Source organism: Gymnogyps californianus, chromosome 18 (assembly GCF_018139145.2).
Source record: "Gymnogyps californianus isolate 813 chromosome 18, ASM1813914v2, whole genome shotgun sequence".
In the NCBI taxonomy this organism is placed as follows: domain Eukaryota; kingdom Metazoa; phylum Chordata; class Aves; order Accipitriformes; family Cathartidae; genus Gymnogyps; species Gymnogyps californianus.
Genome location: NC_059488.1, coordinates 11,661,004 through 11,943,552, shown reverse-complemented (window position 1 = coordinate 11,943,552; position 282,549 = coordinate 11,661,004). Strand labels below are relative to the sequence as shown.

The 282,549-nt window shown below is 47.7% G+C and overlaps 12 protein-coding genes across 19 annotated transcripts in view; 7 read left to right on the top strand and 5 right to left on the bottom strand.

The window, feature by feature from the left end:
• MAPKAP1 (MAPK associated protein 1) overlaps positions 1–4,451 on the top strand; it is a 109,943-nt gene extending 105,492 nt beyond the window's left edge. For both annotated transcript variants that reach the window (XM_050908053.1, XM_050908052.1), the window contains 2 exons: positions 218–315; positions 2,497–4,451. In XM_050908053.1, the coding sequence (XP_050764010.1) occupies positions 218–315; positions 2,497–2,622 (224 nt within the window). In that variant the 3' untranslated portion in view covers positions 2,623–4,451. The remainder of the gene's footprint in view (positions 1–217; positions 316–2,496) is intronic.
• A 19,192-nt stretch (positions 4,452–23,643) lies between these two features.
• Positions 23,644–54,672, bottom strand: GAPVD1 (GTPase activating protein and VPS9 domains 1). Of its 3 annotated transcripts, none has more exons than XM_050908045.1 (26): positions 54,618–54,672; positions 47,843–48,058; positions 46,589–47,432; positions 45,240–45,326; positions 44,120–44,254; positions 43,809–43,998; positions 41,811–41,971; positions 40,775–40,904; positions 39,741–39,866; positions 38,722–38,895; positions 38,275–38,415; positions 37,535–37,669; positions 36,834–36,953; positions 36,279–36,356; positions 35,777–36,150; positions 35,154–35,241; positions 33,973–34,053; positions 33,185–33,307; positions 32,551–32,680; positions 32,038–32,147; positions 31,223–31,382; positions 30,560–30,747; positions 28,962–29,175; positions 28,300–28,372; positions 27,228–27,425; positions 23,644–26,505 (listed from the first exon to the last, which is right to left on the bottom strand). In XM_050908045.1, exons 2-26 carry the CDS (start codon positions 48,025–48,027, stop codon positions 26,365–26,367), a joined length of 4,386 nt encoding a protein of 1,461 aa, XP_050764002.1. In that variant the 5' UTR covers positions 48,028–48,058; positions 54,618–54,672; the 3' UTR covers positions 23,644–26,364. The 3 variants fall into 3 exon arrangements, with proteins under 3 accessions (XP_050764002.1, XP_050764003.1, XP_050764004.1); XM_050908046.1 differs by having other exon boundaries at positions 33,191–33,307; XM_050908047.1 differs by having other exon boundaries at positions 38,275–38,337.
• A 3,838-nt stretch (positions 54,673–58,510) lies between these two features.
• HSPA5 (heat shock protein family A (Hsp70) member 5) lies at positions 58,511–62,677 on the top strand. The gene is made up of 8 exons (XM_050908050.1): positions 58,511–58,650; positions 58,934–59,165; positions 59,463–59,600; positions 59,876–59,988; positions 60,075–60,465; positions 60,783–61,020; positions 61,222–61,389; positions 61,793–62,677. The coding sequence occupies exons 1-8, from the start codon at positions 58,535–58,537 to the stop codon at positions 62,350–62,352; spliced, it is 1,956 nt and encodes a 651-aa protein (XP_050764007.1). The 5' UTR covers positions 58,511–58,534; the 3' UTR covers positions 62,353–62,677.
• A 625-nt stretch (positions 62,678–63,302) lies between these two features.
• On the bottom strand, positions 63,303–66,630 carry RABEPK (Rab9 effector protein with kelch motifs). Its single transcript, XM_050908056.1, has 7 exons — positions 66,572–66,630; positions 66,337–66,485; positions 66,096–66,248; positions 65,658–65,819; positions 64,930–65,079; positions 64,596–64,745; positions 63,303–64,351 (listed from the first exon to the last, which is right to left on the bottom strand). The coding sequence occupies exons 1-7, from the start codon at positions 66,628–66,630 to the stop codon at positions 64,050–64,052; spliced, it is 1,125 nt and encodes a 374-aa protein (XP_050764013.1). The 3' UTR covers positions 63,303–64,049.
• Positions 66,631–66,810: 180 nt separating this feature from the next.
• On the top strand, positions 66,811–70,608 carry PPP6C (protein phosphatase 6 catalytic subunit). 2 transcript variants are annotated; one of them, XM_050908057.1, is made up of 7 exons: positions 66,811–66,885; positions 66,993–67,088; positions 67,250–67,315; positions 67,809–67,950; positions 69,089–69,168; positions 69,315–69,524; positions 70,277–70,608. In XM_050908057.1, exons 1-7 carry the CDS (start codon positions 66,811–66,813, stop codon positions 70,523–70,525), a joined length of 918 nt encoding a protein of 305 aa, XP_050764014.1. In that variant the 3' UTR covers positions 70,526–70,608. The 2 variants fall into 2 exon arrangements, with proteins under 2 accessions (XP_050764014.1, XP_050764015.1); XM_050908058.1 differs by lacking the exon at positions 67,250–67,315.
• Positions 70,609–71,340: 732 nt separating this feature from the next.
• On the top strand, positions 71,341–75,703 carry ARPC5L (actin related protein 2/3 complex subunit 5 like). 2 transcript variants are annotated; one of them, XM_050908060.1, is made up of 4 exons: positions 71,341–71,480; positions 71,940–72,012; positions 72,376–72,552; positions 75,139–75,703. In XM_050908060.1, the coding sequence occupies exons 1-4, from the start codon at positions 71,341–71,343 to the stop codon at positions 75,199–75,201; spliced, it is 453 nt and encodes a 150-aa protein (XP_050764017.1). In that variant the 3' UTR covers positions 75,202–75,703. The 2 variants fall into 2 exon arrangements, with proteins under 2 accessions (XP_050764017.1, XP_050764016.1); XM_050908059.1 differs by having other exon boundaries at positions 71,341–71,482; positions 71,927–72,012.
• Positions 75,704–76,196: 493 nt separating this feature from the next.
• On the bottom strand, positions 76,197–96,223 carry GOLGA1 (golgin A1). 2 transcript variants are annotated; one of them, XM_050908048.1, is made up of 23 exons: positions 96,190–96,223; positions 95,362–95,671; positions 93,698–93,788; positions 92,207–92,281; positions 91,620–91,717; positions 91,057–91,089; positions 90,170–90,298; positions 89,697–89,866; positions 89,181–89,292; positions 88,962–89,057; positions 88,630–88,755; positions 87,389–87,484; positions 86,846–86,941; positions 86,422–86,574; positions 86,095–86,190; positions 85,274–85,363; positions 83,944–84,046; positions 82,899–83,056; positions 82,257–82,418; positions 81,677–81,736; positions 80,685–80,855; positions 79,623–79,709; positions 76,197–78,733 (listed from the first exon to the last, which is right to left on the bottom strand). In XM_050908048.1, the coding sequence occupies exons 2-23, from the start codon at positions 95,494–95,496 to the stop codon at positions 78,653–78,655; spliced, it is 2,418 nt and encodes an 805-aa protein (XP_050764005.1). In that variant the 5' UTR covers positions 95,497–95,671; positions 96,190–96,223; the 3' UTR covers positions 76,197–78,652. The 2 variants fall into 2 exon arrangements, with proteins under 2 accessions (XP_050764005.1, XP_050764006.1); XM_050908049.1 differs by having other exon boundaries at positions 89,697–89,854.
• A 4,238-nt stretch (positions 96,224–100,461) lies between these two features.
• Positions 100,462–147,220, bottom strand: SCAI (suppressor of cancer cell invasion). Its single transcript, XM_050908167.1, has 18 exons — positions 147,168–147,220; positions 146,985–147,029; positions 131,511–131,642; positions 123,761–123,856; positions 123,049–123,135; positions 122,375–122,473; positions 120,937–121,033; positions 118,853–118,951; positions 117,035–117,187; positions 116,097–116,198; positions 115,210–115,311; positions 113,481–113,559; positions 111,238–111,337; positions 110,678–110,759; positions 105,662–105,734; positions 104,010–104,183; positions 103,716–103,816; positions 100,462–102,591 (listed from the first exon to the last, which is right to left on the bottom strand). Exons 1-18 carry the CDS (start codon positions 147,218–147,220, stop codon positions 102,442–102,444), a joined length of 1,824 nt encoding a protein of 607 aa, XP_050764124.1. The 3' UTR covers positions 100,462–102,441.
• Positions 147,221–147,974: 754 nt separating this feature from the next.
• On the top strand, positions 147,975–149,904 carry RPL35 (ribosomal protein L35). Its single transcript, XM_050908061.1, has 4 exons — positions 147,975–147,992; positions 148,274–148,410; positions 148,896–148,977; positions 149,684–149,904. The coding sequence occupies exons 1-4, from the start codon at positions 147,990–147,992 to the stop codon at positions 149,831–149,833; spliced, it is 372 nt and encodes a 123-aa protein (XP_050764018.1). The 5' UTR covers positions 147,975–147,989; the 3' UTR covers positions 149,834–149,904.
• Positions 149,905–159,934: 10,030 nt separating this feature from the next.
• Positions 159,935–168,526, bottom strand: OLFML2A (olfactomedin like 2A). Its single transcript, XM_050908051.1, has 8 exons — positions 168,461–168,526; positions 163,544–163,807; positions 163,206–163,313; positions 162,905–163,090; positions 162,419–162,680; positions 162,063–162,296; positions 161,696–161,881; positions 159,935–161,467 (listed from the first exon to the last, which is right to left on the bottom strand). The coding sequence occupies exons 1-8, from the start codon at positions 168,524–168,526 to the stop codon at positions 160,866–160,868; spliced, it is 1,908 nt and encodes a 635-aa protein (XP_050764008.1). The 3' UTR covers positions 159,935–160,865.
• A 910-nt stretch (positions 168,527–169,436) lies between these two features.
• NR6A1 (nuclear receptor subfamily 6 group A member 1) lies at positions 169,437–263,606 on the top strand. The gene is given in 11 exon segments (XM_050908166.1): positions 169,437–169,506; positions 190,300–190,359; positions 245,769–245,999; positions 250,858–250,913; positions 252,944–253,101; positions 253,989–254,113; positions 254,116–254,215; positions 254,934–255,188; positions 259,981–260,102; positions 262,354–262,506; positions 263,518–263,606. Coding segments are annotated over 11 exon segments (1,419 nt in total).
• A 14,509-nt stretch (positions 263,607–278,115) lies between these two features.
• The window catches only part of NR5A1 (nuclear receptor subfamily 5 group A member 1), a 22,124-nt gene continuing 17,690 nt past the window's right edge, over positions 278,116–282,549 (top strand). Inside the window, exons 1-3 of one of the 2 annotated variants that reach the window (XM_050908055.1) lie at positions 278,116–278,234; positions 280,787–280,902; positions 281,376–281,517. In XM_050908055.1, coding sequence (XP_050764012.1) covers positions 280,801–280,902; positions 281,376–281,517 — 244 coding nt within the window. In that variant the 5' untranslated portion in view covers positions 278,116–278,234; positions 280,787–280,800. Of the gene's footprint in view, positions 278,235–280,783; positions 280,903–281,375; positions 281,518–282,549 lie in introns of both variants that reach the window. The other variant, XM_050908054.1, reaches the window with a different exon arrangement.

Below are 282,549 nucleotides of genomic sequence, written 5' to 3'. Positions count from 1 at the left end.
GAAAACGAACTTTATTGAATAGAGTTCAGCTGCTCCTGTAAGCCACCACTTGCCTTAAATTGAAATGACATGAGAAGCCTGTCAGCGTTTCATTACTTCCTTCTGTTGTGCTGATGGTATGCTAAGATCACCATCTGTGTTTTTCTTCTGTCAGGCACACAAGCTCCGCTGAAACTTTACAGGAATATTCTGAACAGTTTTTTTCTTATCTTTACAGGTCATGCAATATTTAAACTTACATATCTAAGCAATCATGACTACAAACACCTTTACTTTGAATCAGATGCTGCTACTGTCAATGAAATTGTACTGAAGGTGAGTATTAAATTTTAACATGACCCAGAATCCTGGGTGTTTTACCACTTGTTAGACATAAAAGTATTCAAGAGGCTCTGGAAATACATGAATGGTGCAGTGCCTGAGGACCGCTAAGGTGCATTTAATACCAGGCTAGTTGCTCGGTGCCAATTATTTTATTCATTTTTCAAACAGCCATACAGCAGACTGCCTACTTGTGTATAATATTTCCTTTTATACTTGTTTCTAGTTAATAGAGACACCAGTTTTCTGTGGAATTTTATAGGAAACTACCAAATTTTATTGTGGCCAGACAGTTTCCACCTCCAGACGCGTGAGATGGTCTGCAAGCCCCGTGTCGTGGCAGAGGTGCGGGGCTGCGAGGGTGCAGGTGCCGTGCAGGGTTGGGTGCCCTGCCCCAGGACCTGCAGCCGGCAGAGCACCGCGGTGCTGCCGGCACTGCCGTGTGGCTGCCGGCGCGGGGCCCAGCCTTAGAGACCCGGGCAGGGCACCCGGCTTGTGTAAGCACCGAACCAGGACTGCGAGGAGCTGGGGGAGCAGCCGGCCCCGGTCTGCCAGGAGCTGGAGGAGCTGGCGCGGGGCTCGGCAGCAGGGCGGGCGGCTGAGCAAAGGTCCCCACAGCGCGGGGGCTTTCGGAGCCGGGGTTAATGGTGTTCGGAGATTCCAGGAGGGCTCCGGTAAAACTGCGCGCTGACGTAATGTTCAGGGCCGCAGGATGACGCCGGGTTCACGGCTCCAGCGCCGGCCCAAGCAGAGGCAGTGACGTTGCCAGGACAGCGCTTCTCTCCTGCCTTTCACGCGTCTGTTCCAAGCGCAGGTGTTGGTACAAAGCAAAAAGGTTATTTTTCTCACCGTGATACTTTGCTTTTCGTGTGGCTCAGTACGTACGCATATTGGCTTGCTTTCTGAAACAAGTTTTTTTAACGCTCTTGGAAGATTAAACTTAATTTTCCACAAGCTAATATTTTATAGCAATTCAAAATTTAAAAAGCAGTAATTTTGGCAAGCCATCTGTTATGTTTGCTTTTATTTTCTGTGTGGAGTTTAGAGGATTGCTAAATAACTGACGTACGATAAAATAATTTTTATTAATAACATAGAAGGTGAATGTATTTTGCGGGTTTTCTACTTACTTCGTGAACTGTTAGGCTGATTCTTTTGTTCCTACTTTATCTTAAATAAGCTATTCTAATCCAGAGCACTTGACACATCTGAGACTGGTCATAAAAGAAGGCTAAAAAAAAAAAAAAGGTTTGCTATGAATAACATGAATATTCAAGAAAAAATATTATTGAACAGTACTTTTTTTTCTTAAGTTGCAGATTGTTTATATAGAACATTTTCTGGTTTCATGCGTAAGTTACCAGTTTGTTTTCAATTCCATCAGCGTTAGGAGACGCAGAGAAATCAGACTTTTCAAATTAGGCTTTTTACATGATCAAGTGAGAAAGACCGAGGCTTTATTGACCATGAAAATTCCCTATATTTTTATGCCTTAAGCTGTAATATGCAATGAAAGTGAAACACTCTACAGTGCATAAAATTGTGCAAGTTTTAAGCCACAGCATATTAACCAGCTAATGGCAGACCAAAGGGCATTTTTATCTTTTTGATTCTTGCATTAACCTTCCATTAAAATTATCTATGTGATTATCACAAAGCACTGGAGATAATAAATTTAGGGAATAGCAGGCTTGTTAAATATCATTTAAAAATGCTTTCATCAAGTAAAATGTGCCAAAACACAGGGAAACTACGAGATTAGCTGAGTATGCAAACATCGTAATGAAAGAATTATTTTTATTGAAGCTGATAAAGTCTTTTATTGAAGCCCATTACTATATTAGACCAGCACCGTGGGTCTTCATGACTTGCTGCGTTCACCCAGAGGCTTGGGTGACAAGGGTGGGACGAGGGGAGGGGGATGCTGAGAGCCTGCGGCCGCCGTGGCCGCCCTGCGCCGAGCCGAGGGCCGTGGGAGGGCGAGCCGGAAAGCGGCCCCGCGCAGAGCGGGGCTCTCCTGGAGCTCTGCGTTCTCTGCGCCGTCCTTTTGTTGACGGCCCGCTGGGACCGGTTTCACTAAAGCCTCGTTCAGTTGGGTGGTGTGAGGGTCCCTGCCCTCCCCGGGCTGGCCCACTGAAGCACCGACGAAATTAAATACCGTTTCGTGTCTTGCAGGTTAACTATATTCTAGAGTCGCGAGCAAGCACAGCCAGAGCAGATTATTTTGCTCAGAAACAAAGAAAACTGAGCAGGAGAACAAGCTTTAGCTTCCAGAAGGAGAAGAAGTCGGGACAGCAGTAACGCCTAGCCGCGAGGAGAGCCTGTCTGCCGAATTCGGAGGAGGAGACGCTCCCCACCGCCCGAGACAGGTGGGAGCCAGGACTGCGGTGCTCCTGCTGCCATCAGGCAGGAGCAGCCGGGGAGGAAACCTGAATTATCCCGTCTCTCACGGTTGGAAGATTATCCCTCGTTGGTGATGGGAAGTCTCCCCTGTGACAAAAATAAAGAGCCATATCAGCCGGAAAGAAGACTGTTACGCTTCAAGTTCCTTTGATTAGAAATAAGAGAATGACGTAGACTGGCATCATTTAATTACTGTGTTATGTACAATCACAAGAAGAGATGTGATTACATATTATTTCACAGCCTGGTTAAAATAAATTATATACATCTGTAATACACCCACATACACACAGGTATTGCTTGTGACATGATCAAATTTCTAAAAACAAAATGTAGGACAAATGTATCCATTTTTACTATTAATAAACAGATGTAATCTTTTTCAAGGTCCATATGATGCACAGTTCTTTTGGGGGGAGGCTGCAGTCCCAGATGGTTTCACTTCTGTTGCTGAAGTGCAGGAGGCAACCGTGAGCCAGGGAACAGCAGCCATTGCAGGGGAGCCGATTTGTGAAGAAACGTTGAGACAGTCAAGTCTGTTGTGGTTTGTTTCGTTCAAAAATATTTTTATTTAACTGTGCTTCTCAGCTTTGCATACGTTTTATTGGAAGTTACTTGCTGTAGTCATCAGCATGGTGTTTTGAAAACCAAGGCAGCGTCTCCGCGGTTGAAAGGAGAGCATCCTCCTGCCTGCGGGAGCTGCCCACGGCCGCCCGTGCAGCCACGGCCGCTGCCGCGCTGGGCTCTGCTCCTCCTCTCTGAGACGGCTTGCACCTGAGGACTGAGAAATGCCTTCACCTTTTCTTAATATTATTCTTTAAAAATAAAAATTAAGACCTACTTTGTACTGGGATTTGTAACTGTTTTGGCCTTGTCCATCCTTAACACATCAGGGAACACGTGAATGGGATTACTGGGAACCAGAGCTGCATTTTTGGTTCAGTTCACCAGAGGTGTCTTTCATAAATCTCTCCAAGTCGTTGAAGCTGGAGCTCTCTGCGCTGCTGCTGTGGATTTTGTATCAAGAAAATGCCCCCAGTTCCGAGAGGCGTTTGACCACAGCCGGGGCTGCGGGGCAGGCTGCAGCGCTGCGGGTCGCAGGGGCCGACCAGGCTCCCTGCTGCCGCCCAGCCTCGCCTGCCGCAGCGTGACCTCTTCCAGTGTCCTACCTTGCTTTTGTATAGAGAAAACTTTCTGAGCCTTAACACGTAGTTTAGGAATAGACACTAAGGCAGAGAGGTCTCTTTGTCACTTACCTGTTGCGTTTAAGTTCTCGGTTTTTCAAGGTTTAGCTCCTCCCGGAGCCGGTGTCGGCGCTGCCTCGGGAGGGGAGCCCTGCCCGCACTGCGGCGGCCAGTCTTCACTGTACAGTCTTCCATGATATCTGCAAAACAAGAGAAACAATATTTTATAGTATGATATTAAATTTTTTAATATTTTATATGTGCAAGTGCAGCACAGATGCAATGGGGAAAGACCCTTCAAATAATGCAATGTAAATGACTCCTTTAACCACTTTGTGAACTATTTAACATTAAAGTTGTTATGTGAATGTTCTTTTGCCACCTAGTTTCAATTCTTTTTAACTGAAGTAAAAAATTGCCTACGTTGGTATCAGAAACCACAGAAGTCTCCTACTTGTTTCCATGGCCGTAATGCTGTTGCCACCCACTTACATTTATTTATTATAAGTAGGTATTCAATATGTGCAGTATTTTGCTTTCAGTAAAGCCTAAAGATTCACATAATAAAAAACATCTCTGCTGTCTAAACTGTGGTAACGTTTGTGGGCGCATGCATAGTCACTTGCCCGGACCACGTGCGTTTACACCATCTCGTAAATCCCCTTCCACTGGCTTTATTTTTAGCGCAGTCTTCCCACGGAGCCGGGACACGCAGCGCGGCGCATCCCCGGGGAGCACGGGCAGGGCGGCAGGCACGGGACGCTGCTGCTGGAGGATGCTCTGAGGGCTCGGCGGGGAGCAGGCAAGGTGTGGAGCCTGGAATGAGTTTATTTGCTCCGAAAGAGCCGTTCACAGTTAAGAAGTGAATTTGCTTTCAAAGATCAGATCCAGTTGAATATGCGGTGTGGAGGAAACCTTCCTTAAATTCTGGAAACATCTAGCTTCTCAAGAGACACTGAAAGAACAGACACTTCTACTATTTAGTGTTTGCTGAAAGAGTTAAATCAGAGCTCATGGTTGCAATCTGTGCGCAGCTGAACACAAATCCATCACGGGCTGGTCTTTCCCCGGTAGTTGTAGATTTAATTGATTCAGATGGGCATTCAACTGGGTCAGAAAAGCAAGCTGTTCCTTCCGTGCCTTGTTACTGGGCTTCGGCAGAAGAGGGTGGCTGCCGGCTCACGTAACGAGGATGACTTCTCATTGACGTGCATCGGTAGCTGTTGGAGGCATCAGAGGCTTTCTGAATTTTCTCTTACTTCTGCTGTTGGAGGGGGACCTGGCTTGCATGTGCACCTGAAGTTTTACGGTCGATTGCACCTCATGGCGCAGAGCGTACGCTTGCAAAAAATCACGGGCACAGACCCAGTGAGCGTCAGGGAGCGCACACACAGAGTGAGTGCAAACAACCGGAGGTATTTCCCCTCGCAGTACTGGGAGCCCCGGGGGACGCGTACCTGTGGGCTGGTCTCAGCCCAGGCGCCTGCAGCAGCCGGTGCTGCTCGCGGCCGGCCGCTCGCTGCCCGTCTTGCCTGGCTTTGCACAAAAAAAATGCTGCTCGGAGGGTCCCGAATCCACCAGGAGAGACGGGTGACCTTTGTGGTGAGACCCCGAGGTTGGTCGTTGTGCTCTGGGGGTGACTGAGCATTTGTCTGGGAGGTTTGTGAAAGAAGAAGAGAGCTGATGAGCGGCTTTGCCTGCTCAGGAGCGGTCAGTCGGGTGGGGATGGCCAAGGCTGCTGCAGCCGCAGCCAGTGCTGCCCGCGGAGACGAGCCCTCACCGCCTCCTTGGTTTTATCAGAGTATTGGGAAACAAAAGAGCAACCTTTTAGCAGAGGACACCCAGGGCACCCAGGCACATGCTGGCACCCAAGGCGAGAGCACTGGGGCGCCCGGCCTGACCCGAGCTCTCCCGGGGCTCTGCAGAGGTTTGCCACGAACTCCCGCAGGAGCAGTTCGAGCCAGAGGCTCCTTTGGGTTCAGGTTGGCAGGAGCCTGGTGCATCCCAGGGGCTTTTGCAGCCGCTCCGCAGGCGACCGTGGCAGGGCCGGGACCCATCCGGGAGCACGGGCTGCACCCACCCTGCACCGGGACAAGCAGGTGAAAACCATCGTACAGCCCTGGGTGCAGCCCTGAGATTAATGGGGGGAGTTATTTATGGAGACATGTTTGTAATGGGCCCATGAATTTCATGGAAATGTGCTGCTGTGGCGGCGTGTGGTATTGGGTGCTGCTGCTGCTAAAATTAATGCCCCTTAAATCACATCCCAGTGCAGCCTCCCCGGTGCGACACCGGGACAAGGACGGAGACGAGGACAGAGATGCGCGGGCACAACGGGCACAAAGGCCAGGCAGGGCCAGCGGGAAGGTGCCCCGCACCCCGGCTGGGTGCTGCTCCCCGGCACCGCGGCGGGGGGCCCGGGGCCGCCGCGGGCAGCTGAGGCACGGGGAGGGCTGGCCCTGTGCACAGCCCCGCGCTGCCACTGCCACTGCACGAAGGGTTAAGCACGGTCGTGTTTTATTCTCCCCACACACCTCTGCTTAAATGCAAAAAAAGAAAAAAAATCTCAACAGGGTGTTGTTTGCTCTAAAAACCCTAAGCATGATTTGTGAACTCTCACAGCCTTGGTAATCTCATCAGAGTAATGGGATTATATTTCAAATCACCATGGCCTGTTCATTACACATTTAAACTCCTTTGACAGAGGAAAAGTTAAATAAAATGTGTGCGTCAGCCCTGGTTGACTTTCCCAGTTCTCTTTCTTGATTAGACAAACAGATGCTGAGCTCCAAAATGAAAAAATAATGTGCTCATTTATTCATTTTTCTGACAAGTCACAATAGATTTTTAACTACAAATGAGCCCCCTCCCCAGGTGGGGAGCGCGGGGGCAGCACGCGCCGCACTGTAATGGGCTCCGAGCCGGCGGCTGGGGCTGAACTGGGGCACAAGTGGTCGTTTCCGCGCCGCAAGCGTGGGGACGGTGTCGCGATTCCCCCGCCGCCGCCGCCGCCGCTGCCTGATGAATTTCTCCGAGGAGCTGACGAACGGCACTTGCATTCCTGCCGCCAGCGCAGCCGCCGCCGGCAGCAGCGTGGCCCTGGCCGAGGCAGCCCTGCACGAAAAGCCCCGGCCGTGGGCACCCACTGAGGTTTCTGGCAGCTCCCGCTCGGCTCTGCTCGCCCAGGCTGAAACGCACCTGAGAGGTGCTGCCGGGGCTGCCGGGGCTGCCGGGGCTGCCATGGCCATGGAGACCGCCATGGCGTGGCCATGCCGAGTGCCGAGTGCCGCAGGCACGGCACCTGCTCTGTGCGCTGGAGCTCCCGTCCGTCTTGCTCTACATCATTGCTCTCAAACTGACTTTTGCACGAGCATCAGGCGTGCGATGGGGGGAAGCGGCTGAGCTCGGCCCCAGCGCGGCGGGTCTCAGCAGCCAGCCAGTACGGTGGCCCCCAGTCCTGGGTGGGACTCCGCCAGCGGAGTTCAGACCTCTTCCCGGGAGCTGCTAACGAAGAAGCGCACGTACTGCGGGGAGGTGTCAGGGCTGCCGGCGGGCTGGGCTGCGCTCCCCGCTGAAGAGGAGGGTTTCACATCGGGGAGCGCTGGGGCTCTATTAGGGAGCTGAAATGCCAGATAATTAGAAATACACCAGCAAACACCATTATTGTCAGGAGAATGCAATTGCATACAGTAATGAAGCAATTATTAATGAGCAACTGCAAGGCTGTCATTAATTTAAGCTTTTCAGGATCACAGACTGAGGCAAGTTAAATGTTAAAACAGAGCCGGGGCTGGGCTGAGCGGGGCTGAGCGGGGCTTTCCCTCGCCGCGGGGTGGGCAGAGCGGGGCCGTCTCGCCGTCCCCCCTCCCCGGGTGAGACACCCCACATGCCCACGGTGCCCTGCCCAGCCCCGTGCCCTCCCTGCCTCGATCGCCCTGCCCTGCAACCGCATGAGCACTGGGAGCTCCTTCGCCTCGGCCCCAGCATCGGCCCCTTCGGGCAGCCCGGGCAGTGGCTCTGCAGGGGACGGGGACAGGGATGGGGACGGGGTCGGGGTGCCGCCCCATCCTGCAGCAGCACAGGCGAGATGCCGGCGGCTCCGCGGCACGAGTGCCGGGTGTGTGCGGGGACGGTGCAGCCAGGAGCCGCTCCCGCACCAGCGCGCAGCCCCGCGCTGCAATCTGTCACGGCGGCTGGGGCTCGCCGGCTCTGCAATATGTACCTCATGTCTGGGCTGTCATCGGACATAATTCCTCCCTGCTGGCATATTGCTGATTTGTGCATAAGTGATGCATGCAATCCACCTGAGCTAGGAGTCAGGGGTTTCTTGATCTGGGGCTGTCAGGGCAGAGTGTTTTAGTGCCTCCTGCGATTAGCTGGAATTGACAGGCCCTGAGAGCGGGGAATTGCACAACAGGGGAATTAACAGCCAGGGACTGAAGTGGAGTGTGGCACTCGTTTAATCTGCAATTTATCAGTTTACGTGGCTTCATGTCGCAGGCGGAAGATTACACTCCAAAAAAGAAGGCTCCCTTTTTTTTTTCATTTCACCTGACAGGGCAAGTGAAGAGCAATATTCAGAGGCTGACACGTTTGCTGGCTCCCGCTGGGTTACCGGCCCGTGCCACGCTGGGCTGAGCCAACCGCAGCCTCCTCATGGGTGCCGGCATGGCAGCAAGAGCGGCCCTGCCAGCCCTGGCACGGGGGCACGGCTGCAGGGCGGGCAGCCCCCAGGGCCCCCATCCCCGGCTTCAGCTGCTGAGTGTCACCCCCAGAGGGCTGGCCAGATGCTGCCCTGCCTCGCGGCGAGGGCCAGCGCAGCCACACCGCCCCGCAGCCCCCTCAGCGTCACGGCCAGCCCACGCCAGGGTGAGGGTGCAAAGGCTGAGCAGCCACTTCCCGACCACCCTGCCGGCAGCCCTGCTCCTGCCCCAGCACACAGCCTCGCCTCTCCCTGTCCCCATCCCCATCGCATAGGTGCTCTGGGTCCCTGGCCGGTTCAATGGCAGCCCCGTAGCAGCGGTGCCGCGCAGGAGCTGGCACGGCAGAGGCTGCAGCGGAGCCGCTCTGAGCTCAGTAGAGTCCCAATCTGCAAGTCCCAGGGCAGCCGCAGCCGGCTCCGCGCCGACTGACTGCCAGGCCATTAGTCTGGCCATGCGGGAGCAGTTCCCAGCAGCACGGCTTCCAGCAGTGCTTCCCAATTGCTGTGTCCCCAGCCAAGGCCGAGCTGGATTCCCCTCGCCCTCCGCCAGCTGCGTGGCTGCACCCGTGGGATGTCACCGCGGGAAGGGCAACCCTGGAGCGGGATGTGGTGGGGACGGTGTCCACGGGTTGGACCCCTCCAACAGGTGAGTGGAGGTCCTGCACGGGCAGGGGCGGACTGCACCCTGCACCCTGCCCAAGGTGCCGACACCAGCCCCAACGATGGCTCCCTGGGCCGTGCAGGGATGCCCGGTGCCTCTGCACATGCGTGTGCCTTCAGTGCCCCCACACTTGGGCTCCAAAGGAGGGTCCGCAGAGCCGCAGCCCCCGTCCCGCGGCTCCCGTGGCGCTGGTGGGGGGTGCGGGAGGTGCATCTCGGGGCAAGGAAAGCGGCAGCCGCGGCGGTGCCTCCTCCCGGCCCCCACCATGCTGCGCGCTCCAATTTTGATAATATCATTAGAGGCTGATAATGGTTTCCAGGAACACTGTAGCCTTTCTGCGAGGTGACAGCCTGTAAAGGCAGCATGACAGATAATGTATTCTACAAGGGTACAATAATGTGACTCCGAGCACATTAAACTCCTTTAATGTGGGTGACATACACCTTCCTCTTAACATACATTATCATCCTGGGGGCACACACAGCACACAGTGACACGGAGCCGGAACCCCAGTGCCCATGGACGCTCACCCTGTCTTGCTCCTCAGTGCTCCTGGAGCCGGCACTGGTGCCGGTGCCGGTGCCAGCACCGGCGCCAGTGCCTCACAGCCCCACCATGCAAATGGGGGCTTCTGCACCAGCCGCGCTCTTCCTTCCCCCGGTGCGAGGAGGTTAAACCACGCAATGCAAATGCTCTCGCCGCATGTAGGCGATCTCCTTGGCCTTCCTTGGCGGCCTGCTCTGATACTGCAAACCTTTATCCAACCTTATGGTATCAAAGATTATTCATAATGAATTAAATACGTTTTTAGCAGCTTCTTTCCACACTTACTGCCACACTTTCACTGCCACTTCAACTTAATTAGGGAGGCCTTGCTAAAGAGATGGGAATAAATGCATCTATAGAAATATATCTATGTATAAATGAAGAAAGCAGCCACCACAGGTCAAACCAGTACTTTCAATTTATTGCCCTGGTACATTCATTTGTAAATAGCTTTGCCTTGCTGGTTTCTAAGTGCAAGGCTAATGTTGGAGTGCTTAAATTAATAGTGACGCACACCTTTCATTATTGCTATTAAATTAGGTGCTGGGCTTTGATGGATTCACTTGTTGCTGAACTAAAAGCCTCGTAGATGTGGGTGTGCGTATCCATTTGGTTTTACAGCAAATTTAGGTCTTAATGTCAAGCCAGACAGAGCTGAGCGAGTTCCTCCTCAGCACACTCTAATTAGCAGGACGGGCACCTCCCGCGGCCCCGGCCCCGCTCCCCCGGCAGCACCGGCACAGGCTGGCTGGTGCGGCGTCGGCGGGAAAGCACGTGGCAGAGAGGAGCCTGGCAGGAGGACGTGCCCCGGCAGCCTGGGCAGGGGCACTGGCTGGCTGCCGCCGGAGCCCTGCGCCCCAGCAATGAGGTTGGGCTGCGTTTCAAGCGCGGCACCCCTCACGGGAGGGGGAGCCGGGACCCCCTGGCATCGTACCTGGCACCGAAGGGCTCGGTGGGTCCGTGCCGCCGCCTCCCGCGGGCGTCAGCCCCATGCCGCTGCGGCATCCCGCCATCCCGCGCCCAGAGTGTTGCGGGGAGAGATGCACTGAAACATAAAAAAAAAACCAACCCCAAAGTCCCTGCAGACATGTGGTGTTATGACACGTAACATCAGCCCTGTCACCTCCCGAGCTGTGACTGACGTGTGCCAGCGTGACACGGCCCCCTGTGACACACAGCACAGCACCGGGGAGCCTTGCACCGGGGTGCTCAGAGGGGGGTCCCGCTGCCCTGTGCTGGCCGGAGGCTGTGGGTGCCCCGGGACCCCCCATCCTGCCACCCTCACTGCTCTGTTTTTTTCTAATTAACGCTGCGATTTTTGCCAGTGGCATCACGAACCTCCGGTCCAGGGGAAAGAGAAACTCATCTCCTGGGCAGGGGAGGGAAAGCGAGGGGGGCAGTTTGGGCAGGCGACGCTCAGGGGTCTGGAGGGAGCCATGGCCAGGCGCTGGGGATGAGCCGCGTGGCACGGCGGGGAGCGGGCAGCCTCCTCCCGGGCTGTCCCGATGGAAACACGGAGTGTGCTGGGGACAGGGAGCCCTGCAGTCTCCGGGGGACCCCGGTTCAGGGGGCTGGGGGACAGGGTGCCGGATGGGGCTGCAGGACGGGGCACACGACGGGGCTGTGGGCTGGAGCACAGGCCGGGGCCGCGGGCCATGTGCCGGGGTGCGGGTTCGCAGGCCGGGGTGCGGGTTCGCAGGCTGGGGTGCGGGCTGAGGCGCCTTTGTTCTGCAGCGCGGTTCCCACTCTTAGCGTGCCATCTTGAGGCCGCCGACAGCAGCCGTCCGGCGCCGCACAGGCTGTGCACCCACTGCCACCACCACTGCCACCGCCACCGCCACTGCCACCACCACTGCCACCACCCTGTCCCTGTCCCCCCAGCTGGGGACCCCCTCAGCTCCCCGGGCGGCTCACCCTGCAGGCAGCCCTGACGCCCCCCCCTGCCCCGCCGGGACACGGGGCTGGCCGTGCTCTGTCCCAGCAGCTCAGGAGCCGTTTGGGCCACGGTGAGACCCCCCACGCTGCGGCACCCCGGCAGGAGCCGGCCACGCTCGCCCCTAGCCAGACGGCCGGTCCCCATCCTGCCACACGGCGCGGGTGGGACGCAGCCCACGGCCCCGGCTCACCTGCTGATGCTGCTGGGAGACCCTTGACCGGCGTGCAAGTTGGGGCCACCACCACCACATCTTCAGGAGCCCCCGGCTGTTTGGCCTGGGGAAGGGGAGGTGGACACAGCGTGGTGGGTCCAGACCCCCCCCACCCACAGAAACCCACCGGGGCCGGCTGACATACGGGAGTTGGTCAAGTTATGGGGTTTTGTCCCAGAGAAATGGGTCAGGATACTCCTTTGGGGTGAAGTTTCTTACTTCTGGAGAAAGAAGTCCCCAAACCCCCCGTGTTGGCCCAGGCAGCGGCTGTCGGGCTCCGTGCAGGACCCACCAGTGGCATTTTCTGCCCTGTGCCACATGGCACGGAAGGTTTGACCACTGCTGCGTTTGGATGCCCATGGCCGCACGTGCCAGCCCAGCCAGGACGGTGCCATGGCACAGGGCAAGCCTGAACGCCACAGGACCAGACAAGAAATATTCTGGTGCTAATTCTTTTTCAGATGATAAAATTTGTCTCTATTATAAAATACAAGCCCCTGGGTTCCTGAGAGCCAAACCAGAGTAGTGTTGTGTTTCCGCGTGAATTTCATTTGAGAATTTCGTGTCCTTTTAACACAGAGTCACATTTCAGCGTTCTCAAGCGCTCGACTAGTTTAAGAGCTGGGTCTGCACGTGTTGGATAAAAAAAGGCCTTGCTGGGGGAGCGGGAGGGGAGCGGTGTGGGACAGCAGCCGGGGGCCAACAGCCCCCAGCGGCCGGGGGTGCAGGGACAAGGGGACCAGCGAGGCGCGGGGGGGACCACATGTGCCTGTCCTACCTTCCCCCCTCGCCCTGCCCACGCCATCAGGGACCCGCATGCTCGTGGCATGACAGTTCTGAGCACTTGGGGTTAATAATAATCCCTCCCCCTAGTACCAACTCCATGATTTCTGGTGAATTAGGTAAAAAAAAAAGGCTCTGCAGGTCTCTTTGCAGACAAGTCCCTTCTCGAAGGCGTCTCTTCCCCAGCCGTGCCATTTGGGAAAAGAAAGCCATCTTCTCAGGGAACCAGACCATTTCCATCCCAGTTTGGTGCCTCTCATCGCTTTGTTGCTGGGGTGGGGGGGATCAAACTCATCCCCGCACTAAACCCCGCAATGGAAAATAAACAAACAAAGCGATGCGGCGGCAAGCCGTTGACTTCCCAAGGCTGCGACACTTCCCCTTGGCGCAGGGCCCCCGCTTCTTTCTTTGTAAAGCATCATTATTAGTCAATAAAAGTTAAATCCCCACGATAAGACGTGCCCCCCCACCCCCCACCCCCACCCCCCCCCACCCCCAAGGAACAGACTGAGGGACTGCGAATGGGAAGATCTGACAAAGCCCTAATCCAATTACTCACCAATGTTTGTTCTTTTTTAATGGGACTTTGGGGTCGGGTTTTTTTTCCTTCTCCTGAAGAATTTTCTGCCTTTCTTCCGCTCCGGGTGGATAAAATGATGCCAGCTACGGGAGGAGCGGGCATGGTGGCCGGGGCTGAGCAGAGGACTAGCCACCGCAGCCCTGCCCGCAGCCGCCGAGGGGGCTGAGACCCCCGGCCGGGGCATTTGCCCCGGCCGGGGGTCTCAGCCCCCTCGGCGGCTGCGGGCAGGGCTGCCAGACAAGGGATCTCACGGCAAAGCATCATCCAGCCATGGGCTCTTCAAGCAGCTGGCATCGGCAACCAGGTCACCGTCTAGCCTGAGGGACCAACATCCCGATGTCCGGAGCTGGGGCAGAGACATCTGTTCGTTATAGCTTCCCTACGGACAACGGGGTGCCCAAAGTGCCTGGGGTGGGGAGGGAATGCAGCCGAAATAGGGGGAGCGGGAGCCCCCAGGCCTCGGGGAGCGGTGCTGGCACAGGCAGCTGCCGGCAGCGTGATTATGGCATCGCCCGCCCGGCCGGGGCTCTGCACCCACTCTCGCTGTCAGAGCTTGGGCGAAGTGCTGGTTATTATTTTTATTTGCTCATGCTCTCTGAACACAAATTCCCACTCTGTGCTAACTGCCGGTGTGATGGCGTGTGCCATCCCGCCCAGCTCGCCCAGCTTGACGGCTGCCCTGGCAGTGGGGACGGGAGGATGGGCAGCCATTTTTGGCAGCAGCACATGGCGTGGGCAAGGTTTTGGCAGGAGGAGCCGGCAGCGTGCTCCCCGCTGCGGGGCTGTGCTGGCTCCCGCTGCCCCGCCAGTGCCCGTGCCGCGTGATTACCTCCGGCTGTGCCGGGAGATGCTCCCCCGTGCCCGGGCGATGGCCACGGCCCCAGCCCTTCGCTCGGGTGCTCAGCCGCCAGCCATGCCCCAAAAGGGCTGCGGGTGGGCGCCTGGCTGACCCTCCCCGTGCCCGCGCAGGCACGCTGGGGACACGTGTGGGGAGGCAGTGGCGGTGACAGGTCCCGCCGGTGCTCCACGTCCGAGCCGGGACCCCTCTGCCAGCAGAGATGCTCAGGCACGGGCAGTGCCAGACACACAAACTCCCCTTCCATGTTGCTCTTTGGCATTTTAGAGATAATAAATTGCTAATCAGCAGCCACCCCCTCCTCGGTGTCCTCTGCAGCAACACTCCAATAATTAATTATAAACTACAATACTGATCAGCTTGCGTGTTCTCCGTCTGCACTGACAATCATTAACCATAATATGAAATTTATAATGTTGAGACGTGGAACCTGGTGAGATGAACTGCTCTGCTTTTTAATCAGTTTTATGGGATGATATAATGCATTGATCGACAAAGACAAGATACAGCGCGTGTTCCTGTGTCTATAGCTGTGCAACCTTATTAATTTAGATTTACAAAGAGTTGCTTGGTCCGGAGGGGAGAGAGCCGGCGAAGCCACCTCGTGCAGGACGGAGCCGTGCAGGAGCCCGCGAGGGTGGCGGCTGGAGGGGCTCTCTGGGCAGGGGGGCTTGCCGGGCTCACTGCAGCCTTGGCTCACCTCGCTCCGGGCAGGGCTCCTCAAAGCCCAGCTGCGGGCAGGCTGCGGTGGCACGGGGTAGCCCCCGGTGTCGGGCAGACTGCACCCAAGCATCCGTCCGGGGCGATGCCGGTGGGACGCCGGCGGGTTTGTCTCGGTCTGATGAGTGGTGGTGCCGGTCCCAGCGACACGGCGCTGGGCAGCGTGTGCCTGCCTGCACGTACGTGCCTGCGCCTGGCCCTGCCCAAGCCCTCCCTCCTCCCCTCGAAATGCATCTGTGACTGGGGCATTGCCTTCCCAACCAGTACGGCCCAGTGGCGGCCGGACAGCTGGTAACCATATTGGTGTGTCTTGGGCTGTCATATCACATTTGCACGCCTGCTCTTGCTCCGCATCCGGGGAGTCTGGGGCGGTGGTTTTCAGGTCAGAGGCTGCATCCAGCACGGGAGGAAAATTCCCATTTCCCCACCAAAAGACTTTAACCGTGAAGTGGCCCGGACTCGGCTCCTCCACCCCCGGCAGCGGCCACCCCGGCACCCCGGCCGTTCCCTGGCGCATCCAGCGCCTGCCGGCCACGGCTCACCCCTCCGGCCAGCACTCGTCCCGAGGCAGCGGCGGAGGAGCCGGAATGGCTGCAGCCGATAGCGAGTGGGGCTGTAATTAGTGCCGGGTAGCACAGTTTTACGGAAAGTACAGCTTGTCAAAAAATTTGGTTTCATTCTTTTAATTTAAAAGTTTAACTAATAAAAGTAACTGAGAAGCTGTGGTACACTTAGGCTTCTGTTAGGCATTTGATTTAATAGTACATGACGTTTTGATTAAAAAATTAGCTCTATATAATATCAATAGAGCACACATTAAAAGGATTAAGAATTGGCTGACTGACAGGTCTCAAAAAGTAGTTGTCAATGGGGAATCATCATCAAATGATGATGTTCAACATTTTCATCCACGATCTGGAAGTAAATATGAAATCAGTGCTGATAAGATTTGGGATGACAAGGATTAGCAGGGAGGTGGGAACGCTGACAAGGGGGAGCCGCGGGGGCCTTGGGGGGCTGAGACGATGCCCCACACAAACAGCCTCCCAAGCTTGCCACCACGGGGAGCCAAGGGTGGCCAAGCCTCACGAGGGATGGGTGAATGTGGGGTGCCGGGGGTCACCGTGGTCTTGGCCCCCCAAGCAGCACACAAGTCCAGTTCCTTCAGCTGGAGCAGGGTGCAGAGCGGGTGCGGGAGGGAGCCAGGGGACCCCCCCAGACCCCCTGCACGGGGAGGCTTTGCTGGGGTGCAGCCACGTGGCCATCCAGCACAGGAATTACTAACACGGGGAGGGTGGATGGGAGGGTGTCCCAGGGAAGGACCAGTGAAGGTTTGGTACTGGGGACGTGATGAAAAAACCGAAGGACTGGAGCGTTTCCAGCCAAGCCCAGCCAGGAGCATCACTCTGCCCTGAGTGCCAGGGCAGGGGCACTGGGCACCCGACCCACGGCTGCCCCACGGTGCTGCCTATGTGTGTGGGTCAGCCTTGATCAAACCCCGGCTGCTTCTGCCACAGCGGGCAGTGGGTCCCTGTGGTCCCACGGGGATGCAACAGCAGCGATGGGAAGTTGGGGCTCAGCCATCCACCCTGCCGCCCCCAGCCCCGACTCACCCTCCACGAGCGATCACCGGTGCCGCTGCCAAGGTTCACATGTGAGCTGTGAGCCCTTGCGAGGCACACCACATCGCACCCGACACCTCCTGAAATAGCTGAAGCCACCGCCAGCCCTCAGCCCCCGGCAGCCCCGGTTGCCACCTCAGCTGCAGGTTCGGGTGCTGCATTTATTAGGGTGATGTAGGAAAATCTGCGGCTAACCGGCAGCTGCACTTCGCATCAGCCCTGCGCTGGGAAGAGCAGCAGCCACCTCTGCTGGAGCTGCGGGCGGCAGGGCTTGCGGCACCCCGGTGTGCGGGTGGCCTGCGGGCACCGGCAGCTGCCCTGCCAGTGGGACCGACTCTGGCACCCGGGGGACAGGCACGGCACAGCGGGGTGTCACTCGGGGCCCCTCTCACACACCGTTTCTGCACATCATCTGAGCGCGTGCAAACGGGACGTAGCTGAGCTTTCGGGGAGATGGAGGGGACAGCACGTCCCGGTGCAGTGCCTCGTGGATGCGTGCCACGCCGACACAGCCCGAGCTGTCCAGGCTGCCGCTGTGGGAGTTGCTGCAGGGACACAGTCACCCTAAACTGCTCGGGATGCAGCTCTGGGGCTGGAGCAATGGCTGGGGAGCAGCGGTGCCATGGGCACCCGTGCAGCCCTGGTGCCACCGGCTGCTCCCCAGCATGGGACGGGGCACTGCGGCTGTTCTTCCTCTGCCGCCTTTAGCAGATGTGGATTTTTGAAAGGCAAATCTTTATTAGTGCAGGGAGTGTGCCTAACCCACATTAATTCCCAATTGTGAATGCTTTCAATTAGCGACTGCAGGCACTCAGCCTGCTGGATGTGTTCATTAGTGACATGGCCTTGCCGCTCAGTGACAAGCCAGATGACAAACCTGTCTGAGGGACACGCAAGGTTTCGGCTGTGGCACAGCACTTGCATTAGCCCTGGGAAGTGAGCGGGAAGGTGAGGTGCCCCCAGGTGCCTGCAACGGAGTGGGGACGTGCTCACACCGCTGGGCACGTGGACCCCACACGGACCCCGGGGGGGACAGCAGAGCCCCAGCACCCACGTCCCCAGCAAGGGCGATCGGTGAAGGAGCCTCCCCCGTCCCGGGCTCAGCACATCCATCAGCGGGAGAGGCATTTGCAGAGCCCCTGGAGCCGCCGCAAGTGCTGAGTCCTCTAAATCCCGCTGAGCAGATGGCCCTGAGCCACCTTCAGAGACACCTGGCGAGCAGAAGGACACGTCCTGTCCTCAGCCATGGGCAGGGGGAGCAAAACCGCAGCGGCCTTCGGTGCTTCTGCAGGGCGGCAGCTCAGGGGACCCACCTGCCCGGGGGATGCGTTCCGGCACAGCCGCGGCGCTGCCTGAGCTGAGCCCCCGGCAGAGGATTTACCGCCGGGCATCCCTGCCCTCCCGGCTGCCCGCGGGAGCCGGTGCAGCTCGGCGAGCTCCCAGCTCTGAGCGCCTGCGGCAGCCCGGTAAAGGCATTGCACTTCCACAGGGCTCGACTGGCCCAATAAAAGATTATCAGCTAAATAAAACAAGAAGTGAGTGATGCCACTATGCCCTGTTGGATTGAAATTGTGTGAGCAAAGTGGTTTTCTCGGGGAGATTTATTTCCTCTGCCGGCTGCAGGCAGCCAGCCCGGCGGAGAGAATGAGCCTCTCACTCCGAGGCCACCACTCCCTCCCACAGTCAGCACTCGGCTTTTATTTCATTTTTGAGGGAATCAGAACAATAAAGGAAATACGAACAGATATTCGCCCATTGCAAAGCACAGGAATACATGCGTGTGCACACATGCTCACCAGTACATGAGCCACGTGCTCCAGCCCTGCTTCCCCGGGCCCTGCTCTCCCACCACACCAGCAGTGCCCAGCCAACGCCTCAGCCCCAAAATCCCACCCATAACCCACGGCCGGAGCCAGGAGGGCGATCCCATGCCAGTGGGGACGGCTCTGCCCTGGCCTGGACCCGGCATCAGCTAGGACAGCCGGGGCAGTGCTGGCACCCGTCCCACCGCTTGCCTGCCGGGGCCAGCGCCAGTGCAGGCAGTGCCACGGCAGGACACCGGCTGGGGGCTCTCTGCCCCAAAACCTGGCCGGGGAGGGGGCAAGCAGCGGGTACAGAGAGCGGCAGAACCGACTGTGACGGATGCGCTCGCAGGCAGCACCGTTCGGGCTAAAGCAGAACCCGCTGCTGTTGTATTTGCTCGCCCTGGGCAGCAAAGCCAAGCAGCAGCTCAGCAAGCACTTTGCTTCGCTCTGGACCGGCACTCACCAGCGGCTGCCAGGCAGAGGACGGCATGGCCGACGTTTCCTCTGCCCTGACGAGCTCAGCATCCTGCAGTGGATGCCCTCACTCCCGCTTTTGGTGCCGAGCGCCCGCAGAGGCTGCGCGCCAGATGAGGATGAGTCTCCAGAGCCTCAGGGAGGTCCTCGGACGAAGCCGTGGTCTCTGCCATGGGCAACTGCTGGCAGCGGGGGACAGATCCCGGGGGCTCTGCCCCGCCGCAGCCCACAGGGAGCTGCCATGACACCAAACACAGCGTCTGAGGTTATCAAATCTCTGCTGCTCAGAGCGATCCTCCCACCAGCATGGCAGAAATGGAGTCTGAAACCGCTCACCATCGCCTCTCCTGCTGTGAGCTTCAATTTCAGACACCGTCCCCCCGTAACGACCGGGCACCGGTACCTGCTCCCGCCGAGCCCCGCTCGCTGGAAAGCATGCCATTAGATCCCCAGTAATTGTAAATATTGCAAAGTGCTCGAGTCAGCAGTCTTGCTGAATTTTGCTTTCAACATCTGCAGCCCAATAAATCTTTGTCTCCTTCAGGTGAACTGTGCTCTCCGCTCGGGCTCCAATTTACATCCCTCAGCACCATCACCACAGCAGCGCCGGCCCCGCCGGGGTCCTGCCGCCAGCCCGGGTCGTTACCCCGCGGGGCCGCGGCCGCAGGGAATGCGGGGGACCCGCCAGCCTCCCGGGAGCCGCGGGCAGCCCCGGCCCCGCCAGCGCCGAGCGGCCACGCTGCAACAGGCCTGGTGGCCACCGGCACCGCTCGCTTTGTGCCAAAACCCTTCTGCTCACCAGACCTTCACTGGGCTTTTTTTTTTTTTTTAATTGTTTTCAAAATAGATTTCATGTGGTCCCAAAATGAGACCATGATTGTAAATTAAAGTGTAATTAGCCTTTACGCTTTTATATTCATTAACTCTTCTCTGTTAATGATGCAGAGGCTGGAGCACAAACCCAGCATTATGAAACCACATCCAGGAAATAAAATAGTGATTTAGATAATGGCCAGAATGTATTGCTACTTACACATAATTAAACAAATGCTCAATTTACACTTGGAAACATGAATGAATGTTGATTAACCCCAGCCCAACGACTCTGCTGGCGATGTGGTTAAGTCGCTGTGCTGCCGGTGGGGCTGGCAGTGGTGGGCAGCGGCGGGCAGGGCAGGGCAGGGCAGGGCAGGGCAGGGCAGGGCAGGGCACCCACTGCCTGCAACGCACCTGCCTGGCCCAGGTGCTGCAGCACAGCTGAACTGCGTGGCCACCCCGGCCTGGACCCACGGCCGCGGCCACAGCCGCCTGGGCAGCTCTGGCTCTGCAGGCTGGTGCCAAAAGCCACCGTTCCCCACAGCAACGACATCCCCGCTGCCGCACGGACAGGGGTTGCTGCCGCGAGCACCGGGGTCGCTGCCACGGGGCGGCCGTATTGGGCTCCTCGCGGAGCAGCAGAGACAGCGGGGCTGGAGCGGGTGCTGCACCCATGCCAGCAGGGCCCGAGGCGGCATCGCCTTCGCTCCCAGCCGAGCAGCACCACGTGCCAGAGGGGTGCACCGTGGGCTGTGGGGTGCCGGGGGGCTGTGCCGTGGGGTCTGCCTGTCGCTCCCGCACAGGCTTTGTCTCCCGTCCCCCTGCGCCTCCTGCCCTCCAAATGTGCCAGTTACTATGGAGACATCGCCTCTTCAGCGCAGGAGGAGCCTACCGAAGTCCACTTGTGCAGGATAACGTTATTTTCTGCTGCAGATCTGGACGCGAGCAGCCCGGGCGGGGGGACAGGTGCCGGGTCCCCAGCTCCATCTCCCCTTAGGGTGGCACAGAGCTGCCTGGGTCCCGGCTCGGGGCTCTGCCAGGGGCTCTGTGCCCGATGCCACTGCTGTGCCAAAAGCGGGGGCTCCCGCAGTCCTTGTCCTGGTGACCGCCTGCCTCGCAGGGCAAGAGGTGCCATCCACCGTGGGCTCCGCTACCCGGCCATAAGCTGAGCTCGAGGAACAGAGCTGTTCGCAGGGACAGCTCGGGCCCCCCATAAGGAGCTGGTGGATCTGGAGCCGGATCCAGTGCCAAGCGGGGCCCCCGCAGCGTTTCCCGATGAGGTCGGCCATGGGCTCCCGGCCAGGACAAGGCAGAGGCTCTCACCAACAGCGTGCGGCCGACACGGCCCCACAAAGGCGTCCCCCCTCCCAGAGCCAGAGCTCAGGTCGTGCTGGTCACAGGGTCCCCTGCGCACACAGCAGGGGAGCAGGAGCCAGGGGGGCCGGTGCGGATGCAGATCATCCCCTGGGGAGCCTTGGGGCCGTTCCCCCACCCCAGCCTGGCACCAGGCTGCCCATGGCACCCCACAGCGTGATGAGGGCAGGACGCGGCAGCTAGCAGCATCCGTGCAGCCCCAGCTCCCCAAATCCGTCCCTGCCCCAGCTCCCCACGCACCCCTCAGCCCTGCGGTGAGGGGCAGGACGGCGCTGGCATGGCGTGTCGAGACCTCTGCTCCCAGGGACTCCCCGTTCATGGATCGTTGACTCAACAGGCCGTAATGGCTCCATCTATCGGGGTCGATACGGGTGCCTTTGACACATGATAGACAATAATTGCTCCTGCTTAGAGACTTTTTAGTTCATGGATCATTGACCTGATGGGCTGTAACAGCTCCGAAGGAGGCTGCACACCCCTGCGCTTAAACGCCCTCAGGAGCGAGCAGCTGCGTAAAACCACGGCACTGGCACAGGGCCGCGCGAAACATCCTTTCCCCAAAAACATGCTCCCCAGCACAGGTTACCAAAGGTCCTGGGAGCCCTCCTGGTAGCGTGGCCACGGAGGAGAGGCCGTGGCAGGAGCGGCAGGAGCCCAGGAGGAAAGGCCAGGGTGCCCGAGCATCCCTCAAGCACCGGGGGATAGGACCAGGGTGCGCGGGGATGATTTCACCTCCCGGGGTCTGCAGGGTGGAGCTCCCCTCTCCACCGGCAACTTCCAGGTATGTGATTTAATGAAAGGCACAATAAGAAGTGAAACAATTAGAATTTCTGCCTCATTATCATGGTAATCTTATCAGTCGGATAATGAGGTATTAATGGAGATTTAATGTGCCTCTCATAACAGAATCCCTTGGAGAAAACACATAAGGAAATTGCTGTAAATCCACTTAATGATGGAAAGGTCCCCAAACACCATATTCCAGAGGATGAAAAATGCTGGATGCAAATAAGAGAGAATCAAGGTCAATAACACTGCGGGGACCGAGCTCACGGCAACACCGCATCGCCGCCGCGCAGCCGCCCCGGTCCCGCCGCTTCGCCCACCCGCCCCATTCGGGGCGGGTGGGCGAAGCGGCGGGACCGGGGCGGCAGCGCGGCGGCCCCGATCCTACCGTCTCATAGGTGACGTGAACATTTCTTAAGAAATAAGATGACTGAAACGTAGTACTTTTGGACTTGACCGCTCCCATCAAGGCATCACACAGCACAGAGGGGAGGAACAGGACACGGCGCAGTGCTGCGACAGCAGGTAGCTATTTTTGCCCCTTCAAGCTACTAGGACAGATTAAAAAACAAAACAAAACAAAAAAAAACCCTGAAAAGCTCTGTGTTAAGCAGCCAACTCGGCGGTGCATGCTCTCCCGTTAACTGGAACTTGTTTCTTTTTTGCCACTGTCCGCTCCCCGCGAGCTGTGGGTGCAGGCGTGAGGGAAGGTCTGAGGATACGACACAGCGGCGACGCTGAACGGGAAGCCATGCAAAGTCAGGGGTAAGCTGTTCACACTTGCCATGCCATCTCCAGCGCAACTGCTGATCGCATCGGAACAAGGCGGAAACATGAAACCCAGGCGCTTAAACTGCTCTCCTTTTAATCAGTTTTTACAGAATAATACATTAATAATCACGTTAGAGACAAGATGGGGTTCCTGTATACAAGATTGTGCAAGCTCATTAATTTAGACTTATAAAGGCTTTACCAATTTCAAAGAGGAGAGGCAGTACAAAGCTTTTAAATAGAGGTAAAGCACAATTAAAAGGTACAGAACACACACTACTAACTCAGCAGAGATTAATTCTCAAGTAGTACAGGCTCAACCAAGTCACCAGCTGTTACCCAAATAAGAGTACTCTTCCCCCTCCTCGTCCACTGCTTTCCTGCTGCTCCGGCTCTCCCGTCACGCTGCCCGCCGAAGGCTGCACGGTCTGTACCGCAGCACGGCCACGCAAGTCACACTCGTGCCAAACACACGCTTCGCTCGCCCGAGGCGTTGCTGCCGAACAGGCCTGCCTGCTCCTGCTGCTCCCCTTCTCTCCCCCTTCCCCCACGTACTCCTCAGCATTAACGCGGCAGGGAGTTCTCAAACTTCTGCGAGAATTTGGCTTAACAGAACATTAACGTTTTCAAGCGATACGAACCAACACTGTGCTCACCAGAAACTCACCTACAGGAAACAGGATCACGTTCGTGGCTTTTTTTCCTGAAATTTATGGCAGTTACATTCAGCATTTGGTAGTATAAGGTGTTCAAAACGAAAACTTTTGAACTCAGATACTTAATAGGCCATACACGTTCCAGTTGTCCTTAAAAAGGATTTAAAAAAGGTTTAAAGAGAAATCTCACTCAGGGTTAGGAGCAAAGAGGAATCTCCTAGGGATGAAAAAAGCCAGCCCTTTCCTTTCACCGCTCTACCCAAAAAAGGAAAACCCAGCCTCTGCAATACAAACAGGCACAGCCATGCCATGCCATCGTTTAATTTGGCCGTTCCTCCAGACACGCCAACAACCGGCACCGAAGTCAACGACCCCGCCTGAAGTCCATGACTGCCATCTGCTACTAACGACCTCTCCCCCCTCCCCTTTCCCCAAAACGTTCCATCCGTCCTTCAGTGGCTGAAGTAATTTAATTAACAGAAAGCACCAAGTTTACAGCAACAGGTACGTGGGTGGCTGGCTGGCACCTTTTGGCAGCAGTTCTGTTACTTTTGGTCCTTATGCGCTGTCTTTTCACCTTTACTATTGCACACCAAAACCTAACAACGTCACTTCCTATACATGTAGTTTATCATTTTAAAACAAAATGTTACGGGACACCAGGGGAAAACAGTAAGAGGACATTACAGGAAGGTTTTTAATTCTTTGGAAAGCCTAATTCTCTAACTACACCTATCAAGACTATATAAAGGACTTTCAGAGTAGGTTGGAAAAAAGAAGCAAAGGACCATCTTGCTATGAAGACTCTCAGCTCATCTGGGGCTCATTGAAATACTTACGGGTTTTAAAATAACTAAATAACAATAATAATAAAAAAAAAGACTCCAGTTCTTTTAAGTATTTTTCTACACAGAAAAACAGTGATAAAAACTGAAGGAAATGGTTCTTGCCCCTTCCATAAAGGAGAGGGAATCTGAAAGACCTGATGGTGCTGATCAAATCCTGATCGCCAAGGTTGCAAACAGAAGCAATGCGCAGGGTAATCGCCCACTTCAGTGTCTTTGTGCCTTCTTTGATTGTACAAACACTCTCCTCGACTACAACCCAAACTGCAGGACTAAAAGAACTTTCATGCATCAGTCTTAACATCTCAGATATTCAAGTAATAATTAAATATTACAGGACACTTCAATATAAATAAATTTATATTGCTTTTAGATATGATCTGGCCATATCTTCAAGGGCATATTTGTGCTTCGCTGCTGAGTGTTATTGGTCAGGGCTGTGCTTGCAATATTAAGTTACGTGTTCAGCACCAAAAACCCATCAAGGCTAAATAACTAGAATATTGCAACGCTACACAGACTGAGTTACCACAGTAAGGCAGATCAGAAGAATTTTGTTTCTACTGAGTATTGCTCCTCCACACAATCAAGTCTCTAATAGAGGAGAAAGACTATAAATAAAAGAAAAAAGCTACCATCCCACCCTCTCACCTGTGATTAGTTTGGCAAAAATGCTATACTGAATTACATATTAGAGTCCTAGAAAGTAAGTTTCTTTAATTATGCCTTGACAAGTAGCACAGCCAAATCAAGCACTTGATACTTTACACAAATTGCTCTAATTTCAATTAACCCAATGATTTTCCCAAGTACTAGTTGCTTACGGGTTTTAATCATCAAAATGCACGCGCGCACACACACACACAAAAAAATCAATCGTATTTTGAAAAGAACGCGAGAAAGATTTGTTTTCTTTACCACTCACAGACACCAAGTCTTAACACATCCCTCTGTCAGAAGTGCAATGAACACTCTGGGAAGAGCAAGAAATAATACTGACATGAAAAAGTTAAATGCTCGCTGTCCTTTTTCACTGTAAGTCTAGCTAAAAAAGAACAGCGAGTGCTTATATACAGGTAACAACCACGGGCCATCACTCAGACCATTTCACTCATGAAAAAAATCTATGTGGTGTTGTGCATAAAAACTTCTTTAAATTGATAATTGTCAGTTTAAGGGAAAGGTGGGGTGAGAAATCTATAAAACACCCTGAACTGATGTCATGATATGTTTCATAAAGAACAGTGTTATATTTTAAAATATTTTATATGAACAGTAAAACTTGCACTGCTGCATAGCAGACAACACGAAGAACATTTAGTAAAAACATTCACTGAAACCCCTGGCATATGTATTTAATGTCACTAATCAAAATATATATTACAGTCCAAGGTTCTGTTAAGGATCTCTGTTTGGGGTTTGTACAGTATACACAATATCTCAGAAAAAATATTACAGTAAGGTATTTTATTTCTCCTTTTTTATATTAGACTTATCTATTGTAACTTACAGTCCCTCTCTTCTATATATCCAAACCTTTATAACACCCTAATGCCCTAGCCAAAAAGTGTTTAGCTATCTAACAAGCCCTGTCTATTATAAATTCCAGTTTTAGAAATTTCAGTAATCTTAATTACATTTTAATAAATAGTTCAGTTTGCCCTTTTTTAATCTTAGCCTTTCGAGGAAGTCCTTTCATTACCAAAACACAGTATGTCACAACCTGTTAGAGGTCAGAGAGGCTTTTGCTTGTTTATTCAAAGGATAATGAGTCCAAAGATAATTGCAATGCATTAAATATAGTTATATAATATTTACACTGTCCTCTCAGATTTTAAACTTAGGTGAAATATAATTGATAACTAATGTCAGCTACTACAAACTTTCAGTGTGGCTGGTGTTTTATTAATAAAAGGTGTGTTAAGCTAGAAAGTATACTAAGTGGTTGCCCTGATTATTCTTGTTTCAGTTTTTTATTAGAAATTAAATGAAGTGAATTATTCACGTGAGTAAGAATTCAGGAAGAGGGGTGGTGGAAAAAGCATGAAGAATTTTCTGCATGTTTTGAGATTCCAAAATACGTGAAAACTGTGGTCCCTTTTGCAGTGCCAGTATCTACAGGGGAGAAAAACGCAACCAAAGAGAAGAGGAAAATCTGTTAAATTAATTTGATTAGTAAAGGTGTGTTTTAAAATGCCTCAATTCTGTACAGTATTATACAAGGAAAGTCTCTTCTTCAGCTTTTGCAGCTGTTGTACATTCTTATAAACTCTTCTTCTGCTAACAGTCTGCCCATACATGTGCTGTTTGAGTTACTTGCGATCATCAATAGTTTTAATGAATTCAACTGCTGCTGTGAACTGCATCCACCAGTATGATTCTTCTCCAGATAAACAGTTGGCATAGAAACTACTAATGTACTGAACAGTGGACAGCAAGCAAGGTGGATTTGCCTGAGGGTTAAAGAAGAAAGAGATACTCACAGCTTGTTTGCAAAGCTAAACATAAAACATTACAAGATACAGAACAGAAATACAATTCTGTTTGTGCAGGGATCCTCACACATTCATAACACATGATCGTGTAACACATCTGTAGGGTAGTGACTGTTTATCCAGACCACCCCCATTTCACACACTCAGAAGGCATCAGACTTGATGAAAGGAGCATTTTTCCAACAAGGAAAAACGACTAGCAGGCCAAGAGAAAGAAGGGCAACCCTGGCAGAATCTATAAAAGTCATCAAGGATTCCAACATGTGGAAAAGCTTATTGTTCTAGCATCTTATACATGACAGACCATTCTCCAAACACTCATATGTCAAAGAAGGTCAGCAACACAGTGCAAGTCAGTCCTAGTGTGATTATTGGTCCTGAAAGAGGACAGCATTAAGCAGGCACAGATGACAGATGCTGGTGGACATACCTCAAAAAAAACCCCACTCCACACACAACGTCTGCACCCCAATTTCCTTGGTTCCAAATGCAAAGTTTGCTTGGATTCAAAAACCATACCGTGACCACATTTCTGATGTTTCTATTTAAACCTGCTGAATTAGATCTGGTTTTGAGTCTAGCATGCTCCCAGTTACCCAAATGCATTATTTTTCTTCCTAAAATTTGCTTGTTTATTACAAGAATTAGCTGGGATTTGTGATCTTTGCAAAAGAACTCACCTTTATGAGGACAAAGACCAGAACAGGAACAAAATCGTCTGCCCCAGGTACTGAATCTTCATTTGCCAGACTAAGCAGGTTCATGATGGTTGAACACATTCGCAGGATACACTGTACTTTGTCTCGGGGGGTTTTATAAGCGCTTATTGTGCGGATTTCAGACTGTGCAGATGGCCACGGTGCCTCCCGGAGATATACCTAGGAAAAAAAACCCAACACGCTGCCAGTTCTTGTTTGTCCAAGCTACTCCTGCGCACCACAGAGGATCTGAAGTACCAGAGACTTGCAGGCAGGAGCAAGGCTCCGGAGAAATGGGAAGCTTTAAGTCAAGATGGTTACATTACACTCACAATGAAAGTGGCTTCCTGCTGTGTTATCATAAAAAACCACAAGGAGCCAGCACTCTATATGCAACAAACATAATTAGCCTGTGCTTCTTCCTGACTTCTCCAGTACACTGTTTCAGCTGAACGCAGAGCTGTATGCCTCAGTCTTCCATAGCAGCAGCTTTATGAACACTCACCGTTTTGAGTCATACAGTTCAAATGCTGAACTGAGAACTAGGAAGGCTGCAAACATCCAGCCTCTGACAGACTTCTTAAGCCTACCAAACTGCTTTTAGTTATCCTATTAACCATGAGAAAAGTGAAAGCACTGGGCAAATTCACAGATCTGCAAGGTGCCATTCATTCTGGCTAGTTCAGAAAGTTAACTTGACAGCTGTAAACCACAACTATTGCATATGAATCACATTAGAAGCATAAAGGATTCAAATCTTGTCTTGAAGCAAATTATCAGAAGGTTACTGCATCTTAGTGTAGTGTAGTGTTAGTTCTTAAATCTTACTATCAGGACAGAGGTAGCAAAATCAGAAAAAAAAAAGAATTTGGAAGGATCAGTCAGTGGAAGATACCAAAGCATGGGTACAGCATGTTTTTCCTGCAGGATATTTCAGCTGTCACAGATAGAAAAGCAATGCTTTTAAGTGTAAAACAAATCTCTCCCCGTCCCAATTACAATCACCAAGCTCCCCGACACACATATGAAAGTCAAGGAAAGGAGAAGTTGTTACCTCAGGTATCTGAAGTGCTTTGTGGTTTGCAGTCACTACTTTAGATAACCTCTGTATGTGCTCGTGAAGGACCCTGAAAACACACACAAAACACAAGAGTGAAAAGTAAGCAGCAGCCAGCCCGTAGTCCCCTGGGGTTTCCCACTAGTTTTAAGTTTGATACTACAAGAGAGATCTTCGGGAATGCAGACAATCACGATGGTCCTACAGCTAATGGACACTAGGTCAATAAGAGATGCAGAGGATTTTGCCATACAATCAAGTACATCCATACAGCCAGTAGAGAATTCAAACAGCGTATGTTCTAAAACACAAAAACCAAAAACCCCAAATGCACGGAAAATACTGTACGAAAACAGAAAATGGAAGGAGTCCTGAAGCAGATTTTGATCCTTCTCTCAGCATACACACCTGCAGATCCAAAAGTCTGTATCCCAAGTCATTACATTTACAGTGTTATTCTGTTCTAGCCGTTTGTTGCAAACACAAACTTTTGCACATGACGCTAAAGTACTTTCTTGTTCTTTTACAAAACATTCTGAAAGAAAACATGAGTTTGTATGGCATGGCTAACAGTCAAGTCTGTCACATGAAGACTGCACGGCTTCCATCTGCACCAACTGCGAAAGAGAAACCAGGTACTTCAAATCACATTAACTTACTGGTCACGCAAAATATCTCCATCCTGATTAGGGTAGAACGCAAGTTTGAAAATACGATTCATCACACTGCGTTCTATAGCTAATTGTGCATCCTGAAGCTGTTCTTCACTGGCATTCTGCCATATGGCATCCTGAGCCATAGCCCCATATAAGAACTGAAGAAAATCCTCAACTTGGGCTGTTTTATCATCTGCTGCTGTGAGTTTCTGGAAATCTGATAAAAAGTAAAAAGCGAGAGAACATTCAGTTAAGTGAAAAACATTATTTCTGATAGGTTTTTCTGGAAAGACGAGCCCAGAATCTACTCCAGACTTCTTGCCAGGCAGCACTGAGGCTCTATTTTGCCCATGCCCCAGTAAGGGAAATACAAGCAGGAACACTTGAAATAAACGGAGAAATTAAAGGAAAAGCATGTAGAACACATTTAGCAAAGCATATGGTCAAAATACTCTACTTGACACTGTGTTAATCACTTCCTCTGCAGTACCAGTTCTTACGCCTTCTTTCCAGCCACCCACAGAGCTAACACCCAGAACAATCACTAGAACAGTCGCTGGTAGGAACCAGCACACGCAAAGGTGTCAGATGCTGAAAGGGGGTGGAGGGGAGGCATCAAGAAAACCCATGTGTACCACTTCCTACCCTGCCTTTATTAAGTATGCATAATTGCAACATTCATATTTATCTACAAAATACAGAATGAGTGATGCAGCCAAGTTAATGCAGCATGACCAAATCACTGGCCATTCATTGGCTTCATATTTATAGCACTCTGCACCAGAAGACAACTGCCACTCACATCTGCCAGCAGCCTAAACGCCACAGTTGCCCATTTCTCTTTTAGATCATCCAGAAATAGCTGTCTCCTTTCTGTCCAATGAAAGGGCTTTAACTCCTTCCTGGGTCACTGAATCTTTTTACCAGAACTTTAATCCCAGTATATACAAGTTCTCATGTTAATTCCAGCCTATTCAGGCACATTTAATATGCAGCGCTATATGGTCCAGGACCAAGAACTGACTCCAAATTTCTTACGTACTTCATTAAGTCAGGTACGTGCATAGAAAACATAGAAATAGTTTGTTTTAAGTGACTCTGTTTTGAGAGAGTTGTCTTCCTGGTGCCACTATCCCTTATGGCATGATATTTTTGAATCTTTGGTTCATTTGATTCGTATTATTACTCTGTATTACCCGTATCCTCTAAGGTGCAACCACAGGTTCTGTACTGAGGACTGAATGCTGCAACTTAATTTATCATTTATCAATAGATCTAAAATAATTAATAGTATTCATGCTTCTTCCATGGGGCAGATGCTAGATAATATGACTTAGCATAACTTTTTAGGCCAAGTGAGGTCAAATTACCTTCATTCTCTTAGCCCATGAAAAATGCAGACAGTTACTACGGCTTAGCTGCCACAACATACTGTTAAGTCACAGTAATCTATTTGAGCCATAAATTCACCAGCTGAAATGAAAACCATTTCAGGAATCTGCTCCTCAGATCAGAATTTGCATTTTAAAACATTAACCTGAGCCAGCATCTAAATATGGAGTAAAGGAATATAAACATTCCACAGTCTGCATTAATCTTACCTTGAATAAACTCCCTTATTTTCTTTTCTTTGCTCTCTAGCAGTAACCTCACACATACTGTAGTGAAGTATCTGTTGGCCACTTCTTTATCTCGCAGAACTCTTTGCAACAGCCTTTCCAAGTGTGCTTGTGTCGTTTGCAGGCCTTGGCGACATCGAGTTAAATAAGCGATATATGGAGCTCTTTTCCTAAAATAAAAGGGGGCTCTACATTAGATTCATAACAAAGATAGAGGCTAATAGCTTTATAAACTGTTAAGTTCTAGTGCAAGAGGAATCTTCAACCTGTTGTTTTTAAAACAAAGATAACGCCTGAATTAGGAAGTTCCGTCTTATACAGATTTCTCTGACTGAATTCACTGCCCTTGCAGCACTCCAGAATGCTAGACTAAAGCAAATTCCAAACAGCATCTCTTGTGTGTTAGAGCTGAACATTAGTAATAAACTCAGGTTAAATCAGTTTGTGGCTATCTGGACTGACTTAAGGTCCAAGCTTTTTTAAGCCATTCGCAGATAGGTGAGACAATTTCATCATGGGGAAGCAGAGATGTAATAACCTGATCTGGTAAAGTACAATTTAAACCAAAAGGGATCTTCTCAATCCGCTAGTGAATAAATAGATGCATTTGGAAACCCATTAATAATAAGATACTGAACAAACTACCTATAGTCCTCTGCAATAGATGCCAGCAGCTTTCGACAGGTCCTGTTATCAAAGCGGCTTACACATCGCATTGTCTCTTGCAGCTGGGCCATCAAGTTCTTGTCTTGAAGGTTAATAGCTTCAGCTAGCTGAACTTTCAAGAAGCACACAATTTCATTATCTAATAAAGAACAAAGGAAAATTATTAAGGAAAAGAAATGTAGGCATGATGAAAATAAAACTGTTTTTGAATATGGGAAACACGTAACAGTTTAAAACAAAACTTCCATATATTAGGCAATAAATGTTATTTTAAGAATTTAATAAGTCTTTTTGAATTTTCCAGATATTAAGGGATAAGTTTTCATATCGCTACCTTATTTAGTATTTAGAACCATTCTGAAATGTGAAGAGGACCAGATAAGGTGACAAATTCACCTGTCTGCAAATAAACCTAGAATGAATGGGAGGGATGCAAACACAAGACTCATATACTAAGTCAACGTAAAGACTCAGTAAATCATTCAAGTTACTCTATTGGTACTGTAGCACAATTCCCAACAGTACATATATTTTGGGAGTCTATTCTACAGCTTCAGGGTCTACCTGCACTATACCTGAGGTAATTCATTACAAAAAAATTAGACCAGACTTACTTGGCAGGTTTGTTTGTGGAGTAAGAAAGAAAACATTTTGGGGGACAAAAAGCCGCCTATGCCTTCTATATCTATGCCAAACAGAAGTTACCATACATGGTGCAGTATAAGTGCCATTAGATGGGGGAAAAGAAGAGACACATACAATACAAAATATCTTTATGTATAAAGAACATTTACCTTCAGGGTCTGTGTGGTCTGGTAGACCATTCCTTGTTGAATGTGTCAACATTGGGAAGGCAACAGAATCTGCTGAACAAAGAGCCAATCTCAATTTCTTCTTTGCATCCCTTAAAAAGGAAAAATATTTTCTTAAAAAAGTTGCTGCAAGGTCTGCTTCTTCAATAAGCAGTCTTTACTTTGCATTCTTTGGGGTTTTTTTAAATACTGCCTAAAAGTTATTTAACATAATTTTAATATACCAATGTTGTCAAGACTTTAGAATATCAGTTCTTTTGATACAGCACCTAGACCAGTTTCAAAGGAATTTTCCTGAACACTGAACTGCTCTGTCCTCTCAGGTTACAATATCCCCCCTTCATCAGTGGAAATATGACAGTTTGAGACACTTAAAACTAAAAGCACGTAAAAGTTTACAATTCATCCATATTAAGATTTTTGTGGGAACCAATCACATGGCTTCAGCTTTTAATTCTACTTTGTGGGCAAGATTAAACCTGCAAATATATTTACCTATAGGAGAAAGCAGAACTTTGTGGCTGTGCTACTTGACTTGCAGAGTCTGGGAGATCATCTGCAGACATGTTTTGCAAAGCCTCATCACGTGGAGAGTCATGCATACTCTCACCATCCCCAATAGCCTCTATGGAAATGAAAAGAACAACATTACACTTGAAGATACGAGTCAGAAGAAGAAACGAGACTAATATTCTCTATTTTCTTCTTGTTATTCTAAGGTCGGAGGGGGGAAATGGAGACAGCAAATAAAACAACTTGTTCTGAATAACTGAAAAAAGTATATTAAAAATATACACTCTACAAGTCACTAAGAAGAAATGGCATCAGTTTTGGAAGGCAATATACTTCTTCAGTATCCATTAAAAAAAAACAAAGCAAAAAACTGGTAAGAGATGTGCTATTAACAAACAACCACCTCAATGGCAGTATGAAAGAGCTGTCCTTGGGAATATTGATTTAATTCCCAGTCTCTGAGGGACTGTCCCACAGATTATTTGACAAAATGTTCCTGGTTTAGGGCTCACATTGTTCAGCTCTTAGTAATAACATTGGTCTACAACACTGAAGTGTTTTTATCTTTAAGGAGGAGAAACCATGTTGGTGACGATTATAAAAACCAGGTTCTCACCCGCACCGTCATAGTTTACTATGGCTCCTTCGCTAGGACTGGTTCGCTTAATTGCATTCCTGTATTTGTCCAGAATGTCCTCCGCAGCTTGCGCCTGTGCACTGAGCCTTGGGCTGGGATCATCTGAAAAGACCATTAAAAACAACAGGAGTTAACCTTGCGTTGTGCCAACTGAAAGCAAATACAAAAATTGAGACCTACACATTTGGACTCTGGTTTTAGCCACATCAAACAAATAGCTGCTTGTGCTCCATGTAGCCACAACTCAAATATATTTATAAAGTCTGAAGCAAAAGCAGGGGGGGAAAGAAAAGAAAAGTACAATGAAAGTGAACAAATAAAGCCAGATCCTTGGTGTATTTATACTGCACACACAAATGGTTCTTCTATATTTGAAGACTTCTAGAAATGATTAGGCAAACAGAATACTAAACACCCAGGTTCAAATCATGTTCAGTTTAGCACTTAAGTAATTATTACAGGAACGTGTCCGCAGCTATCCTTACAGCTCAGCTATGATAAGGACATAAGCTTTATAATGAGGGGGGTGTGTGGAAAGTGAGGACTTGAGTTGAGAATCCGGCACTATACATATTGAAAGAAGCCTGACAATTTAAAAACAGTCTTCAAGTCAAGTAGTCTTTATCCACTTTCTTATTCAGAAAGCCAGTTGTGAACATTATTTACAGAAAGGTATACGCTATTGTAGTTAGATACCTGGTAGGCGCTCTGGAACTCTATAGGGCATGTTATGAGAGAAAATTACTATGATGGTATTATTCACATACCTTGAAGTGTTGAGTATCTGTCAGGCACCATGTCATCTTTGTCTTTTTCTTGTTTTTCTTTCTTTCTAAATGGAATAGGAGCTGAAAATGCAAGGTACCTTATCAAAGACTATTCTGAGATAATGGCCAGACTGAAGAAACTTTAAGAAAGTGGCTAATGCAGAAGTTTGTCATTGAATAAACTTTAATAAAAGCATAAGCCTATCTATGGGGTGGAGCAGAACTGTACTGTCATCATAAGTAGTAAGCTCTACCTTTAACAGACATGCTACCATGAGCCAGGCAGTTTTGCCTTCCAAGTACGGTACACTCTAGGCAATTACCAGCCACGGGAGTCAGGTACCTTCCCATTTTTATCTACATATTTATTTATTTATACTTTAGTTTAGCCAATAGTCCTAACTCAAATATTGGTCATAATGACATGAATCTTTTCTGGCAACTCGTTCCCACTAGTAAGTTCAGGGAGAAGATGCAAAGACAGCACACTGTGAAACGGAAAAGCAAACAAAGCGGTACTAAAATACTGTAACTTTATCTAAAGTCACACAGAGACTGCAAGGATTATGTTTTCTAACTGAAAGTCTGTTTTAAAAAAAGGCAAGAATATCTAATATTGCACACATTGTTCCATCCCCAGTTGTCTTTATTCACAGCATGAAAGCCAAATACTATCTTGAACAAGCTTTACTTTGTAAATAGCCAAAGTCTAATTTCCACTCATGCCGTGTTACAAGAGATACCCTAAGTTATCAATATCCTTCAACTAGCACACTACCATCCATAGAGAATTAAGACTAGTTCTCAGTGAAGCTGCAATGAAGTTAACACCACACAGCTATGAGATGGCTGGCTTCACATAAGGATTCCAAGGTTACCAAATTATTAAGATAACACAATGCCTAACCAGATTCCTTTCAGCTTACACATCTCTTTATAGGCACTGCACACTTTGTATTTCAATAATTCTCTCTTTACCGAAACACTTGCAATTTTATACATAAGAATCCTTTATTTCTCAAAATTAAACAGGACAGCTATTACTCTGTAACAAATCTACATCAGTCTGGTCAGCTTTTCAAAGTGAAACTGTAAAAACTTTCCATAAAAGTGACTAAAGATACAATAAAGGCAGCGTGCACTCTTACTAAAGTACCAGAACCAGACGGACACGATCCTACCTTTGGGCATGGCAGACACAAAACGTTTCCTCCACCAGGGCTTGTTTCTGTCAGACCGCTCATCATCACTGTCTTTTCGTTCTTCAATCTGTAGAAGGGCAGAGTCTACATTTCAGCATTTACCACATCAAGTGTAAAGACAAAATTTCTCTTTTACATCAGGTTTTGCTACATTGACTGTAAAAACAGAACTACAGCGGAGCACAGAAAGCCATAGCAGATTAAGTTAGAAATATCCCTCCTGAAGAGGGCAGTCTATAAATGCAAAACCAAAGACATGAAGAAACTTAAATTTCACTTATCTCTTTTTTAAAGAAAATTACTTTTCAGGATGCTGCAGCATTTTAAATTTAAGCACTACAACAAATCTATTTCTGAAGTCCCACCAAATCAAGTAAGGCTCATCCAGTAAATTTAAGAGAAGCCAGATTCATTTAAGCCACTCTGAACATCTGTAGCTTTAGCTTCTAAAACATTATTGGCCAACATTTAAAAGGTAACAAAAGTGCATTGTAATTCCTTGGCTAAACACATTTAATACCAGCTTTCTAGCATTAGATGCCTAATTAAAGTGAGCATGCTGGGGGGGGGGGATTGGGGGGGAGATAAATAAGAAGCCTTACCTCTCCCCTAGAGGAGTCTTTACTGGGAGACGAAGATGACGACTGAGAGGCAGCCACCAGAACAGCTGCTCCAGTAGTGGTGGTCGGCATAGGAAGCTCCCTCTCCTCATTACCAGGACGTCTGTTCCACCCAGGATCACTCATAGGCCTCCGAACTGATGATACTATATCTGAACTCCTGCTGCGGACTAGCCTCTCTGGATAAGAATGCCTCTGCTTGAATGCTTCTAAATCAGTTGGAATTAAAGTGTGAGACCCAAAGTTTGGTAATCGGGCCTCATTACCTCCCATAGCTCCTTCCAAGATTGGTGGATCTGGTGGTGGATGAGAGGGTCTTGCATAGTGTACTTTAGGCCTTACTACAGCTGATACACCTGCGGTCATAAGCATAAAAGAAGCCACACACATTTCTTTTAAGATTCTTCCAAATTAGCTGGTACTAACACAGAAGCGTGGAAAATGCCTATTTTTTAAAAAAAAAAGCTTATTCTTTACAACTCACCCTCATTTGATGACAGAGGGTCAAACAATGCAAGCAAAGAATCTGTCTGAGAAGGAGGAGATGTCAAGTGACTGGCTCCTGAAATACAGAAAAAAAGAGTTAGCACTGTACCAAGAACTACCTGCAACATAAAGCACATTGGAAAAACAGCCTTCAGCAACAAAAGTTTACAAAACTTATATTGCAAAATATTTTTAAAGATATTCTTATATGGAAAGATCTCTGTAGTATGCTGAAATGATCAAAGAATTACATCACAAAAAGTGGGGAAATCTTGAGGAGCAGACCAACTCCAAAATGCAAGGGGACAGTCAATGTAATCAAACCGAAATAGAAAAAGGTGATCTTAGATCTAGTACTCAAGTTCTAGCACTATAAAGTACTGGAGTCTCTTTGTCAAACAAATACAGTGCTAGCAAATAAGGAAAACGTTAAGCTTAGCCACCAGAACTTTGAAATTGGGAGAAATTGTAAAATTTAAGGATTCTACATATGTCATTTGTGAGACTTCAGTTATCAGAGATTCTAATTCTCATTTACAGGTAAGTAACTTACCATGGGCTGTTTCATCCATGTCAGGACTCGTCACAGAATCTTTTCCCCCAAAGTCAGAGCTACATTCGGACCTGAGATCCTCAATCTTATTAGGAATATCTTCAGATGTTGCACTAATACCTTACACATAACAAAAGAAGCATCTGTAATAGTCTTTCAGAGAAAAAGGAAGCAAAATCCTGAAGCCGTTAAAATGTTTGGTGAACACTGCAATAACCAACTCCTAACTCACAGTAGCACCTAGAGACATTATGAATTTCTATACTCCTAAAATAACATTTTATTTCTGCTCTACATCTTCAACTGTTTTAACATGGCCACGAATACACTTTGACAATGGGCATCAGAAAGACAGTTCACACTCTTAAATACTTTGCAGAAAACAAAGAACTGAAGTAGATATATGCTGATTCACTTAAATGAAAAAAGTTGTGATAATAAAACTAAATGCAAGAAAGTTAGGAGTTTCTTCCAAATCAATACTGCACTGCTAACCATTGTTATTGTAGCACAGAGTACGAGACGCTCTGCTGCCTTTTTTATTTCTTCTGTAAGATGAACAAAGAACTCCTGCTTTGAAAATTCCAGAACGAGTGCAAAAAGTTACGAGTGAAATGATGTATAACTAAAGCAAGTGCAGCAAAGTGGATGCCGATCACATTCTAATAGAGCAGCGTGTTTTCAGAGACAATGAAACACACCTGATACAACGCTGAGGCCCGGCGTACTGGGTCGAGAACTGACCTCCCTTACATCTGTGTCATCAGATGTGCTACCCAGCCCAGAACAGCTTTCCAGTTCTTGTAGTCTTTCCTCCTGTTTTAAGTCTGGGGCCTCTACAAAAGGGAGACAATGGGGAGTAGAGAGAAAAAGTGTCATTACTCAATGCCATGCTTCCTTAATACTCACATACAGAAGGAAGGGGGGTATGAGTTGATTTAGTATATTAAGCTCTAAGCTAACTCAATCACTTCAGTAAGAGTTTTCTTCCTACACAGAAGGCAGGACTCTGCACAGATAGCAATGCTCTGTCCGCATGGGCATTCTCAGAAGTTTTTACTGTTTTAAGTATTGTATTTCTTAGATACAACAGCATACAGTCCAATCTTCGCTAACCAAAGTAAACTACGATCCTAGATAGCCCTACTTAACATCACGGGGAAGGAAAGCAAACAGAAGTTTGCTTTGCAATCCCTTCTCTCCCTTTCTGGCCCTTAAGAATTTCTTAAGTAACAGTAAGTCTCTCACAATGCTTTCCATCTTCTCTCTGCCTAGGAACAGTTTGTCCTTTTAATACTGGGAGTATTCACAAACACTAACTTAACCCTAGGACAGTAATTTCTCGAAGAAAGAGAGGAAGAGGCTGTTGTTTTGTGTTATATGCCTCTGGAAGAGCCTTGATTCATGCTAAAGAAATAAGCAAAAACTGCAGGATTCTGACCTGAATCACTTGGTAATACTTCCACACTCCATGCCTCACTTGTGGTTTCTGATATGGTTGAACCTGTGCAGGGATCAAGCAACACCGATCCTGAACCTGGTAAACACAGCAAGCTGCCTAGCATGTTCTCTGCAGCTGCACCTGCAAAAGTAAAGCCGAAGCATATAGCTAGATATAGGCTTCCTGAAGACAGCTCTAATAAGAAAGAAAAATAAGAACACGTTTTAAGTGTCCTTAATAAAGTAATCATGAAAGACAACTTTGAAAAGATAGACGTGAGCAACTCAATACAATCCAGGTCATGCACACAAAATCCTCCTACAGAAAAGCTCCAGTTCAATCAATGAAAACGCACCTATTCAGAAAGGGAGGAGGGCGGCTCTGCAGCCTCACTATTTTAGAGCAAGCACGAAGCATTTTAACATACCAGATGTACCACCGAGTTACCTGCTATTTCTTGCAAACGATCTTCATCGATATTCGGATCGAAGTCACTTCCCAAGACATCTGTACTCCAAGTTTCGCTCACAGTTTCCGATATATCTCTGTCATCAGTCAACCCCATCATATCACGGATTTCAAATTTACGGAGCTTGTCATCAAGATTATCCTGAGTTGTGGCTGTGTAAAAATAAAGAGTTCTCAATTTTTTGAAAGGCTTCTCCAATTACTTTTGATTGAAAATCTGTAAGAGTACATTATAGGGAAAAAACCCAAACAAAACAACCCTCTAATTCTGTCAGGTAAGACAGTGTTTTAAAGTAAGACCTGTAAAGCACTATTATACTATTCAAGAGATGCTGCCTGAAAACCGTTTTTAAGCACATTTGAGACATTAGAAGAAAAATCTTAAATTACACATGGTGACCTATCAACCCAATTGACAGACAAAATGAGTAAAATTTAGCGCGCTATCAAGAAACTGATACAATTCCTGTAAGAAGAACTTATCGCAGAAAAGCTGAGGCCTCCAGGGATGATTCAAGCCCAAACCCCCTGCTCAAAACAGGGTCAAATACAGCAGGTTGCTCATCGTCATGTCCAGTCATGTTTTGAGTATCTCCAGGCTAGAGACACCACCACCTCTTTGGGCAACCTGTTCCTCCATTTGACAAATATATATTAAAGAGGAAGCTACCCAGATGCTTTAAGATTACTCCAATCCAGATCACCCTGTTCCCAGAAGGGAAAAACTTGGTATCAAGCAAAACTTTACAAGCAGTTTCCTATAAAGGACTTAGGCCTCAAAATTCCATGCGATTTCCTTTTCCTAACAATGGACTACAAGAAATATTTCTAGAAACAAACAAACAAACCAACCAAACCATAAATAAAGGCAAGAGTGATTGCACAAGGAAAACTTTTACTTATTTTTTCCTGAACTAATTTTCCAACCTTTTTGCACAGAACTTTGGCTTTAAGATCTACAGCACCTCAGGCACTGGTAGTAGAGAATTTGCACCTGCCTTGTTCGTGCTCTAACAGCTGCAGAGCTTCAACACCATTGCTCCCAGAGGGGCCCGCGCCAAGCTCTGACACAGACTCCCCTTCTAAATCCAAAGACGACACAGAGTTGGAGCGATTTGAAGGACCTGTGAAAACAGATTTTACTGTAAATCTAATTTGAATAACAGTTCCTAAATATACAGCATTAACAATCCAGGGCACAATTAACTAGAAAGACGAAAAGAAACGAAGTAGCAGTTCCAATGTACATTTAGTTCATCGATTCAGTACTTTACATTCGCTCTACTCTTGATCCCTATTCTATAGATACTTAACCTGCACTGTGATTTGTACTTCCCATGTTTAGAGTACCATACTAATTATAATAATCTACAAATACATTACCAGAAATGGCTGGAATCTCACCATTACCATACTTAACTGTCACTAAAAAGTCAATAAAGTCTTTGCCATTAATTTGTTTACTTGTCCATGAATTTGTTTTCTTATTTTGAGGAAAGAGAGAGCAAAAACTAAATTATGGAAGTTATACAAAGTAATGCATGCTGAGTGATCTGCACAAACCTCTTCAATACCACAAATAAACCTGTGCTTCGCTGTGTCTGAGGTTCATATGAGTTGTCCAGAGTCCAGAAACTATTCTGAGATATGTAATAGCTTATTAAAACATGATGAAAAATAAGTCTGAGAAGTCTAAGTTTAGAGCTAAGTTAGATTACCTTAATAATTAGTACTGCACTTAAGTTTTTAAAAAAAAAAAACACAACACAAAAATCACTCTGTTCTCTCTTTCTAAATACACTCAGGTTTTTTCTTCCTAATTCTCAGACTCAGTTATGCCTTTGCAGGTCAAAATTTAGCTCCACACTTTTTTCTTTGAATGGCTCTCAGGGTAAAATGGCACAGTCTTCAAAATGGCAAGATGACATGCTGTATTTAACAGAAGTTCCTTTTATAGTTAAGCAAAAAAAAAAAAAAACACCAAAAAAACCCCCAGGGACAAAACTTCTTCAAGACTTAAGTAGCCCTTCACCTTCAGATATTCCTTCCAGATTATCACTGCAGAGGGAAAAGCGCAAGGTTTTATCAGGTTTACCATGGAGTTTGTTTTCATCAATGGGGACATCTCCTTGTCCGCCATCTGCAAGCTGCATATTTAAGACCTGGAGAGTGGGGGAAAGAAACAAGACTTCCTTAAAATAATCTATTTTTCGGATAATTAAACAGTAAACAAAACGTTGCACACATTTTTTGCATTGTTTTCCCTAGATGTCAATGGCACAATCAAATTTCTAACATTCCATTTGAAAAAAAGACAGCTATCTCCAAACACAGAGCCTGGAGAGAACGTAAGGTAACCAAGATGTGAACATAAGGCAAGTCCTGATAATAACGGAGCCACCAGCTCCCTCATCACCCCAGCAGACTAATATAATATGGAAACTGACCATGACGAGGCTGCAAGAGGAGATAATCCGAACTATCGGGCAAGGCAGCAAAGATGAAAGTAGAAGCTGTGCTATGGCTGGTGAAAGAAAAGGCTGTAAAACCAGCCTTACCCTAAGCAACATAGTCTGAAGGCATTCATGGCAACATGACCACAGCTCCGCCCTCACAAGAAGCTGGGCCTGTGCGTTTCAAGTCTGAGCTGCCAAAAACGTCGGGATCAGTGTTCCAGTTCTGTCATTCACCTGTGCCACTTGATCCAAAGGACAGAGCATGCAGAGAGATAACTGAATCAGTTTCGTCAGGCTCAGAAATAATAGCCCAAGTTTGCTCTTAAGCATGCTAGATGACAAAGCCTCTTCATAAATCTGCCAGGTTCATTTTTCCTGTGTTAATATACTGCTTTTCACACCTCGCAGACATACTAAGTGAGGAAAAAAAAAAATCTAACAAAGGGAAATTTGAAAGCTACAACCCCCAAGGTCAGTAAAATAAAGTAAGGATTTTAATTCCCATTCTAGATTTATTACCCAAACTTAGTGTCACAACTTCATTGTTCTGCTATTAGAGAACACAGAGGCTGTACTTCTCAAAGTATCTGAGATGTGATAGTTTTTGCATACCTCATTTTCTGACATCATTCCTGGAGTAATCTGTGGACCTGTCCCCAAAGAAATCACCAGCACTTCTTCTGGCTGAACTTCTGGGATAGTCTCCTGGGAGGATCCTTCATGATCTCCGTGCTGATCCATTAGAATATTTGATCTACTTCTGCTACGAGTTGCTAACAAAATATTTTGAAATATCAACATTAGAAAGCTTTTCCTTGTTTAAGGAGGAAAAAAGGACAATACAATGGAAATACAGAATGGCAATGTTTTGAATTAATAATACGCATACTAAATAAACTTACAAAATGAAAAGTCATATTAGACTTTGAGAGATGGAACTAGTGTTTAAATTTGAGTACTGAACTGTGAAAAAGCAAACTTTCAACATAAAAGTTTAGAGAAACAAGATATACTATGTCCTGTTTGCCTACACAAACTCAGTGTATTCCAATCACAGAAAGACCCTTCATAAATTAATTGAGAAAATGAAGAAGTTTGTTACCAACAAAAAAAGGTCTAGGTTCCTGTGGTTTATAACTCTGTTTAATTAATCTATTTAGAAGTTTTTTCTCCTAAAAGCAGGGAAATCTTATTCTAACAGGTGTGTCAAACCCAGACACACAATTCAACATCAGGTGGTTTACTTTGATTATTTTTGTGACTCTTTATTAGTTTTTTCAAGTAGCCTCATATTCCCACGTTTGGCACCGTGGAAGGAAAAATGCCCACATGGAATTAAGATTTCTAAGTATGGCAGCATGACACCAGTTATTTCTTTATTTGATCCAGGGAAAACAAGGCAAGTGTGCGGAAGTCACAGCCAAATTCTGATTATCACACAAAGGGACAAAAGGTGTTTTTAAAAACTACACGTACATATGAAATGAGTTTCATATAGAAATCAATGAAGAAATCTGAAAAAGGAACTGATTGCCAAAGTAAACCAAAGACATGCTTAAGTCATGTGTTATAAGTAAAAGTTTCACAGTGAAGAATGGAAAGAGGGCATTACCCACCAAAAGGGGTTACTAGAGTTATATGAGCTGAAAGATTGGTAGCAGAAGTATCCCAGGCAGTAATGGCTGCCAATTGCTGTCCTGGATTTCGAAAGCATTAAAATGAAACAAAAGAAATGAAAACTTTGAGCAAAAACTATTTTATACCATAAAATAAATGCTGTTGTGCCACTACTTTATAGGCATAAGACCAGAACCATTCAGAAGTAGAGTTAAAACAACATGGGATAGGTTTGTTTTGGGGTTGGTTTTGTGGGGGTTTTTGCCACTTATCGGGCTCTACATATTTTCATCCTGTTACACACTAACACCAAATCTCTCAAACAAACAGAAATATCCCATGTGGTCATATTCATGTAAATATACACTGAAGAAGAGTACCACACTTCCTATTTTAAGAGAAAATATTATTGAAATGGAGAATTTCAAGACCCAGAAATCCTATTCAAAAAGAGGACAAAAACCCAACAAACATAAAATTGCATTACAATATACTAACAATTGGAATTAGACCAGGCAAATAATGGAGAAAGAAGAAAGCTTCTCTTCTCAGCACATATTCTAAAAGTTCTGCTCTTGCTTTTTCACCCTCCTCCACATTTGCTCTCTTCTGGGACACAAAAATTTTAAACTTATTCTATCCCACCAATTAAATGTCATCGCTTCCATCTTACCACTTGCCTAAGCAATCTTCCCTCCTAGATCTGCTTCCCATCTTCAAACTTTCCCTTTATTATCATTGCACTAGCGTGACTACCAACCACTCCAGCGGTTTTCTCAAGTTCAATCTAGAGTGATGAAGCTCACTATACTGGCATCAGAAAGTAAGGAAGTTACCTGGCTTTCTACGCAAAAGAAAATTCTTCACCAGCTACACAGAAAGAGTACGAACTGAAGGTGTAGTCGAAGAGTAGCCCCAAGAGATGACTGAAAAAATGGCACAGAAAATGTATCAAGATATCAGAAATCATGCAAGTCTGCTTGCTCTCCTTACCTATTGGTAAGCGATTTTTTTTGTTAGCTGGAGTAGTTGCAGGAGAAAGTTGTGGGGTATTATACGGGGTCATTTCAAGGCTGCTGCTTTTCCCTGGTTTGTTCTGGGGTAAGTTTGCCAGCAAGTTTTCCAAAGCCATCCGATCTTCCTTAAGTTGATCGCTTGACATTACATTCCGCATAAAGCCAACCTAAAAATTTACAATTAGTGTTGGTAAGAATTGCCGTGTAAATTATCAGCCTAGTTTATCCTATCTGTAAACATATGGGGACAAGTTTATACTACTTCTTTTTAAGAACTTAAGATATTACCAGAGTAGTTAGCTGGCTGTACGTCATGTAAACCACTGTTCTACTCAACCCCTCCAGAAGGTTCACAGAAGACATTGGAGGAGTTTCAACTGCACGCCCATCGATAACTACATCCAGGAAAGCAGCAACACAGCTCTGCAAACCAAAGAAACAGTTTTTAAATGAAAGACAATTTACTAGAGTTTGGAAAGAACATACGTTACGACAAATGTTAATAGTTTACATAACGATATAAGTTTTGCTTCCTACTTCTAAAATCTTAGGATAAAATACCACGTATCATTAAAATCACTGAAAAGCAAGCAAGGAAAGCATGCAGTTAGTTTTAGCATTTCCTTCGTTCCTTTTCTGCATTCAAAAGCGTTACTTACTTAAGTATCTTCTTACAATTTTTTAAAAAATTAAACTGTTCTATGGCAATTAAACTGCCCCTTCCTGAAGAACCTGCTGAGCACAAACTAAAAGTGAAACAAGGAAGCAACACACAGTATCACTTTCTAATCTGATTGAATGTTACTTGTGTAATAAATGTGTAACTTTGCATGATGACTGTGTAACAATTATAATTGGCAAAAACCTGGAAGTTACACAAGCAAATCAACAGTTTTTTTAAACATATGACAATACAAAGATCATTAGTTTCACTGCTCCTCTGATGATGCTAATTTCAATATTGCTATGGATGATTCATACTAACAAAGGAAAAGCTGAATAAAAAAAGCAAAACTACGCAAAAAAGGAACAGAAGTTACTTGCACTAACAAATTACTTGGTGTTAAATCAGATTTCATACAAAAGTTGTCTTCAGATCAGAATGTTTTCTTTAGGTTCAGTAGAAGAACCACAGACAGTAATTCAGCATTTCAGTTTAAAAGGTAACTTGCTTTTATTTCTTGTTTGTATTTTCTTTCAAGAAGTATTATGTCAGAGTAGAAGAATCCCCAACGCTTAATTCTAGCACTCAAGATTTTGTTCCCAGCCTTGTGCAGGATTTAATCTGCTTTTCTGTACATGTAACTTGGAAGTTAAATGCTTAGTAAGTCCTTTGCAATGTCTGAAAAAAGACACTGCAGAAGGATGAAGTACACACGAGTCAGCTTTTTTTAGGCTGGATTCTTACTTTGTCAAATTTAGCAAGGTTGCTCTTCATACGTGGATCTCCCTCTTCAGAACCTGTCATTGCCAATTGCTGCAGAAGTCTCCCAACCTGAAACGAAAAAGAAGTATGAAGAATAAGCATTTCAAAACAAGATCATGATGGATCCGATTATAAAAAATAGTTAAAAGAACTCCTCCATTCTAAAATTTTTTTTCATTTAATACTCTGAGAAATGCTTCTGATTGGGTGGACAGTGTCTTGTACTTGCTTTCAGGGCAGGAAAAAATGCAAGAAGTTTTAGAAAAAAACCCAGTCATTCCATTTAACAAGAAAATCTGCACACACAGTATGCTATGAGCATCCATACTTCCCCCTTTCCCAGGAACAAAGCATGTTTTGTTTCTACAACACATCAGAATTGAGAGTTGAATCTAGGTCATCTTAAACCTAGAGATTTTAAGAGGCTGTATATATTTTACTAAGACTATGTTGGAGGAAAAAAAATAGCAAGAGAGCTAACCCTTGTTTCAGAGCATATATTCCTTATTAATCCCCAACTGCAAAACAACTCTGATTAAAGAGTCGCCAACTGCAAGCTCTGCTACAACACGCAAGCAGTGACACAGGAGAGGATTGCTAATGCATTTTAGAAAAAACACTGGTAAGGCCCTGTCAGTAACAGCAAAACTCACCAGAACGATTCTACTGTGAGAATCACTCACTGTCTAGTTTATAGACAACATTAAGAAGTAGGTTTTATTGCTTGCGTGGGGAATACCCTCAGTCAGACAAGCATTGCTTAATACTTTCAGACTACACCTCTACCTACTATCATTAAATTGTCCCAGTATTTGCACAAAGACAAAAATTTGTCATGAGGGCTGGGGAATACTCTAAGGTCTAATGAAACAATAGATAGCTACCCACCAGAAACACTGGTCATTACTGCCAGACAAGAAGGGGTTTTTAGCAAAATATCTCGTTATTTTGTGCAATACCTGGCATAATACTTAACATTAACAAGAACAGCACAACATCCATTTACACACATTCCAGAATTCATCTCATAGTGACTTTTACACTTTAGCTTCCATCCCTTATAATAGCTTTTATAAAGTACATTTGCAACTCTAAGAGACAGAGGAATACATGCTATCAATTTTTTTGAGTCAATATTTTAAGCAAACAGATAAACTTTAGAGCATGCCTTTTCAGCAATGATTAACACAAATATTTTGTTAGCATTCATCTTACAGGTAGGAGGGACAGTACCTTTACTGTAGTAATGTCAGTTCTAGTGGGAAAAGAAAAGGCCAAGAACATTTCTCATACTTTTTTTTTTTTTAAGACTACTTTAAAGTGAATCATACCTGCATCAGATTAAATCTTGCCACCTCATTTATAGGAGCATCAGAAATTATCCCATACTGCTCTGGGTTAACAATTGCAGGACAGATGAAACACGCTAGAAGAAGATCTGTGCACATTGCTCTGACCTCCCCAACCTCCAGCCTGTCTACACATGAGAGCGTTTTGTACATTTGTGACACGATCCATCTCAAGCTGTGAGGAAAACAGTAAGTGTTTTGTTTGAGATAGCCAATGAATTTGTTCACCAAGGTCACCAGCTTGGCCTCATTGGAGTCAACCATCTCTTGGACTCTTTGCTTGAACTTCTCTGTGCCTTTCTCTCCAAATAACTTTTCCTGTTGTACTGGGGAGAATCTCTCAATTAACTTGTTTGGATCAGTTTCCAGGTGGTCTTCATCTTCAACCAGAAGCTGCATGATTGGCTCATGTAAAGTTGCAGTAAGAAAAAGTTTTGCAGAAAAGAGTCCTTCAGAGAAAAGTTTGAATAAGATGCTGAATGCACAGGTGCCCCGTCTCAACAGCCGCCTAGGGTTGTCGCTTTCCTTCAGTTCAAATTCGATCAAGTAACGGAGGACCTGGAGGAGGTAGCTCTCATCCTCCTGCATGATGCAGTTGCCATAAATGGAGGTAAAGACTGTGTGAATGACACTCTGAGTGTTGTCCTGGTTGAGCTTCTCTCCAGCAACCAGACAGGATGCAATAAGCCTAGGGTTCTCTCTCAGTCTGTTTAGGAATTCTCCGTAAGCAGTCTCCTGAAATCCCAACTGCTTATATCCATCCACAAACTGCGTGTCCTCCAAGATTTTAGCATGCTGGCAACACTCAGCAGGAGAAGCTTCAGCACTTTAAAGAAAAACATTGAAACAGTTTAAGTAACTCTTAGGCAAACAAACTTCATAAAAGATGCCATGTGGTCAATCTATCAACAAGACTACCACCAAGGAAAAAAGTCTTTCCATATAGTTAACACAAGTGATTTGCAAATTCAGGAATAAGGAGAGTTTGTTCCCATAAACTATGAACAGAAGCAAAACAAACATATATATTAAAAAAAGGTAGCTTAAACAGCCAATAAGTAAGCTTCAGGTGAGTCAGATTCCCTAGTTGAGATTTGCTTTAAAACCTTACTATTTTTATGATTAGTATAGCAAAGGACTCCAGATACTAAGTGTGAAAAATCTGATGGATTTGCTGCAATTCACAGAAGTTTAGGAGCTTGTTCTCCCCAGGACCACCCTCACCCCCCAAGTCACCTTGTTATGATCAGTCTGTCCAAGTTAATCCTTTGCTGCTTGGAAATCCATGCTGTGCGGTACAGCTTTTCAGCTGTCTTCAATACATCTGCATTGAGCCTTTGAATAAGTTGCTTTTCTGAGTTTACATACAGCCGTTCCTGCTTGAGGTGATGAGCCAGCGTGTGTATATCCAGCTTCACCATCTTGGGCAGCAAGCGGGTTACACAGTACTCACTGAAAGAAGGAAAGAAAATGAAACAGGTGAATTCCAACAGTTAGGGAACAAGTTCTATCAGCCCCAATGAAGTGATAAGCAGGTCATAAACTTACACTGAGCAGTCAATACTGCTGTGCCCCTTCCATGTTAGCATATTAATATGTTCTCTCAGATCCACAGCCCACCACTTAATGACTGAGTCCCTCTTTCTTAATGCAAGGTTTCCTAATTGCCAATTTCATTAACCCCTTGTTATGTCAGCACATCAGGGACACTTGCATGGTAGCAAATGATATTTTCAACTCACACTCATGAACTGAAACAGTAATACAGTACGGCACTGCAAAACTCCTGCACCACACCTCCAACACACAAGGTAAGAAACTGGCCATTACTTGGTGAGATGTGGCCCTTGCTACAGTTTAGGTGACACAAGCTCAGGGAGTTGAAGAGGAGTCCCATTCCAACTCACAGTCTGGTGAAGAGGCAAAAAGATTTCTGCACTTACTACTTTGTCCTAAAGCATGCCCGCATAACGGAGCACTATGCAAGTACTTGGGTGTGGTTATGTCTGGCCTGCTAAAACTAATGCCCTCTCTAACTATGCATAAGAAACACCAAGCTCCCAACACTGGTCTTTTCTGCTAAAAGATTTTAAATAATATTACTAATTTAAAAAAAATAAAATAAAATAGAATCAAGGAGTATCAATACCCAGATAAGGCAGAAGTTGGAAATTAGGCTGGAGACTTTGCTCAACAGTAGAATTCATTCAGAAAAAATTCCTCAAATATTTAAATTCAGAAGAATATTTCTTTGGGCCACAATCCAAAAATGTTGTTTTAAAGAGAGAAAAACTGAAACAACTGTAGGCTTTCATAGCACATCAGGGACAAAAATCTACATAAACTACTGTTATGTCTCAATGTAACATCAGCTCTAACTTCATAATTAGAAAACATCTTAGTTACCAGTTAGATAAACAGAGTACCACACCATTCAAAACAAGTTCAAGGAGCTAATCCATCTAAAAATTAACTCTACAGAAGAAAAAAAAAAAAAAAAACATCAACTGCATTAATGCTGACAAGGGAAGGGGTAGAATCACGCAGATTAGATTATGTTTCCATGGAATTAACCATTAACTGCTTTATGTCTTCTTCCCCACCAGAACTAACAGCCATACTAGCTAATTTGGGAAGAAAAAGGGTTTGATCCAGATATAATCTGTAGCAGCTATATATCCATTACCAATATATCTGACAGATGCCAGAGCTGTCAAGGGATCTGGCGATGAACCCTTCGAAGCCATACTACAGTTAAATGAAAAACTTACTTCCTGCAACCTGTAGTGACTCTAGAGGAGCCTTGCTCCACAAAACCATTTAGTCCATGCTTGAGAAACTACAAATAATGTACCATGCCCTGGCCTAATGCTCTCCCCTTTTAGTGTTTTAAAGATCTGTGGTTCACTGCTCAGCATAGCAGGAGATGATCCTCTCTGAAGAATACAGATTAGCTCCCTAATTAGGCACAGGTTTTACATTTGTTGGGATTTTTTCAGTGTGTGGAGAAAGCCTGATAACCAGGTGCACTGACAACCATCACTGCTCCTCGTGTGTGTAATTAAGTTCTTTCATCTCTAGTTTTAACCTCACAACCAAAACCCTAGCAGAGACAAAAAGAGATGCTGTCACAAGTCTTTATGCATAAAAAATTGCAATCTTATTACACCTGATGGTTTAAAGGCCATTCCTAGCAAATACAGACAACTGTGTATATAAAGCTCCCAAAAAAAACAACCCCAAAAACCAAAAAACACAACCCCACCCTCAAAAAAAAAACCCCAAAACCCAAACAAAAAACCCAGCAACCCTAATCAGTGGTTACAGCTCATGCATCCAAAGATGAGATTAAGCAAGGAACTTGAAGGACGCACTAATTTAGATGTTTTTTAACTCGGACGGTCTCAGAGAAATTATTACAAAAAGAAACACTGACATTACTGCCAAAGTTCTTTGAGAAACAAATAACAACTTCTTGCAACAATTTTGTTTTTAGTCCCAAAATTTAAGGGCTCGCAAAAAAAAAATAGCATTAAACTTGATACTGCCTACAAACACAGTAGTAACTAGTTATTAGGTTATGAGCTATTGATATCAGCCAGGAAAAAGAAGCTGCATCCATAAAAACGTACATACAGGAGATCTGCAGAACTACCTTCTGTCTTTTCAGATGCTTTCCGCTGTAAGGCTGTACTTAAGAGTTGCTCATAGTTTATCAAACCTTAACAGTTTTAGTTGACATTTTCCATTTTAAGGTGTTCCCCCACAGGCTCCACTTTTCCGGACAGAAAGTCCAAGTGGTTCTCCTGCTTGTAAGCAAGTTTTGGGAATGAACAGGGGACCCACATGGGGTACCCCCTATGAACAGCCTGTTGACTTCGCCTGCGTTCCTATGCCTTTGCCTTGCCAAATTTCAAAACAAGTTTCTATTTTTGTGTCACTCGTTATAAACACATTTAACAGTAGACAAGCCGATTAAACGGCTTCTGAGGTGTCTCATATACTTAGAAGTAAAGTGATTTCTCTCGCTGTTTCACTCAGTGTCTTTTTTTTTTTTTACTAGAGAAGATGTTTTCAGCATCAGGGATGAGCTAAGCACTCTAACAGCTTTCACCTCTGAGGAAAGACCATTCTTTTCTCCCCTGGCCCACAGGTGGGAGCAAACTCCAAAAGCTCAGTCAGCAAAAGAGACAAAGGTGGCCTGGAAACAGCATACTTTTTCTGGTAAGTTATGATTATCAAAATAGCAGTTAAATTGCTGGTAACCTTTTCTGGAGCTACAGACAATTAAAAAAAAAAATCAGTTAATATTCAGAAAGCAAATAAGACTCCTACACAGCCCAGAGTCCTAATACGCATGCATATAATCCACCTGTCCAGCAAACAAAAAGAGCAACAAACAGTAGAAAAGGTCAGACTACTGCAAAACAATACTGTACCATTTGTGATGCCACCTGAAAAAGAAAAAGACAGTATGGGCCTTGCACATACTTGGAAAATGAAGTTACCACCTAACATACAAAAGATTTGGGCATCTCCTCATTATAGAGCATCACAGCCATTAAACAGAGACACCAAAGCACTGAGTAACTGTGAGAAGTTGCACAGTGCTGTGCATTCTTATTTTTTGTAAGCTAATTGCCACCGTGAACTTCAGGCCCAAAACAAAACAACGCTCCAAAGACTACCATTACCTGCATCTGCGCTTCTAAATATACTCGTCCCATGACTACTTGATAATATCCTATCAATTGGCCACTACCCATGTGTCTATCTTATCTGTCTCTACTGTAGAACACCATAAATAACAAAAGCAAGAGGAGAATTGATTTGGAACTGAACCGCAGCAGGTTAATAAGTACCACTGCTTTGTCAAGAACTATGAAAATCCGCAGGAAAAATCCTGTCAATCTGCAGGAAGTCAACTGCACGACAGCAGTTTTTACCCTATGTACAAGAAAAAGGGACCAGCAGCTTCCCCGTCTTTATAATCCTCCATAAAAATTAAACTAATTTGCTTGCTAGTGATTGCTACTGAAATACACCTCTATGAAGACGAATGCCTCATTTACTCCCATTTACCAGTTTTTAAAAATGAATTATTCTGAAGTCACACAAGTATAGCGAGGAACAGTGCAAACAACTTTGTCTTCACCTTAAGTTTCTGGCAGACATTTGAGAACACCAGAGATGTAAAGCAGGTAGTTTAATACACACAGTACTTCAGCAGGCTTCCGACGGGCTCTAAAGAAAACTTCCAGCATAGTAAAGAAAATGCAAAAAACCTAGTTAAGCAAGATGCACATGTTATTACTCTCTTCAGATACGGACATTAACACAGCCGGTCTTGAAAGAAGAAACTATTGTACCACTAACACACCTACATGACACACACTGCTCCCCTCCAAAAACCTCTTCCCTTTATGATCAGTATGAAAAGACAACAGTTGCATTCTCTGACCTTCCCAGGCTACACAACATTCACTCCACGCCAGCATTCGGGACAAGAGCTTTAGAAGCAATTAGCCACAGTTACGTATTTGGTAACGCACCACAGAAGGCTGCATTAGAGCAGAGCGAGCGGCGGCAGCTTCAGCTGGTACTAATTCCAGAAAGTTGTTTGTCAGATTACTTTATCTGTTTCTTGTAAACAAAAAGGTGCCCATAATTATCCAATTACCTGGTTTATGACTACCATGCACCATACCTGAAGTAACAGATGTCCGTACGTACTTGTATAAAGGAGACACTTTAGGAAATTTAGATATCCAACAGTCTGCTGTGGCTGAAGAAACAACAGATATTAAATAGCTCCTGCTATGTGCAAATTATTTTTCAATCCTGGCAATTTCATTTTGATATGAAGACATTTCAATTTTTTGTCCGTTATTTCAAGACTACTTAGTAACCTACTAAAAGCCGTGACACAGTAAGAGAAGCTTAGCACAACAATTCAAACAATTTCACTTCATGACGCTCCACCATATCAACAACAAAGATTGCATGACCTGGCAGCATCTAAGATGTTTTGCCCTGCTATCAGCATGACATAAGGTTGTTCAGAACCCAAGACAATCTATGCCTTTGATGAATGCAGGACATAGATTTCTTCCTACATTTAAAAGTCCTGGAAAACAATACATCTAATCTTTAGGTACTGAACTCCACCTTACAAAGTACATGGTCTTGTCCTGTAGCATACAGGAACAAGTGACATCTCTATTGATTATTTCTGCAATTCAGTTGACAGAAAAGAGATTAAGTAAAGTAGTAAATACTGCTACTACACCAGATTCTTCTTCCTCCTCCAGCATTTCCTGCTCAGGGTTATTTGCTCCTCCTGAGTCTCGCTACGCAAGACTCAACTTCCAAAGCAAGTTTGGGCAGATCTAACGTAGGCAGGGCAGGGCAAGGCAAAACTGAAATCACTCCGTCTTACTCAAAAATAACTCCTAAGCAAGCTTGAATAGCTTCCATGCTAATTCACCTCAGATGGAGTACCTATTTCTTCATTAATATTTATAGTAATAACTAACAAGCCTTATTTTTTTATATAAGCTAACAGTCAGTCTCCCAAAGTTGAGCTAAAAAAGTCCATTTTTCAGTAGGATAGTTCACCATGACCTAGGACTTATCTGCTGAACTCTCACTTTACAGCACCCGCCATCCCAAAACATGCGTACAACATGCAAAATGCATTTCAATTTGCTACAGTTCAACTATCTAATCAATATTAATAAGAAAGTCATACCTCAAGTTTGTTTCTGCCCAGTGGCTGCTCTGCAGCTAGCATTGAACATACTGTCTATCCAGCAAGGTTTACGTGCAAGGAGCACCTCGTTTCTCATGCCCCTTAACAGAACTTATCAGTAATGCACAGGATCAGCTGGCTACTAAATTATCTATTATGGTATTACTGTGTTGCATAAAATCAACAAAAGTACATGACCATGCTAAAATCTACTCCAGTTGCTTGTGACGCTAGAAAGAGGAGCTCCCCTTACGTAAGGAGTCGTACTAATAAACTGTTAGTCAGAAGTGCAGAACTCTAAGCCGCTCAAACTGACAAAAACAACCTGCTCCCAGCCCCTTCTCTCGAGAGTAGCTCCCTTCCTCATTGTGAAACATCCCATCCGCGGTCCACCATGAAGAGTAACTGCTACTAAGGACAGAGTATATTCTACAGGACCTGACAAATCTCACACCAAAACCCTCGTGTGGAGTGCCTTAAATATTTTGGAACCCTCCAGGGCAGCAGTAGTTTAGAAGTCGGTTTCCTAAACCCACCATCCTGCTGCTTTTACAGAAGTGCAGTATTTCAGATTTCACATACTGTCCGTGCCATCCCCCCCTCCATCATCTTCAGATTGCAGCTTCTACTTGCGAGTCAACTGCATCGTCCACAAAAATAGCATTCTACCTATCAGTAAGTGTAGTGTCACATGCTCGGTTTGAGAGCTTCATCGTAACAGCTCTCCTCCTTCAGAGCACAGTATCATGACTTTGCAAGAAAAAAGCCAGATACTCGCTTGATCAAGTTCTTCAGCATTAAGGGTCTATTACTAACAAAAAAGGGAAGTCACAATATGCGTCAAGTTATAAGTTTTAAACCTGCATAAGACAAAAGCCATAAAGGAGAGACGCCAGCGACGTTCACGCCGAGCCGCTTCGACAGCGACTCGTTGCCCAATCCCACAGCGGCCGAGAGCAGCGAGGGCCCCGGCTGCCAAGTACTTCAATTTTTCGAATACCTCCGCAAACCTCAAGAACTACCGGTTCTCAGACACTAACATGGCAGGTAGGACTGGCTCCGGCCGGAGGCGGCTGACAGGGGAAAAAAAGGCACAGATAAAACACTCGAGGAAATCTTACGGCCAACTTCGCCCGGTCCCCCCCGCCGCTCCCAGGGCGCCAGCCTTCCCCCCGCAGACCCCGCACCTCTACCCCCGCACATGGCTCCGGACAAACCTCCCTCCCCGGAGTTCAACACAAATAAATACAGCCTACCTACCCACGGCTCGGTCCCCCGCAGCGCTGCCCCCGCCGCGCCGCCCGCCTTCCCACTCGCTTCCCTGAAAAACCAAGGGGTTTTGTCAGGCCCCGGGCCGGCGGGAGGGCTGCGGGGCGGCCTGGCCTCGCCTTCCTCCCCGCCGCTCCCCGGCCCTCCTCCTCCTCCTCCTCCCTCCGAGCAACGCGGCGGGGGGAAGCCAAGCGGTACCGCGGAGCGAGGCGGGGGGGGGGGGGTACGAGCGCGCCCCTTACCCGGCCAGCGCCCCGGCTCCGCCGCCGCCCGGCTCCCGCTGCGGCCCCGAGCCAGGCGCGGCGCGGACGCGGCACTGCGCAGGCGGCGGGCGGTAACGGCGGCCGCGCTCCTGGGACTTGTAGTCCCTTGGCCGGGGCGGGGGGGGGACTACAAGCCGCTCCACCCGGCCCCGGCCCATGCCTTCCCCTCAGGCGATGGAGCGCATATCCCCCCCCCCAACCCCAACGCCGAGCTCCTTTCCTCCCCATTCCTCCCCCCCACTATGTGTATTTTATTGTTAAATAGCACCTTTCTTTATTTAGCCCGTGCCCATTCTGCCCGGTTTTCACCCCATCTATTTTCGGAGGCAGGCGAGCGGCGGCTCGGCTCTGAGGGTGAGAGTTTGGAGGGAAGAGCGATGCTGAGGGTGGAGGGTCTTTGATGTGGGCTCGGTTGGGTTGTGTCTGGGGGGAACTGGGCATCGCACAAGCTCTTCGTGCTGCGGTAAAATCAAACCCTGTCACAGAGGCAATTTCGGTAGCCGGCACTTATCTATAGGACACCTCTATATGGTGCGTTTCATCTCCATGTGCTTTACCAACAGGTAAGATCCGTAAGCGTCGGCCATTACAGCGGTTCAAAAAGCACAGCAAAAGTTGTTAACAGGCGGGTATGCCAAGTGTGAAAGCGCTGCTCCGTATGGAGCAACCTAGCCTAGATAATAGCAATTGCTTCATCATAAATAGCAACATACGCGACTTCAGCCTAAGACATGATTAATGCAATACAGCCACAGAATGATTTTCACTTTGCCCTTCTTTTCAAGATTCTCAGAAAGTGTACAGCTCTCGCTGACACGTGACAGGGCCTGCTACAACCGTACAAGAAAACAAGAGGCGGTAAGGTCACAGTGCGATTGATCTGCAGGGACAGGGATAGAGACCAAAACCACAACTCCCAACGCATGTGATTGCTCCTCGTAACACACTTAAGTCAAATATTATGCCCAGTAGGAATACCAGGGAAAACTAAATAGCAGAACATAATTTATGACATGAAAATTTGTCCCAACAGAGGATTTAAGAAGCCTGTTCTCCAAGAGGAAAGAAAAGATAGTTGGAGACACATAAGCACCATTTGCAGTCCGGGTCAGTACTGCACGGCTCCCTTGGAGAGGGATGCCCACTCACAGCATACAACGTCAGCGACCGGCCGAGGCTCCGAATGTCACCCAGCGCTGCGAACCCTCCGGGGCTGACGAGTTCCCGGGCCCTCTGTGAAGAAGGGCACGGTATCCAGGCTTGACGGCGATTTCAGCGGGAAAGGGGCACCTCCTGAGCCACCGCAGCTGCTTGCTTTTTACGCCCAAGTTATCTGCAAAGCTCTTCCCAACAGGCAACTCAAAACAAGCCAAACGTTTACACTTTGTATCTCTCACTCTCCAAAACACGGTCTATGTGCCTTTTTCTTAACTGACACAGTTACTGCCCTGAATTCTCTTCTCTGATAAAAGAGAACGTCTTATGTAATTGAACTTTTAATATCCAAATAACATTTTAGAAACAACTGTGGCAAACTGAAATGTAACAAATGAAATGTTCATCAAGCCCAAACACACAAGGCACCAGCACCAGCAAACTGTTACGTCTGGTACCACACAGCCAGCTGTCACGCTGCATTCCCAGCCGCGACACAGAGGACCGGCTGTATTTACCGGCTGTATTTAACACATCGCTCCCCCTACAGAACTGAGGAAAACGAGCCCAGGGCCTAGAAGTATGAAGCTGTCCCCCCCGTCCCCTCCCTGTCGGCACGAGGTTTCCTAAGAAGAAACAAAATGCTTACATTATTTACAGTTCTCAGGACACATAGCCATACTAGGAGATAATTCTCTTCCAAGGACTAAGCTCGATAATTTGCATCAGACACCTCAGGATTTTTAAAAGGAGAAAATCAAATCAATGTGAATGCAATGCAGATATAACTCAATTAAAAAATGAGAACCACAAACAGATATAAAGGGTGCAAAATATACTTCAAAATAGAAAGAACAGCATCAAGATCAAAATGGCATTTCCAGATGCGTGTTGAGTAACAACGAAGTCTTTTGACAATGTCTCACTTCACAATCGTAAGAAATCCAGGCAGCTGGGCCCGGCCCCGCTGGCACAAGAGGGAACTTTTATTTAAAAGTGATTTACAGTCGCAGAATGCTGCCTGAACGCAGCGGTGTCTCTCTCTATTTGTAACCGCTTTTTTTACACTACAATTACCTGAAATTATTTTTGTTAGATTTCAGATCTGATCTTATCCAAAGGTGAATGGACAACTTTTAATTTCTCATCTTCTGTTACTCTTCAACCATTCAAAACTTTCATTTTTAATTTGGAGTTTTGTAGTTATAATTTTTGCTTTAAAGTGTGAGTTTAAATATAAGCAGGTAGATAACATACATATGCGTGATTCGCAGACGTGTAAGCCGACGGATGGCAGAGATGCAGCCAGGCCTGTTACCTACATAATGCAGGGGTGGTCTGGGTGGATCTACGCTCCTCAGGACTGTGCCTTCACCTTCCTATGGAGTTTCCCATCCCAAGAAGCCAAGGGGCTGATGTAACGCTGTGTAACGAGTTACGTCTGAGTGAGGACGTGGTGACTCAGTGTCGAGACATCACGGTTCAGAAGGCGGCAAGCGCCTTCCTTGAGAGACCTGCTGGCCCTCTGGTTGGGGCCGCTGTGAAGCAGGGTGCGCCTTGCCCCCGGCTGGGGGTCCGCACCCCGAGGCACGTGTGGAGAAACCCACGTCTCCTCAGGGCTGGCCGCCCACATTGTCACCTTGCCTCCAGCGCTTCCGCGGCTGCTCAGGGACGGGGGCTAACGGGTGTCTGTCCGCGGGCTCAGGAGGCCCCGCTGGGCCAGGCCCTACTCGGCTGCAGAGGGATGTGCCCACCTAGCCAGGGCCAGGCCGCGGCACCGGGGCCGTCGCAGGGCCCCTGCCTCACCGTACCTCCCTCACGGTGTCCCGGCGGCCCCGGGGGCGACGCCAGGGCCGGGGGCGCTGCCGGGACCACTGCAGGCGCCCCGGGGCGGGAGGCGTCGCGGGTGCGCGGTGCCGCCACGGCCGACCCCCCGCCACGGCGGGCTGCGGCCCACCCGGGGGTCGGTAACCATGGAAACTTCCAGAACGTCCCCGTCCCCCGTCCCCTGCCCTGGCCCCGCCATGACGGCCGTTCCCAGCCAATGGGCTCCCTCCGCTTGGCTCACGCTTCTCTGTTGATAGGTCCGCGACGCCGGCGGGGTGAACCAATGGGGTGGCGGGAGGGGGGCGCGCCAGGCATGTCCGAGGGACCGCCTGATTCTCGCCAATCAAGGAAGGCCAGCTTAGTAGCAGCCAACCAATGGGGAAGCTCCAGCGAAGGCCCCGCAGCCAATAGCGAGCCTCCACGAAGGAGTAGCGGAAGGTATATAAGGGCGGGCGGCGCGGCCTGGGCGTTCAGCGGCAGTCGGGGGTGCGGCGGTTCCTGAGGTGACGGTAAGGGCGGCGGTGCGGGCCGGCGGCGGGGCCTGCGGCGGCCCGGCCGGGCTGGGGGGGACGGGCGGGCGGCGCTGCTGCAGGCCGCGCACATCGCGCCTCCATTTTGTGACCGGCGGCTTGTTGGCAGGGTGGGCGCGGGCGAGCGGTCGGCATGAGGCACCTCCTGTTAGCGCTGCTGCTGCTGGGCGCCGCGCGGGCGGAGGACGAGGAGAAGAAGGAGGACGTGGGCACGGTGGTGGGCATCGACCTCGGCACCACCTACTCTTGGTGCGTGGGGAACGGGTCCCCGGGGTGGGGGAGGCGAGGCGGCTGAGCCCCGCGGGGGGGGGGGGGGGGGGGGGCACGACGGGCGGCGGCCGGGCCTGCGGGCCCATGGGGAGTCCCGGGGCCCCTTGGGTGGGGGAGCGGCCGGGCCTGCGGGCCCACGGGGAGTCGTGCGCCTTGGGATGCGGGGAGAAGCGGGCTGTGGGGCCCGGGGAGGGGGGGAAGGGAGGAGCGGAAGGGGAAGGTGCAGGCCCCAGCACTGCCTGACGGTTCCGCTACCCTGCAGCGTGGGCGTCTTCAAGAATGGCCGCGTGGAAATCATCGCCAACGACCAGGGGAACCGCATCACGCCGTCCTACGTGGCGTTCACGCCCGAGGGGGAGCGCTTGATCGGGGACGCCGCCAAGAACCAGCTTACGTCCAACCCCGAGAACACGGTGTTCGATGCCAAGCGGCTCATCGGCCGCACTTGGAACGACCCTTCTGTGCAGCAGGACATCAAGTACCTGCCGTTCAAGGTGGGCCCCGAAGGCGGAGGGGGGGATGGTGGGAGGGGGATCTCCATGTCTGCTCAGAAGAGGCTCCTGAATCATGGTGCCCTTGTGAGCGGCCCTGCAGTTCCCCAGCCCTCCAGAGAGGGTGAGGGTGCAGTGATGTGGCGATGGTGTATAGACGACAGTTCCTTATGTTAGCTAGCATTCAAGTTATGTCTGTTATAGCGGCTTTGCTTAATCTTTGGAGAGAAAGAAACGCTTGGACAAGTGGGAATAATTCTGCGAATTGTTGAATAGGTCAGTATCTGCTCTTCTTCTCAGGTTGTTGAAAAGAAAGCCAAGCCCCATATTCAAGTCGATGTTGGAGGTGGACAGACAAAAACATTTGCCCCTGAAGAAATTTCTGCTATGGTCCTGACAAAGATGAAGGAAACTGCAGAGGCTTACTTGGGGAAGAAAGTAAGTTCATGAGTGCTACTAATAAGAACTTAAAGCAGCAGCTTTACAAAACTAAAGATGGGTGGGCTGAATCTGTGGACTAACCTTGCAATCTTAAACTCTGTTCGATGCTGCTGGCCCCTGAGGCAGCCCAGTTGAATGGGCTCAGCTGGTGGTGGGCTTTTACTTCTCTTTAAAGAACAATGGGGTACTTGTTATCAGCATTGCTATGGCTCTTTACAAGCTACATGCTTTTTTCATTTCTTTAACAAAATTGCCTCTTATTCTTTATTCAGGTTACCCATGCGGTTGTTACTGTGCCAGCCTACTTCAATGATGCTCAGCGTCAGGCTACAAAAGATGCTGGTACTATTGCTGGGTTGAATGTGATGCGAATCATCAATGAGCCGTGAGTAGCCTTACTTACCCTGCCTGCTGGGGAGGTGGGGGGGTGGTGGTGGTCCCAGTTTCCTGAATGGGCTGTTCCCCGTACAGAACGGCTGCTGCCATTGCTTATGGCTTGGACAAGAGAGAGGGTGAGAAGAATATCCTCGTGTTCGACTTGGGTGGTGGAACTTTTGATGTCTCCCTCCTCACAATTGACAACGGAGTCTTTGAAGTTGTGGCTACTAATGGTGACACTCACCTGGGCGGAGAGGACTTTGACCAGCGTGTTATGGAACACTTCATCAAACTCTATAAGAAGAAAACTGGAAAAGATGTCAGGAAGGATAACAGAGCTGTACAGAAGTTAAGACGGGAAGTGGAGAAAGCAAAGCGAGCCTTGTCATCTCAGCACCAGGCTAGAATTGAAATAGAATCCTTCTTTGAAGGAGAGGATTTCTCGGAGACACTGACTCGAGCCAAGTTTGAGGAGCTGAACATGGTAAGTTTAGAAAGGTAAAGTTACATTGCCTCAGCTCTAGATTGGAGACTTGTGAATGTGCAGTATTCCATGCTGTGACACTGCACTCTAGGGTGTAAATAACTTTCTGCTCACACTAAAAAGCAGGCAGCTGCTCCTTGCCAGGTATCTGGGGCTCTGTGTATGTTAATGACAGCTGAGGTCTCATCAAGGCTGGTCATAAGCCAGTTGATGTTCTTTCTCTAGAGCGGCTCCCTTTGTACCCTAAGGCTGTGTAATTTGGAGGCTAGGCATGTGGGAATACAGTCTGACTGTCCTGGGCTTTTTTGTCTTCCTAGGACCTGTTCCGTTCCACTATGAAGCCTGTTCAGAAAGTTCTGGAAGATTCTGACCTAAAGAAGTCTGACATTGATGAGATTGTTCTTGTTGGTGGCTCTACTCGCATCCCCAAAATACAGCAACTAGTTAAAGAGTTCTTCAATGGGAAAGAGCCTTCTCGTGGCATTAATCCAGATGAGGCTGTAGCCTATGGTGCGGCTGTCCAGGCTGGCGTTCTCTCTGGGGACCAAGACACAGGTAAGGACACCTTCGCTGTCACTTCAAGAGAGTGTTGACTCTGAAGAGGGGATATCTGTTACTGACAAATGTTGTAGAACTTCTTTCTTGGTCCTTACGAAGTCTTGTGCCTCTGAGAGCTCAGGATCCCGTTTGCAGTGATGAGATGTTGTGTTTCTTTCAGGTTGCAGTCATGTCAGTCTTACCCTTGATCTGTTACAGGTGACTTGGTGTTGCTTGATGTCTGTCCTCTGACACTTGGCATCGAGACCGTCGGCGGTGTGATGACTAAGCTGATCCCAAGGAACACTGTTGTTCCCACAAAGAAGTCTCAGATCTTCTCCACGGCTTCTGACAATCAGCCAACTGTGACAATCAAGGTCTATGAAGGTAAGGGACATCTGTGGTGGACCACGTTGACAGCTGGAATCTGTCTGTAGGACTTAAACACTTGCTGCTGTCTTACCACAAAGGCTGTAGATATTTCTAGATGGTTATGGGCGTCTCCTCATGGAGAAGAGCTTGGTAACAGTGCTAGCTTTCTGAAGCTGCTCTGATCAGGCTGCTTTGACCTGCATCAAAAGCCGTTGCTAGAATTATTTTCAAATGCGCCTTTTTCCACGGTTGCATTCCGAAGAGCTCTTCAGAGTAAGAGGTGGTACTGCAGGAGGTGTCTAGACAGATGCCAGGTTGGAATTAAAACCTTACCTTTAAAAAGTGTGTAGCTCGTGGTTTCACAAAGTACAAGCCATGGCTAGGAAAGAAAGAAACCATACCTAATTGTGTCTTCCAGGTGAGCGTCCCCTCACCAAGGATAATCATCTGCTGGGAACGTTCGATCTCACTGGAATCCCTCCGGCCCCTCGTGGTGTCCCCCAGATTGAAGTTACCTTTGAAATAGACGTGAACGGAATCCTCCGTGTCACGGCTGAGGACAAGGGCACCGGGAACAAAAACAAGATCACGATTACAAACGATCAGAATCGGCTGACGCCAGAAGAGATTGAGAGGATGGTTAATGATGCTGAGAAGTTTGCGGAGGAAGACAAGAAGCTTAAAGAACGCATTGATGCCCGGAACGAGCTGGAAAGCTACGCCTATTCTCTGAAGAATCAGATTGGGGACAAAGAGAAGCTGGGTGGCAAGCTGTCATCTGAAGACAAAGAAACAATAGAGAAAGCGGTAGAGGAAAAGATCGAGTGGCTCGAAAGCCATCAGGACGCAGACATTGAAGACTTCAAAGCAAAAAAGAAGGAGCTGGAGGAAGTTGTTCAGCCAATTGTTAGCAAGCTCTACGGAAGTGCGGGCCCTCCCCCTGGTGAAGAGGAAGCAGCGGAGAAGGATGAGTTGTAGATACTGGCATCTCCGAGCGTGGTGTGTGTATATACTGGACTCAGGAACACTTGTTTAAAATATTGAACTCTTAATTTGGAATGTACCTTTGAATCTTCACTCGTGAGTGGAGCTGGAAATGCTAGCCCAAAGTGGCTGTATACTGCTTTTCGTTAGCAGTTGCTTGGTGTCTGGGGAGGGAAGGGTAGCGGGGGGGAGTGTAAATGTGAAATGGGTTTAGAAGCATTGGCAATGGAAGCGTTCCATTTAACAACTCGGTCATGTGAATTTGGTGTAGAACTTTTCTACCTGAAGTGACCACAATAAATTTGTTAATTACACTGGACTTTGTTCTAGCTTTGTGTTTTCCCTGGTTACAGCAGCTAGTTCTAACCAGGATGTGGATTATGCCTGAAGGACAGGATTCAGATCAGCCACGGATCTGAAGGACCTGTGTAAATGGCCCTACAGCTTCTCCTGCGGCAGAGCACCCTGAGCATGCCTGGTGTGGAGAAAGCGGGGAAGGAGAAGGTGGAGAGGCTCGGAGGCCGTGACAGTGCTGAGGCTGAAGTCTTTGCAGCTTGTGTGTTTCCCTCTGCCCTGGGGCTGCTGCTCGGTGTCAGGGAGGTCTCCCCGGGGGAACTTGGCCTTGGCCCCTTTGGTGCTGACCGGCAGTTCTGCCCCTCTGCTGTGGGGAGCAGGTGCTGCAAACGGCTCCTGCTCTTGCCCTTGGTTGAATGGGGACTCCTGAGAAGTGCTGGTGTACTTAGAACTGTAGTGAGGTTTATGATGTCATAGATCCTTATAAGGAAAGGGGGTTAGTCAACCGGAATGATCGCTGAAGGGGTTGGTCTCTCCTTGCTTGTGCAGCTTCACTGGAGCCTGGAGAGGCAGGTTACCGACCAGAGCTGCAGCTGAGCCACCTGCCTGCATCAGTGATGCAAGCTTAAATGCAAAGCGTGTGAGGAAGAGGAGACTAGCTTAACTACAAATAGAATTTCCTGCAGTATTAAAAATAATTTTAAGAGCTTTATTTGTCTTGCATGAGACAATGGACCAGTTTTCTGAAGACTGAAAACCAGTCTGCACGTAATAAATGGTTTTAAAAAAAAAAAGCCTAATTGGAACTCAATCTTTTTATTTAACTGTGATCCTTATCCCATCCATGGGATTAGATAAGAAATTGAACTGAGTACAGAAGGAGCTTTTGTGGTGCCTGCTCTCACACCTCCTTAAAACCCCTTGGCACTTCACGTTTTCCCTGGTGTGGGGGACAATTTTTTTTTTTTCTGGTTTTCATTCCCTCATTTTTACAATAGTGGAAGCTAAAATTCAATCATCCCCCAAAAGCTTTGTTTCTGGGTAACAGTGTGGCCTTGCAGATAGAAGTGTTGCTGTAGCCAACAGTGTGTGAGTTTCTTCCACTGGAAAGCCATCCAAACGCAGCATGAACTATTTGGGCTCTCTCACGTTCCAGCAACCTGTGGTCAAGTGACAGCGGCTGAAGCCCTTCTGCGGCAGCTGCCCGCAGGGAATGCCGTACCGACTGTCAGCAGGACCGCGTATAGAGAAAGCGCCTGTACCTCAGGGCTGCGCTAGCACAGCGCCATCCGTTTGAGGGTAATTTTTTTTTCTTTATTGGAAATTAGAATTAACTTAACCTGACTACTATAAAAACTGTGTAGAAAAGGCCAGGGGTGTGCGGGACGGCAGCTCTGCTATTCGATCAGACTGACAAAGCAGTCCCTGTATATTTCCCCCTGTGTGTCCATCCCACCAAATACGAAGAGCAGATGCACGACTGTGTCTTCAGCGTGCCCCTCCTCCTCTTGGCTCTTCTGGAGGGGGCCGGCGTTGTCACCTGCCGACACAGTCGACTCTTTCCCAGCTCTGTCCTCCCAGGTGACAGCTCCTGTGTCTCCGCTCCCACCAGCCGGCCAGGGAACAACGCACATGGTGTGGTCCAGCCTCCCGGCGGGCAGAGGGGAATCAAACTGTAGGAGTGTCCACTGCTGCTTCTCTGCAGTGCAAAGATAAACATTCACATCTTGAAATGTAGCTTCACAGGCTTAAAAAGCATGCTGGGACGGTGACATCACTAATTAGACTAGTTTTCAACATTATAGAGCGTTTAGTCTTGTACTGGTGTAACTCCAGTGCAAAGATACTGACTACCCGGGGGCTGAAGCCCAGGAACTGAGGGGGTAATGCATTTTCCAACTGAGTGGCATTTACCATTACACAGCTGGGTGACGTCTCCCTACCTGTGTGATACTTGTACGTAGTATTTAGTGTTCCGTCTGGACCTATTCCACCAAAAATGTACAAGTGGTCTTTAAACACAGCTGATGAGTGGGATGCCCGTCCTCCCGGGACATCACCGGTGGCTGGTATCTTAACCCATCTCATGTCATCTGTTGGAGAAAAAGAACATGTCTATGGTTATGTGTTATAAAAAACCCACAAGTTTTGTTGTTTTAAACAAATACGGTAATATTTTAAGCACTTAAGAACTGCTCTTTTTAGAAAAAAGGGTCCCCAAAGTCAAAACACATCACATAACAGCCATTGCTCTGTGCTACCTATATCCATACTTACCTAGATCAATGCAGAACAGATCATTGTAAAAAACGTCACCAGCTAAACCTCCATGGATGAAGAGTTTGGTCCCAACTGCAACCACAACGTGTCCATGCCGAGGAGAGGGGGGATCACCGTGAGTGTCTGGCTGGGACCAGGTCAAGGTGGCTAAAAATGGGAGTACATGTGCATGAGGGAGAAAACTGGAAGCTCTACAGACTGGTGACCCCAGAGCCCTGCGGAGGCTTCCTAAGGAAGAGCTTCCAGTGGGGTCAGAGAGGAGTTAAGGCCCTAGCATAAAGCGCAGGCAAGCTCTCCGATGGAGCTCTGTGTGCTGTTCGGGTCACCCGGTAGCAGGAAAGACTAATTCAAACGGGAAAGCTAACCCTTTCTGGTGCACACAGGGCCGTAAGAATGAATGGGACAACTCCGACAGGACACGAGCAGCACAGCATGATGCCACCGCGGAAAGGAATCAGCTGTTGGGCAAACGTGACAAACCACTCGCGTCTCCCACGGCATTTCTCATCCCAGAGCTTTACACTGCCGTTTTGGCCCAAATTCCCAGTGACTACATAAAGATAAGTGCACGCCAACAGCGAGGAACGCCCGCCCATCCATTTAACCTCGTAGCCAAAGCAGGGGCCCAACGTTTCCACATCTTTGAATCTGAAATGCAAACCTCCTGTTCAACAGAGGATGGATTCCACCATTTGGCGTAACGGCCCTTCTGCATCCAGAGGTACCTGTGTCAAACACGTGAAGCCGCTGGTCTTTAACCGGTTCTGCTCCTTTATCTCCCCCTCCAAACACATACAGACAGTCTCCTATAGCTGCTGAGGAGGTGTGAAATGTCCTAGGCAGTGGCTGCACACCGCTCACTTCAGGACTCTCCCAGGTTCCTATTTCTAATTAAGACATTTGATTAACAAAGTAATCAACGCGATAACAGAAAACATGCTCCACTCCCCCTCCCAAGTAACAGCCACCATGAAGGAGCCTGGCAGCAGCTTTGCGGCTGGCCCGTCCCGCACGCCCACGCCTCCCGCAGCTCCCTACCTCGGAGCCGGCTCCGAGCCCCGCACCTGGGGCACGGCGGGGCGAGCGCGGAGCCCGACCTTCGAGGGGAGGGACCCCTGGGTGACCGAGCCGCCCTTTGGCTACCCCGGTCCTCGGGCACTCACCGAGGTCCAGCACCTGGACGCAGCTCCGGTTCCCCGCCGGGTGGGCACCGCCGAAGACCCAGAGGCGCGGCGGGGCGGCGGCGGGCAGGAAGGTAGCGTGCTCGTAGCGCGGCCGCAGCCCGCTCCAGCCGGCCGCGGCCCAGCGGTGCGCGCCTGCGGGCAGCGGAGAGCGCGGTCGGCGGCGGCTCGGCGGCCCCCCCTCCCCTTCCCGTCTCCCCGCCCGTCCGGTCCCGGCCCTCACCCAGCTCCACGAAGTGAGCGTCCGCGAAGGCGCCGGCGGGGTCGGCGCCGCCCAGGAGGAGGACGCGGCCGGGCCCGCCGCCCGGCAGGAAGAGGCAGCCGTGGCCCACGCGCCCCCGGGGCCGGTCACCGCGCGGTGACAGCCGGTACCTGCGGGAAGCGAGGGGCAGCGCTCAGCCGCGCCGGGCCGGGCCGACAGCGTGTGTGTGTGTGTGTGTGTCCCCCGCCCCACTCACCACTTGGCCGGCTGCGGGCGGCGCCCCGGCTCCAGCAGCGGCAGCGCCCGCGGCCCCATGGCGGGCCGGGCCGGGCCGGGCCGCTCGGCGCTCACCGGAGGGCGGCCCCGGGCGGAAGCGGCTGCCGCCTTCCGGCCCGCACCCGCCGGAAGTGCCGGCGGCTTCCGCTGGCGTCGGCGTCCCGCGCCGCTCCCCGGAAGTGCCGGGCCCCGCTTCCGGCCCGGAGCCGCCGTCTCAAGATGGCGCCGCTGGACCTGGACAAGTACGTGGAGATCGCGCGGCTCTGCAAGTACCTGCCCGAGAACGACCTCAAGGTGCGGCCGCGGCGGGCGGGCCGGCGGGCGGGGCCGGGGCGGGGGGCCGGGGCGGCCCGCGCGGGTGCCGGTACCGGTACCGGTACCGACCGGCTCTTCTCCCGCAGCGCCTCTGCGACTATGTGTGCGACCTGCTGCTGGAGGAGTCTAACGTCCAGCCCGTCTCCACGCCCGTCACCGTCTGCGGGGACATCCACGGGCAGGTAACGGGCGGGCGGCCCCGCCGCCAGGCCGCACGGGCACCCTTGGACCGCCGGCCCGGCCGTGCCCGCCGGGGTGCCGTGCCCAGCGCCCGGTGCTGTGCAGCGCCGGTGCCGGTGCCCGCCGGTGGGCGCAGCCCTCACCTGTCTGCTTCTCTCCGCAGTTCTACGACCTGTGCGAGCTGTTCAGGACCGGCGGGCAGGTCCCCGACACCAACTACATCTTCATGGTACGGGCGCGGCCATGCCTCCCGGCTGGCGTTTAAAAAACATGCATTTAGAGTTTAAACCCCGATACGCTCACTGCGTTTTTCCGACCTCGCCTGTGAGCGCCGCGTTGGCTTTTGCCGTTCGGCTGCCGCCGACGGGTTTTGTTTTGTCGAATGAAGCGCGAGTTACGCGGCGTACGGCGAGGCGGGGGGAGAGGCGCGATGCCTGCCAGGCGGAGCCGTGCGGGCGCCGCAGCAGCCGGCCCTAGCCAGCGGCGTGCCGCGGGCCCGTCGGGCTGTCTCTCTGGGCGGCTCTGGGTGAGTGCTCTTGGCTCTGGCTCAAAGCTGCAGCTCCGAGTGACCAAAGAACGTGGCCTCGGAGACCCAAGCGGATCCCGGCTTCCCTTCAGCGTGAGGTTTCTTTATGCACCGCGAGAAATTTAGAGTGGATGTATCACTTTGCGTTTTTCTGTTTGACTGTTTTTCCATTTACGAATGTTTGTTTGACTTGCAGGGTGACTTTGTAGATAGAGGTTATTACAGTCTTGAGACTTTCACTTACCTTCTTGCGCTAAAAGCTAAGTGGCCCGATCGTATCACGCTGTTACGAGGCAATCATGAAAGCAGGCAGATAACACAAGTGTATGGATTTTACGGTAAGTCTTTATCCAAACGGTTTCTGAATGGGGGCGAACGTGTAATAAACGAGTACAGCATCTTTCCCTTGGGAAACCTGTTTTAAATGCAGCACTACCCGGGGCTTTCCTGGGACTGGATGGGAAGTGGGCTCGGTAGAACTTGGGATGTTTTCATTTGTTAACATGATCATTGTGTTCGTGAAGTAGAACGTGTTTCAGTCCAGATCTCACCACTCTGTTCCTCCAGCGTCTGGGTTTTCTGTTTGTTTTTTGGTGCCACATTCAATTTTAGAGACAGAGAAAGAGCATATATTTATACAGAATGTGCTTTGGTATCTTGTAATGAAAGGTTCTACACGAAGTCATGATGTTACTGTAATTCCCCTGAAGTTTCAGTATAACTAAAAATCAGTGTCACGCACAGAGGTTGCTGTGGAAGTCATTTATTGTCAGCAGTGAAGCATCTGGGAGAATGCCACTGGCAAGAAATAAGCAGCAGAAAAACTGTCTGAAAAACTGAGGGAATTAAATTGCTTGGAAACTTCTTAGTTGTTGTGTGAGGCTTTGATAAAACCTGAGGAAATCCTGGGAAGTATCCAACACCTGCCGCAAAGAATAGTGTCTGTAACATACTTTCTTTTGGATAACGTGTCAACAAGAGCAGGTACGGATGTTCACAGGTCGCTTAAGAAATGCCTGCCCGTCAGGTTTATTGCCACACTCGTGTAGCTGTAAACAAAGCCTCGGTAACTCCTGTTTGTGGTAAGAATATCTTCCACTAGCCCTGGTTGGTTAGCGCTTTCTGCCTCAATTCTGCTGTATAAAATTTGTATAAAATTGAAGCACTGGGGCAGTTCCCAGCCGGCCCGCCGCGGGAAGCAGCGAGAGCATCGCCCGCCGCGCTGCGTGAGACCCCGTTTTCTCTGCGCCGCCCGGCGTGCTGCTCGGCGAGCGAGGCCAGCCCGTGCCTCGCTCCCTGCCTGCGGGTGGGCCTGCCCAGCGGCAGGACCGAGCGCTTCCAGTGCTTACCAGTGCTCCTGACAGGGTTCTTATTACACGTCTGACTTTGCACGTTCTGCTGTAAGTGTTTGCCTCTGACCTTATTGTCCGAATGCCTTCTGATCCACTAAGAAGAAAAAAATTCTCTGTTTAACAGATGAGTGCCAAACCAAATACGGAAATGCTAATGCTTGGAGATACTGTACCAAAGTCTTCGACATGCTCACAATAGCAGCTGTAAGTGTCAACACCACGTTACAAAAATACAAGTAGATTGTCTAACTGTGACTGCTAGAATTGGTGGCCTTTAAGGGTCACACTGGGAGCGTTCCGGGCTGGATTAAAATACTGAGTATTCCGCACGTGTGTCTGTCTGTCTCCAGTTAATAGATGAGCAGATTCTCTGTGTGCATGGCGGCCTCTCGCCGGACATCAAGACGCTCGATCAAATTCGAACCATTGAACGTAATCAAGAAATTCCTCACAAAGGCGCCTTCTGTGACCTCGTTTGGTCTGATCCAGAAGACGTCGACACGTGGGCGATCAGTCCGCGAGGAGCAGGCTGGCTCTTCGGTGCCAAGGTGACAAATGAGGTAACGATGCCGTTGTACGCAACATAAAGTAACTGCAGGTATGAGATAAATTGAAGTGTTCAGATCAGTTTGATATTTACCCTAGCGACGAACGGATCGAGGGCGCTGCAAGATGACGAACTTTCCTTGTAAGACTGCCGCGAGTAAGTTGTGGTGGAGAAGGTTCGCTCGAGCCAACTTGAAAAAATGAGCCATGTGAACTTAAAAGCATAAACACAACTGCCAGATGTGGTAATACCCATCTTGCTTTTAAAAAGTATAGTGCAGTGAGACCAACTAGTATCACTAGGGTTTGTGCAGAATACTTTTCTAAGGATTTAGGAGAAAAAAAAATACCATTTTTCTTAACAATTCTTGACTTAATTTTTGTTACTTTGGAAAACAGCGAGCAGACCTCGCAGGGCTAACACACGCTGACCTTCCCAGGCTTCTGAACTCGCTGCGTTACGAACGCCGCGCTCGCGCCCTGCGTTGTCGCTGTGGCCTTTCCGCAGCACGGTCAGGAAGGATGGAGCCTTGCGGACGGCGCAGGCTTGGGCGTCGCAGCCGTCACCCGTATTTCATACGTGTTTCTCACTGCTCAGGTCTCCAAACCCGAGCGCTGGGTTTTTTTCAGTGCCGCGGGTGGAGAAGTGGCTCTTCGGCCCCTCCACGGCGTGCGCCTGCCAGGGCTGTGGCTGGGAGAGGGCTGTTGTGCGGGCCGTGGCCTGCAGCTGCTCGGAGAAAACTGACCTTCCTTTTTTCCTTTGCAGTTTGTTCACATCAACAACTTAAAACTCATCTGCAGAGCGCACCAGCTCGTTCATGAAGGCTATAAATTCATGTTTGATGAGAAATTGGTAACGGTATGGTCCGCTCCAAATTACTGCTACCGCTGTGGAAATATTGCGTCAATCATGGTCTTTAAAGATGTAAATACCAGAGAACCAAAGTTATTCCGCGCAGTTCCAGATTCAGAACGTGTAATTCCTCCTCGAACAACCACACCGTATTTCCTCTGAGACCCTTCCCCGCCTGCTGTCTCCCTCTTCCCTTGTACTGTCCCTTTACAATATACTTTTTATTAAGCACTTTGCTGCTGAAATGCTGCCTCTTGCCTTTTTTATTTTTAAATTATCTAAATTTATTGTGTATTATGGTGTCTGTAGCAAGTTTCTTTCCCCCCCCCCCCCCCCCCCCCCCAGATTAATTTCAGAGTATTTGTAATACGTCCTTGAAATTTATACTACTGCATGTAGTTCTTACACATTTCTGGGTTGAGATGAAACGTTTTCCTTGTAACAATCACGATACCCGGGAAGCAGCTCGGTCCCAGTGTGTTACTCAGCTTTTTGTTTGGTAAGTTTTAAGAGATTTCAGCAGCAAAGTTCCTGCCTAGCGTGCGCGATGGGACTGTGACTGCCTTGTGTTGTGTACACGTCCGCGGCGTAGAACCGAGTCGTTCTGTCATAGCTTGTTTTAAGTGGATAAAATTAAAGCGGTCGGAAGGGCTGTTGGTGTTGTTCCCCCCCCCCCCCCCCCCTTTTGGTTTTGTTTCCGTAGGGCCCCAGTTACAAGTACACAAACCTGCTACAGCGACTGGATTTGTACATTAAAATAATTGTTCTGATTTTTTTCAGATACCTTGTCTTTTTAATAAAGCCGTGCCTTACGCCAGCCCCGCCTCGGGGCGGCCTAACGCCCACAAAAGCCCTGCGCCGCCTCTCCCCTCCCGCCGCTTCCGCTCACCGCGGGGGCGGGGCCCGCTCGGCGGCTTCCGGTTCCGGCGGGACCGTGTTTCCGGTTCCGGGTCGGGTCGGTGCCCGGGGCCGGCGGCATGGCGCGGAGCACGCTCTCCTCCCGCTTCCGCCGCCTCGACATCGACCAGTACGACGAGAACCGCTTCGTGGAGGAGCCCGAGGAGGCGGCGGCGGCCGAGCCCGACGCCGGCCCCGAGGTGGAGGCGCTGCTGAGGCAATATCCTTTGGGAGTGGGGGGGGACCGGGGGGGGAGCGGGCGGGCCCCGCCGCCGCCGCCGCCGCCGCCGCCTCACCCTCACCCGGGCACGGCCCGCCCGGCGGCGGCAGCGGCGGCGAGCTGGACCCTGGCGCCTCCCCGAGCGAAGCCCCGGGCCGCGCAGCCCTCGCCCCGGTGAGGTGCGCGGAGGCGCCGCCGTGTCCGCCCTCGCCCGTGACCGAGCGTTCGTAGCCAGATCCCGGCGTCAGTCGCCCCGGGCGGCGAGGGCAGGAGAAGCGGCCCGCCAAGCGCTTCGCTCTTCTCTTCCGCGCCGGGCTGGTACACGGCCCTGAAAGCGGCGGTGTTGTCATGAACGCGTAACTCGTCACCTTTTTACGGTACCCGGAGTCATTACGCGGAGCTGCCAGCGGTACCGGGGCTGCCGCCGGAGCGTTTGAGTCCTTGACTCCTGCGCCGCACAGGGGACGCGCTGCGAGCTTTCCACACCGCCATAAGGAGCTCTCCTGGTAACACGAAGAACCAGGCGATGAAGGTAAGCGGGGCTGGGGCGCTGCCGGGGGCGCGGGCAGGGCTGCGGGCTCGGCCGCGGGGCGGCGGGGAGCTGCGGAGGGACGCGGCGTTAGCCCAGCGATCCGATGAGCAGCCCGGCGCTGGTAACGAGCGACGCGGCAACGGGCCGTCTTTCCTGCGTGGGCGATCCCCTTGCGTTCACCCCTTCCTTCTTCTCACCCCTGAAACCTGAAGTGAAGAACGCTCACCTGCTTGGTTACAGAAATAAGCCAGCCTTTAGCGTAGCCGCCGGTTCTCTGAGCATGCTTTGTCAAACAACACAGCTCTTGGCATCGTTTCCAACTTTGCTGGTTCTCACGTTATTTTCCTTCCCTTGTCTTCGCAGGAGCAGGCCCAGGGAACCATGCTTAAAGTCCTCACGTCTTTTAAAAGCAGTGAAATAGAACAAGCAGTGAATTCCTTAGACAGAAATGGCGTTGACTTGTTAATGAAGTACATTTATAAAGGATTCGAAAAGCCAACAGAAAATAGCAGTGCAATATTACTTCAATGGCACGAAAAGGTAGGTGTTTGGTGCTCTCGTGGCTCTGCAGGGTCCTTGTCTGGGCTTTCGCGAGAGCCCCTGCACGAGAAGCAGGTGATGGCGGGGGGCTGCTCCCCGAGGAGCACCGTCACCGGCATTTCCTTTGATCTTTGGTCTCTCTGAGCTCGGACTCGTTAAGCCTTTGCCTGCATTTCAAACCTTACGCCCAGCCAGGGGGAGAGGCGAGACGTGCGGCAGGGCAGCGTCTGCTGGAGGAAGCATTGCGCCGCCGCCTGCGCCTCGTGCCTGCAGCGGCCCCACCGAGGAGGAAGAGCCGGGGGCGGAGATGTGGCTGGCTGCACGGCGTAGCCGGCAGCGTTCCGCTGTAGCCGAGCGTTCGGCCGAGGGGGAGCTCAGGCTGGCTCAGGCCTGGTGGTTTTCATCAGCCCAGCGCTGCTAGCAGCCTACGTGTCCCAGCTTACTAACAGGATGTAGCAAACCTGTTTGGTTTGCCCAGGAGAGGCTCTTGAGATCTCCAGAAAGATTCCACTGGGATCCGGAGCGGTCCTCTCGTGTTCCTGTGAAACGCCCGTTGCGAGACAGGGCGGGTAGGATGCGTTCATCAGCCGACTGCTGAACGTTCCCTCTCCGCAGCTGCTCGGTGCCGCTGCCCCCGGGCAGGAATCCGAGTGAAATCTTCCCCAGCTGCAGGGGTTTTAGCTGCAGCGCTGGCTGTCAGTGCTTCTCCTAGGAAAAATGATCCCTAGGAATGCTGCGGCTCCCGGTACCACCGGCACTGCGGCCGTGCAGCCTGCTGCTGGTGCCGGTGTCGTTTTCACCAAGCACAGGTTTTTTCCTGTGATACGTAAAGACAGAAGTTGGGTGGAGGGACTCCAGCTATCAGCAGCTGTCACCGGCTTTGCAGAACCTTGACGGGGAGGAGGAGGGCATTTCTCAGGGCAGCACAGAACATGGTTCTGCTTGATTTTTTTTTTTTTTCTTTTTCTTTCCCCCCCCCCGTTGTTGTTTTCCACTGGAGACTGTTTTCAGGTAACCACGGGTGGGTGCTCCCAGGGTGTAACATTACACAACACCACCCTGACCGGAAAGGTGACAGCGCTCAGAGCATGTAGGCACACGTAAAGCAGCTCGTCCTCTTTGTTTTGAAAGGAACAAGGCAGGTCTGAAGTAGGCTGGGCAGGGTTTAAAACCTTGCTTGTGTTCTGCTTTTTGGCGCTACCGGTAAGACGTGTGGCTTGCTCAGAGAGGAGTCGGCTGCTCAGCAGCAGTACCGGTCTGTCCGCTGGAAAAGGGCCGCCGTCCCCGCGTGTATCAGGTCGGGTAACTCGGGAACGTTTACGTGCACGCAGCGCGTGCAGGTTCTGCGCCGAGTGGACGCTTTGCGTTCAGCGGTTTCCTAACGACGGTGAGGCGTCTCATGCTGTTGATCATTGTTCTCGTTTCATACACTGTAATACCCACGGGGCTGTATTTGAATGACGTCTGCAAAGTAAACGCGCCTCGCTTTAAGCAGTCAGCTTTAATATTTATTTTTTCATAATCACGACCATCATCTTCTAGACTTTAGAAGGATATGTTATTTACACTGAAGGATGCAAATGAAACTGCACTGAGCCCTTCCTCCTTTCCCCTTCAGGGATATGGGAGGTGAGGCATTCTGCATCATCAATGACATGCGACATCGGTATCCTTCTCTAGATCCAAAAGATGGTTAGATTTTGGAGAATGCCATTTTCCCTTCAGATTTAGTGGTATATGGGTTACTAAATTATTGTATTTGTCTACCCTTCAGTCCCTTGGTTCTTACATCACGGAGTACACTTAGAGAATATTACTATATATGTACTGCAATAATTTGACTCAAAGATCACTCTCATCTACATTGGCAGCGGGGAAGTGAGGCACAAACTTCCCAAGATCGGAACAAGCAGGGATCTGAGTTCAGGTCTGAGCTCCCCCATCAGCCGTTTAGCTGTCGGCCTAACTCGTTCAGGGCGCGCGCTGCAGAGAGGAGTCAGCGCGCGAGTAGGGCTTGTCAGCGCAGGAAGGTGGAGGCGTCGGCGGGGCAGGAGGCACCCGCAGAGACGCCGAGAGGTGGAACCACCCGAGAACCGTATTTCCTGCTCTGGCGGTAGCAGCCAGCGTAAAGAGCTGCCTTGTGGTCGGGGGCCGCGTGAGCGAACCCGTGCGTGCGAGTGCTCTGCGTGCTGGAGCAGTTGTGGCGAGAGAACCACCGCTGCCCGGCCTCGCGGGCCGGTGGGGGCAACGCGGTTTCAGCATGGAGACCTGACTGCACGATACAGTTTAGTACCCAAATGAAATGACGCAGAATGTCGTTAACGTCTGCGTGTGCTGGAGAAAACAAATAGATTTTCCCCAATTAACTGTTCTAAAGATTTGAGAGCAAAAAGGGGGTAGAACAAGGGGGAACAGCCCAAGCTGCCTGTGTGTGAAAAGTAAGTTTTTGGAGAAGAGCCACGTGCTCTTCTGTTGTTAAACACTTAATCGTTTGTCCTTTTAAGATGCCTTTTGCGCGCGACGCGGTGGCTGGCTCGCGCGATGCAGTGACCCTGTGTAACCTCTCTCCTTTTCCCATCCCCACAGGCGTTAGCAGTAGGTGGACTAGGTTCCATAGTAAGAGTTCTTACAGCAAGAAAGACTGTTTAAAAGACTATTAACTTGAACCAAGACGACGATCAGTTTTGGACTCAGAAGAAGGAATTAGCTGAGATGACACTGGTCCGTCTTTATTAGAGATTGCAATCTACTGAAATACTATGGAAACCTCCTCTCGGAATGCTTTTAACCTTAAAGGTGGGGGAAGAGTAAAGGTATTCCTGCATATTCTGACTATCAAATACAGGAGCCAAGACGTTCTCCTGATCCCTTCTTTAAAAGGCAGACGGAAGGCACACTCCTGCCTCCTGTTACTGTAAGTGAACAGGTATTTTCACATGCTGCTTTATCCAAGTGTGGTGATACAAGATCCTGTGTGTACTGCTTATTTAAGAGGTAGCTATGTCCTTGGCAGACGTGAGAGCCCGACAGCTTACGGGTGGGAGAAGTGTTTATTAGAATGGTTCTGTACGTATGGGCGAAGGACTAGTTGGACTGTGGGGTTGGTTTCAATGTAAAGTGCCTGCTGCATCAATAAAGTTCTTGGATCACATGAGTTAAGCAATTTATTTTTCGCTAAATCGTAAGTCTGATGCTTATTCAAAAGCAGGCCAGCAATGTCCCAATTCTAAGCTACGTGTCCACCTTTGCATGAATGCTCTTAACTCCAACTATTTGCAGAATTTGTCCTCACATCCCACTATGCTGGCTGTAGGGAGCGAGACCAAGCTCAGCTGTTCCAATCGAGGCTTCTAAGATGCAGGCCCCGCTCCGTTCCGTCGCTGTTTTTATCAGCTGCTACAAGTGCAGCAGCAGCTGCCCCTGGTGAGAGAAGGTTCCGGGAGGCAGAAGCACTCTGCCTCATTCCTGGCGTAACTCCCTACGAGAAAGAGCGCCATGTAATTAAGGCCTGGCACACCCATTCTTGCCCTGGGCAGAAGGTGGGGTTTGTTTCACGCTTTAAAATTCTCTCAATTTTAAATAGCTATAGCATCCCAGTGGACAGAACCAGAACTATAAAGAGAGAGAAACCAAGAGCAGGGTTTTGATCCAAAATGTATTGCACCACAAATTTCATAGTGTTTCATGATACAATCCATATTTACAGCATAGAAGGAAAGAAATCCAAGGGCCATAGAAAGGATTATGTATACCACTGTTCTTATACAAGGGAAAGTGCATTAGCTTTTAAATATATGTATACACACCGTTCTTGCTCTGATATCTAAAGAAAATTCAACACTTTAAGAACTAGTTTATGGTAAGTTGATCCTGTATGAGCTTTGGGATCTTAAACTGAAGTGGTGTTAGTGAACATACAATCTTCAGATTTTATTTTGTCACTCTCTATTCCAGGCGGCCTGTACCGCTCTTCTTATGGTTCAGCAGTAACCTTTCAAGTCAGGATCAGCATAAACCGATTAGTCGTTCAGCAGGCTTCAGCGTGAGCAGAGGGAATCCTGTCCCCTGCTCTCGGGTCCCACAGAAACAGGCCAGGGCAAAGGGACATTCTAAAGACAAAGACCTTAGAGAATAAAATCTTCCCAGAACCAACAGGGTTATCCTGCCCCTGCTTTGTTGCAGTAGAGAAACAATTGATAGAAATCTACTTTTTGATTGTCTATTTTCATATTAGAGCAGAGTTGTACTCTTCCCATAAACTTCCGTATGCTATCATTAAGTGCCATGGATCAAGTTACTAAAGGCTGTGTTTGGAGAAGCTTTAGTGTACTGAAAAAATCCTGTTGGTTTTCTTAACCTCAAATAAATATAACCTAGCTCTGAACTGAGGAGTGTCGCTTGTGCCGCGGTAACAGCTCCGGCGAGAACCTGTGTCTGGGACATGGCTGATTAACAAAAGCGGGGAGGCCAGCGAGGGTATAGATTTGCAGCACGTTTACCGCTCTGGTAACTGACCTCACGTGGAAGGATACTTTCATCTTCACCGCAGCACGAGCGTGCTGTAACTCTAACACTACATCTCGACTGCCACCACCGAGGTCATTCAGACCCCTGTGAGCAAAGTTAACAACCTGAACAGTGACCGTATGCCCACTAGAGGACAGGCTGATTTTCCTGAATATATTTAATAGAAGTATTGTTAGTAACACAAACATCATTGTAAGAGATCTACCAGAACTGCAGCCTGCTCATGGAATTCCATACCTATGTAGTTTTTTGAACATATGTCCCATTTTTAGGAAGTCAGACTTACTGCCGCTTCCCATTTTCATCCAGATTTTGCAGTGGTGTTAGTAACTACGGGCAAAATTGTGCTTCCACTCTGTGAGGCAAGTGCCACCTTGGTCCCCTTTTCTTAAGGGGGAAGGAAAGCAAGCTGCTGGAACCAGATTTATTCATTAAGAGTTGAATTTTGCCCTCAAAACCAAAAACCTCATGAGCAGCATTTCTTTTACCATGTAGTTAGGACACAGTTAACAGCCCACTACATGTTCATAACAGTTTTTAAGCATCAGTATTTGAAGTACGGAACACCACAACCAAAGAGGCGGATGCTGGTTATGAAGATTTGTTGCTAGCAGACTTGGAAGAAAAAAAAATATAAAAATCAAAGTGTTTAGTACCAATATTCTTCACCCTTTGTCACTAGAATTTTTTTTTTTTTTTTTAAATAAAAGGTATTCTCAGTGTGCATTTACAATACCTGGAATTCAGCTTTAAAAATTTAAAATGGTTTACTACCCCTTCTTCCCAATGCTAACAACCTATGGTACAGGCTAATAGATTAGTTTTAAAGGCGACTGAGTATTAGGTACTATAATTAAGACCATTTTAAATATTATTTTTCTTTAAGAAAAGTAAAATCAGACAACTCTAAAGTTGTGCTCTCAAATTAAATCATCATCATCATCAACATGCAGCCTTCAGGACTGCAGGCCAGGATATATGCACCTTAAATTACACAGTGATATGAAAAAATGCGAACTATTAGTTACGTCAGTATAACAAGGCAAGGCAGATTTCTTTTTTTGGTTAAAGCTCCTGCTCCTGTTCTTTGAAAGGCTTTTCAGACCGTCAACAACTCAGTACAGTACTGCCAACATTTCTGTTTTCATTGCTTGCTTTCCACAGCGAGACAAGGAAGCTTTACTGTGCCTGGAGTTCCTCAACTCTAGCACTCCATAACAGAAGCTGGAATCACCATCATAACAGATGCGCGTTAGAAGCTTGAACTGCCAGCACCGGTATTAGTGAGGTTAACGTTACCCTTTGGTGCCAAGAAAACACGGCCGATGAGCACAAGGAGCCGACTTCCATTAAGAGACCATCGAGACAACGGTCCCCGAATCCAACCCAGAAGAGCTGTTTCAGTTTGTAGTGAAAATTTCTCCTTGCACAGTATTAGTTTTGTAAACAGTGTCAAAAGTTCTTGTACAAAATACTGCAATGACAGTGATTAAGACACACCTGAATTAGTGTGTTCAGCATTCTTTTCACAGAAAAAAGTGGCTAGATGCTGACTGCCCATTTTCAGGTTCCCTTAAGGCCACAGTGTCCTTGGGCTCGAGATAGACGGCCGGATACTGCCTCTAGGAGATGGCTTTGACCCAAACCATGACATCTAGGACAGAAAAGCACAATACACATTATGCTAGGTTCACGCTTTTAAGCGGCTGAAGATTTGAAAAAGAAAGAATATGGTACATAGATAGGCATCTCCCCATCACTTGATGGAAAGAACTATTTATAAAACAGAACGCTGCAGCTGCAGACTTCAGACTGAAGAAGTGACGATAGTTTCACACAATCAAATCTGGAAGAAACAGCATCCTTTTTCCCCAAGTGAAGATGACTGAAGATTACACTTACCTATATTCCTTTAACATAATTACAAATTACAAATCTACAGTCATTTAAACACAGTACCTTTAGTCAATCTAGTACTAAACTGTTCCCTGAACACGATGGCGAGGAAATCTCCCTCAGCTGCAATCATACGTACACTGAACATGTCCGGCTTACTGAGTGGGCAGAGATGAATGCAGGACACGGAAGGAACTGAGGCAGCACTCATTTATGAACATTCACTAATAACCACAGAGCCAGGGACACGCAGCAGATCTCATTTTATGCAATGGAAAGGAGAAACAGATCTAGGTGTCATAAGCCCAACGTCAAAACGACAAACCAGGAATTCGGCTTCCTGCTTTTAAACATTTGACTGTACTCCAGCAAGGAGCTCCTAGCTTCCTTCCACAGACTGAGTCCGCTGGGCAAAACTGTGCTGTTACTCCTTCTCCAAAGCACTGGAAAGTTGCCATTTCCCTCACTGAAATGGACAATTTCTGACGTGTATGTCTGTGATTAGCTAACGCTTTAATAATAAATTACGTGTATTATTGTAGCTAACATTTGGAAAAGATACTTTCCATGATCTCCCAGCATCTAAGAATTTTCATTCCATCTGCTGGGAGTCCCGTTAGCGACTACAAGAGGAACAGAACCCTTACCTTGTACTCCAAAGTTTCTTTAAGCATGTTTTCTTCCTCTTGTGAAAAATTCAGTAACACAGATACAGCTTTAATTAGATGGAATGCCTGAAAGAAACCACAGTATTTTGTTGCTTATGATGCTCTCGGGCTCTACATTCTGGGCTACGGTGCAGCACAGTTTTTCTGTAGGTTTGGTCACAGACTTTTTAGTCACAACAGTGAAGAGCAGACCAGCAGCCTTCTGTTATCCCCAGTTCCAAGAGGCTAGGATGGCCTGTATGTTTTTTCTTCTGTTTGTGTTTCCTGGCTTTCTGTTCTTTAACATTGGTTTGCATATTTGGGGGAAAGATGACAAACGGGGAGCCTAGTTAGTTAGAATAGACAAGAAGCTTGGCTCCTGTGGCATCCTAGTTTTTTTAAGCTTTGAAAAGTTGATCAAACCAGCGTGTTGGCAGGAAAGAATCATGCCGGTTTAAATATACACTTAAGTAGATTAACTCTATAGTACTAATATTCTAAATGGGGCACACAATGCAGAGTTAGTAAAGGAGTCAAGCACTCAGGATACCATGGAGCTGCACAATTATTTCTTGATCTTACCCACTGACTTGCGATTAAGCAAAGTATATTGTTGGCGTGACTTTTTTACCTTTAACTTTTTTGACACTATGTGGAGAATGTGAAGGAGCTCCAAATGCACAAGGAATTACCTCTTACAGATCAACAGCAAGTGGTTTGTCTTTTTCTTGGGTTTTTTTGCTGTCTGTCTTAAAGGTACAACCACTCTAATGACATGCTCCATGTGTTAGAGTAGTGCAGAGGGAATGTCTTGTAGCTTCAGATCTTTAACTTCCAGACATAACTACCTCTTAAAAACTCACATTTCCCCTTCATTTAGTTCATCATAATCTGTACTTCCAAACATATCACTGTTAGCTATTTTGTTTCATTGTGCTGAATCAGTCAACAACTTTTTAAGCGTCAAAGTACGGAACTGGCGTAGAAGTGTCCTTAGCAGGTAACAGGTGGCAGTTTCGAGAGAGAGAGACTTAGAAAGAGAAGGTAAGCGTACATCTTTACCTCAGATTCCCGGCAGGACATGAATTTTAGTACAACATGTTTAAGGTATTCAAAGTTTATCTCCCTTGAGTCATTCAAATCAGAGTTGTTCATGACAGTCACAGAAGCATTAGGCACTTCAGAATTTGCTTTTTCACGTACTTCAGGTACCTCACTGTCAGGCCTTATTTTCTAAAAAAAGAAAGAGAGAAGTACATTGTAGACTTTGTCGGCTTGACACTGGGAGAGGATCTGGGTCCAAGATATCTAACACAGAGGGCTTGTATCCACAAGGTGGGTACAACCTGGGCATCAGCAGGACAAGCTTCTCATCCTTCATGGGATCACAGCAGAGAACTGTCTTCCCCTCTCCCTAAACTCTGGGACAGAAGCTAGTTGCTGTTAGCGTTACGTGTACATTCCAAACCAGCATGGAATTGGCTCCGTGGTAGAAACTATCACCTGATAATTTTCTTTTATCACTAACCTGCTCTGTGCCTTTCAAACATGGGCTTTCTCCAAAACAATTTTCAAGCTCAGAACAAAAATAATGATTTTAAAACCTCTGTTAATATTTTTAAAATAGTAGAATTTTTTCTTGGAGAGGAAAACTATTGTAAGAGGGATTAAAGGGGAGCTTTCCCTGGGGCAGAAATCACTCCCATGGTAAAACTTAGCTGAATGGCAGCTAAGTAGCAATCAAACCTCAGTTGTTCACTCTACAGAAATGTATTAAATGCCCAAGATTACCAAACACACGCAGGTCTTCTGTAGCTAAAATTCTCCGTTGCAAGAGCGGAGTGGTGATGGCTACCTGTCACACCATCCATTCAATAAATGATCCAGAATAACGTACTTCTGTAATTTAAGGGTTCACCAATCTGCCTGCAAACACAAGGGAACTGCAGACATCCCTAGTAAATTACGCTCTAGCTAGCAGTCAAGCTTTTGGAATTAGTAGTGCAAGTAAGAGTAAGTGCCAGCTGAAGAGACTGAAAAAACTTAAGCCTTACCAACTCTTTCTGGAGGGTTTTCTTGAGTTCTGTCATTCTTTGTTGTAGCTGCTTTATCATCTGTAAGCACAGCAAAGGATAGTGTTAATACAGTATTCATTGTCAGGACACATTTTGACCCACAGATATCTGGAAAAACCCATGACAAACAACTGTAATGAATGAAACAATCATTAAACAACGTTGACAGCTCTGAAGAAGCAACCTGAATGTCTTGCCTTTCTAGCTGCACACATTAGCAGGCATGTGACAGGATACTTGGGCTTTCATGTGACAGCACAGTAGAAGTGAACTGAATTCACACAAAAGGGCTCTGCAGGAAAGCTGTAAACAGTATCCTTTGGTGCATCCTTCCTCCAAAAGAGATAAGGATTCCTACAATTCTGGCTGCAGTTTTTATCCGCTGTTGCTAGATCCTTGTACAATCCAGAGGAAACAAGATTTACTCACACAATACTGGATTCAAATTGGATCTGCCATTTCGGTAAGCCTGTCCTCCTAAGGCTGCAGCATGGGCAGCACCAATTATTCAGCTTCCTAATTAAAAGGGGAAAGACTAACAGCTGTTTCTGCTGTTCACCTTGTTTTTCTCAGCAATTTGCTGTTCCAGCTCTCTGTTATCCTTCTGAAGTTGAATGACGTCTGCAGCTGCTACCTCTCCATTCTGTTCCGCTGCACGGTCTTCTGGAGAATGGAAATGCGTATCGTTCAAGGCTCTCGTCGATTCCTCTAGTTCTGAAACCTATAAAAATGAAGAGTGAACCGGAGAGATATGACATTTGCAGCCCACGAACACTCCCCAGGGAGAAAGCTAGACTTCTTTTTGGTTGCTGTTATTGGGGGGTGGTGGTAGTTGCTTTTTTAAACCAGAAAGCATTAGTGGCCATCTAGTTGGCTACATTTCTCAGTGGCCTGCTTATTACTTTTGGGACTCTGTCTCATTGGCTTCATAATGTTTCTCTTGAGACATTTTATGAGTCAAATAAAATAAGGGGTTGTCTTTCATAAACCAGTCACAGATCTGACAGGAAACAGCTTTCTTTAGGAAGACAGGGAGCAACAAATAATGGTGGCCTACACTGCTGGTGTTTCAGGTCACGAGCAAGTTGTCCCAGTAAACAGCTCCAAGCATTTCACCAGGCATGACAGAACTGGGGGTCTCCTGCATAGCTGCTTATTTTCCTCAGAAGTCTGAACAGATCAGATTCACAACTGCACTTACATTTTTCTCACGTTCTCTGACCAACAGGCACTCCTGTATCTGCAACTTCAGTTCATCAATTTCCTTTCTTGCCGTTTCTTCCTTCTCCACTGCTCGGCTGTTACTCACTTCTATGTCAGATTGCAACTGATGCATTTGCAGCAAGAGAGCTTCATGATCTGAGAAAAGAGAGACCTGCTCAGTATCAGTCTACTGAATCAAATGGGAGTTTCTAATTATTTTTCTTAAACGAAGCGAGTTACAGTGACAGTAAATCCTGATCTTTTTGCCTTGCTCTGTCGTAAAGACAGAAAGACGATGGAATTTAAGCCACCCAAGCTCACATGCACATTTTTGCAAAGGAGCAGCCTAACTGTCTGAAAGTCAGGGTGATTTTAATAGTTAACAACATAATTATCAATTAGACCTGCTCTAAAACACCCCCATCAAAAGTCTGTGTGACTTATGCTGTGACTGCACAGGAACACTTGGGGCTGAGCTGCGAGCACAAATGGCTACCTGGCACAAACGGCTACTGACACACGGCTAGCCAACGGACTGGTGCAACAAGAGGCTACAGTTTTGTTCCCTTTATAAATAATGGCAACACACAAGAGAAACACGGTGGGGTTAGGAACTGAATGAAGATGACTGCACTTCATTTTTTAGTGTGACTGTAGAATATCAGTTTGCAGCTGCTCTTTAAGAATGGAAATAATCTTTCAAGCAAGTGCAGTTTTTAAAGTGGTGCAATGAAGTAGCAGTTTGTGATCTGTATCATTTATTTCACATTTTGCGCAAAACAATCAATTACAAAGATCACAGCAAGATTTGTTATTTTATGGTGTATAAACATAAGACTTTGATTTTAAAAAGTGGTTTTGTTTTTAAGGATGCAGTAGAGAGACTGTCCAATTGTTACTGAAGGATACAAGATTTTGAAAGTTCTAGTAGACTGTAATAAGTCTAGATTTCTCTTCCATATTTAATCTATCAGGCAAGCCCAGAACTAGAGACTGTACTTAGATAAAGCTGTCTGGGATACAGTAGACTCGTTTGGTCTAACCTTGATTGAGTTGGTTTAGTTCTTCCTTCTGTTTTAGAAGCATATCACATTTTTCATCAATCAGTTGGTCTTTTTCCTTTATTAAGGAAGCCAGATGTGAAACCTTCAAAGCAGGCAAACAAACAAACAGAAGTCATTAAAGATATAAAACTAGAAGAGGGCACTGAGAGATTTCAACATACCTCAGAGGTTCAGAATTTATTTTTTGTGTGGGAAGGACTGGAGAAGAATTCTTGTATCAGTGACAAAGGCAAGGGCAGCCTGAGCTCTGTGCTAGGCAATACACCACCTTGAAGAAGCGGTTTGTGCAGCATTAGTGGTACAGATAATGCAATGTGGATGCCTGTGATCTATCCAGAGACTCACAGAAGGCATCACCTCTACAATGCTGACCTCATTAAAAAGCACTGAAGTCAATGTGCTATAAGAGCTAAAACACACTTTGCTTCTGATAAACCCTGTGCCACAATCACAGATTGCCTCATAACCAGCAGGTGGCAGCTGTAAAACAGCCCCTGAGCAACACCAACCATCGCCTTACACCCCTTCTACATACAGCCGGACCAAGCAAGCACAGACCTACAGCAGTCCCAGAAGAATAAAGAAACCAGAGGACGGGACTAAATTCAGTCAAACTTGCTGAGCTGGCAGTTCCTAGCTTAAGCAAACACAAGCTCACATTATCCACTGTGACCACTTTTAATAAAAGAGCAGCAAAACAAGACTACCTAGAATTTACATCCAGTTACTGGATACAACCTCCTCCCTAGGAAGAAATTTACAGTTTTACAACTGCTGTGCTTCAGAGGGGCAAAGATGTGATCTAAGCGCTGAAAGGAACAACAACAGAATGAATAGGTTTCTTCAAAACAAACTGCCAACTAGTCAATGGCTCAGGATGGCTGGCCCACTGGGACTATGCACCATCTTACAGATTTAAAGGGCTCTGAAATATCGATCACCTTCATCCTCAGCAAATGTATTCACTTGCTACTACCTGCTCTTCCCCTCAGTTGTTCATATTCAACTGCCACAACTTGCCATAACTCTTGAGCCTACAAACTTACGAATATCCTTAACTTTGCAGTCAGCAGCATTTTACATTCTTCCAACGGAATAGCTCACCTAAGCCGCTTGCATTCTTGTGCAGGCATTTACATAGACACCCTTAAGTTTCAAGTTTACTGAGGCAACCACTGCTGTCTTGCATGCTGAGGATATGATTCTGATTAATGTTCCTGACTGTTACGATAATTAAGTCCAAATCTAGTCTGGTCTGTGAAAGGTGGGGAGCACCCGAACATATTTTAGGCTGTTAGTATTAACCAACCTGCTGTTGTAAATTCTCTCTCTGTTTTCGCGTTTCTTCCAATGCTTTGGCAATTTCAACGCTGACAGTCTCTCTGCTGCTCAATTCATTCTGCAAATCAAAAGTAATTCAGAGGTTACTTGAGACAACTAAAATCAAGTCAGTCTCTCATCTTTAAACCCAAATCCATTAGCAACTAGAATGTATGGGTGTTCTGACACACCATGATTTACGCTTCCAAATTAGAGTTTTGTTTTACTGCACTGCTATCTGCACATGCAGAGCAACACAGAACTGATGTAAGAGGCCAAACGTATCCAACACTCAAAAGATCTTTAGCTTGAAGTCTCTGTTACAAATAAGTAGCTCCTTCCTACAACTGATCTTTATTCCAATTGTGCATCCAAGAGCAGCTATACAGAAAAAACTTTCAACAATCTAAAGTTACAGTGAAAAGACTGAGTATAAGCTGTAAATACCTGTAAACACCAAATTAAGTTTTTAATTTTGTTTTGAATGCTATGAGTGGAATTTGATGTTGAACTATTCTGTATTCATTACTGCTAACAGGATTTAAAAGCTCTTCATGCCTGACAATATGGGAATGTATTATTTCTGCCTGATTTAGGCAGACCCAAGCATTCTGTTTCAGAAAAGGATCAGCCATTTGTAATGCTCCTCAAATGCATTTCTACTGAGTACCAATGATTTACAGCTGTAAGTACACGCAACCTGAATGTAATGTGACTCCAAGTACTGAGAATGTAACACACTTCACCGTTAACTGTTTCTCAAACTCGGCTCTGTATTTAACCAACGCCACTAACTAATTAAGCCCTTACCTGTAGTCTGTTCAATTCAGACTCTTGTTTTTTTAAAGAACTCTCAAACTCTTCTCTGCTTCCAGTAAGATTTTCATTTTCCTTTTCCAACTGGCTCTGTAAAATAAAGATTACTTAAATACTAAGTACAATTATTCTAATTCTTTGTTTAAACGATTAAACACATCAAATGCTTTGTTCACATTTAGTTTCTCAAAGTATGAGATCTTCTATTATAATGCTAGGAGTGCTGAATAAGAACATTCAGACAACATGCAAGGTCTACAAGCTGTGTTAAAATCATTTTGTGAAGACTCACATGGCCCACTGAACAGTTTCTGTACTTACGATCTTGTGCTGAGTAGCTGTTTTATCAAATTCCCAAGCTGTTTCAAGAGCAGCAATTTGAGACTCCAGCTCAGTAACTTTCTGATCGTACCGATGCTTCTCACTTAAAATCTGTTGCTGTAGTTTACTTCTTTCATCCACTAGATCAGTTTGCTTAAGAGAAATAAAGAACACTACGTTAATAAAATGGTATTTTGAAGCTCTGACAAGAATCGGACACCATTCCATGAGACACATACTCAAACTGAAGCAACACTATTCCTTTGGCAGCAGCATCATCATGTACTCATATACAGACACTAGTTTAGGAGACAGAGAGCAAGAAAACACTTGAGTAACAAAACAAACACAGAGAAGTGAGTGTCTCTGGAGATGCTGAAGACTGATCTGCTACTGGTCAGTGAAACATCATGCAGATACTCACCAACTTCTGGATCTTCAGATCCTGCTCAGCAGCTGCTGCTTTGCTCTTTTTCAGCGCTTCTGTTGCAACTTGTAGTTTTTGTTCCAGTTCTTTATTCTAAAATATAACCATACATTAAATTCCTTACCCATTGGCATCTACGTTATTAGAAAAAATGTACAGAATGTGGGATGACCCACTAGGGGAAGGTAAACATTAAAACCACAAAACCACATAGTTCAGAGAGACTGCCTACTTGACAGATGCCGCTTTTAAAAACTCTTCACCACATCACTACCCCCAGCAATGCTTGCGCTTCAGCTATTTGTTTCTTAGGATAGGGAAGATATGCATGAAATCTCTAACTTCATAACCTCTAGGCCCTTCTCCACCACTGAAGGTGGGGAGATGACCAGAGACATTGATCAGTTAGACTTTCCTTTCAAGACTAAATGTGACATGCAGTCTCATCTTTGGCTGAGAGCACAAGTGCAGTGAGGGAAGGAGATATAGCGCATAAAGAGGCTGGAAACAGTGGGAATTTGTAGTGAAATAAAATAATACCTGTGTTTCCCACCGGTTCACAGTCTCAGTGTGATGTGTTCTGTCTGTTAGTACCTGCTGCCTGGTTTCATCCAGTTTCTGCTCAAGAGTAGCTTTCTGAAGAGTACATTGAGATGAAGAACAGGAGGAAGGATGGACAAAGAGGTAAGGTTTTTTTCTTAATTAGGACTTTTCTTTTTATTTCATTAATAAGGTCAAACTAAAATGGAACAGTTATTTTGACATGCAATACAGCTTTGCTCTTGGGAACCAGCAAGTTTGGTGCTACTGTATCAGGCCTCCATAGATCATGTTGCCCTGGGGCTGATATCATTAATATTAAGAACGGGAAATTCACTGGCATCCTGTCGTGATCCAGATGGAAACTCCAGTCAGCAGCTACGTCAATTTTCTAACCCAGGCCAAGTTTAAGGGATTAAAAAAAAATTTTTTTTTTTTGAAAGCTTAACTTCTCCTGCATCACAGCAAATACACAAAGAAGGCAAAACTTTTGCTAGTTATGGTAGTTACTTTCCAAAATGTTTTACTACCCCTACATGGACTTCAAACTGGCTCGCATTCACTAAGCCAAGTTCTTTTATCATAGCAACATCGAGTTGATGTGTCTTGTAGGCAAGCCTGACCAAGGAAGAGCATACCTTCCCTTGCCTCCCCAAGACCCAGCTGGGGAAGCATTGCTCCAAGCTGACTCTGAACAGGAGCATCAGTGCTTGAGCAAGAGATCGAGAAGTAATGAGAGAAAGGGCATTAACTGAAGCTAAGTTCTTTCTGTTTTCAGCTCAAGCTTTCAATATGCACCATTCTGTTTGTACACCTATGTGCAAAAACAGTTCCCCTCCCTGCCCCAACGCTTTGCAAGTCATGATAATAGAAGACGAAGAACAAGGAAAAGTGTTCACTGTTCTCTGCAAGGATTAACCACTAAAACTCTCAAGTTGTTCTACCTCCTGTGGGGATGTTAAAAAGCTGCTCTTTTGCTTCTAAGCAGTCAGATGCATTGCCTAAACAGACAATGCAGAAAGACGAATAAAGACATCTGTGCAATATCTACACGAACAGGCTGAAGGTAGTCACCCACACAATCCTGTCCAGCATAGGCAGCGTGCCAATATACACTGGACACACGTGCCTGCATTACATCATATATTCTTTCCATGTGTGAGAAATAATGTATGTCCTAAAAAAAAAAAAAAAATCTCACTAAGATTGCACTTTTAAGCCGTCTATAAATGTATAATTACCTCTTTGAGTAGCTCCTGCACATGTTCATCCCCTGAAAGATTTCTTTCTAGCTTTTTTTCCAAGGAAGACACTTTTTCCTGCAGCTGTTCAGTAAGTTTATTTCTCTCAGCAAATTCAAAAGTCATCTGTGAGAACAAGAAATCACAGAATCTTTCAGCTAATCCATTGTGGTTTGATTTTAAAGAGTGCCATTAGAAAGAGAAAACTCCTACTTGAAAAGACAATATGATCCTAGAACACTCTGTAGACAACAAATGTCAAACTCACAGCGCGTTACCCAAATGTACACCTTTACAGCAGCCAACAGCACATGCATCTGAAAACACTTAACCTTTTGCTTGTGTTGTTCATATTCCACCTTCAGAGATTCATGCTCCACCTGTAACATTTCCAGTCTCTTCTCACAACCAGAACCAGCAATTCGAGCCTAAAAATTTTGAGAAATTACTTGCTTTGAAACTTAGATTTCCAAAAACACATAACTGATATCTAATCTAACTTCTGCCAACAAGGAGCTCTTTGAATCAAATCTCACTTAACTCAAACTTACATTTTGCAAGTCTACAGAAAGCTGCCGAATGACAGTTTGTAGCTCCTGTTCTCTTAACTCCAGAGCAGTGATCTTATTTTCTGCATTTGTCTCAGCTGTCATTAGTTCATCTCTTCACAGAAAGAGAATAAAAAAAAGTGACATACCGTTCCAGAAAAATAATCTTTAGCAGATAATTCTGCTGCTTATGAAAATGGACTAAGCAACAACAAGATTTTCTTGTCCTAAAACCAGCCACTGCTTGATTATACATTTTCCAAAAAAAAGTGACAGTTAAGCATTCAGACTATCAAAAAATGAAATCATAACAAGCTTACAAAACCCTAAACAAGTACTATTTTAATTGGCTTGAAAAGAAATATAAACTTGGCGTTTACATCCACATCGGCATACCAGAAGCAATTATTCAGTCAGCTCATTACATATATAAACTCTTCCAAAAAGACAGAGCTGGGCATGAAGTAAAAGGATAGGGGAAATGCATACACTGCTCCTCATGAAACACCACATCCATACCTCCGTGCCTCTAGCTCCAAGAACTGCTGCTGCAACTCTTGAAGGTCTTTCCTTAGGCCTGATGACTCGTTGCTTGCATCCTGAAGCACCTCTTTAGTGTGGGTTAGTTCTTGAGTGCACACCTCTAGTTCCTGCTCTGTTTTGCTCAGAGATTCTTCCTTTTTCAAAAGCTGAATATTAGAACGTTATCTTTGACAATACAGATGACCCAGTAACACTGATAAAGCCTTCTCTTTGAAACTTGTCTTTTTTATTAAGTTATGAGCTGAACTAAATGAGATAATAAATAACTCCCAGAAAAGTCAGTACTGAAATAAACTACGTAATATTGTATGCATGTACCTACTGTTAGGATTTTGACACTGACCAAGACTGTACACAAACATAAAGGCTAAAAAAATAAATGCAGAGCTACCACTAACTCAGTATTGTAACAGAAATTTTAGGAAAGAAAAAGTTTAAAATAATCTTACCATGTGTTTAATTTTGGCAATTTCCTGCTGTTGAAAGCCCTCCAGTTCATCAATTTCATCTCTTTTTTGAAAAAGGTTCAAACTCTGCTCCCTCATTTCTTGTAACTGTGTTTCAAGCACTTTTTTTTCCTGATAAACCAACAAAAACAAAAGGAATCCAATATCTGTATGCTCATTTCAAGTCAATGGGAGTTTAGATAAACTCTCTGGGAAAGGAATCTTGTCTTGCAGCCAGAAGGCTCTCTGATGGTGCTACATGTAGAACCAGAAACTCTTCCACATTCATGTCGCAGTACGCAATGTGGAGCAAATTACCGAACTTCAAAAACCTCAGAGAAAGTCCTTATTCATTACAATGCAGCCAATGATCACCTAACTGGACTCTTAAAAATGGACAGCAAACAGTAGCACGTTTAATGTCTTCGTAATCAGACATACTTTAAAATAGACTAAGCTAAACAGCTGGAACAACTACAAAACTGAAATCCTGTATTAAAAAAATCCCTACCGAATAGTTTCATTTATTTTATGAAACAGATGACCTACTGCAAGACCTCAGACGAAGTCACTACCTCCTTCTGCATCCCAGCTGCCTCCTCTGTAATAAAGGAAACTATTGTTGCACCTTACAGAAGCACATCTTTCTCATCGCGACCCATCATTCTTTACTTCCCCACTGAAAAATAATTCCAGAAATATCTCCTGAAGCATTGGGGCTGGTAACAAAAGAAAATGTTTGGCCTCTCCCACTGAACAAAGATCAAATAATAAAAAGGGCTGAACAGAGTTGAGCTGTAGGAAGTGTGCAGGCTGGTGTTTACAAATACACACACAGAGACACATTAAAAAAAAAAAAAAACCAAAACAAAAAACCAAAGGTTAATTACCTTTTCAACTTGACCCAGTTTTTCCATCCACTCCTGAACAAGAAAGAAAGGAAGAAAAAAAAAAAAATCAAAATCAATTTGTAGACTTTCAAGGATAGCAATTATGGTTAAAAAAAAAAAAGAATTTGTATCGTTAACAGAGATACTAAGTTGTGGTAATGATTAAAAAAACAATCAGCAAAAGAAAAGTAACAGCTAGTGTTTTAACATATAAAGGCTGAGGAATCATTTATGCTACCTGAATACATAAGCTTTATGCAAGTAAAATAAAATAAAGTGACAAGAGGTCTACTGCAATTGAATCTTACCAAACACAAGTGCAAGCTTAACCTTCCATTAGAAACTGTTGTGGGCTCTTTTTAAAAACAGTAAGAACAGTCAGAACAATGACAAGTCCTACGCCCTTGCTAGCATTTGAACTTAATACTCCCTTCTTTCCTCACCATTGGCACGCTAAGCATACACAATGCCAAACCACCATGGCGGCATTTGCTTAAAACATCAAGGTCATGCACTCAGATCTCCACAGAGAGTCAAAAGTTGAGTTGTTCAAGCTCTGTTACCTGGTCCTTTTTTTCTAAGGCCAAAGCCATTCCTTCAGCCATCTTGGCTCGACTGGCCTGGTGAGCTTCATTCTGCTCCTGAAACTTCCTCATGGAGGCTATCAACAGAGAATCACCAGCTATATTAAAAACTCATCTTTTAAAATTGCTTCTCAATTTTCTCTAAGTTATTTATAACCTTAAAGAGCTTCTTCTGCAAGTAATTAGCCCCATCTTGACTCTCTAGCACTAACGCTGTGCCACTTATTACCTCACACTGCTTGCACATTGGACAAATGCCAGAAATACTGTTCCTCACTGGATCATAACAAAGCTGTAGGTTTCAAAAAGGTCTCTCCTGCACGTTAGCCCCAAATTTGGCAAAAGGAGTATAACAACAACTTCGTTCAACAGCCAACATACTACTGCTGCTTTTTATGCTGTAAATAAGGCAAGAACTTGTGTTCTAATTCTTCGCAACCTAGAGATGCACAGTTTGAAAGGAAATGATTAAAACATCTGTACATCAAACCCGTTTCCTTCCAACCATAACAATTTTCAACTTCAAAAAAAAAAACCCAACAAAAAGGAAAAAGAAAAGTACGTACAATCCTGATGCTTTTCTAATGCATTTTCAAGCTTCTCTTTTATCTTCTGCAAGTTTCGGATCTGATCAGCATAATCTTGTGTGAGGAGGGAGAAGCACAGACCAGGAATGAACAGACATTGGGGAAGGAAATTTTTAGGGGGGGAAAAACAAAAAAGAAAAAAAAAAGAAAAAAGGATGAGTGGAAAATGACGATGATTTTCTCAATCAGAAAATCATTCCTGCTGAGGAAAACTTGGGTGATCACAACAATGAACACAAGCAAATAGTTCTGTACTGTCCATAGGGTAAATGGTTGGCACAAACAGGAGGATCTGTCCTAGGTGTGCTACTTACACAAAAAAGGGCAGTACCAGAGAATGAAGAACTATCCCCACTTGTTACTTCATTCAAGAACAGTGATCTATTTAGCTCTGTTTCGGAAAGGTTTCTCTCATTGGAGGATGCGAGGCTGGGGCAGTTCACAGACGCTTGCATCCTTGTTCCATACTGCTCGGTGTTCAAGTCACACCGTTTCTCTGAGGCTGAGCCCTGACTGGTGCTCCTACTCGGCTAACAATCTCGCACTCTGACCGCTACCGTGCCTACCGAGCAGAACTGACCAGGAAGCAGATATAAAAAAACCAAAACAAAATACACACACACCTTGGAGAAGTTTATGTACAATGGAAAGGAGGCTTTACTGATTGGGCTGCTTGCACGAGTCGCTTGATACTTAGAGCCTCCCTCTCCGGTACTAAGCCCCAGCCAGCACTTTTAAGTTTACCTTATGCAAACAGGTGAACGCTTTGCCCTTTCAAACTGCAATGTGAAATCATTTTTGAATCCTATATTTTCCTGAACTGAACAGGAGCCTCATAAGTCTCCCGAATAAATTAAAATAATCCTGAGCTGGCTATAACCTTTCCTTATTTTCCAAGGCCTTCTGTGAGCTTTGGGAAGCAGGAGCATAACACAGTTTAGCCTAGTCTCTGATCCACTCCATACAACAGGGATGAAAAGCAGTGTCAGAGCAGAGCCCTTACTGCAGCTTTACAGAACAAGGTATTATCTTAGAAAGAAAAAAAGCCTCACGACTGTTTTATGTTGAATCCTTTGCTTTTTCTTCATTTCAAAGTTCACTTCCTTAAGGATCGCACTGTGTTACTATCAACATCAGAAAGCTTCGATCCTCAGAGAAACAAACCATTACGTATGTAGAATAAGTACAATAAAAGTGGGGAAAGACACTATTTGAAGCATGGGGACAGAAAGCTATCCCAGCTATTCAAAAGAATCATATAAATGCATCGTGAAATCAGCAGAAGAGAGTCAGTCATCTTCATAAAAAATCGGTTATACTGGATGCTACCTAGATGACAATCAACAGGGTTGTTACAAATCAATTTTCAAAAAAACCTAAACCCATGTATTTTTAACAAATTAAAGCACTTAAGTTCAAAGGAAAATATTTCCTAAAGTAATAGGGTTTTATATGTATCAAGACACATACCAGACAGCTTGACCTCTAGTTTTCTTATTTGTTCATTTCTTCTGAACAACTGGGATGAAAGATCCTCTCTAGAGCTGCTTCCATCAGAAGCCTTGGTAGAAAAACAACATTCATGTAACTTACAAAATTCAGAAAAAGTGATCCTACCACATACTAACTCTATGATAATAAACACTGTGCCACCTAGGAAAACCTTCAGTTTTTCACATAAAGGGGAAGTTGTACTAGCACAGCAGAATGCGTACAAAATGCTGAAGAAGAAAAACAGTAAGGGCTTAAACAGTCAGCTCTGCAACGCTGGCCTGTTCCATGAAATACAATGCTTTTACAAGAAGCTACAGCTGAAAACCATTGTTCAAACTGATCACTGAGGAGATGGCATAATAGAACGACTAAGGGGGGGCGGGGGGGAAATCAGGCCCTACAGTACAGGCTTCAGGATGGGTCAAAGCAAAAGTCTTCTGAAAAACTAAGTACAAAAGAAACGGTAACGCTCGTCACGTGGGATAAGCTCGCTTAAGCACTAATGCGGTAGTCTTTCCATGCAATGGTCTCGCCATGCAAAATCCACTGCATAACTGACTTATGATTCTCTATGGGGTTTTTTGCTCCACAAAAATCAATTAAGAGCAGTTAAATGAATATTGCTAAAACAACTAATTCTTGGAGGTTTTCTGAAAACCACTCAAGACTTCAGCTACCATCATTATTTGTCTTCTGTTCTCTAAACTCGCAAGACGGTGAATGAAATTTCCACATGAGAATTTGTTAAGTGCAAAAAAATTTCAGAAAAACACAAGACTAATATATTTCCATTGTAAAATGTATTTAAACATTAGGAGCTCCAACTTTCTGCTTAACAGAACTGGAATTTCAGCTGAGCTTCAGAAAAAAATGAGTTAAAACTCAACCGTGCAAATAACTTCTCCATTTTGCAGACAGCAGAACAGAACGATAAAGCGACCTGCTGCAATACAGCGGGTACTGTTGGCTCCAACAGTGGTGTGACACTGTGTCTTAATCCGGGTTTTCAAAAATATGATCGCCAACAAGGGGCAGAGGTGCCAAAGCATTACAGGGTTTCATTTAACCCATACGCTCCTGGAATTATACTGCTTGCTTAAACAATGCTTTATAATGAAAGAGAGTTTAAATCACACATAGGAGGAACTACAATAGTTTTGAGTGCGACAAAAGTGCATACGTGTTCTTGGCAGTGACATAAACAACATGCTTGAGTAGGAAAAGTACCAGGAAGCCAAGAGGTAAACACAGGTCCACAGCAAGGTGATAGCTAACCAGTATCTAGCTTGCTTTCCTACTGCTTCAGTAATTAGTTTTACAAACAGGTACCTTACACGTTACTACAGCTTTATTCAATATTTTATGTCTGTTTAACAATGTTCTGTATTGAAATGGCTTTGTAACTCATGTTTACATGGGAATATAAACCTCCTGGTAACTACTATGGTCAACATACAAACATTTTCTCTTCAGTATTTAAGTTTATTCAAGCTAATGATTCATTTATGCATTAAGACGTACCCCTACAAAGACACCACAATACATATTCAACTCATACACTAGACTTAAAATGGTTGTCTGTGAAGCCACAATGGAAACGGTGTAAGAGAAATCAAAATTCAAAGCAAGGCGTAACTTACAAAGTCATCTCCGGAGTCTGCTCCCATGGACGTAATTGACTCCTTACTGACAGACCTGGGTATCCTGGCAGCTCCTCCTGGTCTGGGAGCAATAGCTGCCTCTTCTGCTATCTTCTTCTTCAATTTTGCAAACATTTTACTGCTCTATAGCACGGAAATATCCAGGTACTTTGAAAAGCCACTACCTCCAATATGTTTAATACACTGACACTCTGTTTAAAGCTTCCAGGTGCCGAGATTTAATTTTGTGCCTCATCCACTGTTTTATTGCATTTCTAGTTCCACTAAAGCCTTCATAGCCTAACAGTACCTGCAAATTAAAGGGATATGGTTTCCACACTATAAATATCTACCCATATTAAACATTTAAAGATAACTAAATGCCTCTTAATATCACAGCCGTTGTAATACGCTAAGAAAAAAGTCACGCAGAGCAGAACCCTTTAAAAAAAAACCCAAACAAACCCAAACCTGACAGTGTTCAGCGGCACGGCTGGCCCCCGCCGGGACGGGCAGCGGCCGGGGCCGGCGTCCGTTGCGTGAGCGGTCTGCGGGCGGGCGGGCGGCTCTCCGCAGCTCGGCCCCCACCCAAAGGCGACGGAAGCTCGGGGCTGGTCCGTCCCCAGCAGGCCGGTCCCCGGCGGCTGCTGCTGCCTTGCTCTGAGGCAGCCGAAGACCCGCCGCCGCTCACCCGCGGCCCCCGGCCGAGCGCTGCGGCCCGGCCCCTCCACCCCCCCCCCTCCCGCCCCAGTCCCCCAGCCCAGCTCCGCGGCCCTCCCCGCCGACCCCAGGCCGCCTCCGCCGCACCAGCCCCCCTCGCACCCTCACCGCCCATGGCCCGGCCTGGCCTCGCCGCCACCACCGGGACCCCCGGGGCCGCCACCGCTTCCCCTGGCGACACTGACCCGGAAGCGCCGCGCGGGCCGGAAGCAGCGCGGGCCGTTGCGCAGGCGCGGTGCGCAGGGCCCGAGCCCCGAGCCCCGAGCCCGCTCCTTCCTCCCGCCCGCCGCCGCGCCCCGGAGCAGCCGCCTCGTGACAAGCGTTTGCCAACAGTTTATTAATAGTCAATTCCTTCGACACGGCCGGGAGGGCAGGGTGGTTCTGACAGGAGCCGAAGGATACATGTGAGGGAACACGAACAGCGCCCGGCGAACGGCAGAGCCCTCCCGCCGCGGGGGGGGGGGGGGGGGGGGGGGGGGGGGGGGGCGGGGAGCAGCGCCCGCCGCCCCCGGCACCCCGACATACACAGCGAGAGGAACAACGAACGGCTCGTACACAGCAACACCGGAGAAATACTGGGGAAGCGAGTGGCCGCCGACGGAAACAAAAGCGTACAGGAATCTGCTCGAAAGTCACTGGAAAAAAAAAGGCTTAAAACGCGGTCACGGCAGCAGCAGGCAGGGCTTGCGTTCCGGTTGTTACTAGTGCAAAGCAAGGCGGGAAGTGAGGTGTTCGTTTCTGAAACGGAGCAACAGCAGTTCTCATTTTAATCTCAGCTTTTACTTTTCCCCGACGTTTCCAGCAGTAATACAAGCATACTTCTTTCCTCCCACAGACACCGAGAACAATGGCAGAATAGCTTCTGGTATTACAGTGCTTTGGTGATTTACACATCCCTTGCAAAAAAAGTCTTATTTGCTCCAAAAAAGTTTATTTATATATTTCTATATATTTTAAGTAAAATATCTGTTTTTACCAAAATATGATATACAGGCACATGGCTGTAAAATAACTTTAAACCCATTCACTATAAAATTACTTTCGGTAATAAATCATCTGATTCTCAGAGAGGCAGAACACTCCTTTTACCTCTGCAGGTGGACTGTCTGAGGCACAGTTCCTCTCTACGTTTCCAGAACGCTCCCTCCCTCTCCCACCTGCCTTCCCCTTCTCCTCACTGAACCCTGGCCAGGGCAGAAGCAACTTGTGCTTTTTAGCCTGCATGAGGCAGAATCCCGCTCCTAACAAGTCATTTACAACTGAGAAGTGATAATAAACATGTGCCAAAAGAAATCTGCAAAGAAATGGGGCAGATACTCAACAAGAGGCTTTTATTCTCGAAGGAACAGCTGCTGCTGTTAGATCTGGGAAGATCCGCACTGCTCAGGGGGCTCCTTCGGGCCAGCAAGCTGCATTGAAGTCTGCTCTCAACGTGAATGAAACTAGGATCTTTACAAGCAAGACATCTATGCAGGCATCTGGGCAACCGGCACATTAATAAGTCAGTAGGAATTCAGAGACACTCTTTAATCCCCTGAAAGATCTGTCAAATTCAGAAATCTTGAACTATATCTCCTCTGTCTTGGCAGAGTAATGGTTGGGGGGGGGAAGTGGCTTACTTTCACTCCTAAATATAAAGCAGATATGTGTGTCTGATGTGTTCCTCCCCTGCTGTATTTGTGGACATCCGGATCTTCAAAGCACTTGCAATACATTTGGTCACAGAAACAGTATTGCTCTAAAAGTCTAAGATATTAAAAACGTAAGCGAGCCACCTCAGAAGTGAGTCATCTCTGCTCTGGAGATCTTTGCCCCTGTCCTCTGTGCCAGTATCCCTCACACGGAGGCTGACTGCACTAGTCTAATGTTACTGACTTGCACAGAGCGGCTTTCAGCTCTGTATATTAGATTTTTTCCCCTTGTTTGTAAGATTACTCTTGCTGTTACTGCCTGCAGAGCTCCCTCAGTCCCAAGAGCAGCAGCAGCCACCACAGATCAGCTACCGACACTAAGCAGCCACTTAACAGGCAGGACTAAAGGAGGGCTCTGCCACTGCTATCATTGCTGATCTGTCGTCAGAACAGTTAGTGAAGAATCTAACGTAGCTAAAGCTTTTACAAAAGAAGCCTCAAGACAAAAAGGTTGTTCAGACAGATTCCAAGCTTTTTAGTTTTCAGGAAAAAGCAGACTTGAAGCACAGCATGGAGTTACAGCACAAGGAAGGCGGTGGGGCAGGGGAGGTGCTTCACAACAGCATGCCAGGGATGAATCTTGGAGCGGCACTTTCATCCCGTCCTTAGAGGAGAAGCCTGACCAGAGCTACTGAAGGTGTAGCTTTTGAAGATGATTCTTTGAAGCCTAATTTCCTGTCCCCCCCATCTATTTCCTATGATCCTTAAAAGACATCTCTGCACATCTCCCTGGGGAATAGCCCTGAGGGGTTTAGTAAGTCATGACTTGATGGATATTATGATGAACTACCCAAACAAACCATCCTGAAGCTTCTCAAGAAAGCGCTCCAGGGAGCAAGCCCAGTGTGCACAGCTCACAGAAGTTAGTGCTCCATTTAGCTTCTGCGTGAAGCAAAATGACACATCACATCCCACAAGTAATTAAAAAACAGAACATTAAAGACTCATAACCCTGTATTTCCCTCTCATTGTTATTTTGAGAAGTCAAAGGGGAAAAACAAAAGGCAACAGCAGTAACTTTGGCTAGATGTTCTAAAGCCAGTTTGAACAGGAGTACAAATAGTGGTGCCTGCTGTGGGAGGCGGATTCATTTGAACATATCACACGCAGTAAGTAGGGACCTAGGCAGAAGTAGTCCAGTAAGGACACGTTCAGTCCAGTTCACATTGTCCTCTCAGTGTATTACATACAGAATCTACCCCTTTAATTTGGTATTGCCGTGTGGTGGCAAGTCTTCTCCACTAACATTAAGCAATAAAGATATATGGAGAAAGGGAGAGTGAGACAAGAGGAAAGGCATTAGGCCTGAGAAGACGAGGATTTGTTCTCTTCTCACTTAAAAATGGTTCAGTCTTTGCTTCACTTCCACACTGAGGACTGCTAGATACATAAACCAAATTTTTCTTCAGTACATACAAGCATACATTGAGAAGGTACCTACGACCATAGCACACAGCACACAGTAGCACAAGTTTAGAATGACTTAGCAAGTTCAAACAAGACAAGCTTTTACTTGGAGGGGAAAATATCAATATTTTCATCTTGAATGCAGTTGGTTTGGGTGGGAAGGGAGGGGGCTGGCTCAAAATCCAAGATCAGATACCCTATCTGCAGTTAGAGCGGACAGAGGGTATCAGCCTTTTGCTTACAAAGTACAATTTCGTACTCCTACCGTCACAACAGGAGTGAAATCTTTATCTTTGAATATCCCTGCCAGCAGCGTACCTTCTGAACAAAAGGTCAGTAGGTAAGAAGAGAATGAGGGACCTCAAGAATGAATTTTTGACTTGGCAGTCATCGCTGATAAGTTCAACTTCTGAACTAGTTTTCAAGGCCTTATATTCTCCTCCTGTATTCTAGGTTCTTCAGGTTTTTTGTTTTGTTTCTTAAAAAGTGTTTCTTAAAAAGTGCATTCTCCTCTGATTAGATCTACCTTGGTAACAAGCAAACAGAACCTCTTCTTAGGGCTGCAAAGTGGATTAGAAGACTCTCAGATTCCAAGCAAGGACTCCTCGCTTCAGCCCAGCTAAAAGGAGGACTGGGTCCACCAAGGCTTTCCCAGTCAGTTAACAAGCAACATCCCACAGAGGTTTCACCAGCCCACACTAACGGAATCATCATCACTCCTATGCTTAGAAATAGCATACTCTTTTCCAGAGATATGGAACCAAAATGAGAATAGCTTCATCAAAGCAAAAGCTAAAGCAAAACAAAAGCATTTGGTTGGAAGGCAGTGAGCTGGGGAAAACTAAATTCCCCTTTTCCATGCAAGTTGAACACTGCTGGTGGAGGAACAGCAGGCAGGGCAACAGATAACCCGTCTCTCGCTGCTGCATTAAAGGCTTTCCGTGTCTTCAGCTTCTACATACAATCCCATGTTTTAATAACTGGGGACCTCCTACCAGAAAGAAAGGCAGATCATCAGCTTCACAGTTAAGAATACATGAATCTTATCACTGTAACACATACAGGAGGACTCATTCCCCGGCTAACTAAGGCCTCCTGTACCTGAAATCAGTTATGCATTACTTCAAGGTCCAAGTGTAAGTCCCTGGAAACAGCAAATTACAATGGCAGAAGAGCCATAGCCTTTACTATAACCACAAATGATATGCAACACCTTGTGGAATGCACCCAAAATGGCGTATGTGTGTATATATAAATTTTGTATATAGACATTGTACTGTTTCATTCTTTTTAATACATATACAAGTACCTATACATATATACATATTTACAATTTACACCAGCCAGTAGATGTATGCATATTGTACATATACACACAAACGCCTAGAATACACATGCACACACACAAACACACACTCTTGAAAATAAACTCCATATCCCAGGTAATGAAGTCCTGCCACAGTCCAAAGAAGAGCAGTACCAAGTGGTGGGGGGCTCAATATACCAGCTTCAAGACTGCTTAGAACAAACACTAGCATTCATACAATTTTTTTACACTTGGGAAATTAAAGAATGGATGGCATAAGCTACAGCCTAGCTACAAAGAACCTTCATGCAAACTTCCCAGCTACGCTGCAGCAATTCTTGCTGTTCCATACTGTGCTCTCCTCAGCTGAATGGTGTCCACCAGTGCTGACCTGCTGCCCTTCACTATTCCGGCTGACTAGATCATACCTTGTATGATGGCACTGCAAACAGGCCTACCGTGATACTACGGTAGTCACCAAGTTTGGCATTTTCTTCACCTAAAAATAGAGGCATGGCTGGGGTTCAACATAAAAGCACTGATCAGACTTGTCCTTTCACTTCTTTTCTAGCAGCCCATGGAACAGTGACAATGGACTTTTTCACTTAATAGTTTAAAATATTTTCATTTCCTTCTCCTTGCTCACACCTTCACTGTCAGGAGTTGCAAGAGGTCCTCTAGCTCTGCAAGGAAAGCAGTACAGTCCAAACGAGTCAGAAAGCACTTTTCCCAGCAGTCAGAATAGCCTTCTCCAGTAAGTGCCTTTACAAAGGCCACTGTACTCCTTAACGTACCCAGACTGAGCATTATGGGCTGAGGGAGCCCACAGTGCTGCCACACGTAATTACAGCCCCTCAGTTTTACTGGTTCAAAGATAGGACTGCGATGCAATGGTGGGCATGCAAAACATTAACAGGGCTTTATGGCAGCACCCACTTTGTTTAACCTGCAAGAGGAGCATCAGCATCTCTCCTAGGGCACAGGGATCCAGCACAGATGGGTCAGATAAACGAGTGATAGGAAGGGCTCGTATTCAGCACTATATGGGACATTCCTTCAGCTCCTATTGGGGACTGGTAACACTGTGGGAGCCAAACATTCCATCCACACACGGAAAGGAGGGATAACACCTGCTGGAAATGTCAGAATTTCTGTCTAGTACCTCAAAATGAAGAATGCCCCTTCCTCCTGGAAAATTGTGGCAGCAATACAAATGGCAAGGTGACCCATATTACAGCGAGAGATGGGGGCTAGCCTTCTTAGTTTTGTAATTTGTTAATCTGCTAACCGTCTACCCAATCAGGCAGCGTGGAAATTGTGTCCTTGGCCAGCAGTACAAAGTTCATATATAAAATTGCTGTGTCAAATTTATAGGGAGCATTAAGTATCTTTACAGCTTCACTTCAAACCCACTGCTCCAAATGCAACTTAATTGTCCACAGTTTTGTCTACTTACTTGCCTAAGACTGAAAAAATATATTTGTTATGAAGGACTCTGTTTTATTGCTATTGTTGGTTTGCACTGTGTGGTTCCATCTTTACCATTTCAAATCCAGACTCTTTGGGGATAAAATATTGGTTTTTCTATTGATTTTTTCCAATTTCTTAAAATTGTATAAAAATAAAGGATTTCCACAAATGTGGGCTAAAGGTAACCAGTAATACTTCTATGCTTAGGATCAGCTGTTGGAAATGTGGTTGACAGCCACAAGACCAGAAATAAACCTCTAGTGATTCTTTAGTTTAACATTTAAAAGACATGAAAACTTCTGCTTATAAAATTGACCCCATACAGAATGGAACAGCTAAACTAACAGCTGTTTATTATTACTTTTTAAAATAATGGTCCTAAATTTAAAAATAAAATCAAGTACTTCCTTTTATGATTTTCACATTATAAAACTGCACCATTCAAAATCTGTGGCCAGGGAAACCCCTTTCCAGTAACAGTTTCTTTTAATAGTCATCGAGGGTGTTTTCCAGGAAAACATTCCTAACATCCAGTATGGAAGCCAGCTCCAAAATGTGCTTTTGGAGGTGAGGGTTCTCCACCGTTTCATCTCTTGGCAGCTGAGGATAAGATTCTGGATAATTTCGAGTCTCCTGCTAGATGACAGTGAAAACAAAGAGAATCAGACATTCATTTATTTTTACACCCTTTACGAAGAAGATTGCAAAAACGCCAGTTTCACCTAAGAGGTATACTAATCTGTTTAGCATGCCACATAGAGAGAAAATACTCTAGCATTTTCAATTTTGTCCTTCCATTGACTCAGAGATGGTCATAGTGGCAATACAAATGCCCATTCATCTAAGTTGGTTAATAATATGTTCACAGAAGCCTTGCAAAAAAAAAAAAAAAAAGAAAAGAAAAAAACACCCAAAAAAGACAAAAAGTCTTCACATATACTTACCTACTAGGCTGAAGTTCATTTCTTGAAGTTATAGACATGCAAGCATCTCCAGTGGGAGATTCATCTCATCCTAAAACAAGTATCTAAGACATGGGGGCAAATCTATCCCCACTAACAGAAGACCTGCTTCTTTTCCCTGATATCAGAGCAGCCTAGGTAGCTAACTTAGGCTTGGAAAGCTACTACATGTCTTCAGTTAGACAAGATGAATACTGTACCTTTCTCTGCTTCAACTTCCATTTTTTTCTGTAGTGTTTAAAATGGAGCAGGCAGTTTATATGCCAACACTCACATATATAAAATGGTGTAGATCCAGAAGCAGACTTCACTGTTGGCACAGCATTAACCAACAGGGAGGGAAAATACGGTCTTCCTGTTTAGCTTATTCATTTACACTTCAAAGACCTTTCAAAATCCCTTCACACTAGAATACATTCCAGCAATAATGTTCCACTCCTCCCCACTTCCTCTTATATTCTTGTTCTACACCTTTTTAGTTGTGTAGAAATAATAATCTTGAATTATTAAGAGGAATTTTTCTAGCAGACAAGGCTGTTCAGAGTGACGTAAATGAATTAGAGTGTGTCTGATACTTATGTAGAGGAATAAGGCTTCAGCAAGTCAAAGGCTTCATGCCTTTGGAGAGATACAAAGGCACAGATTCAATACAAGCTGTAGGCATTAGCATGTGAGCATCAGTTATCTTTCTGAAGTCACAGTGATATGCTTAGCCCTAAGACCCTTCCATCCTGAGGCAGTGCAGTTCTATATGCACTGGATTGTCGTTCTCACAAAGGGATAGATATCCCCGCATACCCGGAAAATTTTGTGCATCCTCATAGTAGCCGAACAGAAGATAAATCTTGTTAGAAGCAAGCGAAGAAATTCATCCCCAAAAAATTGAAGAAAGGACTGATCTGTAGAGAAGGCAAAGAAAACTCAGTTTAGAAAGGCTTAAAAAAATTTAAAAAAAGACTTGGGGGAAACCACTACGAATTCTTGTGCATTCCCCTTATTCACTATTCTGTCCATTGGAAAGGCTGAGCAAGAAAAAACAGCACCCGCTGAAGTAGCATGCTATGGTTCAGTTGTGCATCTTTAGGCACGTACCTATGGATCGTGAGTGGGTCAGCAGCTGGGCAATATCTCGGTTGATTTTTCTAAGGTAATCTTGACACTTCTCCCACAATCCTCTGCGCATGCTTGATAATCCAGAGACAAATAGGAATGCCATTAAAGGATTGTTCAGAAAGAGTGTGAAGAGGCTACCCCGCTGAGACTGATCTAAAAAAAATAATAAATCAATAGACAAAGACATATGTTTGGCACATGAAACAGAAAAGCTGTCCCTGCCACAGAATGAAGTCGCTCACCCACTAAATTCTGTAACAGAGGAACTACTCCTTTGTGTTAGTTACATCTTCTCTCCTCTTGTGGCAGATCTGTTCTCAAGATGATGCAATGACTAGCAATAAAGGCTTACTGCAGATGTGCATTAACACCAAGAGAAATGAGATTTTCTCATGAATTGTGGGAGGCCTATGTCTTCATTTTGAGCAAAAAAGTCATAACTGAAACAACCGATAGAAGATACTCATTATAAATCCTAAAGAGAAGTATTAAACATGGACATTCTTATTCCATTCAGAAAAACAGGCAGTTGAACCTATACACCCCCCGAAGTCTACATAGTTGCCCTTTTGTTGGGCATCACAATATCCTAAAGCTCATTATTTACTCCATGCAGTTCAACATGATACACAGAGGTCCAAGCTTCATCTCAATCAACTGGGAAGTCAGAAAGAAAGGCAATGCACATAAGATCATGTGCCCAGACAGTAAGGCCGCTTCCTCATCAGCAAGGATTACTGGCTTGTTTTGGTGCACTTTGGGGTTTTTTTCCAGGACTCGGGCACACAGCATGGATGGTTTAATGCCACACTGACACAGGGGCTCAGTTAGGTTCAGCTAAGAAGTCTCTGCACAGTGCTCTAGCGCACAGTGTAGCACCCCCTCAGAACAACAGCAAGACTTTCCTGACTGGTCCATGAACACAATATAAGCATCCAGTATTTTATAAAGTTAGTTCTATTTTTCAGAATTTCTGTTTAAACAGGATTCATTATTACAGTAGTTATTTTCTACGTAAGTTTCAGCTAAATAACAGGAATAGTTTCAAAACTATTTGTGATGGATAATAACCTTAACATGGCAAATTCCAATGAGAAAGTCTGGAATGATTTATATTTTATAGTAGTCACAAGGACTGAAGAATATAACGTTTCATTGCCTGTTCCTACTATAAACGCACCTTCTCAGGGCATACAAAGCCAATGGTTTTCCTTAACTTACCCTCCAAAATCAGAACAAGATCTGAAAAGATTTTGCTCTACACCTGGCATTTAAAAGCTGATACCTTAACTGACTCTGACTTACATTCTGGGACTAATAAAGCTACCCAAAGTGCAAATAATCATCATCATCTCAGCACTAGGCTGGCAATTTTCTGAGTCTCCATGTAGGAGAGACTTTGCCTCCTAGCACTTGTGAAGCTATGTGTAGAAATATCATCATTGTTAGAATAAATTATTTGCCACAAACAGTAACTAAACTTTATCATACTACTTCAGGAAACATTAATCTGATTTAGGGATTACACAGTGATGAAAAGCTATCTTTTCCTGAAGAATCTAAGTTATATTTGTTTGGGATAGATAGATGATGCAACTGCAACTTGTTAGGAAATGAAATACGACACATACCTTGTAATGCTTTTGGATATGCTGTTGGAGAAAGCAAGCACACCAATGGTTGTCCAAATAAGTTTGTGAAATTCTGTAACAGATAAGAATTTTGAAGTATTGATGGTCACTTTGCTTGCTTTTGAATATTCAGCAGATTAAGGGTACAAACAAAGACTATTAATGACAGAGAACACACTAATGCCTGTCACACAGTTCAGCATTGGCAGTAAGGCTGACAAGTTGACTTACTCATAGATCACAGCACAGAAGGAATATAACCCATTACATTTTAAAGGAATTCTCTCATTTCATTGCTACTAACAGCAGACGCTAATTTCATGGAAATATGGCTTTCAGTAGTAATACATTACTTGGAGAAAAAAAAAATCATGTTCTGCAGTAAAAGTGAAAGCCATTGCCTTTCAGCCCAAAATAGATCTAGCATCTTTCCTCAATACCAACTGAACTATCCAGTCAAAGTAATTTCTTTCCCCTTTTCCTTATAGCAGGAGGAACTACTTCTGATGAAACAGAAGAGCCCAGCAGAGAAGTCTTAAAATAAGTTTCCTTTAAAGCAAGTATGTCATAACCTTAACATCTGCTACACTGAACCCTCATTTTACAATACTCGTTTCATGCACCTTCCACCAGCACCTTAAATATTGCCTAAGTGTCCTGTTGCACAAGAATTTCTCCAGAGACCTCAAACAACACCGTTGTCCAGTTTCACCAACATTTACCTGATAACAGTCCTACTGTGTATCTGTCTGGCAGGTATACTGATTGGTAGTAATTATCACCAAGAAAAAAAAATTCATTTACACAACCTTATTAGCTGTCACGTGTCTCACCAAAACAGCTTTCTTAAAACTGAAGGCTTGCAAAGCCATAGAAAATGTAAAGGATCATGTCTGCATCCTATCAGAGCACACATTCAAACCATGCATCCAGAGCATATGAGTGCAACACACGGCTGCAGTTCATATTCTTAAAATTGGCAGGTTATGAATGTAAGGTATACGTCACCAGAAGTATTGGCTTGTGTAAAATCATCAAAAAGTTAATTTTTTAATTCCTTCTGCCTTCTGCTTAATTCAAATGGAACTTTCCCTTCCAGACAGTATATTTCAATTAAATTAGTTTCACTGAATTAATTTAATCTAAGTCTGCTAAATACTAAAGACAGTAATCTAGTCTAATCAAAATAAAACATTTCCCATATCTGACAGAGTGCTGACTAGTCCTAAAAACCCTTCTATTTCATTAAGAGCCCAAGGGAGATTTATAATGCTAGATACTAAGGTTTGGTCTCTAATGAAGAAACAAAGACTATTACCATGAAAGACAGTAACTGCAGGCCAACCCAGTAATTAGTGAAACTGTACTATAAAGAAACATTTAAAACTCCAGAAGGAGTCACCCCAGACATTGCCAGTTTGAACTTAATACACACTGGCAGGTTACATGTTCTCACGTAACATGTATGCTTAGTATTCATGAGCAGATTCACGTATTGAATTCTCTCATGTATCACCTAGTTAGAGACCAATGCAGACTTCCCATACACTCCATTAGTAAAAGTGACAATGCAATTAAACACTGCCTACAGCTATAAAGCAAAACCAAGGGTCACTCATATATCTCAGGAAAGGTATTACTCACTGACAGTATCTGAGATCATTTTGGACTCTGTCCCAGCAGAGGTTAAGTCAACATAGCTAGTAAGTCCTGCAAAGGGGAGAAACTACACGGTTTAATATGGAATGTGCTCTTCGGAAGACAGCTGCTCATGCCAGTCGCTACATCTAAACTATAGATCCAGGAAGATAAGACTCTCAAGGTTCCAGGTACCTGTCTCAGCTCTTGCCCGGACACAACTGCCTACCGTAGCCCAAGCGAACACCAGGATTCACTCACCACCACCACCTCTGCCCTGATTTCCACAGAAAAGCGCTGTGGGCATACATGCAACAAAGGAACAGGAGCGTGTTACAGCCATGCCTTGGAGCGGAGGACCACAGGCTGCACCAGGAAAACCTGCCCTGCAGTCTAGATGTTGGTAGCAGCTCTGGATAAGGAATGCCCTACCTTTCAGTGCATGGACAACTCCAAAAAGGGTAAAACACATTTTTGTTTCAAAATTGACTCTGTTTTTTTACTTGAGTATTCAAGTTTTCCAACAGAAGCACTGCTGCTTTTTAAAATGCGTGTCACATACATCTCTTTCCAAAAAAGAACTACCCGTCATCTCCAAAAGAAGTCACTTCACATGTAAGCTTTACTAAGCTGAGTATTTATACCGTATCACTGACAAAGGCCTTGCATTCTTACTGGCCAGAGTTTTTGTTTTGGTTTGGTTTTTTTAAGACTTTACATTTGACCATAATCTTAGACATCCACAGCTACAAGAAGATACTGATTTAAAAATATTATTTCATCCACATATACAGTGGTAACCTTCAAGAACACAGCCATCTACATTTAAATGGAAGTGTTAAAAAAAAGTCATGGCTTTAAGTAGATATGCTCGATTTGCAGTTATCTTCCACTTTCAGCTAAATATATAGGGGAGGAAGCTGTTCAAGTGCCGCTGATTTGACAAACTGGCAAGTCACTTCCTGGCAGGACTTACTTTCAGTCATCACCATTTAAGCCCTCCAGAGAGAGGGAGGGGATGAGAATGTGTGCAGGAGAGCAGAAACGGGCTGTAGAAAAAGATGTGTGAGCAGTTGCTGTTACTGCCAGTATTGCTAGCAGTGACATTTAAATGTCAGGATAGCTACTGTCCTATCAGAAAAGATCAGAGCAGCCATGTGGAAAAAAGTCAGCACACTGACTTCAACGTCTCACACAATTGCACAGAACCTCTTTGTTTGTGCCAGTGCTTGAGTCTACAAAGCATCTCACAATACACACAGAGGATAGTCACAGGACAGCACTATCCGTATATTCTGGCGACAAGGAACCAAGCACGTAAGCACACACAGAACGACGACAGACAGGAATTTACAAGGGCTAGAAAATACTGAGATTGAGAGCTCTGCCATCTACCTTCAGTTGAAAACAAAACACCTAAATCTGCCCCCACACATCTATCCCCCCCACTAGGCAGATAGCCTAGGTTCAATGGCAATAGATTGTGAAGGTGCATGTGAGTTCTCAAATGCTGAATATATTTTTTTAAATAGGGGCCCATACTTTTTTTTTTTTTCTTTCTTTCTCATTCTCTTTTTAGATTCCTCACAGTTGTGCCCACACAATTCTGATCTGGGTCACAGCTCCTAGCAGCCACTTTCAAAATCCTGGCCTGAAATACTTCCAAAACTCACATTTCTATACTTCTTACATACAGGCAAAGTTGGACTTCTCTCACACCAGCTGCTCTGTGTGCTTAACAGACGGAGCACTGGCGTATTTTACACTACTGATGGTCAGTTCACTGCAGAACAAGGAAAAGCAACTAAACAGAGATTACAGTTTTTGCTTACTATGCGCCCACAAAATCTAAAGAAAATTCAATTATCAAATTTAAATGTAACAGAAAAAGCGAATTCTACTGTAAACACTTGACAGTTATTCTCACAAGAGCTACAAATCTACAGGTGGGAATCCATCACCTCAAGAAGATCCTTTGCTCTAAGCTGTTCACACAACCCTGGTATGTCCAGAGCGGTATTTGAATTAAGGATCACCAGGAATCCCTTACGCTCTCTTACAGAGCTGATCCACTTGACATCTTTCAGCAATTCTACTAGAGAGGAAGGGGGTTAAAAAAACCAAAACAAAACAGCAAACCCAAGCCACACGTTTTCCCCTGAAACAAAACCAAGCCCCCCTGTTGTTATACTGGAATGAATGTCAGGAAAGAGCAGAGGAAAATAAATCCCTACCAAATCCTCATTTTCTCAGAAAGACAAGTAAATCATTCTAATTGTGTTTCCCTCCCTTTAGGAAGGGAATTTAATAAAAAGCAGATTTGCACTGAAATCTAGTGTGGTGAAGTTAAATGCAGTAGTATTTAAAAAGTCCTTTGAAATGCATTACAATATGACAAACCAAAAACCCTATAGAGAGGCCAGATCATTATTAAGACTGTCAGGTGAAAGTTCCCTGGCTCAATACAGAACTATTCTGAATCATACTGATTGCTGATTTAGTACCTCTCGTTGGCCAACAAATGCCTTTAAAACAAATGACACAGACTGTGGATACTGAACAAGGAACAAGTTCATCTGGCCACTAGACGTCCCTATTCCTCCTCTGAAACGCAGCTGTGAATGTTCATTTTTCTCACTGCACATAATGGAGCTATAAAAAGGAAGACATAAGGAAGTGGCACTTTCCCCAGATATAGCACATTCTTAATACCCCATTCATGAATGAAATAAATGTCGTAATGCTATCCAGATTCAGCTGGCGACTGAGATTGAAATGCCTGCTTCTGTATTACCCGAATTGCAGATTCCCAAAGGTGATCTGGCATGGAGTAATTCTACTGTAAGTCCATAGCACCCTAGGAAGGAGGCTCATTGTCCAAGCATATACCACTCTACAGTAACACTGGATGCTAATTTGAGTCTTGTTATTTCCTTGGTTCAGATACTTTTCAGACACAGACACCCCGTGTTTTATAAGATCAGGCTCAATGCTTTGACTCCTTTCTGTTGCTTAAAAGCAACTGAGTGTTGGATGACTGGAAAAAAAAAAAGCAGATTAGTTATCTCCCTCCCCCATGCACACACACCAAGATTTGTCTTTGGTATATAACAAAAATAAACCTCCCACCAGAGACCTTGGAAATCTTGAACCTTTTTTCCCTCCAGGAGGATTTAATACTTTCCAATGAGCGGCTGTTCATGTGCTTCTCCTTCTTGTTCCTATTCATAGGATCAGATCCTGACTAGCATGCACAACCTCAAAAGAAAAGAAAGACTGAATACAAACTGTTTAAAAAAATAGCCTGTTAAAAGTGTAAGCTAACTAGGGGTTGACACTGTATCCTACCATACGAGTAGCTGCCTTCAAGAGCCTTACCTTATAGGCGACACTGTTTGAAGAATCCACAATGATAAACAGGGGCTTTCTTGTGAAAGGGTAGAGGTCGCCAGGGTGAAGACTGAAAAGAGAAAGGGACGCTTCACAGAGCACTAGAATTGCTGCAAAGCTGTGACAGTGCACAAGTTTCTCAGACACACAGCTGCCCATGTCCAGATAAAAAGCAAGCAGGTTCCCCATGCCCCAGTCCTCAGATTCATCCTCAGAGAGCAACTGCAAAACTAATTTCGTATTCTCTATAATATGGGCTATTGGACTTATTAGCTCTTTCCCAACAAGAGATGTTTATCTTCTTGAGAAGTCATCCACCATTAATTTGAAGTTTTCCAGTAATAACGAATTTATGTTAAGTCACAGTAATACTTTTTGAGTGTTCAAATCATCAGAGTTGCATATTCATTTCTAATTGTTCAAATTCAAGCCAATCTACATTATGATCTCCTGCACTGAAGAGTTTGAATTCAAGAGGCTTTGATGCGTTTTTCTCTATTAAAGACAAATTCTTCTGAATTTGCAGTTGTCACACTCCTGAAACTTACCAGTGCATCTCCTTGTAAGATTGGTTTCGCTTGTGGATAGCATCCCCATTTATAATGTCCCGGTTACTATTTGTCAGAACACCACCAAAATCGTATGGACCTACACATGGCAAAAAGAAAGCTAAAATTAGCAGAGGCAACTCACCTCTGTTATGGATTTAATGATGATATGAAAGGAAGGAAGCAACCACAAATCCCAGAAAACTAAGTGAATCTGAACTACTCCAGTTGTAAGGAAGGGATGGAGGAATGTGGAGACTTTACTAACTACATATTCAATTTATGTATTTTTAGTAGTTATTAGCATCTATCAAATAGAAGTTACGAAGTTGCATTGCTTGCTTCTAATTTATTTATTTGCTATTTATCCACAAACATAATACAAAAGATCCAAATATTGGCTCTTGTTACACTACATAGCAAAAAGATTAAAACCCATTACACATTTCATCCAGGAAAATCAATACCTTTGTAAAATTACTATATGAGCTAGCATATTCTAGATTCAGAATTTGATTAAAAAATAAGGCTAAATCAATCAAAACCCCTGTAGCCTCTCCGAATAGATATAATCTATGCAGATTATATCTGCAGTTATAACACTGCAAAAGGGGAGAAGAGATTGATCAGAGAATGAATATGCTTTCAATACTCCTAGAAAGGACAAAACAGTTTTAACCAGATTTCAAATCTGCAGCAAAGGTTTATTTTTTAAGATTTCAAATACAGAATTCACAATTTTCACATGCACACAGCCTGGACACGTGTTCCAAAGGTAAGCTAAAGAAATATTCTGCTAAATTTGCCCAACTGAGCAACCCGCCTAACTGTCTGATGGAGAGCAAAGATGAAAGTAATGGCTATAAAAAATACCAAATCCTACACCAAAAAAAAGTGCTAGAGATACCAGGAAATACTTCTGCCATTGATATGGGTATGAAATGTCACTAACATTAGTAAAATAAAGTATTAGGACTTCCTCATTCTGTTATACATTTGCAGAGTTGGTTGACCCATATTTGGCCACCAAATGCAATTTTTTCAGGTTTGGATACATAAGACACCTTTCCATTTTAAGGGAAGCTTTGGGAATACAAAATTAGGAACAGAACATACGTTAATTTAGCACTGTTACAAATGTCTCACATGATTTGTCAAACACAAATGGCTTACAGGCGATAAACAGTGCAACTTGCAGCTGCTCTCCCTTTTAATAAGGTAGAATTTTTTGGTCTGTGCAGACTACACTACCTTATTAAAAGAATGCAGTTGTAATGGGATTCACTTCATGAAAACTGAAGTCTGACTATGCAGCTCTTCAGATGACAGAGCCTGGATGCCTCTACAGTAAGGTATTAAGCTGGAACTGTACATGCAGTGAAGTGGACACGTCACAGGCTTTAAAGAACACGGTTTAGTTAGAACCTATCACCAAGTTGCAGCAAAAAGTAAAATGTTAAAAGCATTTAAAAAAATCACTGCCACAATCCAAAGCTGACAGGGATTTTTTTTCCTTTAACATTTTGAGAGCTCTATAAATCATGCACTGGGATGGACAAGGCATGCATCTTATAAAGGAATGCAAGTCTCAAACAGATGAGGCGTGTACAATATTTAGGATGTTAAAAACTTTCTTTTTTTTTTTTTTGCTTAAATTATATAAACAGATCTTTTGACTGTGTTTACTTCAGCCAACCAGTTTTCAGCTTTTAGACTGCAGCTGCATCCAAATATTCTGCTAGTTTGCAAAGAACAGGAAGATGAAGTGAGGGGAATTGCCAAAAATCATGAGAAGGGCTTGAATTGTCAGGTTAACAAGCGTGCAAATAGAACAGTCCCTGCAGACGCTTCAGCCCTTTTACCACCCATCTCTTGACCATATGTTCTCATAATACTGGAGATTGGAAAGAATCACAAAGTGCCATTTAGCCATTTTATTAACTTTGCACTGATGCATCAACTGAGCCATGTGGTCTTCAAAATTGGTGAAGCTTTTAATACTTCAGATGCATCAGAAACCAGACGTGTCCTTTGAAAAGGTCTCAGGTTAATGCACACTAATTAAAACACAGGGAATTAACTATTGTTTGTGGAAAAAAAAGGCTATCTTACTAAGTAGACAGGAGAATAAAATTGACTTGTCTTTTTAAAAGGAGCTTTGTGACATCTTTCTTGGTCACTTGTCCTGGAACATAAAGAGAATTCAAGCCCTGTTCATGACAGGGAGCATTCCTTTATTGTACCTTCACTATCCGAACGACCTGATGGAAACACGCCCGTGGCAGACAAGTAAATCAGCAGTACACTGTTTGCAGGCAGCTCCTGAAATTCAAATAAAAAGAAGAGTGGCAAGGGAAGAAATGTATAAGTTTATTTTAATATTCAATCACCACCTTCATAAATACATTGTCATTTAAGATTGTGCTACTCCTGCCTCTGGCTTCCCTCCACTCTATTCTTCACATGTTCATACACCCTTCCTCACCACATACACCCCCTTCAAATAGGTGAGTACACAGACAAAAATGTAAACTGATGATATGTTCATACTTTTTTTTCCACACAGACCTCCAGGCTGATATTAGAGGTTCAAGCAGCACTAAAAAGGCATCTGCTTCCACATAGACTCCCTTACTATCTAGCCAGATCCGAGGCTTTCCAAGATACAGAAACCAAAAGCTGCCAAGATCCACGCAGACCCTAACTCCCAAACAATTCAGGATCCTAAAGGAGTTCTTTGTTTCCAAATACCCCAGAGTCTGCAACATCTGCCTCTTCCCCCTGACCCTTCTCAGCTGGACAACAAGCACAACACATCCAGGTTTCTGTATAGACCTGTAAAAGAAATCTATTTTCCACCTTTCTAATGGGCTGTCTGCATGAGGAAACAGATGCTTTTAATTTCTGCAAAAGGCTGAGTATGCAGGCACCCAAAATTCTAAGTAGTAAGGATGCACTTCCTTCACCTCACCAGCTGTTTCTTTCCAGTTGTTTATTGAAACAAACTGAAACTTGCTTCTTTATAGGATTCATATTCTGGTTTTACTACTAAATCCTAAGTTGCTGACTTGTACAGTCATATTTAAGCACAATGAGCCCAGCAACTTTGTTAAATTAAAATAAGCACAGCAACTGTATTTAAAAAAGTCTACAAATGTATAGATTACTTACATTGAAGAGAACAGTGGGTAACAAAATAAGACAGGCAGATAAAAATAGAGCACGTGCAGGAGAGAGATGCAATTCAGATGGGATGCAGAACTGGAGACCTACCAGGTGTACAGTGCTTAAGAGCAACAGTTTCTTGACATACTTCCCTGATTTTGGATTGTGTTTGGCACAACATGAACTAGAATAATACTCTTACGATTTTTCTGTTCTCCAGATCTCTTATCTCAAGAAATATTTCCTATATAATATATATAGGAAATAGATAAACTTTATATAGGAAACATTTTTATATATATGCCTGTATATAAAAATATAAATGTCTGTATATATGCGTGTGTACCTACATATGCACAAATAAAATTACTGGATAAGATTAAATCATACGCAACTATTACATTACATCACATTACTTAAGGCTTTCCATAGTATTGCCATGCACCACACTTGATACTGGACAGCTAGTACTAAGACCGCTTGCACAGGAGTTGTTGAAGCTTTGCTTGGAAGATGGCTATATTTTAGCAATGATACAACTGCTGTGTAACAGCAAGCTAGGTGTCTGTCTTAAAATGAATTTTTTTCTTTCCCTTAACAGCAGTCAACAGATTTGCCTTTATTATACAAATTACACATATCTATAATATTTTCATCCTCTCTAAAGATCACATTGAACATTTTAAGAAGGCCAAAAAGGCTTCATTATTTTGAAGTATAAAATATTATCTCAACCACTTTTTATTCAGTGTCACATACCATTCTGGATATTTTTCTATTACAAATAAATTCACCAATTTCACAAACCTTAAATGATGCTGCTAAAAATGTATATAGCTGGCTAAAGGTTGGTTTATAAAGTAGATATTTATGGGGGTTTTCCCGTCTGGCTGGTTTCTCTGTCGACTCCTGTTAAGAAAAAAAACAAACAAAAACACAACACAAAAACCCAACAACCGTATATTACCAAAGCAGTTTCATAACCCTCTAAATTTCTATTTATTAGAATGTTCATCTTCAACATACTTCCCACACAAATGGTCTGCCCATGCTGCATTTCCTACTACGCAGTAAAGCAAGATGTACAGTATTCGAACCAGAACTTTATATTATTCCTCATTTAAATTCGTTACCCAAATCTTTCTTACTTTCTAAAGCATCACCCAAGAAAAGAGTGAAAAAATTCACTCCTCGTCACAATTAAATAAATGAAAATCTACGTATTTCCTTTTGCCTCCACATAAAATATTATTTATGCTTTCTCTGAAGGGGATATTTAACTTTCAGATGACTTAGCAAGCTGATGAACTTATCTGGCTGCATGACTGCTAGAGTGAAAACAAAGGAAGGGGTGAGTGTATACGGGTAAGGACAGGCATGCTTTCAGAAGTACCTCTGCTAGACCAATGTAAACCATTTGTGAAATGATGCTCAAATAGTTGTTTCTGCTATTTTTTAACTATTGAAGGTTTGCTAAGGAAAAAAAAAAGAAGGGGGTGGCGGGGAAGACATTACGTGGATCAAACTCCACAGGTTTGAGCTACTCTTCACTAACTTCTAGTAATAGTTACACCAGCTTTACTAACCTGCTCTGCACAGTGACAATACAGAGAGAGTACACCATTTAAACCAAACCAAACAAACAAACCCCAGTTAAGATCTGTTGCCAGGTTTGTCACTGGCATGGAACTTACCTGCATTCCAGGTTTGTTCATTTGTGACGCTAAATTCATTGGTTCCCTTTCAAGTGCTTGTAGCATTCGGAACATATCAATTGTTAATTCACTGAACTTGACCTGCAAAAGAGTCAAACAGTTTATTCTGCCAGATACAGATTAAACAGTATTTCGTTGGAATTATCCAAGTAAGAGATTCAATTGTATACTAGACAGACCATTTTCTGTCTCTCAGGGATCTGTCAGTGTCATCTTTGAATCTCTAAAGACCTGTGAATGATTTTTAGAAGAGCTCACAGAGGACAAAGTCTATTTATTACTGGTCTACCAGGCCAGTTCACAGTAGTACAGACCCCTACTTCGCAAATTACAGACTTTTCTGGGGTGTTTACAAATCAAGTGCTGAAACCACTATGTACTATGAATTTAGACAAAATCTGAAAAAGATACACAAACTGTAGTTTAGATACAACTCCCTCGCTTACCTGAAAAAAGAGCTCAGAGAGAAGTCATGAAGTCTGTACAACTTCACTATCATCATCATCTAAAAAACAAGATCTTGAATGTCTTTTGAAAACCCCTTCTTGTTGCAACTGAAGTTGCAACAAGCTGGAGTATGTCATGTGAAAGCCTAAGTCAAGCTTTTTCTAGACATATCCCAGAAGCCTCTCATGCTTGAATGTTGTTAAGAACAATCCAGTATATGAAAATCAATTGTATCTACTTAATTGACATGATGAATATAAGCAATAGGTCAGTATCACAGGTCTAACATTTCATTTTTAGCTCTTATTTCTGAGAACATCTTCTTCTTGCTGCCACTGCAAACATCACAATCAAAATATTTTAATGTTCACCTCTATTGGAATCTCTGTTGTATGATCAGAAGGGATGTCACAGGGGGAGGGACTCTGAACTCCAAAGATACAAACCCAGGTCCCCGGAATTTCTTTTACCTGGTTGTTGCAGTTCCCAATAATCAGCGCATCTGCAAGAGCAAGCTGTCCCACTATCATTCCCTGCTCTAGCAATGGAGCTCCTGTTTCAGAAAGCCTGTTAGAGGTGATTACAATGGTGTTGTCATCATTTAAAACCATGACAGGGTCTGCCTAAAAAAAGCAACCAGAATAAATCAGGAATTCAAGAAAACATACAGATTTGCAGTCAGAGAGAAGTCCAAAGGTCTTGTCACTTAGAGTAAATATTTCATAACTGAGGCAGATTTTTTAAATTAATTTGCCATACATCTATTTGTGTATTTGTATGCAGGCTACAGAGTAATGCTGGAAAAGCAACAGGTCTTAGGGACTGCAAGCAAAAACATGGTACAAGCACATGAAGGTACAGCAAATAGAAAAACATACTTCCTCAAAGGACACAAACTCTGCTTCAGCTTTTCTATACCTGAGGAACCAAATGTCATCAACAGCCTTACAAATTCACGCAGAATAAACTAAGCATTCCTACAACACAGAAGAACTCCGCACTATTTTAGTTTGCCTTCCCTTCCTAGAAATAAATAGCAAAAGAGATGAGTGAATGATAATGCTGCCATCCATTCTGGCAATATTTAAATAAATACTCGTGTTACATAGTGACATCTTGTACAAAAGGAGGAAAGTAGAACACTGTCATTTGACAGAATAAAAAGATTTATTTTCCTTTTAACAAACTTTAGAAGTTGGTCACATTACAACTATGCTAAAAGCCTGTCCTGGTTTCGGCTGGGATAGAGTTAATTTTCTTCTTAGTAGCTGGTACAGTGCTGTGGTTTGGATTTAGTGTGAGAATGATGTTGACAACACGCTGATGTTTTAGTTGTTGCTAAGTAGCGCTTATCTTAAGTTAAGGATTTTTCAGTTTCCCATGCTCTGCCAGCAAGCGGGTGTACAAGAAGCTTGGAGGGAGCACGGCCAGGACAGCTGACCAGAACTAGCCAAAGGGATATTCCATATCATAGAACATCATGCCCAGTATATAAATGGGGGGAATTGGCCAGGGAGGGCGGATCGCTGCTCGGTCAGCGGGTGGTGAGCAATCGCATTGTGCATCACTTGTCTTTTCTTGGGTTTTATTTATCTTTTTTTTGTTATATTCCTTTTCATTACAATTATTATTATATTTTTTTATTATTATTAGTTAGTATTATATTTTATTTTACTTCAGTTATTAAACTGCTCTTATCTCAACCCACGAGTTCTACTTTTTTTTCCCGATCCTCCTCCCCACCCCACTGGGAGGGGGGAGTGGTGTGTGATGCTGAGTTGCTGGCTGGGGTTAAACCACGACAGAGCCTATCTGCCATGCTTACACCGTATTTTCCATTATATACTGCTTATGCATTGCCAGTGTAATAGACCAGTACTCCAACGAAGTACACTTTGAAACATATCAAAACATCAGCAAATTGGATTGGCTTCCACAAAAACAGAACTAGAGTTGGCAGTCTCTCCAAAATATTGACCATGATAACTGCTGTACTTTCAATTCCACTATTTTCTGAACACCAAGAGCAAAAACAGTTAGGTGACCAAGTGTATCTCAGCTTCATGCTTCTGTCTTCAATATGTTACATGAACAGGTCTGAATTCAGACACTTTAACGGCTGTCACTGTTACACTACTGTGAACACATTTCAATGATTAAATCAGACAGGAATACTGTCCCTGCACGTGGCACACCTGCTTACCACACAGAGGTGGTGATACAGGAACACTTCAGTGAACAAGTCAGAAAATTTTAAACTAACAACTAAAAGGGAATGGTATTCTCACCTCAATAAATGCTGCCACTTCCTGAAGAACCAGGTTCCACTCCACCTGATCTTCAGTATTAAAACGATGAGTGTAGTCTTCAATTTCATCTGACAGCTCCTGATGTAAAAAGTTCAAAGACAGCCATAGTCACTTCTTAAACTGAGAGCTTAACAGGCAGTCAGTAACTTTACAATTTGGTTAGCTATGCTGGCCTTTAAGAATAATAAAAAAACCAAAAAACTTGAGAACATATGCAGCACACTTATGACTAACATGCCAGCCAAAACGCGCTCTTTCAGAGGACAGAATGCCAATGTTACACTGAGTTTTGGCAATGCAAAGTGTCTTTTAAGTAGGTCCAAATGCAAAGAATATCTGGAGTTAAGTATAACTATCCCACTCACAGCTATGTCACTGGTTATTACCATAAGCAATGGATATCAAGGACTCAAATTTCAGCTTACAAGTAACTTTAAATACATTGAGAAAGTGAATGGCATGGCTTTTTTAGCTGCTACTAAGCTAAGCTAGCAGTTCAAGTAAGCTTAGACACAAAGACAGTAATGCAACCTACACAAAACTGTCAATACCAGAAGCTGCTTGCAGCAAGGTTGTTGAGGGGTTTGGGAAGCATATGCTGTCAGGAGGAGCACGCTGTTCCTTTGTTGTAGTTAAAGGGTACCTCCCTGTCTAGGCTGCAGCTATTGGAGTATTTTTACTTGGTGTTCAAACAATGCTATCAAATCATTTGAGCTTAAAGTGTCATTATTAAATGTCTGATTCATAGAAGATGTCAGATATACTAGAAAAGCAATGATCAACATTGGCCTGTACTCTATTTGTTGTACCTAAAGACTTGTTTTTATAGGCATTCAGTGCTTTACTCCCACAGCAGAAACATATGCAGTTCCAGCCTCTCCAATTTCATAGTAACAGCTACATCATTGCCCTGGTTTCGGCTGGGATAGAGTTAATTTTCTTCCCAGTAGCTGGTATAGTGCTGCGTTTCAGATTTAGTATGAGAATAATGTTGATAACACACTGATGGTTTTAGTTGTTGCTAAGTAGTGTTTATACTAAGTCAAGGATTTTTCAGCTTCTCATGCCCAGCCAGCAAGAAGGCTGGAGGGGCACAAGAAGCTGGGAGGGGACACAGCCAGGACAGCTGACCCCAACTGGCCAAAGCGGTATTCCATACTGTATGACATCATGCCCAGTATATAAACTGGGGGGAGTTGGCTGGGAGGGGTGGATCGTTGCTCGGGATCTAACTGGGCATCGGTCAGCGACTGCTGAGCAACTGCATTGTGCATCACTTGTTTTGTATATTCTAATTCTTTTAGTATTATTATTGTCATGTTGCTATTACTATCATCATTATTATTATTTTCTTCCTTTCTGTCCTATTAAACTGTCTTTATCTCAACCAAAGAGTTTTGGGGTTTTTTTCAATTCTCGCCCCCATCCCACTGTGAGGGAGCGGCTGCGTTGTGCTTAGTTGCTGGCTGGGGTTAAACCACAACAATCATTTAGCAAGGTTTAATTTTGATGGGTCTCTGGAAGGTGCAAAATGTATTCAGGATGTGTTCTAGACATGGGACAGAGTGACAGCAGTTCGGAAGGGAAGAGAAATAAGCTCAACATCATGCCAGGAGACACTGGCTTTCCAAGCAACAGTGTGTCATGAAGACTTGCTGGGGGAGATTCCACCAATGTCTTAAATCCACTACAGGAATGAAGATGTACTCAAAAGTTATCAGATGATCCCCACATTTTGAGATGAATAACATGCATCTTACAGTTTATTCCTAATTAACTATATAAATTTGTAAAGTTTTTCTCTAGCCAAATGTTTACATCATACTGAATCTTTCCATAGCTCTAGTCATGTTATTCCTTCCTTCTGTGGCATCCAACAGCACAATCAATTAAATGAGGAAAAAAAATGAAAAGCTATGCTGCTGCAGCAGCTAACATCATAGATCTAATGAGTGATATTTCAACTGAAATAGACTATCTTATGGATTCCTTAATTAGCAGAAAAGCCCTGGAAAACCCACAACCTCCCACCCCTTAGCAACTTTATCCTCATTTTAACATACCTTTACAAGGTCCTTTACAACATCCATTTTGTTGAGCAAGAGACAAACCACTATAAACCTTGCATAGTAACGCAGCTTCTTAACCACTAATTCAGGCCTAAACACAACAACAAAAACACCACAGCCAAATTTGAGATTAAAATAGAACATAGGTAGGCAGCAGGGATAAGGCAGAGGAGGAGTTTAAGACCAGAGCAAGGCTGAACGCTCCGCAGATTAAGAGTACTAACTGAATTCATGTGGAGATCCATAGCTACCTGGCTGCTTAGAGATTTATTTAAAATGGAGTACAGGGACATAAAATATACATCAAGAAAGCCACAGCCTCCCCCTTCCCCACAGTCTCCTTACATGAGAACAGGCATGGGAGTCAGATATAATCGCTGGCTCTTCAAACCTTTTGACAGTTCATGGGCACTATCTGACCCCACTGCATCCCGTGATATCACAGCTGGCTCAGAGTTCACCCACCTGGGACAACTTAGAGATCTGCAAGTCAGCATAGCCCACAATTACTCATCCATTTCTAAAATCTTCTGACAGCATCTAGAAACATGCTTGGTCAATCCTACCTTGTCTGAAACAGCTCAAGCACTCAGACTGAAAATGAGAGGTTTTTAAGAGAGAAGATAATAGGATCAACAGATATCAGAAGAGAGCAGGGAAACTTTCATCTTTTTCTGGCACACAGGTGCATTCAGACATCAGCAAGACTAGAGACGTACAATTAGTTTAAGTCCAGAGATCCTTGAATGCTTGGCAGGAAACTCCCTAACAAGCCTTCTGCATTTATCATGATGATGACTTCAGATAATTTCTTCTTTAACTTTACTTTGATGAGGGAACCCAGGTTTACTGGCTAGATTGTAAGATCAGGATCCAGAACTGAGTTCTCTGCCTATTCTTATTTATATCTGTCTATGTTCTTGGCAGGCAGCACATTTTCTGCACTGCCACAACACAGCCCTGCTTTGAGTGTACCTTTCTCAGTATAGTGTCTTAAAAGGAAGATTTTATGCTTCCTGAAGCTCTTGGACCTTGTCCCAGTCAGTTACAGAGGGCTGTTGTATTGCAGTACTAACTGATGTTCCCCTGAAAAGCCTGATTAGAATCAAACATGTTCCTCTGCTTCAGCCCAACTGACCGATCTTCCAGCCACAGCATACTAGGTCCCAGCACTGATACTGCTCAGGACTCAAAATGACAAAACTTTGGGGCTAACAGCTTTCCAGCCAGGACCAGATAATAGAATATTCCTCCAGTCATACAGCAAAGCTTTTATTTATACTGAGGTTTTTAATCATGGCAGGAGGATTAAAAGAAGCTTCCTTCAACAACACTGATTTTATCCCAGTTATGCTCCTACAGTTTCTAGTTATTTGCCGCTTTCATACACCGTTCTAGTCTTGAAAAAACAAGGGCATTCATTCAGACATACCTGTCTTCTTTGTTGACTTGGGAGTAGTATGACCTCTGCCTAATTGCTGAATAGAAGGAGAAAGCTTCATTGAGATAGCTGGTTTCTGAAGTGCGCAAGCTGCAGAGGAAGAATCAGATTAGCTCACTGCTTCAGATGGAAATCCATGCCAAACCCTCCCTTCCTGCCCCCTCAACCATCTTGTGCATCAATGGCAAAACTCCTTCCTCAAGTAATATCGTATGAAAGCCAGACTCTCATTCTTTGTGCCTGCTGGGAAGACAGATTTCAGAGCTTGGATTCTATTTCAGATAACAATCAAATCTGCCCATCTTGTACCCACATGTACAGGTGACAGGTTAATTGAAAAGTTTAAAGGAACATTAAGCTCCCAAACTTGTAAATCACACTTCTGCACAACAGTCAAATGCAGCACACGTGGAAGACTTAGAGACCCTTTTGAGGTAGGAGATAAGTCCTTAGGCAGTATCAACGTGACTAGCAATGTGGTATTGGGCTCACAGGTGCCTTTCTCTGCAGCATCCCCATGCAGTCCCAAGGGCCTTCTCATTCAGAAACAGGCATCATGACTCAACTGATACATTGATTTCTCCTGACTGAGTATCCAGATGTTTGGCATGGAGCTGCCACTAACACTGCATTCCCCTACTGAATCCTTTTCTGTGCTTACTTACTAATAATGGTAATAGAGCTGCCCAATCTTGGAAGCAATTTCCCCAATTTGCCACCGCTTCAACCCATACCGATTGTCCAATACTTGTCTATTTCGCAAGAGAGAAAAGAAAGATTAAAAGGCATTCCAGAATTTCTCAGAACATCACACCAGACAAGACAAAGAGCCATTGTAGGGCCAAATTCAGCTTTCATTACTGGTGTGGCATTCCCAGTAGCAGTCCCTCACAGAGCCAACAGCACTGCATACACACACCAGAACAAGGACCATTTATCTTGCATAAACTTGCGAGAGCTAGACATAAGTATGTTGCACAAAATACACACAACAAAAGGTCACAACTTCTCAGGAGAACACTCAGACTACGCAGCCAATGTAAGGTGTGAAAGATCAGAGCCCACGCTGCAGCAAGACGCTTCACACCATTCCAGATGGATTCTGCACTGCAGAAGCCATCATCCCTGCTTCTCCTTGGTAATATATTAAAGCAACATGCATTCAAGTAGAGCAAAAGGTTTTGTTAAAAAAGTCACACTGAAAATTCTGCAACATTTTAATTCATTAGACTGAGAGCACTACAGGAAGTGACTATTCCCTCCCTTCATGCTTGAATAACACAGTGAAATCTCAATCTTAACTGGGGCCCTAGGCATACCAGAGATTAAAGTTGCACTTAAATCCACAGAACACGTCTGCCTACAACATCCTCTTACCGATGTTGCTGTTGAAACTTCCAGAGTTTGGTGTAAACGTCAAATGTTCGCCCAAAATAGGATTGCCACTGCTTTTGCCCATACTGAGGTAAATCCCTGCAACAGACAAGTGACAAACGCAGAGTTACAGAGTAGATTCTAGTCCGTCCAGTGTGACGGCAGCGTATTTGTGTCAATGTCAGAACAGCTTTGTTCAGAATTGACTTGAAATGCTTTATAACGCTGCCTGCACCCAGAACTACAAGAACCATGATTCCTGTAGTTTCTCAAAACCTGTTGTTACTGGAATCTGCAAGGAAATTCAGTTTAGCTTGTAGGAAGTACACATATCAAGATCTGACCATAGTATCCCTAAAAACATGCCACAAGCCAGACAGCGTATTCATTTAACATATATACTAGAAAAGACTGCATATGCATATATATGAGAAAGAAGCATGTATTGGGGGGATGAAGAAATTCTTCAGTGCTGTCTCCTAATTATCGCTTCCTACTTTGAGACGAATTCTCTAGGCACTTCTCAAATGCAAAAGGACTAAAGTTATCAGTGTTTATAAAGGTCCCATGCATTTTGCAAATCTTGTGAGTGATTGCCTACATTTAATCACTGTTTGGGGACACAGAGAGCCAATGTCTCAAACTGCCTGAGCTCTGCAGGTTCCATACAAACAAGAACGATGCTATAACATCAAACTGAAGGTGTGCAGCTTAACCATAAGTTTTTTGAAGTAAAACTTTTCCTACTAAGACAATAACTAGGCCTTCAAACGCAAGAACCATAATTCAATCACTTATTCAAAGAACAGCAGAATTATTCTAGTTATTCTAGTGTCTATTGCCAGTCAATATCCACAATCCTTAATGTCCTACCCGAAAGCACTTGTCCAGCTGCAGACTGACAGTCTCCCTGCACAGACCCCTTACGAAAGGCTGACTCTCCCTCCCCAAAAAGTTCAACAAGATGGGTCCTGTCCAACAGCTTCCACCAGTTATACATGTAGACATTCACTTTTAAGTTAGTTATGAAACATATGGTATATTTACAGTGTATTTATACAGTATTTATTATGAACACATGACACACTGTTGACATGATCCTGTTCTCTCCAGACGTGCTTGGGATTCTGGAATGGCTACTCCAACACACAAAATAGCAGCAGATGGAAGCAGTGCTCTCCATGAGCGAGTTAACATGAGTCAAGTGATTGGATATGTGCAAAAACATTGGTATTTATGGACAAATACAGTCTAAAGGGCAAAAAGGAATCCATGCTCTCTAACCCCTGTAAACATGCCTTTATCAAGGTTCCTCAATATTAACAGGTTCTCAACAGCATCAGAAGAACAGGCCTACAAATAATCACTCCAAATAGGAAATGACCATGTTCCTACATGCATTTTTCAAGATGTGATTGAAAACATCTTACCGTCTTGCTAAAAGACAAGTAATTTTATGGTTATATGCACAGAAAGCTAAATTGGACTCTTAAAATATCACAGTAAAAAAAAAACCTACCCACGAGCAAGCAGAATAATCTAATGGAAATTAGTTCATTTAGACTCATTTAGACTGATAATATTTCTTGCTACTCATTAAGGAAATAATCTTTTTTAAATGGATGAGGCTGTTCACTGTGTTTGAGAAACAGACCCTATAACATCATACATAAATCAGCTGTCCAAATGTCACCAGGTCAAGCAAGCATACGGATGCTCACAGCTAACATTCACTGGGTCAGGTTACATCATCACCCCAACATTCATCACCCTCTAACTCATAGTTAGTGATATGTCAGAACCTGAGACCTTCCGGTTTTTTCATATCAGTCTCCAGCGCTATAAGGCGAGTTAGTCAATCCAGTTCAGTTCTGCTTTCATACCTCCACTCGATTTCCACCCTGTGATATATTTCCCTCTACCTCCACCCCACAACTATGATGTAATCCTAAGGATTTTAGCTTTAAAGGTTTGTGCTCTCAATCCTAACAGAAGGCCGTCTCCTGGGAGTTACTTGAACCTTGGAACAAATGCCACAGAGAAGACCAAAACCCCTCAGTCTCACTGAGCACATTGCCTACAAATCTATACTGAAGCTCATTCAAAGGAGGTATACAACTCTGTAAGTGGAAGTGGAACAGCTTTTTCAAGACGGCATAAGCTTTCATTTGATTCAAGAATGATTTCTTCAGGGAATGCTCTCTCAAATCACTGTGCTGGTTAACGTACCATCCAACACCTCAGGCTTCAGCAGACGGGCACAGAAAAGCAGCATATTCCGCTTCCAAGCCTGGGAGGTCGAGACTGAGGGAAACACCACCTTTTGGAAACCATGCCATGTCCTCTGGAGGAGTAAGACAAGCAAAGCAGTACACTACGATTTCCAGAGCAGCGTACTGGCGCGTTTCTGCTAACTGTAATTGCTTTAACAGCACCCTAGGTAGAAAAGGAAATTAATATTCCTTTGCTCATCAGCCAACTGTACTTCCCACACAGCTTGAAGGGACCTAGCTTAGTTACTACATGTAAAATGAATCCGTTATCAGCTATGACTCTTACCAGCCTGGAAAACCATTCCAGTACTTGCTGCTGCTATTCTATGAAGACACCAAGGAATCTGGGCAGGATTTTACAAAAAAAAAAAAAAAAAAAAAAAAAAAAAAATCCCCTAAAACTTGCAATTGGCTGCTCAACATCTTGGAACATACTTTGGTGTAGTGAGGGGTAAAGAGGAGTATAAACATGTGCTTCAGGGCACCAACCTCTTCATCCAAATATAGCTTGATACAAACACATGGAAATTTAAAGCAGTTACTGCAATGAATGATTCACCGCTTTCTATTGTTGTAATAGATGTAAACATTTTAGCTGAACAAAAGAAGTTAAGAAACTGTCCAAACACATGCCTAAGATATATTGCAGGCTTTGATATAGCAGGAGGTAGTGTTAAATTTAATTAGCACATCCACAAGTTTCAATTTAAAAAAAAAATTAAAATAAAAAGTGAGTACAAATACAAAACAACACTAAAATTGATCATTTAAAAAAAAAATAATAAAAAAAAAAAAATCAAAGTTCCCTGGCACTAACTTAAAGAATGACTGAATGAGCAAGTTGACTCAAAGAACCCTACCAGTAGTAAATTGGGCTTTCTAGGCCAAGTTGCTTAGGACATTTGAGCAAAGTTCTAACACAAGGAAACAAGAAAACATACCCTTCTCTCAAACACTGAGAAGCAGGTATGTGCACAAATTAAGAAATAAGCAGGTAACTATTTGCTGATCATGCTTATGCATATATCCCTCATCAGTAAGCTAATACGCTCTCTATACCTCACCTGTCATCTTCCCTTGCACACCCGTCACCCCCTCGATTCTGTACCTTCCTCTGTACGAGCCTAAGCATTCTTATAAAATTAATCTCATCTTATAAAATGAATCTCACTGCGCTGCATTAGTTTTGAATATATGAAAATTAGTGGTGTTTGAAAAAGCCTCTGTTAGCGCAGTGCACACGTGTTTGGCCGTTGCTGTCCACAGTCACTGCTGGGTGTCTGCGTGTATATTTCTCAAGCGGCGTGCTCTCCTAATTGCAGCTGGCATAGCTGCACAATACCATGCGATTCCTCGGCTCCCCAGGGAACAGGAAAGATCTCCATGGAAACAGACAGTAGCACTTGTTCTTTTGATAGTATTCTGACATGGCTGTAATAAAACTTCATTTATGACAATACATTACCGTGGTTTCACCACAGATTTTTGCAGACAAGAGCTGCTACTGCTGCCATCCATTTACTGTTTTGTGTTCTGAACATCATGCATGTCGCTCCCATGTATCAAGAAATTTTGCTGTGAGAAAATGGATGCATAAGCAAAAGAGGACATTTAGTGCAGTTTTTTTTAATCGGACCAGAGGATCTGCATTATTTGGTGAGAAATAGCCCAAAAGAATACTGAAGACTTGGTTGATTGCAGAGTGGATTATTAATACAGCTCCTCCCACTGAAGGAGACAGGGAATATATGATCCAGAAGCAATTACACACCCAACTTGAGAGCAGACGACCTACATTATAGCAAGACATTTTGCTACTTCCAGATCTACAGAAGGATACTAGAGCAGTATGGAGAGAAAAAGGCAACAGCCTCAATTTCCTCTGGGATGTGCCTGGCTGAGGATGCTGGCTACAGAACAGGCAGTGGTAGGGGTACTCACTCATGCTGTTACTGATGACGATCAGCTTTACAGGAGTGACGAAGTGGCAGCAAGAAGGAATTCAGATGCAGAGGAGGGAATGGAGATGCTTTGATTTAGGACAGTTCTATCCAGACAAGGAAGACAGTTACACACGTCATTACAATAGCCTCCAACAACCAGTGGAAACCGTTTCCAATTTCTTGGCTTTTAAAACATTCCAAACTGGACATGAAGACACAAACTCAGATGTTCTAAAAGGATGGGTTTCTCACACTGGGCACAGGAGACTGGTTCCCTTGCCACACTAGAGTGGCTGGTGGATAAATTCCACAGACAGTCCAGAATTTTATCCAGTTCTTGCCGTATAGTTTCAGCAAAGACCAGCACTACTTACATGCTTATAATTAATTTTTTGTCAGTAGTTCATTTCAGCCATGCTGGCATGGCTGTTGGCAGAAGCCAGATAATACTGGCTGAAAACCAATTAAAGGTGCTGAGGTTTGTTTGGCCAGCACCACATGGAAGTTGTCACACAGGGACAACTTCCAGAGACATAAAGATGTTGAGAAAGTCCTAGAGACCGAGCAGCACACTTCAAAGAGGAAGGCTGCAATGACTACAAGTTTAACATTCAGAGCGTTAAATGCATTCACAGTTTTGACAGGTGATAAAAAAAAAAGACAATTTCCTTTTATGTTCATAGGCTTGTAGTAATTACAGGCTCCTATTCCCAGAACCTAAGCAGCAGTGGGATAACGGCGTTCTGGTACAGCTTCCCCATCGCCTCTAATAAACCACAAAGACAGTAAGCACACCAGTAGCACTCACAGTAACTTGCCTCACTGATGCAATCAGTAGGAGAAGCCAGTCCCTTCCCAGTACCAGACAGGGTACAGCCTGCGGCATTACCTGAAGCTAACAGGGTCCTGTTGTTTCTAAATCAGCAGCATGGAACAAAACTAAGAGGTTCAACTTGCATCTTACTAGAAGTCTACAAAATAAATGGTTAAACACTATCACCTCTTTCCATGAAAGGACAGCAGTCGTGATTCTTGCAGTCTGCACAATGAGCAAAAAGACCTTATAATCTGGGAAAGTATGATATACGTAGAAAGTCTTTTCATTTCTTAAAGTTTCAAGCTTCTCTGTGATACTGAACACATTTAAGCACTTTTTAACATTAAAAAGAAAATAATAACTGGTGACAGTACACCATGAAAAACTGCTTCCTAACACGCTCCCTCTTTCCATCCTTTTTCCAAGAAAAAAAGCAAGTGGGAGCGGGGAAAGGAGAGAAGAGAGCAATTGGAACATACTTCATTAACAGTTGTTTCTAACTTACAGCTCAGGGTGTTCAAAAAGGGAGTACAGACACCAGAAAGACAACCTCCCCTCTAAGTTATTCTAGCAGGCATGGCCACAAAAGGATGGTATCACTGGTAGTGCGAGCATGAAGTATACTTTGGAGCAGCAACCTTGGCAGATCATCACATGTTTTCCTCAAATACTGTATTTGGCATCTGTATTGGGAAGAGAGGAAGGAAATGCTACTGAAACAAAGACGTGGCAGGCTGAGCCCTTGCATTTTTGGCAGCAGCAACAGCTAAGCAGCTGCCAACACAGCTATAGGCTCAGTTCCCTGTAGCTGAAGTGCCCAGAGGAGGTTTCAGGAAGGAAATCATTGCTCTCCTCTCCCTCCCCCATCACTTCTTTTCCATGAAACATGGTAGGGACAAGAGAATGGCATAAAACACAGCAGCAAAGGCCATCATCATCTTCAAAACAGAAGGCAGCAGGCATGCATCAAATGCATTTATTATGCTAGAGGGAAAAGCAAGCAACTGGACTAAGAATTAGGATACTTGCCAAGTCATTTCCAGGTGAACTACCCAGAAGAGAACAAGCACTAACAAGAGGAGATACCTGAAAATTATAATGCTGCTTTATCAAGTCATTATGCCCATAGGAATCACAGGCCTCATAGGTGAAATGGTGGTCAAGTTCAGTGCAAGAAGCAATTACGTTAATTGTGTCAAGTTACAGTAAGGACAGAGGCAGGCTCCCATTCCAGTATGTTCTTATTTTCACACAGCAGAGCTGGCTGCTGAAGCCCATCTCTCTATTTTTATTGTCCAAATTTAATCCAAAGGTATTTTCCATTTTCTTTTCACCTAGCTGGATAAGGTGGTTGCTTTTTGGCAAAGTTCCATGGATATACACAGAAACTACATCTCTCATCTGGAAATCTGATACAAGTACTAATTCCCTCCATGCCCAAAGGAAAAGACAGAATGGCTGTAGGGACTCTGCCATGTCTGTGATCTGAACTTGAGCATCATGCATCCAGACATGAACTGTATTAATTTGTACTCTTCAGTGACTCACGCCAAAATTTCAAGCAAGCTATATCAGGAAGCCAATGTAATGGCATATATGGTCCTGGAAATCCTGGCCTCAAGATCTCAGTCCTTTTGCTTTAGACTGTTTCATGGGGTGTTGAATGCAGTCACCAAGAACTCCTCGTCTCTACTGCCCATTTACCATTCAGATTTTGGAGTACAAACTGTTTGTTTTGGATTTGATAATCAAATTCTAAAGCACATGAAAGGATTATCAATAGCGGGGGGCGGGAGGGGAAGGAATTAAAAACATCTTTGCTAGCCATCTGTGTTTGAGTAACAGCAAGCTATATGGGCCCAAACATACAGTATTACTCAGAGACCAGTAAGAGGCTGAACTGCCAACAAGGTATGAGCTAAAAACCATGTTGCTTAAGAGACTCTACAGCAAAGCTTAGAAATAAAACAGCTCTTGAATACATAAACTTTAACTCAGCATATATTGACATAAACAGGATGCCTATATCACTGTCCAAACATGAACTATTTTCCTTGAACTCCCCTTACTCTTATTCCCCTTCTTATTGGTGCTAACAAGACAGCTAGACTTTCTAGGGGTTACTGCAGATGTTTTGTAGATAAATGCAGATTTTACCTTCCTCCACAGTTTGGATTAAGCATTTGTTTCACCAGACACACAGGCTATGGTTTGGTTGTTTCTGTTTATCACTTCCTAAATTTCCTCCCAAAAAATATTCCCCCCCGCCTTTCCTCCCACCTAGGTCAATCCTTCTCATCCCTTTTTTTTGGTACAGAGACTGTGGGGTTTTGGACTTGCATGCTGTTGACTGTATACAGCCGCACCTAGTCCTTAGCTGTGTACTTCATACACAACATTTCAGTACAAATTCTATCAATTTCACAGAATTTCCAACTTCTAGTTTACTGTTAACTGACATGACCAAGACAGTCAGCTCCCCTTTCTCACATTTCCTTCTCTACTGTCTCAGAAGAAATGCGTGAACCTCTACTCCTACAGACATTCTTACATTCATGGTCCAAAACTACCCATACGTAGGTGCACATTGTTCTCTCCTGAACAAACTTACTGGGTTTGAGTTTGAAATGTTCATTGTACAACTGACTTCAGCATCACTCACATACTAAAGTGTATGTTCCAACGCTTTTCTGAAGGAATACTGTCAAAAATGCACTAACCTTAAGCCATTGAATAGCTGTTTAGATTTATCCAATAAGTAGCAAAAGTCTGTCACTGTTTTCCTCTCTGCTTGAGGAATATCATCTTCAGCTCCTCCTGATGACATGATTTCTTTTAGGGCAAACTCAGTCCTATGAAGAAGAAAATAGCCATATTACTCAAAAATTGAGGGCTATTATGAACTCATCCAGATTAGATGCAATGTACAGTTCCATGGGGATGGTAACAAAGAGCATGCAATTCTCCCACAGGTTACTCTTCTCAAGACTCATTAAAAATAACAGCTGAGAATCAAAGCATGGGACTAATTATTGCACAATGCACTAGTTAACAGAGCAAAATTAAAAATAAAAGCGGTACAAGAGTCATACAATAAAATAACTCTGAGGACTGTATTCACAAACACAAAACTGCCAACAAAAGGACTGCAACACAAACAGTACTTGGGTTTCATACTTGGACAAAGAAATCCTCTCTAAATTTGCCTTTCTGCAGAGGTGTTTATCCTGCAGCCACATTTAGAGAGACTAGCCTCAGTTCTGTTTACATTTCATTTTCTTCTGTAACTGCTGAAAACTGTAGCTCACTAGTTCCTATTGCTAAAACACAGCAATTTTAGACAGAATGCTAAAAAATATCCTGCTTCCTCTCTACTTCCTCATGACTGTTTAATTCCATGGCTTGCACTGCCCACAATTATACCTGCAGATCTATTTTTACTGTTCATATGAGCAAAATGTCATATTGTACAGTAATCACCTGAACAAAAACCTAAGAAATAATGTAGATGATCCTAGTATTAAGTAAGGGAATATGAAAGCCTATAAAGGCAGAGTGGCTTTTAAAATCTTACTTGAAACATACATAGACATAAAATTATCCTTTTGATCATCCAAAGGTGAGCTACAGATTTCTCAGCAGCAGCAACAGAACATGCCGCTCTGAAAATGGCTGCCAGGTCTTTAGCTCTTCTGTGCTCTCTAAGAATTTTAGTGCAAGATAAACACACCTCTAACTGGGCAAATGCAGAGCTTTTACTTTCAGCAACTTCTCTACCAGATCTGGTAAGCACTTCTGTTAAGCAACAAGTTTCCATTTGTGCAGAAGCTCTGTTTGGATGCTATTTGCACAAATAATTACCTACAAGTCCCAATTCGAGCCAGGAAATGGCAAAGCTAACTCCTTACAGTCATTGGAAAGTACCCAGAAGCATCTTTCATCAATTGTCACGAAAAACCTTCACAATAACCAAACAGACTTTAGAAATACTTCCCTGAACAAACACTTCATGCCTACCAAATGCAGAAGAAATTGGCAGTTCCCCCCCAGCTTTTGGGGATAAGTTAGCGACCATATCCTGCCAACCAGTTTCATGATTTCCCAGTTTAGACAAGATGCAGCACACATTCACTTGTCTTTCACACACCCACGTGACAGTGCACTAGAGCACTAGTGCAAGGACATGAGGTGCACTGCACAAACCGCTTGTTGAAGAGTTCCAGAAAAAGGTAGGAAGTAACTACGTATTGTCAGGTAACTGCAATACGGGTGCCAGCCAGTATAAGAGAGTTCAAAGCATACCAACCAGATGTCAAAAACTGTTGGCATGAGCCTAGCAAGCAGGACATGAATATTGTGAAGCACCAGCCTGTGCTTGAAATCTCTAAACATTTACATTCACACAGCATGAAACAAACAACACCGAGTACTTAAAGCACCAACGTATGAAATCGAAGTGAACAGTGAGAGCTAAAAAACAGATGTCAGAAGCAGCCAGGAGGTGATTCAGGAATTTCAGGAAGAGGGACAATACCCCAGGTGCTGTGTGCTCCGCAGCAAGGGTGACCTAAATCCTGCGGCGAGGCCCTTGGATTCTGCAGCGCTCCACTGTGGTAGACCAGGCACTCTAGAGCAGCTTCAGATACATTTTCAAAATTTGAGGAGCTTGCTTAAATTGCAAAGTATGTTTCATACAGTCTGTATATCATTCCCTTAATTTAATGGTAAAGTCAATTTTATTTTATGCTACCCTTAAGTTACACTATCCAACTACTCCAACCACTGCTAACACTGGCCAACTGAATCTGTGTTAGCCCTGGCGCAGGCAAGTAAAACTGACTGCAGTTCTCACGTTGAGGGAGTCCACTAGACCCACTGCAAAGAGGGCCATTTATGCAATCAATAAAAAGATATGCTAGAAAATTCACTGCCTGCTGATCTGAAAGGTATCGGAAGGCAGGAAAAATACTTGTTGCAGAGAAAGGAGACAAAAACCTTTCAGGTTATAGACAACAAAGGTGTAGGCTTTCAAAATACTCCAGCCCCAGCCAGTTCCTAAATATTCAGCACAATACTAGTTTGCGGAAAGCTAGAAGAACTGGGGGGGGGGAGAAGGAGAGATTACCAAACTGACAACAAAGCATTGGAGAATATTCTATATTGTCAGCCTCCTAACACAGCTATCAGCATATGGGTTTGGACCTATTACTGAAGCAGAGGGCAAAAGCACCTTTTCTGCTCATGGAAAGAAACTGCCGAAAAGAGAGGGAACAACCTGTCTTCTCATCAGAGACTGCTGATGAAGGAACCTAGGAAACAAACCACATGTAAGCACATTCTGACATTGCACAAAGACCTGAAAAATCAGTATACCCTGGAGACACCCCACTAGGACATTCAGTTTTTCCTTTATTCACAGGTTCAGAAATGAAAAAATGGTTGTTGCAATCAAGCCACACAGATGGTACTGAGGGAACCAGTAGCCTGATTTTAGGCTAAAATGTGGTATTACATAGCTGGGGTGAGGAGTAAGAGGCAGAGACTAACACGAAGCAGCATACAAAAGGAGCACACTTACTAGAATAGTCAGGGATTTACTTTTTGAAAGAGAGGAAATGAAGTTAAGTCTCAATCACTCAAACTTATCTCCAGAAAAGAATCCCTACTGGTAAAACAGATTGTTCCACACAGAAGACATGAAACTACAGTACCTGCAAAATTACATCTTCACCCTACAACTGCGTAAGCTGAAATCTTAAAACCACATACACCAACGTGTGTATACATACATCAAGACTTTAGCTTGTATTGCTTTACAGATCAAAGTATCAATAAATGCCTGATGAAGTTCCACTTTAAAGTGAAGTTGCCACAAGCACAAAAAGCAGAGACATAAAAAAAAAAAAAAAAAAAAAAAAAAAAAAAAGGTGAAGCACCAGAAACACAAATATGAAAGGAAGGGACAGGAAAACAAAAAATTCATTAGAATACGGAGATAGGTGATAGTTCAGGGGGAGGACAACAAACCCCTGTATCCTCTAAAATGAGTATGTTACAAAAAGTTCAGGTTCATTTGCAAGAAGCAACTTTGGTTTTTATGTATAGAGGGCCTGCCTGCCAGGCGATGTCTTACTACAACAATAAAAGACTTCTGATACAACTGTATGTCACATGAACTTAGCAAAGACAATAAACACTAGATTGTGTTGAAAAATGTTACAGTTCCACTGCACATTATTACCCCTACATTTTACATTATTTAAGCAGAGGATGACCATCACAAACATGGGATGCTCTCAGTGTTCCAGGGAACACTGTAAATGCATATCATTATATGCATGATTTAAAATAAAATAAAGACATATAATTGTAAAGCACTATTACCGAACATGACCAAAACAGTGGTTTAAAACAAAGAGATGTACTTATATCATTAAGGTACTGCAGCTCAAACCTTTTTTTTTTTTTGTGCGTGTGTGTGTGATGGCAAAATTTTCACAGACCTTCTGCTAAAACTTCTAAGTTTGTTCATGGTTTTAATGGAATTTAAAACCAATACCCAGCAATAGGATGTTGATACAAAAAAGACTGAAATAAAGTTAATAGTAGTAAACTAAAAAAACCTCATTACAATAGCTGCTGCCATGAAAATATCCCTACCATTCAGCATTCCAAATATGCCTCCTACCTTGTTCTAGTCTGGACTGCCATACGTATTTCGTATGATATAAAAGAAAGACTTGCATGTTAGACGTGAATAAAACACTCAATGCATACTTTCATCAGCATGCTTTGAATTACACATTTAACGCTTATTCTAAAAAGGGCTTTGAACAGAACTCTCTATGGGAAAGTCGAAAAACTCTGCCCTGTATCACGGTCTGTAAAAATGCTATCTGCCAGCTTTTCAGACATGCTTAGCCTAACTTCATTGTTTGTCAAACATTTTGATGGTATTCCTCTCACTCAACCTTAAGCACCTAAACAGTAAGACAGACACAAAAATTAATCTCATTTTCTACTGATGCTTTTAGAGGGAGGGAGGTGACCAGAAGAGACTTGATCTAAGACATCAGAATGAATGGAGAAGACTCTGGGTGCTTGTGAAAAGCGATTCCATTAGTACACAATAAATTAAACACAGAAGACTCAATGTGCCCTCTTTGTTTCTGGGTTATTTTATAATAAAACAGCTAAATCACAGTAAAAAGTAGAATGAAATGAAACCTTAGTTATCCACACAATTATGAAACTATCTCTGTTCTTAATGACCTGAAGATGGAAGCACAATTGCCTGCGGGTTAGAACAGATGCAACAGACAAAACACCTCTGGGATGACGGAATGAGTATGCTCCAAATAATCAACTTTGGACAGTGACAATGGATGAGATCAAGTTTCACTCTCTTGCAGGATAATTAAAGGCATGTTCTGGCTCTGCCACATACTGCACTCAGAAAACAGGAGTACTTCTAAACTATCCAGTGTATTGACACATGTACACGGTATAGTGGAAAGTCCTATTGAAAATCCTTAAAGGCTACACTTTAAAAGTAAGCATGAGTCCTGCTCAGAATGGACTGGTTTCTTACTCACTACATGTCAAATTTATCTTCATGATGATTATAAAATAACACCATACAGAAAATACATTATAAAAATATTCAGACTGAATCACACCACGGGCAAACAGAGCCTTCCTTCTAGGAAAAATTAATCAGGAAAAGAAATAAGGGGTTCAACCAAGAAAGAAATAAAAGGAGTGAAGAATTAAGCGGAGTAGTAATAAGCACGACAATTTCCCTCTGTGAGGTATCTTTAGAAAAGCTGCCAGAAGGTAATTCTTCTTCTTCTGCAGATCTCAAATTCAAAGAAGCATTTTGGTTACAGACATGAGACAGGCGCTGCTGCAATTTAAACCCTGGTTTCACTCAGCCACAGCACATGCCTGAATAGGAAGAAAAGATGGGAAGGGAAGATGGAAAGAAAAAGGACAACAGGAGCCATTAAATGATAGGTGAAGCTGGCTTTTCCAGCTGACAGAGAAGGAAAATAAAATTAGTTATCTCATGCACTGGTTTTGGCTTCTTATGCTCTGGAGGGGGTGGTATTTGGTGCTGTACAAAGAAAGAACTACTATCACGAGCAGCTCAGGAAAGGAATAGGTCTTCCCTGCACTAAAGACTGTGTTGTAATGCAGCAGCATTACAGGCAGGAGAAAGAATTATTATTAGAAACAGCAAGTGGGCACAGCAAAGGGAGGAATATAGCTACTGACATCGCCCTTTCCTCAAGGATTGCTGAGCTCCAAATGAAAAATATAAATAAAATGCAACCAGTAGTACATCCACAATGTGGACCTCTCCTTCTCTTTAATACTAAAGTAACCCCACAGATCTGTGCTCCTCTTCTGCCAACAGACAGTTCTCCCAGTTTTGACAGCCCAGCTATACCAGAAATATCACCTACTTAATTTTTTGTTCTTGTGTTTGATGCTTTTTGCTTTCTTTCATGCAAAAAAAACTGTTGGGCTGTTTTGCATGACAATTTTTCTTCTTTTTTCTGAAGTAGCACAGGTTAAAAAAGTGATCTCCAGAGTCTGCAAAAGGAGACACTGAAACATTGGTTTAAAAAATTGTTAAAATAAGTCAGAAAATGGTGACTTCCAGCAGAACTTATTATTGTCTCAAAGATTTTGCCAACTCCTCAGGCCATACAAGGCAGAAAAATTGCACTAGCCAAGCACTGCACTTCGCGTGCCAGGTTCTTTCCAACACACTCTCAGAACGCACAATTCCAGGTTTGCTTAGTACAATACATTCACTGATTTTACAAATTCATCCCATTGCAGCACCCAGAAGAGCTTACAGGCATCCCAGAGGATGGCAAGACTATGCAAAGCAGTTGGAGCCGAAAGGCAGCAAGAGGAAGGGTATGGGAAATGGATGAAAGTTTCATGATGCTAGCCAGTATTTTTAAAGTTATGTGTCACTTACATCACACACGTTTCCACTTCCCTGTGGTTTGCCGTCTTTTGGCTAAGGTTTTCCAGGCTCAGCTGGAAGGGAAAAAGAGTGCTGAAGTCAACGATATGCACTCCTTACTGGCCCTATACTGAGACTCAGGCCTGTAAAGCAAGGCACGCTTTGTGAACGGTGAAAGAATACTCTGGTTCAAGGAAATCAAGCTGACAATGAAAGTCAAGCACAGATATGTTAAATAACTGTATTACATGCACATCTCTTTAGCCAGATTTATTACTTAGCCAGGATCACTATAACCTGCCATTCAGCTGCCTGGTAGAAGAGGGTGGTCATAACTTCGCACCTGACACTTACAAGCAAATAAAACCTCACTCCACAGAAAATTTAGTGATACTGTAACTGTATGGCATACTGTACAGGCAGACGTTAGGAGTGTATAAACTCTGTTGAGCAAGGACAGGTAGAATCAGGGGCAGTTTCCTAGAGCTGCATAGCAGAGTTGGCTGGACGTGGCACCTTGACCTCCTGACAGAGCACTTGTACAACCGATCTGTCTTTTTTTAAGCCATTGCTTCTGCTCAGTTGTGGAATCTTGAGTGTCTCCTGCCTTCCAGTCAACCTGGACAGCCTAATCACATGAGTATTTAGAGGATAAAAGCTGTGAGTAGCTATTAACAGTGTTTTATCTACTTCACCTAAATGGTCAATTGAAAGAACAACTCTCTTCTCACTAGAGCATCAGCATTAGACTTAAAACTCTTATCTTGTACTACTAGAGGCAAACAATCTCCTTACAAAGACTTCAGCAGCACATTTGCTCTGCCCGGTATTTTACCAACGAAATTAGAGTCCGTAGTACTGAACACAAGCAGTATGGAGTACAGATACTTCACATAGATGATATACAACCTGTCTTACTTCAAAACCAGAAGAATTTAGTCTTAAATTTTTAGACATTTATACTTTAAACTATCACTTTCAGAAAAAATTGTATGATTTTGTAAGTATAAGCACGAGTGCATCTTTCAGAAGCAACTCTTTCAAAAATCAGAACACGTCACTCGTGTCATTTAACAGGTGACTTCACGCACCTTACAAATATTGATCTCCATGGCGTTCCAGCCTTCCAAAGATAAAGTTTGGATGTTAAACATTCACATTATGCACAGGAACAAATTTATTACAATGCAGAGAACTGATCAATGTGACCCAGTGAAGCTTCTTGGCTAAAATTAGAATGAGAATCTGTATTTTATTTCAGGCTCCAGCTGTTTTGATTACTGAGCCTTCAGCTCTGTCCCTTAAATAACCCATACACAACCTTCTGAACAGGACAGCAGATGCAAATCTAACAGGACAATCCAGGATGGTTAGTGCCGGGGATGCAGATAGGAGGGAGAGGAAAAGCATTCTCTTTTTTTTTTTTTTTGAAGAAATGCTCTTGTTTTTTTTTTACCCACCCACCTAAAGACAGCAAACTGCAAACCAAGCAGTGAACTAGGGTGGGTTGACTATATTGATTAACCTTTAGCCTGAGAATCAGAACTTTCTGTGACAGATATAATACAGAACAGTAAACTGCCGTATCAACTGCAAGTTCTAAACTCTTGCTGATCTGGAGTTTCATTGCTTGCATCAAATACAATTGGCTTGGGGTTTACAGTTGAGGCTCTGATTAATATTAAAATTCTGGAGTTGAGCAGGAAGTACATGCTTAGACAAGCGAACTAATGATAAGGGTAAGCGATGGCTGCATCCTGATTCACAGCTTCATGGATAGTTTTACCATTTGAATCAGGAAATCACAGCACAGAAATATAAACTTTGTTTTTCAAATACTTCCCACTCCTTACTTAGACATGCAAGTGGTAACCAAAAAGCAAAAGCAAACACACTTTCTACATCTATCTTGTTGATAGAGGAATTTCCCCAAACTAAGACATTATTAGAACTGCTCTCCACAGAAACCAGTGGTAGAAAATACATTCCAATCTATCAGGATTTTAAAGGTCTCAAACCCTGAGTCAGAGACCAGCTCTCTTTTCACTTTTCATCCTGACACATCTCCCACAGCATCACTGCAAAAAGGGGACATGATATAAAGGCAGATGCCCAGCTAGTATCTATTTCTTATCCGCAAATTAGTAACACCGATAAAACTAAGCTCTTGATCATTCATACCCAAAGCCTGGAACCATCATGTCTCAAATCTCTACCAAGAAACATCTGATCTTACCTTCGTCAAGCAAGATGTCTACCTTTGCTCTCTATTTGCCTCTCCTTTTCTTCTATTTGCCTCTCCTTTTCTTCTACAGACTGGTATACTCGCCTCTCGTATTTTCTTTCAAAGCTATACCACGCGTTTTGGAAAACCATCTATGCATTTCCATGTAATCTGCTCAGAGTGCTAGTCCTGACAGAGCCTCAGACAACACAAAATTAATTAGAACCCAAATTCATTCCTCTCGCCAGAATACCTAATTCTCCATTGAGAGGCACTGTCCCGAAGTTCCTGAGACACCACTCAGTTCTACCCAAGAAACACTGAAATAAATAAATAACAACCCCCCATCCACATGGGCTTGCACGCACTGAAAGCTTCACAGACTGCTGGAGTCAGTACTTCAGAGGGAGCGGCAAGGAGCAGTTATACATCAGACCATTTCTTTATAAAATATAGGGGGGGGGGGAAAGGATTTCTTTATTATTCCAAGGTTTTTAGTAAAAGTTGGAACCAAACACAGACATTTCTCATCCTCAACCACTGTTCACCTCAGGGCATGTCTGCACTGCAGTGGCTGCAGCTCTTCCAGACGTACCAAGCTCCTTTTACAGTAGCTCGCTTGGACGCTGCAGGAGGCATCTGCGAGCAGGCTGAGACCACATCTGGACTCCTGGTAGGGTGTGTAGTCCAGGAGGACAGCAATACCCAGGTCTAGCTTAAAGAACAACTAGAGTGTTTCTGTACCAGCTATGCTCACTGCTGTATAAACATGCACACAGAATAGACAATGAAAAGGACTTGGGCAGAGCCCAGGCTTTGGAGACATTTTTTGTTTGAACGCCACAATAAAAAGCAACTTAAAATGTAACTTAAGAAACAAGTAACTATTTTATTTAGCTGATAATGCTGGTCAAATCGTGTTCTCTCTGCCTGGATGTTTGCTTATTCAAAAGGGCACATAGGAGAAATGCAGCCTTAACTAGGAGGGTGGAAAAACTTCTAGTTTGTAAACAAATTACAGTGTGGCTGACTGAAAATCACCTGCAAAGCAACTAGTTCTACTCCTGTTGGGAATTCTCCAAGAAAGTATTTTTCCTACTAAGATATACCATTTTTACAGCTAACTTGCAGAAGCAGTACTCTCTCTAAAGATTAAGCAAGAGGGAAGACATTTAAAAAAAAAAACAAAAACATACAAAACTAAGTGAGCCTGTGACACTAGCCCACACACTTGTGCACGAACAGTCATCCTCTCTTTTGCAGCGAGAGGAAGCCTGGTCCCACACCGACGTGTATGTGGCCCCGTTGATCTTTCCCTACCCATCACAATAACCCCAGCTCTCCCACCCAGCAAGGGGAACTGCTTCAACTGTCCCAGGGCTCCACACATGCTGAGTGGCTGGCCAGATGCCTCCTACAAAATGTAACAACTCTCTTCCGTCTGTCCTTCCCTTTAATAGATGCACTAAACATGTTGCTCTCCTTCAACTTCCTTTGAGTTTTGTGAAAATTACTCGCTACATAATCTCCCTACAGCAACACTGGTTACCTCAGACATGTGATTTAAAAGCTGCTTGGAGAAGAAGAAAAAAGAGGAAGCCTGACTGTGCAATTGCATAAACTTTGTTTCCTAAAAAGGGGAAAGGAGAGGGAAGGGGATACATAAGAAAACAAGACAAAAACACGCACGCACAATTCTCCAGATGCACACTGCTATAGCAAGTGGAAGTGACAGACAGCAGGCACACAGTATACAAGAATTTTATTTTATTACTGCAAACTGAAAGTTTAATACTTTCACATGAATGTGTAGTTCATTCCTCAGCATATCAGAAGACCAGAAGATTTGCAAACAGTGTCTCATATTAAGACCTCAGAGTTAACATGAGCTGCCACCTCTGCACTACCTTCGACATCTCAGCAGGAACAGTCTCAAGATTTCCTGTAGGGAAACAGCCAACACCACAAATTCAACTCCATTCAGAGTCAAATGAGTTTGAATATCCAGCATGCAGTGCCAATCCTATTATTTTAGCTTCAAATAAGTGCTTAGTCTATAGAATCAGGCTTTTCATTTGTTTTACACATCTTTAAAAATCCTTTTATTGCTTAAAGTACACCTGTCTGTATCCAGAACTGCAGCTTTGGCATCTTTTCTCCCAGAACAACGTGGAGCTGCTCATTAACATCATAACATGGAAACAGAGTGTTGTCCCTTCCTCTCTTCCACATTGAGATCATCTAAGCCACACCTTACCAGCAGACTCTTCTAAATTCACTATGGGCGGACTCACTTCAAATACAAGAGACATGATATCACCATGGGATGCACGTGGCCCTTTTCAATTACCTTCATAACACAAAACAACTGCTTCTCTTCTTTATGTTTCTGCCACTGGCAATTTGTTCCACCTTTGTCCATGCTGTGCCCCCTGTGATCGCTCTTTCACTGCGGTTCATGACCTTTTGTGTATAGGATGAACAAAGGGCAAAGGCTAAAAATGTCATCACAGTTGGGCCTCTGCTCTTCTACTGACTTAACTAGTTTGCTACTAAAAATGAGCTCAAGCTCAAAGTCAGACCGAGGCAGGGTTTCTGGGTCATCAGAGTCCAGGAATCCCCAGAAGATGGTTCAGAAGCAATGTGGAAGAGGATGCAAGTGTTTCCTTTCATCCAAATTCAAATCATGAATCTGTAGTGGTGCCTGCATACCACCTACATGGTACTTAGTAGTCATTTGCATTGTATGAAAGAGCAATAGAAAAAAGAACACCAGGCTAGCCTACTCTTGGCAGGGGTGGGAGGGGAAGCAGGGAGATAGAAAAACACCATCAGCTGCAGCGGGCTGAGCTGTGTGTATTTACATTTCACAAGCTAAACTATTTAGTGGTTTATTTACACACAATGTTCTTGGAGCAGCTAAAATGCCAGTTGCGTTTTATCTTGATTTTGTGGCGATGCATATAAGCCACAAAATCCTAGGAAGAGTCTGCAAATGAGATACGAACCTCGTACATCTGGAAAAGCACGTAAGCCACTGTGAGAAGGGAGAAAGATTTCGGAAGCAAAGGCACAACAAGGGTTGAAATGCATTAGTTATGACAAGACACCAAAATACAACCCAGGGACTCGAAAGCAATGATCAAGTCACAATACAACAGCTTATGCTGCAGGGATCGCACATCCCAGTATAATTCTCATAGCCAACTCAACCTACAGCAAGGCATGTAGGGGCCTCAGGTCTCTCTGGGCTGCCCCTCCATGTTAGAGTGAAGAGGGAATTGCAGTCAGCTCCATTTTATGCACATTTGATGGCAAGATGCCAACACAACTGTTGACTGAGCCAAATCTGGGCCCCCTTGAACTAAGCCATCACCTAAAGCAGGGCGGAAAAGCACATGCCTCTCGCATCTAGAGCGGCCAAGTTCCTGAAAAGCATCCGAGTTACAAGATAGATTTTTTCCTTTCTTTCTTTACTCAGAACCTCTTTGATGTACACTCATTAATTCAAAACTGAACGGTTGCTATACAATGTAGCTTGATGTTAATGTGATGGAGAGACTTCTTTCTAGCAAGTCAAATTATTTACTAGGTGGCCCAAATGGCAGTTCAGGCCAGCGTCCGATCTGGGGGGCAGTTATCATCACACTCTGCATCTTGTTAGCATTCGCAGCCAAGGTGCCAATGGCTGCTTTCCAAGTGGAACCTTACTCTGACAAAAGAGAATGCAGTACAAGCTAGGGAAAGCTTTTTGATCTGTTCAGTTCACTTCTTCCCTCCAAACCAGTGTTTGGCAGTAAGCTGCCAGCAAGCTTGGGAATTGCACAGAGAGCATCATCACTCTGGGAATTCACCCTCCTGAGCAGGAGCTGCTCCTGGACCGTTCCTCCACCACACAGCAGAGAAATCCCTCTGCTGACTTCTGCTTTAATTATATTTTAAAAATTCAGCTTCTAGTCTGTGTTCCATTATAATAATAGCAATAATTAAAAATACTTCAAACGACGAGTCCTCTAAACCTGCTGTTCCATCCAGGCTTTTTGGCATCGCACACTTCCTTTCTTGACCGACATCCTCAGGGAACCAGATTGATGGTTATTCTATTCTATTCCTGTTGCAGGGCTGTACTGCGTTCTCTCAGCACATGTAAACTGCGAGGTAATATTTGTGTTGGCAACTAACTTACATACTTTACAGAAACAGACCTCTCTTTGACCCTCCATGCAGCTCCCACACACAATTTGGTCCACTCCTTTAAACTGTTTCCGTCTGCTGCAACACATACCCCGTTCCATACCTCTGTTTCTAGCCTGTTTAAAAACTACATATCCAGAACAGAGCTGATGTGCTTAAAGAGAGCAACTCGGCTACAAAAGCCAAGCCTGCAGAATGTTCTTATGCAAGAATAACAAAGAAAATTATTATAAAACTTGCATGTACAGGTCCTGGTTTTCCTTCTACAAAGACTGCTCCAACTGAACATTTCTATGAAAAAACCCTATGAAAAGTTCCGCGAAAAAAGACATCAACACACAGATTTCTGTGATAAGACTCTGATAGCTGTATCATGCTTTAGGGGGTTGGTGGGGGGCGTTGGGGTTTTTTGTTTAAAATACAGTTAAATTTTAGCTATTTAGGCAGTAACATCATCTCAGAATAGACTTTCACACCAGAACTCTTCCTTCCTCGCCCAAAGTACACCATGCAGAATAAAAGAGAAGCCAACAAAGTAACGTGTCCAGATGATCAAATGAATTCCCATTATCCATTTATACCACGGCAGTTTATCAACAACTCCATTTAAAGCCAACAGAGCTAAACCAGGAAAAAAGTGATGCAAAAAGAGGCGAAATCTGACTGGCACACGCCAGGGCGAGCGCAGCTGCAGTGCGAGCAGAGGACTGTGCAGTCGCATCATGTGACAGGAGCGGCGCCGGCAGCAGAGGAGGGAGAGCTACAGCCCCCGTCCTCCCACCTTCGTAAATCTGTGCCTTCAGCGCAACATTATGGACAACACAATTTAATTTCAAGGCAGAACTGGCTCAGGTTATAAGCTTCTCAATGTTTTGAATTGCTATTCTCCATTTTTATTACTTCCCTCCACCAAATAAAACAGTAACACCGAAACGAGTAACAATACAGGCAAGGTAGGTATTCCTCCCACTGCTAAGCACTTTCAGCATTTTATCACTTGTAGATCTAGTTTCTCAACCGAGCATGGTGAACACAGAACACGGTGCTGCTGCCTGTATCATTCTTACACGTAGAGCTTAGCCCAACTAGCCATCTTTGTGATAAAATCTTCCAATGTTTGTAAGGGACATGGATTGCCAATTGAATTTTGATGCTGTATTGCACCTATATTTCAAGATAAAACAATGATCACAATCTCCTTTGTAGCACAGCAAAATATTTCTTCTCTCCATATAGTTTCTATGAATGGTTTTTATATTTGCTGTAGCAAAGAACCTGGCTATCACATTTGTGTACGCTATCTGTATTATTTTGGCAGCCCAGAATGATGGGAGAATTATGCTCTTTGCTTCTAGTTAAATGACTCATTGTTGCTTTCATTTAACATAAGTTGTGATCCAGTTTATCAAAACATCTTAAAAGAGACTGACTTATCTGATTTGAAAACAAAGCATCTTTTTTCTATGAACACGACCTACAGTCAGGTGTACACGCTTCTTAATCGCTCGCTCAACAGTCTGAGCAAGGGAAGTTACAACCGTTACACAACAGGGTTCACACAAGGTGAGAAGATGCACCGGGCAGCGACTGCATCTGCAAACTTCCACAGCAAGATCTATACCAGGATGATCTTCTACGATTTCCAAAGGCTGCTACCAACACTGCAGTTCTGTTGCTCGCAGGAATGGTGGGAGAGCATACGCATGCTGGGAGACTCACTTATACTAGCATTTTAGTCATCATATGGTCCAACAGTGCTGCTTTGCATTAGCTTAGACAAGATGCTGAGAATTATGGTTTGCATTTGGAGAGCTCTTGCAAAATCTAGCGATTTTTTATTTTAAGGGATCCATTTTGCAGGTTGGAGGACTAGAATTGCCTAGCCAATATACTGCTTAAGCATGGAAGCTTGGAGCCTGGTTATTAAATTACAGAAGTGCAACTCGGACTTTGATGAAAACAGGTCCCATTCTGTGGGGGGAGATTAGACCCAGCCTCTGAAAACCTGCAGTCTTGATCCTGAATGTTTTATCTGGGGCAGCCTTTGGTTACTGACATTTTTATACCTGGTAACGGGCAAGAAATCTGGGGGGGGGGGTGACACAACATAACAATCATCTAGCTTCTATCCCCAAGGGCATTTCACATCACTTATTGTCCAGAGGATTTCTCAGTACAAAACAAGAATTTGGTGAAGAGGGAGGTACTGAGATAAAAGTTTAAAATCAGAACAAATCCATGATGATTCCATCGAACTTGCAATTTGGATATCCAGCACTGCACGGACGGCTCTTGTAAAATCCAGCAATATTTCATCCGAAAGGATTCATTTGCTGATGCAGAAATGCAGCTACCTGTCAAAGGCATGCTAAACACCTACAGCCTCCCCAGCTGGGAGAGGCGGGGTGGCGAGAGGGAAGATAACATAAAGAATGGAGAAGTTAATAAAGAGGGGGGCGTTTTCGTAATTATTGCAGTTACGTTGCGAATCAAGGCCTAAGCAGAAGACGTGTCACATCGTATTTCTCTTCTCCGTTAACAGCAAAGACAGCGGTGAGCATGGCTCCGTGCACCCAGGCACAGGGCCTCGGCAGCCTCCACCGCCATCGCTGCCCCCCAGCCCCGCCACAGGGCGCAGACCCCCCGGCGATGCCACGGCTCGTTTCAGAAGGCGCCTAACGCCGCCGCGGAGCCTGCCCCGCCGCCGGGAGAAGCCCGCCGGAGGCGGGGGGATGCTCCGCGCAGCCCCGGCCGCCCCCGCCCGCACCTGCCGCGCCGCCCGCTCCGCCTTACCTGGGCTTCCGCTTGCGGCAGGGCTTCTCCGCTGGGCCTGGAGCTCTGCGGGGGCGAGACAGCGGTGAGGGGCGCGCCGCCGCCGCCGCCGCCGGGCCTGCCCCGAGCCGCCCGCCACCGCCGTTCCCGCCCGCCCCGCCCGCGCCCCGCGCCCGCCCGCGCCGCCGCTCCGCCCCCCCGCACCTGGAGGCCGGGCCGGTGCGGGGCAGGCGCTGCCGGGCGGCTCCTCTCACCATCCGCGCCGCCTCCGCCAGCTCCCGGGCAAAGCCGCCAGCGCCGCCGCGGCGAAGGCTCCGGCTGCGCGGAGCGCGGCTGCCGCCTCACGCTAGTCTGGGCCGGCCTCGCCCCGCCCCCGCCCGCTCTTATTGGGGGAGAGCCCGGGCTAACGGCGAGGCGGCCCCCTGATTGGCGGCGCAGGCCGTCAATCGGGAGCCCCCCGCCCTCCCGCGCGGGGCCGGTGAGGCACGGCGCGGCTGCCTGGATACGGCGGGAGGCGGCGTGCGGCGGCGCCACCGTGCGGAGAGGCCTGTGCCGCCGCGCCAGACCCGGCCCGCCCCGACCAGCTCCCTCCCTCCCTCCGTCCCGCCTGGCCACCTGCGCGCACGGCCCTGCCCGCCGTTACGTCCCCACCGCTGCCGGGGTAAGAGTGCCGCACCTCGGCCGGCCCGAGAACACCGGCTCCGCTCTGACAGGGCTCCAGCGGCTGAAAGAGAGCGAGCAGCAGCACGGAGCCGCGGCGGCAGAGCGGCGCGCAGCAGCCCCCTCCCGAGGGGCCGGAGCCCCAGTGCCCCGGGGCCGGCGGCGCTGCCCCGCCGCCGCCGCCTCCCGCCTTCCCTGTCAGCGCCCGCCGCCGGTACCACCGCGCTGCCCGCGGGGGGTGCGCGGCGCGCAGGCTCCTCCCCCCGCCCAGCGCGGATTGGTAGGCTCCGACCGGCAGCACCCTCCGCCTCCTGTCCCTGCGCGGCTTCCGTCCTTTCCGCCCCGAGCCGCGCCGGTGCCGCCATCATGGTGAGCGCTTCCCTGCCTCTGCCGGTGCAATCCGGCGGCATCCGCGCGGGCGCGGGGCTGCCGGCCGTCCCGCCGCGGCACCGAGCCCGCCGCGCCGCTGTCACACGCTGCCGGCCTGGCCCCGCCATCGCCGTCGTGTGGGGGGGATAAGGGCGGGCGGCGATGTGGGGCCTGAGGGGCGGCGGGAGGCCGCGGGGCGGCGGCCTGGGGAAGGCCGCTCTCGGCCGGGGGGCGCGGCGGGGTCCCGGGAGCGGGGCTGACGGCCTGTCCGCCGCCCGCAGGCCAAGATCAAGGCCCGAGACCTGCGGGGGAAGAAGAAGGAGGAGCTGCTGAAGCAGTTGGACGATCTGAAGGTGGAGCTGTCGCAGCTTCGCGTGGCCAAGGTGACTGGCGGGGCCGCCTCCAAGCTCTCCAAGATGTAAGTGGGGTCCGGACCGGCGGCGAGGCCCGCGGCCGGGTTAGCGCCGGCTCGGGGGGGGGGGGGGGGAGCGCTGCGGGGAGGCCGCGGAGGAGCTTGCCCGAGCCTGAGCAGGGGGTGTGGGAGCGGCGGCCTTCGGCCGGTACCGTGTGGGAGTGCTGGCGCCTAGGCTGTGTGGGCCATGGCGCGCTGTGTTTGAGAGGTGCTGTCACGGCCTGTGCGGTTGCCTTGTACTGTAAAACAACAGAAAAAAATGGTATGGAAGAGGAACAAATACTTGTAGTCTTGAAAATTCGGTTTGTGCGTCTGTTTGCTCAGAGGTGTTAAGCTGAGATGTGCCCCAAGTTGTTAGTGTTTTGCTACAACACGGTACAATGTGAGTTACTTGGTTGTAGCATGTACGCGTTTTCTGTGTACTGGGTTTTAAACCTGTGGTGCTTGTCTTCCAGTGTGTTCTGAGACATACTTTTTTTTTCCACCTGCAGACGTGTGGTGCGCAAATCCATTGCCAGAGTCTTAACTGTTATCAATCAGACCCAGAAGGAGAACTTGAGGAAGTTTTACAAGGTAAGACCAAACATCTTGCATAGCGGTCCTTTTTGTTTTACTATTTTCAATTACATAGTTTGAAGGAAGAAACTAATTTGTAGATTGTTACTTAAAAGCCTAAAACTCAAGAAAAAAATACTCATTTATGTTCAGTTTTAAAGTTCTCTAGCCATGGTTCCATTTTAAGTATTATTGCAAGACTACCCTGAATTCTGTAAGCTCGGTGTGAAACTGCTTTTGCCAGGAGAGTCTTCTGGGCAGCATCACTTCTCTGGGGTGTAGTGTACTTCCTAGAAGATGCAGTTTCCAGAAATGCAGATACTCTCTTTCCTAAATTTTAATCATGTTGCGGGTGACCAAGGAATTCTTTATCTCAATAAGTTCCTATAATTTTTAGACTATTACTTGTTGGGGTTTGGGTTATATAGAATAGGAAAAAAAAGACCTTTCAAGAGGTGTTGGATAACTGGGACTTGTAAGATCAAGCATTACTTAAACCTGAGTCAGAGCTAGTACAACTGGTACAAAAGTTAGAATCAGCTCATGTTTCCCAGTGGAGAGAAGCTCTCTTAAACTTGTAGGCTGTAATGATAGTCCCAATAAAAAGAAGCTTACGACACTGCTGCTGATGTTTTTACAGGCAGCTCGGCTCTCTATGAGCTCGTGCACCTGATTGGTACGTTGCAGCCTCCCAAACTCAACCGGTGTGTATTTTTGCAAACAGGGCAAAAAGTATAAGCCTCTTGATCTGCGGCCAAAGAAGACTCGTGCCATGCGACGCAGATTAAATAAGCATGAAGAAAACCTGAAGACCAAAAAACAGCAGCGAAAAGAACGTTTGTACCCTGTCCGGAAATATGCCATCAAGGCATAAAACTGCAGCGTGCCGGAAGTTCTTAATTATGTTGGCTGAGTATGTCTCATTAAATAGAATTTTGTTTGGAAGCTGTCAGTGGTGGTTTTTTTAGTAGGGGTGGGATAAAGAACTCATCAGCTTTATGAAGAGAGATCAGAGGATTCACAGAAAGTTTATTTGAACTTTTATTGCTAATGAAAATACTAACGTAACTTGCAGTTTAAGATTATTTTCCTCTTTGAAGAACAGGCAAATGAGTACGGATCTGCGGAGCTGGTTCAACTTAACATGTAAAAAGTATTTAACTTGAGATTGATTTAAAATGGAAACTTACACGGATGTTTACGGTGAGTCAATATTCATCACTTCAGTAGCTTAAGAGTAAATGTTTAAAGTTTTTGTCTTGTGCCGGTGTTTAAGTGTTACGGAGATGAACTAATGTGCTGAGGTGTTTTAGCGGACTTCATTGAAACTGAAGAATTCTGTCAGCGCTTGTTTTGGATCTCTGCACAGTCGTAGCGCCAAGGAGTCCCCGTCCGTCCCCGGTTCGGGCGGATGCCGTAGGCAGCGGTTTGCCTGGCTGAGCTGCCTGGCCCTGCCGGCAGAGCGCTTCAGGCAGGCGCCTCACAGGTCTGACCACTGCTGACCAGAGCTGCGGCGAGCGGTGGCCAGAGGGCTGCTGCAGCCTTCTTCCCGGGAAAGTCCTTCAATTTTGGTCAGGAAGCTGGGTTCCGGCATCGTCCTCCAGATGTGTTCCCATTTGCAGCTGATTTAATCTTCCCAAATAGCTCCTGGAAGTCAGAGGGTGTTCTCGGGGTGAAGGTGAAGGCTCCACCCAACATCACCCATAGCAGAGGTGCGTTTTGGATGCAGGGTGTTTGGTCTGTGGGTGCCAGGCTGCACGGGGGGCCTGCGGCAGGGCTGCGGGGGTGCTTGCAGGCAGTAACCTGCACGAGCTGCAACGCTGCCTGCTACGCAGTCTGCAGGCTGACGCTGCACTCGCCCTGGGAGTTAGGACTATAAAGAGGACGTGTTTCTAGTGGCATGCAGGTTTTTCTTCTGGATGACAATAATCCGACCAGGCTGTTGTTAGCGTACGGCGTTACACGCTGCGGGATGGGAAGAGAGGAAGCTCAGTTCCATTTAAGCGTTAGGAAAATGGCGAGGGGGTGATAGTTTCAGACCAAGTGTTCTTTTTGCGTGCGTGTGAAGACTGGTTGAGGTCAAACGAAATCAGGAAACCAGGCTTGAGAAAAGCTGGACTGGAAGGTGGTTACCTCTAAAGTTTCAAGGCGCTCCCCGGGTTTGTGGTTCCACGCTTTCTCCTGTGAAGCGCTGAACTAGTTAAAGGGTTTGACTTTCTGTCCCCCCTGGAGTTCTTTGGAACTCAGAGATGGAGTTGCGATTCCAAAGGCCTTTTTTGGTTCTGATGGAAGGAAGAGTTACGCAGTGCTGCTCGGGCGTTAGTGATGCAGCAGTCATGGTTTGTGTTAGTGTAGCTAATATATTCTAACATGTAAAATTCTCTACCCATTAGGCAGTCCTTAGATTGGATCCAGATTCTGTTTAGGAAAGAGGTCTTAATTGTGCTCGCTGAACTTAGCATAGATCTGAAGGGGTTTTAAGCCTCAAATGAGTTGTAACCAGAGAGAGGTCTAATTATGTGTGGTAAAGTGAATTTCCCATATGTTGAGCTGTTATGAGGGATAGCTTTACAATGATGCCAATACTGGCTGGGTCACAGCTTTGTTAGGAGCTCGGTGCGGACCTGAACACGATACGTTTGGCAGCGAAGGAGACCCAGCCTGGCACAGCTCTGGGCCCAGGCCCCGCGTGGGTCCAGGCTGCTGAAGCGTGCCGTAAGGCCGAGTGTTGCGCATGGGAACTGTTCCTGTGGCTCATGTTCGTGTTCCCGTGAAGGCAGGCAGGGTTACGAAATGCTTTGTGTTACCGTTCCTGAATATCCTGCAGTGGCCAGCAGCAAGCCGCTCCTGGGGAAGCACACGCGTTTCACCCAGCACACGTGGCCCTCCAGAAGAAGAAGGAGCGTGCCGCTGCGGGGATCCCAGATCCGCACGCTCCTGTCCCAGGAGCCTGATGCCTGAAAAAGGCAGGAGAGAGGCTGGTCGCCTGTGCTGGGAATCGGGCAGGCGGCTTGTCAGATCGTGCCCAGCTGCCTTTGGGCTTCTCTTTTGGAGAGGCGTTGTGTTACCCCCGTGCTCCTCTGGCAGTGCGTCCGAGGGGAGCCTGATGGCGCTTACCAGCATTCCCGATGCGGAAAAGCCAGCACAGGTAACGTTGCCCTGATGGCCTTCCAGAGTCTGCTGCGGGATGGCGTGAGCTGTGGGGTGGCTTGAAAACGGAGACGGGAAGAAGGTGGATGTGCTGCAGAGCCTCCGATAACAACATCAGGGTGTGCTTCAGGTGAAATAACTGTCACCTTCCACCCCCAGCCCCCAGAGCAGCAGCACTGCCTGGAGAGGATCTTCTCTCTGAAAGATCCGGTTGTGATACAGATCACTAACATGCCGTTTACTAGTCAGGAACAAGAGGTGGGGGGAAAAAAAAGGAAAAAAACCCAAAAAGCTAATTACCAGGCACCGAACATCCAAGGAGAAGTCACAGGTTTGGATGGCAGCATCGTGCCCAGAGAAGACTCAACATGTGCCCGAACTGCAGGGACAAAATGAAGAGCAGCTTGAAGCTGATTCCTCTGAACATCCTGAAGTCACAACCGGGAGGGTTTTGCTGGTATTTGTGTGTCCACAGTTCTACAAGGCGCAGTTACAAAGACGGAATGATTCAGGGTGGAAGGCTCCTCTGGAGGTCGCTAGCGCAACTGCCTGCTCAGAGCAAGGCCACCTTGGAAGGTAAATCAGTTTGTACAACTTCTCAAGTATCTGATGGGGTTTTCGGTTACAATCTGCAGTATTTTGGAAGCTTTTCTATACGCCCCTGTGAATGGAGAACAAAACGGAGGGTGCTCAGCTCGGTGCCACCTCAGCCTGCCCTGCTGTGCGGCGCTGGGCTGGGGCGCGGCGTTGGCTGCCGAGGGCACGCTGCGCTTCTGCCTCCTGCACAGAGCGTGGCTGTGCAAAGTGCGGGACTGCTCCCTCGGGAGAGGGGGCTCCGGCGCAGCGCTCTGCTGTCAGGAGGGGGAGTAGGTGACCTGCCAGATACTGGGCTGGGAAGCTGGGACTGCGCCCAGAAGCCATCCCCATGCTGAAGCGGGAGTCGGTACAGGAGAACAGCTCAAGCTTTGGTTTGTGCGCGGTCCACAGCAGCTATTTGAGGAGGTAAATGGGTTTCTGGCACCGCACTAAATCCTGGGGCTGAATTACTCCATCCACCCGTAGCAGGGTGGCAAAACCAACCAGTCCAGCGCTTTCACCAGAATGACGCTGTGCGGTTACGGAAGACATCCCACGGACAAGCAAGCCCATTAAATTATCGGGGACAACATACCGATTGTCTGAATGGATGCAGAGGCGAGGTGATGGGCTCTAGCGCAAGCTTCCTCCAGGGCACAGGTGGAGAAGACGCTTGTTAGTGCTGTGAGAGCGAGGTGGATGCCTGTCTGGGCCCATGTCGCCAGCTCCGCAGGGCGGTCGGCCGTCTGTGCCGGTTCCTGCTTTACCTGCCAGCCCCAGAGGACGGCCATGCGGTCCCCGCTCCCTGGCAGAAGCTGCTGCTGCAAAACAGCCGGCTGCAAACTCTGTCTGCAAATGGGGGGGGGAGGGGGAACAAAACCAACTAAGAGCAGAAAACAAAGGTAAATGTGCTGGCTGACAGCCTGCGCCCATGCCGGTGCTGCCCTGGCTCAGCCGTGCCGGCTGTGCTTGGGGGGAGCGTGTGGAGGAGTACCTGCGTGGCCACGGGGCTGCCCTGGCCTGAGCGGGGCAGGGAGGGAGAACCCCCAGCAAAGGGCAGCCCCCCCGGAACGCTCCAGGGAGTGCTCATGGGCACCAGGCAGCACTGCAGGCAGCATAGGCTCTGTCCCCCTCCGGCATGGCGCTGCCTGGGCATGACGGGGGGGTGCTTGGAGCCCCTCTCCTGGGTGACCCCGCCGCTCTCCTGCGCTGACCCCGCGCAGCTGCCGATGCCGGCCCTGGGTTTAGCACCGGTGTTTGCAGAGCGTCAGGGCCTTCAAGGCTCAAACTGTTTATTTTTTCCTTGTAACTGAAGATGTCCCTCAGCATTAGAGCAGACTTCCTGGGGAAAGCTGTTCTTCAGCAAATAAATAATTTCCAGGGTGGGGATGAGGAAGGAGGAACAGCCGCCAGCTGACTGCGGGGCACGGCCCAGGGCTGATGCCACTGCGCAGGGAGCCCTGGCAGCACGCCCTGGAAAGTGTTCAGCAGGTCCAGATGTTTCTTTCCCCAACTCCCCGGCACAGCAGGCACCAGCCAAGTGCAGATGGTGTCTCTGGGAGCTGGCAGGACCTGCTCCTGGACCTGATTCTGCTGCTTGGGCAGAGGCTGGAGGTCTGGGGAAAGGGGGGAGCTGCAGAGAGGGCAGAGGCAGATGCAAGTTGTGCAAGGTCTGGGTGGGAAAGCCCGGGCTCCACCTCCCTCGGCTGGTGTTTGCTGCGATGGACACAAACCTCAGCTCTTCTAATGCTCCTGGCATTGCTCCTGTCACCTCCTTCCTCTGGGGCGGCTCCTTAGCTGCTCCCCTGAGCGCTAACACCAAGAGCTGACCCTGGTTTCCACATGCAGCGGGGTGTGCAGGGAGCAGCACATGGTGGGACACGCAAGGTGCTGGGCAGGGCAGGGCAGGCAGGGAGCTGCATGTGGGCAGGACGGGCAGGGAGCTTGGGAGCAACCACCCTGGGCACATCCAGGTGCCCTCGGCCGCGCTGTGCCACCCGCTCCCCTCCGTGTGCCGGGGGAGAGGCAGCCCCGCATGGCTGCGTGCGAGCAGCGTGTCTGGCCCATCTGGCTGACAACAAGCCCCGCGTTGTGAGCGCCCGGCCCGGCGGGGAAATGCCGCGTCCTGCCGGCCACGCAGGCGGCCCAGGTCTGCCCGGGGCAGCTGCCCGCTCCCTGCCCTGAATGCCCGTTTTGTTGGCCGGGCTGGGGGAGGACTTGTCCCCGCGCCGCCCCGGTCCCGCTGCTCCCATGAATACGAGCAGTGTCTGGACACAGGCGCTGCCCCGCGGGGCCTTGCTCCCGCCGTCCTGGGGGCTCCCAGACAAAGGTGGCCCTTGGGCTCCCAGGAGATGGGGCCACTGCGTGCCGGGGCTCCTGGCTCCCTGCCAGCCTGCCTGCGCATCTGCAGGGTGATGGAGGAAGCCCCTGTGTAGGGGTGAGCAGAGCCCGGCCATGAGAGCAGCCCACGAGCAGCCCTCTCCTTCCCCCCGTGCTGTGCCGTGGGGTGCTGCCAGGAAGGGGTGTTTGCAGGGTGCACCTCACCGCCCGGAGGGGCTGCCGTGCCATGCTGTGCCAGGGGGGCTGGGGTGGTTTGGAGGTGGCGGTGGCGAGCCTGGGAACAGATTTCTTTTTCCACTGGTGAGTGAGTCAGCAGCGGCACCGCCAAGGCCTGCAGCTCCCCTCCCTTCCCTCCGGCCGCTGCCACCTCCCGCCGCCCAGCCCTTTCGCACTGCCGCTCGAGGTCGGCAGCCTTGGCACCCACGGCCTCGCATCGCCCCGCAGCCCCGCATCGCCCTGCGGCTCTCCGGAGACCGACCAGGGCCCCCGGCAGCACCAATATTCTCCCACCAAACACGTCCCAGCATGGGCAGCCGATGGGATGGGGGCACAGCACGAGGGCTGTGGCGCTGGCACTGAGCCTCCTGCTCCCCGGGGAGGACATAGGGACCACCAGGCTCTGCCGAGAGGCTGCTGGCATGGCTGGGCACCGTGTCCTAGGCATAGCCCCCCTGCCGAGCCCCTGGTCCCGGAGCCTGGCTGTGCCCGGGCGGCTGTGCCAGGAGGGATCCAGGCGGAGCGGCAGCGGGGTCACCCCCAGCCCCACGAGGCAGGTCCCAGCCGGGTGAAGGCAGGGCCGCTGGGCACGAGGCCACGCTCCCTGCCAGGCTGCGCTGCCTCCCCAGGCAATGACTCAGTCGCAGCCCCCCGTAAATCTTTTCCCGGCCCTGGGAACGATCAGCTCTATTTTCGGTGCAGAGCAGGATGGTGCCCTATATGGCCCAGAGAAGGGAGGCGGTGGGGGCAGGTGGGTGCTGCCTCTGCGCCCGGTGCTCTGCCCCTTCCACCCTCCTCCTCTCCTGCAGCGGGTCCCTGCTGGGAGCAGCAGGTTCATGCTGGGAGCAGCGGGTCTGTGCTGGGCTGTGCCCTTTGTGCCTGTCCCAGCCCAGAGACGGGGGACACGCAGGGATGCAGAGGCCCCCCGGTCCAGGGATGGGCTCATGCCTCGGCTTCCCCGCCGCACCATTTCTGACAGCCCCTGGCAGCCCCAGGGTGCTGGGAAGGTGCACGCGGAGCCGGCAGCGCCTGCTGCTCGCCCGACCAGCGTTGTTTGGGTTGGTCAACACTCCCATCCTGAGCCCCCGCCACGCTTCCAGCCGCAGCTTCATCACGGTTACAAGAGAAACAGCTCCCCGCTGCCAGCACAGCCCCGGCCAAGGGGAAGCACTTGAGCAGGTCTGATGCTGGGCACCCGCACGCTTTCCGGGGGAGCCTCGCCATCCGTGTCCTCCCCAGCTCCCTGCTGGCCCCGGGTGCAATGAGCTGGTGGGTCTCAGCAGGAACGTGCCCATCCCAGCAAGGTGCTGCCCTGCAAACCACAGCTCAGGGACGCGGAGGGCAGGGATGCCCTGGCAGAACATGTGGGCAGAGCGGTGCCAGCACCGTCCTGCTGTGCTGCCGCTGTGCCGGGGAGCCAGGGCATGTCCCCAGGGAGCAGGAGGGAGAGGCACAGCGGGAAATGCCTCCCCTCCCTGCGCTGCTGCGCTGCCAGGGCTGCGCCCAGGCCTGCCGGCAGCAGGGACGACGCAGAGGGAAGGGTCAGGGAGGGCAATAAAAATAGATCCCTGTGACGCTCGATGCTGCTGGCTCCGGCTTTGAAGCGTGTTTGCAATGTGGGCACAGCCCCAGGACTCGCTTCCACCTGCTGCCGGATGGACATCGCCTCGTTCCCCGGGTCAGCGGCCCCCGGACGGAGATAAGAATGGAGGGAAGGGCCCAATTCCCCTCTCAGATGCTCCGAGCGCTGCCGGTCCCAGCCCTGCAGCCCCCGAGCAGGCAGCTCTCGGCTCTCTGTGGCCAGGGAAGGGCTGGGTGGCTGTGGGCGAGTTATCGGATCGTCTTGTGCCCCGGGGAGAGGGTGGGCACAGAGCCCTCCCGTGGGAGCAAACTGCAGCCGGGGGTGGTTTGGCTGCACCAGCTGAGACTCCTGGCACCCAGGGTGGAACAAGGACCGAGGTTTTTGGTGCACCCTCGGTGGATGCCAACAGGCTCCGGCCAGGGACAGGCTCCGGCCGGGATGTCACCTGGAGCAGGGCTGGTGCATCCTGCCTGCCCAAAGGCTGGCCACCCCCCGGGGCTCACCTGCGGCCCCAAGACGGCTCTGCGCTGTGCCGGCACCATGGCATGGTGCTGGTGGGGCCAGCTCAGTGGCAGGGCGAGCGGGACAGCCAGCCTGGTCAGCGGGGCCAGGAATGAGGAAAAACCACCACAACCAACCAACCCCGGCCAGTAACTGAGAAGGAGGCAGGGAGGGAATTAGGGCTTCGCTGCCTGGCTTCACCGAGGGGCCAGCCGTGCCCGCGGGAGGGTGTTTTTGGAGGGAGGGCTGCGGCGCCAGCAGCCACCTGCCCGGGTGGCCTCGGCCGCCCGTCCCCAGGGGCCACGTTGCCATCACGGGGCCCTCGGGCACTGCAGCCCCTCGGCATCCCTGTCTCAAGCTTCATTTGCTGCTTGCTGCTGAACGGAGAGATTTTAATCTTTTAATCATGTTATGAGCCGAGGTGGTGCCGGCCACGCACAGGAGGAATGTCTGGAAGTCAGCAGTGCCCGGCGTGGCGGGAGCCCATCCTGCCCCCACCCACACGTCCCTACCGTGTCCTGCTCGGGGACACCCATCCTCCCCAGCCTGCCTTGTCCTGCCTGGGACCAGGACCTGGGACCAGGACCAGGAGCAGAATCTGGGACCAGAGACCGGGACCAGGCATCAGGGACCGCAGACCAGGACCACGGCCAGGGAGCAGGACCAGCACCAGGACAAGGACCAGCTAGTGAAGGGCTGCTGGGGCTGATGCTCCCCCGCCACACTCACATCTGACACACGTCCCTGCGGGCAGCAGCAGGAGCGAGGGAGGTTTCCGTGCATCCCGGAGTCCGGCTGCTGGCAGCAGCGCTGCCATGGGCATGGGCCAGTCGGGCCACAGGCGAGGAGCATCGGAGCAGGCACTCAGGGGCTTTTCCACGGACCTGACCTGGGGTGTGATTCCCTGACATATAATAGCAGAGAAAGGGGACCAGGGTGACTTTAGATTGAGAAAAAGGTGTGGAACGGTGGGGGGTCTGGGAAGCTCCAAGGACCCAACACGATAACCCCACCGGGAAACAAAAGCCCCTTTGTTTTTGCTCGCTGCTGGTGTTTTGCCGGTGGGGAGCTGGAGGAGGCTGCTGCTGGCGCTGAGCACGTAAGGCAGAGCCCCGCATGTCGGGGGCTGCCCTCACAGTGCCTGCACCCCAGCTTTTACGGTGCCGGTGCTTTTACAGCCTGTGCTGCTGCTGCACGGCCCCGCGCTGCCGAGAAACCCTCGTGAGGCTGCACACTGCTGCTGGCTCGCCACCCTGCATCACCCCCCATCGCCCCGCATCGCCCCACATCGCCCCCTCCCCAGCTGCCCCCAGGCTGCGGCAGGACGGGGCTGCAAAGCCCAGCCGAGCCGGTGCACGTGGCTGGAGGTTTCGGGGGCAAGGCCAGGCAGCCGTCGGGGGGAGAACGTATTTCATGAAATGTCTGTCATGTGGGCATAATTAAAGCTTCTCGTTATCAGGGTGTTAGCGGCAGCGAGGGGCGTGCTCTCAGAGGGGCGCCTTTGCAGGAGGCCCCACGGCTGCAATTAGGTGACGCGGCTCTCCAGCCACGTGGGTTTAATTACTCCCTTCCCCGTGTTTTCTTCCCGAGGGGAGCAGAGGGGCATCCTGCAGCCAGCCCGGCACAGCGAGGCAGCGCAGAGCCACGGCAGCCCCCGCCGAAGAACAACAAAGCCCTGGAATTAGAGATGTGCTGGGAGTTTACTTTACCGCAAAAAAATGTCAGAAATCCGTATTGTTTGGACAGGGATTTGCTGGGGATCACTAGATAAAAGCCTAGCAGGGACCCAGCCGGGGGGAAAAAGTCAGCCAGCTCCTTTCTCGTGGCGGGGACTTGCAGCTGAGCAAGGGATGCACCGCACCACCGGTGCGGGAGGTTTTGGGGCCGAGGCACAGGCAGGGGCAGGGATGGTCGGTGCCTTCATGAGCCAGAGCAGGACCTGGGCCTGGGTGCAGCGTGCGGCCAGGGAAGGGGATGCCAGGCTGCCCCGTGCCCGGCCCCGGCTTCAGGTCTTTGCAGTAGGAAACATTTCAGCCGTGCCGGCATCCTGGGACAGCAGGCTCAGCTGCCCAGTGACGGCTCTGTGGCACAAGGAGCCCGGCCACAGTCCGACGGGACACCCGGCCGGTGTGTAGGGCTCGCCGGTGCCAAGGGGTGGCTGCCCTGGCACATACAGACAGGAGCAGGAAGGAGCTGGGCTGCGGGGGCTGCTCTCACCCCTCGGGGCCCCCCAGCAGCTCCACGCTTGCCAAATTTTGCAGCAGAGTCAGGGCAGCTGCTCCCGCCGTGCCCACGCTCAGCTGCTCTCCTCTCCCTTTCCCGCTCTCCCCAGCAGCGGGGCTCAGCTCCCGGCTGCTGCTGCAGCCCGGGGCCCGCGGGCACGGCCGTGGCACCGTGCTGGGTGCTGCCAGGGGGGATGTGGGGTGCCCTCCCCAGGCTCGGTGTGGGGAGAGCTGCTTGGAGCTGCACCAGCCAGATGTGCAATGAACAGCAGCCACGTGTGCCAGCAACCCCTGGGCACGCCTGGCCACGGGACGGGGACGGCGAGCGCCCGCCTTGCCCGCTCCTCCCTGCCCGGCTTCGGGAGAAACAACAGCCCACGCAGCCCGGTTTCACATGTGTTATTTTTTTAATACTGTTCACATCTAAAATGACCAAAACCAAGCCAAGCGCTCCTGGCCCCTCGCCCTGCCTTAGGCGGAGAGCAGGAGGGCCGTGGGCTCCCCGGCTGTGCGCACCTCCTCCCTGCCCGGTGCTGGGTGCAGGCAGGTGTGCAGGCAGGGCACCCCGGCACTGCAGGCAGGCTGCTCTGCGCCTGCTGCCAGGAGAGGGGACTCTGCGCGGCTCCGGTGAATGCATTTAAATAATAAGCTAATGAGCGGCAAAAGCAAAAGCATCTTAATCGCGTCTCCTAAAATAGCAATGGGCAGCTGCTCCTCCTGCCCCGGCAGCGAGGGGGCCCTGCCCGCCCTGCGGCAGCTCGGGGCAGGCGAGGGCACGGCGCCCAGGCAGCCGGCACCAGGCTGTTAAGGCACTCGCACCGCTGGCAGCCGGCGGTTACGGTAAGCACGCGGTCACGCGGGGTCCAGCGGGGTGCGCGGGGAGCGGTGCTTAGGCTGGGTGCAGCGCGGGTGGGTGCTCAGTGCGGTGGCGCGGGGCAGGTGCTGCCGTGTCGCCGGCGGCGCAGACCCGGCTGCCTCCCGGTGCCGCAGGGATGCGGGGCTGGGGTCCTCTCCTGCATCCCCGGGAAGGCAATACCGGGCAAGCTGCCGGCTGTGGGGCAGCCCCATGGCCCCAGAGGCCACGTTGTCGTGGGGGTGTCTGCTGGGGGCTGCGCTTACCTGCACCCCCTGCCCCGCGATGCAGCAGGCGTGGTGCAGGTGACTGGGGCACGGCGAGTGGGGAGGGCTGTGGGGTGGAAGCCGGGCTCTCGCCACAGCCCTGGCCCAGCTGGGGTGCCGGGGCCGGGCTGCGACGGGGCGCCCCGGCCAGGCACGGTGGAGGGTGGGCGCAGGGGTGCGGCTGGGACCCGGCCGGGCGCTCAGACCACAAAACGGAGCCTGTATGTCATCTGATGGCCGTTGTCCCAGGCGTAGAGCACCTTCTCCTTGGGGTTGTAGTCGACCTGCGTGGTGAAGGCGTACTGGTTGAGGAAGGGCAGCCGGAGCTCTGCCTCCGTGTCCGTATGCGTGTCAAAGGCGTAGGAGATGTGCCCTTCCTTCTGGCTGTAGGTGTCCACGGCGTAGAGGATGCCGCAGATGATGAAGCAGTTCCCGTAGGTGTTGCGCTTCAGCCCCGTCTTCCAGGTGGTCTCCTTGCGCACCGAGAGGTCCCCGGGGTCAAGTCGGCTCAGGACGATCACCTCCTGCTGCGAGTAGTCGTAGTCCACGGAGGGGTAGATGACCCAGAGCCCGCTCTCATCCACAGCAAAGTCGATGTCCGAGTGGCCCCTCCACTTCCAGGGCGTTGTGTCCTCGTACACCACGTCGTGGAGCAGCGCCCAGCCCGCCACGTACCGCTCCTTCAGGTCGTACTTGATGATGTTCTTGGTGAAGGCGCGGTTGTAGTAAAAGGCCCCCCGGTACACCACGTGCCCAGTGCCGATCCAGTTGTAGGGCAGCTTGTAGAGATTGCTCCAGCGGCCTGCGAGCGGGTGGGAGAGGCATTGGGACCCCTTGCAGCACTGCGGTCCCATGCACGATGGCCCGAGCGTGCCGGCGGCAGCCCATCGCTGCCCCATGGGTGCTCCCAGCACAGGTCCCCATCAGCTGCCCACGACCCCAGGGCCCGGCACAGCCAGTGTTGCACGGCACTGGGCACCCACCCAGGAGGAGCCGGGGCCCCTGCCCCTGCTCGGCTGCCAGCCCTCACCCTGCTTGAAGTTGTCGAGGCTCCTGAACTCCACCAGGCTGTTGCCGTAGTAGTAGTTGGTGACGTAGATGCGGTCATCCTTGGCCACCGGGTCCTTCATCCAGGCCCCCTCGTTGCGCCCGTAGCTGTGGTGTTCCGTGGGGGGCTCCACCGACTCGATGGTGCCTTCGCACTCCACCTCCTTCACTGGGTACCGAGGAGGAGGAGGAGGAGGAGAAGGAGGAAAGCTTACCCCTGCCCCAGGCAGCCCGCCTCTGCTGGGGCCGGGAAGCCCTTCGCTGTGGCAGGGCTATTGCTGGCCCAGCCTGGCCATGGGTGCCGGGACCACCGAGGCGGGTGCCCCCTCCCAGCACCCCCGCTCACCCACCTCTGTTTGGCGTTTCAGGGCCCCCGGTGCTGTCAGCCCCCTGCCCAAGGACGGTGGCGGGGGGGCTGCGGGCGGTGGTGCGGGGGGCCAGGGCGGTGCTGGGCGCAGCCGTGGTGCTGGGCACGGTGGTCTCTGCCCGCATGACGGCTTGGGCCAGGGTCCCCTCAGCTGGGGGCGGCGGGGGGCCCCTCTCTTCCTGCCGCTCTGGCGCAGCCGCCCCCCTCGCGGGGCTCTCTGCAGGGAGGTGAGCCGGGGGGTCGGTGCGTTGGCGGGGCAGCCCCCGGCCCTCCGCCCTGCCGAGCAGCACCACGGCAGCAGGGTGCCCCCCGCACCCCTGCCCCGTCCCGGGGACTCACCGCGGCTGCCAGCTGGCCCCTCCGCCGCACCCGCCTGCCCGGCCTTGTAGTAAGTGATGCCCCGGACCACGGTTTGCTGGTGTGCCGACGGCTTGGGTTTAGGCGTAGGCTGCGACCCCCCCCTGGCCTTTGCATTATCCTTTTTGGGCTTCTCGGGCTTCAGCTGCTTCTCCTTGGGTGCTCGGGGAGCCGCTCGGTCCCCCAGTGCCTTGCGGGTGCTGGGGTGCCGTCCCGTCTCCTTCTCTCGGCCGCCCGCCGTGTCCTGGGGGGCACAGCCCAGTCAGACCCCCTCCCCTCCCCTCCTGCCACCGTGCCGGGCAGTGGGCACAGGCACCAGCCCTCGGCCGCCGGCGCGGTGCACACTGATGCACTCACGGGAGCTGTCAGCACCCGCCGCAAGCCCAGGGGAGCTCGGCTCTGCCCCGCGGCAGAAGCAGCCCAGTGGCACCAGCCATGCCTGCGAGGGGCTGGGTGCGCGGGGGGTACCTGGGCCTTGCTCTCGGGGACGGCGGCAGCATCCTTCTGCAGCAGCTGGTAGCCCAGGTTGGAGATCTCCTTCTTGATGCTGATCATGATGTCGGAGTAGTTCTCGTAGCGTCTCATCTGGTCGGTGAGGTGCAGGACGCTCTCCTTCATGAAGTCGTTCTCCCTGCTCAGGTTTGTCTTGATGGTCTGGAGGAGAGGAGAGGTGTGGAGCCCCGCTCGGGGAGCCCACGGCACCCCCAGACGGTCCCGAGCAGCCAGACGGCGCATGCTGCGGGGACGGTGCCTGCCGGAGCTCACTCACCTCCTCCAGCGTGTTCATCTGGGCCACCACCTTGCTGATGTAGGAGTGCACCTTCATCAGGTCCATGCTGTAGAGTGTTCCCTCCAGCAGGTCCACCATGGACTGCAGCTGCAGAGGGAGAGCAGGGCTGGGGCACGGGGCATGGGGCACGGGACAGGGCTGTGCAGCCGCTGTGGATGCCCCCCATGTCCCCATCCCTGCTCACGGCCGGAGCGCAGGAACCACACTGCTCCGTTGCTCTGTGGGCCTGCCGGGGCAGGGATGGGGAGCGTGGGCTCCCGCACGCGGGGAGGGGGTCTCTGGCCCCCAGCCCACAGTCCCGCCACACCTGCAGATACCTTGAAGAGCTCGGGCGCCTGCTTCTTCAGCTTCTCCATCTTCCACTCATTCTCGCAGGGGTTGAGCGAGGAGGGGGGGGCGGTGCAGGAGCATTTGCAGTCGGCCCCCGAGCTCACCGTCTCCACCGTGTAGAAGTCTTCCACCCGCATGCTGCCACTCCTGACGCGGCTGCAGGCATCCTTGCTGAGCGGCCGCAGGATGCACTTGCAGCGGCAGTCGGAGCCCTCCGAGGTCATCCGGACCTGGTCCGCCTCGCCCAGCGCCTGCGGGGACACGCAGCGGTGGGGCGGCCGGCGAGCCCAGGGTCCCGCCCGGGCATCCCGCAGAGCCCTGCCAACCCCAGCAAGCCATCACGGCCAACTCCCTCTCTGCCACATGCCCAGAGGTCTCCCACCGCCCCTGGGGCTCCTGGCCACACCCCAACGAGCATGGGACATCGTCTAGCCCCGAGCACCCTGTCCCACCGCCCTGCACCTGGGTGACAGTGACAAAACCCAGGCAGCCGCTCGTCCCCGCGGCCACCGGAGCGTTTTGTGCCCCAGGTACTTTGGTCCCATTTCTGTAGCTGTTTCCCAGCCTCCAGCAAGACCCGAGTGAGCAGGAACGGTGGCGAGCAGACCCAGAAGCGCCTCTGTCCCCCCCACGCCCACAGCCCCGAGCCCACACAGGGTCCGTTGTTCATGGTGACACGCAGCCACCTCGGGGCGAGCTCGGCCCCTCCAGACTCCCGCAATGGCCCGAGGCACACACTCAAGGACTCCCTTGTTTCCAGACATGGCCCTGACTCACGCTACGGAGCCCAGGGTGCTTTTCGGCTGGTTTCTGCAGATAAGGAACTGTTCTCCCCCCGCTGCACTCAGGAACAAGGCTGCGGCTCAGCCTGCCCGGCAGGACACGGAGCTGGGTCCCTCTCATCCCGTGCCACCGGCTGTGCACCCGTGGGGGACGTCTGGGCCGGCGGGGAGCATGACCGGGCTGCACTGGGTGCCCCATGCAGGGGTGCGCCTGCTCCAAGCACCCGGGAGGGTGGGAAAAGGGGAGAGGCAGCGCGGTGACCCCGGAGGGAGAGGGCTCTGCCCGCAGGGACTCTGACTCACCCTGGGAAACAGAACGGTGGCAGAGCTGGGAAAGGAGTTTAGCTCCGGCTCTCCCATCCTCCCCCGGAGCACAGCGCGGCGTGGGAAAGGGCAGAGGCCCACAGGGCCGATGTCCTGCCTGCGGGCAGCACCCATGGCCGCGCAGGCACCATCCTTCCTGCACCCAACGGGGCTGACGCGCTGGTGGCACCCGGGCAGCGGCTTTCCCTGCGCACTGCCCGCCCGGCAGGGACCCCCAGCTCCCCACAGCCCCACAGCCGGGGCCGGGGGCTTCCCTTCCTAAAGCAGCAGCAAAACCGCCTGCATTTTGCATTTCAAAAAAGCCTCTCTCTTTCAAAGGGAAGCGAAGGTCCGGCTGGCTGGGAGGAGAACACCAGGCGGCTCAGAGGGCTGTAAATTGAACAGGATCTAATCAAGCTCTCGGCAGGGAGCAGCGAGGCAGGGAGCAGGACCCCCTCCCCAAACACCACCTCTCCGGGCTCTCATGCCTCCCTGGGGCCCCCTGACCTCCCCATGGCAATGCCGGCGCTTGTGCAAACAGGCAGGACGATTCACAGCCCGGCCACGAGCTGCCGGCCCCTCGGCACACACCCGGGCAGCTCCCCGGCCCCCGAGCTGGGCTGCTGTCCTTGCCACAAGCTCTGTCCCTCCATGTGCACGGCGCTGCACAAGGTCTCAGTGTGCACATGCATCCCCGTGGGAGCCCTGCACGAGGTCCTGGTTTGCACACACGTCCCTGTGGGAACCCTGCACGAGGTCCTGGTGTGTCCCATGGGAGCCCCGCTTGAGTTCCCAGCCGGGGTCCCCCCATTCCCGCCAACACCCCAAGCACCAACCACCGGTGAAGCTACCACCGCCGCGACACAGCCCGACACCCGGGGACATGCTGCAATCCCGCCCGCCGTCAGCACCTTCCGCAGGGAAGGGCTGCAGCTTGCCTGTGCTGGAAGCTCGTTCCCGTGGGAGCAGGCGGCCGCGGGCTGCGCGTTCCCTCCCACCGCCCTTGGCACCGCTGCGGCGGGAGGCACGGCCGGCGCGGAGGCCCTGCGCGTCCCGCTGAGGTGGGGCACGAGTGGGCTGGAGCTGTGCGCAGCAAATGCGCCCGGAGCAGCCCTATCAGCGGCTGTTTACACTGCACAGCGTACGGGGCGGGGGGGGCCCGGCAAATGGAGGCTCCCCCGCGGCACGAAGGGGCAACCTCTTCCCCAGAGACCGCCCGGTTCAAGCCGTTTCCCTCCTGCGTCCCAGGCCGAGGCAGGGTGCAGCCTCGCGGGCAGGCAGCCGGCCGGGCGGGCAGCCAGCGGCCCAGGGGCCCAGCAGCCGCTTTTGTCTCGCGGCCGCGCAGCAACAGAAAAATCCGCTCACCTCGGGTCGAGGTGCGAACGGGAGCTGGGGGCCAGGGAGAGACCGGGTTCCCCTTCCCGGGTGCTGCGTGCGCCTTGCTGCACAACAGCCGGGGCAGGCGCTTGCCTTCACGCGGGGTAGTAATATTACACCTCGTTCTGCCTTTTAAACGGCTTCCTTAAACAGGAACCGTATGTTCTATTTATACAGAAAAGGCTATAAACAAGGAAGTCTTAAAAAAAAAGGCCCCCACGCAGTCCATTCTGCGAGGGTCACCCTGCTTCGGTGCATCGGCCGGGCATCCTCCATCAGCCTGCGCCTGGCTGTGCCCCAACCCCGTGGGGGACAGCCCGCACCCCCCGGCGCACACGGGACCCTCTCCACAACAGCGTGCGGGTGGGTCAGGACGCGGGGGCACGAGGCAGCCCCTGCCGAAGGCCGGCACGCTGCACTGGCTGCTCAGGGTGGGAATCTGACGGCTCCCTAAGAAACCTTCGTGGGGGCTGCTGCAGCCCCGCGGGGTCTCCGGATGGTTCTTTCCCTGAATCCCTCCGCTCGCTGCAGACCCCGGCCCAGGGTGCAGGCAGGCGGGTGCTGCTGCTCCTCCGGAGCTGGGTCCCAGCTCGGCGGTGGGGCTGCGCACCCATGGCTGGCGTGGGAGAGCATCCTGGCACTTTGCTGAGGGTTTCCTCACTCCCAGTTTTACGAGCTGGGTAATTTTCCCAGCGCTGCCTAGTTTCTGGGACCTCTTGCGAGAGCGTCCATGCGAGCACTGAGTTTGTGCCATTATTTGGAGAAAGCGGGACCTTTGACAATGAACCTTGACCAGCTTTTAAGCCGTCCTTTGATTGCTGCCAGAGGACTTGTCTCGGAGGAAAACACGCTGTGTTGATAAGCACGCTGCCATGCTGCGCGCCTCTCACACAGCTGCTGGAAGGCATGTCCCCGTCATGGGAGGTAAATCATATCACCCTCCTCTTCCTCCTCCTCCCAGGCTTGGCACAACACGTTAAACACGTTCTGCAGCACAGGGAGCCGAGGCAGAGCGGTGCTGGCAGAGCTGGGCCGTGGCTGACAGTGGCCAGGCCCCGGGCACTGGCGCTGCTCTGGCGTCCCGTGTCGGTCGTGGGGACACGACCATGTGAAGCGCTTGTGTGGCACATGAATGCCCGCCAACGGGATCTCATCCAAACAGCAAGAACTGAAAAAACACGGGCAGCACCTGCGCGGAGGGAGGGATGGAGGAGGTGACAGCACTGCGCGGGTCCGTGGGCTGCGGATCCCAGAGTCCTTCAGACAGCATCACCCCCAAAACCCTGCCGGGAACGCCAGAGCGGGGCTCCCCCAGACACCACTCCCACGCCAACCGTTGCCAAGAACAACTGTGTTTTCATCTTGTTCCACCAAACAACTCAGAAAATCTTGGCTTTTTTAACGCTTTGGTGATCCTGGCATCAGCACCCTGCCTCCCCGGGGGCTGCTCCCACCACCTTCCCTCTGGGCTGGGTCCCGATGTCCCGGCTCTGGCCCCGCCTGGGCTGGCCCGGCTGCGGACACTGACCCCACGGGAGAGCAGCCGTGGGGAGGGCTGGAACCCAGGGCTCTTGCATCCACGCGAGAGGCCAGCTCCCACACGCTGCCGTGTCCCGCTCCCGCGCTCCTCTCATCTCCATGGGGAAAGTCTTGTCCGGGCTGTTCTTTCTGGCACGGAGACGCTAATTGCAGAGCTCATCACCGCAGCACCGGGGTTTGGGCACCTTCCAACCCACCAAGCACGCTCGCAGCCCGAAACATTCCCTCCGCCGAAACCCCCGCAGCGAAGGGAGCACCAGCACCAAAACCGCACCAGCCTTTCCCTGGGAACATCCCACGCTCCGGACCCGGGGGGGCGGCCCGGGCTCGGCCCAGGGGGGCTGTGCAGGCTCCCCCCGCCCCGCTGCTCCCGGGGGGCCCAGCCAGCTCCTGAGCAGGGCCGCTGGCCGAGCGGAGCTCGCCGGGGCATCGCTGCCCCGAGATCCGTTCCTGCAGGAAAACACCGTCTCTGCCCGTCAGAGCGGGGAGCCCCGGTCCAGGGACACGGTCCTCGGTCCCCGGCGCAGGTTGCGGTGCCGGTGCCAGCCCGGGGGCGGCGGGGATGCCGGGGTGCTCGGGCACCGCCGCCCGCTCCTCTCGCTGCCCGTGTCGGTGCGGCTGCAGGCGGCGGGGGGGGGGGGAAGCGGGTACCGCCGGGCTGCGCCCCCACCGGCTCCGCCTTGGGACCCCTCCCGGAGCCCGCCCGGGCACAGCAGCCACCGCTGCCGCCGCCGGGGTCCCCGGACCGGCACCGCCCGGTACCACCGGCCCCGCAGAGAGGGGGGGGGCTGCCCCCGCCTGCTCCCGGGCACCCGCGAGGGCACGGCGGGTGGGCGCACCCCCGGCCCCGATCCCGGCCCCGAACCCAGTCCCGGTGCCGGTCCCGGTCCGGCCGGTGCTTACCGTGGCGGCGCCGCGCGCCGCGGCCAGCGCCGGGAGCAGCAGCGCCGGGAGCAGCAGCACCCGCATGGCGAGAGCGGCGCCGAGCGCCCGCACCGAGCGCCCGCTCCGCCCGGCCCGGCCCGGCGGCGGGGAGGAGCCGCCCGCCGCCCGCCTGCCCGGCCCGCCCCGCCCCGGCCCGGCCCGCCGGCGGCACCGGCCCCAGGAGCGGCGCCGCGGCGGCGGGGGCGGTGCGGTGCCGCCCGGGCGGAGCTGGCCGGTGCCCGCCCCGGGGCCGTCCGGGCTTTTCCTGCACCGGGGCTGGCTGCTGGCCCGGACAGGGCTGTTCGGTACCCCAGGCTGCCCAGTGCCGGGGCTGCCCGCTCCCTCCCCGGGCTGCCCGGTGCCCCGTTCCCGGGCTGGCCGATCCCCTCCTCTGTCGAGGCGGGTGCCCCGGGCCGCCCCGACCGGACCCTCCTCGGGGCTGCCCGGTTTCCCTTCTCCCGGGCTGCCCGGTGCCCGTTCCGCGCTGGGGCCGCCCCGTGCCGCGGGCAGCGCTCCGGGCTCGGGCGGCGGGTGCCCCCTAGCGCCCCGCCGGTCCCGGTGCACCGGCCCGGGCGAGCCGGGGGGGGGACCCGGGGGCGGCCCCCGCTCTAGGGGCGGGCCGCGGCGCGGAGCCCCCCGGGGCGGTGCCGGCGGGGCGCAGGGACCGGCGGGGACACGGGACAGCGCGGCCGGGGGCGGGGCCGACCGGGAGCGGGGGGCGGAGCCTGACGGGGGCGTGGCGGCCCCCGCGGGTACATCCGGGCGGCGCGGGAGGACTACGCTTCCCGTCGTGCCCCGCGGGAGGGCGGGGCGGCCCGGCCCGGCCCGAGCGCGGCGCCCGCAGCGGCGGCTCTGGCTGTCAGCAGCGCCCGGAGCGGCCATGGGGCAGCGCGGCCGCCGGGGCCCGTGAGACCCGCCGCGGCCCGGCCCGGCCCGGCGCGGCCCCGGCGCCGCCATGGAGCTGGAGCCGCCAGCAGAGCTCCCGGAGCCCCGCGCCGCCGCCGCCAAGGGGCCGCCCCGCAACGGTGAGTAGAGCGCGGGGTCCGGCCCGGCCGCGGGCCGCCCCTCAGGGCCGGGGCGGGGGGGGGGGGGTGGCGGGGCCGTGTGGCGCGGGGCCTTGCCGGGCCGGTAACGCACCGGGACGCGGTGCCGGAGGTACCGGGGGCTCCGCCTGCCGCCCCACCGGGTGCGGCGGCGGGGCGGGGGGCTCCCGGCGGCCGCAACTTTCCGCGGCCGTGGGGCACAACAAAGGGCCGCGCCGGCCAGCGCGTGCTGCCCGCCCTGCCCGCCGCGGCTCCCCGCTGTCAGGGTCCCCGCCGCTCGGGCCGCGGTTCGGCGGGACGTGCGGCTGAGCCCGCCGCCGCCGCCTTCGCGGAGAGCGGCGGGGTTCCGCGCTGCGGGACGGGCGTGGGACACGCGGGGGGTTCTGCTCTGCTTGTAACGAGTGCCCTTCTGAAATCGAGGTGTTTCCTGCCAATTTACTTTCTTTCCCCCAAAAAGTATAGGTTTTTTTTTTTTTCGTCGCGACTTCCGAAGCCGCCGAAAGCCTGGGTCCGCTTCGTGCCGGGCGCGGGGCCGCCCGCCCTCGCCCTTCTGCCGCTCTCGCCGCTTCGCTGCGTGTCAGCGCTCCACGCGTGTGCCTCGGCGCGGCTCTGCTCGGCGTCGAGCGGCGCGGGCTCGCTGCGGGCTGCCAGTGCTCGCCCGCTGGCACCTGGGTGCCTTGCCCGCACAACGTGTTTGTGTGATCCGCGCGTACGCTGCTGCTTTCTGGCCGGGCTGCGTGTGGTGTTTATAGGCGCCATTTGGGACGCTTTTACACTTCCAGTATGCAGATACCGCATCTGCACTTGAATGTCCCTGCCAATTTTTATGGGTTACAATTGCATTTTACCATCTTAAGGTACTCTTTCCTACAAAGGGTTTGCTCAGACAAAAGAGGCTTCTTATCAGGCGGCATCACTGGCATTTGCTAGATACAGGCATTACCAAAACATACGCAGTGCTGGCAATCACAGAAATGGGTATTTTTATAATTACCCTGAAATGTAATTTTGAATTGTGTCCCTTTGTGAGGCTCCTAGAAACACTTTATTCCTCTCTTAATTAGATGTCCAATTGGATGAAAGATACTTTTCATCCTTAATACTTCCTGACTTAATTTGGGAAGGGTCCGTTGCTTTGGTGTCCTTAGTAATGCAACAATATTAATACTTTGTCTGCATTTACTATTTTTCCCCCAGAAATGTGGGATTTTGGGGGAATCCCTTTTGAGTCATCAGATTAGTTCTAAGAGTTATTTGCGCGTCTTGCATAGCTATTTCATGTGGTAGACGTTGTACCTGTGGCTGCGGTTAGTCTTTTGAATGGATGATGTAACAGCCCTTTACTACTTTGCCTTCAAAAATGTGAAATACTGGCACGGTGTTGAGACATTGCTTGACCTTCAGTCTTTCTGAAGCCTACAGCAGCCGGGGGAGGAGCAGAAAAGATTGGCTTGTTACTTTGTTGGCTTATAAAATATCTGCAGATGGTAATGGCAAATGAAGACTCTTAACGTTTCCTCTTTTTAAGGAAGATTCATAGCACTTCTGATATCTTGAGGTACAGCATCTTCACTCGTTATGAAAACAGTTAAAATTGTATGACATATATGTAGATACACAGGAGATATATATATATATAAAAAGTAGGATTATATTCTTGGTGGCGGTGTTAAAATCATTAATGAACTTAGGCTCTGCATGTGGCTTCTGTGTTAACCCCGAGTAAACTGCTGCAAGTTTATTGGTGTCTTCAGTGAAAGAAGCCTCAGAATAACTTTGAAATGCAGTTACATGATTTCATTTCAGCCATTACAGGCAATTGCAGCCTCTTTATTTGAGGGGGCATTTGACATTCTTAGAATATAAGATGATGGTTTTCCCTTACCAATTTGAGTACATCCCCTTCACGTAAGTAACATATTTTGTCATTGAGCAAATCAATGGCAATGAGTAAAATTAATTCTTTTTTTAAATCATTTCATTACGGCATTCATTTTTCCTGCACTACTAGTAATTATTTCTCAACAGGGTCCCATTTAAGACCAGTTTTCTGGTTCTGTTCTCCTGTAGCTTCAGTTGGCATCTTTTTCCTCTGTGAATGAAACATGATGGCTTTTACACAGTTTTAATTATTTTGTTTTAACTAAAATAGCAATAAAGCAGGTTATCTAGAATTAAGGTAACTTTGGACACTCTGTTGTGTAGTATGGTCTTGGAAGACAGATTTAAGTACCAGGAAACTACTTGAATTTTGTGTTCCCTTAAAATTATCAGAGTTTCAGATAGGTAGATTACTAATATGGATGAACTTCATACCAGAGAGAAGAGGAAAGTTGTAAGAGCACAAAGAATGTAAGGTTTTCAAAGAAAAATCCCATTGCTTGCATCCCTTCCCTTTTCTACAGCGCTCTCAAACTTTACTGGCACACACTGACATTTTTAGTGGTTCTTTATGCTTGATTGCTTTGCATCTGATGAGATAAGCCTCTGCTTAACAAAGACTATTTCATTGATATAGTTAGGTCTTAGTTTACTTGCTATAAACATTTCTTTGAAGATTTAGGAAGAAAAACAAATTGAGTTGTCAAATGGCAATGCTGCTAAAGTCAAATGTCTGAATAAACAAGAAGCTACAGTGTTATTTTGACTCAGTATTGGCTTGTTGAATGCGGATGGCTCTTGCTTTTGTAAATAATAATAGACACTAATAAATGAGAGAATTCTGAGCTTGGGTCTGATGGGAAATAAAAGACTTGTAATTTAGGAAGAACTTAATTCCTTTGTTTGATTTGATGGTAAGATGGAAAAATACCTCTCGGTGTAAAGTTGGAATTTGGTATTGATGGCTTCTGTAGATCATTAATCAGGAAAATGGGTTTATGCATGCCTTTTTGTACTAAAAACAGGACTGGCAATGTATGTTCAGCAGATGCAGTGTGTGATGTGACACTGCAACAACAGGATTTTTTTCCCTGCTTTGCTATGCAACAGTATAAAGATACTGTATTATGGAAAATGAGGGGAACTTTTCTGTCTGGGAGACTATTTCTTGATTTTTGGGAAGCAACAGTCATCTTTCTGTCCTGTCTCTGGCAAGTCATTTGTGGTATCTTTTTTTGGTGGGGGGTAACGTGCAAGCGGTTTATTAAACTACTGTTCAACTCTTACATGGTGGTAGCTTTGAATGAATGCATTTACACTAGCATTCTCTGAGAATGAGAGCACAGTTTATCCTGTTGATAAACTGCCTATTTAAATAAAGCCTTCAGCAGTGTAATCTGGTAATTCTAATTCAGTCATTTACATAAAGAATTGGCCCAGGGTTTCATCAGATGGTTGCTGGTGAGCTGAAATGTATTATTTCCCTCCAGCTGTATTAAACTAGCCTTTTGATCCTTTCCTTTTTTTAGCTTTCAAGCCAGAGTGGTTATCACTTTGCAGAGTTAATTGAGAAAGGGAAGTTGGGGGACAAGAGGACCCTTCGAGGTTTAGCTTTAGTCTTAATTATCACAGTTCTAATTACCTAATTAGAAGACTTCCAGATTTATATGTTGATAAAAATGATTCTGTACAGGTTTTGTTAGAAGGAGGAAATACACCACCAATAGGCTAGCTTCAGTGAAGTTCTTTATTGGTAAATGATTACCAATAACTTATCTTGAAAGCAGTATATGTCTGGAGTACCTGAATTCTACTCCAGCTCCTCGATAAGGAGGTTTTATTTACAAAGGGTGGACCCCGCGTTCTTCAGAGAGCATAAGTTACATGTCTACCTTCCATTGCCTAATCATCCCAGTTGTAGGCTTGTATAGGTGGTGAAATTTAAACTTAGAGAAATGTCTGGCCAGTGTGAAGGATTAATTTTTTAAGCCTTTTTTCCCTTTGTGGGTGCATCAAATTTGCCAAGGTTCTGATGCCAGGCTGATGGCAAACTGCTGTGATGTCCTTGTCTGGAAATATCTCTCAGCTTAAACTTGATGGAAACCTTAAATATTTTTCATGGAAATATAATCTGGAATTGTGAAGCCCTTGGGACTAAATCTCAAAATTCTCTTGTCATATAAAACCCCATCAGCTATTCCAGCAGGAGATATGAATTGCAGTGGTGGTACATATTTCTAAAGGTGTACGTTGTGCTCAGGTCAGCATGGTGGATTCTCTGTACTATTAACTAACCAGTTAGCGGGTGTACTCTTTCTGAAACTGTAAATGAGCATGATGCCCCTATAAATGTTAGGGTTTATTCTACTTAGTTGATGCTGACTCTGGCACTACTGAGAAGCACAGGGTTTATCTGTGGGAATTGTTTTGGAGCCCTCAGATCCTGAAGCCAAGTCATTAAATGATGGCTGTTGTGGTTGTAGTAAAAAAATTTGAAAAGAACTTCTGGTCTGAAAGTTCTGCCAAACACCCGCTCGTCCTCCAAAAATCTCTTCCTTCAGTCTCACAGCTGTAACTTCACTTTTTTATCTTGTTTGGGAATACTTACAAAGAGTTATTCCTAAGTATATTGTTACTTCAGATGTCTTGTGTATGCTTTTGCCAGGAGACTCTATATCCTGTGCCTGTTCTATCAACAGCTGTAAAGAAATGCCCTTTCTGTGATCGCAAGCAGTGATTATTCTTACCTGCAAATAACTTAATGTAATATGGCATTCTCAGTTACTGGGGCTTTGGTTTAAGGTGGGTAACAGTCCAGCTGAGATCTTGGCTTATTTTGCAGTGGAACATAAACTCAGGGCTTGATTTTTAAGGTAGGCTTTTTCCAGAGTCAGAGTTGGGTGTCAGTTTAGCAGGGGCTGGGGTTGCTTTGCTCAGCCCGTGTTGACTGAGCGGTTTGGGTACTAAAAGAACTTGGTTTTGATCTCTGCATATGACTATACCTTACTCATGGGAGTATCGAGATTTGTTGAGAGAGTTTCTGTGTGCTTATATACACCAGAGGTATTTTGGGGGGGAGATTAATTCTGAACACAGACACAGAAGCATCCAGCTTCTTCCAAGCAGGCTATGTCAAGGTGGTATTCTTTGGCAGGGGCTGGGAAGGGTGCTTTCTCCCTGGCTGGTACAGCTGAGCTATACTTTGCCACTGCAGTTCCATACCAGTTTGTCAGCACACCGGCATATTTGCTTAAAGCACCTGTATAATGGTCATGAAGGCTTGAGTCTTTTCTTCACAGCAGCAAAGCTAGAACTGGTAGCAGGAAGAGCTTTTCCTGGTAGTATTGTATGAACTAGTTGAAATTATAGCAGTCGTGGTAGAGCTCTGTGGTTTTGTGATCCCCTCTTGCAGCTTGCAGTCTTGTGATGAAACACTGATTTGGGTAACTTTTTTGTGGTGTCAGATTAATCGACTTTCTTGAACACTCATAAACACTAACTGGTATTTTATTAATTACATTGTCTGACGTTAAATGAAAAGTCTGTGCTAACTACAAGGTGCTTGGAGATGGCTTTGAAGATTTGTAAAACTCTGTGGTGGGTTTATGTTGATGACACTGATCCAGCATGCAAACTGGGAATTCATAGCTTAGCCTCATCATTGCCGCCTCATTAGAAATTCTTAGTTAGTGCTTGCCAGCCAGAACGCTATTCTGTGCTCTAAAGTTTGTTTTTTCTTGAAAGTGCATGTGTGTGTCTAAAGAGAAGAAACCCAAGCTCCCACCAGAATGAGTCTCTGATGGGCCTGTTGCAGTGCTTCACAAAATGGAAGAAAACCGAGGAAACATGCATTCAGTGCCGGTGTTGTGTAATAGCTTGCTACTACCACTTCGCAGTACCAAGCTAATAGTGTAGTTACTCAGTGCCTCCTGGCTTTCTGAAGCTTTTCTTTGCTGACTTCTATTTTCCTGCTTACCTGATACGTGCTGTATGGGTCTGTCACCTTAACACTTGAGTTGACCTTCAGTATGTCACTTTGATTTACATAGGGCCTCTGCTCAGCGAACTGTCCCTATCACAGGATGATATCCATAAAAATGACACTTCCTAGTCTTGAAAAAAATCCCCAGGCCCATTGGAGACATGTGAAAAGGACACCCAGCAGGAAGAGAGGCCCATGGCTTGAAATATTCATCAATCATTTTCCTGGCACCAGGAAACCAATCAACTCTTCTAAGGGGTAGAGCATAATCAATCACACAATGTGGGAAACGGGGATTGCTGGCCCTACCAAAGATGTTCCTTCATGTTGACAGAGAAAAAGTGTTGTGTTCGTGCTTATTCACAAGTAGTAACTTATACCCTTGTTACAAAGGATTCAGTCTTTTGTAAAAGACAATCTGTGAAGAAAACAGTTTAATGTTGTATAGACAACTTAAGCTTGAACTAAAGATTTTGTTTCTAGTGATGTTGAGCTATGTTTTGTTTTGAGATTTTTTTCTTTACCTTTCTGTAGCTGTTGTGGTTTAACCCCAGTCGGCAACTCAGCACCATGCAGCCACTCGCTCACTCCCCACACCCAGTGGGATGGGGGTGAGAATTGAAAAAAACTCAAAAACTCATGGGTTAAGATAAAGACAGTTTAATAGGACAGAAAGGAAAGAAAATAATTATAATAAAATTACAATAATACTACTACAAGAATTAGAATATACAAAACAAGTGATGCACAATGCAGTTGCTCAGCAGTTGCTGACCGATGCCCAGTTAGATCCCGAGCCGCGGTCCACCCCTCCCAGCTAACTCCCCCCAGTTTATATACTGGGCATGATGTCATATGGTATGGAATACCCCTTTGGCCAGTTGGGGTCAGCTGTCCCGGCTGTGTCCCCTCCCAGCTTCTTGTGCCCCTCCAGCCTTCTTGCTGGCTGGGCATGAGAAGCTGAAAAATCCTTGACTTAGTATAAACACTACTTAGCAACAACTAAAACCATCAGTGTGTTATCAACATTATTCTCATACTAAATCTGAAACACAGCACTATACCAGCTACTGGGAAGAAAATTAACTCTATCCCAGCCAAAACCAGGACAAACTGATAGGTGAAGGTTTTGTCTCCTGTTCCCAAACCTTTGTGTTCCGTAAGTGGCAAGTACAGCAGCATGATGTTTTTATCTAGAGGATCAGAATTTTAAAATTTTGCACTTTATTCATGAAACAACTTAAGTTTGAAATAGCTTGTATTGCAAACTGATACTGGGGAAGAAATGCACCTCTGGATGCTTGTCCTCTTTTTCTGTCTTTAACTTATGTTAAAAAAAAATAGATAAATAGGTTGCCCAATAATAAGTAAACAGTAGTTGTCAACATCTGTAGGATATTTTACTATAGCAAGTGGATAGGGGTTATTTGAATTCTTATTTTCTAGTAAGATGCTATAAATTGGAAGAAGAGAATTGTTTATAACTTAGTTCTTTCTATGGAAACCTCTGCAATAGCTGTTACATAAGAAATGGTATAATATTTATGGCAAAATAATTGGCAAGTAGATTGCTAGAATTCCTTCACCAGGAAAACATTTCTTGCATGCCTCATAGGAAATAAGAGGCATTGAGCTAATGGCCCTAATGAGCTCTGGCTTAGTGTTGCTCTGCTGATGCCTGATCTAAGTGTGGCTCGGGTAGCTGTGGGTAATTGCAGAGGCAGTGCTAACCCTGGGTCGGCTGCTGGCTCGCGGAGGTGTTTCTGGGTGCTGGTTCTGGTGCCGCTCTCCGCTTTAATGGGCGTTTAGTGGGGGGGTTGATGCAGATTTGGCTGCATGGCTCGAGTGCTATGTCTGTTTTCCTTTTCTATTTCAATAGCTACAGAAACTTGAAACAAATGTTTTAACTTCAAAAAGTCTAGCACTTTACTCCTTTACAAATATACTCAGAAAGTGCCAGTTTTTCCCTGGTGGTGGGAGGCCAAAAGCCTCCGTGGCAAGAGCCTTTTGTGCACCCGCTCCCACGTGGGGCTTTGCCTCCGGCTGGGAGAGCCGGGCTGGCGGCTGCTGCTCCTCGGGCCATGGCCGGAGGGTGGGCGGAGGGGCAGAGGCTTCTCGGGGTCCCCAGGGCCTGGGGATGGCTGAGTGGGAGCCCCAGCCTGGCTTTAACCACGGGCAGCCTACCTCAGCAGGCACTGCCCTTGGGGCTGGGGGGAACGGCCAGCCTCCTCTGTGCTGTCTTCATGGGCAAGATGAGTCAGCGCTGTAGCGACTTGTGTCAAACATTAAGTGCATTTTCCTGGCATATAGCTGTCTTCTGTAAAACACCGTAGGAATAACAGTAAATGTTCCAGTGTATCCTGTATGTGCTGAGAAGGAGCATTTCTAACCCTTAAAACTTGAGAAACGCTGCATCAGAAATACTTGACTTCTGGTTTTTTGAGTTTGTCAAACCCCGGTGTTTAATACGCATCTTTAAATAACATGCTAGGGTGGTTTATTGGGCATACCAAGTCTTAGAGTGTGTGGATGTAGCTGGCACGCGCCAGAGGTGAGCCAGCAAGCCCTGCTACAGTTGCCTCAAGTATTAAAAATGGTTTGTCTGCAATGCATGTGTGTAACAGTTAATAATCAATAAGATTGCCAGCTGCTCTTAAATGCTGAGGACAAAATCCCCAAATCCTGGTTAGTAATTAAAAGCTTTGAAATGACCTTGAATCTAAAGCTGTCTTGAAATAAATTTATGACTTTTCTCCGTGGCAAAAGAGATTAGGTACAAGTGTACTGTGCTGTTTGGAAAAATGTTTCATGGCAGCCTTGGATGAACACTGAAGATCAGAAATAATCAGAATGCAGTTGAGGCACAAAATGGCCATGTGGGATGGTTGCAAGTAATCTCTCTCTCTCAAAAAAAAAAAAAAAGTAAAATGGGCTATATGTAGAAATAACCAGAGAATAAAACTGTATGCTCACATCTAAGTGCTTGGAAATTCAATTTTTTCTTTTAGAAACTTACTGTAATGGCTTACCCTACTTAAATATCCAGCTGGATTTCTCATTAATATCTGTTTTTAAAAACAAACTCCCTTTTTTAATAGTCAGTGAAGGTACAGAGTTACACGTAGTTCTCTAAGTGTATGAATTTAAACAGCTTCAGCTCTACTGTCAAGAGAGTATCATTACTGTGGGCTGTTGCTCTGAAAGGGTGCTATTCCAGCTCTGCAGCTTTCTTATGGAGCTGGTGGTATCTTTGAGGTTTTTTTCTTAGTTCAGCACTAGTCTGGTCCAAAATGATGTTGAAACCCTCTTTCTCAGACTCTTTTTGAGCTATTGCTTTTTGGGTAGAGCCTTGATTATTAGGAATTTTGAAACTTTTATAAGAACAAGTTGTCCTATTTGTCAGTAAGGAGGATAACACCCTGTAGCTCATAAAATGATAAACTGCTAGGGGTAAGCTATAATGTATATACCTATCTTTCTCCTGTATCTAGGAGGTTTGTGTCCACTTAAGTATCCATAGCTTAAAAATGGAGAGTTTGGACAAACTAAGCTTAGGTGAAATCTGGAGCGGAGCCGACTTAAGTGTGCTGGAAGCTCCAGGTGTTCCCAGGCTAGCCTTGTGCAGCTTGGCCCTCTCCAGAGCACCAGGGCAGTGCTAGAGCCATTCTCATCTTGTCCAGTCCACTAAAGAGCAGGTCACACTGGGATTATTTTTTTCTTTAGTAGAGTAAGATGTTCTCAGGCTTGGACACGGTTTGTGGTTGGGGTGGGGGTGCAGTAGGCTCGTGCTCAAATGACAAGCCTTACCCCACACCGCTGGCCAAGCAGAACATGGCCATCTGTGAAACGTGACGGTGATGAACAGCAGGGAGTGCCTAGGTGGTTCTTATTCTGATTTTTTAGTGTGATTAATTTCTAATTAACATATGAGGCAAGAACTCAGGAGTCTCTGGTTTGTAAGTATGAAGATGTCAAGTGTTGAGACAGTTGCCAGAGAAATAATATCAGAACAAATGTGGGCTGTGGTGGACTTCTGCCCTGCGGAGCCTTGCCAAGGGAGTGCGGGAGTCGTCCACCTCGTGGTGCAAGCTTGGCAAGCGCTGCAGGAGCAGAGTAAGTGAGGGGAGGCTAAATCACTGCTGGAAGCTGGCAGAGCTGCTGGGCGCTTATCTGCCACTTTGTTTCATGGATTTTTTTACTTTTTTATTAATTCAGTGGAGATGTCTGAACTGAAACTATGCCAGTTGTCTGCAGCTACTTGTTCTGTTCCTTGTTTAAAGCTGAGAATACTGTCAAGAAACAAAGTATGACGATATATTCTTGAGGATGTATGTATAGTAGTTAACAGCCTTGCCTGTGTCTTGTCCTGCCTTGGCTGGCTGGTCTGAAGCCTCAAAGAATGGCCTTGTAGAGAGGGAGCAGTCCTAATGGTAGCATTGAGGGATGCCTTCCCAAGGATTGCTGTGCTGTATGGATGCTGCAACATCCACCTGCAGAGCAACAGGAATACAAGCCCTTGATGTTTCTTATCACAGGGATTAAAAATTAAGCTACAACTTTAAAAGCATGTTAATATTTGTTGTGACTCATAAGCTGAAGTGCACTCTCCCTGTGCTGAGAGGCTTTGCAGATGAGCATGCTACAGGTCAGGTAGCTGGAAGGCTCACGTGGATCTCCAGCAGATACAATGAAGTACTGAATCTCTTCCCTCACCCACACACAAGACTAGCATCAGCCTGAAATGCCCCTCAAATGAAATGTTGCCTGACTTCTTTTGATTTGATTTGTTGCCCATTGAAATCACCGGCTTTCTGTAGTGCTTGTTTTGTGCTTTAGCACGTCGAGGCTTTCAGGAGAGAGCGCAAGCACCTTATCACAAGCAGTAGCTGCTAGGCTTCAGTGATGATTTGTTTTTAAGTGGCTCACTGATGAAGTGTGTACACTCCAGCTTTGGGCCTGGCTGTGATCTCTTGTGGTGAGCGCATGCTCACCTGTTTGCTGTTGGGTAGCAGCTGAAGGGTGGCTGCCGTGGGTGTGCTGGCCTGGCGGGGCTTTGGGTGTCGGGGCAGAGCTGGGGGAGATGGCTGAAGAGTGCCAGTGCAGACTGTCCAGGGAGGGATGGGCAGGGGCTGCACCCAGGGGATGGCAGTCTGCTCACGAGCGGAGTCTTACTTTCCTGAAGTGGAGGGTGAACAAGTTGTAGGGATGTACAGCAGGGGAGATACTGATACGCTTTACATCTCCAGCTGTCAGTACACTGAGAGATGATTTACTGATGAGCTAATTCCTTTAAGATGCATTTTTGGGGCTGCATAAAAAAATTGAATGGTAAATCACAGCTACTGAATGTTTACCCTGGTTTTGAAAAAAGTAGAAAATGCTGATCTTTAAGCATTTTTGTTTGCTCACCTAGTAGATTACTCAGCTTCAAAAGGAAGAATATAAGTAGATTTCCCTTAGCAATGTATGTAACAATTATTTTAGAATTATAAAACTTGTAATCATATGTCTTAAAACCTGAGATTAAAAAAAGCAAAATTGTACGCTGCCCTTTCATGGAAACCAGCAAAACATGAACTCCTGTATTATTTATATAAAGTTGATATTATTATATATATTTTATATATATAATATATAATTATTATATATTATTATATAAAGTTGATTAAACTAGAATTAAAATTTCAGATTGCTTTTCAGAGCAAGTGTGTACTAAATTCCAAAATTATTTTCCCATTGAGAAGAATAGGAGCTTCCTTCTTTAAAAAGGCAAGTATTTTTCCTGTATTTAAGGTAACTTTCTAGTACAAGTGGAGACAAATATCTAAATGTTAGGAATGATGCTTCTATCCTGAAGAATATTGTCTAGCTGTCAAACAGTTTCTGATGTGCTTTTTGAGATGCTTAGATGTGTGTTACCACAATTAAAAGCTAATAAGAGATGTGGTGCCCTGCAAAATGAGATTATAGCAGTAGACAGACGTGGCTGGAATGAGCCCCAAAGAGAAAGGGAAGTGTTTCTGGAATTGCAAACAGCAGGAGCTAATACGGTTTGTAAACATGGTAGACAGTAGGCAGAGAGGTAGGTGGGGAGAGAGAATCAAATTTCCCTTGATTCTTGCCTGTATGTAATCCCCATCCCTGGGAGGCCAAATGCTTAATGTAAGCGTTTCATGCCAACAAAACCCAAGATACTGGTACTGGCAGGGCTGAATGGGAAGTACTCAATGAGACTGGAAGGCTGTAGATCACGGAATTTCATGAGCAAGATGCTTGAATCAATAATGGAAGGAAAACATTTCTAACAGGGTATAGAACTGACATTCCATAGCAGGCATTATAGTCATGGCAAGCTGCGACTGCTGTCTGGGTCCAGGTAACTGTAAAGTTGCAGTGCACCAGTCACTTTTACATCTGTTTTCAGGGGGAAGTTTAGGGGGTGTGCTGGTCTGACTGAGCGGAGCTCAGATGAGCTGTGGTGCACAGTGCTGTGTCATATCTGCCACAAAGCAGAGTGCCTGCTCTGGCTGCAGCATCGCCCCAGCCTGGAAGCGCCTGTCCTGGTCACTGGGCATCCCGCAGGCATGGGAAACTCTGGGTTGATCCCTCTGCCTCTGAAGGACAGGTCATTTATTGCAGTCATCAGCATGAGCCACAAAACACTTTCAGGTGGCCTGTAGGAAATGAAGACCTCACAAAAATGAAAGAGCAACAGCCACAGCTACACCCACACTGACAAATTAAATGTTAAGTTCATTCATTGATTTGGTGCTCATGTGATGTGCAGCGAGAGCTACAGCTCTGGTGATTGATTTATACAATACAGAATATAGCATATTTCTAAAACATGTCACTTCCGTGTGCTGAACCATAAGACTTGTAGGTTTAAATACAGAGTGCCAACAGTAGCTTTTCTATGATAGTGAGCATATTTGCTGCCACCCAACCATCTCATTTCATAATTGAGCATTATAGGAATGTACTGTACCTAGGCAGTTGTAAAGCTTTTTCCCTCTAATGCTGTTTTAACGTTGATTACATGTTCAGTGGTTGATTTGGATGATTCAGTCTTTCTGTGTATGTGTGGTAACAATGAGGAAACTTGTTTCAATGTGTAGTGCATACACCTATTTTTCACATTGTCAGATTCTGTCGCGATCCTCCCACAGAGCACGTTCCTCCACTAGTAAGTACTAGTTAGTCTTCTCATCTCCAAGCTAGTGCAGCAAGCCAGGTCCTGGTAGGCATTGGCAGTGTGCAGCTGAAGTCAATTAGAGTTAGAAGCTGTAATATTATCTCCACTAATTAAAATTTGAAGATAAATGCTGTTAAATTAATTAACCTTGAGGTTAGGGAAGAAAGCTGTTTTCAGATTCATCATGTCAGTGCTTCTCCAGGATCCCAGTTTGTCAGTGCCATTCATGCACTAGCTGCTGAATTAAAAGGGCACGTTACCTGCTTTGTGGTGAAAAGGCTGTTTCTAGCCTGATGCACTGGTTGGTGTCTAGAACTACTCACCTCTGGGAACACTGGCTAATTTGCAACATGATTTCTGGCATATTCTGTATGTCATAATGTGTTATTTATCAGTAGATGAGTATTAATCTGGGTTGATGTTAACTCTTAAAAAATATCAGTGGCATCTTTACTCTTGTATAATATCAGTTAATTCTGTTTTTTTAATGTAGGTAATTCTAGTGGACTCAATAGATGGATTTTGCTATAGTAGTATGCCTTGTGTTGGCCAATACTTTATCAGTGATCAAAAAGTAAATAATTTCCACAGATCTACAGAATGATTATGCAATTAATCTTTCAATATTGGAGTAGTCTGGGCTGCCTGGTAGGTGATGTCCTGTTCAACCAGAATGTACTCCAGGTGTAGAAGACGGAAAAATTCATGTCTAGGGACAAAGACAGCATCCCTGTGGAATGGGGCATTGCATGTTGAGAAGCATTGGCTGTGAAACAGGTCTTTATGAGTAAGTGCCTGTTCTTGCAATGCAGCAGCAAAAAGCACTAACGTGGTCCTTTGGAAATTGAAAGTAGGTCTCATGTTTATTGCCTATCTAATACTGACAGTGCTGCATTGGAATGCTGATACTGTAATGCTGCATAAAACCCTGATGCTGATATCGTAAAATATTGGGAATTTCCCAAAAAGATTGAGGCAGCCTGATAGTCTTGGCTTATTCAGCTTATCAAAAAGATTGAGAGTAATTACACTGTTGAATTACAGCTGCAGAGAGCAAATCTTGGGTAGTACGAGGTTCCTAAAGAGCAGACACACTATAAATATTCAGACTGTAAACTGAAACTATGAATTCAAATTAAAAATACAATTTCAACTGAATATAACTTTTACTGTTGGTTATTACTTCATTTTGTAGGCTTTTTTGTCCTCAAGTCAGGATAGAGTGCCTTTTAAAAACCGATGAACCTTGTGAATAAGGGAAATACTGTATTCTGAAATCCTCATTTGTCTGTGATAATTGAATGTGAACATACACTGCGGTACTGATGATCTGCCTCAGTGCTTAAAAGCCCAGCTTCTTCAGGAATTGTTTAGTATTTCAGAACATGTAATTTTGGTTCTGAATAAAATGCTTTGAAAGTGAAGGGAAATGTCACCAAAAGATTGTAAAACATTTCAGTATTGATCTGTGGAGAAAGACTAACACAAATCTCAATTTACAGGCAAAGAAACTAGATGTTTTAGTAAGACATGTTTTTAGGCTTGATTATCGTAGTTTCAGTCCCCTTTGAATGAATACCCAGCACATCTTGTGGAGCTCTTCTGATGGCTTGCACTGTAACTGAATGTCACTCTTCATTTAGGACATGCCTGGAGGCTTTCTTCACCATCATAATTATTTTTCTAAAAAGCTTTGCTTCTTGACTGTGTACTAAGTTTTCCCTTTCTGTAGCCTGAAAGTCTAAAATAAGATGCAAAATTTATGAGCACCCTTTAGAGGAATGAGTTGGCTGTTGCAGTTGGCTGCGAGCAGCCCTAATGAACTTTGCTGTTACCAAGTGGTGGCTCTGAGAGCACTTCCATCTGCAGCACCCCATCTTACAGAAGAGCCTGCTCAATCTCCCAGTGAAGCAGTAGTGGTCAGCTTTCAAGAAGGGCACTGCGCTCTGTTTCAGAAAATGCAGGCGGCTTCTGGAAATCTAGCCCAAAATGTATGTGGTAAAACCGATACCACAGCAACATGCATCTCCTTTCTGCTTTGATTTTTTTTTGTGTCTCAGGAGGCATTTCAGGAATCCTGTGACTTTTGATGGCATCAATAAATCAGATACCATGCTGACAGAATTTTACTGGAATGTAAACAGGCATTTAAAATAACAATGTCTGTATAGTGTTTATTGAGGAATACAGTGCAGGTACAGCTCTTTAAGTACATGGAAAATTAAACTGCTGTGAATGTTTCAGTTATGTTGGTAAGCAGGAACTGTGATTGTTTTCCATGTTAATGAAAATAATTAAAAATATTTATCATGAGATGACCTTACTTCCCACTCTTCTTTCCAAACAGCATGTGTTTTCAGTGTTGAGGTGAGACAAGAAGCTCTACCCAATGTAGGGGAAAGGGGAGGAATGTCTCTGTATAGTAAAATTTAGCTGATAAGGGATAATGAATCACCTTTAACTCTGCTCTGCTGAGTAGTAGTGGATCTGGGGAACTGCAGGCTGGTCAGCCTCATCTCAGTCCCTGGGAAGAATATGGAGCCAATCTTCCTGAAAGATGTTTCCAGGCACTTGAAGGACAGGAAGGTAATTGGGAACATTCGGTATGGGTTTACCAAGGGGAGATCATGCCTGACCAACCTCGTTCCTTCTGCAATGAAATGACTGGATCCCTGAATGAGGAGAGAGCAATTTTGTCATTAAACTTAACCTTAAGCAAGGCTTTTGACGCAGTCTCCCATATCAGCCTTGCAGTCAAACTGGGCTACAGGGCAGATGTAGGTGAAAAACCAACTGTGCTATCTGGTTCAAAGGGTAGGAGTCAAGAGTTCAAATACTAACTGGTGGCCAGTTATTCTGTGGTTGTCCTTGGGAGTCAATATTGGGGCCAATACTATTATTTAGCAATTTCATCAACCATCTGGATGATGGGATGGAGTACACTCATCAGACTTGCAGATGACACCAGATTGATACTTTGGAGGGCACAGCTGCTGTTCAGAAGGACCTCAACCTGAAGGAAAGGGTTGATTGAAACTTCAGAGTTAAACAGAGACAAATGTCAAGTCGTGCATCTGGAATGTAATAACTCCATGTAACAGTATAGGCTGGGGAGCAGCTCTGCAGAAAGGACCCGGGGTCCTGGTGAACCTCATGACTGTGAGTCAGTAGGATGTGCTTGTGGTGATGACAGCTCATTGTGCGCTGGCTTGTGGATAGCCAGGAGGTTGAGGGAAGCACTTACTCCCCTCTCTGGGACATGGCAGAGTCACATCTGGAATACTCTGTGCTGTTCTGGGCCTCCCAGCAGAAGACAGGTTGAACTGAAGTAAGCCCACTGGAGGGCTGCTGAGATGGTTGCGGGCTGGAAGGCATGACAAATGTGGACAGGCTGACGGAATTGCCTTTGTTTAGCTTGGAGAAGAGGAGGCTAAGTGCGGATTAACTGGCAGTCTTCCAGTTCTTTAAAAGTGGCTATAGGAAAAAATGGAGCCAGGCTCTTCAAAGGTACATGGCAGAAGGCCAATACAATGGTCATGAGTTGCAACAAAGGAAATTCCTACTGGACATTTTGGGGAGGGGGATAAAAACTTAGTGGAAGTGATGCAGTACTGGAACAGGTGTCCAGAGAGGCCATGGAGTCTCCATCCTTGGAGACTTTCAAAGCTTGAGTGAACAGACTCCTGACCAAGCTGATCCACCCTTGAAACTAGGTCTACTTCCAGTGCAAGGTTCAACTAGATGAGCTCCAGAGATGCCTTCCAACCTGAATTATTCAACGATAATAGAAGTATAATTCTACTGAAAGGTCTTAGGGATGTTGTTGTAGTCTCTTATGCGGAAGTTCTGATGCCTCAGTTTCAGCTTTTGGAAGAAGTCTATAATTCTGTTACATCATCTGCATTTTTTCAAGGTCAGAATTCCTATTTTTAGCACGCTCATTTCAGAAAGTCTTTACTAAAATGTTATCCAACTTACTGAGATTTTTACTATGCAAATGTCCTTCTGTTTGCAACCCCACAAGCACCAAACTGCATTTTTTACCAAACAGATCCATGTGTGTGATTGATCTTCAGCAGGCTAGCAGCTGGTCAGAAGCAGTGGAAGATGATGCAACTCACTGAATCAGCATGTTCTGCTTATTCTGATCTTGGGTATCCCTGCATTTGTTCAGGGTACCATGTTTTACCTACTGTACTCTTCCTGTATGTAAGATGACAACTTTTGGGGAGGGGGTACCAAAATTCATGCACAGATATCTTCAAAGTCCAATGCTATGTCACAGGTTCAGGCTAAGTTCATTTCTAGGAGTAGCCCATATACCCTTTCAATTAGCATAAACAGGGACAAGGGCAGTCAAAGGTCAAGAGAAGTTCAAAATAGCATAACCTCTTTTTGGTAGTGTTCCCAAATGTTCCTAATCCTGCAAAGTTCTCCAAGCTGTCCTTGCCGTCGTGTTTACTAGACAATTGTAAAAGTCAAAGAACAAGGCCTGGCTTGATACAAGGGAAGTTAGAAATCGAGTGGTTGAGAATAGGTAGCATTGTTGCTTAAAACAGGAGAAATAATTGATTTATGTTATGGTGGCCAATTAGGCTGTAAAGTGAAAAACTCTTAAAGAAACCCTGTGGCTTCAAGGGAGCTTTTTGCTCTGATTTCTGCTCGGCAAATAGGGGTACCCCAATAAAGGTCATCAGCTCCATGAGCTAAATTATTAATTCCTTTCATGCCACTCAAGGCTTGTAAACAGTATATAATACAAGAAAACAATTGGCACTGTTCACTTACCGGGCAGAGGAGAGGTCAGAGGGTAAATAGTTGTATTGGCAGCAGCTGTTCTTCATAGCTGAGCAGCCTTTTGGCCTTTTCATCTTTTAGAGCAAACCAGTTTCCAAAATCCTAGCTGGTTGTTAATCCATATCTCCTCTCTTAGCTGAATTGGTTTTAGGAGTTTAATGTGTGGCATCTAATTATGAAGATAAAGGGCTGGAGGGGAGGGTGAGGGGTTATGGATAAGAGAAGAAAAGCAGCATTGCCATGTTTCATGAAGAGCTGTTTGAAATTTTTTAAAAATTAATTTACATGGATGAGAGATTTTAAAATCCACCTATTCAAGGCAAGTTGTAGAATAAGTACTTGCACTTTTATATACTTTATAAAAACAATTTTTGAAGTATGATTTTGAGATTAATAGGTTATACCCATCTGCCAGTAGCACAAGAACAGAAATGTTGAGGTGTTACTACTCTTCTGATACTGTAGACTTGCCATGTTCCGCGTTCGGACAGTCTGCGAGCTCTCGGCCAGCTGCTGGGTACGGCATCGCTTGGTTTACAGCAGCACTTGACAGGACATTGAGGCAATTCCAGTAACTTCAAACTTGAACAACCGGACAGCTGTGACTGCAGTGTTAGCCTTGGTGAACATATTAGAAATGGTAATTAAAATATATAATTTCAAGCGTGAACTGAAATTTTCCTTTCCAAGTATAGTTAGGAAATAGTTACGCTTCTGTTGTTTACGGCCTTTAACATAGCATTATAGTGAACAATCTAAAACTACAGGACTTAAAAAATGTACGCTGGCTCTAAATGCTTACCACTCAGAAATTTCTCTTCAGAAGGCACACGCATTATTTGGTTGCTTTTTGAATGATACTTGATAAACTATTCCAGATGTTTGCAGGTGTAGCTTACTACCCTAAGTGACTGTTATTCACACAATGGCTTCTCAAGTGGTACAGACTGCTGCTGGCTGCTCGGAGCCTGCTCCTTGCCATCTGGCTGGCTTGTTGGGCAGTTGACCTCTTTTTGCCAGAGAGCAGCAGGTAACCTTTAAATGACCATCTGCTAATCTGTTACTTCAACCTTTCTGAAAGCTGAGTTGTGCTCAATACTGGTATTTACACAGGCTGAATCTTACCACTCTGAGAAGAATAAAAGTAACTTTAATGCTGCACTTACTTTTCAGGTTATTTTGGCTATGTGTGAAAGCATATGTAGCTTTAAATAGGCAAAATACAAAACTCTTTCCAAGTATCTGAAATTGCTATACTGCATATGAAGAATCTCTTTTACTTATAAAAATGTGTATAGTGTATGTGTATGACCTGCTGGCTCTTTCAGAGGGTTAGCAATTCCCACATTAGGGAGACTATAGTATTAAGGTGGAAAACAGGAAGATGCAAAATCAATTTTTTTCTCTAAGCATACCAGAGACCTCTAAAGTGTACTCCAGAGTGTGACTGTCGGAAATGCTGCGGTCTGGCATGTCATATGCAGCTTTCTGAACATTGGTGCAAGATCTGCAAGGAAGAGCCAAGTGAGATCATAAAGTCATGTTTAGATGTTTTAGGCAGTAAGTCTTGATAGTTCAATGGAGAATAGGACAGGAATAACCCAGGGCATTTCTGAATAAATCTGCCATTGTGTGTGCTGCTGTTCTTTACTGTGGCTGGTATTTCACATGTTAAACTAAAGCCGCTAGCTTTGTGTAGCAACACGGAGTAGGCTCCTAAGCAAAGCGCTTGCTAGGTGTGGCAGGAAGGCATGGCAGGAGGATTAAGTTAACGTAAGCGTGGTGCTATGTCTGCTCTTCACATTCTGTAAAAATGGTCTGCTAAAGTGTTTACATTTGTTTGTGGTTTGCCTAATTAGAGCAGAATTTTGCACTTTTCAGTGTAAACAGTGGTCTTCAGGGAAGTGCCTGCTGCTGAATAAATGGGAATTGTAAGAATGTGAAATGCAGGATTTGGACCAACAGCAAACCCTGGCTGTCGGCTGAAGTTATGCTTCTGGGACTGTATTCTGTGGTTAGGAATGTAAACTTGCAGTATGCATTTATTGGGTCTTAAAGCTAAATGAGAATTATAGAATATATAATTATGTGGTATCTGCTAGCATCAAAATGATGGAGATGGAGACTGATTTGTTTGACTTGGGTGTTTGTAGTGATGTGCTAAGAGTGAATGTGTTTTTTTGAGAGAGAGATCAAGCCCCAGAGAATGTATCTTTGTTTTACCTAATCTTAGGTTAAAAGTGACCCTGTTACTGGAAGATGGTTCTTTCCTGGTTTGGGTCCCGGAAAGGTGGACCCTTCCCAAAATGCATCTGGCATTTCGTTCAGATCATGTTCTGACTGTGGGGTTTTTCATTGGCAAAGCACAGGAAGGTGATTCTGTTTCTTCTTTCAACTGTTAGAAAATAAAGCTTTTGGAGTGTCTCATATTTAAAGACACTTGTTTCTGATACTGCTCCAGATCAAATGCCAGCATTGTGCATGCCTTTGGAAGGGGATCTCTCTTCCTGTCAGGAATCTTCTGAAGGTGCACTGGACACAGATGGGAGATCATCATGTCCTTTCATTCCACAGTAATGCTCTGCTTACAAGTTGATACTGTATACAGTTTAAAGCTGATATAATTCAGAATTTCTTTGTGCTGGAAATTGTTCTGAATTGATATTCTCAAACCATTGCAAGTTACAGATTACCAATATGACTGCTTGGAAAAGCAGATCTGCAGATAATGTGTATGAGAGAGAAATATCTTAAAAGAGGGAGGGACGACACTGTTAAAAATTAACTGCTGCTCAAAGCAGCTTCCTCAGGTGATCAAAGATATGCATATTCAATTTAAATGTAAATGAAAGTGCTTCAAAATTAAAGACTTCTTGGTAACATGCACATCACAGCTTTCTCATTTTCACTTTCCCACTAGCTACAGATGTGGAGCAGATGAGTTCCTCCTCTCCTGTCCTTCCTATGAACTCCATGGGCAGTAAGTACCCCTTTTCTTGCCACCTGTGACGGGGTGGAATTTCTCATTCTGAGATAATCCAAAGATATGAGTTCATACTTCATGGTAGAGACTTTGAGAAGTTTTAGAGCTAATGCTTACTCATGGAGGTGGGGATTCCCATATCTGATAGTTGATCAGATCTTTCTCACAAAGTAGCATAGACCAGGTCTGTACATCACTATTTACACCAGCAGAATGTAGGTTGCATAAGATCTTTTGCCAGCAGAGATGTATCAGCTGTAAAGTAGATGCCTGTATGTTAGTGATACAAACACCTGAGGTGCTGGTAAATTATGTTGACATAAAAGTATCTATCTTAAGTGTTTCAGTATTATACTTGGAAACCTGTAGCCTGGAATTTCTCATGAAACTGAAAGCAGTTGGTGAAATCCTCTTCAGTTTCACTAATTCTGGGCCTGTAACTTTTTGAGACTTTGAAAATCTGAGCTGCTGGACACCTAAAATAATATGAATTCAGAATTCTTTCTTAATACTCCATCTAGTGGCATTTGCTGTGTCAAGGGACCAAATGCATTTTGCATTTATGTGTAATCCACTAGATGGCAACAAGTCCTTGTCAGACCTGTGGAGGTTACAGGCATAAATTCAAAACAATTGTGTTCATGATAGAGGGGTGAGCTCTGCGCAAATTTTTCATTTAAAGCAACTTTTCATGTCACTTTTTGGAAACTCCCTGGATTTTTCAAATGTGGCAGACTACTAACTGACAGCTCATTTTAAAGATAATGCTCAGGTGTTCAGAACTGCTAAAAGCCTTCCAGAGTCAGGACAGTGTCCTTTTCACATATTTCATCGTGGTGATGGACTTGCACTTACTGTTATTGGAGAACTTAGAAGCTTTGGAGAACTGTGGTTCCTCTACAATGGGAATATATGGTTCCTTCCTTTTATAATGAGAACAGTCATGTGGAATGAATGTATAGTAGGCTCCAAGTTGTAAACGTGTGCAGTTATTTGCCTGTTGATTAATAAAGCACACTTGTAGGCATCTAGCTAGGTTTTCATGTAGTTGATCGCTTTTATATGGAAACAGATGATTTCACATGCATATGTAGAATAATTTAAGTTGCTATTTAGACACATGTATAGTTTATGAAGATATATTGGCTAATATTCTGCTGAACCTTTAGCCTGACACAGCTCAGATTTACTGCATTCAGGCCTCATGCATTAAAAGGTACTAAAACAAAACTAAATTTTCCACAGTATTCTCACATCAGAATGTATCTGCCAAATACTAAAAGCAAGGCTAACATGAACTGAATGACCCTCTCATTTTCCCTTAAATTGTATATTATTGCTAGTCTGAATTTGTCTAGCTACAGCTTTCATGTCTGTTATCTTTTGCTAAACTGAAAAATGCTTGTCAAACTTCTGTTCCCTATGAAGATATTTATATAAACTTCTGATAAACTAAATAAACTGAGCTCTTTGAGTTCTTTTGATGTCTTCCTGTCTTTTGATCAACCCTTCAGTGCTGGCGGGCAGGCCGAGCTGCAGCAGCCGAGGCGTGGGCATGCTGGTGGGCTGCCGGGGTCCCGCCAGCTGGTCGAAGGGCCGGGTGGACAGCTGGGCAGCGATGTCCTTACAGTGCTGCAGCAAGCTTAGCCGTCGCTGGCCTGCCAGAGCCCGCGGGTGCTGATAGATGAGCTCTGGCAATTCCTGCTGGGGCAGTTCCCAGACCTCTCCAGCCCCAGCTGTCCAACTTCTGTAGCAGTGGCAGCACTGAACGTGCCGGCGCTCAGCGTCATCCTGATGTGTTCGGTTTGGCTAACGTCTGGGGCAGGCGGTTCTGCGGGGTGGTGATCTCTGGTAGGGAGCGAACAGTTGGTGCTAGAAACATCTAAAACTTCCCAAGCATGGATTGTCAAAAATTCTGAACATGTCTGCTAACCTGTCTTCCCCTAGTAAGTTTTTTCCCTTGCTGTCTCATTACCAAACACGATGAAAGCAAAAAATGGAGGATTTTCAACAGAGTAGAAAACGGAATTCTTAGGCTTATTTGTGCATCCAGAGCATTTGAGATCTGTGGAGTGTCTGCTTCAGCCTTTTGCTCGTCATGCATTAGCAAACAGGGGGATGGCCCCTTTACTGCAGTTTTTCCTGTTTGTCTGAAATGTCTTAGAGTAATTGCAGTGAATTATTTTCACATTTCCTTGCAGTAAAGATGAACACCTCTGTCGGACTTCTGTATTTTGTATTTTCTTTTGTATTTTCATACAGGTCTATATGGGGAAAAGCAGTAGGCTGAAATGTCTGTTTAAAATAATACACAAGTGCTTTCTTGTACGTCATGTAAGATGCCACTGGAAAAAATCCAAATTGTGCACTCTTACTTTTGAATGAGTCTTCCAAACATGCTGAAAAATTTGAAATGTCAAACTGCCTTGAAAATGAGTAATTTGTCTAGTTTTTATAATATTTAAACAATTCAGTGGGCATGCTTTCAGGCTGTTCACTTTTATGTTACTGTAGTAAATTCTCTGTATCAAACTACCATGCTTACCAAGGGATTTGGTGGAAGTGCTTGCTATGGGTGACTGAAGTGACTGAGCAGAGCCCTTCACTGTCAGATTGGGGAAGAGGGGAGATTTTTTCTAAAGCCCCAGTTTTGCAGAGAGTTCAGTCTGTTTAGTTTGTAACTCTGTTGAACTCAGTGAAGCTGTTCCTGTATAAAACTGAACAAGTTAAATCTTTTAGCAGAACAAGCAAACAGGATTTATTTTGAATATTCACCTAATTGGAGTTCAAAAGACATTAGTAAGTTGTTCTGACTTGAACTGTACAGCAAGCTTAGGGAGACAGTTACTGTGGGATATCAGCAGAGCATGTCTGAACAGGCTGCTTTAAAATAATCCTGTAAGCAACTGGGGAAGTAAACAAGGCGTAAAAAAAGTGCTTGGACCCTTTATTGCACAGTGAATTGAATGTGATACCTCTGAGCAAAACAGCATCCATTTTCCCTGTCGGTCATGCCCTGCCCTCTCCTCACTGAGCATGGCCTTTTGGAGAGCGGTGGGGTGCATTGCAGGGGCCTCTTACCTTCACTGCAACTGCTGCGTCGTGCTGTCCAGAGACAGTGGCATTCCTGGGCACAGGTATGTCATGCAAATCACTAAAAAAATATTTGGAGGACAGCTCAAGAGGTTGTTCTTCTGTCAAGGCAGTATCAGTTATGTCTGTCATGCAAACAGATGTCTGACCCTCCCTGGACACCCACAGAGCAGGAGGGTCCCTGCCTGCCCCAGGCAGTCAGCGCCAGCACTGTCACTAGACTTCCTCCTGCACAAAGCTTTTCTGACCTGAATCTTTCCACTGTAATTGAAGCTTGCCCTGCCCACCACAGCAATGAAGAATGCTCTCTGCAGCATCATCTTAAATCATTGAAAATTTTCTGCTTTGCCCCCTCCCATTCTTATCCCTGTCAGTCTGAAGCCCCACAACTTCAGTCCTTTGTCATCTCTCACTGATCACTTTATAGGACCTAGTGTTGTTCCATAGCTTGTCTCACTCAGGAGGAAGTTTCATTTCCTATAACCAGATAAAGCTGTAGGTTTACACTTTACTGACAGTGAAAGTAGAGATTTACCAAAGAATTATGTAGTTAGGTGTCACTTGTATTAAAATTGAGTTAGTTGATCAACTGTTCTGCCCACCTTCTGCCCCTTCAAAAATCCCCGTGCAGTTCTTAAGAGTTACTTCATGCTTTTAGTGCTCATATATTAACCTGGGCTAAATAAGATCACTGCAGGTTATCCAAATAACTTCTAAGGTGTCTAGGAAAAAAATTTGAAGTATCTTTTAATCAATATTTTACAAAGTAGTGTGGTAGGGCTCAGTGCCTTCCAGTGTGCGTAGCTGGCTGGAACTAACTTGGGCTTCCCTGGACTTGACTCCGCTGTGAAGCTCCCTGCTGCTTTTGATTAACTGCCCTGGGTCTGCTCTGCCCTGCAACTCCTCTTCAGCTGATGAAGCAGCTCTGACACCTGCCCTGCCCAGAGCACAGGGAGATCCCAAGCCCTGAAGGAGAGGAGGAAAGCGGAGTGGGGCAGGGAAGGGTTTCTAGGGAGAAGGACCACATCACACTGCAGAGTCCAGTGTGGTGTGAAGTCCTTCAGGAGTATCTGTCACGAGAATGGGGTGGCTTGGCAACAGATACTTTGGGAATCCGGGAGGAGAGGGACAGAAGAAAGTGGCTATTGTTTTCACCCATTGTCCTCTGAAACATGACCCCTTCCCAGGCCAGGAAGGTTCTTGTTCGGTAGTAATGGGATGGCTTTGCTGTGTTACGCTGAGAGTGCTGTGAAGGATTATAATGATGCTGTGCATGGAGGTGGCTCTATTGCTATCGCTTACATGCTGTAAAACAAAGAATGAATGTGGTGGGTGGCTGAAACATGAACGGTGAAATGTGGCTAGGGCTAACAACCTGATGAACATCTGTCAATGTGGAAGTGCATTCTCTCTTTGCGTTTCTTCTGGTATTTTTCTGATACAGATAGGCCTGTCTTGCCTTTAATTTCAGGACAAAGAGCTGCCATAGTAGCAGCTCACTGTCATCTTTCAGTTTCTAAAGTGAAGGTTGAAAATACTGGGATGGAGATCACCTGGCTGGAGGGGCTTGTGGAGCACAACCTCTGACAGGATTTTGGTTTGTAGGTGTGGAGAAACTGTTCTGGCGTGTCACCTTTGCAGCTCCCTTTTGCTGTGTGGCTAGAGGCTGGTTTTCAGGGTTAGGGAAAGGAAAGGCGTCAAAGTCACTGGGAGCCAACACCACAGCTTTACGGCACAAATGGTATCAATGCTCCAACTATAGAATTCAAGTTAAACCTTGATTTGTGCTGTAAAGCTGTGGTGGAAGTTACACATAATGTTCAAATTTGTAGTATAAATGAGAAAAAATTGAAGTTACTGTGTTTGCACAAGTAAAATTTTCTTTAAAAAAAAAAACACGTCACAGCAAAAATATACCTAGTGCAAGATGCTATTTTTAATGTGCTTCAGTAAGCAGTAGAGACTTGTACAGAAATGCACCTGACAGTTGTTGATTAGGTTTCCATGTTTAAACAGAAGGCTTTTTGTATTCTTTATAAAGTATTCAACATGGAAGCACCTTCTCTTGAAGCTGATAAATGATAGGGAGGACTAACTCAGTCTACGCTGAGGATGGATCATGATTTTCCTGTATTTAGAAGAACATCACCACCTCAGCAGACAAATAGACTTCATAGACTCATGAGGGTCCAATGCACTGCATGAGTGTCTTGGGGGGCTGGAGGGGAAGATCTTGCTTGCACTGCTGCAGAAGTCTTAGAATATCGAATTGAAGAGGAGCTTGTTCTCACAAAACAAGGTGCCTGGAATGCTTCATGCAGTTAGTATGCCTCAAAAAAAGCTGTGTTTGTGCTCTGTTACAATGTCTGCTTTTCTACAAGGAATACTTATTTTATCCAGAATTTACCGCTCTGTGAGATGTTAATCTTCACAGTGGCTGTCAGGTGGCAAAGAGCACCCATGCTTATGAAGGAGCTGGATGACATGTCCTGAACTTCTTCAGTGAGATAACAGCAAAGCCACAGACCTGCCTTACACAGTTACTGGTAGGCAGAACTTGAATACAGCGCTTCTTCAGCAAAAAGCTTCAGTCACTTTTCTTGCCGGAAGGACACCCCAAGCTGTATGACTGTGCAGTCTCTTAGCTAGCTGGTCCGCAGTTTGCATTCATTGATCAGTGAGTTGATAGAAATGAAAACCCACCGACAGCAATGAATGTTGATTGCAGCCATTAGATGCTAAAGATGTGCGGCACTGTTCCTTCAGACCGCTCCACTGTTACTGTGTTTTCACATGGAATAATCAGTATTGCAGTCGTCTTGACCTCAGCACGTACAACTATTTCAGGGCTTCTTAAAATCTTGGTGACTTCTGGAAAGTGCACTTTCACAGGGAGAGTAGTAGAAAAACATTCTTCAATTTAGAAACTACATTAAAAATATGATCTAACTTGCCTTTTTTTGGTGAAGGTGACTTGTTTTGTTTGGTTACTCCACTTACACTACAGATTCTTGCGGTCAGGAATATCTGTTTTGTAGTTCATATGGTTCTTGACTCTGTGTACCCCAAGGGCTTAAACTGCACCTTCACTGAACCTTCCCTATTTTTGCATTTAAATTATTTTCCAAAAATTCTCAAGCAGCGCATTGTCCTCTAACTCAGTGAGGGCAAGGCCTCATCCCAGAAGTAGTCACATTACACCAGTATGAGACACATCCTGCTTAAAAGCATTTATCATGTCCTCATTGAGTCTGCTTCTTGGCTATCAAAAGAACTGCAACACCATCATGTTTACTGAGCTATCCACTGCTGTTGACAAGTGGTTTATCACTTCGAGCAACCGTTTCAGATGGTGAACTTCTGCATGGTTCAGGATTTTTAGACCTTTATGGTAGGAAGGCTCTGATGGTGTATGTAACTATCAGCTGAACCACCTTCTACTGGCATGTGTTTTGACAATGGCCTGTTTTGGTATTTTAATGCCACTAGGTCATACGATACAAGTATATAAAGGTGCAAAGTATGCTTGAAGGGAGCAACCTTAACTTTCAAGAGCCTGTGCTTTCTCTTGGTCCTGAGACAGGTATCTATTTTAAGTGCTGCCGTATGACGGTATACAGAAGTAAAATTATATGTTACAAGACCTCTTCTTCTACAGCAGCCCAAGACAACATTCCCTGGTACGTGCTTTGAGTCTTTTCTTCTTTTATGGGTTCTGTAGTCCCTGTGGGGGCAAAACAACTGCCTGCACCCTTGTGAAGGCATGCACTATTAGCGCCTGCTGTGTGCAGTCCTACATCTAATCACCCAGACGGGATAGAAAGGGTACCATGCAGATACTGCTGAGGTGCCTGTGCATTTGGCTTTCTGTTCCTTTGAAAGGAAGGACGGTTTCTCGCTTGTCTCGTTGTAAAGCGACAGCGTGAGTCGCAGGAGCAGCTGGACCTTGCTGGGAGGGATCCGGTCCTCGGCCAGTGTTCCCGGTGAGCAGCTGCTGAAATCGAGCGCAGGTTCCTGCGAGCAAATGAACTGACATTCCAAACCTTTTTCCAGCGAAGCTCAAGTTGCCAGCCCAAATGGAGACGAGGTTTCCCTCCTGATCTGGCCTGTATTCTGCTATTTTGAACATACACCATGCTCAGATTTGTTTCCAAGTATACCATATGGTGTGGATACGTTACTGCTTTTGTGCTGCCCATACAAAACCTTCCATTACTCTCAGATACTTTGTTTTGCAGAAATTCTGCTCTAGTATAAAGTTTTGGTTTTTTTTAAAGAGAAAACAAACATTTCTTATACACCAATTCATTTTTGGAGAAAGTAGACGAACTGGAAAAACTCAACCTCTGTAGCTCTTAATATAATCTGTAAATCATGACCTGTTAATGGCAACCATATGTGAAAAACTATGAAGGTTCAAGCTTTCCATTTAACAGAGGGTTTGTGATAAACCTCAAGGTACAGTCAACGGTCGATGGTTTTTTCTAGTTCTCAAACTCACCGACAGCGTTGAATGTTCACTGAAGCTATCCAAAGATGGCTGTATACATGCGCTGTACATATTTTCCATGCATATGTTTTCCATAGACTAGCAGTGGAAACACTGCTGAGGACTGCACATTCTTTATTGTAAAGTCTTAAACTGCAAGTATTTTAATTACAAAATGGAACCATGAGGACTAATGAATTGCAGAAGTGTAACACTGCAGTTATGGATGCTAAGTTGACTTAGTGTTTCTTAAAACAGCTTTGAGTATATCTGAATTGCAGTTGTGAAAAAGCCTTTCCTCCTGTGGATATGCATATTCTAAATAGCTATGCTAAGGGTGTTTACAATGTGTCAGATTTCTTTATAAAGTTCACTTAAAAAAAAAAAAAATGGCGGGGGACACCCATAGCTGTAAACCAACAAAAGTGAGAGCAGGGGGGAGCTGCTTCTTACTGGAGTACATAATGTCTGTCTGTATTTCTACAGCTCCTATCCCCTCTCCTCTTGGCCATGGGTTTTTAAAGGCTTTATCTGTGCCATTGCTTTAAGGCATGCAGATTCGCAGCAACTGCTTGGTTGAACTAAGGTGACCCTTCAATGGCAGGAACATCCTACTGCGCAGAGCTGCTGCAGAGTGGGATGGGGACTGGTCACGATGCTTCTTCAGTCACTCGATTCCAACTGGATTAACTTGACCCTAGAGTGTTTTTCGTATGGGCTGCAGCTGGGATGATGCTCCCAACCTGTCTGTTGGGTAGGCAGGCAGCACAAAATAGCTTCACCCAATTGTTTCTTCCCTCCGCTGCCTCTGCTCGCTTAGTTGTCTGATACTCTGAGCTACTGAGACGTTGTGGCCCTACATGCTGCAAGAAACTCGCAGGTACATCTTCCGGAGTTGTCTGTGGCAGCTGAAAGCATGAAAGGGCATCACTGAACCACCAGTCAGTTTGTACGCCATGGGCAAGTTTGCAGAGGCATTTAGTGCTGGGCTTCTGTTTGGAGTCAGATTCCTCCATTCCCTGTAGTGGAGATCGAGCAACCTGGCATTCAGGGGTGTGGGAAATCCTGCCCAGAGCGAACCACTGCATGAGAAGTCCTTCTGATCCTCAGATCATTTTTAATATGATCTAGAAAATTATTGGAGCAGCTTAACTGCAAGTTTTAAACTGAATATGTAAATGTCTACCTAAGAATGTACTGGTTAGAATAAATAAATTGCATTGTCTTTCCCCTGAAAAGCGGCAAAAGGGATTTATTCTCTTTAAATCTCTATATTGCATCTGTCTAATTATCTTCTCTTTTTCCACCTGGCTTGCATGGTTTGAGAGAGGAATTATTTGCAGCCTGTTTGTTAAAAATGAAATCTGCTGCTGTATCTGAAATAACTTTGCTGTGAGTGAAGTGGAGCCTACGGAGTTAGTGAGGATAATTTATCACTTAAATTCTGGAGACTTGCTTTTAATTCAGAGTATTTTCTCTGGTTGTAGGGACTGTTAAGTGTCTCTCTGAATATCCTGAGCTGATACATGCAACTTAACAGCAAGTGTATTGTCTAATAAAGTACTTGAAACAATCTACTATATTGAGTAACCTGTTTGAGAGATGAGCTTGCTCCCAGAATAGTTTGTAGTCTGCACTTAAATGGACTGATTTTCATGGTATCATTAAATATCAACTGATACTGAAAATCAAAAGAATTCTCTGAAAATTAGTCTCACCTTTTTCTTGCCATCTTTTTGGAGTAGGAGCTGGTGGAAAGAACAAAGAAAATTTGAATTAATAACAAGCAATGCTCAGCCTTGAGTGTTAAGCCTCATGAGTGTCCCAGTGGGAAGGGTGACTACATGTGGTAGGTATAACATAAATCAGGGAAACTAAGTTCAAGTCAAGCATGAAATTTTGGTTTTAACAAACCAAAACAGTGTGTTTATATTTAAACTACATTGTGAGAGAGGCTTTTTCCTCAGTTCACTACTTGTTCTCCTTTTGTACCTCTGCTGACCTTTGACTTGGTAACTTTCATCTTCTCATTTCACAATTTGGGAGCTTGAATTTCTTCTGAATGTTAAAAACAAACTGTACATGTTATTTCTGTATCCTGGCTGCACGCTCCTTCCCTCTTGCAAAGTTCAAAGCTCTCCATCAGCTAGATTTTTGGATAGCTTCCGAAATGATAAAATAATTCTCTGGAAACTGTAACTGGGGAGCATGTGCAAGGCTCGGGATAGACAAAGATGAAATTTTACAACCGTTCTGTTGTTGGAAGTTTTACCCGCAGAACTACATAAAAATCCGTGTTCTCTTTTCACTCCCCAAGTCCTTTCTCTCTCTTGGGGTGTGTGTGTGTGTATATACATACATACGTATGTATACATCTATATAATGTAAGGAAACTTAGAGAGGATTACCCTGTTACAGCAAGAGCCATCTGAAAACTACAGTAGTGAGTGCTACCAGCACGGAGATAGGATTTCTCTTCCACATAGTCCTAGCACTTTCTCTTCTCATTGTTGCTCAAGTGATTGCCTGTGTCTTATCACAAAACAGGTCATGTCATTTTTCATCTATTTTATTCCCTGTTTTGCTTCCCTATTGAAGTGTCTTTATGCTTAATGGAAGCCTCGACAGTGGGGAGCAAAGCACCCGCGACAGCTTTGAGCTGGGGGAGCAGAGGGCAGTTAGAAAAGCCTGTACTGAATGACTGCTGCCTGAGCCTACGGTGCAAGAACTTTTGTTCATTTTTTTGCATTAGCATGGCAGAGCTGGTAAGATGCTGTTGAGGATGTTATCCTGTGGCCTGCTTAGTTTGGTCTGACACACCCCAAAAGTTATCATCTGCACTGAATCTTCAACATACCTTCCTCTCAGACTTTTCGCCTAGGAAGCACTGAAACCAGCTCATAGTTGACAGTTGCCACCTCTATTGTTATTGCTTAATTATTATTTTCCATCGTGGAAAAAGCATTAAGTGGACCCGACACCTTCTCTAGGTGCTAAAGGCAGTCAACCATAGGACATGGCGCTCTGAAAGCCTGACTCTGTTAGCTCTGTACATGGAACGCCTTATAAATTGGAATCCCTGCGAGGTCATCAGTGTAATGACGTGAATCAGGGAGGTAGTAGATTGCTGAAGTAGAACTTTACAATGAAAATACTGTAGATTCAGAGCACATGGGGTTTTCTTTGAACTTACAGTGGAGATAATGCATTTCTGTATGAAGAAAACGGGTTCCTCAAAATATGTGTAAAAACCCTGAAACAGAGGTTAACCTGTTAATCGTCTGAAGCGTGGGGACAGGATTTAGTTAATTTTGTGGATGTTTCTGGTGCTCTGTGTATTTATGGTGCCTGAACAATTCTTACGCCCTAATTCAATCATTCTATTAGTTCCTCACAATAAGGCTTTTATTTATAGCAGGGCAGGAATCCTAACGGCACTGCCCTAAAGTGTCACTAAATAAATTTAACATATGCATCTGGTAGTAAAACAGCTATGCTTTCCCTTCCACCCCCTCTGCTATAGCTGTGACTCTTATGAGAGGTGTGCAACCCCAGTGTATGGAAATCAGGGCTGAGATTGTGCTCAGCATATGACACAGTGTCTTAGTGCCTGCCTTGAAGCATCCATGGAAGTGCCATGTGCAAGCATGTTTACTTTGTCCTGTAACAAGCTTTAATTGTACTATAAAAATGTATTTTTTTCGTAGATGTAAATAACTTCAGCAGTGTAAGCATGCAAATACACCTTGACGAGACAACGGGGAGACAAGAGGATGTAATCACTGGCAGTATTTTTAGTTATTGCTGTTGTTTCATTGAAATTTGGGTGAGCATTTAAGTAGCAATGCCATGGCCAAACACTTCAGATTCAGCAGTCTTCTACAATTAGCATTGGATATATATTTTTTTTAACTGTCCAAAAGCGCCTTGGACCACTACTTGACAAGTCTTGGGACTACATGAAATCAGGGGACAAAGTTACCAGTCTGTTCCATTTGCCCTTTTCGAGCGTAGTGCTGTGATGGTGATCCTAGAGAAAATGAATGCAGAGCTCTTCTGGGACCAGAGCGAAATGCAGTTAATACCAGTTTCCAGCTATTTATGGAGGACTTATCAAGTTATTTTGATCTGATTTTGAGTTGACAAGCTTGCTTGTGGATGCAACATACCCTAGACTTTTGTAAGGTGTTTGACTTAATACTGTATGACAACTTAAACTGGTATGATACAAATTTGCTGTGGCAAATGTTAAAAGGATTAAAAAATGACAAATGGGTAGGTCTCTCTGCAATTCTGAGTGGGAACTTGATCAAGTTGGCGCAGTCCTAAGCCTGACTTTGCCATGTCCTAAAACATTGCTGTTACTTGCCTGGGAGAAACATAGTATCAGATGTTAGCAGGTTTGGGGTTTTTTTAGACAGAAAAGTGACACAAATCTGGATCTCTAGATAAATCAAGCATAAATGAATGCTTCGGTACAGTCAAATGCAAAGTTACATGTTTGGGAACAAGAAATATAGAGCATGTGTGAACATAAAGGACTCTACCGTATGAAGCGGTACCTGCTATGATAGGTAACTGCGTGTATGTGCACAATCTGACTTTTACTACTGTGCAAACAATGAAATACTGAATAGGAATAGAGGCTGCTGCATCTGCATTTAGTTCTCCTGTAACTGCTGCAATGATACTCTGTGCAGTTCTGGTACAGGCTGCCCTAAAGACATCACTGAGCCGAACAGGTTTCTGAGAAGATGAGTGGAGAGCAATTAAATAATCAGAAAGACTGTCGCCAGTAAAATAAAGTTCTCTGAAGTCAACCAGTGAGGGTTAGGGAGTTTTATCCTGTTAATATCTTTACCTGCACAAATGAGCCACTTAAGAGCAAAGCAACACTGCCTTGGGCTTGGTAATGGGTCTGGTTTTGCAGGGGGAAAGCAGAACTTTGAAGATGGGTGTTAGCAGGGAAAAATGGTTTGACTTGCTCTTCAGAAACTTCATGTGTGAACTTCTGTTTCAAGAGCATCTGGAAGAGTGGAAAGCTTTTTTTGAACTACAGGGAGGTGATTTTGAACAAAACAAATTATTTTTGATATGTATTATGATACACTCCTCATTCTTGGAAAATATTGGACTAAGTCTCAGCAAGTGATTTTAGCAGAAAAGAAAAATTATTTTGGTTTTGATTCTTTTTGCCAAATGTGGTAATATCTTAAAATAAGGCATTTATTAATGAGCTAGTCTGGATGTTCTTGCAATCTGACATCCCAAGGTTGAGTAATCAGATGCCCTCTATTTTTTTAAGCATTTTACTGAACTCTTTCCAAGCCGCTGAAATAGTGAAATAGTTGGGTTTTTTTAAACAAAATTTGTTTTACCTTTCTAGAACAAACACACAAGCTCTCAGAATCAAACCCTGCATCTCCTGTTACCTGCTAAAGGAAGTATTTGTCTAATTTGCTTGTAGTGAGAAGGACGGCTGGGGCTGGAAGACATTACCATGCTCAGAAGCTTCCTTGCTGACCTACTTACACAGGACTGATCGTACTGGATTAGACTCCAGCTCGCTATCCTGTCTCCAAACTTGTTCTTGCGTAAGGTGAAGGGATCAGACGCACAGTGTCGCAAGACCTGCCTTCGTCTTGACCAAATCTTCCAAAGGACTAAGTACAATTTCACCCGGCAAACTGGGGAGGAGATAAGGAGCTTCTTCAGGACCAGAACAGCTTTCCAGCACCCCGAGGGTGGTGTAAGGGATGTTTTTCTGAGTAGACCCAGCAGGGATGGTTTTTGGAGCAAGCTGCATTTATGAGCTATTTGTACCTGCAGCGTACAGGGAACAAAAATGACCTCAGCCCAGGATGTCTTAATAATAGTCTATCTTCATCTCATTTCACATAACTTCAGAAATTGTCTTTGTTGGAAAAACCGTACCTCGGTGTTTGGGACCGCTATTGAATTGTAGCTGTTGGCTACTATCAATAAAGCAGTTCTGACTCTAAAATAAAATCAAAACAGTAACTAATGGATGTTTAGAAAAGGATACAAGGAGGAGAAACTTGCATATTTCCTACTAATCATCTCCTGTCTTCCAGACATTTTTCAACACAGACACTTCTGGAGACAGGCGTCTGTGCATTCAGTAACCATGAATACATTTTTCTTTTCATTAATTTGCACAGCTTCCCTGTGAACTTTTACCCCCCATCTTTTAAGGTAACATTTGTTGCCATGAAGATTATTGTCTGTATTAGATTCATCATTTTTAATAGAGAGGAATCTCAGGTGTCCTCCTGATGAATTCCTGCAGTTGTACTATGCCCTGACACATCTAATGCTGGGTAAGCAGCTTCTGTAGATATAAATAACGTCTCTTTTGGTATATTAAACATGCTGACAATTCTTCATCACTGAAATACTGCATTGCTCTAGACCTAGGATGCTTTATGTTTATTATGGTGGTGAATTTAGGATAAGTACTTCTTCAGAAGATACTCCTATGCTGACTGCTCTTCTTGGCTGGCGACTCTGTGGCTCTGTGATAGTTCCTGTGCCTCGGTTTCAGGAAGGAGAGAGATGATCCTAGCTGCAGATGATTCTGTTACCGAGATTGTTTTCTGCCTTATAGCATTTTAGAAATTGCTGGCACAGTCATCAGTATGACAGTCTTTGCAAAAATTAGTTGTTCTGTTGCAGAGAATTGCCTTTTTGCTCTGAAATTGGAACTAGTTGGACTTGGCCTGTCTTTTGCAGGGTAGGGAGGGCAGAAAATGCCTTCTGTTCTCATACTGGTCTCAACAGTCAAGCTGAGATTCCCTTGTTATTGTTTCTGAAATGTATAATGTAGCTGGAGACAATGTTAAAGAGAATCCTGTTTTTTGGAATTAAGGTCTCCTTTGCTTTTGATGAGCCAGTGGATGCTGCAAAGCCTGCGTTGTGTGGGCTCATCCTGAATGGGATGCCTGCCCTGGTATGTGTGTTTTACAAGGAATCATTTTAGTTTTTCCATCTGAGATACTGAAGAAATGCCCAGAACCTGCACATGCAACTGACAAACATGGGAAAAATATCTTGCAAAGTAATCAGGAGAGAAATTTGAGGTATTTGTTTTGTTTATAGGGCTTGATCTTTAAAGACTATACTAAAACACGATCCCTGCTACAGAAGGGAAGGTCCATGCCTGAGCAGGACGTTTCACAGGTGGCTTCCCGCGACGCCAGACCAGTGACATGACCTCCATTTTAACTGCTGCAGCATGCCCCTGTTCACACACTGATCACACGTGACAATATAAAAATACAGATTTTTTTTATGTGTTAATTGGGACTTTTGTATTTAACTCACTTTGGAATATTAGCAATTCTAGCTGGATAAAGCTTAGGTTATCTGCTTGGGAAGCAGTATGGGTGGAGAGGGATCAAATGAAGGATTTGCTTTTTAAAATCATCATGTCTCCTCCCAATTCATTGATAACTGTCCCTTTGAAGATAATTAGTTTCTGTTTTTCAGCTCTATAATCCAGCAATTCTCATCTAATAGACTTAAAGATTTGAGGTTCTTCTCGAAAGAAACACCTCTAAAATCTCACTTTTTGGTTCAGTTTCGGCAGCATGGCACCTCCGGGTCAATTATACATGGCCATCTTGTAAGACTCCATCTCACGATACACTCAGTACAATAAAGATTTTACTTCCGATAACTGTAAATAACTGAAGCAAAGAAAATGACATTACAGTGACATTGTAATGAGCAGGAAAAAGACAGGTGAAGATCCATCCTATCATCTTCCCCATTCTCCTCCTCCCGGCCGTTGTGAGATTTCTTATCCCTTGCCAACGTCTGGCTTAGCTGGAAACGCGTTATTCTTTCAATGAGAAGTATGTCTTCCTCGCGAGCTGCGTGGGTGCTACACACAGAACAAGTGCCCTGATCTCACTGAACTTTGGCAAGATGCTGGCTTCCCATTTTCTGGGTTTGGTTACTCCCGCTTAGGCACAGCAGGTACCGTGAGGCCTCAATGTATAGCGCTCCTTGCTGTTGGGGAAAAACGTTATTACGCCCTACGCATGGTCTAATCCACACAATGGACGGATTTCCACTACCTTTCATTGCTGTTCACATTTTCACACTGAATTCATTTAGCCTTGTTTACAAATGATCTAAACTGCAGCGTGCACACACAGTGTTGACTTTCGAGAACTTCAGCCATATTTCTGTGATACTTTTCTTTCCACTGCTTGTGTATGCCGCTCAGCCAGAGAGCAGCAGCATCTTTGTGATTCTTCTTCAGGTGTTAAAATTTAAAATAGAAGTATCTTCATAGACTCTTGTAGAACAACTAAGTATGATTTTGGGGAAAAAAAGGCACTCTTGTATCTGGTTACCAGGCAAATATTCTGTTGGAAGAAAGACTTCTTCCCTTCCCCCCACCCCAATATATTTAATTTCTTTGCTTTTGTGTGCTTTTAAGTATTGGATGGATGTGGATATGACCCCCAGGTGAGCAGGACTCAGCCATTCTTTTCTGAATTATACATTTAGCCTATTTAAATGCAGCCATCATGTGAAACAAAAAGGAGAAAATGTACTTATGTTCATTTAGAAGAATGATCTTCGGATAACGTCACCCAAATATTGCTGAGTTTTTATCTTGCCTACAAAATAAATTGGTCCCAGTGCGCTGTGAGATGCACATAAAAGTTTGAATATGAAAGTAGTATAAAATTCAGATGACTTGGTAGAACCGGCTTTAGAATTTTGAAAAAATGGGAACAGATTTGCTAAGTCCAATTTATGAGGGAGTAACGTACTGGAGATTTTAATCTGCGAATCTCCATCTATTGGCAGATTTTCTTTTTTTTGGTGCCCTTTCTACTGCTGTTTGATTGTATTACCTACCTTTTCTCCTGGGGTGTGATGAGAGCACAACTGTTCCAGATGTGTTTTGTACCACAGCACGATAAGCCACAGAGACTGATGATGATGATAATTCTAAAATTCGGTTGGCATACTGTTCTTTGAATTGCGGATTCTGCAATCACTTCATTATTTTTATAGTTTTCCTTTTACACTGGACTCATTGGTGTTTAGAAAATATTTTCTAATATTTTAAGATACACCTTCTCCGCTTCCCTCTCCCAAATACTTACACCAACAAACTGGTGTGTTTGCATGATCTATGTTTCAGTAATTGCTTTCTAACCGGAACAATTAAGAGCTGTGAGAGGAGAGGAAATTTGTCATAAAATGTTCCAAATGGAAATCTGCTTTTATGTGGTTTCAGAATGACAACCCAGAAAGCATAGGTGGATATACTGCAATAGTCTCAAAATTCAGATAGGAAAATCTTTATACTCAATAAGTAAACACCAGGGGTTTAGGAGGGAAGTCTGGTTCTGCTCTCAGGCTGAGCAATCCAAACCAACTATCCTTCGAGGGCACCACAAAGCTCACACAGATGATACAAACGAAATAGCCTCACTTTACTCAAATATTTCAGTATGTTCCTCATTTCCAAAGTAGACTGCAGAAATATTGCATCTATCCACTGGTTACTGAAGGAAACAACCAAATTAAATAGGGCAAACAAAGCTGAAGCCAAGGTATTATGTATTTCAGATTGCTTAGTATTTGGCATGTGGACCAAATGCTTTAGATTATAAGGCATAAGCCTTTCAGAACCTTAAGTTATTTTAAAATTAAATGGATGACAGGCACAGGTCTGCTGCATGGATTTGATTTTCTTTGTGTCTTAGCAGAAGTAGTAAGCAATGTCTGTAAGTATCTAATAAAGCTATTTTCTGCTATTATAGAGAGGTTTGCTATGAGAAACAGAACTGAGAGAGTACCACATTTTCAATAAAACAAATTGAACAGATTCTCAGAAATCTAGGTCACACTAACAGATGACCTATACATGGTCCTAGTTTTTGATGCAACTGTCTAATCTGCTCTGAGAGTACTAGCCAGACATCATTCCTAATTGACCTTGATATTCAGTGAACAGAAAGAAAGCTAAAGCCACATGATATTTAAATCTTTAGCAGAAAAAAAATATATGGCAAACTTGAATGCATTCTGTTTTATAACTAAAATCTGTATTTGTCATGTGAACCTTGTCTGCAAATGTGTTGATCATCTTAAAAATCTGAATTTGAGACTCTACCTAAAGAAATAAATCTGAATACAAATAGCCATTCATAGCATCCAGTTCCAGAGGAGAGTCTTCATGTCCCTTGTATAACTGTATTTCGTAATGCAGCTGCCCTGTCAGACTTCCCCACACTTTCTCATGAAGGTATAATGTTCTCTGGCTAGGCGAGAGCTGTCTCGTTCCCTTGGACTAGTCAGTTCAGCTCGAAGCACAAGACCTAGTGGTACCCGGATTTAAGGCGCTGTCATTATGTAAATGGGAACTGGTGACACCCCAGGGCACTGGCATGCATGCAGCTGTAAACGTAAGTAAATATGGGAGACTGGAAATTACCATATGTATGGTTAAACCCTGGCCACCTCTGTTTATAGACCAGACTGATCCTTTTTGTTCATGATATCAGACTTGAGATGTAGCGTTATTTACAGAAGGCACTACGGACTTTCTACACGTGAGGAAGGACGGATGTGTACTTCTGTGCTACAGTAAATGTACGGTCTGCCAGTAAGCCCAAAAGAAACTTAGTAGTAAAGCCTTGAATGCTCATATGACAAGATGCTTTTCAAGGAAACTGTAAACTGATTTAGGTTACCAAATTAAGAATCAGTAAACATACCACAGGAATGTTTCAGATTGATAATCTACAGTTTGCCAGACCTCACCAACTCGGTTTCAATGTGCTTGTATTTGACAAGAAATGACTGTGGCCCTTCTGAGGTTCATCATGCCTAGCCCTGGAGCCGCCATCAGAACACAGAGACGTCGTCTATTGGGCATTAAAAGCAGTTGTGAGTTGTGCTGCCGAGGAGCCCCTTGTAAGCCGACGGCAGCGTCCCGTGGGCAGACACGTTAGTGCACCGCGTGCCGCTGCCTGCCCGTCCACTTCAGCACGCCTGCCCTGAGCGTTCTCCTGCCCTTAACCACGTTTTGGCATCTCATCTCAGACAGTCTGGCTTTTTTGTGTCAAACACGGGTTAACTGTGGGTCTGAGTAATGTGGTGTTGCAAAACCAAACTGTGTACAATTGTAAGGCGGTTAAGATTGAAAGTGACCTGCTACTGAGCAGGCAGAATCCCTGTTCTCAAGCTTACTGCAATATTCATTCACAGGCGTGTGTATTTAGGTGGCACAATTAATTGTTAATGCAGAAGGGATTTTGGTACTGAGATGCGGCACTTCAGTGCACTCAAAATTTGCAGTTTTACGCAATGGTCATTCATGGTGATTGTGTTAATTTCTTTGTATTAAGGTTCAGGACAGCTGCTGATGGTTCAGACTATTTTCAGGCAGTACAGGGCAAGTAAGAATGACTGAAGTCTATTTAAAAAGGTGATGTCATCAGTCTGTATGTCCATGGTACTTCTTATGAAAAACCCCATGCTTTCATGTTATCCTTAACACAAAAATACGCAGTTGTTGCCTTTTGAGTTCTTAACGTTTGAAACTTTTGTGGTTTTGAAATGATTACAGCATCTGCTGGCTATTATTAAGATAAAATTCTTAGGATTCCACATTTTTTTGTTAAATTGCCAAGTGTATTGCTAGATTTCAGTATATCTGATGCATTTTTATTCACAACTAACCCTGTAATGCAATACTATATATTAATGAATAGTCAGATTATATACGCGTTGGTCTCTTGCATCAGCTGGAACTTCCAAGTCTGTCAGTGGTTAACAGGTTTCTTCTTTTTTGTGAGTCTTTATAAACTTTCTATTAGAATAGCCGTAACTGGAGTTGGGGAAACTGACTCTTGAATTATCTGTTAGTTCTATGTGCAGTTTAAAAACACTGACCACGTGAGAACAGCCATCAGCATCCTTTTCTTATGTGCATGATGGGATTATTCCCATGTCCAAGCTGAGTATGCAGATGTTTATGGGGGCGGGTTATGCCCAGACATTCCTTTTATGGCTATTTTGATTAGGCAGAAGCTCTTTTTGCCAACCTCTAATGGTCTGTTTTCCATTCAAAGTGATATGCTTAACAGGTCTTCAAACTCTAAGACCCAACTGCAAGGGCAGAATTTAACTTTCCAGCATTTTTTTTTCTTTTTTTTTTTTGAGGCAGCACTTTCAAGGGGTAGGTTTTAAAATTAGCCTCTGAATGAATACCAAGTATTAGCAGTCTTAAAGGTAACGGAAAAGGTTGCTGTATTATAAGAATACCATGGTATTTAATCTAAAAGTGCTTTGTAGGTAGAGCCATCAATATCCTTAACCTTTATTAAAAATAATCCATAATATTTTTGTTCAACCGCTTATTTTAGGTAGGTCCTTCTGGGTTTGTAAGTACCAGCAAGAAAAAAAATTAAAATCAAAATAGCTTGATTGTAATCTAGCCTGATTCTTATCACCTAAGTTTTACTGAGAAGTAATACACCCAAGCCATTGTACTACATCAGGAAAAGAATTCAAGGAAATTATATAATTATTCAGACAAAACTGACTCCTGTGAAAAGTATTTACATTCACATTTGTATTTCTAATGTTCTGACATAGCAGCTGAAAATTACATGAGCTGGCCCCTCACATATACGGATGTTTTGTTAATCTTACAGGTAGTACCTTAGAAAGGATTTCACTTTTTTCAAAAATTGTCTTGTATCAGTCATCCAGTCTTTTTTTGCCCCATGTTGCTCAAAGGAGCAATGGAAGCAAGCCCATTGTCTGCCTAGTAGGCTGGTGCAGAGCATCAGCACGAGTCTTCCCAGGTGCCTTGAAAGATGGACCTGTTTTCCTCACTTTAAAATTCTTCCCCTTTTTCTGAGGTCATAAGGATTGCATTGATAAAACATGCTTAAGAGCAGCAAGCAGCCCAACCTTTGTTTTCTGTATTTTATGATACTTTGTATCTCTGCAGTTCATAATAAAAACACACATTTCACAACTGCACTATATTACAACTTTCAATTTCATTGTTTTTCCTGGGTGAAGAAGAGAGCCAAGTCATTCCTGCTGTGCTTGTAGCAATCCTCGCACGTAGAGACACTCCTGGCTGCTCTCTCACGCTGTATGCCCGAGCCTTAATATCCAGTTGGACTGGGTATTTTATCTGGCAATAAGTCGGTAGGGCAGGTAAGATTTATGGAAAAATATGGAAAGTGAGGAGGAACAGGCCAGACCTTCCTGCTGTTTGGGTGAGGATTGAACTGACTTCCGCCCCTCAGCTGAGGCACCGTGCACGGTGAGGGGCAGGCTTTTCATCTAATAAAACCCGCCGGTTGGTTTTCTGATCTTGATAATTTCTGCTCATTGGCTCCAATCAGCGGATTAAAGCCCAGTCTCTGAGGAGTTCTCATTTTAACTCTAGACTGGGGGGAAAGTAGGGGAAATGGGAGGTACCAGACACCGAACATTTTGTTTTTGTTTTTCTTATTTATTTTGGTATTTGCCAAGTTGACACAACTGAATAATGTCCTCCTACACAACTGATACAGGAGATGCATGGAGTAAATTTACTGAACCTTTTATGATGAAATCAGCTGTCCAGCCTCGTCCCCTTACAGCCACCATTAAAATGAAGTCCATTATAACAACACCACATCTCAGGCTAGACATCAGCTGCCTCAGTAACAAACCTCTGCTTTTTATGAACACTTTGAGGTTTTCTGTCCTCAAAATTCTTTTAATTTCCCCCCCCCCTTGTGCATTAAAATCTCCAGCCAGATCATGCTTCTGCCTTCCAGACGCGGGGCAGCGACCACAGCTGAAAAAGTAACCATATGGACTTCCATGATTTTATGTACTGTGACAATAAAGCTTTTATGACATTCTAGGTGGTTAAAAAATGGCAGTAAGGAGCTCTTAAACATGGCACAGTCATGTTGCTTTTCTGAACCGGCAGACCTGCCAACAGCGCATCAAAAGCTGTAATTTCCTGTGCACTGAAGCCCCCTATCTCTGCTGCCTCCAGCTTTGTGTCCCAGGGCTTGTGCCTGTGTGCTAACAAATCTCTATTGTCCAGCGGGGCGAATAGTGGCTGGGACGAAAGAATTGCTGTCTGGTTTCTATTCAAATCCAGGTAGTCAGATATATGAATGGAGTTTCTCGAACAGCCATGTGAATAACCTCTGCTCTGCGTGGAGGCTGCAAATGCTTAACTGGCTGGCGGGTCTGTGCCCCAGCGCCTTTGCTGCAGAAAGCACAAGAGTTTGAAATACACTTTTAATGCTCCTCGTGGCTTTTAATACTTATTAACTTTAAAAATATGCTATCTTGCATTCCTGGACGAAACAAGGAGGGTAAATCATCCCCTTCTCAACTTTCTGAACTTGTTGAGGAATTCTACTTATAGTTTTAAAAATTAGTTGGTTTTGCCAAGAAACTGATAGGAAAAGTTTATGAAAATTACATTATTTTCTTAGAACATACCAGATTTATAAGTGTACGTTGACCGAGTCTTTTATTGTACACAGAGCCCGCTGCAAGCGTCACAGTTAGTAACTGCAGCTGGTTTGGGGAGCAAATGCATTACATTTAGAGTAAGTTACAATAAGAAAAATTTCTGGTATGATAGTTTGAGCAGGAATTGGAGGAATACTGCAAATCGGGGTTCATTTGACCGTTTGGGGTTTTTTTTTGGGGGGGGGGGCTAATGGTTTTGGTAACGTGAAGTGAAATAAGGCCGATACGCTGCTTCGTGGAAGCAAGACCTCTTCGCGAAGCTCCTGTCTGCACGGCCAGAGAACCGAACCCCGCAGACTTGAGCCGTCTCGACCCTCACCCGACACATCGCAATCACCTTCGCTCACCAGTCGCGATATCATCCGCAGGCGGACGGTTGACCGTTCACACCCTCCCCGCCGTCCCGCAGGTGCCACCGGAGGAGGACCGAGACATCCCGGGGGCGGCTGAACCAGACAAAAAGCCTTGGGGGGGGGGGACACACACGACGGGGGACACCCCGGGGGTCTCTCCCTCCCTCCACGTCCCCGCCCCGCGGCAGCAGCGCCCGGCACCGCCGAGCCCCGCGGGACGCGGGGGCTCGGCGGTGCCGGGCGCTGCTGCCGCGGGGCGGGGACGATTTGTCTGGGGCTGCCCCCTCCTTTGTGTCCCCGTCTGGTTCAGTTCCTCCCCGCCAGCCCTCGGGCAACACGCGTGTCTGGTTACCGACCCAGACCCGGGAGCAACTTCCAGCGTTGGGGAATCGCTCGAGTTTCTCCTTCCTTCTTCGAAGGGGGGGGGGGGGGGGAACCGCCGCCTGCTCACCGCCCCCCCCCCCCCCCCCCCCCCTTCCCGGGCAGCCGCAGGGAGCGGCTCCCTCCAGCTGCGTTACATTAGTAGATATATATATATATTTAACAAAAAAAAAAAAAAAGCGCTTCTGTTCGGAGAACAAAGGAACACGTGCAGAAATGAGACTGCGGGGGGGGGGGGGGGGAGGAATAAAAATAAAAATAAAAATCCCCTGACAACACGTCGGGACGCAGGGCGGGCCCCCCCGCGGCGGTTCCTCCGGCGGCGTTAGCCCTAACCAGCGGTTAATCGCAATTAAAGCCTTACCTGGCGGGGCGACGCGCTCCTGGGGAAGGCTCCGCGCTTGGTTCGCTCTCCAAAAAAAAAAAAAAAAAAAATAAAAAAAAGTTCCTACCGACGTCGGGCAGGACAGCAACTCCCTGCCGCTCACGGCGCGGCCTCAACCCGGGAAGGCGCCCGACTTCTCCACCGGGCCCCGCCGGTTCCCCCCGCCGGCCGCGCAGCCCCGTCCGCCGCCCCCGCCCCGCTATATAGGGCCCAGATGACGGGCAGGGGCGCAGCCGGTCATGTGCGCTTTACGGCGACGCCGATTCGCTATCCCGGAGCGGGGTCGCTTTCTGATTGGACCGAGCCCGCGCACCGGAGGGTTTTCCCCCCCCCCCCTCTCTCTCTCCCTCCCTCCCTCCCTCCCCGCCGGCGGGGCGCAGGCCGGGGCGCGGGGCCGCTTGTTTGGGTGCCGGGCGGCGGCGGGGCTGTCTGACGGGCCCGGCACCGCCTCCGCCCCCAGACCGACACCTGCCTCCTCCCGGCGGGCGGGCGGAGCGCGGTCCGCAGCCCCCCCTCAGCGCCGGTAGCGGTACCCCGTTTCCTCACGACCCGAAGCAGCGATTCGGGAGTTATTTTCTATCGTCTCCGTCGCACAATGAGATCAAAACACCCCGACACGAACCCCCCCGCTCGTCGATTCGCCGCACCGCGCCCTGGCGACGCCAAAGCGATAGCGTTGGGTGCCCAGATCGCCGGCCCCTCTGCTTTTTCCCTTTTGTGGGGCCGTCACCCTGATTCCGGCATCCAGTCACGTAGAGCCCGCCGGGAGGGTGCCGGTCCCCAGCGAGCTGTGACACGGCCCTCGGTCACGCCAGACGGTTAGGGTCTGCTCTCGTCAGCCTCCCCGAACCTGCGGACCCGGGGATTTATTCCTGGTCTTTCTGGGCCACTGGGAAACTGGGTCACTGTGCAGCGCGGCCCGGTGCGGCATCTCGGTTTAGCGCGTGAACGTAGATTTCATTTATTTAATGTGAGTCGACTTCATATTTACACTCGAAGGCAATAATATGTCATAGTAAGGTTCCAGCGCTTTTAAAGTACGCTGTAGGCTGCTGGAAAACGCCGCGGGGATTGTCTCCTCTAGAGCGGTTGGACGACTGCCGCCCCATCTCATTGGTAAAGCTGCCTCCGAACGATGCGTAACGTCGAGGCGACTTTCCGTCTGTTTTGCAAGTGTCCCTGTTAGTAACAACACCGCTGTCGGAGCGCGGCAAGAACAGCTATTGCCATTTCTATTGCAGCACAGAAATAAAATGCCTTTAAGCATGTTCTCCAATGGGACCACTTGATGATAAATGAATTCCACTAACTTGCTAGTTTCGGTGGGTTTAGACTAACAAAACTGAAAGCTTCTCCCACGGACTTGTCTGTAACCTCTCCCTGTGCTGGAACAGTAAAGCGAGACGCTTGGATGTCTCTGGAATTGCATAATGAGGATGCGCTAACTTTATTTTTGTAAAATGTTTTCAGTGGGAACGCAAGACCGTGGAGATAAGTGGGGAGAAGTTAATGTACTTGTTCCGTTTTCTCTTCTCATTCTTTTCCAGCCTTTTTAAGTCTTCTTTCTCTGCTTGTTTTCAGTCGTTGACCTTTCTTTCTTCTCTGAGGACGTTTTGACACAGGGAGACCAAAGTACTGACACCCTCCTTGGAGTGGAGGTTGGACTAGATGATTCCTGAGGTCCCTTCCAACCCACAATCCTATAGGTGAAACATGCACCGTAGGAAAGGTTCTCTTTCTCTAACACTACATGGCCATTCTCTCTCTGTTTGCGTTTTGCTGCTGTTAAATCGCTTTTAACGATGACTGTGGTAACCTACTGCTGATTCTGGATTCCTCTGCTTCGGTAGCTCGACAGTCCCAGCTCCCCGAGGCAGCCAGCGCGCCCTGGTGAAGTCGCAGGTGACTGATGGAAAGGAAGGTGCTGCAGCAGTAACGCGGTTCATGCCCTTTTGTTGGTCTGGCAGAACTTGGGTTTGTTGAGCGTTTTCGGACATGTCATGGTGTTGGCATTAGGAGCCCCTCCTGGGACACAGAGGAGGGGAGGGGTGGGTCAGAGGTCCCTTTTGGGCATTCTTGACATGGATTTCTATAGAATTCACCCTCAAGGGCTGAATGAATGCATAAATGGAAAATGAAAATGAAATGAAAAAACAAATGACAGTTACATGGAACTCATCCAAAAGGAAGCAATTTGAAAAAAAAAAGAAAAAGGTTAATATGCTGCTTTAACGGTGACCCAGGCTCGTATCAGTGTCACGCAGCTGCTATTGATGTGGATGAAGAGGTTCCCACCTCCTTGTCCTGAGTGTGAAGGAGATAGCTCATATCTGTTGTCCGTTCTGCCCACAATAACCATTCTAGTAACTTCTTCCGTTTCCAGACAGCTTCCTTTCTGTCTCCTCTTTCAAAGATTATCTTTCGCTTCTTGAGTCACTTGACGATTCTTCTAAAACGTAGCTGATGCTATTGTTAAAATAGGTGTTCTTGTGCTTACTGGGGTATGAATGTGCTTCTGAGCGGTCAGTTACGGGTCGCACTGGCTGAAAAGCATACAATATCTTTGATCCTATTTATGAAAAATAAAAAATTAAACTGTAAGAGTGTCTTTGAGGGTAGTATGGTCTTTACCAGCCATCTGAACGGCTACTGAACTCTAGGAGCTTTTACAGACTCCTGCGCATGACTTCATAGACCTACTGTACTTCCCAGACCCCATATGGTGCCCAAGTAATGAAATCTTTTAATGTAATATCCTTGTGTTTTCTGCTAATGCTTTATTCTTAAGACTTGCTTTAAAAAAACGAACAATTGGGGCAAATTGTATTGAAAAATATTTAGGTCTATAGCCTAGGTTGGATTCTAGCCTAGTGCTCTTGGTACATTAGAAATCCTGAATTAGCAGTGATTTAGTGCTGTCTGCCTAATACAAGATTGTGATAATTTTAAAACTTTAGTAACTAAGAGTCAGAAGTCCTCTGGTAAACCAATTTTAAGATTTGCAGAAATAATATAAAAATCCTCAAATATGAAATGTTAGGGTCTAGAAACAGAAGCAGTGTTTTGGCATAGCGTATAAACATAATAATATGCCAATCTCCAGATACCTCTTTCTGTCTCCCATGTCAGAGGTGATCTTCAAATGGTTAACTTGCTTGAATATTTTGAGGCTCGTCCTAATTATATTGCTCTCATTATCAAACCACTAGGTCCTGTTCAGTTGGATGTACATCGCGATTACTCAGTTAGAACCGCGTTTCACTAAATCTATGGAAAACATCATTTCCCATTGGGAAATGAAGTGCTGGAGCAGTCGTGAAGAACAAGTTCCCCAGGCAAGGGCACCGCAGCCGAGGATGTTCTGCCATGGCTGTTCCTGCAAGCAGGAGCTGGGCCCTGCAGGACCCTGTCAGTTGTGATGGGGCTGGGAGGAGGAGGTGGGGGTTTGACCCAGTTTTTGACCCTTAAGCCATTTTACAATACTGTAATCAACTTTGTGCTATGTTTGGCTGCATAAAATTTACCCAAGTCAAAAGGAAAAAGCAGTGGAGATCTGTTGAGGCATCTAAAAGAGAGGCGATGCCGGTACTCCCTTGTGTTTCTCCCAATTATTCTTGAGTCTTTCTGGCAGTTCCCATCCTGGAGAAAGGCTGTGACAAGACAGGGGAAGGAGGAAGGAAGAATCTTCCAGTAAGTTTGCTCAGATCCAATACGCTTGACCCAGACAGGCAAGCCTCTGGGTCAAATGTGTCTCGTTTCTCTTGATACCTTAAAGCCCAGCAAGCTAAGAAGTGAGGGCTTCAATGATAGATACTTGTCTTTTTCTTCCCCGATATCATCTTTATTGTAGCCACAGAGAAATTCAGAGTGTTAATCTGAATGTAGGATTTGTGACTGTTTGGGACACTCTGCTGTTTTGTAAATAATCGCTTTCCTGGTTGCGCTTCAGATGAACGCTGGCTGCCCCGTCACCGCAGCGGCATCAGGAAAAGGGCAAGACTGGCTTACCGCCATCGTCATCTGCGTCGACATTAACGACGTTAACCTTGCTAATGGGTGCAGCGTACGTGAGAAATGCGGCAGCAGGAATATCTAGAAACCAGAAAGTCGGCTCTTAGCAGGGATGCAGTTTGACAGTGGGGTGAAGAGAAAGCAAGGGGCTTAACTGATAGAGACGCCTTCAGACAAATTCGTGATGATACGGTGTTCTACCATCCACTCATTGACTGATTGCATTTTATTAAAACGTTACAGCAGCCTTCAGTGTGAAGGCCAGCACTTCTTTTCACTATGAAATAGTTCCTGCAGTTGAGGGCTCTGTGAAGCCTGAGTTACTGCTGCTCAGAATGGAGTGGAAGGGCCATCCTTTTGGTGGTGTGGTGCAAGGTCCTGGTCACTATTTTTCCTTGGCCCTCATTTCTGAAGAGAGTGAATTAAGTCGTGCAAAACCAAAAACCGTTGTGACTGAGTGAGGAGATCCTGGCTCTGATGGGAGCCTGGAGTCCTGCACTGCACAACCTTGCCTCTTCCACCAACCTGCTACGTGGCACTGCGCTGGTCAGACCAGCTAGGTTGTCTTCTTATCCCTCCCCATTGCTGTTCCCCTTCCTTTCCTTGGGTAATTGAAACCTGTCTGTTGTCGAGTTCATTCAGACAAGATTGTAAAACAAAGTATTTAAGAAAATAGTTTGGAAAAAGTTAATTTGGGTGAAAGAGGGATTAACTGAGGAAATTGTTTCTACTTGTACATCCTTCTGCTAAGAAGTAAGCAAGGAAAAGCTTGACAATAAACCTTGTTGAGCCCATTTTTGGGGGTTATTTTATATGTGCTCTGTCTTTTCGGTAGCTGTCATTACTTAAATCCATCTAACTTGACGAGGAACGAAGGAGATTCAGTTTGAGAGCAAATTCAAAGTGAAAAGATTTGGCCAGTGGCATGATGAAAGGGCTAAGTGTAGGTAGAATGGGATTGAACAGAAGTATTCTTGGTATTGACCACATGGTTCAGAGGCCTCTGCTATAACACTCTTTGCAGTCCTATTTAAAGCTAACTTTGTATCTCTTTTGCATGAAAAAGGAAGGAGAAAATTAATTTTTAAAAAATCAACATGCAACCGAGGGAGATAGCAATTGTTTGACAGAATTGATAAAAATTTATGAAGGCTCGCTACAAAACTTGAGGAGCAGCATTGGGGAAGGACCGTGTCAGGAAGGACGCTTGGATTTGGAGTGGGTAATCTGACGGAATTGTCCCTGCTAGCCTCGTCCGCAGCTGGCCGCTCCTCGGGCGCCGGGGCCGGAGCTGCCCGGCTGTCTGGTGGCAGCAGCTCACTGCTGGCATCCGGACGCGGGGCGGGAAGAGGCTTGTCTGCAGCATTTCCCCTGGTGCATCGTGCAGGGGGGAAGCGGTGACAAACAGCAGTGGATTTCACTCTTGCTTTTCTGTGCATATAGTTTCCTCTCTGCTTTAAAACCTCAGTTAAAAAAAGTAGCCTTTAAAAATGGAGTTACGTGGGCCTTCCAAAGTATTCCCATTTACTACCATTAAAATGTATTCTGTATACAAAACAGCGTAGTGTTTTATACTATAGTATGGCACAGAGACAGTTACACTACGCGTTGTGCAAAGTCAGTTATCCTCACAACATTGAGAGTCAGGGAGTAGCTTGAATTCTCTCACTCGAGGAGTAAACGAGAGGGAAAAATGAAGGCAGAAGACCAAACCCAAGTAACAAGTCAGTGGAAGAGCCAGAAATGGGGTCTGCTAACTCTGTGCATGTATTTGTTTTTTAGGGTATGCTGCCAGTATTAATAACAAAAGAATTGGCTCAGTTTCCACATTTCAGCTATGAAAAATGCATGTCTGTATTCTTGTAATCAGGGGAGCACTTGTACTCAAAGAGAGGAACGCTGCAGGTTAGCACTCTGACAGTGTCCCTGTGGCTGTCTTTTTCTCGGTGGCTGTCACCTTCTGTAGTCATCAAGTGGATAAAGAATTTTTGTCATGCTGCTTCATGAATGAAGTCTGTGCTCTTAAAGAGCATAAGAATTAGCTCTGAAGTATGCATTATCACAAAGCCGATGATGATGTTGAAAATCATAAAAACTAAAATATACTTTCACTCCATTTTCCTTTTAAAAACTAAAATATACTTTCACTCCATTTTCCATTTCTCTTATCACGACTCTGAGGAGGTACAGAGTCTGGTTTTATTTTGTCATGCTTTTTTTTCCCTGGCTGCTGCTAAAATGCTTGGGATTGTGGAGAGCTACCAGCCCTTTGCTTTTAGCATCATTCAAAAACCTTCCATTTAGAAACCATTCTGATATCTTGGTGGTTTTTTTCTTCTTCGTCTTTTTTTAACTACTAAGGAAATTTGCATGAAAATGGAATCATTGTTTCTGAAGAGTTCCATCTGCTCCTGCTGCTTATTCTGTAGCTGAAGTCATAATCCTCTGTTTGTGAAATTTCCCATTGAAGAGATTTTTGGCTTGTTATAGTTTCAGCACAAAATTTCAGAACAGAGGAAATATAGATGCTTCACCTAAAAAAAAAAAAAAAAAGAAAAAAGCAAAAGCCTTGAGATGACATCAGAACTACAAGTGCACCTGCAGTCAATACGCGGTAATTCTGTAGGGACTGAGTGAATAGGAAACAGGACAGTAAGTGAGGTGTGCAGGGCTCGGGCTGGGAAAATGCATTCCCTCACCATGTCAGAGCTTTGGCTAGGAGCAATGAAGGAATAATAATTTTCTCGTTGGCTCAGCATATTAGTGTTTCTTTTGGTCAGTCGAAGGGCAGGGTTGATTCGGGGTAATAGGAATGCTCAAACCAGCTAGAGAGAAACCAGCAAAGTCCCTTTAAAAGAGCTTTAGCCAGAAGGGAACCGCCAGGCTGCTTCTGAGCAGTTAGCAGGATCCATCGCATGGATATTCCTTTAGCTGCTCTCACAGCCCTGTATCTACTTCAGAGGAAAATTCTGCAAATGAGAACAGGATTTTTTTGTTGTTGTTCTAATTCCTTCTCTGCCTGGGATTTACGCTTTTTATGTACATTTATGGGTAATGCCATGCTTGCGTGTGCCTGCATGTGAGTGCTGAACACATTCTTCCAGTCGAAGCAGTAGGAAATGGAGAATCCCGTGGGCTGGGAGGTGACACTTGTCCTGCTAGGACCTCTGTCGCTACGCAGAAATACTGCAGGAAAGTGGGTCAGGGCTGGGAGCAGCCGCGCGCCGCAAACCCACCGCAGAGGGCTGAGGGCTCCCACCACGCGAGGAGGGCAGCAGGTCTCTCTGAGGACCCCAGCGCGGACGGTGATAATGTCTGTGGCTGCGATGAGCCTTCGTTCAAAAGATATTCTGAGAGAATTAGTGACCTCATTTTGCATCCTCGTTTACGGGATTGTTTTCTGCACCACGTGCGGTATTTGTGAAAAACGTTGCATATGTATGAACTAGGCTGTGCTTTGAAGTAGGTAATACATAGTTCTGCTCAGGAAAAACAATTCATCTCAAACGTTTGGCATTTTCTCTGTTAATCAAATTGCGGTGTGCATATGTACCCCTGTGTGCAGTACCTGTGCTCGAGGACTGCCTTATTAACCCTTCCCGATACTAGCAGTTTCCAGAACAGCCTTCTCACCTTTATCGCTGCAAACGGAATCCACACATTACTTCCGCTCATCCCCTGCACTCTGGGTTATCTCATGCCCCGTGTGATGGCTATGAGGGCGCATTCCTCCTTTTCCCAAGCAACGCCACGTGCGCACTGCTGTGAAACTCCAGCAGTGGGAGATGGATCGACAGGTCACGTCCCCCTGAACACCGTCCCCTGGCTGGATGCTCGCTGGGCTGCCCGTGCGGGTCCCTCGCTGGGTTGTTTTAGCTTCTTCCCGTCTGTTGGCTGCTGAACTCTCTACCCTTTGTAAAATATCTCCATATATTATCCCTTCATAGGAGTTGGCTCCTGTAGGTTGTTGGTCCAGAGGTCTGTCTGCAGCTCAAGCATAACCTTTAACAGTTTTTCAACTTTGTATACAGATCAAATGTGTAATTTACCTCTTTAGGGACAAAGGATAGCTGATATCAACAAATCTGCATGCTTTGCGTGCTGTCGTGCTTTGTAAGCTCCACAGGAAATATACTTAGCTAAACAAAGTCATAATTATGTGCAGCTTCCTACCTCTGTTTTCTTGCTGTTCTGTATCACGTTAGTGCTCAAGTACCAGTTATTTAGGAAAGCTTGCCATATATGCCTCATCCCAATCAGTCTCTTGCTCCCTTGTTGCCAGCTTCTTTTTCTCCTCCATCTTCTCTCTTCTCTGTCCCTGGCCTTCAGAGCCTTTTAGAGAGATATTTTAAGTCTTCTTGTCAGGTAAACCTTGGCCACTTGTGCTGGGTGAAGCCCTGCTCAGCTGCTCCCTGGGTGGATGGAGTTCAGCCGGGAGAGGCTGTCCTGCTCTGCCTAAAGGCCATCTTTTCATCCACGGGGTCCCACTGAATCCACCGTTCTTATGAGCTAACAACTCTGTGTAGTTATCTCTGTGGTGGTGCCTTCCGGAGGTTTGTCTGGAGCTGGGGAGAAGACACTGGAGGAGGCATGCAACCTCCTGGCTCAAAGCACAGCTCTCACGCCAATGGTTACAGACCCTGGCATCCCGCAAAATTAATTAGTTGGACACAGATTGCCACAGTAGATATTGGCAGAGGATAATGGACTTACTGTATTCTGTGGATATTGAATGCTTTTAGAGGAGAAGCTAGTACTGGACTTCAAGCATAAAGAAATACTAGCAAATTTGTATATAGATACTGTTCCAAAAAATGTAAGAACTTCACTTCTTCAAGGGGGAAAAAGCCTACGCAAAAGTTCATTATCAGTTTTGGTACCTTCATTTTTGAGGAAGGGTCTCTTTCCCCTGTCTGACAACCATAGGAAAACATAGGCGTTTTTCAGATAAGTTTAGCTTGCTAACTTTCTTGGTTTAGTTTTTCTTTGTTTTGTCCTGCAGGTAAAGCTGTGAGCTCTGCTTGTTTCACGAGTGGTGCCGTAGCTTTTCTGTTTGTCCTCAAGAGTCGGGTAGAAGACTGGCTATAAAACTGTGTTTGAGCTGCAGTACTATGTAAACGTCGTTCGAAACATAGGTGTTCGGATTGTTGTTTGCATATAACTCTTTTTGTTTTTTCTTTTTAAATTAATTCCATTTTTTATTTCTGTGTGCAGAAACAGAGCAACTCACATGTATGACCCAAGTACAAATTCTGCACAGCTACAGCTAAGTTATAAATGAGACTAGAAATTACATGTAGCTCTGTGATTTAATTTTCTCTGACATATTGAGTCTATGTTTTAGCCTACAGAACTTCACAGCTGTGCCCTAATTCTCTTTTCCTTGTGATCTCAACATCGCTGCCTTTTAAGGCATTGCTATTCTTGGATCTCAGCAGGACACCATGTTAGACTGTCACCCTGCACTCGCTATATTGCCATTGCATAAAGCAGCTTCTCCCTGGACTTTCAGATAATATGTGCAAGGAAAAGTTGGGAGCAATTTAGTGGGTGGATGAGGCTAGATTAGAGTACTTTATAGTCTACACGATAGTATATATTAAGGTGTGGGTGTAGGGATTCCTCTGTGATTGCTGTCTGAGGGCGTAAGGAAAACGTTTATGTTTTGTTACAAATAATAAGCAATAATGTAATTAGGTTTCGGCAAGACTTATATCCGGGATGACAATTCACACAGGAAAAGATGGATGTCTTTTTTGCTTTAAATAAGAGGGTCGCTGCCCTGTGGGTATTTATATTCTGTTTTGTTAAGTGGCATTCGTATCTATAGAACTAAGCCTAACTCTTGATTTAACCAAATATTGACTGTGTTTTAATTCTGGTGCAACCTTTATCTAACATCCTGCATTTGCTCGTATAAACGTAGTGCAAGCATAGTTTGCTATATTTGGGGTAGAGACTTGCTAGATATGATTTAGCCTGTTCTAACACATGGTATGTCACCCTTGCTGTGCTCAGATACGTGAATCTGAACATGTAGAGAGTGTCTCTTGTGAGTAGCAAAGTCTGTTTTCTCTGTTTGCTGTAGTACGTGTGCTGCAAAGTCATCACAACACAGCACAAATAGCCCCGTATTTTCTGCTGATAAGATGCCTGGTGGTAAGCACTGGGAGTTTTTTATTTGCCTTATTTTCAAGATACATGATAAAAACACTGATGCAGATTTTAATTTTTAACTTTTAAAAAATGAGTAGGCTTATCTTAAATAAGCAACATGAAAATATAATACGATTGGAATTTCAAAAATTTAATGCTGAAATCCAGGAACTGTTGTTGGGGCACATCATTTTAATTTCAAATCTGAATCTTACATGTTTCCTCTAAAATCATCTCACATTTCTTGCAGTACCTCGCGTTGGAGAGGATCCCTCCGGCTAAACCCGGGTGCGCTGCATTGTGGGAGTATTTATGGAAATCATCGGCAGCCAGCGAGGCCGGCTGGATTTCAGCTGGCAAAGCGGAAGGCAGCCGTGGAAGGGCAGTTCTGTCTGTCTGTCCTGCCGCAGCACACACAGACACGCTGCCGCAGCTGTGCCTCGGGTGCACCCGCTCCTCAGCCCCCTGAGAGGAACGGGGAGAGTTGGTTTGGTTTAGGTAATCTGCCATTTTCACATTCCCAACACAGCAAAGCCAGTAAAACCAGGGTAGTAGCGGTGGGTTCCCTGAAGTTTTCGTGTTTCTCTTGAGTTTGCAGTGCTAGCCGTAAAGAGGACAGTCGTTCCAGCAGAGTGCAGCTCAGGACACGCTTAATGAGGGGAAATCAACCCCCCTAATTCAGGGGCCGTCGTCCCCGGGCAGTCATGGAGAAAGGTGGATTCCTTCGGTAGGTAATTTAGAGGCATCTGTTAAGAAGTAATCACTGTCCTAACTTGGGTATCCTCCGAGTACGAGGTTCCTGCACAAGGAATTAAGGTCCCTGACTTCTGCCAGGCAGCTGGTTTTGAGCCGGCTGCTGGAAGAGATGCTGCTCTTTGCCGGCTGTACAGAGGAACTTGGAGCCTCTTCACTTGCAAGGCATAAAAGTTGGAAATCTCTACGCTCTCGGTTCCAGGTCTGATGGTCCGTTGCTTTTGGTTCCGTATATACACTCTGTTTCAGTAATTAACTTCGGCATTAACCTGCTCCTGCTATTAGATGTCATGCAAGCTCAGTATTACTAAAAAGCCAGTCCATCAGCTGTGCTCCAACACAGCAGCATCTCAGACTCCTGCTTTTCCAGTTCAAGAGAGTTTCCACATCATTTTGGGATCTGGTGGAAGGAAATAGAGGACTTTTGAAAAGTTGACTGAGCCTTTATGGATCTTGTCCCGAATCCTACGGAACCTGATGGCGAATGCCGGTCTCGAGCTGGTTTCTTTCTGTTTGAAATCAATGGCAAAGCAGCTACAGCTCTCTGTGAGCATCTCTGCCTCTTCGAGGGTACTGCATTTAGGACGGTTTCGTTTCTTACCTCTGGAATCTATTCCCCCGGCAATCCGTCCGTCAGTTTCCAGCAGGATCCAGGGGTGTATAAATTGGTACCTGGGCAGGCTTAAAATGCACTGAGCTCTCTTCTCAAGATAAACCTCTGCCTAGACTGTAAGAAATCAGCCAATTAACCATGGATGTTCTAGACACAATTTGCTGGATAACTTGTATTTACAAATTGCAAGTATGTGAATTTGTTCAAGCACATTTTATGCTACTTTTTGCCTTTAAGCAACCATCTTCAGAAATGAATCACAGGCATATAAAAAGCAAAATCAAAAAGTGAACGGTAATGGAAGGATGCTGTTGGTAGTGGAACCTGTTGGGCAATTCAGGGCGCAGTGTAGGATTATGGTTAAAAAGGACAAATTAAAAATGTAAACAACTTTTATGGACCCCGAATTCACAAATGCCCCCAAAACATCTGTGGTTGTTTTGAGAAGAAATGTAAAAGCCAAGAAACCCTCCTGACGGTGACAAACTGCGTGAAGAGAAGCCATTTGGCTTTACTGCCAGCACTGCGTTTCAGAGGACGTGGGAGAGCGCTGGTGGTGGTCCGAAAGGATTTGGACATGGAGAATTATTTTAAATAGAGAATTAAATGTCTTTCTCTAAAATAAATGTAAATTTTACTTAAGAAAAAAAAGTTAAAAAGCAAGAAGTGTTAATTTTAGTATTTGTAATTTGTTGTTTACTCTGCATCTGCTCTGGCCACTGTCTGAGACCAGGTCGGGGCTTGCAGGGAGCTGGCGCAGTCTGACCCAGCACAGCCCTGGTCATGTTTAGGTTACCTTCTTTATGGAAACACCACGGGAACAGTACATTGATTTTAGATACACTATTAAGACAAATGTGAGTGAGGTCACGATAATTGGTAGTTGTTATAGTTTGGGTAATGGACATCCCAGGTCTGCTCAAATAGCTGTATTAAAAAAAAGGTGAGAAACAGATGTGAAAAAATGAGGAAGGAAGAAAATAATCACTTTACAAACCAAAAAATGATTCCAGCAAAAAGTGCATTTCTGAATCTTGCAGAAATAAAGCCTGGAGTCCCTGGTCTGTGCCCACCCTCTGTCCTCCCGTCACCACGAGCACACGAAGGCAGAGCTGTTAATTCTGCTCGCCTCCGCTCCGTCCTGCCGCTTCCACTGATGGTGTCATTCAGTGGCACGTAAGGATTCAAGGATTTTGTAGAGCTCTACAAAAAGGGATGTTATGAGCAGACCAGTAGCAGACTGGTCTGGTCCTGGATCCACGGGTCCCTTCTATGTTTAGATGCCTTAATGAGACAGGCTTTTGTGGTCAGGGCTGCTGACAGGAAAGAAAAAGGGGAAAATAAAAATGTATGTAGGGAAGTGTTGTGGGAAGAGCTTTCCACAACATTCATGGGCTCTTAATGTCCTGAGGACAAAGTTAGAGGAATTCAAAGAAATAAAATCTCTTGGATGGCTATGACAAATCATAGCATTGTTACATTACATTTAATGTATTTTAATTGACTCTGGTTTTGTCCCCCGTTGGTTTTATAGTGCTGTCATCTGGAAGACAAAATATAGAGCTATGCTTTCTCAGCAGAGCTGTGCTTGTATCTGTACTGGTTGTATCTAGAAGACCAGACTTCGTGTGAACTGGATAATTACCCTGTAAATGAACCAGAGCAAACGTAGGTTTGTGAAGTATCTTCTAATGTGGATAAAATATTGACTAGCTACCAATTAATCCAGCATGAGGCTGGATCATGTGGAAAATAGTGTGTGAAGATGTAGTTAGACTGTATCATGAGACATACGTACATAGAGATCAACTTGATATCCAAAAAATTAGTTCCACCATGTGGAATAAATTCTTGACTCCAAAGCAGACACTTGGCACGGAGCAGATCCTCTGCTGCTTCAGCCAGGGAAGTAGCTGGCAATTAGAGGCTCATCTTCTGTGAATCAGCCGCAAAAGAAAATGAGGGCACATTTTTTGAATGGGCTTGATGAAGACAGAGGGATATTCGGATTAGAGATTCTTGGTTTCTTGTCTGGGTCTGGAGAAGAGTGTGATCTGTCATGCTTCCTTCTGAACTGCCATTGTTGGTGCACCCTGCTTGGTCCTCTTCCCATCTACTCAATTTGTTTGGTGGTTGTTGGGGTTCTTTTTGTGCAAGGTGACCACTTTTCTCAGTTTCTCCTGCTTTCCTCCCCATTTGTGAAATTAGGGGAAATGCCTTAGTACACAGAAGACCCCGTTTATCCTTGAGCTACCTAGTTATGTAGAACAGTTTTATGACTATAGGAATTTCATCCTGAAAATGTGTTGCAGTCCTGGGGACTCATGTTATGAACAGCCAGCTGTAGCTGTTACCAATCTGTAGTAGCTTTCCTCCTCAAGTACATTATCTTATTACCATAGATTTAAATATTTGATTTACAAAATGTTGCTGCCTGCTACTCCACTAGTATCATATAAGACACATCACAATAGATACCGAGTTTAAAGATTGTTTTAAATGGCTTTAATACAGACAGAGGTCAGAAAAGGCAAGATAACAGCAAAAGAGGCTATGTCAAAAAGTAATTAGAGCAGGACAAATGGATTGTGCAGGCATGTCGAAGGCTGTTATTTCTGTAGGCAGTGAGTAGGAAAGGTGTTAATGTAATGTGACAGATCTGGAGCAAAAATGAGGGTGCAGGGAAAACAAATAGGAGCTGACCAATGGAATGGTTTAAATTATGGGGTTTGCTTTAACATAATTTGATTACACATGAAAGAAATGTTTAGTGTAGTTTCTTTGAAAACCTAATTGTCTTAAATACTGCATGTTCGATTCAGTCTTTACACCCAAAGCAGCAGTCCCCGCTCTGTGGCAGCCTCGCTATCTGTCAGTAATAAGCATGTGAATAGCTTGCCCTGTGTAGCTTCACAAACGGAGAGGAGGATGGAAGATTTTTTTCCCTAGTGTTAGTCTAGTAAAACTGGCTGTTATTTGCAGTCACATACATCTTAATTTGGGACCTCGTGCTGTCTGGGGTGGGTGGTATCTGGGGCCTAGGAGCTGCTGGTAGAGATGACGTGAAAATTGAGAATCTAGTTTATCAGAAGGAGAGGACTGGGATCAGATTTAGCAGAAGGAAGACGGGGAGGTAACAGTCATTTTTTCAGGACCCATCTCTTGCCCTATTCAAAAGTGAGAGCAATATCAGTAGGAGGGGGGTAGCAATGCAGAAGTGCCCCGGATTTCCAGACTGCTCCAAAGGACTGGACAGAATACAAAGATTTAATTTCCCGAGCACTGTCCTCCTCTGTGGTGTCATGCTGAAATCACACTACATGTAAGGATTCAACTTTGCAGGCAGAACAACCTGTGTAGTTTATGGGAACATTTTCCTAACATCTGCAATAGCAGAAACTTAAAATGATGAAAGCGTCTTTCTTAAGGAGCCACCGATGAAGCTTTGAGCTGGATGCTTCACATTATGGCTAGACAACGAAGGGGGATTCAGAGCCCATGAAGAATCGTGCTTGTAGGCAGCTGGGCTTGGCATTGACCCCTCACCCCTGTAAGACAGTGCCAGGTATATCACTGTGCCACCGCTGCCGTGCTGGTTGTCTTTCCTTACTGCTCTGAGTCCCTCTAGGAAGGAAGCTGAATTTACACATGGGTCTTTTGAGTATGGGAATTTTTCCCGCCCCCTTGTCCAGTGTCAACTTCTCTTTCCTTAATTGTCCTTGCATTCGTAATAAATATGTTTTCCATAGGTTTTGGCATTTTGCAATTTCATTTAAACTTGACATCATCTCAAGAAGTAATTGTGGTTTATAGATGGTTACGGTGAGATACATTAAAGGTGGTAAATCATTCAGTCTTCAAGCTGAGGAGGTGTTGGCAGAGGTTCTTACAGAAGCTGGGAGTTTTGGTGATGTTCTTTTTTTCAGTGGAATATGCCGTTTTCTGAATGGCTGTATTCCTGGCCAGTTACCTGGGAACTGAAGGGAATTCTGTGGGCATTGTCAGGGTATACCAGACAGTTCCTCCATACTTTTATTCCCATTCTTCTAAATTCTGGAAGGACATTTCTGTTCAGCTTTTCCTTTTGTTATAAAACAAGAAAATAGTATTACAAACTTCAACAAGTTAAATGTAATACTCAAAGAAGATCGGCAAAAAAAGACATTTTAAATAGCTACTCCTAATAACAGAAAAGCTAATTGCAGTCAAAAGAAAACCAAAGGGCCGACGAGCCCGCTAGCGGGACTCATTTTTGCCTCCGTCATCTATGGAGCATCCAGGGAAGGTGAGAGTGTTGCAGAGCCCTGGTCTGATGGCAGCGCAGGGGGCCAGGAGGGCTCTGGCCGCCAAGGCTTAGACCAGAGCTGATCGGTTTCTGCTCCCGAGGACGGTAAAAGCTGATTTTAAAATCTTGGTTTCTGTCTACGTAGTACTCAGCTTTACAGTATGATTAAGGTGGCACATTGCAGGTTCCGTGTCTGCTGTATCACTGTCTGTAGTATGAAATTGGGTCTGCTGTGCTCCTTGGATTAACACACCCACACACACACACTCCCCCCCCCCATCGCTGCTGCCGGCGGCGGGGCCGGTCCGTCTGTCGGATGCTGCCCTCTCCTGTCCAGCCGTCAGCCTGGAAACCCGCGCCCTGCTCAGGCCACCGATCCTGTGCGGGTTAGTGGTAGGAAAAGTTGGCCCTTAAATGACCTGGCATTGTAAAATAGCAGGCTGAAGGCTGGCGGTGAACATGGAGCGGGTTGAGCACCTCTGCACGGGTGCGTGGTGTGGGATGTGCGCTCCGGGGTGCTGCCGAGGGCAGACGGCGTTGGGATCCCATCTCACTTGAGTGCACGGCAATGCTTCAGGGTAGTACATTTCTTAAACTTGCTGTAAATCCCAAGGATTAGAAGCTGTTGATGTTTTCTCTCTTTCCGTAGAGTACATGCATTTATCTTTGCTTGGAGATAGCCCTGCTTACAACAAGTGATGCTCGTGCCTTTGCTCAGCATTGCTTTCACGTCACACACGCCTTCAGCTTCTCCTCTCGGCGCTGGGTTCTGCGCTGTCAAAACGTGCCACCTCCCTGTCCCCTCTGCCAACTCCCACCGACGTGCAAGAGGCACAGAGCAGTCGGTTAGTTCCCAAACAGGATTTGCCCCGTACTCCTAATGATCTAAACCAGCTATTAGCAATTGCAGTCATAACAATGGGTTTGATGCAGGTACAGAATCTGCAGCTTTAGTTCTGAAGTTTTTTTCCTCTTTGTTTTGCTATCTGACCTGAAATTTGAGGAAATGTCCTCTCACTGGGTTGGGTTTTTTTTCCTGGGGATACCAACAATTGCTGCTCATCCACCAAGCTGCCTATTTGGAAATAATGCTCAGAACTATAACAACAATAGTTATAATAACAAACTGTTGGTCTGTTGTTGTTATTATTAAAAATACCAGCAACTGCAGCAGACCAGTGTAGCTATATGATTGCAATTTATGTAAGTCAGTCAGGTGTAAAATAATCTTTTGGCTTTTCAGTTTACCACTTAAATGCACAAAACTTTTCCTGCCTCTTCAAATCCGGGAGATACTCTCTGCCTTCTGACCTCCATGCCTCTCCTCTGTTCCTACATCCTGCTAAACATCTGCATTTTCTGCCCAGGCACGGACCCATTTCAGGTTTGGATGAAGAGATTTCTGCTCATTTGTGCACACGCTGGCGTTGACGGGGTGCGCTGGTTCTGTAGGTGGGATATGCCGGGACGGAGCCCCGCTGCTGCACCCGTGTTCGCTTGGTGGATTCTGTGCCTGAATATCGGCCCCGTGGGAGAAACAACTGACTGCAGAAAGACGCGAGGAGGGTGCGAGGGTCGGATCCAGTCCTGGGCTCGCTGTCGCCCTGGCTGTGCAGGCGCTGGGGCGAGCAGCAGGTGCTCGGGGTGCTGCGGGGCTATCGCTGGTAACCGGGACCCAGCTCAAGGACTTCTCCCCATTTTCCGGAATCATCTGACGCTGCGTGACCTGATTTGGGTTACTGGGAGTTACAGGAGACGCGGTTCCAGAATGGGATGGAGTCATCCCGTAGGAAGGGAAGCGCTTTCTGCGAAGGGTTTAGAAAGGAGCTCGATTGCCTGCTCATAGAAATGTAAAGCTTTTCCCTTTGCAATTCTCCTTTCTTGTACTTGCCCACTAAGGCAGTAAAACCATATACTTCTCATGCCTACAATCCCATTTGTTTTCCTTTTCTCCTCTGAAGGCGACCTCTCTAAGGAGCCCTTAACCTCCCCCCTGCTTTTTCCTCTGTTACACAGAGCTGGTCTCCACTGTTTGTCACCCATCAAGCAAGATGCAATGAAACGCTTCTTGCAAGCCGTTCAATAGACTGGGATGGCAAATTCAGTAGCCAAGGAAATAAAAATATAAATAAACAGATAAAACTGGAAGTTGATAGAAGGATTCATTTTGCACAATGACCTATCGAACTAGTAAGAAGGAGGAAAATGCTTAATTTTATGTGCACCAAGTGAATACCTTCACCGGCATTATTAACACCACATTCCTGGTGCGTTTAACGCTAGGGAGCCAAGGAATTACCCGCATCTGTTATTAAACCGTTATCACAGGACTTCTCAGAAGTCAGGCAGATGTTTATTATCATTTCTTGCAGTTCCCTCCGTAGCTTCTCTAAACAATTTTATTTTTATTTTTTTATTGTCTCTGAAATATCTGTATACATAGAGAGAAGGGAATAGAGTTTGGGGGAAAGTACGTGCTGTGTTTACCTGGAACCGGTTCTCTGGCCGCAGTGGCTGAAAGTGGTGACATCCGCAGTACTGAGGCTGCAGAGATGCGTTAATCTGAGTTTGTAACATTTATTCAGCTACATTTGCAAACCAGCTTGGTTCTGGGGTGTCCTTCCCCGGCTGAGGCTCCTGTGCACGCCGGGCTGTTCCTGCGCCTGCCGAACCGCGCGGGCTCAGGAGCATCGGCGCTGCAAAACGGGGATGCTGCCAGTGGCACCGTTTGTTGGTAAAATAAAAACAAAGCCAGGAGTCTGGTATTTCCTTATGCGCATCTGTTGCTTGAAATCAAATCCACTTTAGTATTTTAGTTTGCTCCATGGCAAGCTTGGTTATGTGGAGGCAGCTCTTGGTTTAGTTGCCTTCATCGCCGAGATGTGCTCGGTTTTGTTGTCCGCAGCCCGGACTTTGTTCGTGCCACAAAGGGGCCGATGTCTCAAACTGCGTCGACACAACAGAGCCCCGATTGTCATGAAAATGGGCAAAGCCTCGCTGGAGCCCCGGAGAATTATGAAACGGTGGCTGCGGGTGGGAGGGCGAGAGCGCGAGGAAGGGCTGCCCCCGTCCCGGGGCCGCGCGGCTCTGCCAGCCCCGCTCTGCCCAAATTTGGGTTTTGTCACGAAAGTTTTTAGGGATCGGCTGTGGCAAGTGACGGTGTCTGCAGAGCGTGTCCTGGAAGACCGCCACTGCCCTGGTCTGGCAGTGTCTGACCCATTTCAGCACTGGCTCACAACTCCTGTTAGGCTCTACATTTCTGAAAAAGTCACATCTTTGGAGAATTCCTTCTCTCTGGAATCGCAGTCTCACGGCGCCCGCCCGGGAAACACCCGGGAGAGGGGCAGCACCCGGCGGTGCCCGCTCTGCTCCTGCCTGCAGAGTCGCTTCCCACAGGCAGCCCGGGCGAAACACCCGCGGTCCCAAAAGCAAATAGGGAAAATGTGCTTAAGAAAAAGCTCTCAAAGCACACCTGCATTTGTACAGGATGCCTTTTAAAGCGTCGCACAACTCTTACGCATATTTTCCTTTTCTCCTGCCACATTTATAACCTGTCATCTTCTCCACGCTGTCTCCTGGCTGGTTTGCCTGGCACCACAGTTCACTGTGGACAAATTGCAGCAAAACCCTGTGTTTCTCCTGTCCTTGCTTGCAGACAAGGGACCACGCTGGTAACGGGATGAGCCAATGCTCAGCACAGCCTGGAGATCTTCCTGGGTCCTCCTCTTTGCTTCCCGTGCCTGTCCCTTATGGCCATAGCATCAAGACAAGAAATCCGTTGCAGGCAGCAGTGTCACTTGTCCAGTTTTTGGCAATGGGCTTTTTCTGTTATGAACTGGTGTCATTCTAAAATTGTAGATGTCAGTTAAAATAGCGCCAGCTTTTCCTGTTTGGGGTGGGAATTGGCTGATTCAGGCTAAAATAAGAACCAGCCACTTTATTTTTCCTTTTACCAGGCTTGCTTTAAGGCTGTTTGGTTCAGACAACGGAATTAATCTTTCTTATCTCTTTTCCTGCCCTCTTGCCCATTCCTAGTTTGGCCTCTCATTTTACAGAACAGTTCCAGATCTCTGCAATTATTTTCTGCCCTTAAGGATTTATTATGGACAAACTGTGACATATGTATTTAATGTAAGTGAGTTTTGAGTAATTCGGAAGATTTGGGTTGTTTGGCCAATTATCCTTTTTCCCAGCCAGGTTTTGTCTGTAATTGCAGCTGTTTCTGAATTAGCAGGGTTGTTTTTTTTTTTGGTGTATCTCTGTTTTGAGTCCCAACAGCAGTTGTGTGAGCAACTTTTGTGTCGGCGTGTTATCCTGAGATTAGGTTGCTTTATTTCAGATCGCTGTGTCCACATCACACTGCGGTGTTACAAAATCAGCACTCTGCATTCTGGTCACACTTCTCTGAGGGGTGCCGGGAGCGAGCGGAGTGCTCGCACGGGATGAAGAATGCGGAGATTTGGGAGCAGGCACAATTGCAAACAGCTGTGTAAACAGCGCAGCCAGGGGACGGCTTACCTTGGCCATGCGCTGCGAGGGCAGGGTACCAGGCTCCTCGCACAGCCCTGCTTTGGTAACCTCCGAAGTACAAAAAGAGAGGTCAATCCGAAGAGCATGTCAAGGACCGACACAGCAACTTTACAGATTTACAGCATAAGCAAACCGGAGACCCGGCCCAGCGCAGGACTGGTTTGCAACCGCTTGCTCCTGCATTATGCACCTGTTCCTGCAGAAATGCTGCGTTAAAAATGAGATTATGAGTAGACAGAATCACAGAAGGGTTGGGGTTGGCAGGGACCTCTGAGACCGTCTGGTCGGACCCCCCTGCCCAAGCGGGGTCAGCTGGAGCAGGGTGCCCAGGCTGCCAGGAGGACGCTGCTGAGCTCTGCTCTTGCGTGCACATGGGGTTATTTGCATTGCTGGATGTCACCAGAAAGCAATAAAATTTCAGGCTTGGGATCGAGTGAAATATGACCTCTTTTGTTGCCTCTGCGCCTTGTTTATTTTAAGTCAGCCATTTCTCAGAGCATGGTTGAGCCCTGCGGTCCTCAGGATGAGGAACAGAAGCAGACCATGGCTTTTGAACGGACTCAGCATAGACATCTGGAGGACAGGCTGAACTGGGCATCGGCAGAAACATCTTTGGCCATTCCCTTAAACGCCTCGGTGTGGTGAGCGTTGGTTTGGGCTTGGTCAAACCCAGCTGGCAACTGGGACAGGTTATCGGGCATCCCATGTTTGCAGCACTAAGGACACATGAACTGTGCAATATCCAAGACTGAGTTCATCCCAGGAGGAGGATGAAGGAGCAGAAGAGCTTCCTGAAAACATTCACTGGTGCAGAGAAACACGTGGCTGTATCTGACGAAGAGCTCACTGTTACCGGTGCTGCCATGGTACTACCTGTTTTGAGGCGGGCAGCTAAATCAGCCACAGATTTATTGTTATGAAAGTTTGCAGAGCCACCAAGTTTAGAGGCAGAGATGATCTGCCTCGAGGAGGATGAGCAGCATTGATTTTTTTCTTAGGTGAGAGAGAAATTGGGAAAAGACGAAACACCCAATGTCTCATGTAGTGTTTTTCACTATAGTGCAGGTTTTCTTGTTGGAGCTAGTGTGATTTTAACTCTATTCTAGCAATAGCGCTGCTGAAGTTATTTGCTTCCCGTTAGGAACGTGAATGCCAGCTCACTGACAAGCCGGTGTAGATCATCCAGTTAAGTTCTGATCACTTGACTGACCTTTGCGCTTGTCCATCACCAGCTGCGTGTGCACCAGTCCTGCCCTGCTCGTTGTTTCCCCGCACACACCGCTGTCCTTAGCCCACCGCTTGGTTCAGGCGACCAGAACTGGGCTGCACAGCTCACTCATCCCCGTCAGCAGCGACCGTACCACTCCTCCCGTGGGACGTGCTCTCACGGGGACTCAGAGAGCCCTGTCCCCGCTGATGGCACACCGACTTTTATTTCCTGATCTGTTGCTGGATTTCATGCAGTCGTCATTTTTTTCCCCACTCCATCCCAACGTTAAAATGCTACCGTGGCACTTCCAAAGCTGATTGCAGACTGTGCCGGCAGGCAGAAGGCAGAAACCCCAATTTCCCAGCGCGGCTCAGCAGGTGTATTTTTTTCTTGAGCCAGGTTTGTTTTCCGTGTTAGTCTGGGTACTGCTCTTCAAGTCAGCTTTTGTGAGGCTGATGACAAAAATACAAACTGATGCTGAAATCACTTTTCTAAACCAAGCCTGTGCTAAGCAGCCTCAGAGGACAGAAAACGGATTATGCAGCAGTTTCTTGAGCTTTCCTCCAGAGTGCTGGTGTAGGGCATGGCCGAGGGGGATGCTGGAACAGGTTGTGCTTCTGCTTGCCTGGCAACTACCGCGTTTCTGTAAATGAAGACTGTGAAATAGAGTGTGAGCTCGTGCCGTGTTGACGGTTCACCCTTTGGAAATCTCTCTGTTATCACAGACAAAGCGCATGTGTTCCTCTGGTGAGGAAGCTGAAGCGAGCACCCAGTCGCCAGCATCCCGTTCTCGTAGGCTGGCTTGCGCAGCCCCCTGCGAGGAGGGCTCTGGTCCCCTGCCCCATAGCAACCACCACCACGGCAGTGCCCGACTTCCCAGTCCTGTGGGAACTGGGGGTCCCAGTCCACGTTCACAGCGGGCTGCGGCCGTGCCGTGGGAGCACTCTGCCACGTGTGGGCATGGGAAGGTGCTTGCTCGTGGGCAGCATGGTGCCTTCCCTTGCCTGCGCTGGCGTGTGCGGTGCAGGCAGCTGTGCCCCTCGCCCGGTGCTGCCTGTGTTTGCTTCGTTGTAAAGCGCAACCCGTCCATCCATCCATCCCGAGCTTGCGTTTCGGTGCCGATCAAAACTAAACGTGAGTTTTTGGCCAATCGTTGTGACCAGTTTGAGGAAATAATTTTCATACTAGGAATCCCTGTGTTTTTCCTGGCGTGTGTGTCTGAAGTGTTAATTTAACACCTCAGCAGACGGTTCTCTTCACCGCGCTAGCAAGTCGGTGGAAAAAAACTACGCAAAGTTGTGGCCGCGCTCCGGACCCCCGGGGCCGCTGCCCTGGCGCTGCTGCAGCTGCGTCCTGCCGCCCGCCCCGGGGACCGGCGTGTGGCGGGGACCCCGGGCGAGCCGGCGGCCCCTTCCCGGCCCCCTCCCCGCCCCAACACCCCCCCTCCCCGCGTCCCGGGCTGGGCCCGGCGGGGCTCGGTGCCCGGCGGAGGCGGCGCTGACATCACGGCTCGTTAGCATAGGGCCGGCCCGCGGTCGGCGGCGATGGCCGAGCCGGGCTGCCCGCCCGCCCGCTCCGCTGGCCCCGCTCCCCGCCGCGCCGCCGCCATGAGGCGACCCTAGGAGCGCGGCGCCGGGGGATGAAGCGGGACTCGACCTGCATGGAAGGTGAGCGGGGCCGCCGGGCCTTTGTTCGGGCGGCGGCCGACGGGGGGGTGCGCGGCCCCGGGGACGCCGCCTCCGCTCCCCCCCCCCCCCCGGCAGCCTCCGCCGCTCCGGGGCCGGGTTCGAGGCCGGGACCGGGGCCGCCCCGTCCCAGCGCCCGGGGACGGCGGGGAGAGAGCGGTGTGCGGCCGGGAGCGGCAGCGGGGCTGCGGTGGTGAAACAGCCGGGAAGGGTTTTTCCCTTTTCTTCTCCCCCCCCCTTTTTTTTTAAGGCGGCTGCGAGCCGCGGTGCGCTGGCCGTGCGTCCCAGCCTTCAGCTGCGAACCGGATTATGCAATTAAAAAAAAAAAGGGGGGGGGGTATTAGTTTGTTTTGTGGCTTAATTTGTTTATATTTTAAACTTCCTAATCCCTTTGACCATCTGGAAGAGCTTTTTTTAGTATTGTTAATTATTGATAGTATCGGGGTCATGTAGGCACTTGATAACGTAGCTCCATCTCTCCTGGGACTAATACTATCAGTTCACTGATATTTTACAGCTTTTTTGTTTTTCCCTGTGATTGAAGACAGTGGCAAAGCTCTTCTTCAGAGTAAGGATGAAATATTTAAGGAAAGCACATTGCATGTCTGGGTAACGCACATTTTGAAAAGTCATTATTTTTAGTTGTGCCTAGGCCCTGCCTCCTCGTAGGCAGGGACTGCTGGGTTTTGTTGTGGTTGTTGTTGTTTTAGTCTTACATTTTCTTAATTCTGCATCATTCTTAGTCGTTGCACATCTAGACAACTTAAATCGGTCCAAGAGAATTATTTTTAAGTCAGTTTTTAATCTTACTGCTTTGTAATGTATCAGTTTTGAAAAACAGTCTAAACCAGATTTTAATTCGGAGCGTATGGCTGTGCTGGAGCAAGGGCAGGACCATGCAAAAAGCTTTAGTTTTCTTAAGTTGGCTTAGAGAAAGTTGGTCACTTGGGAAAGTGCCGGTTAAACTCGGAGTGGATCTGCAAGCCGTGTGAAGGTGGGCAGCGGGATGGAGACCCTTGTGCCTGTTCAGGCAGCTGCAAACTGCCGTTTCGGCTAACGGGGACGCATTTTGGTGCAGTGGGCTTTTGTTCCAAACTCTTTGTGCAACAACTGGCTGGAGTGAAGGATCAGGCCCTGTGGCCCGTCCTCCCTGTGCCGCACAATGGAGCGGGGCGAGGATCTCGCAGCGTCCCTTGTGCCTTGGCCGGCTCCTGCCCGCGCTTGGCGGGGCGGCGCTGGGTCCCGCGGGACGTGGGTGCTCTGGGGCGCAGGGCTGGGTGTTGGGGTGAGGAGGAGAGGCAGGGCCGGGGGAGAGAGGGGCTCCCAGCCTGCCCGGGAGAAGTTGCATTTCGCAGATGAGTTTTTGATATGCAAATGGTGATCGGTCCCAGCCCGCGGAAGGGAAGGGTGATGGGTTTCATCAGCTGCACACCCTTGATTTATACCTATACGAAAAAGAGCAACTGATGATTTCTGGTTTTTTATGAGCGTTTTCTTTTGACTGAACTCTTCTTTGGCAGAAACAAAATCAGTGTGGAGTAAGGCTGGGAGTTTTGGATTTAATTACTGGAAAGGGAGAGCAAAGCTGAGATGCGCTGGCCATTTCTCTGTCGCAGCATTTCTCCTGTTTTCAATACTCAGTCAGTGCTTTTTAAAATGCGACCACGCTCTCTGTGTCTCCGTAAGTAGAACATCTTTTTACAGTAGAGAGAATAAGGTTGCAGGCAGCTTCTTTCTCCCCCCCCTTTTTTTTTTTTGAGGACTTGAAGAGGCTTGTCCATTTAAATTAACCTTTATCCCAGCTGGGCACACAAATGTTTTTGTTTTAGTTCACAGAGGGTTAATTCTATTCAGGCTCTCACCATGGCCGGCCTGATCCGGGGCAGCACAATCTGCTCTTTGAGCCCGGCCTGGCCAGGCAGGACACCGGTGCCTTCGCCCGCGTCCAGTGTGGGGCTGGGACCCCCATCTGCGGGGTCGATGGGGGAGCAGGAGCGGGACGCCCCTGCCCATTGTGCACCCGGCGATGGGCTCGGCTGCCGAGGTCGCTGCTGTCCCGGGGAGGGGCCACCGAACAGAAAATTTAATCCCTGTGTTCATCGATTATAAGTTAAAGAAAAGCCCCTTAAGCAAACGCGCCTGGTTTTGGGGTTGGGCTTGTTTGGACAATGCAGCGCTCCGCAGTGAGCGGGGAATCACCCCAGTTCTCTGTACTGAATTTAACAAGATGGTTTTCTTGAAACTAAAAATTGACAGTGAAAAAAAAATCGTTAGGAAAGATAAGGAGAAAAAGAAACCTTTAAGACATTTGTTTGTGTTTGAGGCATCATCAGAGGTGAGAGGCGAGCAAGATTTTGTTAGGATTTAAGTAACACATGTGTGAGATCTCCCCCTCCCCAAACAGCTGGTATTTAGCAGCTTGAGATTTAAACCCAGCTAAAGAGTACTGTGGGGTGTGTGTGATAGGGTGAGTTAATCATGGAGCAAATAAATGATACACAGTTGAAAAGATTTTAAATATATTAATGAATTGCAGTGCTGAGTGTCGTCTGTAATCTTTTTTCAGCTATGACAGATTTTCTTAGCTGTAAATCACATTCTGTTGTATAACTGGGAAGTTTCGCAAACTGCAGCTTTCTGCGTCCTCCCTCTCGCTTTTCAGCAGGACCAAATCCCAGCACCGTCTGCTCTGGGGGTTTGGGTGAGGGTTTCTGCCTTCACTTCTGGCCTCGCTCTAGGAAACAAAGTCTTTGTTTCTGCTCCGTTATAAAGCACCGATATTACAAGTCACGCAAGCTGGCTGCACCGACGCGCGGTCTTATTTCCAAGGTAAATCTCTCGCAAGGAGCTGTAGGTGCTGTAGGGTTTTAAACTGCATCTGCAGGGGTGGGTGCGATCCTTCTCGCAGCCGTGGGGAACTGCCGAGATGAAGCCAGCGTCTGGTCCCCTCCAGGAATGCGGCCGTGCTGCCTGCCCGCTCTCGGATCACCGAAGGCGCTTCCCCGTAGCCTGCTCGGGGTGTTTGTCCGCACGAGTGATACAGGTGGGAGCGGTGCCGGAGGCTTGCTGAGGGCTGGACGCGTGCCCCGATACTTTAGTTTATTTGCTGTGTATTTTATATGCTCATTCATGCGCTTTGGTGTTTTCTGTATGTGTCTTTGCCGTGTGCTTCAGCAGGATTCGAAGGTATTTCCTTTTGGAAATTCGTAGGAATTTTCTTTTAAAAATTATCAAGACTACTCATTTCGCTGAGGGGAGAAGCAAGTCTTTAAAAAAATAAATGTATTGCTTCTACCGCTTGCCTTATAAAACATAGACAAGGGGAGATTTCTTCTCTTTCTCACTCCGTCTTCTGTGGCTCTTGTGTAACATCATAATATTCTTGGAGAATTTACATTGTATTAAAATGTGGTATGAAACCTACCATGACCTTTGAAAACAATACATCCTTTAATGTGGCTTTGGGGAGGGGTTAGCAAGGGAGTAGCCATAAAAATCTTCAGGGTTCAAGATGAGGTTGAGATTTTTGTGAGTGCTTTTGTCGTAGCAGCAACTGTTTGATTTAGTGGCCCCTGCTACAATGGGTTGTGAGAACAAAGCCAGAATATCCCGTGTATGAGTTCGTTAAATGTAAGACCCATCAGGAAAATTGAGGGGGGGAAGCTTCCTCAGCCCTCTCTCTCTGAAATGAAACATGTGCAAGGTATTTGAAAAAACTTCTTTCAATTGCTTTGTTTCTTAACCTACATTGTCTTGTATGGCTTTTGAAACCAGAGGAATCAGTGAGACGAGAGGTAACAGAGCCAGGGAGGAGGGAGGGCTGCTTGCTTTAAAATTATTATACTTACTATGTGCTTTGATATTCTAGTGAAATTTCAAGGCTAAGGGAGTTCAGAGCACCCCCAGTGCAAAACTGCTTTAAATTTGCCCGTGCTTTACCATTTCTGTAAAGTTTGCTGCCATTCTGCCCCGGCTGTCCCACCGTTGGCCTACACAAGGCGCTTGCATTAAGTAGGGTGAAAAATAGCAAAGGTCAGGAGCTGACAAACCCGTGGGCCACAGGGGGAGCGTCTCGGGCCCGGTCACGGTTCCTACAGGATTTTTTTAAATCTCTGAAACTCTAAGACTTTCTGTAGGTAATTATTTTTTATCTACCAGTTTTGTTTGAGTGGCAGTTTACGGGGTGTACGGGCACCTCTTTAGTCCCTGGAGGTCTGTGTCTTTGTTCGTGGTGTGTGCCGCTGTTCTACGGTGAATTTTAATCTGGAAACCCACCCAATTAACAGTTTCTGCAGGGAGGCATGTGCAGTTATTGTGGCGATGGGGCCATTCACACCGCCTCGCCGTCACCCTGCTTAGCGGGGAGATGGGGACGGCGAGGGAAGGATTCTGATTCCTCCTCGCTTTAATCATCCAGGCTTCCCATGTTCGCCAGGCGACGGCCCTATTCTTCCCACAACAAAAAAGCTGCGCCTGGAAATAAGCCCTCATTTACATCCCGAGCCATCGGCATGCTCCGGTGAGGAGGGAGCCCCGTGATCCGCCACGGGACGCTGCGGGCTGGGACGCCGCGCCGTGATGCTGCAGCAATCCACCGCGTCCTCCTCTGCCTTTCGCTGTGTGTGTAAGCCGGTAGTTTCATGGCTCCCTGATTCCGCCCCGGCCGTGGCACGGCGTGCCCGGCGGCGAGCGCGGCCGTTGCTGCTGACCCCGGGATCCCCCAGCGCCCGCGATTTATGGCACTGCTGGTGGGAGCAGGGGGAGGGCCAGGAGTTAAGCTGAGGCTGAGCTAAACCCTGCAGATAGAGGACTCTTCTGTCCTAGGCTAATCCCCCAGCCCCCTCCCAGCGTTTATCAGATAGCTGAAGGTAGAGATTATGCAATTGGTGACTACAAAGTCATGTTTAGCTGCCTCCCTTCAGCAAGATGCTCAGATAGCCCCAGTCCTGATCTGTGCCAGCATTCCTCTGCAGTCTTCATTAAGCACATACCTGAGGTTGTCTGTCCTGTAAAACTGGGAATGTTTTAGTGTGGTGATGACACCGTGAAAGTTTTTTTAGTTAGAAGTTTGCATTTCCTTCATTCATCCCTTTATTTTAAGGTTTTGTAACAATTGCAGTGGAATTTGCAGAAAAGTGCAAATTTGCATGCTGTGCATTAGCCAACCTTTTAAAGATTAATACAGGTTGGTTATGGTTTCTACTGTGTTTGAACTGTGGAGAAAGCTGCTCGTGAATAAGAGCAGCTGGTTTAGATCTTTACTTGGCTTGTGTAACTGAAAACGGGTTTCATTTCTGATCCTAATACATTTGGCTCATTTATTTCTGTTGCGTTCACATGTTTTCCAGTAGTAGGAAGCTGCACACTGGTTTGTCGGGTTGCTTAGGCTTTATCGACATTGGAGAGGACTTCACTGTGACTTCTACCTCCTGCCGCTCCAAAAATCCTGTAGATAAAAACACCTTTGTCTCAGAAAACTCCCTGGTCAAATCTAAGTGAGGAAAACCAGGCTCGGTGTTGTCGTGCTGAAGTGAGTTTGAACCAGTTCATCTTCACAAGCCGGTGCTGTCCTAAGGCTGGGGTTTTTCAAGGTCTGTATCATTTCACTGAGTGAGACAAAACGGGAACGACGGGGTGTGGGTAGCACACCAGGCACGATGTGGATTTGCGTAGTTGTGTGTCTGCCCGGTCTGAGCTCTCTCCGTAGCTCCCTGCGCGGGACGCTGGGTGCAGGCAGCTGCCCTGCCCCGCTCCATCTCCTGCGTAAGGCAGCGGTTCAGCCCCTGCCTGCTCCCAGCGCTGTGCCCGGCTTCTTCCTCCCTTCCTGCTCTGGCTGTGCTATCTTTTTTAGAGTAATCATGTCAGATAGTTTCTCTGTTTTGAATATGTGCTCTTCTTTTCCTCCTTCTTGCTCTTCAAGGTTTTTTTATTCTTTCTGTCCCTTATACTGTCTCCTTGTTTTTCTGCCCTCGTCTGACTGTCTCCCTTCTCTTCCTGCCCTCTCCGCACCTCCTGTTATTCATCTTCTCAACCACTTTCCTTTACCCGTCGAGACCCCTCATCTCCAACGCCATATGACCCTCTGCCGCCGGTGCCACTGTATCGCTGTAATTCCCTTGTCGCCTGGACAAGTCGCTGTTGTGGCCGCTCAGGTGCTGTCTGGAAGGAGCCTTTGTCCCTGCTGAGGTGCAGGGATGCCATGTGGGTCACTCTCTTCTGCTCCTGTCACCTTGACGTACCTAAAGGAGCACTGGCCCTCGAGTGCCTTCGCTCTGCAGCTCGCGGCCATCTCGGAGGAAGAGAAAAGCAGCTCTGGCTCTGCCAGTGAGGTCCAAAATGCCATGTGGTCTGGGCTGTCCCACCTTCCCCTTCCCAAGGGACAACCCTGACTGCTTTGTGGTGTCTCCCCCAAAGCACTGCCACATACTCCTGATTTCCCCGTTAATTTGATTGTAGCTATCATATGGGCTCCTGCAGCAGAGAAGTTTCTCCTCTGCATTTTGAACAGTTGGGCCGTAGAGGAATAACTTCCTACGCAGCACAGCCTGCATGCGCAAGGCGGGTCCTGGAACGTGTATGCACTTCTTGTGTCTCCTAAGCAGCTTGCCTTTAACTAAATGTGATTAATTCTACGTATCACACAAACTCCAGAGGGAAAGGACTGAGACACTGAAGTTAAACTCTGGGTACCCGAGGCTCGTGTGGAGAACCACGTGCAGCATCCATCCCCAGGGAGCTGCAGAGAACCGTTGCCACCTCCCGGGTCCCGCTTCAGCTGTGGGTATTTCTGCCTGTTGGAGATTGCACGGTCATGCGTTCAAGCCAAGAAATACCAGAAATAATCTGGTTTAACCAGCATGCCTAGGAAATGCACGACCGAGTGAAAGACAGAAGTGTGGTTCCTCGAGTCCCGTTGCTCCAAGCCAAAGCGGTGTCCTTTCTGTTCCTCAGTGCCTCCACCGCGCTCGGCCAGGGTGATCTAGTCATCCAGGTAATGATTATTTGACATTTAGGACAGCAACCCCATGAAGTATACTGCAGATTTGTGTGTACCCCTGAACGCACTTGAATAGTGCCCATCTTCAAAGTGCAGCTCTGTTTGCAACTATCGGGCTATTAATGGGTTAAAACACTGGGGCGGGGAAGGCAGATTGGCCTGGCGTGCGAGGGGTTAAGCTGTTTGGCTGTGCTAAACATCTGCTACAGGAAAAGCTTCTGGTGCAACTTGCTGGCATTATTTTAAGTGTAGCTGACTGTTAATGTGAAGCAAGGTTTAAGCCTCCCTGTGCAGATGCAAGGTAACGAGGATCTATCTGGGTTCACTACCTGGGTCTCTTCAGCCGTCATTTACTTTTTCCTTTCCGTTTGACATCGGTGTCTGCAGAGATCGCTGCCTGCTCACAGGTTCTCACTGAGCTGTGCATCATCCCTGCTCTGTCTCAGAGGCAATGTTAGAGTCTTAAGATACTGAATTTAATGTGACAGCTCCTGTTGCTGGCAGTCCTGCGATTTACATTTTAGCCATCCAAATGCCTTCCAAAGATTTGGAAAAGGAACAGTAAAATCACGTCATTGTGGCTTAACCGTACCATCGTTTCTTTAATAATGAGTAACATAGTTCACTTGGGTTCTGGGTGGTGACTTGTGCCATGAGGCTTTTGCTGGCGCTGCTGGAGCTGCAGGAGGAAGGGAGGAGGTGAGCGAGTCCCTCTCCTGCCCCCGGGAATATGCGAGGTGTGACAGTATTTCGTGTTCATTGGTGTCTGCCAGGCACGATTTCTCTATTTGCACACCCTGCTCTGTGCAGTTGAGGTAGGGCACTTTAAACCCTTTTTTCCCTCAAGGTTCCTGTTCCTCTCTGCTAACAACAGCACGAAGTTCGGTGGAGGCTGCCAGGGAGAGCCGCGCTCTCGCCCCCGCTCCAAGGGTCCTGTCCCAGGGCTGGGAAAGTGAAAGATGGAGCCTCCCCTTGCAGCCATGTGCTGCTGCTCTCCGGTGCTGTGCGATGGATCCGCACGAGCCTGACAGCCAGCTGCCTCTTTGTCAAACCTGACCTTACAGAAACTCAAGGGTTTTCCTACTGCGTGCCCGCAGCGGGTGCTGGCACCACCAGGCACCGAGTGGAGCGTTCGGAGAAAAACCTGAAAATTGGGAATAAAATAAACGTCAGGAGCAGCACAGCATGCTTGTGCCAGGCTGATGAGAAAAGATCATCCATTTCTTTGCTCTCATCTCTGTTCTTCGTTAAGGGAATACATAAGGTAGTGCCAGGGAAGCTGCTCGGGGACTCGTTTGGCCCCTGGGTGATGGGTTTGATGCCCTTTCCATGGAGGGAGGAGACCCTGATCTGTGGCAGAGGCAGGCACTGCAGCGACGTGGCCTCTTACGGCTGTAACGTGTGCTCCTCGCGATCTAAACGGCGCTTTGTTTCCCAAACTGCTTTCATTTCTGATAAATTGTGTGACTAAAGGCATTTCTGAGAGGCTGCTTTTTAAACAAACTTGGGGTTTACTTTTCTTCATTCTTCTTGCCACTGTTGAGAATTTCTGGACTTAATATCTTATGAGTATATTGAATTGAAACGATTTTATTAGTAGTTGTGGAACTGGATTTGTGGCAGGCCTGTGAAGCTCCAGAGCTGGAGGCAAACCCTTCTGCACACCTTGCTCTGCTGACCGAGTAAAGGCGGTGAGGAGCCTCGTGCCGGCAGCACCTCTGGCCGGGCTGTGCCGGGCTGCCGAGACCGGCGTTTCTGGGTGAGCGCCTGTGCCGTGCTCTGCTTTGAGGGCGTCTATCCGGGCAGGCCACGGGGTGCCGAATTTTTCCCAGTCCCCTCGGGAGAGTTTCTGATCGCTGGGTGAAGCCGTTTTGTTGAGCACAAGGGCTTTCCTCTTCTCTTGCAGATGAGCGGGTGGATCAGCGAACCTGCCTGATCTGCGGGGACAGAGCTACGGGGCTGCACTATGGGATCATCTCCTGCGAGGGCTGCAAGGGGTTCTTCAAAAGGAGCATCTGCAACAAGCGGGTTTACAGATGCAGTCGAGACAAGAACTGCGTCATGTCACGCAAACAGCGCAACAGATGCCAGTACTGCCGGCTGCTCAAATGCCTCCAGATGGGGATGAACCGAAAAGGTAAAGAAAACTGGGCTTTTCAGCGGTGGAGGTACAGATTGGGGCCAGTGTTAGCAATGCATGCTACCCTTCCTCAGCTGCCATTTTGTATTGCAGTTCTGCCTCTCAAATTCTTGACAAGAAAAAGTGAAACTTCAGCAAAATTACGCGTGGATAAAAAGTTCTTCCTGAATTACTTTGTTACTGTATTGGAGGAAAAATCTGTATGAATTGAAAGCACGTATAAATATTTGGAGAACTGATTGTTGTGATCCCTTTTTTTCAGGGAAGGTAACAGTTTGTTACTGTCCTTCCTGGCGGATCTCTCCTTGCATTTATCCTGAGCGAGGTGGTCACTGTTTCTACGCTTCAATGTACTAATGTGGCAAAAATGAATGCATTTAAAGAGGCTTTTAAAGTCCCAAGAGATCAGAGTCAGACTTTACCTGTTCATTATCGTGGGAGCTTAGACCTGCAGTTGCTGCCCAGTGATAAGGTGTGAGGGTCTTCACTTACTGCCCGTCTCTGGTTGATGACACACAGCTCCTGGCAGCAGTGCATGGAGCTGCGGAATGCCGAAGGTGGTTTTGCCAGGTACGAGGTCACTGAGGAGACAAGTGCGATCTGGAGAAGAAGCTGTGCTGGGTTAGGGACAGCCACCCCTTAGTCCCCATGTGTGCAGAGGTGATGAAATGCTACGGTATCATCTTCAGGATAGAAGATATTAAGTAGCTCAGAAATTAATAATATAAAATAGACTGGGATTTATTTCAGTGTCACATCTCTACTCTTCACTCCAATCTTTTGACTTTTTAATCTCTAGAAATGTTGTTACCCATTAAAAGCAGAGATTTCTTGGTTTAATGGCAACAAACAGGAGTCTGAGCAGAAGCGGGTGCTGCTGTAGCACAGGGGCTGCTCGCACTCCCTCCTGGACGTGCAGGTGGGACAGCGGGGGGGACCCCTTCCTGGCCGCGAAACAGAAGTGTCATCTCATGTTTTTTAAATGTAGCTATTGATGCCTTTAGTGTCATCGTTCATATGAAAGCCGCCTGTCAAAAGCACTAAAACTTCCATAAATTCACTGCAAATCCACCAGGATCTTCCTTAGAAAATGTATCTTGGAGCTGAGATGGAAAGCTTATCTCCTGACTGCTTTGATTACAAATTATCTTTGGGAGTTTTATTTGATGGGGAAGGCAACCTAGTGCCTGGTAATCTTTTACCTGAAGAGTGTAGTTCTGGGTGACCAGAAGCGCTGGCTGGGTTTATTTGTTTTAAGTGTCTGTAGTGTGAACTGCTCAGCGCTTGTCGTCAGGATTTTATAAATCGGGGTATGTTGCTTACGTTTCTCTAAGCTCTCTCCTCCGGCTCTGCGTGGTTGCCGGAGCCGGGCAGGGCAGCCAGCGCCTGGGAGGCATCCAGACCCTCGGAGGCATCCAGACCCTCTTCAGGCCTGCTGCCCGCCTGCATCTCCCGACGCCCCATCTCTCGCCGCCTGCCTGCCTGCCTGCCTCCTTGCCTGCCTGCCTGCCTGCCTGCCTGCGGGCCCTGGCGTTGCCGGTGCCGGCAGCACGCGCCCCGGTGCCGGCAGGTGGCGGGCGCGGCTCACCCGCGGGGGCGGAGCGCCACCTGCCGCCCCGCTGCCCGCCCCGCTGCCCGCCCCGCTGCCCGCCCCGCTGCCCGCCCCGCTGCCCGCCCCGCTGCCCGCCCCGCTGCCCGCCCTTCTTTCTTCCCCCAGGAACGGCATGCCTGTCCCTCGCAGCCGGCGGCTCAGCTGAGGATGCGGCGGTCCGCAGGCAGCGACCGGCGGCCGGGAGCGTGAGGTTAAGGAGCGTTTTCTTCCTGCCGTGGTGCCCAAATTATTGCGTAACTGAGTTGCAAAGTTACTTCATAACTAGCTCTAAATATAGTTATTTTTGAATTCAGACAAGGCACAGAGGTCAACATTTGAAGGAAAACCAGCTTTGAGGAGACTGACTGTCACGCAGCCCTGTACCAAGACAGCTCTTCTGGAGAGTGCATCTGTGTTTTGGAACCATCCAGGTCTCTTGAAGCCTTTTTTGACGGACCACCAGCAAAAACATTACTACATTTTGTTGCAGATCTTGGCTAGGTTGTGCAACTAGCAAGACTTCCAAAAATCCCATTTAAGATAAGCATCTTGAATGTACTGTGATCTGGGAGACACAGACACGGGGAGCTCAAAATCCGAGCTGGAAGCAGCAGGGAATAGTGCTGGTCCACGAAGGCTGCGCTTCGCAGCAAAACGTGTGTCTTTGCTGATACTCAAGTATCGCAGCAGATACGAGGCGGTGCCGAGCACCTCGCAAGTGTGGGGGTTCTTCTTCCATTTAAGCTAGGAATGGCTGTAAGAATTTACAAAACTAAACAAAGCCAGTTTGCATCCTGTAAATCTTGCTGTCGGATGCTGTGCCTGGTGGGTCCGGCAAGGCAGTCTGGAGAACATCGAACCACTGGCCAGCAGAGAGCTGCTGGAGCGACGGTAACTGCGTCAAGAGTAATGGGGTTCGTTTAACCTCCAGTTGTTGAAAAATATCAGCAATCTTAAAGATAACATGCATGAGCTTGGCTGATGCCTTGGATAGAGCTCTGGCTGAAATGGCACCCGCTGCTACAAGGACCTGCACGGCCAAGCTACAAACTCCTCCTAGCACACAGGGCTTGAAGGTTTTACCGGGTTTGAGTTCAGAGTGCAGGAGTTCATGCAAAGCGTTGCCCTCAGCAGTGTCGCCAGTTTGAAAGGCAGCTCATCAAACCAGTTCAGCAGGGAGGGCAGCTCTGCTGGGGTGACGGGAGCTGGAGGATAGAGCTACAGCCATGCTTGTGCGCAAGGCAGAAGGCCCCGGGAGAATAAAGACCAGCCTGGTGACGGCCAGCCATGGTTGTCTCCATGGTTCAGAAGAACTGTAAACTCTGCAGAGGCAAATTTTCCAAAGCGTTCTGTAAAATGATGTGGATATAGAAAAGGAACATGTAAGCTAATGTCTGCTACAATTACGCTTTGAAATCAAAAGACCAAGACAATTTACGTCCATGGCTCGTAATGGAATTAGCTGAGAAGCCTTCTGAATCACAATTAGCAATAAAATATCTTGGAAAACTAGAGAAATTCCCCCAAAACTGGAAAACTGTTACTGTAGTTCCATTAAGTTAAAAAAAAAAACAAAACAAAGGGAGTAACAGAGAGCTAACCACGACGGCTTACTTTTGCAACAGTCACTTTTTTTTAATGAGAAACTAAAGTTTTTTGGAAAGAGCTTTCACAGAAAATAAACAGCTTTGTTTGTTAAAATGCGCTTGTTGTCTTGCTATATCTTAAGAGATTTGCATGATGTAAAAGGTAACCATAATTGTTTTATATCCTGTGTTTGTGGCTTCTCCAGTGTGCTTAAATGAATGCTCTCTGGCATTTTAAATAAAAATATTTGCTGTTCTATGGAGGTGATAGAGTTTGCATTAGAAGGATTAAAACTGTATTGCTGGTCTCGTAACGCGTTGTTGTAAGGTGCCACAGGGATCGCTGTGCTGCTGGTCACGGACTGGCAGAGTTGTAAATCATCAGGACACTTTTGTGGAGTGATTTGCATTGCTTGACTAGGTGGTTATGATTCAGGAAAATGCAGTTTAGGTCCAAGTGCAGGGTGTGCATAGCTCTGCCTTGCTACAGTTGCCTTAGCTGAACCCGCGTGTGTAATCCCCGAGTTGCAAGTGCAGACAAGGATGATTTGAGCTGAGGATATCTAAAATCAAGCAGCGGCAGTGTGGCTTTTCTGGTACAGAAATTTTTCCTTAAATTTTGTGTCCTTTTCTGCTTCGGGAAGGCCTCCTGCAGCCCCATGTGCCAAGCAGGGTGAGGCCGGCCGGCAGCGGCAAGGTCACCGCGCAGCTGGGGAGAGACTCCTGCCAAGTCTGGCCAGGTCGCAGTGGGAAAGAGATTGGGACCTGATAAACAGGAGGACCCGGCCCGGGAGAGGAGGTGCACGAGGAGCAGGGTTGGTCCTCGAATGCTGACAGCTTCTGCAGAGCTGCTCTGCCAATTAAGAGAAAAGCAGAGTGAAGAGGAAGGTAGAGAAGCAGCTCCAGGACAATCTCCTTAATTGGACTTGCTGAAGCTCCCTGGAAATTGTTGAAAGAGCCTTAAAAATGCAGCTGCTGTGTTGAGAAACTAGGCTGCCCTTCTGAAGTGGAACTGCATGGCTCAGTCTAGTAACTCGAATTTTAAACAACGGCTTTGCCAGCAACCGGCTGGGTAAAACATCTCCCCTCCATTTTCCATGATAGCTGTAGGAGGTCTGACCCTCTGAAGTGACAGCGGTGTTACTAGTTACCAGAGGAGTGCTTTGTCTCTGTGTTGTCGGCAGCACTGGTTGGTGGCTCTCCAGGTGGAGTCTGGCTTGTGGTGGTTCACAGGGCTGCAGGCAGCGGAGTTAGAAACGCCAGCGTTTGCATTTCATTTTCTAGCAGTCGTGGGTATTCATTGCATTATTTCTGGAGGTGAAGTAGGGTTGCTTTCTGTGTGCCATCTCAAATTATCGTGGAATTAATTGTGATAAAGGATTGCTATTCCTCATTACCTGTCACTCAAGGATCCCGTGAAGAAATACTAAACTCCCTGAGTAACGCTTGTAGCCCCATCGACGTGTTTATGCCCTTTGGGGTGAGGATCATGGTGTGTACTGCTTGAGCTCTCCAGGGCCCTGGAAAGCACTGGAGGTTTCTGTGTAAACTGCTTTGATGAACAAAATGAATCTTTCAAGACATAAAGATTTTTTTCAAAATAGTAGATACCTTCTTATGTATTTCTAGAATACCGAACGGTAGTGTTCCTCACCAAGGTTTGGTTGTTTTCTTTCAGCAATCAGAGAGGATGGCATGCCAGGAGGCAGAAACAAAAGCATCGGACCTGTCCAGGTAAGCATGTCCAGCCGTTTCTCCACAGTTCCCTTCAGCTTTTGCTCTCTTGGCGTTGGCACGCAGCTCCTCTCGCGGTGGTGGGCTCAGACCGTGGCAGCAGCTTGGGGTGGGCCGGGGCTGGGGTTCATTTGACTGAGCCTTTCTCAGCCCTGCCTGTGCCTTCTGCTGGCGTAGCAGGGCTTTGACTCTCCACAAGCGTTAGAAATACATCTCGTGAACAGTAGATTTGTAAATAAAGCTTGGTGCTTGCTTGTCCCCGGAGGGGACATGGTGCAGTCCCAGGGTGCCTACGTGAATACATGGGCAGTCTCCGGCCATCACGGTGCTCTGTCCTTTGTGAGCAGCACAAGGACGTCCGTCCCTCCGCAGCTCCCAGTAAATCTCACGGGCTGCCTGCTGCAATTCCTTCAGTTGTTGCAAGCGGGGCACCCAGTAAATGTCTCGCTGATTGATGGCGCAGCTTGTCTGGAGATGTCTTGTAAAGTGCGAGGTAATTCAGCACAACAGCTTGTACTGCACGCGTGAGAAATGATGGCCATTTCCAGCTCACTTCTAGAAAAGAGGTCTTTTAAAAGTTTACTATTTATTTTAATAAAATAGAAATAACACTGAAAGCATTTTCTGTGACTCTCTGCGCCTATGAAGAGACTACTCGCCCCAGTCCAAAACCAAACCATGAGAAGCCAAGCAACCAGATGCCCTGCTTGCTCAGTAAGATCTTCCATAGAGAACCCAGAAAAAGGCAAGAATTAGACAGTGCGGCCATGCCTGTGGTCAGCGTCAGAGAGAGCCTAGCTCGAACAATAAAATCTCTTAGTAATGATAGAACACTTTCTGCTGTTGCAAACATCGTATTTATAACAGCATTAGTTACTGATTCTTAAAGCCTGCGTGGGTCTGTCAAAGAAGAATAAACATTTAATTTCTGGCCAGGTAACAATTTTTACTGCCTCTCTGAGCAATGTAGCTGTAGTAAAAGAGCAGCCTTTGCTAGCCAGAGCTGGCCCTTGCTCACCTGAGACTTGTGTGATCGGTCAATGTTGGACCGTAGGTTATGCCATCAACTCCATTTCCTGGGGTGAGGCTATTGAGCTGTTGCACTCTTCAGATTCTGTACCTGGGTAAGCTTACTGAGTTTTTCTGACACCTTTACAAGACTGGAATAAACTGTCTAAGCAATGTTTGGCTATTGAAAATGATGTTCAGAGTTCACTGCACTTTCTTGCAGCATGTTAACTCGAGATCTTTCCATATTTTGTGACAGCCTTGCTAAGGGACATGTACAGAATTAAAAAAAAAAAAAAAACCGGAAACTTTTATGTTGCATTTTCCCCACTACTGATGCAACACTTCTCCAGGAGCATACCCAGCTCTTGCTTGAAACTTTATACTTAAGTGAACTCCTTTTTTTTTTTTTTTTTAGTCCATTTTAGCTTCATATATATTACTCTCCAATACTCGTTTTAAGTATTAGATGCTTGATTACTTCTTTAGGTGCCACCTGGTTCTTATCTGGGGAAAAACAGTGAACAATGATTCCCTGTAAACGTTTTCCTGACTAATTTTATGTGTCACCTTGCCTCTCTCAATTGCTTTATCAAACCAGAGCCTACCCCACCTTCCGTTTGCCTTTACCTCTGCCGAGTACTGAGCGATGTTCCCGATGAACTGGCCTCAATTACTCCCGGGTTTTTCACTGTGTGACAGTGCCTGATTTACGGCTCGTTGCTGTGTGTATTTGACATCATCTTTTCATGTGTCCATTCCTGTCTGCTGTGTTATCATCACTTGAATTGTACTGCAGGCACTGGAGGTCACCACGATTAGCTGTAAATAGAATTTTTCATGTACGTTGTTAAATGTAAAGGAAAGACGTGATACCTGCAGGAATGGCAGAGCGTTTCTCCTGGTGCAGGGTGGTTTCAGCTCTGTTGGATATGGCTGTACAGTCAAGGTGTTCATGTACCGAGGCTCTGCCTTATTTCTGTTCTCAGCTGAGGTAACCATAATGGTCCTGTATTTGACAGATATCAGAGGAAGAGATTGAGAGAATTATGTCTGGGCAAGAATTTGAGGGAGAGGCAAACATGTCATGGAGCAACAACGGAGACAGTGACCATAGTTCCCCTGGAAATGGAGTTTCTGAGAGCAACCAGCCTTCACCCGTTTCTACTCCATCTTCAAGGTGGGAATGACCCCTGGAAGAATTCCGTATTACAGTAGTCTTGACTCTCTTTCCCTGAGTGATACTTTGGGTCAATGTAGGAAGAATACACCGTGAGTGCATCTTTGTGCAAACTGAGCATCCTGCAGATTTGTACATCTCTAATTGTGTTTTAAGAAAGACAGCCACTGGATTGAAAAGAATTGAACTGGGAGGTGAAATGCTCATGAGCAAATGAAAAAGAAGGCACTGTTGAGTTAAAATTATATTTAAAATACATCTTTTAATTTGTATTGATAGTTTTTTTTGCAGATCATGGGAACTTGATTATCTTTCACTGCTCATTCTGCATAAACTCTTTTTCTGCACAGTGCTCAGATTTTGAAAATAAATTACTCCATTTAGGTTACTAATTGATGGTGTTATATTAATGTCAGTTACTGTTAGTGCTAGCCTCCTGATGCAGCCTTTGATTGTAAACATGGCGAGAATCTCAGACTTGCATTCCATCTGCTTTCAGTTGCATCTTAAGCAAGGAGATATTTCTGTTCACTGCCTCTGTAAATACTGAATTTACAACCCTAAATTCTGGCCCTTTAAGGAAGCTGGGGTGGAAATGCTTTGTACAGTTGGGTTTCTGTTTTACTCTCCGAATGGCTGCTCAGCAGCAGTTCCCAGATCTCCATTAAGCGGAACTAGTGCCGAGCCAGGCTCAACGTCAGGCAAGTGTAAGGCGTCTGGTCTGCACACTCTCAATTGTTTCCAGTGTAGGGTTTAAATACAAAAGCATTTTCCCTTCTGGTTTTTTCCTTTCTATTTTTATTAACATTTCTGATGGAGCTGGATGCAACGTTTTAATGAATCGGGTGGAATTTTGGGGGGATATTAAAAAGCTTTTCCTTTTCCAGTAGGTCCGTGGAGCTGAATGGATTCGCTGCACTCAGGGATCAATATATCGGGACGCCGGTGTCCACGCACTATCAGTACCTCCCGCACCTTTTTAGCTATTCTGCTCACTCGGCTCTGATGCCCCCCAGACGCGCAGCCTGGACCCCCAGTCGCACAGTCTTATCAATCAGTTAGTGTCCGCAGAGGACCTGGAGCCGCTCGGCACGCCGATGCTCATTGAGGATGGGTGAGTGTGCGCGGCGTGGTGCAAGCGGCTGCCCAGAGCTGCGTGTTCCTGGCTGTCTTTTCGGTCCGGCTGTCCCTGCCTGCACGCACGGCTGCAGCTTGTGCTGCAGGGGCTGCTGACGGCGAGGGGGGCGGCTGGCTGCATGCGTTCAGGGCCCCATCGGCACGGGGGGCACGTCCCCTGGGAGAAGGCGCAGCCGTAGCGCAAGCAGCAGACGAGACCCCGTCCCGTGGGTGGTCTGTGCCCTTGCCTGGGGCTGGGACTGGCACGCACGGAGCTTGCGTGGGGTTCCAGGCTGAGCCTGCGCGGGAGCGGGTTCGATGGGTTTCAGCCCTGAGACTGCATTAACTGTACAAAAGGCCTGGTAATAAGCACGGTAGCTGGAAAAATACACGAGTGGAAAAAAGCTGGGTAGTCTGTCTGTTGGCAAGAGCCGCAGGGCTGTCTCTGAGGCCAAGCTGCCCCGTGCCGGGCAGGCTGGGTGCTGGCCGGATGGGTGACCCCAGGGGTCCCGGGGGGCTCCCCTTGCAGGCCCTGGCCGGGCAGGCTGGGTGCTGGCCATTGTGGCTCCTGCTGCCTGGTGACACTGGGCACCGGCACGCTGGGCACTTGAACACGAATTCCTGTGGCATTTGCCTTGCTTTTCAAGTGCCTCGTCTGATGATGTCATTCAATGTTGTTAATTGTTTTTATGCCTTCATATTAACTGTGCCTGCAGGTATAAAGTGACTCAGGCAGAGCTGTTTGCGTTGTTGTGTCGTCTGGCGGATGAATTGCTTTTCAGGCAGATTGCTTGGATCAAGAAGCTGCCGTTCTTCTGCGAACTCTCCATCAAGGACTATACCTGCCTGCTCAGCTCGACGTGGCAGGAGCTGATCCTGCTCTCCTCGCTGACTGTTTACAGCAAGCAGATCTTTGGTGACCTTGCGGATGTCACCTCCAAGTACTCTCCCTCTGACGACGAGCTGCACAGGTGAGACGTCGGGCTGAGCCCACGGGTAAGGGAGCGAGATCCAGAGATGGAGGAGCCATCAGGAGGATGGCGGTCGGGTGTGTGTTTCTGGCCCTGTGACCAACTAACCACCTCTTTGGGGATGGGTCACCTCACCTGCTGCTGTTTTCCTTTTCTATTTTTTAGGGAATGGTGGTTCCAGGCTTAGAAAGTATGCCATGGTTAGTCAGTGTTAAATCAAAACTTCCTTTGGCAGGGGAAGGTGCATAGTGCTGTATGGTGCTTTTTAAAGTTCCCATAGCCATGCTGTCGTCCTCCAGCACAGCCCTACAAACTGCCTTTTTTATGGGGAGAGTAAAACTAACCAACACTTTGGGTAACCCTGAGATACAGGACGGAAGGTCTTATTTAAAAACCCTTTGGGCCAGCAGAAAGGTTGTTCACAAAGCTGGTTGTCTGTATTATCAAAGTGCTCATTATTAATTGCTATTTCATTGTTTTGATTACATAAAGTTAAAGATGTTGCAACTTAGCTCTTGTTTTTTCCATAGTACATACTATCTGATGCTCTGAGGAACCTGCCTTTCATTTATCATTTTGGTCAGGGTGTTGTTTTTTGGTTTGGGTGTTTTGTTTTGTAGTCTTGGTGCCAGACAGATCCTCCTTTTGGTAGTAGACTCACAACCTCACAATATTATGGCAGAATAGGTAGGATTTACGGAAACTGCTGCCCACCCTCCCTTTTAACATCTGCCCCGTTTGCGCTCTGCCCTTGCGAGGCTTGGCGATTTTTGCAAGAGTCACCAGGCGATCTAAGTGTCTGATGAGCAGAGATTTAAAGTACTGCTGCGGTCCTCGGCCATCGCGGTATCTGACGGTTCTTTGAGGTTCCTTTGTGCGTCTGTTTCGACAAGCGGAGGGGCTGGCTGGCTGAGACCACGGCGGAGGCGAGTGGAGGAGCCGAGAGCTGGACCCAGGTGTCTCATTTCCTGGGGCAGGTTCCTGCGCGGCGCTGTTCTGCCCGGCCATTCATCGTGCATCTGGTGCTGCTCCTGCGAGGAACAGTAAGGGTCATAGAAAACCACAATAACACTTGTTCCTGCATTCAGCCGTCCTTTTGTTCCTGCTGTCCTGGTCAGAGCCGCAAAAGAGAAGTGTTTGTTTCATTTTGGATTTGCGATAAATACTGAGCGAGAGGTAAGAAAACAAGACAAAGGAGGAATCCTCGCTCTTCAGAAACCGGCAGTTCAGAGCTCGTCGCCTCGAAAGTCCTTCAGAGAAGATCTGTGCACATGGATGAAAATAGGTGTTCTTGGGGGCGGAATGTTTCTGCAGTCTCTTCTTCTGATTTAGCTTTTCAGGTATCATTAATTGTCATTAGTAACGTGGGAAAACGCACACCAAAAAAGCCATTTAGTGGGAAGCTGCACCGATGAGGGGTCTCAAGCTGCGTGGCTCCCTCCCAGTTGTCTTTGTGGTAGTTCAGCCATAGCTTGACTGTCTGCAGGCGGCAGTGGGATAGTTTGTGGGTACCAGCCTCCCTGTCCGATGCACTCGTGGAAAAGCTGGACCCGTCGGATCTGTGAGGGGCCCTTCTGGAGAGGTGTCCGACTTACGGGTTTCCTCAAAGAGCCTGTTTCTTTGGAGAGCTCTGGCATTGGTCAGTAATGATTGCAAACCGAAGTCCGTTACCTCTCACAGCCGATTGAAGAAATCTCGCTAAGCTGTAATGATCTGGTGCTTTGGGGTTAATTTCTGTTCTTATTTAGCAAAATGACAGGAGCAATGCTGATGCTTAGGTAGGGGACGAATGAAGGCATAGGATGAGCTCCCCAGACCCTGTGTTTTAATCGCTTCTAACAACTGGCTAAATGTTCTGTTTGCCTGCTAGATCAAATGTTTTCTTTTATTGTGCTGTTTTTCTGGAGATGAATATGAAATGAATAGATTCCTGACCTCCCCCAGCACTCCTGATAGCGCTTCCCTTCCCCCTCCTCCCCAGCTGATCCCGATAACTCCCAGCCAGAAACTTGCCTGGTGTAAACTGCGAGGAAAAGTGTGTGGAGGAGTCAGTCGTTGAGAAGAAATAGGGCTGTGAAAAACAGAACAGCTTTGTTTGAAAGGGGGAGGAAAGTATGCACAGAAAACTAAGACAGTTCAACTGCAGGAATGAGAGAAGAGCTCTCCTGGATTTATGAAGTGATGAGTGGCTGGTAAAAATGTGCATGCTCTAAAAACAATTAAACCCAACAGACGACTGAGTGGTCTTTGTGCTCATTAACTTCTTGAGCTTTGCAATCTTGCACCTGCAAGATTTTTAATGTCAACTTGAGAGCAAGAAAACTTGTACAACTTTAGATTAGCCGACAAGGCTTTCATCACTTACAATATTACTTTCTTGAAGAAGTGACCTGGAGTTCAAATAGCTTGTTTTCACTTCTCTGAGGTCAAACTCCACCATGCATTTTACAAATAACTTTGAAGTAAACAAACACACATGCCAAAATAAGGTATTATTCAGTGAAAAAGGTTCTATTTTTGTTCTATTCAAAGATGGCTTTCTGACTGTGCTCTTATTCTTTGTGCTGTACAATGCCAGAGCGCAGCTGAAGCTTCCCTAAACACTTCTGTCCTACTTCTGAGCGTTTTTGCAATATGTGGTTTCTTTGAAACCGGGGGTATTGCTGAGATGTGTTCCTGAGAGGCCGTTGGCACGTGTGGGATGGTCCCAGAGCGTGCCTGCGGGCACTGGCAGCCCTCTGCGCCCTCCAGCTCCACTTCTGCCTGTTGCTTACGCCACGGCTTTTTCATGGTGCACACGCGGGGTGTCGCTCCTGAAGAAGCAGCCCGGCACTCCCTTCAGCAGGAGGACCTCATTCTGCACCTGCAAAATCTCCATCAGGCAATTTCCCAGGAGGTTTTGGGGAGATTTACATTCCCCGTGCATCAGCGTGCCCTCTCCTGCCCGTCTCTGTCACCGGCTTCCCTTGGCAAGCGTGGATGCTCAGGAGAAATGCGCAGCTTTTTTTCAGCAAACGGCAAGGATTCAGAAGTGAGTGCGGCTGTACCTAGTGAGATACTCCAGGGCTGGTATGGATGGTGGATCCAGATCCCAGCGGAGGGTCCCTGACAGTCCACACTACCAGCAGTGCTTTTCTGGTTGGATCTTGATATGCATTTATTAAGTGCAATGAATCCTACGTGTCCTATTTGAGGGGGAAAGTTTAGAAGGAAGCGGCATACATTCCTTAGACTGCACGATTCAACCTTAGACCACAGCCTGCAGTTTCCCTCCCTTTAACATTGGTTATTCGTGGTTTCATGTATATTTGTATCTGTGAGAAGGATCCCAGCCTTCCTGCAGTATGTCTCACCCCAGAAGCTCTCAGCCGAGGGAAGTTAACAAACCATAACGAACAGACAGTAAATACGGCTGTGTGGAAGTACAGGATCTCTGTGAGTCACTCCTGGGCATTTTCGGGAGGTGAGCTTCCTCACCTGTCTGTCAGATAAATGAAGTGTGCGCTGCGGTTGTACACGGGTCAGTGTAATTCCTCAGTGTTTAAAACAAGGCTATTTCCATCGGCACTCTACAGATACAAGAAACTGTAGGCACTTTTGCTGTTGGAAATGGACTTCGTTTTGGGAGGCAGTGTCTGTGCAGCAGGGTCTGGGGTCCGTGTTCCTGCAGTCCTGCACCGCCGGAGCAGCCCTGCTTGGGTGCTGCTCTGCTCAGCTGATACATTGAAATGTGCTGTGCAGAGCCAAAGCCTGGGCATTGCACTGATTCTATAGGCAAAGGTTACAATTAATTTATCGGCTTTGCAGAATGGAGGGGTTTGTTTAAAACCAACAACTTGGATATCGGGTTGGGTGCGTTTGTTGCAGGGAACCAGCGTTCCTCTGTAACGTGCTGTGAAGCAGCACCAATCCCAGATCTCTCGGGGTGGGATGCGGGGTGCTGTGCAGCTGTACAGCTGTTGGGGACACCTCTGGGGACACCTCCAGGCCCCCCAGCGCGCGTTGGTGTTTCTGCTGGTGGCCAGCGCAGGTTATGTTGGGTTGCTGCCAAGGGTGGAAAGCACAAATTGAAGAAAGGTGCGAGGTGGTGAGGGGCAAGAACACGTGAAACGCTGCCGGGGGCAGCTTGTCTTCTGAACAGGGGGAAGCACTCCAAGGATTGTTTTTATCCTGCAAAAATATCCATCAGGAGTAAGGCGCAGTGCTGTATAACGTGGCTGTGAGCCGCTTTCTGTTGCGGATAGATGCAGTGCAACACCAGGCGGGGGGGGAATACCTACTGACCCTTGCATCTGGCAGGACAACGGGTGTTCAGGATATTTTCATGTCCTACAAGACAAGTATCACTCCACATTTCTATGAAATCCCATCTCATTCCCCAGACTGCGTAGTTAAACCTCCCGTTAGCCCAGCGAAGTGCAGAGGCACAATCCTCACTGAAATCTGGGGAAATACAAACGTAGAGAGGCAAAGCAGTGTGCCTACAAGCACACAAGAAGTTTTTGCATATTCCTGGCTCCATCAAACCTTTTCCTCTGTCAGAGCAGGCTGGCGATGAACTGAATCACCAAGAGATGTTTTTTTGCTAAAATATGTGTAGCAGTCAAGTTTGTGACTGAGTCATTTTTCTTCTTCTACTTTAATTTAATGGTGCCCAAGCAGTTTTGATGATAATTTTTTTTTTTATTCTCTGGCAAGATGTTAAAATCTCTGAAGTTATTTTAATAAGCTCCTTGCCTTTATTGTACGGACTGTGTCCTGTATACATTGATGTGTGATCTCTGTCCTCCAGATTCAGTGAAGAGGGGATGGAGGTGATGGAGCGGTTGATCTACCTCTTTCGCAAATTTAACCAGTTGAAGGTCAGCAACGAGGAGTACGCGTGTATGAAAGCCATTAACTTCCTAAATCAAGGTGAGTCGACGAAGAGAAGGTATCGGCCCCACTGCAGAAATTCTCTGAAACAGTCTGAGCCGTCTTTGCTTCCCTGATGAGAAATGGGAGGAAGGGGTCCGAGACCCACGAGAGACTCGAGCTCTGAACCCTCTCTGTATGTGTTTGCCATCGTGCAGACCATACGCCGTGCAGAGTACATGAAGAAATCCTGGAAGTGAATGAATTCATTTTCTTAGCCAATTTTTATTGCCTTTAAATATAGGCACCAAGGACAGTATGTGTGTCACTTTACAAATGTACCAAGGGTACCGATACCAGAATAAGAACAGAGCAGAGAGGCTGGTGAAACCTTTCTGGATAAGGTTTGGGTGACTGATGATGTACCAGCTGCTAACAAACTTTTTATCAGACAAAGATGTGTCGTCTGAAAGTATTATTGCTTTAGGTAACTGTTTAGGCAATTAACTAAATGATACTTTAAAACCAGTTAATTTGCATGACTCTTTTTTTCTGAAGTAAACGTTGACTATTTGCATAACAACCTTTCAGAGATTCCCAACTAGAAAATGTATTTGTTCATTTTTCTGCTTTAAAGGGTGAATTTGTAAAACCAGTCCTCCCTTTTTTTAGAGCTTTTCTGACTCTTTAAAATACTTACCTTCAGGATATTAAAATATTTACCTTCAGGATATATACTTAGGTCACCTAGCTGGCTTCCTACTTTTTAGATTCTATACCTAATGCTCACTCTTCAAAGTGGAAAGTAATCACGAATGAAGTATTTATGTGCAGGCAATGAATTCTGCCTAAGAAGGGACTGTATCCTCCTGTTGATTAACCAGTGCGTTAAAGCTGGCAGTCCAGGCTGCTGCAAGACCCTGGCCATTTCAGAATCCATGCAGAGTAATTCTTCAACATGTGCGAAGATCCTGGTGGTTTCCTGACAACTGTAGTGGGCTGAGATAGTTTGGAGTAGAACGGTTTTGTTCCTCAGTAGTGCTTGTCCCCGTCTCCACTCTTGTACGCTGTCTCAATCCGCTGCTTGTGGATCCCAGGCGTTTGTTGTGGCCCTGCGCCTGTGGGGCCGCGCAGGACGTTTCTTCGTGTTGTAAATGAAGAAAACTGTTGAGAGGCAAATGCTTAATGGATGGTGTTCAGCTGTAATTTTGGAAATAAATGTCCCCAAAGCCTTTTGTACTGTGAAAGATAGTTGCAGTCTGTAAAAATGTGCTGCAGGCTCTCTCCTCCCCCACTCATTTCCAGCAGGAGATAGTGCTGACGCTTCAATCTGTGCCGGGCTGAGGTTCCGGTTTGCTTCCCTGGGCAGTTTCCTGACACTGGATAATACACTTCTCGAGCTGTCTCCATTGTTTTCCAAAATGTATTTTCATTAACTTCCTGTCTTCTTTTATTTTTAGTTGAAGTTTGCAATTTTTTATGTGAAATACCTGAGAATTATTTTTAAAAGTCAGCTTTTGGGCAGTAGATAAATGCCTCTTCCGTCAGATGGTATTACAATACTGAGCTTGCACCGAGGGTCCGCAGCTTCCTTGCTCCGCCGCGCTGGATCCTTCCCAGGACCCCGGCAGCGTGCCGATGCCGTTGATCACGCTGAACGGTGGCAGTGGGCCTTCCTGCCAGTTTGATAGCTTGGAAACGTCCATTTTTCCTTTGTGTATGTTGCCTGACATTGGCAAAGCTAAATTTAAAAATAAGAAGTTGACAAGTTTATAAAGCTCATATGACATAATTCATAAGCAGATGGGGAGAAATATGATGATACCTTGAATTATAGAGTTGAGCGCTTTCCTCAGCCAAGATGATATAGCTAAAATCAACATGTTTCTGTCTGAGGAAGTATTACGCTGAATCCGCTGTGAGGACTAAACCTTGACACACAGCTGCTTTACACCAGGCAGGCGGGGATTTAAGGTTGCTGGAGCTGTTATCTCCAAGAGCATCCATTGAGCTCTGCAGACGAGCAGCTTAGGACATTAGCTGCTCTCATCCTGGTCTTTCGGGGAAGGAAATCCTGTACCCAGACACGCGTGTAAAGGCACATCCGCGATGCCGGCACGCCAGGAGGGGAGATGGGAATTTTAGTATTTGTCCAGCTGGGCACTCGAAGCCAGTCTCTGAAGCAGGGACCTAGCTTAGAGTTTTAGCAAACGGTTTGTCTTCCCTGAAGAAATGGCAATAAGTGCGAGTCTGCTGCTCTTCTAGGATGTTTTTGTCATGTTTTCATTACTCTGATCATATTCGCTTTCAGACATCAGGGGTCTGACTAACGCGTCCCAACTGGAGCAGCTGAATAAGCGGTATTGGTATGTTTGCCAGGACTTCACGGAGTACAAATACCCACACCAGCCAAACCGATTTCCGGATTTAATGATGTGTTTGCCAGAGATACGATATATTGCAGGTAACTTTTTGCGCTCTTCTCCCACTGGGCTCGTGTGCAAGTTAGGAAATTTGCTTTTAAAAGAAAGTCAATTTATAACAGTGAAATTCTTGTCGACTTTGGTGGAGGATGTTTGTGTGGGACCTTTTTCTATCGAAGCTTCTCCCTCACCTTCAAGCCGATCTCCCGTCAGCCCTAGCTCACCCAGCCAGACTGGCTCTTTGCAAGTTGTCCCTGTGACGCTGGCGGACGCGGCGTTACGTCCCGCTCCTGAGTCCCCTGCTCCCAAGAAGACATGCCTTGCTCTGACCTGCCGCCCCTTAGGTACTTTGGTCAGGTTCTCGTTTTATTTTCTTCCTTTCAATCCCAACTCGGAGGCATTTTGTCTCAAAAGGGTGTAATCCTGGCTTGAGTAGTTATCTCACAAGAAAGAGAGAGATCCCTGAAATGCTGCTTAATTGAGGAGCAGGCGCTGAGCAGAGCGGCGGGCAGTTGTGCAGTGTAACCCACAGGTTTCAGCTCATCTGGACCTCTGAAATCCGCAGGTGAATTTTCAAATGCGGTTGTGTCACTAATGAGATCTACAAGGTCTGGTGTTACTAAAACATTGTTTGTTCCTGAATGTTATGGCAAAGGAGATACTTGCCTCCCTGTGTCAAGGCTCCGTATGCTTCATCCTACTCCGTTGTAATGAACTAGATAATAATCACAGAGTAGCTCTCGTAATTTACTCATTGAGATCAACAAGGGAGTTTGAGGAGAGACAGGATTTAGTCTTTCCCAGTTTCTATAAATACTGCTCCATTGTGGAGAAATCATTTTGATCTGACTTTGCCCATTTATTTTGCTTTCCATTCAGTAAATAATAAATCCTGTTGTGTCCAAATGAATATCAAATGTCTAATGTAGCAGTAGGATGATTAACTGTTTCTCTGAGAGGTTCAAGGTAAAACCATCTCCAGCGTTGCTGGCTTAGGTGTCTCTGAAATCTGATTCAGGAGTGGCTGCTAATTCTGTTTTTTTTCTTACCAGGAAAAATGGTGAATGTCCCCCTGGAGCAGCTGCCTCTCCTTTTTAAGGCCGTTCTACATTCCTGCAAGACGAGCGTGAGCAAAGAGTGAGCCCAGCTCGCCCCGGCCGGTGCCTTACGCTGTGCCTCAGGCAGGGAGCTGGCTCACCCCGGGAGAGGGGCAAACGCGATCCAGGCAGGAGACGGGGCGGTGGGCGTCCCTGCCATTGTAGCAAGAATCTTTTTTGTTTGTTTTTGTTTTTTTACTCTTTTTCCTATATATTTATTTCACGACAGAGTTGAATGTATGATCTTCAACACAATGCACATGGTTCTGTATGAATGCAGCAGATGCATTCTCCAGCGGTTTACAGAATGTGAAGATGTTTAATGTTACAGTGTTTGTTAGGGTTAGTTCTTTTGTATTTGGGGGCTGGGGACCGAGATGACTAAGACTACCTCAAGGAGAAGATGCTGTTCGCGCACTGCTCTTTCCATGATTAGTATCCAAAAGCGTTTGTCATAGAGAGCAAACGGCCTCACCGCATCGACAGAGCTGTTAGTATCCCAAATGGGCGATTTTGGAGAAGTGGGTGTTAGAGAAGTGCCAAGCTTTTTTCTTTAAATATAATAATAATTTTTAAAAGGCAGGGAGTGGAGAAGAAGGAAAATTCTGTCCAGCCCGTTGGTTTCTTTTCCCCTGGCAGTTTTCAGATGCAGGCGGTAGCTCCTGCGGTTTCCCTGAATCCTGCCCCAGCGGGATCGTGGCACTCCCGAGCTGCGAGGGGCTCGCTGCCCCCGTCCCCTCCTGGGAGCTGCGGGAGCGGGCTCTGCCCCCAACCCCAGCCTGGCCAGCTGGCCTCTCACTATTGCTGCAACGCCTTTCCATTCGACTGAAATTGTGTTGCTGCAGTGAGTAACAGGCTCCTGGCGTTACACAAAGGTACTCTTGTTGCTAGAGAACTACACGTAATTTCTCATCACTTCCTTAACATCCATTTTAGGTTCACAAAAGCAGAAAAAACCTACTTAGAGAAGAGGCAGGATTGCCTCTTTTCGTGTATTCCTCCAAGGTGGTATCTGACCGCTGAGGAGGCTTCGGCATTGCAGCAATCCCAAGCAGCCTGTTTCTGGGAACAGTTAACGTACCCTGTGGTTGAATGTGACCTGTGTAACGAGGATAGGGGACTCCAGTGTCCCCTGGCATGGCTTTCTCTGCTGGACTCAGGGAATGCGTGATCCATAGTCGTATCCTGCCAGGACTGTTCTGCTGCTTGTGGAATCCCTTCTTACCAGGAAAAATGGTTTTAACGCAGTACTTGGTAAACTGTTCTGTCCTAGGTGTTGCAAGGCTTGGATTTTCCATCTCGCAACCTCCACACCACTCCTCTGCATGGAGAACTGGTTTAATCATAGAATTATAGAATAATTTGGGTTGGAAGGGACCTTAAAGATCATCTAGTTCCAACTCCCCTGCCATGGTCTGGGACACCTTCCACCAGACCAGGTTGCTCAAAGCCCTGTCCAACCTGGCCGTGAACACTTCCAGGGAGGAGGCATCCACAACTTCTCTGGGCAACCTGTTCCAGTGCCTCACCACCCTCACAGTGAAGAACTTCATCCTTACATCTCATCTAAATCTACCCTCTTTCAGTTTAAAGCCATTACTCCTTGTCCTATTGCTACATGCCCTTGTAAAAAGTTCCTCTCCAGCTTTCCTGTAGGCCCCCTTAGGTACTGGAAGGCTGCTATAAGGTCTCCCTGGAGCCTTCTCTTCTCCAGGCTGAACAACCCCAACTCTCAGCCTGTCTTCATAGCAGAGGTGCTCCAGCCTTCTGATCATCTTCATGGCCCACTTCTGGACTCGCTCCAACAGGTCCATGTCCTTCTTATGTTGGGGGCCCCAGAGCTCTTAATGACAACTGGTTAGCTCTTTGAGTAAATGCTAAGTGCTGGTGTTTAGATAAACTTGGATGTGCTCATAAGTAACCTCATGGCTTCCTGCTTGTGGGGGTGGTGGGGAGGTTGGATGAGATGCTCTTGTTCTCATCTCCTTCATTAAGAATTAACGTTCGAAGACTCAGCCACTCTCCTAGGCAGCCGTGTCGCCCTGGCTGGATTTCCTTCGCTGTGTCCTTAGATATGAATCTGATGTTTATGTACCAAGAGGGTTCATCAACAGATGTTTGAATGCTGTTTTAAAAATATTTTGGGAAACAACTTCTGTTCCTTTGGGGTAGGCAGGACCGGTTGCTACCTTTTTGTCTTGTCCTGGTGACAGCTGTGTGGCACAAAGTGAGCGCTGCTCAGAGGTGCTGGAGCTGCTCTGGGAGGAATGTGATGGTGAACAGGAGAAACATCTCATTCACCGAAGTCATCTTTCCTTCCCCTTCACCCAGCGGGTGCTCCCTCAGGTGCAGCCCGGGAGACGCTGTGACCCGCTGGCTTGGCACATCTCTCGGTGGGTCAGCAGCTGTGCCGTGTCCCGGGTGCTGACCGCTGCGGTCAGACCTCTCCTCGGAGACCCGCTGCTGGCTGACCGCAGCCCCACAGCGGCATCGCCTGCTTTGCAATCCCGCTTGGGCATCTTCCAGCTTGACGGTTTCCCTTTTCCAAAAGTCCACTGGTTGCTCATTTTTCATTATTTAAATAGGATGTTACGGGTAACAGCTGCTGGGCCCAGCAGCAGTTCAGCTTGATAGAGCTTCACAATCCAAAGGTGGTTCCGTAAATCTCATTTACTCTCTGACTGTAAAATGAGTCAAGCGCGTGTTTCTCAGGAAAGCCTTCTGCATACAGCCTATACCTCAAGTGTAAATGGGAAGATTTTTAGTATATCTGTTTGTAAGTTAGAAAGTATTTCTCAGCTTTTAAGTTTAATTTCCAAATAGCTTGATATGATCTTTTTATTACGGGTTATCTTCTGGCTTGCTGTTTTATACACTCAAGGAATTGTTAAAATTGCATAGGAGTGATTTTATTCTACAGTTACTGAATTATTATAATCTGTTGATGAATAAGAGTTTGTTTTAATTAGTGTACATAAAAGTGGTCATCTTATTGCCAAATACCCAACAAAAATAATCTATTAGATATTCTGTGTTTATCCAAAATAGACTCCCAAGACCAATGCTCTACCAACAACAACAAAAAACCTAAATTCATTTATGATGATGAATGGACAGGAATGTTCTACTTCCTATTGTATAAAGCAAATTTTACAAAGGTTGATTGGCAGCAGTATCCGTTAACGAATAACCCATTTGTTGTAGGGAGTAAAAAAGCCTTACTAAACTGACGAGTAAGGAAGAAGCTAATGTACCGAACCAGAATCTAGCTCACTGGACAGTCATTCTTAGTATCTTCTGCACCAAGTCCTCTAATGACTTGTGTTTTTTAAACAGGGTAAAGTGTATGTGTTGCATTGCAAACTCAGGTATTATGAGAAGGTAGGAATGTAGCTAGAGACGTAGAGACGTTAGGTCAGTCACTAGATGTATTTGTGAATTTGGTTTGAAGGACACCCTGGAAAGGTTGGAATTTTTGTTCCATTCTTCACGTAACATTCGGTTTACAGGGACTCATATTTTATTTGTGCTTAATGCTAGTAGGGGGAAGTTCATTATCTTCGGAATCTATCTGCTCTTGCTTATCTGACCTTCTGTCATAGAGGAATCAATCAACAATAATAGTCTTTGGTAGAATTTTCTGCCATGACAAGTCAATTTTTATCCCCGATTTGAAAGATAAATTGGCTGACTGACCCCCTCCTCTCCTTCATAGCATTTGTGCAGATGGAAAGCTGAAGAGTTACTTTTAATCTGAACAGAGATTTGGGACATAAATTTGAAGTGCTTAGGTTCACATATTCAGAGGGACTCTGCCGAGGTATCCTAGGTGCTGTTTTACAGCTGGAAGCTCGTCACCCAGTACAGAGAACAGAGCAGAAATTGCTGCTGCCAGCTGATGGGGCTGAGTCCCGGCTCACGTGGCAAGACCCCAGGACCTGAACAAAAGCTTTTTGAAAACGACTGGAGTTTCTTCCACTGCCGGCCTTTGGGTCAGGCTTCTGTCCGGTGAGCTGAGCTTTGACCCCGCTGTGTGTGTCAGCAGCGAGTCCTTGTCCTCGGCATGCCCGGCCCCTCGCGAGGGCTGGGGGATGGAGGGACGACCAGGATGCTCAGAGATGCCAGGGACCTCGAAACTGAGGGGCTCTGGGCATGGCAAAATGGATGCAGCAGGAGCTAACTCTCCAGCTGTTTTGCATACGCATTAGCTACTTTCTAATTGTTAATAATGCCAGTGGCGTTCGTCTTTCTCATCTCGTGCCTGCTAGCCCGCAGTGCTGTGCAGAGGCACTGCTTGCTTTGGGTCATCGGGGTGCAGCTCTGGATTTTTCTGTAATTCCTAAATCCTGAGCTTTTGCCGTCTCCCGTCGCGCAAAGACCAAAGGGGGAACACGGCGTTTTCAGGGTGATCGGTGCAAAGTGGTCAGTCAGATTGCCGGCTGCGGGGCAACCTGTACCGGCGAGCTGCTGCCCCAGTAACACCCATTTTCCTAGTGCTGTGGTGTTGCTGAGAGCGAGCCTGCGAGAGCGAGCGGTGCCAGCAGAGCGAGCAGGGCTCCCGGGCGCTGCGGCGTTTCGGCAGGGCCGCTCTCGCTCGGCGGGGGAGGCCTGGGTGGCCGTGCCCCCGCCCCGCGGTTGCCCATGCAAAGGCTCGAGCTCACATCGAGTGCCGCTGGCTGCCCGTCCCTCCCTCTGCCGCGCGCTCTTCAGGCTTCTGCACAGAACCGCAGCCACCTCAGGTTAAGGAGTTTAAGTCTTGTCCTTCAAACCAACCTTTTTAAAAAAAACTTGAATTTCTTTTACCTTTACTACATTTTTAAAAATGAAAAAAAAAAAAAAAATATTCTTCTGTGAATGTGCTATTTACCGTTCATTCTTTCTTCTTTCTTGGTTTTGATTTGAAGCTATGAAGCTTGGTGTCTGTGAAAATGTTGTTATTTCTCAGGATAATAAGCGGCAATCATCCCTGCCACATAAAAGGCAGGAGAAAGGGGGAAACTTGGGGAACTAGTTTAAGTATGAAGCTAATTTTTAAGTTGTAGATGATGTGTAAATCGAGGGTAATGCATAGGATGTCAGTATCAAGCTGTGGTGTTTCTCTGGGTTCACGGTGTGTTGTTTGCAATACACAGAAGCTCAGGGATAAGTATTTAAAATGTGACCCAGAGAAACCCTAGTTTTGATGTTGCAACAGTTGCTTCTTTCATGACTTGTTTGGAGGACCCATTGGAAGCTGAGTAAAGCCCCCATATGGAGATTTTGGGGGAAAAACTTTTGATTTGGCTTGTGGGAAGTTTGCCTACTGAAGACTTAGATGTGGTCTAATGGGAAAACCATCCCGAAGACGGACGTCGCCGTTTGGGCTGTTGCAAGGCCGTGGCGAGGGGACCTGTGGCTCGCTTTGCCCTCGCACGAGCTGGCAGCTGGGGGTCCGCTCTGCCCGAGGGGCTCGCGGGGAGAGCGAGGCCGAGCCCAGGGTGGCACGGGTGGCCGAGGGGCTTTGGGAGAGCAGAGAGGCAGGAGGGTCCGGTCAGGGCTGCGGGGAGGACCCGCCAGCCCCGGAGCTGCCCTGCCTCCTCTCTGGCCGCAGCCCCTCTGCCCTGCGGCGCCCAGCACTCCTCCTTGCCGGCACTGCTGGTCGGGGAAATGGTGAAGTGTAAAGCACCATCGTTTTTGGTAACTTCACGCTTTCGCTGAAGGCACGTCAGCTCCTGGGGCTGGGAGGGGTTTGTCTGTACTCCCACATTACCTCGTCCTTCTGCCTTCGGTGTTAAATGTGTTTGAGTGCTCATGGAAAAGGGGAAAATGGGATTTTCTCAGTATGTCCCTGGCAGCCACTCCCAGTGTTCTGTACTCAGTTTGTTGCTTATGAATTAGAGCATCTTAATTTCCAGTCAGTACAACTTTCTCCTCATGGGTCGTAAGGTTGTAGACTCAGTCAGACTGCTTGAGAAAGGTACTGACGTGTGAAACTAGTTCAGTTACAGCTCCTAGGAGTGTCCAAAAGGCCCCGTCCAGCCCGACGCAGCCGCGGGCAGTGCCAGCACTGAGCAAGAGTCAGCAAAGGTTTGAAGGGCTGAAACCCACTTTCCCAGCAGCGTCACTGCCCAGGATCTGCAAATCTGAGTTTAAACCAGCCCTGCAAAAAGCTGGTGAGGCCAATCCGGGCAATATCTCCCCGTTGAAAAAAAAAAAAATTAAAAAAGAGCTCTTGTGCAGCTGACCTCTAACAAGTCTATGAAAGAAGCAACATGGTTCAGTGGAAGAAATGCCCCCAAGGGCAAAAAGAAACAGAAATTGAAACCAGATGACGATCAACCTTAACAAAGCCTTTTGTGATTCATTGTTTTCTTTCAATTTATAAAATGTCTTGTAATAGTTGATAACATTATTGACTCAATTTCCATAACAAAACTACCTCGTGTGACATCCTGTTTATCATCTCAAAGGGATTGTGTGAAAAACAAAATACTGCCCAGTGTTTGTTGCCAGCGAAGAACAGGGGGTGTGACGGCTGGAGTTCTGTTTCCCTTCCCGTGGGTTGTGGCTTGGTTCCTGTTACTGCCGCGGCATTTCAACCTGCCGGCGATGGTTTTGACTTTGCATCCCACCTGGAACCCCGGTCCCCCGGGAAGGCGTTGGGCTGTGCACGCCGTGCTCTCGCCCAGCACCGATGTGCCGTGGCGGTGATCACTGCGGCCACTGCTGCACCGAGCCGCTGTTCACAGTGTGGGCAGTGTCCTGCAGCTGCAGCCGTGTGTCCCCGCACAGCGAGGCGGAGGTCTGCGATGCTGCAGGGGAGGGCTGAGCTCCAGCGTCCCTCCCGGTGGAGCGCAGCCCCCGCCTGCAGCCGCGGGGCAGGACGTGGCTCTTGCCGGTTTGGTTTTTGTTGGTGCCCATCAAGCCACGGGCCCGGTTCCAGCTCTGTCCTGGTGCCGACGCGATGCAGAGGCTGCATTTGTAGCCTGGGACCTCGCAGAGCCCTCGCGCGTACGTCCTGGGCGTAAGCGTGCTGGGCAGCTCAAGGAGGAAGCGGGTCCGGTTTGCTGCCGTGTGCTTGTGTCGGCCCATCGCTGGTTTGCGGGTCGTTTCCAAGATGGGTTGGTCCCGGTCCTCCGGTCCTTCCGCTGATGTTCCAGGTGATGATTTCTCCCAGTAAAACACTTCATTTTTCCCACGATCCCTTGCGTAAATCAGGGAAGCAGGATGTTGCCTCGGCATGACACACGGTGAACGTTGGCACGCTCAGAGCCGGGGCTGGGGCAGGAGAGCGTGTCCGGCCGCTGCCGCCCTCGCCCCGCAGCGCCCGAGGAGGAGCGGGCACCGTGCTGCGCCTCTCGGGAGCTGCCTTTCCATCACTTCGCTATGACCAAATGAATGTTTCTGCCGGCACGTCTCGGGCGCGCTGTGGCACAGCCGGTCCCCCTTGCGCGGCGGGACCGGCGCGGGTCCGTGTCAGCCCGACCTGCCCCTGCTCCGCTGCTCTGCTCTGTGACTTGACTACCTGTGGAAATGTGACCAATAAGTGTTGAACGCATGTTTAGCGAGTGTTAGCTGTATGAACTAATAAATGTGAATTGTTCTGCACCGGTGGCGTCTGCTGTTCGCTTGCACCTTCCCCCTTCAGCAGCGGCTCGCCCTCGAGGGTGAGGCATCATCAGGGTGATGGAGCCCAGCGCTGGTCCGGGTGGCAGCCGCGGCGCTGCCCTGCCTGCCGCCGTCCTGCGGTGGAGCAGCCGGGGCTGGAATCGTTTGTGGAAGGCCTTGGTGCCCTTGGTGTGGCTGGCCGCTCGGGCGGGTGCACTGGCAGCGTGGACTGGCAGTGGCCTCTGCTAAGAGCGGGGTGGCTGGGGGGAGCCTGCACCTCGGGGTGGGGGGACAGGAGCAGGGGCAGTGTGAGAGAGAAGGTTTGCACGGTCTTCTGGGCCCTGCCGTGCGACAGGCGCGTGGTGGTCCCTTTCCCCAGGCACGGCCACGCCGCCGCTGTCACCAGGGGGGGTTCCCATCTGTGGGATGGCCAGACCACGCAGCGGTTCGGGTGGGTCGCCGTCGCCGTGGGATGCAGCGGGAGGAGGGTTTGCCCCGGCAGCGGGAGGAGACCCGTGCGGCAATGGCTGTTGCAGGCAGGAGGAATAATCCAAACAGGCGAACGCACCAGAAATCCTTGACCAGCGTGCTCCGGAGAGAAACTGCAGAAATCATGTAACGATCTCTCGTGTTGCTGAGGTGGGTGCATGTTAAAGGACTAAGAAGCACTTTTTGTATTTACATTTCCGCATGTGTTAGCGCGCGCACATTAAGGCCCGCTCAGGGAGACGCTGCGCTGCCACAAAGGTGGCTCCAAGTGAGCAGCCGGCCCCTGCGCTCCGCTGCTCCCTCCCGCGGGGCTGCGGGCGCTTTCTGCATTGCTAAGCTCATAAAAATGGAAATTCTTCCTTTTTGATGTTTAGGAGCCCTTGTGCTTAAGAGCGTTTAGGATTTTTTTTTCTCCACTTATTTTAATAATGGGAGATTCTATGGCAAAGAAGTAGCAGTTAAGCGTCTGCCTTCTGGCACACAGGGATGCAGCCCTCCCCGTATTTCTCCTGAGCTGAAGGATTTCGTCACTGGGAGTCCTGGGTTTGAACATGGAGCTGCTGGATTGTAATAAGCAGTTTTTGTGGGGGGCAGAGCCTGTCCCTACCCGCAGGGCAGAGGGGTGCGGGCTGAGAGTCTGCTTTCCTTCGCTGGCTGGTTTTGGAGTGTTTTCTTCCCATCACTTGCCCCTTCTCTGTGACCCCCGGCTGCGGGGGGAGCCAACCCACGGCTCTGCCATCCCTTTCAGGAGGCTGGGGAGCGGTGCTGCCGGGTGTCTGCCCTCAGCCTCCGTGGCGGGTGCATGTGCCCCCGGGGACAGGCCAGTTCCATGGGCAGGGTGGGCGGACGAGGAGCTCAGCCCTCCCTGGCCATGCTTACAGGAGAGACTTGGTGGCTCTGGGTCCTGCATGGAGCAGATGGATCCATGAAGGTCGCCTGCGATGGCAGGGCTGTCCCCCTGCAATGGGCTGTCGTGCTTAGGAAATTCCCCAGCGTCTGTTCTCCAGAGACAACAGAAATCTGCTTGTTCGGACCTAAAAAGGGGCTTTGGTCTGGGGAGCAGGAGATGGTCGGAAGAGCTGTCCCAAAACTCAGGCCAAGCCAAGGACCTGGCAGAGCAGTGCTCTGTCCTGACCTGGGCCCATGACGGTCATTTGCAGCCAGGTGAAGCAGTCGTTCCCCCGAGCTGGAGCGTTGTGCTTGCAATAATCCCTCACAGCAGCTGCAAGAAACGTGTCGGACCATAAATCGGCACTGAGCACGTTCAGCCTTACCTGAGCTCTAGTCCCGAGCCTGCAGCAGGACAGCTCGCTTTTGGGGAGGATGCTTGTTCTAGCCCTGCATCGTGACCTCGCGTTGTCCCGCAGTCCCTGCACGTCCCCTTCCCAAGGGCGTCGCAGGAGCCTGTGGTGAGCAGAGGGGAGAGGGAGGAGAAGGCCTAGTTCAGGAGGAGGAATTGCTCCAGCAGCCCATCTCTAGGTGTTTCTGCAGAAGATCCTCCTTTCTTACCAGGAAAGCTTTCCTCCTCTTCCCAATGTGGCAGGAACTGGCCATGGGGAAGCCAGATGTGCTCGACACGGAGGGCTCAGAGGCTGCAGCAGGGCCTGGGCTGCTGGGGCGATGCGGAGGGAGAGCAGCCGGCCGGCTCCCCATCGCCCCGGGCGCTGCTCCCCGCTGATGCTGGCCCCAGACCTGCTCCATCTCCCCCAGCGCCTCCACCGACCTCACGGCTGCGCTGCCCCTGCCCCTGCCGGGCTGCTCACCGCAGGGTGGCCGTCCCCCCCCAAGCTCGTGGGGTCCCCGCTCCCCTCCCTGCCACAGCACCGTGCCTACCCCCTCCCCGCTCCTTCTAGAGGGTTTATCGCATCCTTGCCTCAATCCCGGCATGAGCCGCGCTGCCCCGCTCCTCTGCCGAACGCTCTCACGTCTCCTGCCCTCTCTATTGTGTTAGTTTTTCTTATTTACAGTGGTTCTCCTCCTCCGCGGTGCAGCTTGAGCAGCTTTGACGCTGCACCACCCTGGATTTATTCCCCGTAAGGGGGCCCTGAAGGTCAGCAGTGGCGGGGCTCCCTGGGAGGTGGCAGAGGATGCTGCGCGCATGTCGGGCGATGGATTTGTCCTCACCTTCAAACCAAGCAAGAGGAGCCGATGGAGCCGCGCAGAGGCGATGGGGCGGCCTCTCCCCTCGCCCCACGCTGGCACAAAGGGCTGCCTGGAAAGCAAGGCTGGAGTGGGAAAAGTACCAGCACATTTTAATTTTCAGCTCAACCTCTACTGACCACTGTATTTTGATTAGAGCTCTGCTTCCTTTTCATCTCGGTGCTCCGGCTGGTGACAACTGCCACAGCCTCGTGCGCGCAGTGCAATAGTTTATCACCGAAGGCCAGCCGCTCTATGAATTCAGAGCCAGCGCTGAACAAATCACGCTGTCACTAACGTCAAACTTGTTAACCTGATCTTTGGTGGATCACTAGTGTCAACATTGCATGGGACATACATTATCGGGCCCAAGGACTTTGGGAGATGCGTTTGTCAGGCTGCTCTGTCACAGTCCCACTCTTGACCTTCGGAAAGTAACTTTCAAGGATAAGCTGCTTTCCTCTTAAAAAGAGTTGCTGTTCCCAGGAGTGTCACCCCACGGCCGCTGGCTGGGACAGGGCTGTGAGGTGAGGCTGAGTCACCACGCCGCAGTGGTCGTGTCAGCCCAGCAATGGGTGAAGGATCTGCTGGGATGGTCCTGTGGGGCGTCTTCCAGGGCTGGGGAAGGATTTCCATTGAAGTCCATCACTGGCCACGTTTATTCCCTGAGCTTCCCCCCATCTTGTCACCAACTGCTCTCACATCTCTCCTCGTGTCTTGCCCAGTCACTCTCCCTCTGGAGCTCAGACCTGAAAACCGGTCCATCGTGTGCAGTAGACTGGTGGGTCGCCGTTTACTGGACCATCACAAGTCTCTCACGTCTCGGTTTGCCGAGTGCAGGTTCCAGAATTGCTCTCGGCGTTTCTGACGGGGTTGATCACCACTGCGGAGGTCAGACGAAGGAGGGGCCACCACAGCCAGGACGGTAACAGCGTGGCTCAAGAGGTGTGTGCTCCCGGTAAGCTCCTGCCCAAGCTCCTGGGAGCGGTTGGGTTTCAGGGTACCTTTGCTCGGGCTGGTGGCATCCCATCCCTGCAGCCCCCCACGAGCCAGAGGGGAGTGGTGCCGCGGGGGCACGGGCCGGCCTGGGCACCCGGCACGGGGCTGCATGCCGGTGGGGCCGGCGGGGTAGGACAGCGCCGGAGCAGACGTGGCTCGCGGCCAGGGGGACCCCGAGGTGGGTGCTGGATTCGAGCTCCACATCGCTGTCCCCACGGGCCGACCCCGCTAATCAGCTGTGAAAGAGAGAGAGAAAGCTGGAGAGAAACCTTTCTCTCTGCTAACCTCATCACAATAAAGATTCCTATAAAGAGCTCTTATCCTTGAAGAAAATGAGGTACATAAGCAGGAATAGTAAACAAAAGGCTGTCATTTTGACCCAGGAGTGCTTCATGTTGTTGGCAACTGCCAAGAGGAAACATAAAGAGAGGCTGCATCCAAGTCCCAATTATGCAGAACTATGTGACTGATATGTCAATGAGTCCCCCCGGGAAGAGACCACCAGCGCTTCCCGGCGCTGCCTGCGCACCATCTGCACACACCGCCATGCGCCGGGCCCGCCCGCGCCCCCGAGCGAAGGCGTGCGTGGCATCGGAAGAATGCGGGGGACAAGGTAATGTCATCGGGAACGCTAACGCCAAAGTCCTTGCCGTGCGCACATTATCGGCACGGGCCCCGGAGTCAGGGACTGCGGGCAGCCGGCGGCGCAGGCAGTGAGATCTGGCAAACAGTAGTGCTGACCACACCTGCTGCAGGCACGCTCCGGGAACGTGGCGCAGGCAGGAGGGCTGCCCCGCCGCCGATAAGCTGAGTGGATGGAGATAAAATCCGAGAAGGAGATATGCTTTGCTGAGCATCAAGGCTACAGACCAGCAAGGAGCCAAAGCATGGCTGCATCCCGCGGCGGGTGGTGTGGCTCCACGGGCTCCGGCTGTGCCACGGCCGTGCCGGCCCCGCAGCCCAGGCAGGAGGAGATAGGGCAGGGAAGTCGCTGGACCAAAAGCCGGGGCTTTGGTGACAGATGTGCCGGTGCTTGGGCCCGTCGGGAGCATGAAGCAGAGGCTGTGCCAGTCCCTTGGCCATGACAACACTGCGGCAGGGCACTGACTTCGGGGTCCATCCCCGGCCCTGAACAGCAGCCGTCCCCTCCCCAGCACATCCCCGAGGACCCGTGCGGCTGGAAGCCCAGGGCCACCCCATCCCTCCCTCCTGGATGCTGTGGCCACCGAAATGTCACCCCAGCCTGCACCTCCTCCCTGTCCCCCGGGACCCCTGGGGCTGCACACAGCCTTCAGCACGGGCTCCGCGTGTGCTGGCTGCTCCTGCCTGCACGGGCATGTGCTGCCAGGGGTATCCAGGGCCTCCTCGGGCACAGCTGGTCCCACGTCCCAGCGCAAACCCAGCACAGGGTGGGGAAGGAGGGCAGGAGCACGGGCAAGAGGTCGGTGCTGCCGCTGCAATGGGCCCCGGCGTCAGAGCTGGTACCCGGCTGGCACGCGCTCTGCAGATGGGCCTGGGCATCCCTGGTGCCGGAGCCCCACGCACCCGCCCTGCCGGGAGCCAGCTCTGCCCGGCCCCTGCGTGGCCACTCCGGAGCGGCCTTCCCAAATCCGCCCTCCCACCGCCGCTGGCCGGGACCTGCCGGGCTGCACCGCGGCCCATGCACTGGCCCTGACCCGGGGCCGCGCGCCCGCTGCAGAAGCTGGGCCGCGGCCTTGGCAAGGGCCTGTGCAAAGGAAAGTGCCCAAGGCCGGCGGGGACGTATTTACCCCTGAAAGCACCTTGCTGCAAAAATAGCAAGCGGCCGGCGTGAGGCCGGGGCTTCCCGGGGGAACAATGCCCGGCGGGAGGAAGCGGCCACAGCCGCCCCGCAGCTCCGTCCCCGCCTCGCGCAGTGCTGAGCCGCGAGCTGCTGCGTGCCGGCCCGGCAGGGACCTTGAACCTGCCACAGATTTATTTTCTCTGACATTGGCATCGCGTCGGAACATCTGGCATGCGGCTGATAATTGCTGGGGATCGGGGCGGAAGCCGCTCCAGGCCTGGCGCTTCTTCCAGAGCTCTGTTTTCATTAGTTTTTCTCCTCTCTTCAGCTGCAGAGTGAGGAAAAAACAAGCAAGGCTGCGCAGCTCGCCGCTCCAGCTCCTCTCCCCGTGGCCGCAGCACCGGGGGCTCCCTGCTCCCCCCTACTCGGCGTGGGTACAATGCAGGGCCCGTCACCGTCGCGCCATGTCAGGGCTGCGTCAATGCTGAGGGGGGACGAGCCTTTCCCTGGCCCCTGAGCCCAGGATCACGGGTCCTGCTGTGCCGCCCCGGGTGCCAGCGGCCGCCTGGCCGGGGTAGAGCTGCGGCACAGCCCTCATTGCGCCAGCGCAGGGCTCGGGGCCGCGGCAGCCAGCCCGTCCTCAGGGCTGTCGTCGCTGCGGGACAAGGCAAAGAGCGGGACCCTGTGCGCAAACACACAGGGAGATGCCGCGGTGATGGATGGCCGGAGCGCGGGGCCAGTGGCAGGAGCAAACCTCCGCTCTGATGGGACAGGAGGTCTCGCGTGTGGCCTCTCGCCCCTGTGCCCGGCCTTGCCGCCCTCGTGTTTTCACCGGGCGATTGGAAACCCGAGCCCTGCGGCCAGCACAGTGCCTGTGGGCCAGGACCATGCCCGGCGCTGGAGCGTGGGGAAACACACACAGCAAACACACCTCCACTGCCGGGGGCTTGGCTGCCCCACCGTGTCCCCAGCCGAGGGGCACTGCCTTTCTTCAAGTGCTGTTTCGGCACATGCAGAGCTGCCGGCCGCGGGCGCTGCGAGCTCGCAGGGACCCCAAGCGTGGGGCCTCCTCCCACCCTCCCCTGCAGAGGAGACCCCTCGGGGCCGGAGAGGCCCCGGCTGCAGGTCCCGGTGATGGGTGGGTGCGGTGGGCTCACGCGGCTCCCGGAGGCGTCCTGCCCCGTGCCCGCGGCCCCCTCCCTCCCGCCCCAGGCTGTAAATCAGCGTGGCCGTGGGTGCTGGCGCGCTCACCGCCGCCCGCCGGTGCCCTCCGCCTCCCCGCGGGGTCTCTCTCCCATGGCGCCTTATCTGCCGCGGGGGTCCCACTTATCTCCGCTGTCACTTTCTAATGCTAGTTTATGGGCAGCGTTTTGTAGCTTAATTATGATGTTTTTCAGCGCGGTCACGTGGCCACAGAAGCCAATAAGGCACCGAAGTGGGTCCATCCCGGCTGAGCCTGGCCCCCATGGGGAGGAGATTGGCCGGTGTCCTGCCCGGGGCGGCGTGTGCGCAGCCAGATCCCCGACACCTTCTCGGCAGACACAGGTCCCATAAATCCCCCAGCCCGCTGTGGACGGGGCAGCGGTGCCCAGCACCCCGTGGAGGATCTTCGGGTCGCAGCGCCTGGCCGGCGGCACGAGGGAGGCTGTCCTGCCGCGCCGGCCCCACGCGCAGCGGGGCGCGCAGCCGCCTCGCGGTGAGTATGTGTCCGTGGGGAGAACCGCGGTCCCACCCGCCTCCCGGCCACTGCCGCCATTCCCCGGCACGGTGGCAGCCAAGGCCAGAGCTGGGGACGCGGCAGGGCTGGGCGAGGAAGTGGGAGCCGTGCGTGGGCCTCTGCTTCCCGTCCCGTCCCCATCAGCGGGTGTGGGGATGGAGGCTCTGCACACCGCGGGCGGCAGAGCGAGGCCTCGCCGTAGCCTTGGCCCCTCGGCCATGCTGCTGCCCGGAATTGACAGATCCGGCGGCCGAGGGGCTCTGGGAGCCCAGCCAGTGGTGGCGGGGGGTCCCCAGTCACCCCAGCGCCACGTGTTACCCGTGGGAGTACAGGCAGTCCCCACACCCTGGAGCAGGCATGGGAGGCGGCCAGGACCCCTCGGCACCCAGGGCTGGCTGAGCCCGCGTCCCTTCCCCATCCCAAGCCGACAGGCACCGCAGCCCTCGGCTCCGAGTTGCTTTTGTTCCTCGCCGTGTTTGCTCAGCTCTTGTCCCGACCCGCAGCCCCGTGTGGGCTCCTCTTCCCGGATGGCAGGTCCCGCTCCATGGCTGCCCGGCAGCTCCCCCGGGAGCTCGCGGCGAGCGCGGGGGCTGTGGCTGAGGGGCTCCGCCGGCAGTGGGAGCGCTCCTTCCCGGCCAAACGGCAGCTGACCCGCACCAGGGGCTGCTCTGCTGCTATTCTTAGCCTGGGCTTGATTCCTGGTGGCTCCGGAGCGATGCTCCGCCGAGCCCATTTCCTGTTTGCCGCTCTCCCTGCCAGCGTCGCTTCCTACCCGCCGCACCCGCGGGCGGCAGCGGGCGTGTGGGGCGAGCCTGGTGGGATGAGCCGTGTGGGATGAGATGTGTGGGGCGAGCCGTGTGGGATGAGCCGTGTGGGATGAGATGTGTGGGGCGAGCCATGCAGGATGAGCCCTCTGGGGTGAGCCGTGTGGGATGAGCCGTGTGGGATGAGCTGTGTGCGATGAGCCATGCGGGACAAGCCGTGTGGGATCAGCTGTGCGGGATGAGCTGTGTGGGACCAGCAGCCACGGCTCCCCTTCACGGGGCGCTGCTGGCAGCACAGTCCCGAGCCGTGCAGGAGCTCCAGGCGCCCACAGCCTCGGGGTCCCCGTACTGCTGCCCTCCCTGCAGCTCCCTCGGCATCAAAACCCCTCGAACTGGAGCTCCCTCCCCAGGGGCTGTGCAGGCAGCAGGCTCCTGCCTGTGCTGGGACAGGCTGTGACTCTGCACCAGCCACAAAGCGTCTCCTGACCGAGCGGGTCGGGCCCGACGGGACGGGCTCAACTCCAGTGCCCGGCTCAGAGCAGGAGTCTCGAGCTCCCCGTGGCCAAGTGCCTGGGCTGCGGCACTTGGCCAGCCGGCCTGAGAGCATCCCGATAAACAGGACGTGCTGGGAGCACGGGTGCTCCTGTGCTGGTCTGCTGCCGTCATGGAACATTTCATTAAGAATCCCTAAATGTGAAGCAATGAATTAAATACCAGCGGTGAACAACCGCTGTCTGACAGGCGGACCAGGACACCGTTGGCAGTGGCTGCTCCATGCACTGAGGCCAGTGCTAGGTCTGAACCGTCACCCTGTTAGTAGTAGCCCCAGAGGAGGTGTCAGGAGCTGCTGCACACCCCAGTGCCCTTCACGCAGCTTTCCCGGGGCTCTGTGAGCACCTCCCCGCAGCCGGCTGGCTGGCAGGACCTCCTGGTGCAGGGTAACAGGGGTGGTTCTGGCAGCACCCAGGGGTCCGGGGGCTGTGCACTAAGTGGGGCTGGCTGTGGGGTGTTCCTCTTGCTCAGACACGTTTAATTGTGCTCCAGCCCCCGGGACTCCCGGTTCCCACGCAGGTCTCGCTGCTCGCAGGCCGGATGCCCGGGGAGGTGGGGGGCTCGTTGTTCCCCATGGATGGCGTGGGGCAGCTCTGCCAGCCCCGGGGGGAGCGGGGAGGGTCTCGTGCCCCTTCGTGCAGAGAGGCGCCCCGTGCCCGTCCAGCTCCTGGGGTCCCCGGGGCGGGAGCCCGGCGCTGCCGAGGCCTGGCCGAGCAGCGTCCCCCAGCCCGGGAGCAGCGCTGCCCTCGGGGGCTGCTCCTGCCCGGAGCCACCCAGCCCCAGCTCCCTTTCTGCCCCCCGGGCTGGGGCCCGGGGCCGCTGCCGCCGGGAGCTGCCGGCCTGGGGTGCGGTGCCCGCTGCCCGCCGGGGCCTGCGGGGCCGGGGGCTGGCAGCGGGGCAGAGGGTGTCCCCGTGTCCCCGTGTCCCCGGGCTGGCAGGTCCCTCCGCCCCCACCCCGTCCCCGGCGCCGTGAGCCGCCCGCTCTCCCCAGAGGAGGTTCCCCAGCCCCCGGGGGCTGGCCGCTCGCCCGCACCAACATGGAGATGCTCTTCCAGGCGCTATAAAGGGCTCCGGCTCCGGCACCTGCCGCTCGGTCTCCGCCGCGCCGCGTTCCCGCTCCGCACCCAGCGCAGGGGCTGGGGGCCGCCGTCCCCGTCCCCGTCCCCGTCCCCCGCCCGCCCCGTCCCGCTGACCCGCTGGCTTGTCCCGCAGCAGGGCCGCTGGAGGGGATGGACTATTCCTATGATGAGGACCTGGACGAGCTCTGTCCGGTCTGCGGGGACAAGGTCTCCGGGTACCACTACGGGCTGCTCACCTGCGAGAGCTGCAAGGTAGGAGCCGGCCGGGGCGTGCGGGGCCGGGGAAACGGGGCCGGGGCTGTGCGGGGACCGGCGCCCTGCGGGGACCGGGGAAAGCGCGGCCGGGGCTGCGCGGGGAGCGGGGCTGCGCGGGGAGCGGGGCTGTGCGGGGACCGCTGCACGGGGAAGAGGGGGCCGGGGCTGTGCGGGGAGCGGGGAGGGGGGCTCTGCGGCGGCCGGGGCGGCGGGGCCGGCCGCGGGCCGCTCCTCGCCCGTTTTCGTTAGCGGCGGCTTCGCGCTCGGCGGCGGGACGGGAGCGCGGCCGCGACGGGAGCCCCGACCGCGGCGGGGGGCGGCGGGGGGCTCCGTCGGAAGCGGGACGCGGGGACGGGATGCTGATGCCGGGGTGCCGGGATGCCGGGGCGCCGGTGCCGAGATACCGATGCCGGGATGCCGGGATGCCGGGATGCCGGTGCCCGCCGCATCGCCGCCGCCCGCCGCCGCAGGGCTTCTTCAAGCGGACGGTGCAGAACAACAAGCACTACACCTGCACCGAGAGCCAGAACTGCAAGATCGACAAGACCCAGCGCAAGCGCTGCCCCTACTGCCGCTTCCAGAAGTGCCTCACCGTGGGGATGCGCCTGGAAGGTACGGCACGCCGCCGGCCGGCTCCCCGCGGGCACGGCCGGGCTCCGCGGCTGCGGACGGGGCCGGGGGCGGCGGAGGGGGCGACCGCGGGGCTGCGCGGGGCTGCGCGGTCCCCCGCCGGTGGCGGTCGCGCTGTCCCCGCCGCCGCCGCCCGCCCCCGCCGCGTCCCCGGGCCGGTAATTCCCGCGGGCGCTTCGATTCCGTTTTTCCCTCCCAAGTTAAAAAAAAATTCGTTTTTTCGCGTCGGCTCCTGCTTTTCCTTTTTTTGTTTTTGTTTTGTTTCCCCGGGGGTTTTGGCTGCCGCGGCTTCAACTTTCCAGGATTTTCTTTGCTGGCAGAACGGTTGGGAAATAGCATAGAAATTATTGTTTTCCTTAAGCACATAATTCCAGAAGCCGAGACTTAAGGAAAACGTTAAAAATGATGGGGCTGGCAATAAAACTGCTGCAGACCCACCACGAATTGTATTTTTCCTCTTGGTGATGTTCAGTATAACAGATTTCTCGTCTGACTCTCGGGGAGTGCAATTACAGCCCCCACGGCTGCCACCTCGCTCATGTCAGAGAAGTCGATCCCGATTGAGATATCAGAGTCGGGCCCCAACATCCCCGAGTCGTGCGTTGTGGTTTCTGCAACGCTTAGCACGGGCCAACAAAATACATTCAGGGGGACAGATCGCTGGCAAGCGACTGCAAAGCAAAAGCAGACGCGGAAAGGAGCCCCCCACCCCCCCGAGTCAGCCGCCCCCCACCTCTTCTCCCCTGAAATCGTTTACATTTTGCAGCGGATGGGAGCAGCCAGAGGCACCGACCGGGCTGAGACCCCTCACCTGGCCGGGCTCGCTGCACAGGGCTTCGCCCGCCCGGGAGCTCCGGGCAGAGTGCGGGTTAATCAGAAAGTACTGCGCGTACTCGCACAGCGGCCGCTCGCTTCCAGGAGTGGGATGAGAGCCTGCGAGCAGCGGCGCAGGAGTAAGACACAACATCGAGCTGCAAAATCAGCCCCTGCAAACTCCCGGCGTGGGCCGGCTTC

Excerpts from the sequence above, each read along its gene's own strand:
- GAPVD1 (XM_050908045.1), bottom strand. The coding sequence starts at position 48,027 with ATGGTGAAGCTGGATATACACACGCTGGCTCATCACCTCAAGCAGGAA. Across the intron at positions 43,999-44,119 it reads ACAGCCAGCTAACTACTCTG|GTTGGCTTTATGCGGAATGT; the intron begins GTAATATCTTAA and ends GTAAATTTTTAG. Across the intron at positions 28,373-28,961 it reads GGAGATATTTTGCGTGACCA|GGTCCTTCACGAGCACATAC; the intron begins GTAAGTTAATGT and ends GTGTGTTTTCAG.
- PPP6C (XM_050908057.1), top strand. The coding sequence starts at position 66,811 with ATGGCGCCGCTGGACCTGGACAAGTACGTGGAGATCGCGCGGCTCTGC. Across the intron at positions 66,886-66,992 it reads TGCCCGAGAACGACCTCAAG|CGCCTCTGCGACTATGTGTG; the intron begins GTGCGGCCGCGG and ends CTTCTCCCGCAG. Across the intron at positions 67,951-69,088 it reads ACAAGTGTATGGATTTTACG|ATGAGTGCCAAACCAAATAC; the intron begins GTAAGTCTTTAT and ends TCTGTTTAACAG.
- ARPC5L (XM_050908059.1), top strand. The coding sequence starts at position 71,341 with ATGGCGCGGAGCACGCTCTCCTCCCGCTTCCGCCGCCTCGACATCGAC. Across the intron at positions 72,013-72,375 it reads CGAAGAACCAGGCGATGAAG|GAGCAGGCCCAGGGAACCAT; the intron begins GTAAGCGGGGCT and ends TTGTCTTCGCAG. Across the intron at positions 72,553-75,138 it reads TACTTCAATGGCACGAAAAG|GCGTTAGCAGTAGGTGGACT; the intron begins GTAGGTGTTTGG and ends CCATCCCCACAG.
- GOLGA1 (XM_050908048.1), bottom strand. The coding sequence starts at position 95,496 with ATGTTTGCAAAATTGAAGAAGAAGATAGCAGAAGAGGCAGCTATTGCT. Across the intron at positions 91,090-91,619 it reads CCTTAGAAAAAAAGGACCAG|GAGTGGATGGAAAAACTGGG; the intron begins GTAACAGAGCTT and ends TTTCTTGTTCAG. Across the intron at positions 86,942-87,388 it reads TGAACCGGTGGGAAACACAG|AATAAAGAACTGGAACAAAA; the intron begins GTATTATTTTAT and ends GTTATATTTTAG.
- RABEPK (XM_050908056.1), bottom strand. The coding sequence starts at position 66,630 with ATGGGGCCGCGGGCGCTGCCGCTGCTGGAGCCGGGGCGCCGCCCGCAG. Across the intron at positions 66,486-66,571 it reads CGCCCGCAGCCGGCCAAGTG|GTACCGGCTGTCACCGCGCG; the intron begins GTGAGTGGGGCG and ends CGCTTCCCGCAG. Across the intron at positions 64,746-64,929 it reads TCTGTTCTGCATTGATCTAG|ATGACATGAGATGGGTTAAG; the intron begins GTAAGTATGGAT and ends TTTCTCCAACAG.
- HSPA5 (XM_050908050.1), top strand. The coding sequence starts at position 58,535 with ATGAGGCACCTCCTGTTAGCGCTGCTGCTGCTGGGCGCCGCGCGGGCG. Across the intron at positions 61,021-61,221 it reads CTCTGGGGACCAAGACACAG|GTGACTTGGTGTTGCTTGAT; the intron begins GTAAGGACACCT and ends GATCTGTTACAG. Across the intron at positions 61,390-61,792 it reads GACAATCAAGGTCTATGAAG|GTGAGCGTCCCCTCACCAAG; the intron begins GTAAGGGACATC and ends TGTGTCTTCCAG.
- RPL35 (XM_050908061.1), top strand. Across the intron at positions 148,411-148,895 it reads GCCTCCAAGCTCTCCAAGAT|ACGTGTGGTGCGCAAATCCA; the intron begins GTAAGTGGGGTC and ends TTCCACCTGCAG. Across the intron at positions 148,978-149,683 it reads ACTTGAGGAAGTTTTACAAG|GGCAAAAAGTATAAGCCTCT; the intron begins GTAAGACCAAAC and ends TTTTGCAAACAG.
- OLFML2A (XM_050908051.1), bottom strand. The coding sequence starts at position 168,526 with ATGCGGGTGCTGCTGCTCCCGGCGCTGCTGCTCCCGGCGCTGGCCGCG. Across the intron at positions 162,681-162,904 it reads TCCCCGAGAGCAAGGCCCAG|GACACGGCGGGCGGCCGAGA; the intron begins GTACCCCCCGCG and ends TGTGCCCCCCAG. Across the intron at positions 162,297-162,418 it reads GGGGCCAGCTGGCAGCCGCG|AGAGCCCCGCGAGGGGGGCG; the intron begins GTGAGTCCCCGG and ends ACCTCCCTGCAG.
- SCAI (XM_050908167.1), bottom strand. The coding sequence starts at position 147,220 with ATGGTGAGAGGAGCCGCCCGGCAGCGCCTGCCCCGCACCGGCCCGGCC. Across the intron at positions 113,560-115,209 it reads TTTTAGCAGCATCATTTAAG|GAGCTGCCTGCAAACAGTGT; the intron begins GTTTGTGAAATT and ends TTTGAATTTCAG. Across the intron at positions 103,817-104,009 it reads GACCCACTCACGATCCATAG|ATCAGTCCTTTCTTCAATTT; the intron begins GTACGTGCCTAA and ends CCTTCTCTACAG.